We start from the raw sequence: 253,592 nt of genomic DNA, 5'->3' as shown, positions 1-253,592 counted from the left end.
CAGTACCTGGGAGGGAACCTGAGGGAGCAGGGGAAACACGGCAAGAAGGACCTGTGCTCTTGGTCTCATTCCCCCCATGACACACCTGTATAAAGCATGCTCCCCCAAAGATGGGCCCCCTGGAAAGTGTTAGCAGAGTCCAGAGTGCTAGCTCCTGTTAAGCATTCTACGACTCCCTAAAAATTCCTTCCTCCCATCTAACAAGCCCTTCATGCAACAATAGCTTGAATCCTGGAATTTTTCTAAATAAAAAGACTTAAAATAACACACATGGTGCAATTTCGACAGCACACAGGGAAAGCACGCCTCTTTCCCTTCCCTGTTCGCAGCCACCCCCCTCCTCCCCCAAAAGGCAGCCACTGGTGCCGCGTCCTCCCTGAGACACTCCGTGTGTTCAAGCACATACGTCTACACGCCCTCCTCTTCCATGTAAGCCCAGATCACAGCATTTTTAGCTCCTCTAGACCAGCTCCTAGCCTGAGGTCTAGATGAAACCCAGGGGATCCTTGCATCTGCTGAAATTGCACACAGAATCCTGGCTAGGCACCTAGGTATGGTTTTCAAGAAGAAATAAGGCATTAAGAGGCACCCGGTTTAGCCCAGCTCCTCAATTTACAGAGGGAACTGAGGCTAGAGAGAGGAATGGTGGTGTCCAGGGTCCTCAGCATGGTGGAAGCCCGTCAGGAGAATTCCAGGCTCCTCTAGCCCGCATTCCAAGGAGCCCCACGGTCCCCCACAAGGACAGAGTCAAGGAGGGCTGCAGCTCAGAAAGGCAGCTCCATTTGTATCATATGGGGCATATATAAGGGGCAGAGCCTGGGCTCATCAGGCCACGCAAAGTGTTTCTGAGATTCCCAGACCTCCTTTCAGGATCCTTCTGACTGCCAGCCTTGCAAGGGCCCACTGCAGCCCTGGCGGTCAGTCCCAGGAGGAGGGGTGAAGGGAGACAAGGTCTGGCCTGGCATCAGCACGAAGGAAGTCGCCCGAGTCTGGCCTTCCCCTCCTCCTGCATTTGTTTGGACCCTGGAGCCTAAGCATCAACATTCTAGGGCTTTCTTAACCTCCAGGTGTTGATGGCCCTGGGGAGGGAGAGGCAGCCAGTGATGACTGGGGCCAGCCCTCTGCTTCCACTAGTGGCCTGGCTCCTGGCTTAGAAGGGAGGCTCCTGGTGAAGGAGGCGGGAGGAAAGACTAGTCTGAGCATGGAAAGGGAAGCAGGCGCTGGTGACAGCAGGTGGGAGAGGAGCCACAGAGGGTAGGACGCCTTTCGGAAACAGAAAGACCCAGACACAGACAGGGGCAGGAAGGGCGGGGAGGGGTCCCTCCCTCAACAGGGATGCCAAGACTGGGGTGGGAGGGTCCAGGCGGACACTGAGGAATGTGCTCTCAGAGTCCCACTGAGCGTATGCAGATGAGGCCTGTCTGTATGCAGATGAGACGTCTATATGCAGATGAGGAAAGAGGGCATTCTCTTCTCAGGGTTACCATAGAGCCCACCCCTACCGCCTTCCCCCAGGCCCCCAGCTGCCGGGCAGCCTGGGAAGAAGCCAGGCCTGGGAGGGGTGGGTGCAACCTGCAATAGAAGGTTAGACTTCAGGAAGAACTTACCAAGGGAAAGTGGCCAGCCCTGTGCAGGGAACTGAAGAGGAAATGGTGAATACAGAGGGGCTGCTGAGAGAGCCAGGCAAAAAAAAAAAGATGGTGGTGGACTGTGAAAGAACATCTCAGTCACCCAGAAACATAGGCAGATGGCAGGAAACTCTGAGAGGGAGGCAGGAGAAAAAAGAACTTCAGCTGAGCCTCCACTTTGTGCTACGTCCCCCATGGAGGATCTTCCCCTCAGTCTCACTGTTCCTGGTGATAACCCTGTGAGGCCGCTCACAGATGTGGCCCAGACAGACCGACACCTCCGGGCCACACTGTTTGCAAGAGGCAGGGCCCTGGGCTGTTCGACTCCACAACAGACAGCCGCAGCCTTTAGGATCTTCCCGGTCCTTCCTGGCCAGCAGCTCCTCCTAACCTGAGGGGAACTGAAGGGCCCTGGGGGCTGGGAGCCTGCGCCTGAGTGAAGGGGAGGTCTGGCCGGGTCTCAGGCCCACAGAGGGGCTGCAGAGGGCTGAGAACTTCAGTAGAAGGTAGGGTGGGGCTGTGGGGGGTAACTGAGTGGGCATAAGGCAGGAGAGGGACAGCGGGGCAGGGAAGGACGCCAGGTATGACGCTGTGGGGGAAACTGAGGCCCACAGAGACCGGGAGGGCCGCCCTCCTCACTCAGCAGATTGAAGTCCAAGCTGGGCCTGAACCCAAGGCGCTTGGGCCCCCAGCCCAGGGCCCCCTTCCTGGGAATGCAGAGGCTGGGCATGGGGGGTGTCTTTGAGAATAGCCTCTCCTCTTCCTCCAGTGGCCCCTGGCCCCCCACATCCAATGGTGTAGCCAAGGCCTTTGTGGGGAAGCTGTGGGGAAGAGAGGCCCCTTGTTGGCCCATTCATCGTGCTGGAGGCTTGGCCAATGCCAGCCCAGGCACCGGCTGGGCTCTCCTTCCTGGGGGTGCCAGCCGGCCCCCATCCACTGCCCCTGCCCGCTCCCCAGCTCGGTCGTTTCCTGGAGCCTCAGGGCTTTGGCCCTGGTCCCGGCTGAAGGATGGCGGGGAGCCCCGGCCCCCGCGCCCCCCGGACCTCGCCTTTCACACGCTGGCACCAGAGCCGTGGGAACGCTGGATGGCAGCTGGGCACCGGTGCCCGGCTCTACCCACCCCCAGCCCGGCCGACCTCGGAGAGGGGAGAGGAACAGGCTGCCCCCAAAAAAAGATCCCTCCAGGATGGGGCCCTAGAAATCCTTAGCACTAATTATGAATCTGGGGACAAACAAGGCATTTGCAAGTCAATTAGTGACAGAACTTTCCCAGGAAAGGCTTCATCCAGACTCAGCTTCAGACAGGGACACATGCTGGGTCATCTTGTCCCTCCCCCTGCCTCTGCCCTGCTCGAAGCTCAGGGACAGAAGCCGCCCAATGTTCTGCCAGCCCCTGTGTGGCAGAGGGTCCCAGAGCCCCGACGGGCATGAGAGGTAGGAGGGCAAGGCTGCACTCTGCTGAAGTCAGTGAGAGGTCACTAGAAGTCTAACACCAGGAGACACTGTTAGGACCCTGGCCTCAGTTCCCCCTGGGACAGAACCTGGTGGCTCCTGGACAGAATTGCCAAGGAGACAGCTGGCCTGGACAGGGTGGCATGGATGGGTGGGTGGAAAAACAGACGTCACTGTAAAAGGGCCAGGGAGAGGTGCTACCCGGAGGACACAAAGAAACCAGGTCAAGAGGAGACCAAGGGAAAGGCAAGTGGTCCTAGGCACCTCAGCACGTGCCCAGGCAGGAGGGAGGCCCACATCCAAGGGAGGGGGTTCAGCTGCACCCACGGGAACTTCAGGCGGACTGGCTGGCCAGCTGGGGCCCCTAAGCATACAGAGGGCGACAGAGCCCATGGGGTGGCTGCTCCCAGGCAGGGAGGCCTTTAGCTGGGAGAGGGGCTCTCTGCTGAGAGGACCCCTTAATTGGGGGAAGAGAGTGAGGGAAGGGGCTGTTTGGGCCTAGCCATCTGAGGGAGATTAAGGGATTATAATTAAAATGTGTTTGAGGGACTCCAAGCAGGTGGGTTGGGGCTGGTGCTAACGATCTAATTGCTGCCTTTAGCAGGGGCTTTAGCCAGGGCCTGGCTTGGTAATGAGTGGGGGTGTTTTCTCTTCAAGGAGAGTGGGTGAGAAGAGGCGGAGCTGAGGGTCCAGGAGGGGAAGTCTTTCTCTCCACTTTGAACACCTCAGCTCACAGGGTCACCTGCCTGGAGAGGCTCCCCCTACTCTCTCCCTGAGAAACCAAGGGGAAGGCTGCGGCACAGAGGCCTTCTGGGCGGCCTGGAGAATTTGGGAGCCAGCAGTGAGTGAAGAAGATACTGAGGTCACTGCAGAGAGGGGACACTGAGGCAGGGGATGGTTAGGGTGTCCTTGGACCAGTCAAACAACATGAACATGAATGGCAGATGCGCTGGGTCAGGCATCGTACAGAACACCCTATGAATGGGTTTCACCCTCACAGCCCTGGTGAGGTAGGTCCGCCCCGCAGGACTAGAGCAGGGCTCAGCCCCCTAGTTAAGCAGAAGTCAGGGGTCCCATTGGCCAGGGGTGGCTCCTTTCTGGGAAGGGAGAGAGGGATAAACCCTCTCTAGACTCTGAGACTTCAGGCTGAGGGGCAAGAGCATGCAGAGTGCAGCCCAGAGACCCCTGACTCTGGGAGTCCAGCCTGCCTGAGGTGGTGGCAGACCCCCTCCTGCCCCTTCTGCAGAAAGCACTTGAGGACACATCAGGTGTCACAGAGCTAAGCTTTCACATATGATGCTCCCTCTACTTGGAAAGCCATTCCTGCTGCTCCATTTCCGCCCTTCTGAAAGATCCTCCCCTCCCCAGCAAACCCTGGATCCCCTGAGAGTTTACCCTCTCTGGTCTCTAAAGTTTTGTGCCTTTAAAATGAAGAAACGGCTTATTTAGAAATAAATCCAATTTAAAATAGTAATTATTCCCTCTTTGTTTAAAGGCTTGGGAAGGACAGTGCATGCATGTGTGTTTTAGTCTCTCAGTTTTGTCCAGTTCCTTGTGACCCCATGGACTATAGCCCACCAGGCTCCTCTGTTCAAGGAATTCTCCAGGCAAGAATACTAGAGTGGGTTGCCATGCCCTTTTCCAAGGGGTTTTCTCAACCCAGGGATCGATGGGTCGAGCACAATGCAGGTATCCTGCATTGCAGGCAGATTCTTTACCATCTGAGCCAACAGGGAAGCCCAGGAAGGACAGTGTTTAACCCCAAAGGCCAGAGCATAAGAGAACCCCTGAGACTCCTCACTGGAGAGGAAAGAGTAGAGTTTCAGTTCTTTTTCTCATCCTCCCCTTCCTCCCACCAGGTTCCTGCCTCCTTCCAGGACCTGGTCACTCTGCCCTACACACCCCCTGGCCCTCTAAGAGCATTTCAGTGTTGGCCCAGAGAGCGGAAGTGCTCCTCACTACCGGGTGGGCCTCATGGGCAGAGCCTCTGGAGTCTCACTAGCTCTGCACAGGGCAAGTCCCGGAGCCAGCAGCTGCCCCTGTGAACACACAGCGAAGGCCTGGCTGCTCTGGCCTGGAGCACTCTGGGGACTGCTGCTCGCCCTCCTCTGTGCATGCCCGCGGGACTCTTGCTGCCCGGTCCTAGCTGTGGGACCTGATCCTCCGCCGTGTAATCTCTCCCAGGCCACCTCCCCTCTCTGCGCCTCTGTGTTCCACCTGGGACACGGATGTATCCCTGCCCTTCCTCCCCCTGTATGGCTGAGCTAAGGATAACGGGGCTCTGGGCACCGGTCTTGGCATTCTTATCTGAAAAATGGGGATACAAATAGTAGCTGGTGGCTAGAGCTGTTGGAGGAATTAAATGAGATAATGTATGTGAAGTGCTTGGCGTGCAGCGGGGCATGAAGCAGGGGCTCATAAATGGTGGCTGTTATTATAGTTATTAAATGGGAGGGACCCTACAGATTGTGCTAGCCTGGGGAAGGGACTCCTCATTATTGCTCTGGCTGGGAATAATGAGGCCTCATGGTAATAGCCCCTTGCACTCCCAGGCCCCTCTGACAAAAGGACGCAGCGGCTGCGGATGGGCTCGACAAAGTGAGAAATGAATGGTGCATAATGGGACACTTAGGGGCTTAGCCTGGGCTGGGGGGCACTGGGAAGGACCCTCCAGCTGTGGCTCCAGGTGCTGAAGGACCCCACAGGCCACAAACCCACGCCAATAGTCTGCCATTTCTCTGTTTCAATGTGGCTTGGTCAAGAGCCTTCAGCTGCAAACCCAGGTCATCCGGGCTTTTCCTAATATGGACTGAGCGCCTCTAAGTGCCAAGTGCTGCTCTGCATGCCAGGGCACCCGCCTGCACCAACAGACTCCAGGACCTCTGGCTTCATGAGGCTAGTGTGCAAGACCAACACGAATAAAAAAAAAAAAAATCGAAATACATAGAGACGGTGATGAATGCTCTGGAGAAAAACAGAAAGGGAAAGGGGACATAAGGCTTGGAGTCAAGGTGGTGAATTCAACTTAAAATAAGGTGCTTCTAGAAGGCCAGATTTTGTTCAGCCTTTTCTTGTGGAAAATGTTAAATAGATGCAAAACTCCATAGACTAGTCTAATGAACCCCCACCTGCCCTTCATTCAGCTTCCACGACTGCCAGTCTTGTTTCATCTGCACCTCCATCTACTCTCTCCTGCCTTCCATGTCACTTTGAAGCAAATGCCAGACTTCTCCTGTCATGGAGGATGTGATTTGAGCAAAGACCAAAGGAGATGAGGAAGACAGCCACGTGGCCATTTGGGAGGTGAGCATTCCAGGCAGAGGGAGCAAGTGCAAAATCCTGTGCCTGGGATTCAAAGCTCAGGCTCCAATCTCAGCCCTGCCTCTCCTGGCTGTGTAACCTACAGGAGTCCCCTAACTGCTCTGAACCTCGGTTTTGTCATCTGTGAAATGAAGCTCGTGCTCTCACCCCACAGGGAGCCTGTAGGGATGGGATGAGAATCTCTACAAGTATTTTAAAAACTAGAGCAATGCAGGACTTCCTTGGTGGTCCAGTGGCTAAGACTCTAGATTCCCAGTGCAGGGAGCCCGGGTACAGTCGTGTCTGACTCTTTGAGACCACATGGACTGTGGCCCACCAGGCTCCTCTGTCCATAGGATTTTTTCAGGCAAGAATACTGGAGTGGGTTGCCATCTTCCCCACCCAGAGATTGAACCTGTGTCTCCTGCATTGGTAGGCAGATTCTTCACATCGAGCCACCTGGGAAGCCCAGGTTGGGAAGGGGCTCTGGGGGTGGCTTCCTGCAGAAGGTTACCCCTGAACTTAGTCTAGCAGGTCACAGTGATGGGAAGGGGGCTTGGGCCCAAGGCTGGGCCATATTTGCTGGCCTACCCCTCACCCCCACACCCATGGATGGGCCACAGGATCCCAGGCTGCTGGAAACAAGAGAGGGCCAAAGGCCCGAATGGCCAACTGCTCTCTGAGGAGGCTTGGCCCCTTTAAAGAGACTTACCATCACCTCCACCTCTCTCCCAGGGTGGTTATCACCCAAAGAGGCCTTTCCTGGGGGAACACAAAGAGACCCCCCCTCACTCCCATCCTCTTGGCAGAATAATGGGCCATTCACACTGAGGGGACCCCAGCCCCACACCTGGCCTCTCAGGCAGCCCCCGACAGCCCCTTTGTCCCAGGCCCGCCCTGCACACGGGTGTCGGGTGTCGGTGGCAGGGACGCCCTAGCCCCCAGCTGGAGCACTCCTGGCCCTTCCCCACCTCTCCAGCCACCTGGACTCTGGGCTCCATCTGAGGGGAACTGGGCCCACCATTCACCCCACACCGGCTCACTCGGAATTTCACTCCTCTCGAGAGTCCTTACAGAGCTATGGGAAAATGGGAGGGAATAATTAGGAAAATCATTAGCGTCTCAAGGCCCATCTGAGAGGGATTAAGGGATTAAAAGCCTTCCAACCAATCTCTCCTACTTTAAGGTGGTTGTAGCGGTTTTGTTTTCAGGACTTTTTTTTTTTCTCTCTCTCTCTTCTTTTTTCCTGGGTCAGGGGGAGACTAAAGTCTTGGTGGATTCTTCCTTCAAAAGCTGCAGGAAAAAGTCAAGACATTGAAGTCTGAGGGGAGAAGAATGGGGAAGAGCAGGTGTAGGGGGGGGAGGGTCCCTTTCCAAGCTCTCCTGGGCCGCTTTGGGTCACTTCTCTGGACATGAGTGGATGGGGGGGGGGTAGGGGCAGCAGCCAGGCTGGGCTGGAGGGGAAGCCCAGACATGCCTGCTGAGAGCTGACAGGCTCCCTTGGAAGGTCCCTGGGGGGCCTAGCCCTGCCTGCTGGGCCACCTACCACCTTCTCCAAGTCATGGCTGATGGGGTCCAGTGGAGGCAAAATTGGCCAAGGGTTCCATATGACACATCCTGCTCTGAAAGCCCAAGGCTGGAGGTCAGAGAGGAGGGAGAGAGGCAGAAAGGCTGTGTCAACAAAGCTTTTTACTGTTTGCAGTGAGCAACATACAGCCACTGTCTTTGAGCAACGCATGGCCCAGTGGGGGTGCTTGCGTGTGTGCTAAGTCCCTTCAGTCTTCAGGTGTGTCTGACTCTGCAATGCTATGGACTGTAGCCCTCCAGGCTCCTCTATCCATGGGATTCTCAGGAAAGAATACTGGAGTGGCTTGCCAGGCCCTACTCCAGGGGATCTGTCCGGCCCAGGGATTGAACCTGTGTCTCTTACGTCTCCTGCATTGGCAGGCAAGGGTTTTTTTTTTTTTACTGCTAGTGCTACCCGGGAAGCCCCTAGTGAGAGTGAGCAGGTAAAAATGAACAGTTTGTTACAACACATTGTGAGGCTGGCTGAAATGCGAAAGGGGTGAGGGGGTGTACAGAGGAGGCAGACCTCATCCAGCCTGGAGGGATTTGGGACAGTTCCCTGGAATGGATTATTTCTGAGAAGATCCCTGAGGCCTGGCACCTGGTAGTACTGAGCAGCGATGAGGTAAACGTTCCACTAAGATGCGCCATCCCCTTTTACAGGGAGTGTCCCACTGTCTCACTGAAATCCCCCAACCACAGGAGGAGAAATTAAATCCTATGTCACTTGGCTTAAGGCAAGGCTGGTATTTGGGTTGCAGGAGGGCAGAGGTGCACATCAGAGGGGTGCATCCAAGCTCTCCCTAGAGTCTCTATGAACTCCATCCTGACCCAGCCCCAAACATTCTGGGGGAGAAAGATGCTAGCATGGTGTGACTCACACAGCACACCTCCGCCTCCACCCCCACCACACAGTCACAGTTCATTTCTCTGGAAGGCTCAGCTAAACCCCCTCCGAACCCTCTGAACCCACTGACCCTTGCCTTGAAGGCCTGAAGCCTGGTAGGGTAGGTGATGAAAGGGAGCAGTCCTTCCCAAGATGGAGGCAGGCGGGAGCAATCCCAGAGCCCGCACCTCGCCAACGGTGCGGGTGAGAGATGTTGGTGGCTGCAGCCTTCTACGGCATTAATAGTCGCGTTTATAAATGATCTTAATTAGCAACTGCCAACAAGAAGCCCGGTTCTAATTCCACCAATAATCGAGGCTTGCGGGGCGTGGACAGGAACGCGAGTGGGGGGATGGATGGGATGTATGGCTCACAGACCCTGTGTTTAGCTTGCAGATACCATGCAGCTGTAGAGTGCAGCTAACCGCAGGGGCCAGCCGAGTGGCTGGAGAGATGGGAAGAAGGAGAACCCTGCCCCCCACCGGCTTCCACACCAGGGTTCCTTGACCCCCCACGGCGCAGCCTCCTTAGATGGTGTTGGGACAAAATGAAGCGTGAGGAATTGTGGGGAGGAGGGGAGTCCTCTGTCTGTGCCTTCAGAGCCAGATCCCAGACAGCAGACTGTGGGATGGAGGCGAGCCTGTAAAAGCCTGAGTGAAATGAGCTAGAAGGGGATTGGGAACAAGCCCCACAGTGTCCGGGAGCCACATTCCTTGCTCTGGGGAGATGGATGGTGCTAAGCTGAGAAGGAGGGGACACTGGGGTGGGGGTGGTGGGGGCGGCTTCTGTAGCTGAGGGCTCTCTTCCCGAGAAAAGCAAGGTAGGAAAAGCAAATTTAAGAATCCAGCCTATGTCCTGGTACAACAAAGCCCACTTCCTCTCTCAGCCTCAGAGCCAACCGGGGTCTGCTTAGATCCTGCCCAGGGACCTTTCCGAAGACCATCCAGAAAGTCCCAGGGAGCCCTGGAAATCCGGGCTGAAGAGAGAGAGCGCCACCTTCAGGGCAGAGAATCTCTGGGCAAGCCTCTCTGGGGACCACCTGCAAATGGAGAAGAGGGAGGGTCAAGCGGGGAAGGATGTGTTCCCAGCCGGCAAGGGGAGGCTCTAGCCAGATGTGGAGACAAGTGAGGACTTGGTTTGGCTTCTTTCAGAGGTGGCATTTGGGGTCCTCAGAGTCTGGGCAGCCCCAAGTCAGAATGCTCTGAAGGGTTCCAGGTTGGAGCAGAGACCCAGTGAAGAGTTGCTAGGGCGCCTACTTCGAAGGGCTTCCCTGGTGGTTCAGTCAATAAGGAATCTGCCTGCTGTGTAGGAGACTGCCTGCAACGTAGGAGGCCTAGGTTCAATCCCTGAACCAGAACAATCCCCTAGAGAAGGAAATGGCAACCCATCCCAGCATTCTTGCCTGGAAAATCCCAAGGACAGAGGAGCCTGGCGGGGGGTCACAAAAGAGCCAGACACAATTTAGTGATTAAATCACCACCACTTTCAAAGGTGGAGAGCAGAGGTGGACAGAACTCTTGACTGCTTCCCTAGCATATTGAAATGCCTGGGCTCTCAGTCCACATCCCTTGACCCTACCTCAAACTCCCCTCTTATCTAATGGTCTCCCAAATGCTCTCCCAGGAGGCCAGGCCCCCCTGCCTGCACCCCACTTCTGCCTCCCCAGAAAGGAGTTGCCATGCGTGTTGTACCTGGATCCTCACAGAGGCCAGGAAGACAGAAGAGCCCCAGGACAAACCAGAAATGAGCAGGCCTCTGAGGCAGCCCTCTAACCCCTGCTTCCCACAGGACCGCCTGCCCTACCAGCATCTTCTTCCTTTTAATCACTCAATTTTCTCCTGCCTTACGTGCATGTATTAGTCGCTGAGTCATGTCCGACTCTTTGTGACCCCACGGACTGCAGCCCACTGGGTTCCTCTGTCCATGGAATTCTCCAGGCAAGTGTACTGGAGTGGGTTACCATTCCCTTCTCCAGGATCTTCTTTGACCTGGGCATCAAACCTGGGTCTCCCGCATTGTGGGCAGATTCTTTACCGTTTGAGCCACCAGGGAAACCTGCCTTACTGGGACTGAAAACCTGAACTTCCCCGGTCAGTTCTCATTTTGCTGTTGCTCCAGTTGATTTCGCCCCCTCAAACCTTATGAGTCCCAGAAGCATCACTGCTTCAAGGACCCAGGCACCATTTCTGAAATAGCTCTCACCCTAGGGCATCAGTTGTCGATCCTGAGCCTATGGGGGAATTTAGGAAAGGTGAAATCAGGTCCTGAACTTGCAGAGTTGAAAGTCCATTTACTGGAGCTCAGCCCGCAAACACCCAAGAGCCAGGGCCAAGTCCCCACTAAAATGGACTCTGCTCCAAGCACAGAGTCTCTTGCCCACTGTCCAGGTATTTCCCTCCAGTGCCAAACAGTGCAGTGTGTTAGATGGACACAGGCTCCTGGGCTGCGGGGAGAGGAACACACCTCTTCGTCTTGTGAGAGGGAACTTTGTGTGGCACCCCCATCGCTGAACCTCTAGTCACTGGAGAAGCTTCAGTCCTGCGTGGCTGGCATTTCTTCCATAAAAGGTGGGCCTTCTTAACTGGTAGCAGCAGAAGGAAGCAGGAAGGAGGCCTGGACTGGGCCTGGGGCTCATCCTGTCCAGTAACCTGTTTTGGGGAAATCATGAGGGTTTCCCTCAAGGTTCTAGAAGGAAACTTGCTCCAGAGACAACCCAGATCAATGTCATGTGAAAAGATGATGGAGATGGGGAGGGCAGTTAACAGGTAAGGAGGATGGGAAGAGCAGAAACTCTAGGCTAGGTTTAACCTTCAGGATACAGGGGCTCAGAGAAATGAACTGGCTTGCGCAGGCCATCAAGCTAGTGAGCGGGGGAGCCTAGTTGGGGGCCCACCACGGTCTGACCCTGAAGTTAAGGCTCTTTGGGGGAGAGAAGTAGGAGTGGAGGAAACAGGTGACCACCCCTCCCTTGCTCCAAGGCCTGATTTTGCTGGTCTTCTGCCTTCCTCCTGGAGCTGGCGGGCTCCGATGGGCGATCAGACAGCCGCACGGAGACAATGGCACTCTGTCCCGGGCGGGCGCTCCGGGACGATAGCTCATCCCTATGCAGGGGCCGCCTCCCCCACCCGGGCCTGGCCGCCAGCCCCTTTCAGGCGGTGGAAGCCGCGGCGGCGGCAGAGGGGGATTCTCACAGGCCGTTGGACATTTGCATAGCCCGCTCGCCCGCCCGGAGACATTGGCCCGCATTGTTCCCGGGAGGCGGCCGCGGCGGGCGCACGGGCCGCGGCGCGCGGGGCGGCGCGGCGGACCCGGCTGGGAGTGCGCGGGAGGGCCAGACAAAGGAGACGGGGCGCGCAGAGCCGAGCGGCGGCGGGTGGGGCGGATCCTGACGGTGGCAGAGAAACATCGGGGCTAGGTAGGGGGAGCACGGCTGCCGAATTAGCCTGTCCCGGGACCACCGCCGCCACCCCCCACTTCGGACACCCACGCCGTGTCTAATTCCTCCTCGAGCTGGGGCCACCGTGCGCCGTGATTTGAATCCCAATAGCTGGGCATCTTAGGCCTTTCCCAGGCTGCACAGGTTCGGAGGGCAGGGTCCTCCAGGGGTCACAGGAGCAGCTCAGAGCTCCCGGCCTGGGGATGGTGAGGGTTCGGGGTCCAGCCACACAGGCGCAGAAGCACCCTGAGGTCCGTGGGGAAACCTTGGGCCTCTTGGCCAGATGTCTGGCCAGGAAGCCCTGTTGTTGCCCACACATACTTGTGCCAAACCAGAACAGTGACCACCTCCAGAAACCCTTCCCTAAGGGTTCTGACCCTGCTGGCTTGACACTGACCCTGGCACAGCTGGTCTTCCCCATCAGTGGGGCCCTCGGAGGCAAGCAGGGGCTCAGGGTCCTCGTCCATCATTGTCCCCAGAACTCGGGCACTGGGGCTGGACAGACAAGAGTTCATGAGTGGGCAAGTGTCTGATTGTCCTGCATTGAGAGCAATAATGGTGGTGATCAGAGGGGCTGTCCCTGAGGGGCAGAGGCCTCATTGTCCTGAAGGGGTGAGGAAGGAGCCCCTTTGGCCCCTGTCCCCACCATCTCCTTGACCTGCTCATTGTCACCCTGTTGACCCAGCCTGAATGGATGGGCCACCGTGTGCAGGGGACCGCTGGTGCTAAGCTAGGGGCTACAGGAAAGATGGGGGAGGGGCTCAGTCGCAGGGCAGCAGAGAGGCTCCTAGGATACCCTAGGAGCTAGGACGTTTCTTGCCCTCTGAGCTATCTGCCTGAAAGCAGTGATGGAGGAGCACTCCATACCCAAACTGCAAATGATGATGGCTCAGTCCATCACTCAGTCTGAACGACCTATGGACTGGGTGCTGGGCACCAGAGGAAAAGCTATGGGAGGGAGGAGGAAATGTAGAGTGAAAAACCAAGGGCCTGGTTTTGAAGAGTTCAGCCCTGGACAGAGTCCCCTGAGCCATGAAACCAGGGTTCTGGATCTTGTAGATCTCAGCAGTGTCTTGGGCTGTGAGCAGCTTCGAGGGAGTAATAGAGCCTCAACTGTTTGGTTACAGGACTTTCAGGGCCATCTCTTGTTGGGCAGCTACCACTCTGTCCCTCCTTTCTCAAGGACCTCTTGGTGGGCCACCCTGGGACCTGCAGCCTTTCCTCCCTTAGAAGCTGGTAACTGTCCTCTCCCAGGGAGGGTTCAATTGTCACTTCTTCAGGAAGCCTCCCTGGATTGAGATGGGAGTAGCCCGAGCTGGAGCAGCCCCATTTTGTCAAGCCTGGAGGAGATTTGGTTATGGTCAGAAAAGAACCAGAGTGAAAGGGAAAAGATCAGGTGGGAAAATGCCGGTGGTGTGTAAATGAATACTCATATATTGGAGCTTTACCTACTCAGGCCAAGCAAGGGCAGGGAGGGTCTTATCCTCAAGTCTGTCCTTCCCTATAAGTCTTTCAGATCTTGGAGGACTGCTCGGGGAGTTCAGGGGCAGAACAGGTCAGCTGACTGTACCTGGATCTTTCCAGGGCTAGATGGAAGTCTCTGCAGGATGGAATGGGGGATGGGCCTCTGCTTGCCCAGACTTCCACCCTCCTGGGGCTCATAGGACAGGATACCTTTCTGCAATCTCAGCAGTCATTCTTCTGCCTCAGCACAAGGATCTCCCTCCAACATACTGATCCCAGCCAGCAATGGGGCAGGGGAGGCTGTGGAGGAAGGAGGGAATTTCAAGGGGAAGGACCAAGTCTATTTGGGCCACAAAAGGGGGGGGCCCATGGAGCACTTGTCCCTCAACAGCCCTCCTTGTTCCTCAGCTCTGTGCTGACCTCTTTCTCCAGCTCAACTCAGTCCCTTTAACTACAGTGAGGATGGAGCCTCCTGGGAACACCTTTTGCCCCATCCCAGGACTAGGCCCCAGAAATCCCTCCTAGGGTTTGGCCTTGAGGAAGAGGTCTGTAGTCTTGTTCACTCCTGTCAGAAGCCTGGGGAGCAGCAGGAGAGGGCAGAGGGGCTCCCAGCACTTCAGGTTTGGGAAAAGAGCTCTGGTCTACTGGAAGGATGGATTCCTAGTCGAATGAAAGATCTGGAAGCCCTAGCACCGCCTGACATGTGATGGGGACTGGGTGCTCAGAAAAGTCTTGTGGCAGCAATAGTAAGGACCAGAGCTGAAGCTGGCAGGAAGGCCTTTAGGCTGCAGAAGGACTTCGATTCTTGGTAGAAGATACTGGAGCATGAAGGTCCCAGCTTCCTCTGCTGGGACGGGAGCGCCCTCTGGTGGTCTGATGGTGTCAGGCCGATGGAAGCCCTGGGCCTGCCTTCCCCATTCCCTACAGCAATTCTGAATTGCCCTTCCTAGTCCCCAATCCTCAGACTCCAGACAGGTACCTAAGTTGGTGCCTAGGGGCTGGCTGCTTCCAGCTTCTGAGGAGTTAGTGGCAAAAGAATTCCTTATGCTACTCTTAAGCCTCCCGGGGCCCTCTTCCTATTCTGTTCAGAGGCCACCCAAGTTGAGGGTCAGAGTGGCATTCACTCTAGAATAGGAAGAGCTCTCTAGCAGACTGAGCTGTCTTGTAACAAACACACACTTGCTGAAGGGGAATGAGCTCCCTGTCTCTGGAAGCAAGTAAGCGCAGTCTGGGCATTGCCCTCATAGAAGACAGCATCCTAGGGAGAGTTCCTTAGACCCAAGGAGGCAGGATGTTGTCACCAGTCAGGTCTTTTTTCACCTGAGGTTCTAATATTGTGAGTTAGATGGTGCGAGAAACTCCCCAAATTCTCCATGCACAAAAATAAAGGAGTCAGCGTCCTTGGTGACCACGGTGTTTATCACCCTCGGGGAGCCAGGCCCTGACTCGGGCTTCAGTCACTGAGTGGCACTGGCCCAGGGACTCAGCCGTCCCGTGAGTGCCTCACTTGTAGGGCGTGGGGTTGGGTGGGGGTGAGTGAGGCTCTCTGCTCACCATGGCCAGTTATAGCCACCTGGCTCCTCCACCACTTGCCCAGCCTTCCACCACCCCTCCCCCAAGGCTCCCTATGGAAAGGAGCTCCTGTCTTCTTTCCTGCAGCAGAAGTGATGGGAGCTAATAATGAGGAGCTTCCCCACGGTAGGCAGTCATCCTCTTCTAAAAGCAGAGCATCCTTCCAAGGGCTGGAAGCGGGTTAGGCCTGAGTCTCTGTTTCCTCTGATCCTTGGGCTAAATGCTCATGTTCCCCAGGCACCTGGAGGGCAGGGATGGAAGGGCAGGTGAAGGGTCAGCTCTAGAGGACGGAGACCACAGCTTAAGGGTGAACCCCAGAGAAGCAGGAACAGGGGAGGAAGGAAAGAGGCAGGCTGGACCAGAGGAGGCGAGGCAGGGAAGGGGGCGTTTGAGGGTGAGAGGGCCCTAAGGGCCTGCGACATCTCACCTCCCAGTAAATCTGGTCCTCATAGCACTGGGAGTCTGGTGGGGAGTCCAGGATGGGCAGCCTCAGCAGGAGCCCTGGCGGCAGTAGGGGACAGTGTGAGGCTTTTTGCTGCCCCCATAGGGGAGGTTGCTACCCAGTACCACAGAGCACAGAGGAGCTGGGAGGCATGAGGTCAGTGTGATGCCTGACACAGGCAAATCACAGCAGTATTTATCAAGCACCACTTCTGCTAGGTTCTGCTGTGCAAAATGCGTGACAAAGCACTGCCTCCCTGAGTAATCACAGCAGCCCTGCAAGGTGAATACGATCCCTGAATTACAGAGAAGGGGACCAAGGTTCAGAGAAGTAACATACTAAAGTGTGCACAGCGGGAACGCATCAAATAGTGAGTCTGTCGTGAACCACAGCTTGTAGGCTTTCTGTGGGCTCCTCTCCAAGAGGGATGCAGAAAGTGTTTCTTGAGTAAGTAAGTAATTAAATGAATGAATGAACTCTTATTTAAGGATAAGATCTCAAGGTGAGAGCAGGAAGATGGGGATACCGAAGCACATGTTTAATTTTGAAGGCCAGACATTAGGAGGGACTGCCTGACCTGGCATCAGTGGGCAGGCTGCCTCTGTGGAAGGTTTTTGTGCCCCAGTCTATTGATGAGCCAGCCAGGTCTCTTCCCTCCTGGCCCCTACCTCAGCACCAGCCCCAGCCCGAGAGATGGCACCACAGGCCTCAGGGCCTCAGCCTGAGGTTGGGCTGCCCTCTTGTGGGAAGAGGGAGCAGCACACACGCAAGCCACAGAGGGGAGGGATTGGTCAGCCCCTAATTGGTCAGCAGGCTTCCCTCCTTCCTTTGCAACCAGAAGGGAGAAAGTACCCGCTTGGTCCTCCTTACCTGGGGGAAGTTACCCCTGAACACTAACTCCGCCCTGCACCCGGCACGATGTAGGTGTTCAATAGAGTAAATGAACGTCAGGGGAATGGGATTGATCCAGTGGCCCTTCCTCCAGAGAAGCCACCCATCTCTGTCTTCTGCCCTCCCTGGAGCCCCTCCTGCCAACTCCCGACCCCAGCCAAGGTCACTCACCTCCAAGGCCCCCACCCACAGAGGCAAATGTCAGTGTGACAAACAGCCCGAAGAGCTGGTGCATGGCCTGAGATGTGGCACTGCGCTGGCCCTCGGCTATGAGTGGAAACACACTCTCTAGGCTGCGGGGAGAGAAGGGTGAGGGGAGACAGGGACGGAGCTCGGAGCCAGGGCTGGTCAGCGCATCAGTGCCCTGCCCCGCTTTCTGCAGCAGCCGAAAGGGCCCTGGGGAGCCAGCCAGGCTGAGTCACCTCCAGGCCTTTGCTCCAATTGAGCCCATTGGAGGGGAACACCCTCCCATCCCCAGTGTGCCAGCAACACCCTCACAGCTTTCGAGGCTCAGTTTGAGGGTCACTTTTGCCTCCCCTCTGCCCTGAGCCCTGATGTGCAAAAGTCTATCCTAAGGGTCAGTGTCTCTTCCTTGACAGTGTTGAAATCATTATTCAACGACCTCCTGCTGCACTTGACCGAGGACCAAGAAGGCAGTCCCCAGTCTTGTTCCCCTGTTTCTTCAGCTTCCAGGGTCTGGATGAATGAATGAAAGAGATCAGACAGCTTTTCTGTGTTGGTGGTGATCCACAAAAGCAGGAAGAGACTGAGGGAGTTAGTTCCAGGGGGATAATGATTCCATTGAGGACTGGGGGTGGGGTGAGGGTGGGGAGAACTCACCCATCTCCGTAAGCTTCATGGGTGGCCAACCCCGCCACAAGGACCCCCAGGAGGGCTCCCAGGACCCCCGGCATCCCATGGAGGTTGTGTACACCACATGTATCTTGGACCTTGAGTTTGGACTCAAGGATGGGCTGGAGGAGAGGACAGCAATCATGAGTCTCATGTGTCCCCCTCACCCAGGCCTGTTGGAGAAGAGGAAGGGTGTGAAGACCCCCTGCCCTGCTCAGGGCCCGAGGGGCTTATGTACCGTGAAGAACTTGTATCCCAGTGTGGAGATGGCCCCAGCCAGGAAGCCAGCTGCCAGAGCCCCAAAGGGTGTCAGCATCATTTCCGCTGATGTCCCCACTACAACCCCTCCGGCCAGCGCGGCGTTCTGCACGTGGACCTAAGGGAGCACAGAACAGCAAGGCTCTGGAGGCCCTTTCTGATCGTCACTCCCACCCCAAGCCCGCCCACCACAGTGCCACCTGCCGCTTTTCCACCATCTAATCCTCTACCTCACATATGGTCCTAAGCTCGTCTCCTGCTCTGACCCCAACGCCTCCAGTGTAGATGTAGCCCCCTGTGCCTCTGCCCTTACCTGTTCCCCTGGAGGATCAACCTGGCAGGGTCTCAGACCTCTCCCTGGCCTCCCACTCCATCCCTCTGCCTCTCCCCCATACCATGTCCAGCCGTCCATCCCCCCCGACAAGGGCTGACAAGGCGAAGGTGCTGAGGGTGCTGGCGGTCAAGGAGTAGTATGTGTTGAGAGCGGTCCGATGCTGCCCGTCCCCCAGGGCAGTGGGCGCAGAGTTGAAACTAGGCCAGAAGATCCACAGGAAGACGGTCCCTAAACGGTGGGCAGGCAGGCAGAATGAGAGGAAGGAAGTGACTCCCTCACAAGGTGCAAGTTGTGTAACTGCAGTCAAGCCACCTACTCTCATCAGCCTCAGTTTCCTCGTCTGTAAAGTGGGGACAGTGACACCGACCTCAGGAAGTGAGGACGGAGTGCGATGGTGCACACCGAGGACCTAACCACGGCCTGTCCCCTCAGTGTCAGTCGCTCAGTCGAGTCCGGCTCTTTGCGACCACGTGGACTGTGGCCCGCCGGGCTCCTCCGTCCAAGGGATTCTTCAGGCAAGAGTGCTAGAGTGGATAGCTACTCCTTCCTCCAGGAGATCTTCCAGGCATCAAACACAGGTCTCCTGCATCGCAGCTGGATTCTTTACCGGTTGAGCCACCAGAGAAATCCAAACACGGCCTCACTGTTGTTCAGTAGCCCAGCTGCGTCCGACTCCTTGTGACCCAGTGGACTGCAGCACACCAGGCCTCCCTATCCTTTACCGTGTCCCGGAGCTTGCTCAAACTCATGTCCGTTGAGCTGGTGATGCCATCCAACCATCTCATCCTCTGTCGTCCCCTTCTCCTCCCACCTTCAATCTTTCCCAGCATCAGGGTCTTTTCCAGTGAGTCGACTCTTCACATCAGGTGGCCAAAGCATTGCAGCTTCAGCTTCAGTCCTTCCAATATTCAGGGTTGATTTCCTTTAGGATTGACTGGTTTGATCTCCTTGTTGTCCAAGGGACTCTCAAGTGTCTTCCATGGCCTAGCTGGTACCATTGAAGGGTACTGGCATGAGAGGGAGTTAGTTACTTGATTGAAAACCACGGCGGGGTTGAGTTTAAGTATCAGAAAAGGAAAGAAAAAAAAAGGCAAAGGGCACCACATGTCAGGCACGAATCTGGTACTTGATATCCATAACAGGAAAATCATTTGTTTTATAACCTCAACTGCCACCTGGAGAGGGTGGGCCCTGTCCTGAGCACTGATGGGTTGGGCCTGGTCATCTAGGGCAGGGACTGGGAGCTCCATAGGCCCTGCTGCCCTGTGAGCTTCCCAGGTCAGTCCTGGAGGGAGAGGTGGGAGGCAAGGGAGGAGGGGCCTGGGGACCCTGTGGGGTAGGGCCAGCATGGCGAAGGGGCTTGAGGGACTGCCCCTTAGTCCCGAGTGGTCCTTGGGTTGCGATGGGACTTCTGCACCTCCGCAGTCTACAGTAAAATGTGCCACACATACACATGTGTCTTCTGAGAAGAGTTTTGGGAAGAATCAAGGAAGAGACCCATTTTCCTGTCCAGCAGGAGCTGGGAGGCAGAGGAAATCTGAGAATGGAAGCCTCCCAGGGAAGCACATAAATCTTCGGGAGGCCTTTGAACTTCAAACCAAACTTATCAAAGGGCAAGGAGGCCTCAGTTGACCTAAGGTTTCATGTGCTCTGTTTCACAACACACCCAGATGTGAGCAAGAAACACAAGGCAAGTCTCTTTTTAATGTAAGAATGGGCACTTCAGTAACTACGCAACACTACCTTCAAAAAGGTAAAATACCAATTTCCTTTCCTGACTCATCAGTGAATGGAGAGGAGCAGAGGTACAGGCTTAGAAGAAATAGTGGTGATGAGGGTGCTTGCAGGTCAGACCCTACTCCTCCCAGGGGTGACCTGTGACCTCTCCTCCTCTCCTGAGTGTGCCAGGGCTTCCAGGAAATCTGCTGGGAGGAAGTGTCCTCAGGAGGTGGGAGGCAGCACCAAGGGAAAAGGCCCAGAGGTTAGGGATGGGGAGAAGCTGAGTCTGGCTGGAGAGAGGGGGAGAAAGGGGTGGGGAGTGGGGAGGGGAATGGGAGCAAATTAGTGCAGGGGCCAGCATGCCTAACTGAGGAGTCTGGTATTTAACTGTGGGTAGGGGGGGCCCTGAAGGCCTTTAAACAGAGATAGGTACCATCAGACTTGGATTTAGAAAGGCCCCTGGGATGGATCTCAGGCTTCCCTGGTGGCTCAGACAGTAAAGAATCCACCTGCAATGCAGGAGACCTGGGTTCGATCCCTGGGTCAGGAAGATCCCCTGGAAGAGGGTAGGGCAACCCACTCTAGTATTCCTGCCTGAAGAATCCCATGGACAAAGGAGCCTGGCGGGCTACAGTCCACAGGGTCACAAAGAGTTGGACAAGACTGAACGACTAACACCTTCATGAACATTTTCTGGGATGGAGCCCTGAGATCCATGAGCTCTGAGTTCTAAGAACCTGTCATAAAACTACCAAAAATGATAAGCAAGGGTCCCCAGGCTCTGATGGAAGAGTTGGAAGTCCGAGTTGGAAGGGAGTTCCCTGCCAGAACCCCAAGACTTATAGGTGGCACCCCAAGACCAGGCCTGGATATGAACTGGCCCCTTACCCACCACACCTCGGGAGGCCTCACCAATCATGGCAAAGAGGTCCGAATGGTAGATGGAGCTCTGGCGATGCTTGCTCTTCTCCAGTTGGGGCCTATAGAGGACCCGGGAGAGGATCAGCCCGAAGTAAGCACCAAAAGTGTGGATAGTCATGGAGCCTCCTGCATCCTTCACCTGGGGAGGTGGGGCTGAGGTGGAGGGGCAGCCCCTTGCCCCACTCCTACGCCATGCCTTCCCTACTCAGGGCCTGGCCATACCCACTCCTCACCCCATCCCCATCCAAACTCACCTCCAGGAGACTAAGGAGGACAAACTCGTTGAGGCCAAACAGCACCACCTCCAGCAGGGCCATGAGCAGCAGCTGAACCGGCCCAGTCTTGCCCAGTATGGCCCCAAAGGAGATAAGCACAGCCCCAGCACAGAAGTCAGCATTGATCATGCTGGGGGGTTGGGAAGGGGAGGGTAAGGGGGGCTGGAAACAAGGGCAGTCCGGGGCAGGGGGGGGGGGCAGGGCAATGAACGCACCAGGCTAAATTCCTCCCTGGGAGGTGGGAAGGGATCACCTCTCTTTTTTTGTGGAGATTCTGGGATTTGGCAAACAAAGCCCAGGACAAGAGGAAGAACCAGATTTTGAATCAACAGGGAGCATTGCCCTTTTCCATGAGGCTATCTATCCTCCCAACAGCTCGTGAGTAATAAGGGGCCTAACAGGAGGTGTGGGTCAGGGATGGGAGAAGAAATCAGGCAACAAGAACAGGCAGGGTGCCGAAAAGAAATCGACTGATAGGTCAAAAACCTCGGTCAGGGAGCAGACTTGGAAGACTAGGCTTGAGCTGGGTCCCTTGGGCAGGGGCCTCCCAGATAGACCTAGGGGAGCCAGGGAGGCCACTGCTGCCCACCTCTCCACGCCGACAAGGATGTAGCCACCACGGAAGGAGTGGAAGAAGCCCTGGATGAGCGTGGACCACTGCAGGGCAAAGGCAGCCAAGAGAAAGGTGAAGCCCACGCTGCCGAAGCCGTAGCGCTGCAGGAAGGCCATGAGGAAGCCGAAACCCACGAAGATCATGGCATGCACATCCTGGAAGCCTGCGAGGGGGGCATTTGGGACTACTCAGGCCACCACCCATCTACCAATCAGCCATCCTGCCGCACCCCCCAGCTCTCACCAGCCAGTGCAGCCTTGAGGCTGGAGCCAAGCCTATAAAATCCCCCAAGGCGTGGCCAGGCCTCCCAGCCTGGCTCACTGGTGCAGAGCTGCCCAGCTTGGAGCAGTGGGACCCCCACCATCCCTGTTGTCCCCAGGTCAGAGCAAGAGAGTAGAGCCTTCTGCTGTCTTCTCTACCCCACTCAACTGCCCAATCCCTGGGTCATTATGACCGGTGAAAAGCCCCACCTTTCCTGTGCGGTTTCCTGCAGTAGCCCCTGCCCTCTGTGATGGAAATTCTCTTCCCGTTCTGGTCTTTGTGCTGGAAGTTCATCTTGATGTCTAACCTCCATTCCTCATACTTCAGAATCTATGCCTCTCCAATTTAAGGGTTTTAAATATTACAAATTAATTGATAAAATAACTGTTAACTTTGTAGAACTGTATAAAATAACTTTAATAACTTTGTTAAAAGGTTATCTCGGGGAAAAAAGGAATTGAAGGGAGGGGGAGGGCTGCTGAGCCGCACAACTCTGGTGCAAGTAATGCTCCCTGGAGATTTACAATATGGCCACTTATGGGAAGGAAGATTTTACCCTTTAGTTTGCTTCTTTAAGGTATACTTTGGATACCTTAATTTTATAGATGAATCACTTGAATTTTTTGTGTCAGTGGGGTTTCTGGGGAGGGACACTTGGGGTCTTTTCTGTTTGCTTTCCATTCTGTGTACAAAAATCTAAAATAATAAACAGCCATCTTGAAAAGGAGACGCATACAACAATTTGCTTTGTATTATTTTGTTTTGTGCCCCTCCCACCATCTGCGTGTAAATAGGGCTAGAAACACAACCTCGGGCGCTGCTCAGCCAGTGCCTCTTGCCCTGTTTCCTTTGCCTTGGGTCTATGTGTCAGTAATGCTGTGCTTTAATTGAGAAACACTAGAAGAACATTTGAGTGCATTATTGCATCTGTTGCAAATAACTTATTGAGAAACAGGGTCAGCCAACCGTGACCCTAAACTCTCCTTTCCTAGATCCGGGTGGGAAACTTCTCCTGGAACTTAGTACTAGGACGCGCCGTCTTCCCTAAGGATCTGCTTTCCTTCTCTCATTTGTTAGATGTTTACTAAGAAGTCATAGAACTAAAAACAAACAAACAAACAAACCTAAGCAGTCATGCATCAGACTCTGGGAATGCAGCTGTCGCTGGAAAGCAGACATCAAAGGAATCAAAGAATCACGTATGTGAGGCTTCCTTTATTCTGATGAGAACATGTAACTGTCCATATTTCCCCTTTTTCTTGGCTGCCTGTAGCTCAAAGCTACATTGGAATTTCAACTATATCAGCTATAGGCCTTCACAGTGTTCATTATTTGTGTTCTTCTCTGCTTTTCTTTTCTTATTCACATGTTTTTGTTGTAAATGAATTCAAGTAGAAAGAGGCAGATCACAAAGAAAAAAAAATCACAATCACCTTTTTTGTTTAAAGGTAAAGAAGCAACAACAAGGGATTTCCCTGGTGGTCCAGCAGCTAAGACTCTCTGCTCCCAATGCAGATGGCCTGGGTTCAATCCCTGGTTGGGGAACTAGATCCCACATGTGACTACTAAAGATCCTGACGGCCACATCTAAGACCCAGCACAGCCAAACAAATAAATAAGAACCGTCAACAAGCCAAATACGTACTTCTGAACTTTAGAATGCAATCAATAACTTTGAGAGAAGCAAATTTGTGTGTGTGTGTGCTAAGTATGGGCTGATAGGAAAGGAGTTTGCCAGCCCCTGCAGAGGGTTGGGTACATGCAGCCCCTACGGCCAAGGGGGTGAAGGTCTGGAGGTCCACTGGCCTCATTAGATGTCCCCACCACTGTGTCACTTCTCCAGCCCTGCCCACTCCTCAAGTCACCCAGGTCTCTCTTCCCTCTCAGATCTTAAAACCCAACAGAAAAGGAGAGGGATTGTTTAGATCTCATTATGCAGCCTTAGTTCTTTCAGCCTCACCATCTGACTTGTTTTCTCCTTGTGCAAACAGTAAAGGGGATGCCATGTCTTTTCTTTTGCCCAAGAACAGCAAGACAACAAAAGGGGCTGGGTCACAGGGCTCCGTGCCCAAACCGCTCCAGAACTTGCCTTGAATGGCAATAACATTTACATCTCCCACCTGGGGTTTGTTTGGAATCAAAACTCAAACCGGTGGCTTTTCACCTGGAATCTAAACACCAAGAAATCTCCTTTATTCATTCAATTCCATGGAGTGTTCCAGACATTCTCTGTGGGCTGCGGAGGGTAAGGGGCTATTCCAGCTGGAGGCAGGGGGATAGATACCAACATTCCCTTCAGGGGATCCCTGGGTCCAGCAGCATGGGCATCCCCAACCCCTCCAAACCCATGCACCTTTGGCTGGAGAGAAGGTAAGAGCCCCCCAGGGCCACCTATCACCCTCCCTGCTTCCCTTACTGCCTCTCCCCAACCCCACCAGGCGATTCCTGAACAAGGTCAGACTGTGGGACACGGGAACAGCGACAGCTGGGGCTTTAGCATCTCACAGAGCTGGCTTTAAATTCCAGCACACGCACGCACGCACACACACGCACGCACACACACGCACGCACACACACACACATCCCTACATTTCTCACTGTGTGACCTTGGACAAGTCATTTAACCTCTCTAAGCCTCAGTTTCCTCATCTGTAAAGTGGGGATATAAAATATGAGAAGCAGGAAAAAGGGAGTGATGAGCTGGGGAGGCTATCTTTCCCCACCACTCTACCTTCACCTGCCTTTAAGAGGGCAGATCGGGCTGTATTCTCCTAGAAGAGTCACAAACCACTCTGGTCCCAGTCACACACACCCCTACCCCCACTTCAGGAAGATCCTGTTTCCATCTGTCCTAAATCCCTCTTCTTGCAAGTAAGGTCTCAGAGACAGACAAAAAAGGACCTGTCCATGTTTTTTCTTAGAACCCTTTCTCATCTTTGCTTCTGTGTCTCCTGCATGCTTAGACTTTCCCCCTAGTCTTTCCCCCCTCTTCTTTTCCATGACTTATCTCATGGATTAGAAGGTTTGGAATGTGGGGGCAATGCTGAAGATGGGGAGTCGAGACCGGGCTCTAGGTGGGCTGACTCGCTGTGTCATCTGGCGCAGTCGCAGTATCGCTCTGGTTCTCTCTCCACCTGAGAGGAGTGAGCCAGCTGGGCTCTGAAGGCCCTTCCTGTAGCGATAACAGGCAGGCACTCAGAGCAGCCATGCCCTTGGCGTTGGCTAGTCCCACTGCTTAACAGCGGCAAAACTCCCTTTCATCTCCCAAATCAAAGGGCAGTGGCCACACCACCCTCTGGCCCTGACCACTTCTCCTGGACACAGGGACAGGTGAAGACTCGGCGCATCAAAGCCCCAGGCTCCAGGGACCTCACACCTCCCTCCTTTCCAACCCATCCCCAAGGTCCCAAGTCCACAGGGCTAAAAACCTAGTGCAGAAAGAGGTAGGATTCCTACTGCTATTCCTCTTACTGCAATCCAGGGACAGAAAGCTGTACCTTCAGGGGAGTTTATCATGCAACGGAGGGACAAGGAAGGTCAGGGAGGCCTTTGAAGCAAGCAGGACTTGGAAGCCTTGATTGAGGCCCATGGGAGAAGCAAATAGGGGTTATGACAGGCAGCCAGGTCAGACTCTAGAGCAAGAGCTTACCACTCTCAGTCCACGGACTGTTCCCCCTCCAACTCCCCATCTCTCTGGACAAATGCATGACTCCAAGAGCATGCCATCCCAGCTCTGTGGCTTTGATTTCAGCATCCGTGGCTCACTTATGCAGCCAAAATTGGGGTGAAATGTGAGGAAGGCGGAGTTGTAGCCCCCTCTGCCTAGGCCCAAGCCTCCACCAATACTTTGGCCACCTGATGCAAAGAGCTGATTCACTGGAAAAGACCCTGATGCTGGAAAAGATTGAGGGCAGGAGGAAAAGGGGACATCAGAGGATAAGATGGTTAGATGGCATCACCGACTCAAAGGACATGAATTTGAGCAAACTCCAGGAGATGGTGAAGGACAGGGGAGCCTGGCGTGCTGTGTTCCATGGGTCATAAAGAGTTGGACACGATGGAGCAACTGAACAAAACCAAGCCTCCATTTCACCCTCTTGATCCTCAGCACTGTAAGCTTCATTCTGTTGGGGTTGGGGCTGGAAGAGAGTCAGGTGAGGACAGCTGCCACCAGCTCTGCACACAGAAAGTAAGGTAATAAAAGCTGGGATTTTTATGGGAGACACCCACATTCTGGGCTTTGTTTGAATGTATATCTTTCAAATGGAGGCACCTTTCTTCTCATTGCTCAGATGGGGAAAACTGAGGCTTAGAGACCTGCTCAAACATTTGTAACAAGCCCTGGGAGATTTGGTGCCCTTGGTCCTTCCTGTCCAGGGCCTGAGTCACAAGGCTGGTACCCCAACCTTGAGGGAGAGGCTCTGTCCTCAACACGAAGCAGGGGCTTAAACTTTTCCTTCCTGGGCCTTGTTAGCAGGCAGGTGAGCTGCGGTGCTAGGAGCTTAGGATGACCAAGTCCTAGTTCCAGATCTGTCACTCACATACTAGGTGATCCTGAATAAATCACAGCCCCTTTGAGCCTCAGCTTCCTTCACTGTGAAATGGGTTAATGACCCTGCCTTGCCTCCTCCTCAGGACTGTGGGGCAGCTACTCTGTGATTGGCTGGTGGCTACTTACATCATTTTTTCTCTGACTCTGGAAGAACCAGCTTTGGGGGACTGGGGAAGAAATGTCTGAGTCCACTAGCCTTGGCTGACTTCACAGCTATTAGCTGCATCACTGTCTCCAGCACCCCACCCCCTACCTCCCCTGCTCAGAGGATTTTTTTTTCTCCTTGTGTTCAGGGTGGAGGCCTGAGAAAAGACAGTCTTTAGGCAAAGCCCAGCTAGTCCAACAAGAGAGTAGGTAAAGCTGGAGCTTCAGATTTGGGTTCAAATCCCAGCTTGCTCAGTACTAACAGCAAGACCCTGAACCAGCCACCTAACCTTTCTTAGCTCAGTTTCCCCATCTTGTCTACTTCACAGACTAAAGGAGAAAATGCACGTGCCGCTCTTGGCATGATACCTGGAACGTGGCAGTGAAAGGATATTATAAATCTGGAGCACCTTCATCTCAAAGCAAGAGGACTGCCCACCTAGGGGTAGATCTGGAATCCCTCCCAAGTACTCCCTTCCAAGACGCCAGGGAAACTAAGGGTCCTGAGCTCCCGCGCGCCCTCACCCGCACTCACTTGGGTAGCGAAAGTAAAATTCATTGTCCGCGTTACTGTGGTTGCCCCAGTGCCAGAGGGCAGCGTCGGTTTCACGGTTGTAGCGGACAAAGACCGCAAAGAGGATGGCGGTGGCGCCCTGGAGGAGGAGGCACAGCAGGGGCAGCTGCAGTCGCCGGCCCGCCGAGCGACGGGGAGACCAGGCCATGAGACAGAGGCTGCGAGTCTCAGACCCGGCTGCGGCTCCAGGCGCTTGGCGCGAGCGGACACTCCCGGGGCGGGCGGGGCGGGCAGGTCCCCGAGCCAGGCCCCGCCCACTGAGCTGGCCCCGCCCACCGCGCGGAGGCTCGCCGGAGCCTTCTCACCCGCCCTCAGTTCCACGTCCCGGTTCCAGGAAGCGGGGCGTCGCGGGGAAGGCGAGGGCCTGGGCCCCAGGCGTGAGGCGGGGCGAGGGGGTGGGAGAGGGTGGGGCGTTCGGAGCCCCAAGTCCTCTTTCCTTTGGCCCAGCTGACCCTGATGCCGTTCCTGTTGGGACAGATCCTTGGAAATAACCCTGGAAAGGCTCCCCCTGCCCTGCCCTGCCGTGCTCCGGCCCAGCTGCGGGACCGGAGCGGGTGGAGAGAGGGCACCCGCCCCACCCGCCCCCTCAAACATGATGTTAGTTTAGAGAGTGTTTCCCAAAGAATAAGCGACCTTGATGGGCTCAGACTTCTCCCACTGGACCCCTCCAGGGTTGATACAAGAGAGGGTTGAAGTGTTACTCAGTCTTTTCCCCAGCGGAAAAACCAGCGGAGAACAGGGATAAAGAGCTGGCTCCGCAGGCACTGATGATTAACGTGGCCGGGGAGGCCTGAGTCTGGACAGTTGAGTTCCTTACCCAACTCCCAAACCTCCTCGCATCTACACCCCACCACACTTAGGACAGAAGGCTGAACCTGGGAGCAGGCTGGGCAGGGGCCCACTGAAACCTGGGTTCCCTGAACGCCCAGTGTGATATGAGAGGTTCTGGGCTGCCCCCAGCAGCTGGAAAGACGGGAAGATAGGTGGTAGGAAGGTCTTCTCAGTTGAGAGTCAAGAGCCCCTTGTTACACAAGCAGGATTTGTATCCACTGGGGTCCTGGTAACAAACAACCAGGAGAGAGCTGTTAACCCAGCACTTACTGTGAGCCATGCTTTGGAGATGAGCCAGATCACCCCTCCCTCCAGGAGCCACTGTCCGGTTAGGAGAGAGACATTTAGGAGGGAATTGAATTGCCACTGTGGTAAATGTGTGACCCAGGAATCAAAGAGACTGTGGAGCCCAGAGGAGAAGCTGCAGAGCCTACAGGAGTGGGGCTGAGGAAGCAGACTGGGCTAGAGAATTGCCTCCCGGGAAGTGGTGCCTGAAGGCAGCCTGGAAGGACAACCTGGAAACTGAGTAAGTGAAGAAAGGAGAGGAGACACCTCAAGAAGGGACCCACGTAAGCAGAGACTGTGTGCATGTTCGGGGTGCTCAGAGACTGAGGTTGGGGGTGGGTATCAGCAGGCAGAGAAACGTGGCCTCTATCTAGTGGGTACTGGGCCCCTGGAGACCTCTAAACAGGTGGAGGACCTTTGTATTATTGGTTCTGACCCCCAGCCCACAAAGGGCTTCAAAGAAAAAAATCTGAAGGCCAGTAGGGCTGGTGGTGGGAGAAGTCCTCTGTCTCCACTGCCCACAGCCTAGCCGCACCTGTCTGAGGGGGTTGTTATACACGGGTAGGGGGGCGGGGGTGGGGGCTTGCAAGATGTCCCAGACCCTGGCCTGAAAGAAGAGCTGCCATTCCCATGGCCTAAGCCCATAGGGACCAGTCACTGCCCAGAGCTGATGCCAGGTAGGGCGCAACCTTGCTTCTCCTCTGCCACCTCCCCAGTTCACCTCCTCCCCACCTCCCCTCCGGGCCTGAGCCTCTGGCCCAGCATGGACTCTGCAGGACGGTTGGATTCTGTCCACGGGCAGGCGTGGGAGGGTGGTAGCTGCCTCTGAGAGCACTGCTCTAGCAGGCGGAGCAGCCTCTCTGGCCCTTGGTGGCCCTGGCCCCGAGGCTCTGTGTCACTACTTGGTCAGCAAGATGGCTGTTTTCTTGCTTCTCTGCAGGTGGTGGGGCAGGGGGAGAGGGCGGGGGAGAAGATGTCTGATCAGCTGCCTTTGGATAACAACTGTCAGATCATTCAACATCTGGGGTTTCCTCCCACATCCAGCCTTCTGCCCCAAAGATGCAGTCTGCTTCCTGAGCCCTGTTTGGAAGAGGGGGTTGCCCTGGGTTGCACAGGCAAGTACCGGACAGACCCTTAAGGGGAAAGGTTTTCAAAAGCACCAGAACTCGAAAGAGAAAGGAGTCGGGGCTGTGTCTTCTCAGCATCTTCTGGAAGCTTCCACCATGATTCCAGCCTCTTCCTTCTCTGTCCCACCTGTTGTCTCTCTTAGTCTCTGAATCCCTCTGAATCTCTGATTTTTCCTTTCCTCTGTTGCTCATTGATTCATTCACAATATTCATTTAGGGTCAACCCTGAGCCAGGTTTGGGGGCTGTGACCTGACGTTCTAGTCACATGTGTAACACGGTTGGGTCCTGGGTGCCTCCAGCCCTGACAGGTGTTCACCTTTTATGTGTTGGCTTGTGGGAGGTCTAGAGGGAGCCCTTTGGGAGGGCCAGGATAGCTGGGCCAGTTTCTCGAGGGCATATTTGGAGACCTTTGGGCAACTGCTATTCACCAACCTTTATAGGAGGATCTTGGTATTCTCACAACTAATGGGTACCAGCTGGTATCACCCCTGGTCTAACAGAGAACAAGGTCCTGACAGTCAGTCCTCCCCTTCTGAGGGTCCCCCTGGCCCACCTGTCCCCTCTGTGGGCTCTCCTGGCAGGCCTACACCTGGGGGCTCTCCTGGCCCACCAACCACCATGGAGAGAGAATCTCTGTCTATGGTTTTCTTTGGGATTGCCAAGTGCTGTCAGAACCCTTGGCCCTCCCTCCTACCTTCTCCAGCCCTGGAAATTCTGATGGAGTTGAGGGGAAGGCTTCATCTCTCACCGCTCTCTCCCCGCTTGACCTCCTCTGAGGGGCCCCAGCCTGTCACCAGCGCCCATCCTGCCTGGTCTGGTGGTTTTCCCAGTCTTTGACCTTCCATCTCTAGTTTCCAGCTATGATCAGCTGGGTACTTGAGGGTGGCCAGGGGGAACTGGTGTCTGCTGCTTGCCCTGGCCCAGCCTGGCCAGGCTGTTCGTGGGGACCAGGGCTTGGGTTACTGAGTAACTCGGGATTGCTTGGAGCTGTTCTCTACTGGGGTCACCTTCTGCCTACTCCCTGCTGTCTTGGCTCAGGAATCCTCAAAGCCAGTAGGCTTCTTTTCTCCATCGGGCTTTCCCAGTGTTTATGGGGAACAGAAGAGAGAAGTGGCAAAGCACCAGAATCAGTAAGATTCTGATTTGTCCATTCTTTCACTCACTCAACACATCTTTGCTGTATCGCCTTGGCAAACTGCGGAGCCCTCTGTGAGTTTCAGTTTCCTTATCTATAGGAGAAATGATATTCCCTTTGTGGAAATGTTACGAGAATTACAAATAATTGCTGAGGAGTGCTGGCATTTTCATAGGCAGTCAACAGATATTGTTATTATTGTTCCGATTGGCTGAGCAGAGAGGGTAAATGGGTTGCTGACTCCAACATACAACGGGCACATGAGCCTCTGGTGGCAGGAAAGGATGAGGGGACAGCCACTTTGATGCGTTCTCCTGTTGTTGGCTGGAGTGAGTGACCAGCAGGTCTGGGGGCTAGGAAAAGCACATTCAGGAAGGGCCTTTGGACCAGCAGGCCCCGTGACATAACAACTCTTGAGTAGAGGAGATTTGGGGAGCCTTTCTTCATTCACCAAATATATATTAAGCACCTGCTGTGTGCCAGACATGGTGATATTTGTTGGCAATCCAGTGAAACGAGATAGATCCCTGGGTGGGGGTGGGAGGTCTATCTGTGTATGGGGGGGTGCTGATGAATCAGCAGGCAGTAGTATTGCCAAGGGTGATAATGGGGGAGACAGGTCATACCGGGACCCAGGCCTTGCTGGGAGTGATCAGTACATTGAGATCTGGCCTAATTTCACAGCTAAGGTGGAGCAGAAGGGATGCTTTTTATCTAACAGTCTGGTATGGAAATAGAAAAAGAAACTATGCTGGGGAACTCCTTAGCACCTGTTTTCTGGGGGTAGACAAACCCCAGACCTCAGTTTTTCCCCAAAACCACAGCCACAGTGGCACCATAAAAATATTATTGTGTTTACATAAAGCCATTTGTAAAAATCAAATATGGCCTTTTGTCCCCAGAGGCTCACCAAAATAGCTTCCGCATAAAAGATTGCCCAAATTAGATACTTGTGTTTGTTAGGGTTTCTTCATTTGTAAAATGAAAATTACAATACCTTGGGAAAGAAGTTGGTCAAAAGGCAGTGATCTCAAAGTGATTTCATTTCAAAGCTTTTCATTCATGTAATACATTTTGTTTGCATTCCTGCCACATGCTAGATTCTAGAGGATTGTCCTCCACGTTCTGTCAACACCAAATGGAGGGGAATCATGCTCTGTCCTCAGGATGCCAAGGCAGATGAGAGGTAGTCTCAATTCCCCAGCCCTGACAGCAGCTCTGCCTCAGTGGTACAATTCTTATGATCCTGTTGCGGGGTTCTGTGGTCAATTCCTGGCCAGGAAGTTTTGAAAGACAGCAAAGATCAGAAGGTGAGAGTGTGTCTTCAGATTGAGAGGGACAGAGGACTGAATCCCAGCTCTGCCCCAAAGAGATTTTGGAGAAGTTGCTTACCATGCCTTGATCCCCAGTTTCTTCATCTGTTCCATGGAGATAATAATAGTACTAATACCATAGGGGTTGTTGTGAGGATTAACGTCCACAATCATGGGATGTGTAGTACGCCTTCAGTAGTACAGTCATGGTTCTGACTGTTGTTCGTAAGGAAGCATATCAATAAGCTGTAGAGACATTTCTTTCTTTGCTTCCATTCCTCCTCTTAGTAGCGGTAGGAGAATTTTCTAACTGCTAGGGACATGGGGAAAACTTTGCTAACAGCTAAGGACATGGGGAAAACTGGCCCTCAGTCCTTAGTTTTAAAAATATAATTGTGTCCAGCTAATTCTCAAGGGCCTGACTGGAGTCCCTTAGAAAAACCAGGGAGAACTTCCCCAGTGGTCCAGTGGTTAAGGACTGGGCCCCTTCACTGCAAGGGCTGGAGTTCCATCCCTGGCTGGGGAACTAAGACCTCTCAAGCCGTGTGGTATGGGCCAAAAGAAGAGAGAAAATCCAGAAGGGAATCAGGTGCAGTGGACTTGCTTCTGGAAGTGGGCCCCGTGAAGGTGGCTGCAGGTAAAGGGAACAGGGAGATGGGAAGCCACATCCTCGCCCCAGCTACCCTTCCGCATTTCTCCTAAGGATTCCGCCACCATCACCAGATCAACCAAAACCACAGCCAGGAAAGCTCAAGTCCTACCACCTCCCTCTGCCAGACGCTGTTGTTCAGGCGTCCGGACATCGGACCCTTGTTCCTTCTCCTAGGCCAGCCCCATCCCCAAGTGTGAGTGACGCTTTGTGATGAATACCTCTCTTCTCTGGAAAGGGAGCGGTTGAGTAGAAATATTCTTCATATACAACCCAGGACAGGACATTGTGAAGGTTGGAAGCACACCTTCTCTGCCCAGGGCCTGGTGAGGCACAGAAGGGGGAGCAGACAGAATGGAGGTGGTCAGATGAGTCCATAAGGTTTGACAGGCGCTGCAGAAGGGTGATCAGGCTGGGCTGTGAGCCCAGGAGAGCCCAGCCTCTCTAGTGCACATCTAGCAACATGGCTCCCTGCTCCGAACTCCCTCCTGCAGCCCCGCCAGTGCACCAAGCTCCTGAGACACAGAAGAGAACGTGTGATCCGAGCCTCTCAACAAAGCAAGGTCATGACCATTCAGCCATTCATTTCATAGCTGTTTACTGAGCCGTGTGTTGCAAGGTCAAGCAGGCCCTGCTTTCAACCCTGAGGCCAAGGCAGCAAACAGACAGACATTGTCCTTGCCCCCATGGGGCTGCTATCCTAGTTGAGGAGACACACAGTAAACACACAAATAGATACATTAGATGTCATGAGAGGTTTGTTGAAGAAAACAAAGCTGAGCTAGAGGATAGAGGGATGGGGGTTACTAGACTGGATCGCTAGGGGAGGCTCAAGAGGGATGGAAGAAGTGAGAGGGGATCTCATAGACTCCTGGGCGGAGGGAAGAGCAAGCACACTGCCCCTGGGTTGAGAAGCAGGGAGGGCAGTGTGGCTAGAGGTCAGTGAGTAAGGGGGCAGTGCGGAGAGGGCATGAGGGCCAGCAGGTGGAGGGCTCAAGGCCCTGGGGAGGAGTTTGGACCTTACTATTAAGATAGTGGGGAGCGATTTGAGGGGTCAAGAGCAGAGAAATAACATGACCTGAAGTAGTATTTTAAAGGATCCCTCTGGCTGCCTAAGGAGCATGGCTGTAGGGATAAGCAGTCGCAGATGACCAGTCCCGAGGCTACCATTACAATCCAGACAAGAGCAGACAGTAGCAGTAACAGTGTGGAAAGTAGCAGGTTCTGGAAGTATTTGGAAGGTAGAACTGACAAGGTTTATGATGGACTGGATATATGAGAGAGAAAGGAGTTGCTATGGACTGAATTGTGTGCCTTCAGAGTCACATGTCTGGGACTTCCCTGATGGTCCAAGAATCTGCCTTACAATGCAGAGGATGTGAATTCGATCCCTGGTCTTGGAACTAAGGTCCCACACACCTCAACTACTGAGCCCATACTCCACAACTAGAGAGAAGCCAGCTCGCCACAACTAAGACCCAATGCAGCCAAATAATAATAATAATAATTGATGTTTAAAAGTCATATGTCAAAGTGCTAACCCCCATGGTGATGGTATTTGGAGATGGGACCTTTGGGACGTAGTCGGGTTGAGATGAGGTCATGACAGTGGCCCCTCATGACGGGATTAGTGCCCTTATAAGAAGAGACGCCAGAGAGCTCCCCCAGCCCCCTGCCCCTTTTGCTGTCACTTTCACTCTTGCTCGCTCTGCCAAGTGAAGACACAGCAAGAAGGTTGCTGCCAGGAAGAGATGTCTCAGCAGAAACAGGTCATGCTGCTAGAACCTTGATCCCAGACTTCCCGCCTCCACAACTGTGGGAAAATAAAGTTCTGCTGTTGAAGCACCCAGTTTATGGGCTTTTGTTATGCAGCCCAAGCTAATACAGGAGCCAAGAATGGTGCCCAGATGTTTGATCTGAGCCACTGGTGGGAGGCCCATCTCCAGTAGGGAACTGAGAAGACCCCTCCCCAAAGCAGCCTGTCTCTCCCTCCAGGCTGAGATTTGCTTTCCAGACTCTGTACTTTAGCCTGGGCTGTTAGCAGAACACTCCTTCTTCTACTAAAAGCAGGACTTCACTTCCAAGGCCCACTTCAAGTATGACTCCCTGCCTTTGGGTCCTGGCTATGTGCCCTCCAAATAGAGTGCTGGATGCCCCACTGGGATTTATACCTCCACCCTTTCTCTGGACTGGGCCAGAAATGTTTGACTGAAGGAAGACAGGACTTTGACTCCTCCAGGTGAACCAGTCCCGATGCTGCTGGGAGTTCTTTCTAGATCTCCACCCTTGAGGGCCTGCCCTTCCCTACTGCTTCCTCTGCCTCCTCCTTTCTCTGCCTGGCCCTCCGCCCTGAGACAGCTGGGCAGCCAGTGGTGGAGCTAAGTTAACACACCGCTTCCCACCTCCCTCTCATAACACCAACACCCTCACCCTAGGGTTGCAACTCCAGCACTCATAGCTCAAGCCAGAAGCAGGTTAGCTCCCCTGGAGGGGGAGGCCCCACACCATCACCTACTGGGCAGTGGCGGCAAACAGGAGCAGGGACCCTACACCGCTGGCTGGGCTGGGCTCCCTGGCTGGTTCTCAGGGTGCTCTTAATCATCATATCTTCTTGCGTGCTAAGTTGCTTCATTCATGTCCTACTCTGCGACCTCATGGACTATAGCCTGCCAGGTTCCTCTGTCCATAGGGATTCTTCCAGGCAATGCTGGAGTGGGTTGGGTTATCTTATGTTCTTAGATCAATTTGTAAACAATATTATCTTTCCCACTTACTCACTCAATAAATATTTATCTCAGTATTTCATTTTATTAGCCATTTAAATATGCAGAGAGCCAGCAGTGTGCCAGGCACTACTCTATGCATTGGTTACACAGCAATAGGAAAAACTATCAAGAACAGGACCAAAAAACCCCCTGATTTTTCATTAATGTGAAGTTCATTAAAGATCTTTTAAATTGTATTGTTTTAAAATGTGTCACTACTGGGAATTCCCTGGTGGTCCAGTGGTTAGGACTTGGCACTTTCATTGCCATGGCTCAGGTTCAATCCCCGATCAGGAAACTAAGACCCCACAAACCTTGCCACACAGCCAAAAAGATAATAATAAAATGTGTCACTACTTGAAACTGGTGATTCGACTGCACCAAATTCCTGCCAGTAAAGTGAAGTGAAAGTTGCTCAGTTGTGTCCAACTCTGTGCAACTCCGTGGACTATACAGTCCATGGAATTCTCTAGGCCAGAACACTGGAGTCGGTAGCCTTTCCTTTCTCCAGCAGATCTTCCTGACCCAGGAATTGAACCGGGGTCTCCTGCATTGCAAGTGGATTCTTTACCAACTGAGCTATCAGGAAGGCCCTAAATTCCTGCCAAGTGGTTTGCAAATATCAGGTGAAAACCCCCAAAAGTCACTGAGTTCAGGAAGGGAGAAACTGGGCCGGTGGAGTGGAGTGTCTTGGGGAGTGTGTACCCAGAGAACTCCAGGATTCTGACTCTCCCCTTCTGCACTTCGTTTTCCAAGCTCTGGACACACCTGAAGCTCTGGATTCAGTTAAAGTTGTCACATCTGAGATGTGCAATAAACAGAGAGGCAGGTTCAGATGAAAACCAGAGGAGGGTGGTGAAGGAACTGGGGCTGCTTTATCTGGACAATGGCAGTCTTAGCCTGGGGGAGGGGGTTTAATTGGTTCCTGTCTTCACTGTGAAATTGATTTACTAAGGGCTTGGAGAAAGCTATAGGAGTCAGACCCAGGTTTAGGTACAAGAGCCTTCTAGCACCCAGACCTGCTGCCCTGGGAGTAGACTGGGCTTCCTGCAGTGGGGCTGGAAGCTGGGTAACTCCTGGCAGGAGAATCATGGACCCAGAGAGTTAGGGGCCGAAAGCACCCTTATCAGAACCACTGTGGCAAAGTTGAAAAGGCTCAGCAGTTGACTGTGAGAGACTGCACATGGCAGCACCCACTCCTCATGTGAACCCTGCTGGCCTGGTAGGGACACTGGATCAGTGTCCCTCTGAATCACCTGGGTTAGGAAAGAAACTCTGAAAAAATACTAGAGCCTGCCCCCACCCCACAGAGACTTTGATTTAATAGGTTTGGGTGGAGTCCCAGCACCAGTATTTCTCTTTTATAGCTCTGCAGACAATTTTAATAGGTACCCAAAGTTGAGGATCGCCGATCTAGACCAGCAGCACTAGCGCCTTCTACCAGGGAGCTTGTTAGAAGGGCGAGCTCTCAGGCCCTGCCCCAGACCTACCCAATCAGAAAACTCCTGGAGAGGGGCCTGAAGTATGCATGGAACAAGCCCCCTGGGTGATTTTGACACATGCTGATGTTTTGGGTAACTTTCAGGCCTTTTCTAGCTCTAAGAGTCTCAGAACCTCAGGGAAACACAGCTCTATAACGGCTTATCCTCTTCACCAAGGAGGTGCATTAACAGTTTAACCCTCCTAGAGGACAAGCTAGTCAAACCTGAGCTCACAGAATGACTTCAGTTATTTATCACAGTGTCACACTTCATGAAAAATCCAAACCAAAAACTTTACCCATCTTCAGACTTTTTCAGGAAGTGTTCAGTTCGGCAGCAAACAGTGGTCCTTGAATCAGGTATACCCATCACCTCCTGTCTCAGAGTATCTACTGCCTGGGTCCTTTAGATCTGACTGTCTGCTTTATGAGGTCTTTACCTAGGGGACCCTGCCATCTGGGTGGTTTTCATCCTATCTGCAGGAGTCCGGCATCAGTACATAGAGGGAAGGACCTGCCAAGTGAGAGTTGGCTCGACTCACCCAGAGACGGAAGCGGTGGTAAAGCCACAATTGAGTAGAAGACCATGCCTGGCACCTCTGGTTCATTTAGTAGCAGCTTTAAAGGGATGGGGAGACTAAACTCCTGAGTCAGAGGAAGCCTACAGAGGGCTTGTTTGCAAAGAGGGAGTGAAGCACTCTGCGCTGGAGGCTCTGGATAAGACCAGAAGGCTGTGAGGGTGCCAGGATGTCCATCCATCAATTCCCCCCAGTGTAGACGAGGAGGGACCCAGGCTCCTCTCAGAGATTTTTCTCCAGGTCTTTCTGTTGGCCTCAGAGCAATTAGAAAGGCCCAAGAACCCAAAAAGAAATCAAGACCTGGAGAGGAAGTAATGGCAAAAATCTCGGCTCTCTAGGAAACAGTCACGTAGAAGGAAGAGGAACGGGAGTGAGTGAAATCTCAGCCCCGCTGAGGGGAAGCCAGGGGGAGACGGGCACAGGAGGAACGCCACTCGGCACACCAGCCGCCTTCCCTCTCCTGTGCGGCCCCCGCAATGCCCTCGAGACACTGTCATGAGGGCGCCCCATAGGCACTAGCACATGTTGTAACAGGCGCTTGTTCTGTAAATTCTCTGGCCCTTACCTCTTGCTTCAGCTAATGCTGTGGTTATGGTTTCATATAAGCGTCAACCAGCTTAGTTCAGGTACTACCTGACAGTGCCTCTCCTTGGAATCTGTGCCATACCTCCCATTTCTACCCCTGGGGCTTCTTTGCAAGAAACTATAGAAACTCATGGGCTTCCGAGGTGGTGCTAGTGGCAAAGAACACACCTGCCAATGCAGGAGATGCAGGTTGATCCCTGGAGAAGATCGCCTGGCGGGCGATCGCCTGGAGAAGATCATTGGGAAGATCGCCTGGAGGAGGGTATGGCAACCCACTCCAGTATTCTTGCCTGGAGAATCCCATGGACAGAGGAGTCTGGTGGGGTACAGTCCATGGGGTCACAAAGAGTCGGACACAACTGAAGTGACTTAGCATGCAAGCACACACAAAGACTCATGCACGTGTAACCGGGAAGCATGGGGGGGAAGCATGGGGGGAAGTGCTAGGGACTGAATGTTCGTAGCCTCCCAAATTTCAGCTTGAAACTCTAAACTGTACCCCCTCAACATGATGGTATTAGGAGGTGGGGCCTCTGGGAGGTGATTTGGTCATGAGGGTGGAAGCCCCATAAATGGGATTAGTGCTCTTATTACAGGGACCCCAGCAAGCTCTCTCCCCTTATTTTCACCATGTGAGGATACAAGAAGCTGGAAGAAGACCCTCACCAGCACCCAGATTTTAGATGTCCAGTCCCCAGAACTGAGAATTCAGTTCAGTTCAGTCTCTCAGTCCGACTCTTTGTGACCCCATGGACTGCAGCACACCAAGCTTCCCTGTCCATCACCAACTCCTGGAGCTTACACAAATTCACGTCCATTGAGTCGGTGATGCCATCCAACCATCTTATCCTCTGTCATCCCCTTCTCCTCCTGTCTTCAATCTTTCCAGCATCAGGGTCTTTTCCAATGAGTCGGTTCTATGAATCAGGTGGCCAAAGTATTGGAGTTTCAGATTCAGCATCAGCCCTTCCAATGAATATTCAGGACTGATTTCCTTTATGATTGACTGCTTTGATCTCCTTGCAGTCCAAGGGACTCTCAAGAGTCTTCTCCAGCACCACAGTTCAAAAGCATCAATTCTTCGGCGCTCAGCTTTCTTTATATGAGAATTAAATTTCAGTTATTTATAAGCCATTCAGTCTGTGGTACTTTTTTTTTTTTGGTTTGATTTTTGTTTGCTTATTGAAGTATAACTGACTTACAATATTATATTAATTTCAGGTGTTCAACATAGTAATTTGATTTTTATTTTGTTTTGTTTGGCCATGCTGCGCAGCTTGCAGGATCTTAGTTCCTGACCAGAGATGGATCCTGGGCACTCAGCACTGAGATTGTGGAGTCCTAACCACTGGACCACAAGGGAATTCCCTCAATATTTTTATACAATATAAAATGATCACCACTATAGTACTCTGTTATAGCATCCCAGACTGATTCAGATGGGGAGTTAACCATAGTGGGGCACCTGTGTCTAATGGGGGTCAGGAGCCAATAGATACATTTCCCCTTTGCATTTCCTCTAGGTGGGTGGTTCTGAAATCCATTTCATGAGGCTCCTCAAAAGGTCCTGTGAGACTGAGCATGAGTCATGTGCTGTGGTAGCTAACTGGATGACGCATCTTTATATCAACCTTCCCTTCTTCTCTCTTTCACCCCGCTTGTTTTGAATACCTTTTCTCTGGATCAAATTCCCAAGTAAACTACCTGTATGAAAACATTTGATTCTTGCTTTTGGGAGAAACTGGCTAAAACAGTTGGTTCTAGACTAGAATGGGATTTTGGAACTGTACCACTCTTTAGTCAGATGGCAAAAAGGACTCCATTGCTGGTAATTCCTGGTGTGTGAGCTCATCAAGATGACTAAGATCCTCAGCTCTGGTGGACTGGGATGTGGAAAAAAGTGAAGTATTAGGCATTTGTGATAGCTATGACCCTTGGTGTGGGGGCAACGGTAATTACGAGGATTGGCTGGCTTTTAACTGTTTTGAAAGCCTTCAAAAAGAGAAAATTAGAGGCTCAGGTCAACCAACTAACAACTCAAGGTATATGCAAGTCAGAGAGCCTCTAGGAAGACTCTCATTGAAGCCGCAGGGCAGACAGTGTAACGGTCAGATATGGGATATAACTGAGGGTAGCACGACGGCAGAGGAGGCTGCGCACATATCATCAACAGGTCTCCTGTGTCGGAGTCAGGACCCTCAAGGGAAAAGAGTGACTGAGACCCGGAAGGAGACATCTGGGGGTGCGTGAGCCTGAGAATTCTGAAACTCCAGGTTGATCCGAACACTCCAGGTCAGCAGAAGCAACCCTCTTCCCTTGCAGATTAGCACCATCATCAAATACCTAAAGGATAAAAGGATGGTCGTTTTGTTGAGATTAAGTGATGGATACACAAGAGTTCATATATTATTCATTTGTCTGGCTCTTGCAGAAGCCAAGCAGAGTAGATGAGAATGAGTTACCACAAATTTAACCACATGGTAGCCCCAATCATAGCTGCCACACGGACTGTGGTATCTTCACCAGCCAGCTTCTAGCATCGATATGTGACTGTTGGTCTGGAAAGTGTGTCCTCCGTCCTTCTTGGAAAGGATGGGCAAAAGCAAGTGCCCTTTCTAGGGGAAGGACAGCAGCACATCATTTCCATCTTGCCACAAGATCATATTAACTCTCCTGCTCTCTAACCTAATTTCTGCAGGAAATTCTAATTTCTGCAGGAAATTCAATTGTCTTGACACTGCCCAACACATGCCAGTCCACTGGATTGATGATGTACTTCTTGGACTTGATCATGAAAGATGGTAAGTGGTTTAGTAAGACCAGAAGATTCAGGTTCCTGGCTGCACAGCAGTTAGCAAACTGATGCCTTTCATTGCTCCTACCCAGGACTGTAACGTGCAGCAAATCATTTCTCTGCCACCAAGGGCTTTGGAGCTAATAGATATTGCCTAATGATCACAAGCACCAAGTAGCCTCTATGCTCTGTTAGACCCCAAACAATGATGAAGAACTCTCCCTAACATATTCCTGGTGTCCACAAGACTACTTATCCACTCACAAATCTTAACTGAGGAATGCATGTCTTGTTTCCAAGCACCTATCCCCATACCCTAGGTTAACTATAATATTATCCCAGTGGCCCCTCTGCTGTGTGGAGTACAGCTGTGAATGCTTCTGGATCATTGCCCACCCAATTCCAATTCCACTGATTCAATCACCACTGATCCACTGATTATATATGGAACTGCCTGTTTCATTTTTCAGTCTCCAGATGCCTTCCTCAGTTTGGCGGGCACTTTTTATTCCCTCTGTCCCCCAACACTGACACATTGAAGAAACTTTAAGGGATCCAATAATCCAAGGCATGCCAGAACATCTCCTCTGTAATAAAAGACAAATAGCTGCATTTTGTATCTCCTACCACTAAGAAGAGTAGTAACTGGCGGAACTCTTTAGATTTTGATGGCAGCCTATTCCACACATGGGAACTTTGCTCCACACCATTTATGAGGTGACTTGAAGGGCTATTAGTTTTGAGTGGGGTTCAAAGCAGGAGAGAGAGAGCTGTACAGCACATCCAGACTATGACTGAAGCTATCCGATCTCTACAGACACATCACACACACACACAAATGCAATGAATCCAAAGGTATTTACAGTGGATTCAAATATTGTAGAGACTCTCTAGAAAACCCCAGTAGAACTGTTAACACAGACTCGAGGTTCTGGAGCAAAATTCTGCCAAATGTGAAAGAGAATGACTTGTCATTTGCCAAATGGGCTATAAGGCTATAGGGTATAAGGCTTGAGCACAGACCCAGCACTGAGTATGGGACATGGAGACTATTCATCTAGAGCTGCTCATCTTGACTGGGCATTATCGGACCCATTCAGTCATAAGATGGGGAGGGCACTGCAACAATCCACTGTACCATGGGGAAGTGCAGATTCGGTATTAGGCCCGAGCAGATCCGAAAGACACTTGCTAATCACATCAAGTGGTGGTCCAGATTGTCTATGCCCTTTGCTCCGGTGCTTTTCCCCTCAACTCTTATCTATGGCCTCATGGGAAACTTTCCAAGACAAACTGACAGAGGAACAAAAACTCAGGTCTGATTTTGAATACATCCTGGATATTTGATATTAATGTACTTGATACATACTAAAATATTTACAGTGAAATTACATAATATATGCAACTTGTTTAAAATATCATGAGAAGGGGAAAGAATGGGACAGGCCATGCTTAAGGAGGGAATGGCTATGGTTAAGCATGAGTTAGGGATAGATGAGAGTTCATATACTATTCTGTTTACTTAGGTGTACATTCTAAATTCCCTTTTAAACAGTTTTTAATTTATTTTTATTTTTTGGCTTCACTGGGTCTTTGGTGCTTTGTGCAGGCTTTCTCCAGTGGTGGTGAGCAGGGCTTCACTCCAGTGCCGGGGCGTCTCATTGCAGTGGTTTCTCTGGTTGCAGAACACAGGTTCTAGGTGATCGGCCTTAGTAATTGAAGCTCTTGGGCTTAGTTGCACTGCTGCATGTGGGATCTTCCCAGATCAGGGATTGAACCATTGTCCCTTGCATTGGCAAGCAGATTCTTATCCACGTGCCACCAGGGAAGTCCCTTAACCTCTTTGTCAGTCAAGGTTAAGAACAACTCAGTCTTGTCCATCCAGAGATGGGTCAGCATGATACACTGAGGTTATCATGATACACTGGGCTGCTGCTGTATCACAGTCTTACTCAGGGGTGGCCCTAAAGGACACCAGGCAGGGAAATACGTGGAGGGCCAGAGCCTTGAGCATCACACCTAGTTGCTCACTTTATATGGCAGAAGGGGCCTGAGGTTGAGTATACACAGAGGTCTGGACAGTAGTGGTGAATGGCTTGGCTGAAGCCAAGCCTCCTTCAGGGGCCTGAAGGAGAAAAGCTTGGGAGATCAGGGACAAGGAAGTATGGGAAAGAAAACATTGGTGGAAAAGAATTAGAGTGACTTTTGCTTCCAGTAATCACATTATGTTCCTAATGATGAAGCAAGGGTTATTTGGCTTTTTAAATTTTTTTCCATGTTTCACAGCATGTGGGATCTTGTTTTTGTTTTAATGTTTATTATTTATTTTGGCTGATCTGAGTCTTAGTTTTAGCACACTGGATCTTCTACCTTTGTTGCAGCTGAGGCATTTGGATCCAGTTTCCCGAACAGGGATTGAACCTGGACACTCTACATTGGGAGCTCGGAGTTGTGTCCACTGGACACCCAGGGAATTCCTGGGCTCTTTCCTTCTTGAATATATTTTCATCTAAAACTCTTAGCTTTTCGAATCAAAGCTAAGGAGGGCAGAGTCTGGAAGTAGGTCTTCCTTTCATGGAAGTCTTAACCTCGTGGTGCCCAGAGCTCTGTTCTCTGCCTCTTCATTCCCTAGGTTAGCTCCTCCAGTTTTGTGGCTTTCAATATCATTAACATACTGATGTCCATAGAATTTTAATTTCCTCCCCACTGCATGCAAGTCATGTATCTGCCTGCCTGGTGGACATTTCCACTTAAATATGTAACACAAATTTAATACAGTCAAAACCTTCCTTCTGTATCCACCCCTTTTATTCCTTTTCCAGGCTTCTCCATTGCATAAATGACAACTTATCGTTCCAAATGTTCAGGTCAAAAATCTAGCATCATCCTTGACTTCTCTTTCTCTCACACATCATACCTTCTATCACCAAACCCTGAGAGCTATACCTTCAAAATATATTCTGACTCCAAACATTTTTCACCACCTCTGTAGCTATGACCCTGTTCCAAGCCACCTTCACCCCTTGTCTAGATTATCAAATAGTCTCCTTGTCCTCCCTTAACTCAGCAGCTACAGTCATTCTGTAAAAATATATTTCTGGGATTTCCTTGGTGGTCCAGCGCTTTAGAATCCGCCTTCCAATGCAGGGGACTCAAGCTCAGTTCCATTAAGTTTCCACATATTGTGGGGCAGCTCCGGGGCAACTAAGCCACGAACAGCAACTAGAGAAGCCCACGTGCTGCAACTACTGCGTCGAGAGCCACGCTCAACAACAGAAGCCCTTGCAGCGCAATGTAGACCCAGCACACCCCAAAATACAGGTATTTCTGATCACACGACTCTTCACAGTCCTCCAGCGGATCCCCTTCCGCTCAGAGTGAAAACCGAGTCCTGAAAATACCCCGCAGTGCCCCCACGTCATCTGGGGCTCTCATCCCTCTCTGATCTCGCCTCCTCCACTCTTCCGGGCAGTGATGCCACTGCAACCATTTGGACCCATTTGTTCTCCCAGAATTCCAGGCACTCCTCACAGCCTTTGCACCGTCTGTTCCCTTGGCCTGTAATGTGCTACTCCCATACGGCTCATTCCTTCTCTACCTTCCCATCTCAGCTCAAATGCTAGTTTATCAGTAAGACTTCCCCTGCCTGCCACAATCTCTCCCTTCCCCCTGCCCTTCCCCCGTTATACTACACCAAGGGTTTTCACACACTGATTTCAGGAACCCTTTCCACCCTTAAAAATTGAGGACCCCAAACAGCTTTTGTATATATATTTCAACATTTACCTTGTTAGAAATTAGAACATTTAAAAATATTCATGTATTCATTTGAAAACAATAGCAACCTCATCTTAACAAATATTTTTAATAAAAATATAGTATTCAAAACAAAATTAGTGAGAGTACGATTTACCTTTTTCAGTTCAGTTCAGTTGCTCAGTCATGTCCGACTCTTTGCAACCCCCATGGACTGCAGCACGCCAGGCCTCCCTGTCCATCAACTCCCAGAGCTTGCTTAAACTCATGTCCATTGAATCAGTGATGCCATTCAACCACCTCATCCTCTGTCGTCCCCTTCTCCTCCTGCCTTCAATCTTTCCCAGCATCAGACTCTTTCCCAATGAGTCAGTTCTTCGTATCAGGTGGCCAAAGTATTGGAGTTTCAGCTTCAGCATCAGTCCTTCCAATGAAAACTCAGGTTTGATTTCCTTTACAATTGACTGGCTTGATCTCCTTGGAGTCCATGGGACTCTCAACCGTCTTCTCCAGCACCACAGTTCAAAAGCATCAGTTCATTGGTGCTCAGCTTTTTTTAATGGACCAACTCTCTATATATACATACATCAGATATCCATACACGACTACTGGAAAAACCATAACTTTGACTAGATGGACCTTTGGCGACAAACTAATGTCTCTGCTTTTTAATATGCTGTCCAGGTTGGTCGCAGCTTTTCTTCCAAGATGCATGTGTGTGTGTGTGTGTGTGTGTGTGTGTGTGTGAAAGTCACTCAGTCATGTCCAACTCTTTGCAAGTCCATGGGATCACAACCACGTCTCCCACATTGCAGGTGGATTATTTACCAAAGGAGCAAGCATCTTTTAATTTCATGGCAGCAGTCACCATCTGCAGTGATTTTGGAGCCCAAGAAAATAAAGTCTCACTGTTTCCATTGTTTCCCCATCTATTTGCCGTGAAGTGGTGGGACCAGATGCCATGATTTTTTACCTTTTTACCAATCTCTTTAATGTCTGGCTTAATAGAAAAGTAACTGGATTCTCATATCTGTATCCAAACTGTCGTGATGTCACATCCCTGTCGCCTCTGGAAAATCCCACTGTATACTCATGAGAGAATGAGAATGCAGGCAAATAATGTCTTAGTATGACTTATTACAAAAATTGTCTTCACCTCACAGATCCCCTTAAAGGGTTTTAGGAACACTCAGGAGTCTCTGGTCCCACTTGGAGAACTATATACTATATTTTAATAGTTCTTTTTGTCATCCAACATAACTATCTACTTGTTTTCTTACTGTCAATCTCCCTGCACTAAAATGAAAACGCCATGAGGTGGAGACTTTGTCTGTTCTGTCAACTGTTCTATCCCCAGCTCCAAAATCAATGCCTGCCATGTGAGAGGCACCAGTAAATGAGTGAATGAAGAAATGAATAAAAAGGAACAACTGTTATCATTTTTAGGATTATCTCATCATGAAGAATGCAGAAATGCTGTAAAGCACCTCATTTTTAAAACAATTCCATTGATGAGTCTATCCTAAGTCTGAAGTACCTATCAAACAGATAAAACAATGAACCACCTATGATCTAGTTTATTTCATCCACATCCCAACCAAGGTTCTTTTGAGGCAAACCATAGACGTCATCTGCATAAGTTTCTATGTGTCTTCAAACATACCGATATTCATTTTCAAGACTTTATTATGAAAACATTCAAACATACATAGAGTTGATTTTTTCCATGAAAACTCGTAGATTACCACTACCTAAATTTTATAATAATATTTTATTCTATTTGTAACATAAATATCTATCCATCCTTCCGTTTTTTTTTTTTTTGGATGCATTTCAGAGTGAGTTGTAGACATCAGTATACTTCACCACCAAACCCTTCTGTATGAAGTGAAGTGAAGTGAAGTGGCTCAGTCGTGTCCGACTCTTTGCGACCCCGTGGACTGTAGCCCACCAGGCTCCTCTGTCCATGGGTTTCTCCAGGCAAGAATACTGGAGTGGGTTGCCATTTCCTTCTCCAACCCTTGGATATCATTAATTAGAGATTAATATTTGTTTAGTTTCTTTCTTGTTTTTTAATTTTTAAATTTATTTGGCTGCACTGGGTCTTAGCTGCTTAGCTGCATGTAAGATCTTTAGTTGCGGCAGGGAACTCTTAATTGCAGCATGCAGAATTTAGTTTCTGATTGAACCCGTGGTTCCCTGCATTGGGAGCTCAGAGTCTTAACCACTGGACCATCAGGGAAGTCCCTACAGTTTTACCTTTTTAAGTTAAAACTTAACATCCAATGAAATGCACACATCTTAAGTGTATCATTTGATGCATTTTGACAAACCCTATATCAAAATATAGAGCCATCAAGCGGAACGCTCCTGTGCCCCTTTGCTCCTTATGGCACGGTATTGCGCCACAATTATGTGACATGGGAAGAGGAAGAGTCAGTCAGTGCTTACTCCCACTCCATCCCCAGAGGCGACCGTCGTTCTCAGGTTTTCTCCATCGTATGTTAATACTGCATGTCTTAGAGCTTCAAATAAACACAATGGTACAATGCCTGCTCTTTTCTGCAAGATGTCTTCAGTGTAATGTAATGTTTCTGAGATTAATTCATGCTGTTGAATGTGTCAGTAGCACCAGCAGCACTCTATTGCTTGACTGTAACAGTTTATCCTGACCTGTCATGAAATGTCACTCTTTATCTCTAGCAGTATAATTTGTCTTGACGTCCATACCATCTGATATTAATACAGCCCCTCTAGCTTTCCTCTGCTGTTAGCATGGTACTTTTTTTCCCTACCCATTTACTTTTACCAAAATGTATTTTTATAAGTAAAGTCTGCCTTTTTCAGATTGACTTCTGAGTTCTTCCAACACAATTCTTAAACAGTTTCTTTCTACCTGATATGATAAGATATTCCAGGTTCATCTTGTATTTTTCCTGCAGAGAACTGGAAATAGTCATTTCTTCAAGGAATTCTGCTTCCTTTAGCTGAAAAAAGGGCACTTAAAGGCTATATTCTGGGTGCTAGGGGTATTCATTGCTTCAGAGCAAATCAGTTTTGAGGACTTTTCAGTGAATGTGACTTTCTGAGAAAGGTGTAAGCTCAGTGTAGACTCACTTTATTGCATGTGGATGTCCAGTTGTTTTAACAGTTTGGAAAACACTATCCTTTCTCCATTGGATTGCCTTTACTCCTTTGTCAAGGATCAATTGACTATGTGGGTCTATTTTTGTGTTTTCTCTTCTCTTCCACTGATTTGTCCTTCATCAATACCATACTGGATTAGTGTAGCTTTATATGAAGTCTTGAAGCTCAACATTCAGAAAACTAAGATCATGGCATCCAGTCCCATCACTTCATGGCAAACAGATGGGGAAACAGTGGTAACATGTCAGACTTTATTTTTCTGGGCTCCAAAATCACTGCAGATGCTGATTGCAGCCATGAAATTAAAAGACGCTTACTCCTTGGAAGGCAAGTTATGACCAACGTAGATAGCATATTAAAAAGCAGAGACATTACTTTGCCAACCAAGGTCCATCTAGTCAAGGCTATGGTTTTTCCAGTGGTCATATATGGATGTGAGAGTTGGACTGTGAAGAAAGCTGAGCGCCAAAGAATTGATGCTTTTGAACTGTGGTGTTGGAGAAGACTTTTGAGAGTCCCTTGAACTGCAAGGAGATCCAACCAGTCCATTCTAAAGATCAGTCCTGGGTGTTCATTGGAAGGACTGATGGTAAAGCTGAAACTCCAGTACTCTGGCCACTACATGTGAAGAGCTGACTCATTGGAAAAGACTCTGATGCTGGGAGGGATTGGGGGCAGGAGAAGGGGACGACAGAGAATGAGATGGTTGGATGGCATCACCAACTCAATGGACATGAGTTTGAGTGAACTCCGGGAGTTGGTGATGGACAGGGAGGCGTGGCGTGCTGTGATTCATGGGGTCGCAGAGTTGGAATCAACTGAGCGACAACTGAACTGAACTGATATGAAGTCTTGAAGACTTAATAAGTCTTCCTCATTCTCTCCCCTCCTCCTCTTTCAATAGTGTACTGGCTATGCTAGGTCTTTTGCCTCTTCATATAAACTTCAGAGTCAGTTTGGAAGTATTGACAAAGTAATCTGCTGGGATTTTGATTAAGATTGCATTGAATCTATGGATCAAGATGGGAAGAACCGACATCTAAAAAGACTGAGTCTTCCTTGAGAATTCTCTGGCAGTCCAGTGGTTAAGAATCTACACTTCCCATGTAGGGGATGTGGTTCCATCCCTGGTCAGGGAACTAAGATCCCACATACCAAAAAAAACCAAAAAAACTCCCCAAACCCAAGATTGAGTCTTCCTATCCATAAACATGGAATATCTTTTCATTAAGCATGATTATAAATTCTTTTATTGAATATATTTGACAAATAACATTGTGTGCGTTTAAGGTGTGTGGGATATGTTTTGTTATGTTGCTTTTGATATCTTTATATTCTGTACTATGATTGCTGTTACAGTTATACTTACCATATTACTTAATTATGGTACAGTACTGTTGTCTATGTTCATTATAGGGTACATCAAGATCACTATGGTTTATTTACTACTTATTGAAAGTTCGTACCCTTAAACAACATCACTTTTTTATCCCTCCACCCCATCCCCTGATAACTACCATTTTACTTTGTGTTTTTAGATCCCATAAATAAATGATATCATACAGTACCTGTCTTTCTCTGACTTATCTCACTTAGCATAATGTGCTTGAGGTCTATCCACATGGTCACAAATGGCAAGATATCCTCTTTTCTTCTGGCTGGATAATATTCCATTCCATACCACATCGTTTTTATCCATTCATTCTCTGACGGGCATTTAGGTTGCCTCCATATCTTGGCTATTGGGAACACTGCAACAAACATGGGAGTGCACTTCTCTCTTCAAAATACTGTTTCCATTTCTTTTGGGTATACACCCAGTAGTGGAACTGCTGGGTCACATGGCAGATCTATTTTTAATTTTTTCAGGAATCTCTCTCTTGCTTTCCATAGTCACTGGACCAATTTACATTTCCACCAACGGTGTTTAAAGGTTCCTTTTTACCCACATCCTCACCAACAACTGTTATCTTTTGTCTTCTTGATGCCATTCTAACGGGAGCATAACTCTTAAAATTTTAACTGTGAATGGAGAGATCACTGGCCAAGGGAAGAGGGGACCCCATTCAGATCTTATTCAAAAATTGCATTTTAATAAAGATGATGAGATGATGAAACAAACATACTTTCAGACATAACATATCCTTCCTCTTTCCAAGCAGTTAGGTCAGAATTTATGCACAATGCAGAGCCTCTTTCCAAAATTACTTTTTCTTTTCTCCACAGATAATAGCTTAATCAAAATTTTTCAATGCCCAACCCCAATTTCTCAAGTTTCACTTCAGCCTTATTCCTGCTGTCATCCTTTCTTTCTAATTGGAGGATAACTACAGTATTGTGATGGTCTATGACATACCTCTCTGCTCAGCCTTCCTTATTCATACAGCATAAAGAACTCTCTCTGGAAGCAGAGTCCAGATGGCACTCACCTTCTCCTGTCAGACCAAGTCATGCACTCACCTTCTCCTGCGAGACCGTCAAAATCACAACTAGCTGCTGGACAACCATCGACAGGAGGACACTGGAACCCAACAATGGCAAAGCACTAGGGATCCCCAGAGAATTTTACTTTGAAGGCCAGCAGGATTTGACTGCAGGACTTTCACAACTGTTAATTGGTTATACCCCAATACAAAATATTAATAAAAAGTTTTTTTAAAAAAAGAAGTCTCTGAAAAACCATTCAAAGAGTTGAAGCTAATGTGAAATTCTCTTCTCAATCACCGCTTTCTCACTTTCTCATCTCTGTATTCAGGCCTAACTCCTCTTTCACCTTCTCCACACTCCACAGGAAAATAAGCTTCTGGAGAAAGGACCTAGTCTCAGTCTCAAGAATAATTTGCCAACACAAATGTGTAAGAAACCAGCGATCTAATGTGGTTCAAATGACGAAGCCAACCTCTGCTGTCCCCTTCTCAAAGATTGAACACAAATGGCTGGATTTGAACTCCCATGAAAGCTAAATTGATTTCCCAACTTAGAAGTTTCAGGGTGCTGTAGATTGGTGTTTCAAGCTCGAGACTAGTCCCTCTCCACAATATAGCTAAGATTTACCCATTGCCTGTCTTTATTTCTAAACCCTTTATCCAGACCCTGGTAGTTTCACAGGGGCCTCTCCACTTCCATCCTCCCTCCACCCAAAAATGTTTTGCCCATTTTGTATCCTTTGCTACCTGAAAGCCTCCAGTGGCTTTCCAGTGCTTCAAATAAAATCAGAGCTTTAACAGTTGTTAGCAGAACAATTCTCCAGGGAAAGCTGTTCTGTTCTCAGCTTCTCCACATTCTGCTTCACATCACATTCCACATTCTGGGGGTAAAAAAAACCTCTTTTCCTAATTTTTGATGACTTATTCCCCGACCTCTAGGTTTTTGCCCAAGCTTTCCAACTGACATGGAACTTACCTTACTTCATCTGCCCAGGCTACCCAATGTAGCGCCTTCATCAAGTGGCACCACTTCCTCCGGCAAGATTCCATGACTGATCCAGTCTCCTATTAACCTCTATCTCTGAACTTCCATTCCCTCTTAAGAGTACTGCTAAATTTTATAATGAACTGTCTTTTCTGCCTCCCCACAATCTCTTTTGTAATATGCATCCCCAAGTGCCTTGTACAGTGCTTTGCACTCAGTGAGCACTTATGATCTTGTAAACTAACCAACCACATATAGAACATATAAGCCCAGATTCCATCAGCGGTTTACTGGGAAGAGAGCAGGAAAAACACACACAATAACTTTGTTCCACAATTCATTTACTGAATTGGGGCACGTGATTTAATAATCGATTGCGAGATAAGGCTGGGAGAGAAGAGTTCTTGCTTTCTTTCCCAGGAGCCAGTTGTGTCATGGATGCTTGTAAACTTTCCAAAATAGCCATCTGTTGTTGGGCAAGCTGGGTCTGAAGCTGGAGATTGGCATACATACATTCTAGGAGTCCTAGGCATTCCTTGGGCTTGTGGTCAATACCTGAAGGAAGAGCAATGGAGGCGCAAAGGGGACAAAAGAGATTTTATAATTGTACTGAGACGGGAAAGGTTCTAATAAGAAGACCCTTCTAACCTTTCTGGGCTCAACTCAACCCAGATGCAACTATGCTCAACTGTCACCTTCTCTATGAAGCCTACCTGGCCAGCCTATTTGAAACCAATGCACTGGAATTTATTACTCACTCCCTTGCTTCACTTTTCGCCTTAGTACTTACGATTATTTGGTGTAACTTGAGAATGAGTTGGCTGGATGGCATCACTGACTCTGTAGACATGAGTTTGAGTGAACTCCGGGAGCTGGTGATGGACAGGGAGGCCTGGCGTGCTGTGATTCATGGGGTCGAGGAGAGTCGGACACGACTGAGCGACTGAACTGTAATTATTTAATTGTTGGCCAATTCCCCCTTCTAGAATGTAATCTCTAGGAAGTCATGGATTTTTGTCTGATTTGTTCACTAGTGTGTCCCCGGCATCTAGAAGGATACCTGTCATGTAAGTGTTCAACAGATATTTGATGAGTGAATGAAATGGTTTGAGATTGAGGCCTAACCTCCCTTTCAAGAGCTCAGGAGATGCCTCAGCCTTCTTCTCTCTTACCTGACACAGTAAGGTCATCAGCAGTGACTCGAAGTTCTTCCTGCTTTCTAACTTCAACTAGTCTTGCTGCACTCATTTTTAATGTTTTTAACTACATTATACACATCCAGCTCTGCCAGTTAACCCTAGCAATTATTTATACATTGTATATTCATTGGTCTTGACTTCTTTGTTAAACCCTGAGGTCCTCAAACTCAGGAGTTATGACTGTCTAGTGCTCTGTTTGGCTTCCCACAGGTATGCTAAACACGCACTGATTTATCTGTGGGAGGATAAATAACTGAAATGCAAAGAAACTGAGCTAATAGTTACTATTTCTTTTCCTAGTCACTTTTTAAGTAACATTACTAAACAAGCAATGAAAGTCTTATTTCAGTCCTGCCAGTCTAATAAAGGCATTAATAAGCAAAACAAACAAACAAATGAATTGGTAAAATCAGGAAGAAAATGAAATCAAGAGAACTGAATAATCAACAAACTACCAGCAAAAAATCTAAAGGTGCCTGGATCCAAAGGTCAGCACCAAAATCAATAAAAGAAAGCTCCAGCCACCTCGTCCATAAAACCCTCCCTGCTGCTGAGTCTATTTGGGAAATCCACCCTGCCTCCTTCCTTACCTGACGGCAACTTTGTTGGCAGGATTTTTAGGAAAGTGACTGGTGGGGAACTTGCTTGAAGATTAATAAAGCTGGGGGAGGGTTTGGCTCGACAAAGAGGCACAGTATTACCTTCCTCTTTGGCTGGAACAAAATCAGAGGCAACTAAGTCAGAGTTCATTCCGACAAGGGACAGTCTACTTAGAACCCTGCATCTGGTCTATGAATGCAAGCGCTGAGGCCCTGGCCTGATGTCTCCAAAGAAAGTTATATAAGACAAAAAAAGAAATCACAGTGAGACTAAGGGAAACCAAGCAAAGATGGGATAAGCTAAAATCTAATTTGCTTACATTTTACAAGTTCTTATTGATCTGTGCTACATGCTGACTACCGTGCTGAATGCTGGGGCATAAACATGACCTGAGACGTGGCTTCTCAGGTGCTTAATACCTAGTTAGGGAGAGAAATCAGACACTGGTGAAAAGGTGATATAGCAACACAGGACATAAACAGTGAGTCTGACAGTCTCGGGTGAAAATAAGTCCTTTTATCTTTTAGTTATACTGAAATGTGATTAAATATAAAAATGACTGTTTTTGAAAGGGCAGGGGAGAGGTATCAACATGAATACAACAAACAAAGAAGATTCCAGGCAGGTGGAGGATATTTACTGGACCTTGAAAATAGGAAGCTTTAGATAAGTGGGAAAGATAATTCAAGTGGGAGAAGAAAAGATGCTATAAGCAAAGATAAGGATGCAAGAATATGGCTAGAAAGATAAGGAGCCCTAGGAAAGTCGCCAGAATTAGGGTGGGGAGAATGGGAAAAGCAGGATGGGTCATGGAAGACCCTTTCCAATATAAATCTGAGATTCTCTCAGAAAATCCCTGAGCCTTTTTAGGGTTAGAAAATATGATACAATTTTTAATCAATATATTAGGATTAAAATGGGTTGAACATGGAAGTTCTTAATGGGGAAAAATAGATTACCTTTGGCAAAAATAGTTAAGTTAGAAGGAAAATTTGATTTGTAGGAAGAAAATGATGAGTGTTGTAAGAGACATATGTTATTTCTGTCTACTGAGCCACCCTTCCTCTGAGAAGCTACTCATTCCCCAGATTCTAGGTCATACATACATCAGGCCCCTCTCCCTATTCCAACAGGAATGGACATGTGACCCAATATAGGTCAATCATGGTAGCCTATCCCACTTGGCAACTGGGACTGATCCAAGGGGTAAGCACATGCATCCCAACTGCACAAGCAACTGAATTTCCTTTTTCACTCAAGGAAATCTGAGTTTGAGTAATGTCGTATTACCATAAATCACATTTTGGACATATTGGATCTGAGATGAGACAAGGCGGTCCAAATGCCTAAAAAACAGCCAAAGAGATGGCACTGAGCTCAGGTAAAAGGTCAAACTTCCAGGCCAAACACAAAGAGGTGATGAAGGAGCTGCAAAAATAAATTAGTTCTCCAAGGTCAAAATCTGGGAGAGAAACCTGGACCTTTGGGGAATTCCTCCTTCCCAAAGTTTGCAAGATGAAAAGGAAGTGGCAAAGTAGACTGAGGAGGGCTTCGCTGGTGGTCCAGTGGTTAAGAATCCACCTGCCGAAGGAAGGGACATGGGTTGGATCCCTGGTCCAGGAGGATCCCACATTCCTCGAAGCTGCTAAGCCCGAGTGCCACAACTACTGTGCCCACGATCTAGAGCCTGGGAGCTGCAACCACTGAAGCCTGGGCACCCTAGAGTCTGTGCTCTGCAACAAGGGAAGCCACTGCAATGAGAAGCCCTTGCGCTGCAACTAGAGAGTAGCCCCCACTCACCACAATTAAAGAAAGCCCGTGTGCAGCAAGGAAGACCAACAGTAAGTAAATAAATAAAAATTAAAAATAAAAATGTCAAAAGAAGAGCAATGGATGGAAAGGCAGAATATCTGGCTCCATGAAAGAATTAAAGGGATCAAGACAGTGGAAGTCCATAATTCACTGTCATAATAAGATCAAAGAAGACGGAAAACTTGAATTTACTCATTCACACATATAAGAGATAGCTTAGTGCTTTTATGTATCAGCCACTGAAGATGCTACAGTGCATTAAACAGACATGGTTGCTATTCTCAGGAAATGACAGTATTACACTGTAGACAGTGCATTTTCTACTGAACTGTAAGGTTTGAAAAGTACATTACACACAATCCATATTAAAAGAACTATACTGATGACTAGGCAGTGTATAATAGAGGATGAGATTGTGGAGCAGCAAAAGGAAGAACAGACAAAATAAAAAGTGATTTACATACATTATCTTATACATTCTTCATACTGACCCTATGAAGTAGGTAGCCTTATCTGCACTTTTTTGAGAAAATTTAAGTTAGGAAATTTGCTCAAGATTTTTCAGTGAGGCAGTGCTGGGATTAAATCCAGGCCTATAGACTCCAAAGTCATATTCTTTACCACTGCACAATATAATCTGTGAAAAGAGCTCGTTCACTTATGTTCAAGTTAAGACAGTACAGATCTCTCAGATAATCTATCCCACCTACAGTTAAATGAATAGGCTCTGGAGTCAGATGGTTTCAGGCACTTCCCTGGCCACTAGTGGGACTGTCCCACTCAGTTTGATTATCTGTTCACTCGAGTCAATAGTATGTCTTCTGTCCTAAGTATTAAGAGGAGATGCAAAGGAATAATAATATACTCTTCAACCTATAATTACTGAGAATCTACTATTTAATAGATCCAGTTCTAGGCACTAGGAATACAGGAACGTTCCTTTTAGTGGGAAATGCAGAACAAATACAAATACTTTCCGACTAATAGGAAAAAACCATATATACTACTAGCTTCATTTTCCCAAAAGCTGGGCAATTAAGAAGGTCTGGTTTTAAGGGAGAGGAAGCAGGGCATCTGACACACACCTCTTCTGTTAGTAGGATGACTAGGAAGCTGCTCCATCTGAACACCCACAGGTGTGGTGCCTGGAGAAAAAAATCATAGTATCTCATGACCGACAACCCACCTTACTGTTTTACTATTAACAATTTCTTAAGTTCTCCCCAGTAGAGCCCAGGCTGTTCCAATTTGGAGAGGAAATGGTGTGAAAGGATGTACTGTCTTAGTTTATGGCCAAATATAAGTAACTGTTCTTGAATTGTTTTTGGTCTCACGGCCCTTCCTTTAGTTTGGAAAACAGCTATTTCCTTTTTTTCTGGACAAAACAGTACTTTAACCACGCCTAAACATTAAGAGTCGCCTATGAACGGGCAGATATTCTGTGTTCTCTCGTTTTAATTTATGTAATATCAGTCCTTTTCCTATTCTGTAGGGTTATTTTAAAACTCTTGCTCAACCTGCAGCTGAGGCTATGAGGAGGGCACGGGAGGGAATGGGCGTGGAGAAAGAAAATCTTGAGAGCACTATAGGGAACGCTTGAAAAAGTGTTTCGGATAGGACAACTCGGGGAAAACGTAAGCCTCCTGGTACCGCGGTACCTGGTGAGCGGTAGCCTGGTGGCTCAGACGGTCAAGTGTCTGCCCGCAATGTGGGAGAGCCGGGTTCGTTCCCCGGGTCGGGAAGATCCCCTGGAGAAGGAAATGGCAATCCACTCCAGTACTATTGCCTAGAAAATTCCACGGATGGAGGAGCCTGGTGGCCTACAGTCCATGGGGTCGGAAAGGGTCGGACACCACTGAGCGACTTCACTTCCTGGTACCGCTGACAGCCTCAGCATAAAGCATTTGCCTAAGAAGGGGAAAGTCCACGCACAGCAACGAGTCAGAGACAATGAGCCACAATTCCCAGCGTGCCGGGAAGGAGAGTCACCGCTCAGCCCAGTCGGATTGGACTACAACTCCCATTCCACCCGGCATCAAACCGGCCAGGTCTCCTCTCAACCGCCGCTGTAAGTCCCGCCCCTCCATCCCTCCCAGTTGCTAAGGCTCGAACGAAAGCGTGCAAACTGCCACACCTCTTTTGACCTTCGCGGCCCGAGAGAAGCCCAGACGCCAGTTTCATGACCTCACCTGCGGCGTTAATCGAAAGCCTCAACCCCAGCACCCACCCTCGTAGTTGATGCACATGCGCAGTGGCGTGCCGGCCAACTGCCGGCGCTGGCGCTGAGGTTCGCGCCGCACGCGGCCGGGAGCGGCCACCCTACTGCGCAGGCGCCTGTGCCCTCGCATTGCTCTCACCGTGCTTTCTCTATCTAACTTGCCCTGCGTTCTTACGCAGGGGGTGGGGCTAAGAGTGTCAATTGGTGTGTTTCCGTGCCGGTCAGTGAGATGCACGGTGTGATTGGTGTAGACTCAGAGAGTAGCGGGTTTAGGTGTGAGCCCTGAGGAGGCAGCGTTTTCTGGTCTTCTCGCTGGTTCTCTCTCTCCAGAAGGTTCTGCCGGTTCCCCCAGCTTTGGGTACCCGGCTCTGCATCGCGCCGCCATGATGGGTCATCGTCCGGTGCTCGTGCTTAGTGAGTTGTGGGGAAGGTTGGGAAGGGACTACCCTCGCCGCCCCCCGCTTTCCGCACTTTACAGCCTCGCCCCAACCCAGTCGCGCCCTGGTCCGGCCACGGAGCTTTCCAGTCGTTCATTTTGGAAGCCCCTTCTCCCGTTTCCCTTTTTTCTTAACCCATTCCCCTGTCTTCTTCGCAAACGCAAGTTGATCTTACCCTCGGCGAACGCCTTGTCTTTCCGTGCAGCGACCTCGGAAAGATGCTTCCCCCTCAGGAAGCGTTCCGTTCTTCACTCGCAACCCTCGCCCCTGCACGCTTCCTTGAGCGATTTTCAGTGTGTAGCTGAATAAATAAAGGATTTTTAATTTGTCTTAGGTTTATAACCTTGGTCCATCCTTTAATAGTGGTCGGCCAAATACAGATCGAAGTAGTTACATCTTTATTACTAGGGTTAACAGTATTTCCGCGTAGAATTGTGAGGCTTAAATGAGATAAGAAGGCACAATTGTTTAAAAGAGGGTCTGGCAAACAGCGAGTTTCCTTGGCCACTTTTTTTTTTATAATTGTTGTCTTGAATTCCTATTTGTCAACCCCTGTTCCTGATGTAACTTTGCTTCTCTCTGATCATATTATATTAGATGTAATTATCCCCGCAAATGTCTCCTCCGTTGTAATCTTTCCCACTTAAGAACTGAGTTTTCCCAGATTTCTTAATTGGTTCTTTTTACCTTCGGGAACATCCCAGATTTCTTATTTACTCATGAGTCCCATTTCAGTTGTCTTCCCCTGGTATGTTTCTATCCTGTGTAACTTCTGTATCTCATCCTGCATGATTACTTGACATGTTTGACTAGCCATTTTGCCTTTCTCACTATCTTCTGTGTAAAGAACGCTGTTCCGACATTTTATCTATTTTCTCTACACTTGGAAAATAACTATTTTAAGACAAGCATTTGCTTAACCCAGAAAAAAAAGCCCCATTTTTTTCTGATGAATCCATCAGAAGGATCCATGCAGGATTTTAGTTAACACTGCCTGAAATAGAGATCTAAATTCAGAGAGTTGTGTTTAGGTTTGATGGGACCGGATCGAAAATTTTACAACAAATTGTAGAGAAAATGTAATTTGGAGAGAGGAGTGAGAAAAACATTACATTGCTTCAGTTATAGCCATTGACTTGTCTCTCATTGAAAGGACCCTAGGGTGAGTTAGTGGTGCATTGTGCAACCTTTCTGAGGTCCGTGTTAATCCTTGGCCTTAGCGGCTGTAACCGATTATGCTCCTTTATTAAAGTATATAGTACACTGTTACTGATGTTAAGTGGGTAACAGGCATTCTGATTATATCCAAGCATGAAGTGACCATATCTTGCAAACCCTGATACTTTTGAGTGTGTGTGCTTACTCCACAGCACACTGGGGGTCACTGTCAATAACTTATGCTGGGACTGTGGGTATGGTTCACCGTATCCTAGTATGAGAATGTAAACCCCCAAACACTTTCCCTTGTTATATAAAGGAGAGATTGATGCTTTTTTAGGGACACCAGCCCTTTGAGAATCTCACATTATGAATCCTTGCTGTAAATACATGAGTGTTTGGTTAGAGGGAAAGTGATGACCAAGATTCCAAAGTTGAAGCTTTGTGGATTGTTTCTTATTATACCAGGTTTTGAAGTAAATAAGTAGCCATAAGCGCGTGTGTTTATTTTTTAATAGTTTGTTGAGATATAATTGATTTTTAAAGAGTACAAGTCGATAAGCTTTAATCGATGTATACATCCATGAAACCTGGGTGTGTGTTTATTTTCAAAGATTAGGGAGTAGCTTATATACAGTGGAGCGATACTGGTCTGTCGCCGTTTTTTTTTTTTTAATTTTTATTGAAGGATAATTGCTTTACAGAATTTTGTTGTTTTCTGTTGAACCTCAACATGAATCAACCATAGGTTGATATATCCCCTCCCTTTTGAATCTCCCTCCCATGCCTTTTGTTTTTATCTGTTTTAGGCCAAAACACAAAGCGTGAATCTGGAAGAAAAGTTCAATCTGGAAACATCAATGCTGCCAAGGTAGCATATTTTTTTAAGTTGTTTATAGTAGTTTGCCTGTATTTACATTTCTGTATTTGTGATTTGATGGAAGAAAATTTGATTTCCTTTCCTTCAGGACATTTCCCTTTTGGTGGTAAGGAGAAGGAAGCCTTCCCTCTCTGAGATGGGTCTAATGGTTTTCTCATATTGTGCATATTATATTGCATGTCTGTGTTTGTCTCCCATACTAGACTGAGTTACTTGAGTAAAAGAACTACATTAATTCCCTTTTGTATTCCTAGTACCTACTGTGGATCCTGGATAGGTATATTCTGTAAATACCTTTTGAATGGAAGAATAACATAGCCCTGGATATAATTTAGCATGGGGTGGAAGCCACTGTCATGGAAGGAAATACAGACATGTGGGCTTTCGGTTATCTGTGGACTACTGGGAAACTGAAGCTGTGAGAGCTCTGTCCCTTTTTTCCCCTTGTGAAAAGTTATTCCTTTGCACATCCAGGAAACATTCCCAAAGGGGGAAAGACAAAGAACAGAGTCTAGCCATATGACATCCTATATTGAAAGTAGTTGCCAACCTTACTTTAGAAGTGTCCTTGTTAAAACACTGGCTCTGTGGGTTGCCCATGCCCCTTCCCCTGAAACACACAATCAGCATCCTCTGGTTTGTGCTTAACATGTTTTGTATTTTCTTTCCAATAGACTATCGCAGATATCATCCGAACATGTTTGGGACCCAAGTCTATGATGAAGGTAAGCTTATCTCATACTGAAACTTCAGCTACACATTTCCCCTTTCTGTTTTCTGGGACACTTAAATATAACTTTTGCTTTGGTCTTAGATGCTTTTGGACCCTATGGGAGGCATTGTGATGACCAATGATGGCAATGCCATTCTTCGAGAGGTATGACTTTTCATTTTGTTTTCTAACGTACAAAAGACACATAAAGAGATAATGTAAATAATGGTTAATTTCTTTGGGCTGCTTCCAAGTTACCAGAGACTGTGACTTGAAACAACAGAAATTTATTCTCATGAACTGGAGGCTGTGGGTCCAGACTCAGTGTGTCAGAAGTGACACACTCCCTCTGAAGGCTCTAGGGAAGTACCCTTGCTCTTCTAGCTTCAGAATCTTGACACATTCCTTGTCTTATAAACTCTCCTGTCATATGGCATTCTCTTGTGTGTCTCCACCATCCCAGTGGTTGGATTTAGAGGCTACCCTGATTTGTCCTATAACCTCATCTTAACTTGATTTAATCTGCAAAGACCGTATTTCCAAATATGGTTGCATTCACAGTTCCAGGGGGTGAGGCATCAGCATGTTTTAGAGGCCACAATTCAACCACCACAACGGTGTTCTCAATAAATTAGCTCAAAGATGCTGTTCTGTTCTCAAGAAACTTTAAGAGTTAAGTTGTCCTAATGCATTCCTCCTCCTTGTCCCTGCCCCACTGCAAAAAACTACTTGAAAAAGTGGTTTACTTAGATATCTTGGGGGCCAGTTTTAATCTTTAAATCTGTGATCAAACAATAAAATGGAGGAAGTGTGGAAGCAAGACTCTTTAAGAGTTAGGACTAAGCAGAATGGGTTAAGAGGTCTTTCAGTAGTGTTGATTCAATGAAGTCTACAATTTTCTTTTTCTAATTATTTATGGCTGTGCTGGGTCTTCATTGCTACGCATGGGCTTTCTCTGGTTGCGGTGAGCAGGAGCTACTCTTCATTGCAGTGTGAGGGCATCTCATTGCCGTGGCTTCTGTTGTTCCCAACTGCAAGCTCTAGGGTACACGGGCTCAGTGGTTGTGGCACACGGGCTTAGTTGCCCTGTAGCATGTGGGATCTTCATGGACCAGGGATCAAACCCTTGTACCCTGTGTGGACGGGCAGATTCTTAATCACTGGACCAGCAGGGTAGCCCTGTACTTTTCTTTTCAGATTCAAGTGCAGCATCCAGCAGCCAAGTCCATGATTGAAATTAGCCGGACACAGGATGAAGAGGTTGGAGATGGGACCACGTCAGTAATTATTCTTGGTAAGAGAATGGAAGGTTGATAAGGAAAATTAGATTGAAACATTAGATTTTTGCCAAAGATAATGTCAGTCTTTTTTATATTTTTGCCACACTGCTCAGTATGTGGGATCTTAGTTCCCTTACCAGGGATGTCCCCTGAGTCATATTTTAAGAACATTTTTACTAATCCATTAATTATAACTATTTAAAGAACTTGTTGCTAATTTTCTATGTATTCTCTCCCAGCTGAGCATAAAATGTTCATCATGGCAAAGAATATATTTTTCAAATGTGTTAGAGTAAAATACAGTCTATTCTCATTACAGTAAATTATTTTCTGTAAAGTCACCACAAACACTGAATTAGTGAGTACGAAACCATCACTCCAGGAGGTAGTACAGGGTTAGATGCCTTTGAGCCTCTGGTCACATATTTATCCAGCATAAATATGTGTTTTATGTTTTGTTTTAAAGATACCTTATTTAATGTACATTGTCGACTCATTGACATAGAACTTGTGCCCAATATCACTATAACTCACGCCTGAACTAAGCTTATCTAATAAATTCATTGTCTTTACAAGGCACATCAGAGCCTCCTTGTACATGGGAAAACTAGATAGTACTTACGGGCATTCAACAGTGAAATCACCAAGAAAATGCACAAATTTGAGGAAAACTTGCCACTAAATATACCACATAAAGGATACTTTTTTGCAAAATGAGAACTGAAACAAGGCAGAGTATTCAATCTTGCCTGGGAATTGTATGCATTGGGTGATTTAAATTTTTCATCTTTGCATGTCTATGAATGACCATTTAAATGCAGTAAATACTGATTTTGAGATTACAGATTTCAGTGAGTAGTGAAATAGACAAATACAGAACCTTAAGATTGAGTCTTAGCTATACATGTTTTAATGGCTAATCTTTCTGCATCCTGTGGGATCATAAAACATCCTTTTGAAAACTTAGCATGTTGCCTTTGTTTCATAAATTTTAAGTTGATTGTGAAATTTTTATAATAGCATTCATTTTGAAAATACCTGTAGCAACATGAGAATTCTCTGATGGTAATCTTACTGGCTCAGTAATAGAGAATCTGCCTGCCTACACAGGAGGCTTGGGTTTGATCCCTGGGTTCGAAAGATACCCTGGAGAAGGACATGGCAACCCATTCTAGTATTCTTGCCTGGGAAATCCCATTGACAGTAAAGCTTAATGGACCATAGTCCATGGTGTTAAAAAAGTTGAATACCAACAACAATCTTAGTTGAATCTCCTGGAGATACTAAATAGATTAAGTATCCATTGGTCTAGGTATCTTAGACATAGCTATTTTAAAAAAACCAAAATATTGCCATTTCTGAAGATAACTTCTATGATACTGTTCTGGCCGCTGTTTAACAGGGCATAGTCTTTTCTAAGTTCTTAGAGCATCTTTTAAAATATTTGATTATCTTTTAATATACTTAATAGTCCCTGGTGGCTCAGAGGTTAAAGCATCTGCCTCCAATGCGGGAGACCCGGGTTCGATCCCTGGGTCGGGAAGATCCCCTGGAGAAGGAAACGGTAACCCACTCCAGTATTCTTGCCTGGAGAATCCCATGGACGGAGAAGCCTGGTAGGCTACAGTCCACGGGGTCGCAAAGAGTCGGTCACGACTGAGCGACAGAACAGAACAGAACGGAATAGTCACTTATGAATTCTAAAGTATTGAAATCAAACATCTGAGCACATGCCAGAGAGTAGATATGTGAACTTTGACACATTTGTGTACATTTTAAGAATTAGTGTCAGTGGACCTGATAGTATAAGCATTTTGTAAAAGGCTCTTTTTTGACCAAAATAATGGTGTCTTAGAAGCAAACTTTTCTATGTTAGTGTGTATTTGTATTACTCTGTGTTTGTGTGTGTTTTAATTAGAATTAAAAAGTAAGGACAGTTTTTAAAAGAAAGGGGCATTTTAACCAATAATTCCTCATCCAAAGGGTAAGTTTTTATGGGTATTCTATGGGTATAAAGTTTTGTGGGGGGGGTTGTTTTCAGTACCTGCAGTTTGACTACATCTTAGGTATTGAAATAATAATAAATCAATTTTCCTTTATGTATTTTTCTTTCTTTTTAGAGTCTTTGGAAAAATGTTTACTGTTTGTTTAAGAAGCTAACATATTTAGTTAGATCACAGAGTTAAGTAAACCTTAGGATCAATCTTTAGTCTTTTAAAATGTATCTGATGAGAACACTTTATTTCAGAGTTGGCTTGTACAGAGTACAAAATTTGAAATAGTGTTGGCATACCTTTTAGGCAGACCTGCTTTAGAAAAAAAGAACAGGTATTTTAGAAGCTTTAATGAAGTTGTTTGATATCCAGATACTTTTTAAGATGTTATGGTATATATGTCTTTTCTCAGCTGGGGAGATGCTGTCTGTGGCTGAGCACTTCCTCGAGCAGCAGATGCACCCAACAGTGGTGATAAGTGCTTACCGAAAGGCACTGGATGATATGATCAGCACCCTTAAGAAAATAAGGTATTGGAGGTGGGGACCAGAAGCAGGTGGTGTCAGCCAGGGAAGGCCTGGAAGACTGATCTGTTCTTAAGTGGTAAAGGAAGGCAGGGCACATCACTAGTAGTTCGTATTATTTTGCAAGGAGAAAGAGGGGAGCAAAATGAAGGGAAGGATAAAGGGAATAAAAGTCTTTAGAAAATGGCAAAGGATCCAAAGCAGACAAATAAAAGGAGCTAGGTTCAGTTCTTCAAAACATGTTTTGGTTACATGCAATCTGCTAGTTTTCATGTTAGACACTGCCTTGGGGAATGTATAGTAAGTGAAATAGAGTTTCACTCTAAAGTTTTAGGTTCTAGTAGGAGAAACAAGCGGAGAAGGCAATGGCACCCCACTCCAGTGTTCTTGCCTGGAGAATCCCAGGGACGGGGGAGCCTGGTGGGCTGCCGTCAATGGGGTCGCACAGAGTCGGACACGACTGAAGCGACTTAGCAGCAGCAGCAGGAGAAACAGGGAGTTAGATAACTGTGATTATTGAAGACTTAATATATTAAAATATCCTGCCATCATGTGTGATTACAACTAATCCAGTCAGTACTCTGTGTAATACGAAGTGTTGTGTAGGATAATAGTTAGCTGTATTCATTAAAATGAAAAGGATGGCACTGAAAATGCTGTTTGACTTCGGTCTAGTTATCACAGGACTTGGTTTTGGTCTGCGTTTGCTGAGTGCTATAAGGTACAATAAAAAGAATATAAAATGTGATTTCTACTTAAAGGAATGTCAGTTAAATGAGATGATACAAAGTGCAAAATTTTTTTTATTTAAACAGTTGTTTAAAAAATAAAACCTATAGTCTACTCATATTCTTGGGTTGTTGGGTACACAAGTACCCAGCAGTGTGGAGAACTTTGTATTGTACTGCCTGCTATTAAGAAGCAAAGTATTTGTTTAACATTTTTCTTTTTATCAAGCAATTACTTCTTATGTCTTAGATAGTACTTTTGGAGCTATTGCTTTTTTCTCTAAAATACATGATTCAACAACTATTTAATGATTGCTTATTGTTTGTCTTATACTGTTAATAAAAGGGATTTCAGCAGTATGTGACAATGTAGATAAGATAGTATCCAAGGTCTTCTACAGCTTTCAGGATTTTTTAGTTAAGGATTTTTAAGTTAAACTAAGAAATTTCAAAGATGAAATGTGTCTTGACTCAAGTTGTTAAAAGTTATATAGAGTGTATATGGTTGGAGCAGAAAGTAAAGAGAATATTGTACTGTAAACTCTTAAATAAATGGGGAGAGGTGTCAGAGAAGGGAGCAGATTATTCAGGTATTTGAGACACCTTCCAGGGATGGGTTAATTGTAAGCTTGCTAAAAAGCAGAAGATGGACAAGGTTACTTCTTGATAACACTTTAGTTTCCTATGAAGAAACAGATTTCCCCTTCTGCCTGTTGGCCCACTGTTACAGCTATCAAGATGTAGGTGAGGGATTTCTTAAATATCCAAGATCCCCCTGAGCATATTACCCTTTTTTTTTTTCTTCAGTATCCCTGTCGACACCAGTAACCGAGATACGATGCTGAACATCATCAACAGCTCCATTACTACCAAAGTAATCAGTCGGTGGTCTTCTTTGGCTTGCAACATTGCCCTGGATGCTGTCAAAACTGTACAGTTTGAGGAGAATGGCCGGAAAGAGATTGACATCAAGAAATATGCAAGGGTAGAAAAGGTAAACTCTTCAAGTGTGTACTTTGGAAACAAATTATTTCCTAGCATCACACTTGTGGAGGAAGTAAATTTAAATCAGAGCAAGATACCTTTATTATTTAGAACCAGGAAGAAGAGTATTTGCTACCTGGAAAACAAAAATCTTGAAAAAGAGGATACTAAAGAGGTATCTGAAATAATTGTTAGCTTCACTGCTCTCTCTACCCACGGTTACAGGGGCAAGGGAAAGGCTCTTTTTTTGGTCTGTATTTTTGTGCATATCAAACACTTGGTCAGGAAATAAGGGCTCTACGCCATAGCGCTAAAGCTTTCTCCATCTCATAAGATTTAAAAGTAGCACTAATAACTTGTCACCAGTAGAGGGAGCCCTATACCTAAAATTCACGGAGATCTCTTTTAGGAGGTAGCGCTATGTGCCCCTTTAAATCTTTGTGAATCACTGAGCTGCTGTTTCAGCCAACCTTCAAATTGTGTGTCCTGGTCTAAGATTGATGTGCTTCCTAGAGAGAAAGAAAGGTGATTGCAGCTGTAGTTGTTTTTGAGGTTTGTAGAAAAAAGATAATTCAGAAATCTAAAATGGTAGTTATTTGGGAAAGATGAATGTCTGAAAAGGAAGTTGAGAAGTTGTCTCCTGGTTGTGGATGAAAGTAATTCTTTTGCCCAGATACCTGGGGGCATCATTGAAGACTCGTGTGTTTTACGTGGAGTCATGATTAACAAGGATGTGACCCATCCACGAATGCGGCGCTATATCAAGAACCCCCGCATTGTGTTGCTGGATTCTTCTCTGGAATACAAGAAAGGAGAAAGCCAGGTAAGGGCACTGGCTATATTCTGTAAAGTTGATGTAAGAATCTCTTACTATACCAAGGAAATAAGAAGTGCTTAGTATATGCCTACTATGTGACCTTTACATGTAATCTCTGATTCTTACAACAACCCTTAAGAGCAAATGGTGAACTTTCATTTTACAGATGAGGGATCTATAGCTCAGAAAAGTTAGGTTAATTGCTTCAGGAACATAGCTTGTATTAGCCAAATCAGGATTTGAACCCAGCTCTGTTTGGCTTCAATTCCAGAGTATCATGCAACCTTTTCTAATGCATTAGTAGAACATGGAGTAGGAGTTAATTGAGCTTTGAAGTGCTAAAAAATTTCCAAAGGACAGGAAACTCACAAGGCTCCATCCCACTTGAATAAGACAAAGTAACTGAAGCTTATCAAACAGTGATTGGGAACAAGAATCATTATTAGTTGGGAGAATTAAGACCCTGAGTTACCCTGCATGCTGACGAGTCAGAGGCAACATTGAACTAAGTGGCCATAGACCTTAGCCAAACTCTCCACTAATTGCATTGTGACTTTCCTTCCAGTAACAACTAAATGGAGTTAAACTAGGTGTAGATGATTGTTGGAGCTAAACTGGTGTACAGAGTTGTTGGATCATGGTTTAGTCTAGCTCTTGCTTTCTGGGATCCATGAGAGGGCTAGACAGAGGGGTAGGGGGGGTGTGTGTGTGTATGTGTCACTTGCTCAGTGGTGTCCGGCTCTTTGTGACCCCATAGACTGTAGCCCGCATGTGTGTATGTGTGTGACACTTGCTCACTCGTGTCCAACTGTTTGCGACCCCGTGGACTGTAGCCCGTTAGGCTCCTCCAGGCAAGACTGGAGTATGTTGCCATTTCCTTCTATACCAGAGGGAGTGTAGTAGTAGCTAAAGAGCTTCACCAGTTCAGAATTTTTAATTCATGGTGACTTTTCTTCACTGCATAGACTGACATTGAAATCACACGAGAGGAAGACTTCACCCGAATCCTCCAAATGGAAGAAGAGTACATTCAGCAGCTCTGTGAGGACATTATCCAGCTGAAGCCAGATGTGGTCATCACAGAGAAGGGCATCTCCGGTAGGACTCCATTCATGTTTCCAGACTGCTGTTGTGATAGAAGAGGATGGGTAATGTTTTTCATCTCATGTTGTCATATACTGAGCATAATTTACGGGTGATGGTTAGGGTACATGGAAGATAAAAGCAGTTCAGAACCTGGAGTTTCTGGCTTCCAACTTGACGTCTGTATTTCCACAGATTTGGCTCAGCACTACCTCATGCGAGCAAATATCACAGCCATCCGCAGAGTCCGGAAGACAGATAATAATCGCATTGCTCGGTGAGTAGGTCAGGTAAAATTGTGCTCCTTCCCATGTGTTTTTATTTTGTAGCTTCATAATGTAGTCATCATTATCTGATGAAGCTTAACAGGATACAATCAGCCAAATCATTTACAGGTGGAAATAACCTGGAATTAGCCATCTGCCCTCAGAGGTCCTCTAGAGTAACAATTATCTGCTGCATGAGACTCTTCTGCTCCTAACCAGTAGTGAACAGCTTATGCTTAGACATCTGTGATCACCACCTTGGTATAGGGGTCCATTTCAGAGTAGTCTGTTTTAACTAGCTCAGAATATGATAGAACCAATAATTAACGGATTGCATCCTCAGTTACTGTTAATGCAACCTTAGATTGCATTCACTACTTCAGCATGGATATCTAGGCTTAGGTCCATCTTTTTTTTTTTTTTTTTTTTTATATTAAGTCTATCCTAACATCACATAATACGCCATAGATTGAAATGTGATTTTATGCTTAAAACGCTTGCTCTGAAATGGCTTGGGGCGTGCATGTGTATATGTAGTTGACTCTGCATGCCCATGAGTGGGGGGAAAGAATGACAGATAAAAAATTAGCTCTACACTCATTAAAATGGGGTCAGACATAGACTTACCTTCCTTCTTGCTTGACCTTTGTTTTGTTTTTAGTATAGTCCTGTTATTGGCCTTGAGATCTAACTCAGTATAGGACAAGTTCAACATAGAAATGACCATTATGTCACATGTGCGTAGGAACTCATTTGTCCAAATTTTAGGCTCTACTGAATATACTTTGAATTAAACAGTATCTCATTATAGTAATTATCTTATGTATGTACACTTATAAAACTATATTAGTTTAAGGAAACTTTACCTCTATATTTGGAAATCTGTTTCACCAGGCAGCCAAGACCTAAGTTAGGTAGAAATGGTACTAGCAATCCACTTTTGCCCTTCCTTTATCCCCCCACAGACTCTAAGGACCAGGAAGATGAGTAAAAGTATCTGACATCATCTGGTTTTCTCCCTGTCCCCCTCCTCCCCATCTAATCATTAGAGCCTGTGGGGCCCGGATAGTCAGCAGGCCAGAGGAACTGAGAGAAGAAGATGTTGGAACAGGGGCAGGCCTGTTGGAAATCAAGAAGATTGGAGATGAGTACTTTACATTCATCACTGAATGCAAAGACCCCAAGGCCTGCACAATTCTTCTCCGGGGGGCCAGCAAAGAGATTCTCTCGGTGAGTCAGCCTTAGAAGTATTACTGAATTGAAGTAGGTCATTCCATTTCTTGAGAGTTTCCCAGAGGGCCTAAAATTTTCCTGTTGGCCATTTATAGTTATTCAGTTGTCATCTGAAGCTGCAAATGTTTTTATTTTAAATTGTGGTTAAAAATTTTTTAAATGTAACATTTATTGTCTTAACCATTTTTGAGTGTGTTAGTTCAACAGTGTTAAGTGTGTTCATATTCTTATGCAACAGATCTTTAGAACTTTTATTTTGAAAAAGTGAGGCACTGTACCCATTAAATTCATTGTTTCCCCATCCACTAGCAACCATTGTTTTCTTATTTAAGTTGAAATTAATAAATGTTACCTTTTTTTTCTTAATGAGGTTAAATAACTTACCAAAGGCACGTAGCTAATAAGTACAGAGTTTCCGCTACACTGTGCAGCCTCCTAGAGTATACAACTAGACAGGACAGAGTAGGGTATAGGCCTCAAGCACAGTGGACAAAAGCCTAATATCCCAGAGGGACACCTCTTCCCCCTGGCCTTCTTGGAATTGTAGTTAATGTGTTTTTCCCAAATTAGAGCATCTGCCCTTCCCAAAAGGTTTGAATGACCTTTTTTAGTCTGCCCTCTTCGGTGGTTTACCAAACTTGGCAGTCAGGAAGTCCTTTGGTGCTTCCAGTTTGTTCCTGAGTTATCGAGCTTTCGCTTTATACTGTTTGTTTGCTTTCCCAAGGAAGTAGAACGCAACCTCCAGGATGCCATGCAAGTGTGCCGCAATGTTCTTCTGGACCCTCAGCTGGTGCCAGGGGGTGGGGCTTCTGAGATGGCTGTGGCTCATGCCTTGACAGAAAAATCCAAAGCCATGACTGGTGTAGAGCAGTGGCCATATCGGGCTGTTGCTCAAGCCCTAGAGGTCATCCCTCGCACCCTTATCCAGAACTGTGGAGCCAGCACCATCCGTCTACTTACCTCCCTTCGGGTGAGTCCTTGCTATTCTCTTAGGTAGGAAAAGCTGAGTTTGGACTAAGAGGATGGTTCATGTCTGTCCTCCCAGGTTCTCCTGGTAGCTTCTTCCCTTAAAAATCTCTTATCTTAATTTTTACCTTGTTTGCTGTCATTGGCATTTTCTCTGATTCCTGCCTTATCAATCAGTGTGTTTGGTTTTTGTCTAATGGTCTCTGTCAGCTTACTTGTTCCTAATATTTTCCCCTTTAACTGTTTATGCTTGTTCCAACAACAGGCCAAGCATACCCAGGAGAATTGTGAGACTTGGGGTGTAAATGGTGAGACAGGCACCTTGGTGGACATGAAAGAACTGGGCATCTGGGAACCATTGGCTGTAAAGCTGCAAACGTATAAGACAGCAGTAGAGGTGAGGCAGTCAAAATCATATGCTGTGCTATTTAAGTATTCTTCAAAAGAGCTCCTAAAGCATTCCATCCCCTGCTTATTTTTAGCTCATTTTAAAAACAAGGTAGTGGGAACTTTCCTGGTGGTCCAGTGGTTAAGACTTTACTATCCACTTCAGTGGGTGCAGGTTTAGTATCTAGTTGGGAGCGAAGATCCCACATGCCTTGGGGCCAGAAAACCGAAATATAGAACAGGAATAATATTGTAACAAATTCAGTAAAAACTTTTAAAAAATGATCCACATGAAAAAAAAAGTCTTCTGAAAATAAAGAGCAAGGTAAGGAATTCCCTGGCAGACCAGTGGTTAGAACTCTGCTCTCTCACTGCCTAGAACCCAAGTCCAGCTGCTGCTCAGGGAACTAAGATCCAACAAGCTGTGTGGCACAGCCAAAAGGGGAAAGAAAAAAAGTTAACTAGCACAAGTAGCATCTCTTGCTTAGGGAGAACTCCATTTACATTCAAGACTATTGAAGGGTAGATTTCAGATAAAATGATAATTATGTAGGAGGAGCTAGGTGATATGTCTAAAAGAAAACAAGTATCCTTCCTGTCTGCTGACCTCTTTGGGGCTGTGGTTTTTCTCCTAGACGGCAGTTCTGCTGCTGCGGATTGATGACATCGTCTCAGGCCACAAAAAGAAGGGTGATGACCAGAGCCGGCAGGGCGGAGCTCCTGATGCTGGCCAGGAGTGAGCGGTGGACAAGGCAACCTCAACACACAGAGCCAACAGAGTCTCCCCCTTCCCTGAGCCAGACTGCCAGGGACACTGTGGATATCTTTGTTTGGAAGGGATCAGGTTGAGGGGCAGTCCCAGTCTCTTTCTGTCCCAGCTCAGTTTGCAAAAGGCACTGACATGTAATTCTTCTCTATTGTAAGCTTTCCATTTAGTTTGCTTCCGATGATTAAATCTAAGTCATTTGAGATGGTTGTTATGTGTTTTTCAACCTTGGGTCATATCTCTGCCTCCTGGCAAGGAGGGAGAAGGCAAAAAACCTTACTGGGGAGGAAGAAAGATGGGGATTCAAGTCATTAGGTAACTTTGTCTTCTTGAGAGGGTATTCTTCAGACTTCTCAGTAGATGCTAGTTGGGATGGCTCTTGGAAGCTTGATACCGTAAAGCTTAAAGAAGCACAACTTTGCATTCACCACCCAAAGAACAGGAAGAACCTGTCCAAACTGGATGTTGCTTGTGTGTGGTTGTACGTAGAGCAACACCCAATATGTGCCAGGGCTCTGGCGTCTATCCTAAAGAACATAGAGCGTGTGTTTTTTGTACTGTATCCTGTAGCTTTTCAGAATCTTTCCTATCATACCTAGAATTCCTTCTTTGCTGTCTCCCAGGGTTCCTCCTGATTCCAGTCTGTTCTGACTTGCTGGCTTATTTTCCTGGTGGTTGTGTCACACAGTAGGATCTCTGCTTTCCCTGCCAGCATTAACAAAAGATGTCCCATTTTGTGCTTCATTTTTATCAAGACAAAAAGTCTTGTGACCCTGAGACTCTGGAGGCTAGGTGGGGCTAGCCTTTGATTTCTTCAGAGACCTTCTCCTGGGCCATCCCCTGTTCCCTTTGTCCTCATGACTCATGCAACCAGATTGTATCTCCTCCATGACCACAACAGTTCGTGTTACTAAGTTTAATATTAGGTGGCATGATAATAGCTAGCATATAGTGCTTATTGTATAATGGGTAGGTTTTGGTCACTTTGCATATATTAGTCAGTCCTTAAAAGGACCCTGTAAGATGGGTAATAATCCTGTTTTATTAGGAATCCAAAGCATAAAGTAATTTGTCCAAGGGTTACAAAAATGGTAAGTGACAGGCCTAGAGTTCCTGTGTAGATGGTCTGGCTCTAAAGCTGCATTTACAACTAGCAGTGATGACTGAACAGAGGTATGCTATGGGAAAGGGCCTTTGGAGATCCGCTCTCATCACGCCTGGTATTTAACTTGCTGTTTAACCCGGTCGAAAACTCTCAGCTTTTCCTTTTCTATGAGAGGCTCTGAAATAAGCCTACCTACCATTTGCTGAAATCCCTGCCTCTACATGAAGTGTTAATTCCCTCAAGAGTTTTCAGACATTAAAGAAAGATAATGAGTTAATTCTCAAAGATCTTGAAGAGGTGGTGCTTAAAAGACCTAACAATTATGGAGGGAGGAATTGCCTCCCATTTGTTCTTTACTCTTTTCTAGGTCCATTCTGGTTTTACCTCTAATGGATAATTGTACATAGCAGTCTAACCTATGGAAATTCCTCCTGGAATGTTAGATCAATCTCTGCTGTTCAGAGCCCCTTTGTGCTTTTCAAAGCCTGAGTTTAAGTCATTAAGGTCTACCCAAGCAACTGTGTTGTCTGCATGAGCTCTAAAGTGATTCCATGAACACAGTTTTTGCTGCCACCTTGACTTTGTCATGACTGGCAAATTCCTGGATTCAACTAAATTCTATTCTGCACCTGCCCCCTCATAAAACAGTGTTTTGGGGATGGCGGGGGGAGCCTTGAATCCTGTTAAACACTGTACTCAGCCAAGACACTTGTGTATATCCTCACTCAAGTCTAGAGGTGATACTTAAGAGGGTGCAGCTACTTTTTCCTCAAGGAAAGGTTTTTACATTTTATGGAAGAACAGGTGATTTACAGTGTTAATTTCTGTTGTACAGCAGAGTGACTCACTGATATATATTCTTTTTCATGTTCTATTCTGGTTTATCACAGGATAGTGAATGTAGTTCCCTGTGTTGTACAGTAGGACTTTGTTTATGCATTCTACATATAGTATGCACATTACTAGTCCCAAATTCCCAATCCTTCTGTCCATCCTTAACAACCATAAGTCTGTTCTGTATGTCTGTGAGTCTGTTTCTGTTTCACGAGTGTTCATTTGTGTCATTTTGGGTTTTTTTTTTTTCTTTTTTGGATATACAACACAGCATGCAGGTCCTTGCCTCTCTGGCCAGGGATCGTGTCCATACCCTCTGCAGTGGAAGCAGATTCTTAACCACTGGACCACACCAGGGAAGTCCCTTTGTAGACATTTTTGGTGTGACATGGCCATGGTGACTGGGGTATATATATATATATATATATATATATGTAAGCTCATAGTTTATAATTTGTATTGGAGTATAGTTGATTTAATCTAGTTTTGATTTGCATTTCTTTAACAGTGTGATGAGCATCTTTTCATCTGCCTGTTAGCCATTTGTATGTTTTCTTTGGAGACATGTCTGTTTAGGTATTCTGCTCATGTTTCAGCTGGGTTGTTTTTTTCTTGGAGTGGAGTTATATGACCCGTTTGTATATTTTGGAAATTAATTCCCTGTTGGTCACATCATTTGCAAATATCTTCCAGTATGTAGATTGCCTTACTTTGTTTCTGGTTTCCTTTGCTGTATAGAAGCTTGTAAGTTTGATTAGGTCCCATTTGTTTATTTTTGCTTTTATTTCTGTTGTCTTGGGAGACTACCCTAAGAAATCATCAGTATGATTTGTGGCAGAGTATGTTTTGTATATGTTCTCTTTTAGGGGTTTTATGATGTCTTAAAATTGTCTGTGTCACCTCCCTAGTGGCTCAGATAGTAAAGAGTCTGCCTGCAATGCAAGAGACCCAGGTTCGTTCCCTGGGTTGGGAAGATCCCCTGGAGAAGGAAATGGCAATCCACTCCAGTATTTTTGCCAGGAAAATTCCATGGATGGAGGAGCCTGGAGGGGCTACAGTCCTTGGGGTCACAAAAAGTCAGGACTAAGCGATTTTCACATACATATGTTTGTCTGTAAGCCATTTGAGTTCGTTTTGTGGCTCAGCTAGTAAAGAATCTGCCTGCCATGCGGGAGACCTGGGTTCAGTCCCTGGGTTGGAAAGATCCCCTGGAGAAGGGAAAGGCTACTCACTCCAGTATTCTGGCCTGGAGAATTCCATGGACTGTATAGTCCATAGGCTCGCAAAGAGTTGGACACAACTGAGTGACTTTCACTTTCACTTTGTGTATGGTATGAGGTGTGTTCTACCTTCTTTGATTTACTGAGACTGTCCAGCTTTTCCAACACAACTTGCTGAAGATACTTTTTTTCATTCTATATTCTTGCTTCCTTTGTCAAAGATAAGTTGTCCGTAGGTATTATGTGTTTATTTCTGGACTCTTTTGTTGCATTGATTCATGTCTGTCTTTGTTCCGGTATTAAGCTGTTTGATTACTGTAACTTTGTAGTATTGTCTGATGTTTGGGAGGGTTATGCCTCCTGCTTTGTTCTTTTCCCTAAGGATTGCTTTGGCAGTTCTGGGTCTTTTATGGTTCCATATAAATTTTAGGGTTTGTTCTAGTTCCTGTGAAAAATGTCATGGGTAATTTGATAAGGATCACATTAAATCTATAGATTGCTTTGGATAGCAAGGTCAGAAAAACAATGAAAATTTTTAAGGAAACGAGTTTATCAGAGGGAAAAAAATGAAATTGGATCCTTTTTGTTTCTTACAGCAAAATTAGTAGGCAACTGAAAGATTTAAATATAAGAGCACTAGAAGAAAACATGAGATTTAAAAATAAGCTCATCAGGATTTCCCTGATGGTCCAGTGGTTAATAATCTGCCTGCCAATGCAGGGGACATGAGTTCCCTGGTCTGGGAATATCCCACGTGCCTCGGGGCAGCCAAGCCTGAGGAGCACAACTACTGAAGCCCACACACAGCAACAAAGGCCCAGCACAGCCAAAAGTAAATTTTTAAAATATATACTTACATATCAGGGGAATTCCCTGGCACTCCCTGGGACTCCATGCTTAAAGGTGCAGGTTCCATCATGGGTCAGGGAACTTGAGATTTTGCAAGCTGTGCTGTGTGACAATAAATGAATGAATGATAGGGACTCAGAAAAATAGGCAAAATAGCTCCAGGGAAGCAAAAATAAATGACTAATAAAACATGGAGAAGTGTTTGATTTTATTCATCGGGTAAATGCAAATTGGTAAGCACTTGTGAGAGTGTGGGGGAGATGAGCCCTCAAACATGGTGTTAGCAACTGATGAACTTCATAGAAGGCAACTTGAGGCAATTCTGCTCCTGAGTATTAATCTTACAGAATTGGTTACAGATATGTATGAAATGCTGTTCATACAGGGATATTCTTTTCAGTGTTTTTTGCCTGTAGCAAAATGTTGGATACTATCAAGGTTCTGGCTAAGTATATCCACGGAATATCCCCCCTGCAGTGAAAGACTGGAGCGATACAGAATAGTCCTCAATATATGTGAAAAAAATTTCTAGAGAGTGGATTCCATTACACACATATATGTATGTAGTATTATTAAATATGTATGTATGTATGCAGTCCAGTGGTTAAGACTGCTTCCACTGCAAGGCATGGATTCAGTCCCTAGTTGGGGAACTGAGATCCCACATGCCATGTGGTGTGGCCAAAACATACATAAACATGAGCACACATAGAATATTTTAGGAAAGACACATAAGAAACTGGTAATAATGGTGGTCTCAGGTTGCTGATATCCTCTGGTACTTGATAAATACTGTACTGTATGCATTTTTTCTTAGCTAAAATGACTAGGATTAAGACACAAAAACCAGATGTGCATTCATTCAGCCAGGCATGAGCTGAGTTATGTATTCAGTTCTATGTTTTCTTGTCTTGTTTTCTGAGGTTTCTTTTCTCCACAGTAAAATTGTGAGCTCTCTTCCAAGACAAGAACCTGCATAGCTGGGGGCTCAATAATTATTCACTTCAGTTCAGTCACTCAGTCGTGTCCGACTCTTTGCGACCCCATGAATCACAGCACGCCAGGCCTCCCTGTCCATCACCAACTCCCGGAGTTCACTCAAACTCATGTCCATCGAGTCGGTGATGCCATCCAGCCATCTCATTCTCTGTCGTCCCCAAATAATTATTAATAATTGACAAAAAGAACCCTCTGAGGTGTGCTATTCCCCCACTGAATTCTTCCAAATTCTCTGTGCCTTCCCTGCCACGGTGGTTCTGTAGATTCCATTTGGATGTTTGAATCCAGATATCATGCCACCTTGTAGGTAACTTTAATGGGGCCAGTTGGGTAGGAGAGGTTAGGAGTGTGTCTGCAAATCTAGTCTGAAATGGCTCGCTTGCCAGCTCAGTTGAGGACGACAGACTCCTAACCTTTCTGATTCTATGCTTACTTCAAAAAACGGAAGGGAGATGGTCTCTTTAAGAACTGTTGTGACGGCCCCGCCCTTTTAAGAGGTCAGCTGAGTCTGTGAGTCACATGACTTCAGCGTCTCTTCCGTCCTCTGAAGTTGGGACCACATGAGCGGCTATGAAAAGCCTAGCCGGGGTTGGGGGTACTGTGCCCCCAGCCCCGTGCTCCTCCTGAGTCTACTGACGGCAGCTCCACTTGGCCTACTGGGGGAGGAGACCCGCCAGGTGAGGGGCTGGAGCAATAGGTGTTTCAGTATATGCTGCCTTGAACGGGTGGTTGGAATCTGAGACAACCAAAGGGTGGGGATGAAAGGCGCTTGCATTGAGGAGTCGGGGCAGCCACGGGTTAGTACAGGATTGTGGGGTAGGATGGATGTGGTAGAATCTGGGCCCTGACTTAGCCCTGAGTGAGCCTGGTCCCATCAAGTGTTGGATTTTTTCCTTCCTCTCAGCCGTGTGCCCTGATCTCTCCACCAGGGTTAGGGCAGTTTGGGCTCTACCCGCCTCTCCTCCACCCCATGGCTGCCCTTTACAGTGAGGTTCTCTTAGCTCCCACAAACAGTCCTCTTGCACTTTCCCCATCACTTTGCAAGCCCCCCTCATCCCCAGACATCCGTGTCCTGTGTCTCTCCCTGACCCTGTTCTCTTGACCAACTTCTACTCCTTGTTCCAGGTGTCTCTGAAGGTCATCTCTAACTGGCCGGACTTTTCCCAGAACCTGCTTCATATTCGGGCAGTGGGTACCAACTCCACGCTGCACTATGTGTGGAGCAGCCTGGGCCCCCCAGCAGTGCTGTTGGTGGCCACCAACACCCCCAACAGCACCCTGCATGTCAACTGGAGCCTGCTGCTCTCCTCTGATCCTGACGGGGGCCTGACGGTGCTCCCCGACAAGAGCATCCAATTTTCTTCTGCCCTTGTCTTTACCAGGGTGAGGAGGTTGGGGGAGATCCAAGGGTAAGAGTGCAGAGGAGAGGGTTCATTCCAGTTGGAGGGAGAAATTGAAGACTGGGAGTAGGTGAAGTAGAGTCGTGTGTGAGAGCCTGGGGTGGGGCCAGTGAGTGCGGGGTGGTGATTCAGGAGAAAGCTGGACCCGGGCAAACCCTGTCCCTCCCCACCCCTTTCCCCACTACAGCTGTTTGAGTTTGACAGCACCAACATGTCCGATGCGGCCTCAAGGCCTCCAGGAAAATCATATTCCCCGTACTCCTTGGCCAATTTCTCCTGGAACAACATCACTGACTCACTGGATCCTGCCACCCTCAGCGCCACATTTCGAGGCCACCCCATTCGCGACCACACTGGGGCTTTTGCCAATGGCAGCCTGGCCTTCAGGGTAAGGATATAGGGAATTTGAATTCAAAAGGCTGGTTTATGAGGGTGGGAGTTAATGATAGGGGTCGCCTTCAAACATGGGCATCCACCTGCTTCCTACCTCTCCCATGCCTCTTCCAACTTAGGTCCAGGCCTTCTCCACATCTGGCCGGCCAGCCCAACCCCCTCGCCTCCTGCACTCGGCGGACACCTGCCAGCTAGAGGTGGCCCTGGTTGGGGTCTCTCCCCGGGGAAACCGCTCCCTGTTTGGGCTGGAGGTAGCCACCTTGGGCCAGGGCCCTGGCTGCCCCTCAGTGCAGGAGCAGCACTCCATTGATGATGAGTATGCCCCTGCTGTCTTCCAGGTGAGGCTTCCAGCAGAAAAGCAGACAGGTGGGGGTGTGAAGGGGGACTCTGTCAGGACCTCAAAATCATTCAACAGTTTACTGTTTAGCAACGCTTCATTCAGTTCCTTTAAGTGCTGAACACTATGCTAATGAATTTAGCCCAGAGGAAAGGCAGTACAGTGTGACTATTGCCCTGACTGCTGGGATGTGCAAGGGCCCGGGGTCCCAGAGCTGGGAGCTGGTGCAGGCTTGCTGAGTGTTGAGACTGGGAAAGGACTCAGTGCCATCCAGCTGTGAGTTCTAGAACCAGGCCTAGGATTCAGGACAACTCATGACAGAGGGAGGCTGTGAAAGGGCTGGGGGACAGCATCTTTTATCCTCCTCAACCTATGTGTTTGCGTTTCTCCTCAGTTGGCCCAGCTGCTGTGGGGCTCCCTCCCAACCAGGCCTAGGATTCAGGACAACTCATGACAGAGGGAGGCTGTGAAAGGGCTGGGGGACAGCATCTTTTATCCTCCTCAACCTATGTGTTTGCGTTTCTCCTCAGTTGGCCCAGCTGCTGTGGGGCTCCCTCCCATCAGGCTTCATGCAGTGGCGGCCAGTGGCTTTCTCCCAGAAGGAGGGCAGCCGGGAGTCAGCCATGCCCTGCCAGTCTTCCCCGCTCTACCCCACCTTGGCATACCTTCTCCCCCAGTCACCCGTTGTCCGAGCCTTCTTTAAGACCCAGAACAACTTCTGTGCCTTCAATCTGACATTCGGGGCTTCTACAGGCCCTGGCTACTGGGACCAACACTACCTCAGCTGGTGAGAGTCAAGGCCTGGGCCACGGATTTGGGAGGTTGAAGTGGAGGAAGGCTAGGCCTCTCAGCCTTCCCTCCTAAGCCTGATTCCCTCTCCTTCTCACTCTGCTTGCTCTAGGTCCATGCTCCTGGGTGTGGGCACCCCTCCAGTGGATGCCTTGTCCCCACTAGTCCTTGGCATCATGGCAGTGGCCCTGGGTGCTCCAGCACTCGTGCTGCTGGCAGGAGGCCTGTTTCTGCTGCTGGGCCACAAGCGGCACTCTGAATACCAGTCCATAAATTGAGGCCTGCTCTCTAGAGGAAAGGACATTACTGGACCTGCCTTGCTGGTCTGCAGGTTTGAGGGTCAGTATTCCCAGCTAGCTCCTCCTCTTTCCTATCTTCCTTTTCAGTAGAACCTCAGATCAGCCTCAGCTTCCTGGGGGACCCAGGTGGGGCTTCCTTCCAACTCTGAGGAGGGACCAGACACAGAATGATTGCTAGAGGGAAGGTCCTCTCCGTGTTGCCTCCCCGTTCCTCCACCATCCCATTTCCCTTGAATGGGACTCACAGGCCTAAATGAGAGAGGCCTTCTTACTGTTTGCTGCCCTGGAAGGCATGAAATAGACTTTTTTTTTTTTCCACACAGGGCTGGTCTCTTAGTGTGGTGCGTTGTTGGGCAGGTTGGGACCTGGTTCCAGGGAAGGAGAGGGCTGAAGGAGGGGCGTGGAAGGCAAGTTCTTTTTGAAGCCCTATTCCCTCATCAGGCCTAGTTCTCTCCCTTGCCATAGGACCAGGCTCCTGCCAGCCACTCTTCAGTATGGAGCTGGGATGTTTCTGGTGCAGTCTGACTCAAACAAGGAAGGGACACTTGAGGTTGAGGGGCATACCCGAAGGAAGAGGCACAAAAGACTGGTATTAATCGTTTATTATTATTATATACATATTCAGACGGGGTTAACATCAGCCACCATGCCTTCCAACCACTCCCAGCCACTACATGTGTGGGTATGCACGCACATACACACACACACACACACACACCTCTTAGGAAGCAGGTTCCCCTGTCTGCTCCTCTTCCCACAGGAGAGAGATGACTGGGCACTTTGGAGGTGCAAAGTTACAGGGACCTAAAGGGCTGGAAGAGAAGAGTCAGCCACTCTGGGCTGCAGCAGCTGTAACTGACTTGGCTGAGGCTAAAGGGCCTATGAAGGCCAGTCATGGAAGGTCCTGAACCCAGGTCCCCAGAAGGGTTTTCACCAAACAGGAAGGTCCTATTTGATCTGATGCCCAGCCTTTACCTAAGGCATAGACAATGTTTCCAGTCTCTTGGAGGCCCTCTGCTTAGACGCCCAGCACAGAAATGGTCAGAGTTTTGGCTATGCTCTACCAGCTGCCTCAGGCAGGAGGCTGCAGAGTGGGGAGCAGAGTCCACTCTTTGTGGGCCCTGGTGGCAGCAGTCAGAGGCTGCTAAGGAAGGAACCATGCCTCTGCCCCTGGTCCCATGTCCTCAGCATTCTTAAGGAACATGGCTGTCCACCTCTTTCCCTGAAAGACTGTTTAAGTCCTTCCCACATAATTGTCCCAGGCTCCTAAGATGAAGGGGAGCACCCCACGCTCTGATTGGATAGCACCCCTGTCGGGGCAGTAGGTGGGTTCATCCCACCCAGGAACAAAGTGGGTTTGGGGCAGCTCAGCCCCGGGAGCGGGGCCTGTAGTCTGAGACTGAGCGGGCATGGTCAGGGTAGTCCAGGCGGCTCTCGGAGGCAGTGAGCATGCGTTCAGGCTCCACCACGAACATGTAGTAGAAGTTCCACATCAGCATGGACAGCAGAGGCAGGAACGTCAGGCCGTAGCCAAAGCCTCGGAAGGAGCGGCCCACGGCGAAGGTCAGCCAGTATATGAGGCTGGGAGGCAAGAAAAGGTTGGGCTTTCCTTGAGGGAAGTGCATCAGCTAACAGGCTGATGATAGGGAGAGTGGAAAGTGAGGGAGGCAGATGGGGGTTGGCACAACTGATACCTCTGAAAACAACGAGTGTTCATGCACTGACGTCCGTGCCAGGCATGGTACTAATTATTTTAGGGGCACTATTTAATTTAGACCTCACATCTCTATGCAGTGTGTACATTATTCACCTCCCTCTTTGTACACTTCTCAGATGTGAATTTAAAAGTTTTGAGTAGGCAATACACATTTACATGGTTCAAAATTCAAAGGCACCAGTGAGTATAGTAAAATGTTTTCCTTACTGATTCCCAGATACTCTGTTCTCTCCCTTCACCTCCTCACCTCTATTCTACTCCCACCCCAGACACCCAATATTATGGTTTCTTGTACGTCGTGAAGTTTTCTGTGTATGTAAGCAAGAAAATTTATGTTTTCCTCCCCTGCCTCTTTTTTTTTTTTTTTTTTTTGAGGTTTTGGAGCATACTATTCCATGGGGTTGCAAAGAGTCGGATATGACTGAGCGACTGAACTGAACTGAGCATACTATAGAGACTGTTCTGCACATTGATTTTCCCCCCATTTAATGCGTCTTGGAGATTATGTTATTGTGTGTGTGTGCTCAGTTGTGTCCGACTCCTTGAGACTCCATGGGCTATAGTCCACCAGGCTCCTCTGTCCATGGAACTTTCCAGGCAAGAATACTGGAGTGGGTTGCCATTTCCTACTCCAGGGGATCTTCCCAACCCAGGGATTGAACCCACATCTCCTGCATCTCCCGCATTGGCAGGTGGATTCTTTACCACTGACCCACCTGAGAAGCACTTGTGTCATATCACTATATAAAAAGCTTCACTATTTCGCAGCTGCAGTACATTGCATTGTGTTTATTTCCCCTTTTGTAGATGGAGAAACTAAGATTCCAAAAGGTTAAGATGGGTCCAGTGTCACATATTGGGGAAACAGTAAAACCGTGATTTGAACCCATACCTGTTCATCAGCCTCTCTCCTGCCATTTTAGAGAGGCTAGGGGAAAGAAGAGAGTAAGGAAGCCAGCTTCAAGAGAGCTTGAAGCCCAGAGGGATGAATCAGGCACAACTAAATTTCCCCTTTTGGAAGATCCATTCAAAAATACACACCCCTCAGTGGAAGGAGGGCAGCAGTCTCCCCTTAACTTACGAAGGACCGTCTATTACAAAACTGAGATGCCCCTATATTTTTACCTGTGTACCAGAGGGAAGAGGACATGCTGCAAGTAACTTGCCCATAAAGAAGGACCCTGGATGAGAGAGGGAAGGGACTTTGGTTCTAGCCCTGCCTCTGCTGCTGATGGCCCTATGCAGCTCTTCTCCCCCAGTCTGTCGTTACTGCCTCTCAGAGTCACTTTCTCTCTGTAAAATGGGTAAAATGGACCAGACAACCGCTGGTCCTTTAGCTCCCTAATGATTCTTACTGCTTAAACCAAATGAAACGAACTTCTTATCTGAGACCAGCATTCCCTTAGAAGGAGATGGGAGGTTGAGTTACATGAACAGGAACATATTTATCTTGGAAAACATTTGCTGGAAGAACACGCACAGCTGTATGACGGTCAGGAGACTGGCCGAATAGATGACCATTAGACTACACTTAGAAGTGACAGGAAGACAGATTTTAGCTTCACAGGAAGAATGCTTTAGCAGTTAAAGCCACCTGGAATCCTATATGGAAAATAACAGGCCTTCCCTAGTAGTCCAGTGGTTTAAGGATCCACCTGCCAATGCAGGGGACACAGCTCCAGGATGCTGAAGCTTGGTCCTACATGTTGTGGGACAACTAAGCCCCTGTGTCACAACTACTGAGCCCGTGCCCTAGAGCCCACGAGCCCTAATTACTGAACCCACATGCTGTAACTACTGAAGCTTGTGTGCTTTGAGCCTGTGCTCCGAAACAAGCCCGCATGCTGCAGCTGGAGAATAGCCCCCACTTTGCAACTAGAGAAAGCCCTTGCTCAGAAACAAAGACCCAGCACAGCCATAAATAAGTAAATATGATAAAATCTTTTTAAAAAGAGAGAAAATAACAAAAGGAAATGTATTGGGGGTGGGGGGGAATGGAAAGATCTGCATTTCTGAAAGACTTCAGAAATTCAAGGGTAACTTTCTGGGTTAACATAGTTTACATGAAAATACCCCTAAGGATCTTCAAATTCTAAATGAAAGGAGAGTAATGAGGCTGCTATGAGACCTATGTGTGCTCAATTTGGATGAACAGGACAATCCCTTGACCAGCCCCCACCCCCTCCCATTTGATAAGCAGAATATCCTGCCTAGAGGGAAAGAGACAGGCTAGTGAAGGGACCAGGACCATTTAGCAAAGTAAGCACTGGGAGAGCAGACTGTTGGGAATCAGAATTGAGAGCTATTGTCAAAGATCTGAATTGACTAGAGAATTCCAGAGGTTAGAGTCAGGGCAGAAGTTTTTAGCACAGTATAAAAGAGAACTTTCCAAAAATTAGGACTTTTGATAAATGAAATAAGACTGCCTTATAAAGAACAAAGCATTTGGTCACGGGATGTTCAACCAATGTTCAGCCAATGGCCACCTGACCAGAGTGTCATAAAGGAGTGGCTGCAGTGGGTGGAAAGTTGGTCTAGGTGACACCCGAAAGCCCTTCCCTTCCTGTTCTAGGTTGATATATGTGTCTTGTGAAAGACATAGGAGCTGCCAAGTGAGGTAAAGTGCAAGGCAGAGAGTGGACTCAACTTTCCAAGGTGCACATATGAGCTGATTCAGAATCCAGAATCTCCCTGGCTCTGCAGACATTCAGATGCCCAGGTCCCTTAAGCACCACCACCTCCCCTGTGCCCCCCTACCCAGCCCCAACTCACCGGGAGATGGCAAAGAGACCAGTGAGTAGAGGGAGCAGTTTGAGGGTATCTTGAGGCAGGTAGGTGGAAAGCACGGCCAGGTTGAAGAAGTAGAGGATGAAGAGCTGGACCGACTGGGCCACGTATTGCCGGTGGATCTCCACCTCGCGCCGTGGCTCCCCGAAGGGCCGAAGGGCAGAAAAGCACAACAGGCTCAGCCCATACACCAGGATCCCTGGGTGGGGTTGGAGTGCACACAGGCTCAGGTGAGGAGGGCCAGGTGAGGATGCAGGCGGCAGAGTCAAGCATGAGCATGGGCTCTGCACCCGGGTTGGGGCTGAGCTGGTCCTGAGCGGAGGTGGGCACACAGGGTGACAGGGTGTGGGAGGCCCTGAGGGTCCAGGTCTCGTGATGGGAGACTTCCCTGGTTGCCAAGTCAGGCAGGCCCTGCCCTCCAGCCCAACTCCCAGACGCCCCCTCCCTTCACATAGGGCCCAGGCTCACCCAGTACAATGGGGAAGGTGGCAAAGACCCCACAGCGCAAGGTGTAGATGAGGCGGGAACTCATGGTCGGCAGGCGTGGGGCATCGAAGGGCAGGAAGGCATATGCCCCGTAGAGCAGGCAGGGGAAGAGGATGAGGGCGGCCCCCACCGAGGCCACGGCCCTTAGCGCCTCCCGGCCCCCACAGCGCCCACAGGAGCGGCCAGGGGGCTTCACCACCGCTTCGGCCCACTTGCACTCCGGGGGCTCAGGGTGGGTGGCCCGGGGTGGCAGGAAGGTCCGGCGGTGCTCACCCTCGCTGGCCTCGCAGCACACAACGAGGTCCTCCTGGGGCCGCCGCTCAATGCACTGTAGGTCGATGGGCACAAAGGCCCGGGCTGCCTTCTCGGGCAGCAAGCTGGCTTCATCTTCGGGCAACTCCTCTAGTTTGGTGGGTGGCTCTGACTCGGGCTCAGGCTCAATGTTCCTCCAGCCCGGGGGATCTGGGAACGGGGCACTGGGCTGGGGGCCAGTTCCCCAAGGCAAAGTGGCAGCCTCACTTACTGTGCTGTCTAGACCATCTTCGGTCCCCTCTCCGGCTGTGGGAGACTCAGCTGAAGACCCCACTCTAGAGGACTCAGCTCCAAGGGACTCAACCCCATCTTCCCCTTCCAGCTTCCGGCCATTGGGGACCAAGGCCTGGGATGGGCTCTTCTCCAGGGTCTCAGGCCCCTTCACTTCCAGCAGGGCCAGGGTCTCGGGTTCTGTCATCCTGGGGCCCGACTTCTGAAGTCTACCACAAAGTCATGTCACCCTGGAGGGAGCAGAGTGAAGTTCTGTCAGAAGCTGCCATCCTCTGGCCCTCAGGAGGGGTTGATAGAACTGCAACTCTCCAGGGCAGCTGGCCTCATGGGCTTTAGCCCCTTCTGGGATCTTAGAGAGAACCTGATCTGGAGGAAGGTGTTCAAACAGTGGGAGGCAGGAGAGAAGTGAGCAGCTGAAATGGAGGCACCCTTTCGACATCAAATGCTCTTCAGTAGGAGAGGGTGAGTCAGGGGGCACAGGCCCTGGCAGCTATGGCCTCAGCCAGCCTCCACCCACGCCTTCTACCCCTCCACCAAAACCCCTGGGGTCATGGCCACCCTAAGGCAAGAATAGGAGGAAAGAGAGATATTTAGAATTTTGCCAAGGGCTTTCTTCCCATGAAGGATCTTGTGAACAGAGAAGCTGCCTCTTCTCCTCCACGCCTCCCCTTCCCCTGCACATCCCCAACTGGAACTTTCCTGGCAGCTGACACCCATGATTTGCCAACAGATCTGTCCCAAGGAGCTGGCAGTGGCAGTGCACCCTGGTCTTTTGTCTCCAATCTGGATACTTGGTCAGTTTCCAAACTTCTCAGTAACCCACCCCCTACGTCTCTGGAGGGCCCGGGTGGATCCATTCTGACCTCTAAGTCTAATGAAGGTTGTTTCCCATGCCTCCTCTCTGGTCTTTATCCCCTCCCTGCTGTCCTCCATCTCACTGCTTCTGGATGGGGCTGATTTCCCTCTCTCCACCTCCCCAAGGACCTCCCACCCCTACTATGTGGACCCATGACACCCTCTTACTTTCCATCTGGAGAGAGGTAGAGGGTCCCCAGCGTCCAGGAAGGAGCTGCCCAGCTCTTCTGCTGGCTCTGCAAGTATTCCTTTCGGTCTCCCTCCCTTTACCTGTGTCTCCAAACCTGTCTGACCAGAGCAGGTGGGGCCCAGTTTAAAGGGGAAGGCCCCGCCCTGCTGAATCTGCCGACAGAAAAAGCATTAAAGGAGGACGTCATGCTTTCTGAGCCTAGAGGTGTGTGTTCTGGGAACAAGGGATGTGTAGGAACTCCCAGCACAGGAAAGCAAAGGGGGCAGAGTGGGTTTCTGCATCAAAGGGCTCTTGAAATAGATTGGGATACCCCCAAAGAAGTAGAATCACTACCCTTATTCATTCAATATTTACTGGGCACCCAGAGACGGGGGAGCCTGGTGGGCTGCCGTCTAGGGGGTTGCACAGAGTTGGACACGACTGAAGCGACTTAGCAGCAGCAGCAGCAGCATAATTAGTTAGGCACTATTCTAGGGACAGACACAGGAAAAGAACAAGATGACAGGCAAAATCAGTTCAGTTCAGTTCAGTCGCTCAGTCGTGTCCGCCTCTCCGCGACCCCATGAATCACAGCACGCCAGGCCTCAGCAAATGAAAGGCCAATCAGTGGGAAAGACAGGTTGTTTCAGGACAGAAAGGTCAGTCGATGTCTAGAAGGTGAATTTATGTTCCCACTACAGCGTGTACATGGGTCCACCGAACACTTTGCTTTTTAGGTTAGGTTTAAGGTTAAGAAAGCAATAGGAATCCAAGGTGATCTTTCCCATAGAAAGACCAGGCGGGCAGAAACAAAAGGCTGTTGCTTCTCATTCCTGTGCATCTTTTCCCCTGAAGTCATTTAAGCTTTATGGGGGGAGGGGCAGTGTCTGGGTTGCTCATGCCTGGGTCTCCAGAACCCAGAATTGCGGCTGGAAGACGGCAGGTGTTCAATAAATGTTTGCTGGGCTGGTTGGAGATTAACAGCAAATGGAAATTTTGGGGTTGGGGTGGGGGAACTGAAGGGTCCACGTACAGAAGTCCTGTATTGGATGGCCTTATCTCTTATGTCATGCTTGACTCTCCAAGAAATTTTTCACATACACGTTTTTTGTTTAATAGGGAAAAGGGGAGAATTTGAATCATTCTATCCAGTAATCTGAAGAGGCTCACTCAAACGGATGGGCCAAATGACCACTGTCGGACAAAGCAAAGTCATGCTCCTAGCTGTGAGCCCATCTGCCCAGATCCAGCTTAGCACCCTCACCGCAGAGTCCACTGCTTATTGTCTGGCAGCTGTGTCAATAAAGTTTTTCGCACGGGCTCACCGAAGCCGGAAAGAGGCGAGGCTGCCCAGAGTTAGTTCTGGCAACTTCCCGGGAGGGAAAAAGAGTTTCGCGAGATTTGGTAGCAGCAGGCCACTGGCCCGCTACCTGCAGCTGCTATCGCGAGATTTGGCAGGCGGAGGAGGAGCTGTCGCGGTCAGCCGCCTCACAGCGATGGCGGCCGAGCAGGGCCGGCGGCGGTGGCGGCTGCGGCTACGGCCGGAGACAGCAGTGGTGGCAGTAGCGGTGGGTGGCGGGGGCCTGTGACCGGGAGCCGCCCCTGGGCCCGGGCATCATGAGCCAAGGCCCCCCCACAGGGGAGAGCAGCGAGCCCGAAGCAAAGGTCCTCCACACTAAGCGGCTTTACCGGTGAGCGGGGCCGCGGCGTGAGTGCAGCCGCCAAGGGAAGTGGGGGACAGCGAGGGGCGGGGCCTCCCGGACGGGCGGGCTCCGGTGCCAGGCTGGGATATGGGTGAGGGAAGAGGGTGCAATTTTGGAGGGAGCAAAGGGGGCGGGGCCCCGTAACCCGGGATTGAGTGAAAGAAGGAATTGGGTGGGTGGGAGGCTGGGAGGGAAGCACGTGGAGGGAATCTTTTCCGCGGTGAGCTTGGGATGGGCACCGAGCTTTGCGGATTTCGGGTAAGGAGATGGGAATTGGGGACTGTAGGGGTGGAGAAGGTGAGGGTGGGGTCACAGATGGGAGAAAAACCCGGAAGGGAATAGTGTTTAGAACCCTGTAAGGATTTACAGGGAAGAGCCCTGGACTGAAATCAAGAGAGGTCTTTGCTTTGCCGTTCACAGTGTGACCTTGGGCCTTAGTTTTCTCATCCTTAAAAGGAGAGACCTGGATTTGATAGACTTTTAGGTCTCCTAGGGCTCCAAGGTTTGGGAATCTGAATGAAAATAAAGAGGCTGTAAGACTGTGTTGGACTGGAAGGGAGGTGAAGGACTTTGAGTCCAGAGTTTTCGTAGGTCAACGGAGCCCGTTTCCGGGCACCTGGGGACTCCTGAGTCCCGCTTTCCTTCCAGCCTCATGACTGTAGTCTCTTGCCAGGCAACTCCATTCCTGGTTTTTTATTTCCACAGTGCCACTCACGCTCCTTAACATCTTCATTCAGCCTTTCAGCCCTCTGTTGGGAACAGGCCGGGGTGAACATTTCCCGCCCTGAGTGGAGGATGTTTCTGTGTGGGGCAGCTAGAACATGGGTTCTGGATGTGGATCAAAAATGGAATGACACAGAGAGACCAAATTGAGTTCTTCGCGTTCTACTAGGAAGTTAAGAGTTTGGGGTTTTCATTTGGCTGAGGCTTTGAAACCAGAGGTGTTTGCATGAGAAGACTACCTTCAGAGCCGTGGGCCCCATCTTGGCAGTGAAAGAGTGAAGAGCATGTTGTCTTTTCCTCCCTTGTGTAGGCATCCTGCCTGGTCTGGCTTCCTAAGCCAGAAGGCAGAGGGGAGTATCGGCTGCTCCAAAAATAGAAAAGTGATCCAAGCCCTCAGCCTCTGGGCTCCCACTGTGGGCTGCCCCAGGCAGTCTCCGGGCGGGTGAAGAGGCTGGGGTGGCACGCGTGCCTCGTCATGCTGCCGAGTGTCAGTGCTGCCTGTCAGACAGAGCGTGGGCAGTGTCTGTGAGCTTCCCCACTTGTCTCCAGCTTTTGGTAATGGCTTTGGCCATCCTTCTTCTCATTCTCAAATCTTGTTTTTTTTCTCAAGCCACTGCCCTCACAGAACTGACTGGCTTAAGCTGATATGTTTGCATGTGTGGCTTACATGTATGCACAGGGGTCTCTCTGCTGGTAATTGTGCGTTGTTGGCTTTGGGTAGGGTGGAAATTTGAGGCAGCACATCTCTTTCTATCGTTTATTATAGCAGTGGTGATTAGTGGGAAGAACTGGGGGAAGAAGATTTGATTTCTCGGCCCAAGGTAAATATATTGTTGAGCTATGAAAGTGGCATTGGAGCTTCTGTAAATTTGGGAAATTCCCACAGTCTGTTTATGGAAATGAAATTCTGAAATGTTTGAAGCCCCTCAGAAAAGGCAGCTGGAAAAGGGATGCTGAAAGGGATGCAAGCACCAATTATTAATAATTAGGCCAATTTTAACTACTGTAAAAATTTTTTTAAAGCATGTTTTTCTTTTTTAACACTGTGCTTGACCTATGATTACAGTAGTGAATGAGACACAAGACTGGTTTTTGTTCTAAATGAGATTACAATTGAATGGAAGAGCTTATGGTCTGATGGGAAATGTAGAAGAAAATGTGGAGTCCTCTAAGGTTTAAGAGTTTGCAGTTAGAACTCCCTGGAGTAGTGGTTACTAACCTTTTTGGATTGAGAATCTTAAGGAAGGCTGCGGGGCCTGTCCATGAAAACATTGCGCCCCCACCCCTTAGATTTATGCATAGCCCTTTCCTGCGGACTAAACTGGCATATCACTGATGGCCGCCTGGTGCTGCCTTTGGCATTGAGGGCCTGGCTGGCTAAAAGAGCTTGGCTTCCATCTCTAGGCAGCCCAAAAGGTGTTTGGAGAAGTGCTGGGCTCTTAAGATTGTCTTTGAGAAAGCCTTGATTATCATCCCACCCATTCAGCTGGATGTTTATGATCACTTCACCAAGTACAGGACAGCTTTTAGGGGTACCGACTGAGCCACCACAAGATGCTAGCCTGCTGTGGCCCACTGTCCCTGGCCCAGGAGCATGTTTCAGTATTCTGAATCAGTTTTGGACTATTTTAGGAATTGTAACTGACTATTTTTCGGTTGTTTTGTGTCCAAGAGCAGTGCCTGATTCATCTGTTCTCAAAGCTGCTATCTGTCATCCTCTGGGTTTTTCCCTTCCAGAGATGATACTTACTTAGGTACCTCTTGGCCATCCATTGCAGACTTGTCTTGAACTTTTCTCTTAAGGCCTGGAATATCCTCCTCAGGATGAAGACCAATACTTACTAAACATTTACTGTGTACATGGCCTTGTTATGAATGCTTTATGTATTAATTAATTTAACCTGCACAAAATAGGTGATGTTACTAATCCCATTTCATAGATGAGAGAACTGAGATAAAGAAGTTAAATACTTGGCCCAGGACTGTATAGCTGGTAGGAAGTAGAGCTAGAATTTGAACCCAGACTGTCTGATTCTAGAGACTGTACTCTATATTAAAACAACTGGTTCCTTCAGCAGAATCCAGGAGACTTTAAGAACTTCAGGGACACTCTCATTCCCTTCTCTTAACCCATTATTGCAGAACAGAATTTTGTGTTAGGAATGTTTTTTCTTTATGTCTGATAATAAGCCAGCCTTTTAATAATAATCATTCATTTCACCAGTATATAGCAAATGCTCACTGTATACCAATGCTGTATTTAAATTATTTCTTTTACTTTTCACAACAGCCCTTTGAGGTAACTACTCTTATCTCCATTTTTATAAATTGGTAACTAAGCCTTAAAGAGGTTAGGTAATTTCATCCAAAATTGTTGAGTGAGTAAGACACGGCCAGATTCAAACCCGCGATTTTCTGCCTGGCGTCAGAGCCTGTGCTCTTTCCATTGAGAGCACCTGCCTTACCATATCACAGAGTTTCTCTGCCTTGCCAGTGTTGACAATTAGCACGATAGTTACAATGGTGGACTGCCCCATGCACTGTGGGGTGTCTAGCTGCTACTGCTACTGCTAAGTCACTTCAGTCGTGTCCGACTCTGTGCGACCCCATAGACAGAAGCCCACCAGGCTCCCCCATCCCTAGGATTCTCCAGGCAAGAACACTGGAGTGGGTTGCCATTTCCTTCTCCAGTGTGTGAAAAGTGAAAGTGAAGTCGCTCAGTCATGTCTGACTTGTAGCGACCCCACGGACTGCAGCCTACCAGGCTCCTCCGTCCATGGGATTTTCTAGGCAAGAGTACTGGAGTGGCTTGCCATTGCCTTCTCCAGGGTGTCTAGCAGCACACACCAAATGCCAATAGCAGCACCTCTCCTTCCCCTCCCCAGGGTTGTGACAATCAAAAATGTCTTCAGCATTGCCAGACATCTTCTGAGGGGGCGGTTGTATCAAGTGGAGGCTCTGTTCATCTTGTTTTGAATGGAGCCCAACCTGCAGCCATTTGGCTTCCCTAGCCCTGATTCTGTAGCTTTTCCTGTAAGATCAGTATATGGACCATATGCATGGCTCAAGGGCTGTTTAACTGTAATTCCCTGCAGGGCTGTGGTGGAGGCTGTGCATCGACTTGACCTCATCCTCTGCAACAAAACCGCTTATCAAGAAGTGTTCAAACCGGAGAACATTAGCCTGAGGAACAAGTAAGCTAAGACTCTATAAACTATACATCCTTAGAGTTTCTCTTTTCCTCTCCATCTGAAAGCCTGTTATATACAGACATGTTCTCTCTTATCTCCTGACTTCATGGTACATAAATGGTCTGTGACATCTCTGGCCTTCCTAAGAGGGAGAGGGGATCCCTCACTTTCTGCAGCTTCTATATTGAACAGACTGGTGCCATTAGAATGGTGTTTGAGTTGGGGGAGTTGACTGTACTGCATAAGGAAGGAAAGGAAGAAGAGATACAGAGGCCAAGTAGAAAGGAGAGAACGGTGCAGGGCAAGAAAATGAAGATTGTTAAGATTCTTTCTGCTCCTGCCTGTGTCTTTTGGGGCTCCACTGCCTTCTAGGACTGCTTGTCTTGTGTCCTACTGAGTGAGCCTGGATGTCTAATGGGAGACACAGACGTCTGTCAGTTGGGTGTTGGCAAGTGCCTTCTTGCCCTCAGTTCTTCCCCCACGAAGGGATGGCCAGTCCCTCTCATGCTTCTCTACATCCTCATAGGCTGCGTGAGCTCTGCGTCAAGCTTATGTTCCTGCACCCAGTGGACTATGGGAGGAAGGCTGAGGAGCTACTGTGGAGAAAGGTATACTACGAAGTTATCCAGCTTATTAAGACTAACAAAAAGGTAAGTGGAGGGTTTCTCTGGTGGCTCAGACAGTAAATAATCTGCCTGCAATGCATGAGACCTGGGTTGGATCCCTGAGTTGCGAAGAGTTCCCTGGAGAAAGGAATGGCTACCCACTCTAGTATTCTGGCCTGGAGAATTCCATGGACAGGAGCCTGGCAGACTACAGTCTGTGGGGTCACAAAGAATCAGACACAATTGAGCAACTTTCGCTTTTCAAGCGGAGGTCATAGAGCTTGGAAAGAAGTTTGTCTCAAGAGGGGAAGCTGAGGAATGAAAAGACAGCTAGGCAACTGGCCCAGAGCGTGACTGTAGGTAGGGATATCAGGGAAGAGATAGAAAGAAGGGAGGGAGTCATGTAGAATTAGGATTAGGAGAGAAGGGGAGCCTGACCCCAGGTGAGGAGACCAGAGAAGGAGATCTAAGGGTATAGGGGTGACTCGTGAGTAAGAGGAGAGGTGGATAAAGTTCCAGACTTTATCCATTTTCCAAAGCCAAGTTTATTTCTTCAGTGAGATAAATATGATTAGGGACAGGGGAGCAGAACTCTGATCTTGCTGCTTAACTGGCCCCTTCTTTTGCCCAATCTCCAGCATATCCACAGCCGGAGTACCTTGGAATGTGCCTACAGGACACACCTGGTTGCTGGTATTGGCTTCTACCAGCATCTCCTTCTCTATATCCAGTCTCACTACCAGCTGGAACTGCAATGCTGCATCGACTGGACCCATGTCACCGACCCCCTCATAGGTCAGTGAACGGTGGGCTAGAGGAGCAGGTTGGTTTGTTTCTGCTTCGGCCTTCTTATCCCTCAGTATCTATGTACCTTGTGACCCAGCCAGGCTGTGAGGATTCTAGAAGACATACAAATGCTTCATGAAATTTGGAATTAACCAAATAAGCATGTAAGTTGGGGTAATGATCTTAAGGAAAGAGAGAGGCCTCTTTAGTTTGGGGTTGTAGACTGATGTAGAGCCAGGGGGAGGGATGGAATGATCTAGAGCAAGTCTGGCACTGGAAAATGATAGCATTTTTTTTTTCTCCCAGTTGGATTTGACTGACACTTTCTTTTAACTTTAGAGATTGTTTCCTAGTATTTGATGAAAGTATTACCGTTTTTAGAAATATTGGGGAAATCATGGACATTATTTCAAGATAGTGCAACTTCCATTTTGATTTTCTGAGGTACTGGAGCTGCGGTCTACCTCCTCTCGTTGACGGTTTTCACTTCAGTTTGACTGTCCTTTGGAGCTCCTTCTCTCTTCCCTCTTCCTCCAGCTCTCCTTGCTCTTCATACCTTCTGCCCTCCCCCAGCCCCCTGCCCCTCCCCTCACCAGCAGAAAGACATTCTGGGTCAGAGACAGAGGTTATGTGTGTGCCACTGTGTGGCAGCATTCTCTGATCAGAAGCACTCTATTTTATCCATTTGAAACACATAAGAACAAAACAGTGGGGGGTTTCCCGGTGGTCTAGCGGTAAGGACTCAGCACTTTCACTGCCGGGACCCTGAGTTTGATCTCTGGTCAGGGAACTAAGATCCTGCAAGCTGCACGGTCAAAAATAAAGTAGTGTTAATCCACGGCAGAATCACAGGTGTCATATGAGCTTGCCAGGAGGGCCCACAGCCTGAACGAAGGTGACAAGCCCTTATTTCAAAGAGGAATTCCCCGAACAACTTCATCTCCTTAGAGATATTTCTCATTCAGCCAACTCAGCAATGTCTCAATTGTAAACATTGGGAAGGGCTTCTCAGAATGGGAGCTGCATACCTAGGATAGTGTCTGTAAGATGGAGGGGATAAGTGGATGGTCTCTGGAGCCAGATTATCATTTGGATCCAAACTCTGTCACTTACCTGTTTTGCGACTTTGATTTCTTTACCTGTAAAATGGAAGTGATAAAAGTAACTACCCCTTGGGGTTGCTTTGAGGATCACTTCAGTTGGCCTTGTGATACACTTAGATCAGTACCTAGCACATAGGAGAACTGCCTCCCAAATAGCTGAAGCTCTTTGAAGTTCCAGGGCCGCCTGGGTAAAGGGAGAGGTGAGAGCCTAGGCGTCTGTGGCTCTGGCCACCACCTGTCCCCAGGTCAGATAAGTCTCCTCCATGGATAGGCTCTTCAACAGGCTGCCTTCTCCATGACCTCCTCCACCAGGCAGAAGCCAGGAGCATTTCCTTTGGCCTCATCCGTATGCCATTCTTCCTGGGCAAGTTTCCCATCTTTACCCAAACCTTTTACCTTTAGGTGGGGAGCGGCTCTCCAAGGCACCCACAACTATACTTACACTTGATTTCACCTCTCCTTCCTTTCTAGTAACCTTCCTGTGATGACCTTTCACGTGACCTTTCCCCAGGCAGCTGTCCTAGGTTGAGGACCCTAGACCATCTCTTCCAGTTCCTTCCTGTCCTGTGAATGAATCCTACCTATGAGCCTGTGTCCCTGCCTCTGTCCACCTGTGAGCCTGTGTCTTAGATAGGCGTCATCTCTGCCCCATAAGGCCGGGCTCCAAAACTAGACCTGGATTCTTGATCTCCGTTCTCCACCTAGAAAAGATGTTTTCCAGAGGTAAGGTCAGAGGAATGGGCTTATAAACCTCTCTCTCTCTCTTTCTCAGGATGCAAGAAGCCAGTGTCTGCCTCAGGGAAGGAGATGGATTGGGCACAGATGGCATGCCACCGATGTCTAGTGTACCTGGGGGATTTGTGTAAGAATCAGAAGCTTTCATTTTTCTCTGTTTTGGGCTGCAGGACAGGCCCTAGCTGTTCAGATTGTTGGTCCCGCCCTGTAAGCGGCTGGCGGGCAGGGGGAGTGGTTTGGGCTCGGATAGCTTTTCCCTCCAGTCTGTTTAGTGTCTCCTTCTCTTCCACGAGTCAAAAAGGGTGAGTGAATGCAAGAAGAAGGGAAAAATGTCTTTGTGCTTTAAGAAAGTCAGGGTCATAACCTGATTTTAGTAGTAAGTTTGGAAGGTTTTAATTTGATGTCTATCTCTTTTGGAGTTTTCTTTTCTCTTCATAGGTTCCTAGGGGAATTGTGGTTAGACCTCAGGGAGGACTTACCTACCTGAAGTATGTTTCTCAGAATGGAAAAGGACTCTTGCTTTCTGCCCCCTGAGTCGCTAATCCTGACAGACAAAGATCTCTAGTCCTGTTAGGCTCCTGGTGTGTGGCTTTTGGATGCATTATCTGTAATTGACCTGAGGTGCCTCTCCCTGCCCTTATCCTACTCCTGAACCCTTTACAGGTAGGGGGCACAGGGAGAATCAGGCTTCCCAGGTGGTAAAGAATCTGTCTGACCATGCAGGAGATACAAGAGACATGGATTCAGTCCCTATGTCGAGAAGGGAGGAGGAAATGGCAACCCACTCCAGTATTCTTTTTCTGCAAAGTTCCATGGACAGGGGAGTCTGGTGGGCTGTAGTCCATAGGTTTGAAAAAAGTCAGACGTGAGTGAGCTGACGCAGGCACACATGCACACACACACAATCAGCTGTTTCACAGTAGATTGACCTAGTGTCATTAGTAATGTCTTTCCTCTAGAACTGAACAGTTGAATTCCAGAACCAAATATCAGAAGTCATTTCAGGCATTAATATATGCTGTAGCTCCCCTTCCTTGGGAAGAGATAATCAGGAAGAGCCTCTTTACAAACACTAAATATTCTTTACGTTTTGGACCTACCAGCAAGGAAGAAAGAGTTGAACAATTTGCCCACAGTCATGTAGACTTCCAACTGTGCCAGAGACCCAGACAGCCTGCCCTCTAGCTCAGGTGTCTTCCTCCCAGGCTCCTGTTACAGCTCTCTAGGGTGGACTTCCAGACGGGGGGCGGTGTTTGCTGAAGCATGGAATTATCGTATTACTTTTCTCCCCCCCACCCCCCCTTACAGCACGGTATCAGAATGAACTTGCTGGCGTAGACACGGAGCTGCTAGCTGAGAGATTTTACCACCAAGCCCTGTCGGTCGCTCCTCAGATTGGTAAGTGGGCCCCCAATGGGGCCTCCCAACCCAGCAGCATTTTCTAAGGGGAGAACTGTTGAGATGGCAGGCAGCATGCTCACTTCCCCTAGGTCCTCCTCACTCTCAGTTCTTTTGTATTTCACCTTGGTTCTGAATTCTTTCCTAAGCAACGCACACTCAGAAGATGGTGGAAGAGGAAGAGAAATGGGAGAGTCTTGAACTAAGAGGGAAGGAGGCAGGAAAGAAGGGAAAGAAGATGGCTTCCTCATCCCTGGTGTCTCTGTAGAAAGAGGAGGCTGTGCTTCAACTGCCACTATGGAGGCACAGTGAGGGAAGAGATAAGGCTAAATTACAGGGAGAGACGGGGATTGGCATGTCAGAAGGAGAACTCAGAGGTAAGAGGCTGAGCTGAGCTGAGAGGGTTCCAGGAGTTGAATCAGTGTTGGAAGAGCCACGGAGCTGCTGTTGAAGGAGTGGCACCCATCAGTGCTGAATCCCTGAGGGCCAGGTGGGATTAGACTGATAGGACAAGAGTCTGGAATCAGTAACCCTCCGGAGGAACAAGATTAACTGCTGATCACCTGAGAGACCAGTGTCTCCTGCAGAGCCACTGTTCTCCGCAGGAGTTCTCTGATGCTCAGCATGGGTTGGGCCTGGCAGCCTTCGGTGAGTGTTGTGGCCACAGACTGTGTGACTTCTCTTTCTCTCCAGGAATGCCCTTCAACCAGCTAGGCACCCTTGCAGGCAGCAAGTACTATAACGTGGAAGCCATGTATTGCTACCTGCGCTGGTGAGTGTTTGGCAGCTCTTTGCCCAACTTTCGCATCTGCACAGTTCCTGCTTTGTTTTCTCTCTTTCCTTCCATTCTCCCTTCTCTAGCTCCGGAGTATGAGACAGGAGAATGGTAAGATTGAGGGGGTCCCTCCTCAGGGTCCCTGCTTCCTGACAACCCCACTGCTTTTCACACAGCCATCTGGATTTGTAGGTACTTGGGCAGCTAATGTAGCTGTCTGCTATCATGAAAGCTAACAGGATTGCTCCCTTCCTGAAGGAGGAGATCAATTGGAGATAGTTGGTAAAATCGTACCAAAGTAACCTCTGACAAGAACTTCAAAATTGTAGAGCTTCAGTGTCTTGAGGTGACAGGGATGACAGACAGCATGGGGGGATCAGTTTAGCAGGTTGGATTACTGCTTCCCTGAATCTTATTCTTATTTCTTAGAGTTAAAAAACAACAACAACAAAACACAATTTTTTCAGGGTACACAAAGTTGGTCAGACTTAGTTTACTAAGTCACCGTAACCAAATGCACGTGAGACTGACAGGTAAATGAGAAAGCCTTTGATTAAACTTTAGTGAGACATAAACTGCCAGAAAACTCACTGTTGCCACCTAATCAGGGCCAAAGTCTACTTTAGAAGCCAAATCACTCTCAGAACTTACATAGTGAATTGGCTTTCAAAGCCCAAAGGGAGTAAGGTGGTGTTACAGCTTAAATGATCACTACTGAAGTGGAAACTATAATACTTAATTCTGCCATAGAATTCCAAGCTGTGGTTCTTGGTTCACCTGGTCAAGGAAACCTATTTCCCGTACCAATAAATGTTTGCCCTTATCTAGATCAGTACAGACTGGCCTCCCATCCACTGTATTCTTACTGTTTTTTTTTTTTAATTGAAGCATAGTTGATTTACAGTGTTGCATTAATTTCTGCTGTACACAGAGTGATTGGGTTATATATACCGTTTTAAACATTGTATTTTCGGTTGCTCTGGGTCTTTTTTGCCGGGTGCAGGCTTTCCCTAGTTGCAGTACCTGGACTGTTCGTTTGGTGGCTTCTCCAGTTGTAGAGTACAGGCTCGGTGCGTGGGCTTGAGTAGTTGCAGCATGTGGGCTCCAGAGGAGTGACTCTTGGACCCTAGAGTGTGTGGGCTTCAGTAGTTGCTGCTCACAGGCTCTAAGGTGTGTGGGGTCAGTAGTTATGGCACAAGGGCGTAGTTGCTCTGTAACATGTGGAATCTTCCTAGACGAGGGATCGAACTCCATATCCTCTGCATTGGCAGGCAGATTACTATCCACTGTGCCACCAGGGAAGTCCTGTACATTCTTTCTTATGGTCTTTCCCCGTACGGTTTATCACAGGATGGATATTGAATATAGTTGCCTGTGCTATGCAGTGGAACCTTGTTGTTTATTCATTCTATATATAATAGTTTGCATCTGCCAAAATCCAGCTCCCAATCCATCCCTCCCCTACCTTTCCATCGGCAACCACAATTCTGTTCCCTAGGTCTGTGAGTTTGTTTCATAGATAAGTTTATTTGTGACATGTTTTAGATTCCACATACAGGTAATATCATATGGTATTTCTCTCTTTCTGACTTACTTCACTTAGCATGATAATCTCTAGGTCTCTCCATATTGCTGCAAATGGCCTTATTTCATTCTTTTTTTATGACTGAGTAGTAGTCCGTTACACAGTATAATATATGTGTGCCATATCTTTATTCATTCATCTGTAGATGGATATTTAAGTTATTTCCATGACTTGGCTATTGTAAATAGTGCTGCTATGACGCTAGTGGTAAAGAACCCACCTGCCAATGAAGAAGTAAGATGTGGGTTTGATCCCTGGATCAAGAAGATCCCCTGAAGAAAGGCATGACAAGTCACTCCAATATTCTTGGGTTTTTTTTGGTGAATCCCATGGATGGAGGAACCTGGCAGACTACAGTGCATAGGGTTCCAAAGAGTTAAACACAGCTAAAATCACTTAGTATGCACACACGTGAACATAGGGGTGCATGTGTCTATTTGAATTATTGTTTTGTCTGGGTGTACGCCCGGAGTGGGGTTGCAGGATCATAAGGCAACTTTCTTTTTAGTTTTTTGAGGAACCTCCATACTGTTTTCCGTAACGGCTGCCCCAGTTTACATTTCCACCAACAGTGCAACAGGGTTAGCTTTTCTCCACCTTCTCCTGCATTTATTATTTGTGTATTTATTCTTATATATGATTACCAGGTTTCTACACTCCCGTTGCATCTTTCCCATTCCTTGTATGCCTTCCAGGGAATGCCCCCCTTACTTGTCCTGGATCCCGTATCACATTCATAATTATTATTTAGGATGAGTCATTGCAAAGAGAGCCAAGTGCATCCAAGTTTGGGAGGTGCCCACTAAGGTCCTCTTCTGCTGTGCTTAAACAGTTATATCTCCTGTTTTGTGGATTAGGCACTTGCCTAGGGCTCAGTCTGGCAGTCCTCCTGGCGGCATTGTCTAGGGTCAGGCAGTGGCATTCAGCTGATCTGGCGTCTGACATGTCTGGAGAACTGGCTTATCTGGGCCCCTTTCCCTCTCCTTTTAGTCTTGGGGCCTCTCCATGTGGTATCTTTCTCAAGGTAGATGGACTTCTTACAGAATGACTCAGGACTACCAACAGCAAATAATGACCCAAGAAATTTGAAACTAGGGTCTGCCAGTCTCTTAAGGCCTGGGCCTGGAAACTGGTGGAGTCACTCCTACAATGTTTTCTTGGTCAAAGCTTTTCAATAGTCATCGTCTCCCACCCCAACCGCCTGCCACGATACAAAGGAAGGTGACGTAGAACCCACTTCTCAGTGGAAGGAACATCAAAAAATTTATAGCTATATTTAATTCACCTCTAACATATATTTCTTCTTTTCTATACCTTGGTTTTTTATAATTAAAAGATGTTTCAGGGACTTCCTTGGTGGTCCAGTGACACAGAATCGATCTCTGAGGAACTAAGATCCCACATGCCGTGGGGCATGACCAGAGGAAAAAAATAATAATAAATTTTTAAAGACATTTCAAAAAACAAACATTTAAAAAAACATTTTTAAAAAGCATAGCGTGCTGTTAGTCTTTGTGGTAGGGCAGATTGGGGTTGGAGATTCAGCTGTACTATGTTTAGCTGTGTGACCTTTGCATTATACTCCATCTCTCAGGCTTCATTCCATTGTCTATAAATGTGGGCAGTAGTAGGGTACAGTGCCTGACAGAGTGGGGTGCTCAGTACATATTTGCATTTGAATGAATATCGTGAAGATTAACTAAAATAGTATATGTAAATATCCTTAATGCTTGTTAAATGCTACCTATTAAGTGCTCTGCTTTTAAAAAGATGGAAAATAGTGTATTTCAGTGATGGTAACTAAGTTATGTTTGTAACACTGAATGGGATTAATTGTCCCATATCTGGATGCGTAGGAGATACAGATGTCATCATTACTCTGATTAATCTGGAAGTTGTATGTGTGTGTTTTTATTAGAAAAGATAGTTTTCACCCTCAGTCTGTACGTGAAAGAGGCGGCTGGGGGCAGCCTGTATTTACAGGAAACAGTGCTCCTGGGACATCCTTGGTCCAGTGGCTGAGACTGCACACTCCCAATGCAGGGGGCCCGGGTTCAATCCCTGGTCGGGGAACCAGATCTCACACGCCACAGCTAAGACCTGGAGCCGCCAAGCACATAAATAAATATTTAAAAAAGAAAAACGGTGCTTTCTAAATCCCTGGGAGACTGGCATTTCCCCTCTCCTCCTCTGCCAAGACTCAGTAGCTCACCTCTGTCTCCTGCAGCATCCAGTCGGAAGTGTCCTTTGAGGGGGCCTATGGAAACCTCAAGCGGCTGTATGACAAGGCAGCGAAAATGTACCACCAGCTGAAGAAGTGTGAGACTCGGAAACTCTCTCCCAGCAAGAAGCGGTGAGTGGGGCCTGTGGGAAGAGGGGGTCTTCTTGCAGTTGGTCCAGTAGGACCACAGGGACTCTGGAGCTGTTCGCCATCTACCTTGGGCTCCTCTCGTTTCAGATGTAAAGACATTAAGAGGTTGCTGGTGAATTTCATGTATCTGCAAAGCCTCCTGCAGCCCAAAAGCAGGTGAGCAGAAGAGAGTGTGAGCAGGAACTGTGTCCTGGGAGCCCCATCCACAGTGGCTCCTTTACGGCAGGGGACTTGGAGAGGAGGGAGCGGGCTGGGGAACTCTGTCTCTCGACTGGAAATTCTTTAGCTGGTCAGTCCTTTCTTGGCATCCCTCACTGTCTCACCCTAGGTTCCATGCCCATTCTCTGGGTGGCTCACCCTCTGGCAGATTGGGCGCTTACTGGAAGTTGAAGGAATGGCCGAATGGGAAGCCCACCCACATCCCTTCCACTGTATGTCTGCCCTTCTCGTGTTATTCTGTCCGCTTTAGAGATCAGCCAGCACTGAGCCCCCTTCTTCCTCTCTGAAGCCTCCCTTGTAGGATCCCATAGTCTTCTCTGAGTCCTGTATCCCAGCTCTTTGTGCCTGCCCCGGCCCCCAGCACTGACCTCCCGTTACTCCTGCGCTTCCACAGCTCCGTGGACTCAGAGCTGACGTCACTTTGCCAGTCAGTCCTGGAGGACTTCAACCTCTGTCTCTTCTATCTGCCCTCCTCACCCAATCTCAGCCTGGCCAGTGAGGAGGAGGAGGAGTATGAGAGTGGATATGCTTTCCTCCCGGACCTTCTCATCTTTCAAATGGTCGTCATCTGCCTTATGGGGGTGCACAGCTTGAAGAGAGCAGGTAACTCTCCCTATGTCCCTCTTTTTTCTCCCACTGGCTTCTGGGATCCTCACTGCCCTTTTGTGCAGCTCCTTATCCATAAAGTTTCTTCCACAAGTGGTCCCTTCACTACCTGCGTCACTGCCTGGCTGTAGGAGAGAGCCCTGAAGGAGCCCCTAGTGAACAAACACAGGCAACAGCGCATCCCCGCCCCTCCGCCCTCCCACACCCACAGATGCACGCACCCTTGTCTGGGGCCAGGGCAGCCAGAGTGGTTGAGATGCTTAACTGTTGACCAGATGGAATTCAGACTTGGTGGCAGTGGGGGTGTATGCAGAGCAAGGTTGGGTAGGAGAGGGGGAGAGACGGGACTGGGTGTGAGCATGCTTGGGGAGTGGGGAGGGCCTGCGTGAAAGCACCAGAGCCGGGGAGGATGAGCTGGCACATTCCACATTACAGGATGGGAGTGCAGAGACCTGAGAAATCTTTTTTTTACTTTAAGAGAAAGTTTTTTGAGGTAATTAAATCCTTGTGAGAGTTGAGAACAGGTGAGAGAGGTTGGAATTAATGGTGCTTCCTACTCTTCAGGGCCCTCAGCCCCTAACACTGGCTTTCCTGGCTTTAGGATCCAAGCAGTACAGTGCAGCTATTGCCTTTACCCTGGCCCTCTTCTCCCACCTTGTCAATCACGTCAACATCCGGCTGCAGGCTGAGCTGGAAGAGGGCGAGAATCCTGTCCCGGCATTCCAGAGCGATGGCACAGGTGCAGGGATGGGGGAGGCTGTGGCTGTGGAAAGGTTAGCATGGGGCCTGGGGATCATGGGAGGGGAACATTGGCGGGGGCGGGGGTGGGGCTGTCAAAGAGCACTTGCCAGTGGCCCAGTGCTGACCGTCCTCTCCACAGATGAACCAGAGTCCAAGGAAGCCTTGGAGAAGGAGGAGGAGCCAGGTCCTGAGCCTCCCCCTGTAGTACCTCCAGAGGGTGAGGTCAGAAAGAGTCGGAAGTTCTCCCGCCTCTCCTGCCTCCGCCGCCGCCGCCACCCACCCAAAGCAGGTGATGACAGTGACCTGAGTGAAGGCTTTGACTCGGACTCAAGCCGTGACTCAGCCCGGGCCAGCGAGGGCTCGGACAGTGGCTCCGACAAGAGTCTTGAAGGTGGGGGAACGGCTTTTGACGCTGAGACAGATTCAGAAATGAACAGTCAAGAGTCCCGATCAGACCTGGAAGATATGGAGGATGAGGACGGGACGCGGTCCCCAGCCCTGGAGCCATCTCGGGCCAGGTCAGAGGCTCCTGAGTCCCTCAATGGCCCTCTGGGCCCCAGCGAGGCCAGCATTGCCAGCAATCTACAAGCCATGTCCACCCAGATGTTCCAGACCAAACGCTGCTTCCGACTGGCCCCCACCTTCAGCAACCTGCTCCTCCAGCCCACCCCCGAAGCGCCCACCTCGGCCAGCCTCGGGCGCTGTGTAAATGGAGATGTGGACAAGCCGTCAGAGCCAGGTACCTGGGCCTTTCTCCATCATCCTGCTCTGGTCCACATCTCTGTACTGTCAGCATGCACTTGAGAGAGGCTGCTCTTTTCTACGAGTACTTCTCATCCCTACCCTTGCTGCCTTGCTTCCGGCCTCTGTCTATAGTGTGGCCCAGGAGCTTTTTCCTGGGGATCGCCTCTCCTGCTCACTTCCTCATTCTCAACCCCCAGCTGATTTTGTGGTGCTGTTCTCCTTCCACTCCCACCTTGCCCTGTGGGCTTTGGGCTTTCCTCCCCACACAACACTGTAGCAATAACTTCTCCCGCGCTGTCCCAAGTCCTGCCAGAACTCCTGGAAACTAGAAAATCCAGCACCCGCTAGGAGGGCAGGTAGATTAGAACAAGACATTTCTCCTGAGGGCCTTCCCCTGAAGTGCAGAGGGAACACCTGGTCAGCAGCAGCAAACATTTGTGGTGTCTGCACTGTGCAAGCACTAGGCTGCACTTTTTAGGGTCTTGTCTTATTTAACTTTCGTGGAAGTCTTTTTTTCTTATGAATTTTTTTGTTTGTTTGTTTTTGGCCACACCTTGTGACATGTGGGATCTTAGTTCCCTGACCGAGGATTGAACCTGTGCCTCCTACATTGGAAGCACTGAGTCTTTACCACTGGACCCCCAGGGAAGTTCCCATGGCAGTCTTATGGTGGGAGAGTCATCATCCCTGTTCTAAATGCTGTCCTGCTAAGCTTCTGTGCAGTGCTCCTTTATCCTGGAACATACTTTCCCTCCCTTGCTCTGAGTGTGTTGCTTGGCTAATTCTGTCTTGCCCTCTAGATTTTGGCTTATAAGTCACCTGGTCTGGGAGTCCTCCAAGGGTTGGCTTCCTGTGGTCTCCTGTAGCTTCTACACCTCCACAGCTCCCAGCGCTTTCCCATTCAAGTGATGCTGTCCATTGGCTTTTATGTGTGCCCATCAGCGCCATGAGCCTTTTGAGGGCAGGGCAGTCCATGTTTTGTCTGTTGCTGTATCCCCATTACCGAACGCAGGGCTTGGCACAGGGCTGGAACTTAGGAGCTGCTGAATGAGTAAAAGAAATGAGGAAGCTGATGCTCAGAGGTGGAGTGTGACCTGCATAGTGTCTAACCTGCAGGCTTGAAGAGCTGGAAGCTGGAAGTAGTTTTAAATTCTGTACCCTTTTTCACCCTACCTATAGCTCCTTTCCGACTGTCTGCCCTGCCTTTTGCACAGAATAAGCACATCATAGATGTCAGTTGAGTGAGTAACCATAGACCTTACAAATGCTCGTAATTTAAAAGGCGTGAGGCTTTTGGCTTAAAAGCAATCAGTTAGTGGACCTAGAGAAGTCAGGTGGAATCTCATTCCTCTCTTCTCACATCAGAATTCTTCAGTCGAGTCCAGGCAGGTGGGGGCACGCTTTTCTCAGAGAGCCGAAGTCTGTTGCCGTGTGTCTGCTAGTTGCTCATCCCAGTTCTCTGTCTCCTACTCCCAGCCTCTGAAGAGGGCTCAGAGTCGGAGGGAAGCGAGTCCAGTGGGCGCTCCTTTCGGAATGAGCGGAGCATCCAGGAGAAGCTGCAGGTCTTGATGGCCGAAGGCCTGCTCCCTGCTGTGAAGGTCTTCCTGGACTGGCTGCGGACCAACCCCGACCTCATCATTGTGTGTGCGCAGGTGTGTCCCTCTACGCCCACTGCCCTCTTCAGCTCCCAGGGTGTGAAAGGAGGGCTGGGCCAGCCACACTGGGCCGTGGGAATCCCCTCAGCTGGGCTGGGCAACACAAAAGTTACTGTCAAGCACCTGTTCTGTGCTGGCTCCTAATGCTTTTTACAGGCCAGGCTTAGGCATGACCTTTACCCTCAAAGAGCCTGTGGTCTGGGCTGGGATACAAGTCTTTTGGACTGGGAAAGTGAGAGAGCTGCTTATTCGGCTTATGTCCCCAGCGCTAGGCATAATGCCGGCTGTAGTGAGTAATGTTGATGAAAATACATGTTCAAGGGCTAACCTTGGTAGGTAAACATCGGCACCCAGAGCAAGGAGAGGAGGGCACAGTGTGGTGACGAGGGATGGGACTAGGCAGTGACAGGGTGTACAGACGGTGCAGCTGTCGTGGACAGGGAAACGGCTTAGAGGGAGTTCTGCAGCTGGAGTGAGCAGTGTCGGAGGTGACTCCCGTGGAGGCTGGCTGGGTTGATGGCGGCCTGCACCATCCCTTCTCAGGTTCAGAGACTTCATCTCAAGCCTCTGGTGTTCTGAGGCTTTTCCTCAGTGTTGTTTTATTCCAGAAGCAGACCTGCCTGCTGTGGAAGACCCTTTTCTGTGTCGGTCACCCTCTTCCCTAGAAGGGAGAGTTTAGGTCAGGGCCAGGCACACCCTGGGGCGTGTGCTCATGCCTGACAGCAGCTAGTCACTGTTAGTCATCCAGGGTGGTGTAGTGCAGATGGCGGTGCAGGCCGCATCCCCAGAGAGGTGGCCCAGTATGCGCGCCTGGAGGGCTGGAAGGAGCAGTGTGTGCCAGACAGAGAGACACTTCTTCCAGCGCTCTAGCTTTTTCCACTACCAAGAACCGGAGAGTTCTTCCTGTGGTTTCATACCTTCCGTTTTCATGAAGTCTTCAACTGGTGATGAAGTTCATTGAAGCTTCAAAGTTCCCCTTCTTCATTCCTCCCTGTTTTCCAAGTCCTCTCTAAGCCCCACTTTTGTTAATTTTTTTGTTAGCGCTTCTAGGCATGTGACCATAGCCCCAGACCTCCCAAATCTAGTGCTTTTCTTGTTCACCGCCAGCCTCCAGCACTGCCTCAGCTAAAGGCTTCCTCTTCTGTTTCTCTCTCAAGAGCTCTCAAAGTCTGTGGAACCGCCTGTCTGTGTTGCTGAATCTGCTGCCAGCTGCCAGCGAACTCCAAGAATCTGGTGAGTAAGTCCCTGGCACTGCCCTCCCTTCCCCTCCCCCTCACTGGCCCACAACTCCCCCACCCCCCATCCTGGTAACCTGGAGCTTAGGGTAAGGAGGTTAATGCCATTCACTGTGTCACCTCCCTAACACACAGCAGTCATTGTGGTCTGGGCTTCTCTGGTTTCCTGCCCTGACACTGCCCCAACTGTGGGCAGGTGGCCTGGGCCACCAGGGAGTGTGCTTGCTGAGCGGTCCTCTAGCCCTTCAGTTCTGGTCTCCTAAAGCTCTGCCTGACGGTCCTGTGTACCATCTCTCCTTTCCTCCCCGCATCTCTCCCCACCTACTGTCCAAGGAGTATGTCCTGCCTGGAAGTTCCCAAAGGGAAACACTGTGTCCCTCTGACTGGGGGCTCCCACTGCGCAGGGGTCTCACATGTCCTCTTTTCTCCCCAGGCCTGGCCCTGTGTCCTGAGGTCCAGGAGCTTCTTGAAGGTTGTGAACTGCCTGACCTCCCATCTAGCCTGCTGCTCCCAGAGGACATGGCACTTCGCAACCTGCCTCCCCTCCGGGCAGCCCACAGACGCTTTAACTTTGACACGGATCGGCTCTTGCTGAGCACTTTAGAGGAGGTGAGGCAGTCACTCCTCAGGCCACAGGCTTTGTCTTTGAAGACTCAGTAGCAAAGCTCGGGGTGGGGTGGGGTGGGGGGCAGGATGGCACCCCTTCCATCCAGACACAGAGCATGTCCCTGGCTGTAGCTCTGAGTCCTTTGTCACTCAGTGAGCCATCTGGGCTTCCTGTCGTTCTTGGCACGATGTCCATCCACAGTGTCTCCTTTTGTAGAATAAGCCATCTTCCCCTTTCCCCACCTTTTGGAGAGGGCAGAACAAGTAAATTACTAGGACTTTAAAATCTCTATTGATTTCTTTTCTCTTCTGAGCCCAGCTGACCAGCAAACAGATTAAGTTGGAGCTGGAAGGGAATGTGCTGCCCATTTAGTCCAGTGACTTTCCCCCTTGCACCACATGGGCCGTCTGGGGGCAGCAGAGGGAAGCCAAGTGGACTGGCTTAGCAGCACCATGCACACAAGCACACGTGCGTGCACACACTGAGACATGCGCACACACACACTCCTCTTTGGTTTCTCCTTCTCCAGCCAGAGCAGGTTGGCTTTATACTCTGTTTTATATTTTAGCACTCTAGATTAAGATTTTTTTTGATCGGGAAAGCAGGGCTTTGCTGACCAAAACCATCAGTTGGAAATGGTGATCTGGTTTGTCCTCTCGTTGTCCACGTTAGGAACGAGCCCTAGAGGAGAGACGTGGCGTGAGGACCCAGGTCTCGTGTCTCCCAGCATGTGGCCTTGTCTCTGCCTTCTCAGCCCTGAGCCCTGCTCCTCCAGTCCTTCTCAGGGTCTCCTCCCCGACGTGATCGCTCTCTTTCTGGAAGCTGCAGGCCCTGGGCCTCGGTGTTCCTTTTCTCCCTACACACCCCAGGCCTCTGCAGGGAGCCGGTGCTGCTGAGGGGGCTGGACTGGCGGAGGGTGGGGAGGGGAGGAGGAAGGAGCCCCGGCGGGGGCAGATGAGCCTGGAGGACCCGCTCATCCAGGCTGGCTCCCATGTCTCCACAGACAGTCGTGCGGATCTGCTGCATACGCAGCTTTGGCCACTTTGTTGCCCGCCTGCAAGGCAGCATCCTGCAGTTCAACGCAGAGGTCGGCATCTTTGTCAGCATCACCCAGTCTGAGCAGGAGAGCCTGCTGCAGCAGGCTCAGGCCCAGTTCCGCATGGTGAGTCAGTCGGGCTGCCCCGCCCTGTCCGCTCTGTTCCCACAGGCTCACTGAGAAACCACGGTCAGGGGCTCAGACACGCTGTGGCCCTTGACTGAAGAACCTGGTCACTGGGGCCAGGGCGACAGAGACCAAGCCTAAGGAGCCCAGAGGGCAGGGAGTGAGAGGTGCTTTGAGCAGGGGCAGCCTGGCGCTGCTGCTGTGTCTAGACTGACTGGGGATTGAGGGCCATTTCTGTCCCCTCCTAGTCTGAATTGAGCAAGTCACTTAACCTTGCTAAACCTGTTTCCTCATGAGCTACACAGGAATAGTAGAATCAGCTTTATGGGGTTGCTGTGACTAAGGCCTGGTAGTGAATGTCAGGCACTTTGCATGTTGTATTATGCAGTGTGTGTGCTCAGCAAATGCTCCTTGGCTGAGGTTCCTGCATCAAACAACATGCAGGAACCTCCCATCCCACAGGAGCCCCAAAGAGTAGGAGGTGGCCTGTGTGATCTCTTTTCCATTCAGTCATTCGTTCTACAGATATTTACTGAGTATCTATCTGCTCTGTATCAGTAGCCTAGGCCTGGGAGTTAGAGCTGCAGACAAGACAGGCCTGTGTCTTGTGGCGATGATGCTTTGTGAACGACAGTCTGGGCTCTGCAGTCGGGCCTGCACAACCCTGGCATGGTGTCCTCCCTCAGCTCAGTGGCACCGGCACATTTCGGGGGGTGGTGTCTGGCACAGGAAACACAGCCCACGTGTCTTGGCAAGCCCAGGAGTTCTTCCTCATCTCAAGCCAGTCTCCTCCCCCGTGTTCTTCTTTTCCCCAACCATAGGCTCCCCCACCTCTGAGCACCCTCTTCCTGCAGATGGGAAGGAGCACTGGCTCCCCAGAAATTCCCTTCCTTGCTGCGTTAAAACCAAGCACATTTTGCTAAAAACTAACCTTTTGTGTTAAGACTTTCATTCCTATTCCATAGGGGAAAAAAAGGGGGGTTACAAAAATAATTATGGGGAAGTTACACAGCTTCAGAAAATGTAGAGTGTTTGCAGGCATTTCCTTTGGCCTAGAACTCCTGAAGACTCCTCCTGCGGGGCGGGGAATACTTGAGAGCCTCTCTGGGGTGCTGCTGGACACCACAGGCCACTCGAGCCAGGCCACACTGCCTGCTGGGACTGCATCCTGCTCCACGCGAGGCAGGGTTTCCACCCAAGGGCCTCAGCCCCCAATGGTAGCAGCAGCGTGCTGCTTGTCATAGCGCCACCTCCCGTCATTTATCGCTTTCTCCATGTGCAGAGCTGCTTTGCATGTGACACCTCAGGTGCTTGCATTCTCATTTTACAGGCAAGCACAGAGTGTCAGGGGGAGGTATGGGTGGCTGAGCCAGGGCCCTAGGATTGGAAAGACCTGGCTCCTGTCCTTGTGCTAAGCTGCTCTGGGAGCTCAGCTTCTCCACAGGCCAGGTGGGCCACTGCTCCTCCTGCTCTCCAGGCTCTAGTGTCTGCTTGGGTTAGGGAACCCCTTGTTCCCCATTGCCCGGTCTTCTGCCTCCCTTCTTTCCTTTCTCTGCCAGCGTTTCTCAAAGGGGACACTTCCTACCGATAGTATAATTATCAAAACTAAGAAATTAGGATTGGTGCAGTACTATCAACTAAAAGCTTTATTCAGATTTCACTAGTTTTCCTACAAATCTTTTTTTTTTTCCGAGGATCCCACATTACGTTTGATTATTAGTGTCCTTCCCTTGTCTTCTATGATCTTGACGCTTCTAAAGGGCACTGGTCAGCTGCTCTGTGGAGTGACCTCACGTGGCTTTGTCTGGCACCTTCTCACGATCAGGAGGCTTACAGCCCAGGCTGCTACTTTAAATCCTCACTCTGATGATGCCAGTTTGTTCATCAAAGAGTCTTTAGTGTTTCCCCATGTTTTCTAGAATAAGTCCCCATTCTTAATTTCATGTTTAGACCATATTCATCTAGAAGACAAAGGAAAACTATCACAGGGCTTTTCGTCAGGGCCATGGTGGACCACAGATAGTTTTTGAAAGATTGCCTTGGTTGTCAGCAGAGAAAATGGGTTGGAGGCAGAGAGCAGAAAGAAGGTGGTTTTAATAGTCAAGGTCGGGGGTACTGGCTTAGGCCAGGGTTGTGCTTTGAAAATAGAAGGATGCAAAGAGTTGTGAGTGACTTTTCTTTTTTTAAAACGGGTACAGTCGACAGGACTGGGAGGCTGATAACTTCTGGGGCTGAGAGAGAGGAAAAAGTCGAAGCTGGTTAGCTTTCTGACTTGACAGATGGTGGTTTATTTAGCAAGCTGGGGAACATGGGAGGATTCGAAGCAGCTTTGGAGAAACAGTTCAGGCTGTTGAGTAGGCAGTTGGGTATATACGTCTCGAACTCAGGAGTAGTCAGGTCTGGGCTGCAGCTGTAGATTGTGGAAGAAGTTTGCAAGTGGATGGTGATAGGAAGTGAGGGGTTACATGGATGGTGCTCCCTGGGAGGCAGGGCGGATTGAGGGGGCAGAGGTGAAACCAGACAGGGGCTGTCCCCGCCTTTTCTCCCTGGGGGCGTGGGCTGCTAACGGGATATGTTCAGATTGCACCAGAGTGGTATTTTGTCTCCCACGCCTACCTTCCCCTCACTTAGCGGGAGCGATAGAGAGTTGACTTATATAAGGCTGTACCTATTTCAGACCTGAGGAGTCCCTGTTGGAGTTCTTGATCACTGGAGAAAGGAATATTCCCCCAACTCCTTGTCCCAAGCTTAACACCTGTTTCTTTTGCCCCTTTGTAGGCACAGGAGGAAGCTCGGCGGAACAGGCTGATGAGAGACATGGCCCAGCTACGACTTCAGGTAGGAAGCCAGGGCCCAGCACTGCTTCTGCTCTTGATCTGTCGTTGCCTGAAGGCCCCGCTGTGCGCGCTGTGGCCCTCCACCTCACCCTGAGTACCCTCACAGCCTCATAGACTGCCCTCCACTGCTGACTTGTCACTGAGCCTTTGTGCTCCCTTTCCGCCTTCACTTCTCTCTTTTCCTTCTCTTCCTCTTAACCCTTGTTCCTGTCTACTTTTCCTCTGAAGCCATTCATAGGAAATGGCAGCAGGAGGCGTCCCATTAAGAGCCACCTTGAGAAGCATTCTCCCCCAACCCAGCCCGCACGCAGCTTCCCCCCAACCCTGCCTTCTGTCAACAGCTTGAGGTCTCTCAGCTGGAAGGGAGCCTGCAGCAGCCCAAGGCACAGTCAGCAATGTCTCCCTACCTCGTCCCCGACACCCAGGCCCTCTGCCACCACCTCCCTGTCATCCGCCAGCTGGCCACCAGTGGTCGCTTCATCATCATCATCCCAAGGACAGGTAAGTGTGTTGGAGAGGTCGGGGCACAGAGTATGGCTGAAAGAGAATCTGGCTTGGGATTGAGAGGCCCTTACTTGGGCCCAGTTCACACACCGTGGCCTTGGTCAAGTCCAGCCACCTCTCTCAGCTTCGGTCATGTCATCTGTGAAGGGGGCGTGACCATCTCGGTCAAACCCTGACTCACAAGGAGGTTGGGAGAACCTGGTGAGAAAATCTAAGGGAAAGCAGGGGGGTAAGTTGCCAAGTGCATTGTTGGCAGAAGGTCAGTCAGGCCTTCAGGGCTCCTGTGGGGGCTGCAGTGTGTCCTGGGGCGAGTGCAGGTGCTTCTGCAGAGCCCACGTCACGGCAGCCGGAGCTCATCTGTTTTGTCCTTCCCCCACCCTCACCATGTCCGCCAGTGATCGATGGCCTGGATTTGCTGAAGAAGGAACACCCAGGGGCCCGGGATGGGATCCGGTATCTGGAGGCAGAGTTTAAAAAAGGGAACAGGTGAGTGCAGGCCTGGCTGGACCTGTCCTGAGCCCAGCTCAGCATAGATGCCTGTGCATTCCTTGTGTAAGATACATGCTCGTGGCCCCTGCTCACAGTCGGCTCATGGCCTGGGGAAGTAATTATTAGTCAGGGGTTAGGTGCTGAAATAAACAATGATTGGAGGAGCCAGAAGCCCTGTTGGGGAGCACTGGCCTGCTGTCCATCTGCCTCTGGGGCAAACATGGGGTCAATGTCAGTGGGGAGACGGGAACAAGCCCCCAACTCAAGCCATGGGCACTTTTGCAGGAGTTTCTCCTGCTTTAGGTCATCAGGTTGACCAGGGGCTTCCCACGGTTCAGCAGGTGGGCTGGCAGCATGTAGGTGCCCAGCCCAGCACAGGCCCTTCCTTCTGGCCTTTGGGGCCAGAAGAGGACTAGGCACTGGGTGTTGGGAGGAGGGAGAAAGCTCCCTGCTCTCTGCTGGCTGGCCTACCCTCCTCTGCATCTGCCCTTGCCTGGCCAGGAAGCCACACAAAGCCTTCTTGTTTGGACCTTGTCTCCAGAAGTACTGACTTGAAAAGCATCCGCTGCTTCTCCCCACCCAGCTCCTCCCCAGGGAGGAATCAAAGAAGTGATGTTATCAGAGGAGGAACAAGCGGGGCTCAGCAGCTGCGGAGCAACTTAGAATGGCTCCAGACGGACCTGTGACGTGGGAGACGCCCCTTCCCCTCCCGTGACACGGGGTCTCTGTGCCACAAGGGCCCACTTTGTGTGAGCTGGGCACCCCCCCACCCCTGCCACTGCCACTCTCCTGTCTCCCTGCAGGTACATTCGCTGCCAGAGAGAGGCAGGGAAGAGCTTCGAGCGGCATAAGCTGAAGAGGCAGGATGCCGATGCCTGGTAACATTTCCACCTGTGCCCCTGGAACCCCAGATACGCTGCCTGCCTTGCTCCTCTGTGGGCACGCCCCAGGAGAGAGGGATAGGGCCAGAGAATCCAGTCACAGGCAGCAGGACCAGCCTGGGGCCAGGCTCAGCCTGTCAGGCGCTTCTGCAGATCTCACCCTAGAGGGAGTGAGAAGTCACGCCAGCTCTGGAGCCCCTGCGGCCCTGAGACCCTTAGGTGCAGGGCCCTCCCTCACCGTGTCTCTGCCTAGTTCCTGGAGCGTAACCTCCAGGCCAGCTTCCAGAACCCACTGCTCCGAGCTTCCCGGGAGCTCTTGCTGTCTCCTGGGCCCCTCCCCATCCCAGCTTCCCCTCTGCCCTGGGAATCTGGTATTCAGGTTGTGCTAATGCTGGGACTCAGCCCTCCTTCCCCCTCCCCTCCCCGCTCCAGGACGCTCTATAAGATCCTGGACAGCTGCAAACAGCTGACTCTGGCCCAGGGGGCAGGTGAGGAGGACCCGAGTGGCATGGTGACCATCATCACAGGCCTTCCACTGGACAACCCTAGCACGCTCTCAGGTCCTATGCAGGTGGGTCATGTTTGGGGAAGAGTGGATTGGGGAAGAGGTCCCGGAGTCGACTCCCTCAGACCAGACTGCTGCTCTTTTCCTCTTCCATCACTGCTTCCCCAGCCCCTCAACGACTTGTCCTGTGATTTAGGAGGTCAGGGCCTCCTCCATCTGTCCTTCCCCCAATTCCACAGGCAGCCTTGCAGGCCGCTGCACATGCCAGTGTGGACATCAAGAATATTCTGGACTTCTACAAGCAGTGGAAGGAGATTGGCTGAGACTGACCCCCAGGCCCTGCAGCGGGGCTGACTCCAGATCTCTCCTGCCCTCCCTGGCAGCCAGGACCACCACCTGTAGTCACCCCACCACACGCAGACTCACGCACGCACACAGGAAGGAAGCCCAGCTGCACACGGGCTGCAGGGAGGGCCCAGGAGCCAGCTGGGAGGGCGGGGTGCCCCTGTTGTCGAGACGACGTCAGGAAAGCAAGGAAAGTGCTTGGAGCAGGAGAGGCCTATGGGCCCCTAGCCAGCCTTCCTGCCTCAGCCCCCTGCTTTCCCCAGGGGCAGGTGGCAGGTGCGGTGTCTGTTTCATTGGAGTGGTTCCTGGACCTCTGAGGGGAAGGGACAACAGAAGGGGCCCTTCCTCACCCAAGATGCAGGGTGGGTGGTGCCAGGAGTTGGGGCTCTCGGGGCCTGGGACAGAGTTGGGTATCACCAGGTGTCTGGGTGGTTCTCTGCAGACCCTTCCTCTCATCAAGGACCACCCGCGCCTCTCATCCCCCTTTGCAGGGATGGGCAGCTCTGGAGCCTTGGGGACTCATAAGGAAGAGGGGCCTGGAGCTGCTGGCACCGACAGCAGGGCAGGGCTTGGATCCCCTCCTCCTGCTGCGGGGGCTGCACACCGTTGCTCCACTGGTTTCCTGTCTCCCCTCTTCTAGCTTCCAGTGCAGGGAGCAGGCCCGCAGCAGCTGCAGGCAGTCTGGGCTGTATGCCAGGGAGGGCTCCTGTGCCCACCAGCCCCCGGTCACTGCGCCCTGTGCTTTGGGCTGGGACAGAGTGGGACGCCAGTAAGAGAGGGGGGCGAAGTCTGAGGCCACCCCCCAACTATCGAGGGAGGGGCCTGAACTCAGATGGGCAGCAGAGAGGAGAGGACCCTTGAAGTTGCCTGGCTGGGTGCCCTCTGCCCTAATGGGCTTCCCTACTTCTGTCCTTCCCCAGGACTGAAGGCCTGGAGGAGCTGAGCATGGGGCTAGCTTTTGGAGTGTCAAGGTGAATGTGAGAGCAGAGATCATGAATAGATCAGGGCAGTGAGTGGAGCCACAAGAGTGGGGCTGCGTGAGGGAGGCTTTGGCCAGGATTGCCTCGGCCCCTCCCACCTCGGGCTGCACATGTAGCGTGGGTTGGGGGTTGAGGGTGGGGGGTCTCAGCTCTGCTGTTCCCCACCCCAGCACTAGCCCTGCTTCCCAGGCTGTTCTCAGGGGACAGCAGGCTTCCTGCATCCTTCCTCTAAGAAGGCAAGTCTGGGACAGCCTAGGGGGCGTGGGGTCACTCCCACTTCCAGTCCCTGGCAGAGACTTGAGACTAAAGCATCACTTAATAAAGACCCCCTGAAGCCCACCCTGTCTCCTGGTGCCTTTCTGTACAGTTTTTTTGGGACATGGGAGAGACTACAGGCTGAAATGGCAGTTTGGCAAGGTTTCTTTGATGTGGCCCAGTTGAAGCAAGAAACCAGCAATTGAAACACAAACTCCAGAAGCGGGTTTGACAGCTGTGAAGTTCATTGACTGCACTGAGCTGGTACCTTCACAAAGGTGACGTGTTAGTTGCTCAGTCATGTCCGATTCTTGTGACTTCATGAACTGTAGCCTGTCCATGGGATTCTCTAGGCAAGAACACGAGTGGATTGCCACTTCCTACTCCAGGGGACCTTCCTGAGCTAGGGATCAAACCCAGGTCTCTTGCATTGCAGGCAGATTCTTTACCGCTGAGCCACCAGGGAAGCCCAAGGCTGATAGGCAAAGGCTATACAGATGACCGTGAGCAACATGCAGTTTCAGGGCACTGACCCCATATAGTCAAGCATCTGTACATGACTGCAGTTGGCTTTCTGTACCCAGTTTCACACCCATGATTCAAACATGGACCATGTTTCACTGAGTACATATTTAGTGAAAAATTGTTTATAAATGCAGTTCACACCCATGTTCGAGGGTTAACTGTTTTGAAGGTGACAGCCTGGGGGCAGTTGGTGGTCTTCAGCTGGGTCCTCTGAGTCAAGGGGAAGTCTCACAGAGATGAGGGTGAATCTTGAAACCAGCCTCTTGAGTCTTCATCACCTGTCCCTTCGCTAGGATTGACACACCTCTTGTGTGTCTGGGGAGTGGAGAAGCTTGGTGAACCCCTCGTGGTTTAAACTATTTACCAAATGCATTTGCTCTGAATTCTGTCTAGCACCAGGCTCTAAGGCAGCAAAGCACAGTGAGAAGTGATTTTGGAAAATCCAAAGTTGGGGGTGGGTTTCCTCTGCCCAGCCTAAGGTAGAGTCCATCAGCTGCTGGGAGAGCCTGGAACCCTGGAGCCATGGGGCAGCCCGGGCTGAGGGGTCGCTCCAGACTGCCCTGACTGCCTCCTGGCTAGGGCCTGGGCCTCTTCTGGGCAGTCTGCTCTCAGTGGGGTGGGGTCAAGCTGGAGGGGCTGGCTGTGTGCTAGAGGCTAAGTGAGCTGCCTGCTAATGGGGCTGGGCCACCCTGCGCTGCTCCCTGAAGGCTGGACAAGGCTAGGATTGTTTCCCTGCTTCCCTTTGTCTCCCACACCCCGCCCAGGCCTGGCCCGCCTGCCTGCCGCTCCTCTCCCTCCCGTTGGCCCGGCTGGCAAGAGCCAGGGACTCCGCCCGTGGAGCCCCGGGCCTGCCGACCCTCTGGCTTAGGAGCGCCCGTCAAGCTCTGGGTAAGGAAGCTCAGCTGGGACCAAGACTCCCAATCTGGGGGACTAGAGGCAACGCACCTGCTCCAGCTGCACACCCTCCCATTTCCTTGGCTACAGCTGACTACTCCAGAGACCTGACCCAAGTGCTGAGGGGAGGACCCTGAGGGGCGCTGGGCCCCAGGATCGTCCTGGCCCAGCCCTCCCTGACGTAGCTGGGCTGCACTCAGGGTAGGTCAGGACCCCCATCCCCCTCTTGGGAAGGGTCGGTCATCTATCCCGGGTAGTTTTTTGGATGCATTCCGAGGCTTGTGCGGTCTTAGTTCCCGGACCAAGGATGAAACCCAGGCCCTCGGTGGTAAAAACACGGAGTCGTAATCACCAGCATGCTAGGTCACTTCAGTTGCATCCGACTCTTTGTGACCCCAGGGACTGTAGCCCACAAGGGAAGTCTAATCACTGGATGGCCCCGGAATTCCTGGGGTCATCTACCTTAAAGCTCAGCCGGGGTGCAGACTAGGGACCAGATCTGCCTTGTGTCCAGCAGGGTCCCCGGCACCCAGCTCAAGGGCCAGAGGCTCGGGGTTCGGGCTGGCTGTGTAAGGCCCAGAGTGTGTGAGGCGCAAACATGGAGTAGGCAAAGCAGCAGCAGCAGGAAGAGGGGTGGGTCTGGGCTGGAAAGTTTTGGCCTGGAGAGGTGGGCAGGGTGTCCTGTTTTCCCTCCTCCCGTGGCAGTTCCACCCACCCTGGTAGCCCAGCCCCTCCACTTGTGCCAAGGAATGTGCCTGGGAGAGGCGGCCTGGGAGGCGGGCGGGGCAGTAGAGCCGCGGCCACCCGGAGGCAGCACACAGGTCTGAGGCTGAAGGGCGCGGGGCTCAGGAGGGACAGGGACCTGGAACACTCCGGGGGGTGCAAGTGTAGTCGTCGAAGAGCTAGGCTTCCCCCAATTCCTTGTCCCACTGGCCTCTCCCAGAATTCTTCCTAAGCTCCCTGAGCTTTCTGTGCTCAGCCCAGGCACTGGGGGCCAAGGGTCTTTCGGGTGGCAGCAGCGGTGGTGGTGGTGTGCCTGGGCTCTCTCTGTGCTGTCCTCTGTAAGTCAGGGTTCTTCTGAGACAGAAATTTGGGGTTAGGGACTTGGATCCAGGGTTCCTGAGGCAGCCTCTGGCTGAGGAGGCCACTCCACTCCTTGATGGATCAGTCCCTCTCCATGGGGGAACTGAATGCCCCCAGGTTAGGCTGAGGAGGGGCTGGGGTTATGACCACTGGGGAAGCTGGGAGAGCCTCCCCAGGCCTGAAGGAAGCAGCTTGGTGGCCTGCTACCACTACACACATGCGTGTACACAGCCCACCCTGGGACTCAGGGATGGGGTCCAGCCTGGGCCTGGGTGAAAAGGGACTCATGGATGGGGGCAGATACCTAATTCCCCTCTGCCCTTTGTCTCCAGGTCAACGTGGAGGTGCCGGGCCACCATGCTCAGTCTCAAGCTGCCCCAACTCCTTCGAGTCCACCAGGTCCCCAGGGTGAGGGATTCACCAACTCCTACTTCCCAGGGCGCTGGCTGGGCGGAGGTGCTTCTCTTTGTGCAAGTGCAAGAAATCTTTGCTACAGGCTACCTCTTATCCCTGTCATTTTGGTGTGGGGCTCCTGTTCTCTAAGGAACAGGGTTTGCGACCTGCTTCCTGGAGCCCAGAACGCTGCTTTATCCGGAGTCCCCAGCCTCAGAGGGCCATGTGTCCAGCGACTCCCAGCCCTATCCTATCCTGTCCCCTTCCTCTGCCTCTCTGTCTCTCACCTGCTCTCTGGGTACTGGAACGTGCGGTGAGATGGGGTTGGATTTAGTTTGGCTTTGGCACCACGGTGATCTCCAGCCCATTCCCTTCAACCCTGCTTCCAGAGCTCTCTTGGAGAGAAAGGGTGGAGCACAGTGACTCCCCTCGTCTCCCCCCACCCCGCCCCACCCACTACCCTAGGTGTTCTGGGAAGATGGTATCATGTCTGGCTACCGCCGCCCCACCAGCTCGGCCTTGGACTGTGTCCTCAGCTCTTTCCAGATGACCAACGAGACCGTCAACATCTGGACTCACTTCCTGCCCACCTGGTGAGGGAGGCTCTGTCCCAGGCTTGGGCCTCGAGCTCAAGGGGGTACTCAGGCGGGCCAGGGCTGCCTGGGCCCACGGGCTGCAGTGGGAGTCGCCGGGGCTCCGCTGGCCTGAGCACGTGCCCGCCGCAGGTACTTCCTGTGGCGCCTCCTGGCGCTGGCGGGAGGCCTGGGCTTCCGGTCGGAGCCCTACCACTGGCCGCTGCTCGTCTTCCTGCTGCCCGCCTGCCTCTACCCGTTTGCATCGTGCTGCGCGCACACCTTCAGCTCCATGTCGCCCCGCGTGCGTCACATCTGCTACTTCCTGGACTACGGTGCGCTCAGCCTTTACAGCCTGGGTGAGCCCCACCGGCGGCGGGCAGGGGGAGGGGCGTTCCGGGCAAGGCGAGGGTGTGGCACGGGGGTCCTAGGGCGGGGCCTCAGTTCCCGCCCCACCCCTCCCCCAGGCTGCGCCTTCCCCTATGCCGCCTACTCCATGCCGGCCTCCTGGCTGCACAGCCGCCTGCACCAGCTCTTTGTGCCCGCCGCCGCACTCAATTCTTTCCTGTGCACCGGCCTCTCCTGCTACTCCCGGTGGGTTCTTGGCCAGTGGTGAAGGGGAAGGCAGAGGGACAGAACAGGGCGCCCGCAAACACTTGGACACCCAGGACCGCTGGGTGTGCCTGCGTCCCCACTGCCCCTGAACAAAACTAGTGACTATGGGGCCGTTTATTGAGGACTTAGTGTGCCCAGAGCCTGTGCCCCAGCACCACCCCGGCTCTGTCTCTCCCACAGCGGCCTAAGTGGCACGTGTCTGCCCCCTTCTGCAGCTGTTGTCACTTACAGAGGAGTTACGGGGCCTAAGGGCTTTTGAAGCCACTAAGCTACACTGACATTCCATGTTGGCCAGAGGTCCCCTGCCCTCTCCTCACCCCCATCCCAGCATAGTGATGGTGACCAGCCTTTCCCTCTTGCCTCCCAGGTTCCCAGAGCTAGAAAGCCCTGGGCTCAGTAAGATCCTCCGCTCGGCCGCCTTCGTCTATCCCTTTCTGTTCGACAACCTCCCGCTTTTCTACCGGGTAAGGTTCCTGCTTTCCTGTCCTGACCCTCCCGGTGCCCAGTCCCTCCCCCTTGAGCCCTGACCCTGCCACCCACCCTCCTAGCCCAGCATCCAGTCCAGCTGTGCACCCCCTAATCCTCACCAGACCCCAGACACATGATGTCCAGCCCCAGCCCTGCTTTTCCTCTGCCAGCTGGGGCTATGCTGGGGCAGGGGCCGCAGCTGTGGGCAGGAGGCGCTGAGCACCAGCCACGTCTACCACCTTGTCTGTGCGCTGCTCACCGGCTTCCTCTTTGCCTCTCATCTGCCCGAGCGGCTGGCTCCAGGACGCTTCGATTACATCGGTGAGCATAGACCCAGCCTGGCCCGGGAGGGGTCAGGGGGACAGCTCCCCAGAGCCCTGAGTGAACTGAGCAGAGTGTTCCTGGCAGGGCCCTCAGGTTAACAGCAAAACCAGCAGCACGTATGCCAGAGGCTCTGTGAACAGCAGCTCACTCATAGTGGCTGATAACTCTGGGAACCTTAAGAAACCCTGGGCTTCTTATTCCCAGTTTTGGGGGAGTAGCAGGCCCAGATGATGGGATGCTCACCATGGATCACAGGATGAGTTGGGGCAGCCTTGGGGATGGGGTATGTGTTCTCACCTGCCCACCCTCCCCACAGGCCACAGCCACCAGTTATTCCACATCTGTGCAGTGCTGGGCACGCACTTCCAGCTGGAGGCGGTGCTGGCTGATATGGGATCTCGCCGAGCCTGGCTGGCCACGCAGGAACCGCCCCTAGGCCTGGCAGGCACAGTGGCCACTCTGGGCTTGGCAGTGGCCGGGAACTTGCTCATCATTGCCGCTTTCACAGCTTCCCTATTTCGGGCCCCCAGTATATGCCCCCTGCTGCAAGCTAGCTCACTGGAGGGGGTTACAAAGGCCAAACGGCAGTGAGGTCCCAGCTCTGAGTCTGCCCTAGAAAGAGGCAGAGGCCAGGCAGGCCCTCATGGAGGGGAGGAGCCCAGACCCAGGCCTGATAAGATGGGGGTACATCTGAGCCTGGAAGCAAGAGTGGCTGAGGACAGAGCATGGAGATGAGCAGGGAACTGTGAAGCCAAAGGTGAGGAGAGGGCCTGGGAGGCTGGTAAAGAGCAGGAGGCTCAAGGAGGGGCTCTTGATGGGGGTGGGAAGTGCTGAGGGTCTGAGAGGGGAGGTGCCTGTGTCCAGGCTGGAGCTGCCCCGCCTGCCATTGAAGGCTGCGGTGGGGAGGTGCTGGGTGCTTTTATCTGGTCCCATTTCTGGTGCTCCTGGAATTTCTGCGCAGCCCAGGGAAGAACTAACATGACTAACCCAGGCCCACCCTGAATGCTTGTTAACCTGGCTGGGGTGGCCCGCTCGTGCCCCTGCGCCAAACCAGGCAGCACTGGCCGCCGGCAGTTCTTGGCCTGTGGCAGTGAGGGCATCTGTCCTGGTCACAACCGTGGACGCTGTATCCAGGCCTCTGCGATCTGGTCTGTGTGGGTGTGTAATGGGGCAGTGGGCTGAGGTGGCGGGAGGGTGCTGGGCTAGAGAGGAGAACCCTAGCTAGACTTTAGGAAGCCACTTTCAATGCTTCTGGAATGAGGCAGAGATAAATAAATAACTCAACAAGAGATTTTGAGAAACACTTTCTGGGACTGAAAAAGGTAAAACCTCTGGCTCCACTCCCCATTGTCCCAACGCCTCCTCCTCACACTCCACAGATGGACAAAGAATCACAGCCCCAGTTCCTCTTCTGGAGTTTATTCTAGAGCAGCGGGGATGATGGGGAGGGGAGGGGTCCTGGAAAGAAGGCAGAGCTGGGGGCTGCCAGCCAGTCGGCAGGGCTGCGAGGTCGAGCTCTAGACCGGGCCGTAGAAGCGCCGATAGGCCTCCTGGAAGCCGATGTGGTCAGCTAGCTCGTCACAGTCAGGGTTCAGCTCACACACCTCCCTCTTGGGCTCCAGCGGATCTGGGTAGGGGGCTGGGGCTCTGAGAACCCACCACACTGGCATCAGCCTCCATGCAAAATGCCCGCCCTCCTCCCGCGGCACTTGGGGCTCCAGGGCCCCCCACAGCAGCCGCTCCTCCCAGCCCACCTGCAGGTGCAGGGCCTTGGCCAGCACCTCCCCTCCTCTCACCCCAGCCCGGGGTCCAGGTAGCGCCTGAGTCTCTTCACCACCTCGCTGCCTTCCTGCCTGGACACGAAGGCTGCGGAGCACAGGGGCAGGGGTCAGGTGGCTCCCAGTCTGGGTGGATAAGGTGAGGAGCAGGCTGGCCTTCCTGAGAGCCAGATGGGAGGGAGCAGGAGGGGAGAATGGGACTGAGGGGACTCGGGAAAGAGCGGGTGCTGGGAGTGGGCAGCACCCTCGGGGATACGGGGAGTGGGCAGCACCCTCGGGGATACGGGGAGTGGGCAGCACCCTCGGGGATACAGGGCATAGCCCCCGTCTGGCCCACTTCATACCTGCGCCTTTGCCCGACTCTGCATCACCAGGCTTTGCATCTGCAAGGAAGAGGAGCCCAGTTTACCCCTGCTTGTCCCTAGGGCCCTTCCCACGCCCCCCTGCCTCTGGCAGCTTGCTCTTCCCTCCTCTTTCTCCACAAGGAGAGAAGGGGGCCAGTGGGTTGAGACTACAGAAAGCTAGTTAGACTGTCACAGGCACTGCCAGTGGAAGCGGTGAGGAGCGGGGAGGCCGTGGCACTCGCTCTCCCAGCTCCCACGGGCTGGATCGGGGGCGGGGGCGGGGCACTCACCTGCCCGGCCAGCGAGGCAGAGTGTGGCCAGGGCCAGCAGGGCGAGGAGCATGAGGGCTCTCATGGTGTGTCTGTTAGCGGCTGCGTGGACTCGGCCAGTCTGCTTCTCCCGGCCTCCAGAGCTGTTTTATACTCTCTGGGCTGTGCCCCAGAGGCAGGGGTGCGGGCGGGTCATGGGGGAGTCTGCCAGGGCTGTTTGGGGCTCATCCGCCTCAGCTCTGTCGGCCAAACCCCAGAGGAGGTTGTGGTTGGAGCTGTGGCTCCCTGGGCAGGCCCCGGGAGTGATGGAGGAGGGTTCACCTCAATCCGAGACTGCCAGCCTCCAGAGAGGGTCCCCAGCTCCTCCCCGTGGGGTCGCCCCAGGTCCCCCAGCCCCTACTCTCCCTCTAAGCCCCAGCCTCAGTTTGAGCCATCGGTGGGGCGGGCTGGGAGGGGAGGATGGGGAGCCTAGAGAGGAAGGGGGGCCGGGGGTCTAAAATAGAATCACGTGGAGCTGGGCTGCAGCCTCTCAGACTGTGATTTCCACCGTTGGCCCCATGGGCAGGAGCCAAACCCCAGGGAGGGCGGGCCTGCCGACAGATGCCCTCATTCGCCCCGAGGAGCCCTGTCCTAGAGAGGCCTCGACTGCGGGGGCGGCTCGGCTCTGTGCAGGCCCTGGGCATCAGGACAGGGGAAGGGGTTGGGGCAGCACGGGGCCAGGAGCCAAAAGCCAACACCGGTGGGGCCGGGCCTGATGTTGAGGACAGCCCTTCTGTCTGCCACCGGCCAGGTGGGCCCCAAGCTGAAGACCTCCTTCCCCGCGCCCCTCACAGGTGGGGACGCAGGGTCTGTGAGGGGCAGGAAGATGCAAAGCAGCCCTGGGCTCCTGACCACCCCATGCTCTTCTGCCCTCACAGCCTCCCCAGTGCCAGCCCTGGGGCCTGTCCTCTAAGGGACAGAATATCCAGCTGGAAAACCCAAGAGCTGCTTCTGCCTCAGCTCGGCTGGAGAAGAGGGGTGTGCTCACCCGCCCGCCGCTCACCGAGTGGAGACCTGGCAGACACAGCACTGCTGACCCACCCCCACCTGCGGCTGGGTGTTTGGATACCTCCAGGAGAGAGGAGCCACTGGCTCAATTCAGGGGGTGGCGTCTGTGAAGAGGGACCACCCTGACATCTCCCAAGTGTCTGCTGCCCCCAGACAGACCAGCCAGGCCTCTGTCCACAGTGAGGGTGAAGCTCTCGCCCATACCCTCTTCACCCTCCCGTCTGGAGGAGGCACCCACCCCACCTTTGGCCAAGTCTCTCCAGATGCCCTGTGGCCCTGGCTGGGGAAGAGGGGCGTGAGGAGCCAGAGGACAAAGTCCCAGCCCTCTGGAGGGCCCACCACAGAGCCTCTCAGAATCAACCCAAGGGGAAGAGAATGGTGGGCTGGCTTGGACAGTGACACCCCGTGGAGGCTTGTCCTGGCCTCAGGGACAAGGGTCCTGGTTTCTGTGACAAGGGGCTTCCCAGCGCTTCTGTACATGATGGTCAGATACAGCCCCCACCTGACCTCCCCAAGACTTCTTGCAGCCCTGCAACCAAGACCTCGGTCGGAGCCAGGACTCCAGTCCAGGGCGGAATCTTGGCCTGGGAGAGTCCTGGGAGAGGCCCAGGCGGAAGAAGCACCCTCAGATTACAGTGCAGTGGAGGAGGTTTATTTGCGGATGTGGGGAGAGCATGGCAGGGGCCCCTGGGGCTGGCCAGCAAGGGGGCAATCAGTAGACTGGAAACAGATCCCCGAGCCAGGTCCGAGGGCGGGCTCAGGACTGGCGGTGTGCGTCACGGGGGTAGGGTGGCGGGTTGGCCCAGACCTACATAAGAGGAAGCACGGGCCTGACTCCCACAGCGGGAGCTGGCCAAGAGTCCTCGAGTTAGGAGAAAATGGAGGAATCTCAACGTCGTGTGTGTTTCTGGCCCCAAGGATCCCCAAAGTACAACAGCAATGGATAGACCTCCTTCTCCAGCCGATTCCATCACTGCTGAGGGACTGTTCTCACACACAGCTCGCTCAGGCCCAGCATCCTGGACCACAGGCCCTTGACCTTGACTGCCCTCTGCTCCTGGGTCTGGCCCTCTCCTCCTCACTCAGGCTCCTTTAGCACGGCCAACAGCTCCTTCTGTTCTCTGTGTAGAGCCTGACATCAATGAGAGAGAACAGACTGGGAGATGAGAAAACCCAAACCCCTTTCCTCCACTGTCCTTGACTCCAGGCCTGAGTTTCCGCCAGGATGATATGGAAGGTGTCTGTAACTCATGTCATGGGCCCAGCAGGGCATGTTAGTGGGGAAATCACCCCACTCAGCAGGTGTTTATGGCAGGTTGGGTGGCAGGCTTGGGGCTCCACCTAGGCTGGGCCTCCACAGAGAACAGCTGACCTTCAAAAAGGTCCCTAAAGTGTCCCCCTGACCCTCTGATCTCAGTGGAGATTGCTAGCAGAGAAGCTTTCTTAAATGGACTTTCAGCTGGGTTTAGTTGCTAAGCTGTATCCAATTCTTTTCGACCCCATGGACTGTAACCTGCCAGGCTTTTGTCCTTAGGGATCTCCAGGCAAGACTACAGGAGTGGGTTGCTATTTCCTTCTCCAGAGGATCTTCCCAACCCAGGGATCATACCACTGAGCCACCGGGGAAGCCCTTCAGCTGGACTAGACATGGAAACTGTGGTAAAAAGGGCTCTTTGGGCTCACAGGACTCAGCACTGTCAGACAATGGTTAGGATTTGCAACTGTGATAGGAGAGGTGTGGCTCTAAGAGCAGGGTGCGTCCTTCTTCCTCTTACAATAGAAGCACCAAATGTACAGCTGGCAGGGCTCTGGGGATCACTATTTGGCCAATTTGGAAACCAAAGCCCAGTCAGGAAAATGACCTTTGGCCTCACAGTGATGGAGTGGCAATGTCAGAGCAGCCTGCGGACCCAGCAAGGCAGCCCTAAGAGCGCCCGAGACAACTTTGAGCCATGGAAGCCGCCCCAGGAGACGGGACCAGGCTGAGGGCCTCAGCTGCCCATCCTGGGCCCTGCCGTGCAGACCGGGGCCACTGCACAGCACGACGCTGCACGACAGTGAACCCCCAGGGCCAGTGCGTCACAGCAGGAGGCTGAGGAGTGACGACAAGAGGAAGCAGAGCAGGACACAGCCTCCCTCCCACCGCTGCCTCTCTGAGGCTCAGTGCCTTGTGGAGGCTGGGGCACGGCCTTCAGCTTCCCCGATTGGTCTTGGGAGGAGAAGACCAGGGAAACCAAGAGCCACGGATCTGGGGACCTATCCCGCTCAGGATCAGGAGGGTTTGCCCCAGGAAGGAAGCTGTCAAGTGGCCACAATAGACATCAGCTGGACATCTGAATGGTGTCCCAACAGCAGGCCACGGTTCAAGCCCCACTTAGAAACCCTCTTCTGGAACCATGTTTTGAGCCAGCAAGGAAACCCACCTCATCACTCTGCAGCCACACTTGTGGTCTGTGCCACCCAGCCTGATCACCCCTTCCCTTTGTTTACCAACCTGGCCCCAAGTGACTTACGGCCACTTTCAGGAACAGAGTTCACCCTCAAGGACACACTTTTGTTACAGGGGGCCTATGTTGTAGGTATGCTGACACTCTAGAACTCATTCTACAGTACACGCTTTAAAGGTACTGGGCAGTGTCATGGAGCCGAACCGCCATGGCTGTGGCGTGTTGACCCTGACCGTGACGGAGAAGCCACCCCTCAGCCGCCACTTGCTCTCTCTGGGCCCATTTTCCCCTCAGCTGCCACAGGGGAAGGCGGGCCTGAGGGCCAGGCTGGGGCGCTCACCTGCCAGGCCTGCTGCCGGGCCTGGGCCTGCAGCTGCAGCTCCTCCAGCTGCCTGCGCCCAGCCAGGACAGCGTCTGCCAGCTGCCTGTTCTCAGCCTCCTGCTTCTGCACACGACGCTGCAGGGCATCCCGCTGGTGCAGCAAGTAGGGCGCCATGGCGCTGCGCAGGTCCTTCTCGGGGATCCCACTGGGGCGCCTGCAGGGGGCGCAGGGGTGGGGACAGGGAGGAGGCGGCGGTGGGGTGGTGGGGTGAGGTCTCTCCTCCAAGCCCAGGTGGCACGCCCACATTCAGCCTCGAGCTGAGCTGCCTCTCGAGGCCTCTCCTGTGGTCCCTCTCCCTCCCAAACCCGATCTCCGGGCTCCTGCTCCAGAAGGGAACGCTGACCCCTGTCCCTCAGCTTCCGCTCCCAGGAGCCCGCCTCTCCCCTCTTCACTAGTCCGCACCCTAGCCTTCCTCCTGTCACCCACATGCGCTCTCCCCAGCGCTGCCCCTCCAGGGCTCGTGACCACGCGCCTTACTGGGGCGTCCCGCTATCAGACCGTGAGCTGGAGAGATGGGGGCGGGGTGGCGGCCCAAGAGCAGGCCCAGACCCCAAGAGGCCATGGCTGGCTAGCGTGGGAAGATATGGGAAGATAAGGAAAGACGGATCTGAGAAGGCAAGATTAAAGGGGTTCTTAGTGCCCAGAGTGAGGAAATGGGTCAGTTCTGATGGGCAGGGGCATAGAAGCCACTGTAGGTTCTTTAAAAATCCTTTGTCAGTTATAAAAGGTAATTCTCTTCAATTATAAAGATCATAAACCATTAAACTGAAAAGCACAAAAAAGGTTTTTACTCCTTTTGACCTAGGATTCTGCTTAGGCAGAGAATGGAGGCAGGAGCTCAGGCCACTTGTGGTTTCGGTGGCCTCGGTTCTGCACTCCTGTCCCCAGGGGCCCCTCTCCCTCCTGCCCAAGACAGCCAGGCAGCGGGTCTGCCCCCGGAATGACAGCTCCAGGACAGCAGGTCTTCCATGTCTTAGTCACTGCCAAACCTCTGGCATGAAGAACAGTTCTGGGCGGATAGTAAATGCTCCTAAAATATTTGTTGAATGAACAAATGAATAGAAACCAGATGCTTGGGCCAGACTAACCAACCTGAGTCCAGAAGTCTCCATTCTGCCTCATCCCACTCCCTCTACCCTCTTGCCCACAGGGGTCCTGGAATGAGCTGCCTGGCAAGATTTCGCTCATCCCAGTCACCTCAGCCCCCAGGACGACAGGTGTTTGCCCCCAGCTCTCCTTCCCCAGAGGGGCTCTGCCTTTGTCTCTCTGTGCTGGGTCACTGTTTGGTGCTGGCCCTCTCCACCTGTCCCTGGCACAGGGTCCTCTCAAGGGCCGAGAGCCCACAGTCTCATGCACGTAGGTGCACCAGAAAAGCTCCTTCAAAACGCTGAGATGCTGGGACTTCCCGGGTGGGCCAGTGGAGGCCCAGGTTCCATCCCGGGTCACAACAGTAGATCCCATATGCTGCGCAACAAAGATCCAGCACAGCCAAATAAATTTCTTTTTTTAAAAAAAATGCTGAAATGTTGCCTCTTTCCCTATGAGCCTGCCTGTGGCCAGGGGAGCAGGCAACGCCCTTCTCACCAGGCTGGCTCCTTGCGGTCTTTGCTTTCTTCCACAATCGCGTCCAATGCAATCAGGACAGCTTCCAGGTTTCCCTCAGCTTTGATTTCAGAGATTTCCTCCTGGAGGGAAAACAGGAAGGAGCTATAATGATACTAGACAATTCCATATGCTGAACTACTAACGGCGCTTAGTAACATTTTGGCTGACTTAAATTCTGTCTTCATACAAGCATTCCAACTTTCCTACATGTGACTTTTATAAGTAAGGAAGTACAACACAGAAAACATTTTAAAAGACTTCCCTGGTGGCCCAGTGGTTAAGAATCTGCCTGGCAATGCAGGGGACACCGGTTCAATCCCTAGTCCAGGAAGATCCCACATGCCACAGGGCAGCTAAGCCTGTGTGCCACAGCTATCAAGCCTGTACTTTGGAGCCCATGAGCTGCCACCTCGAAGCCTGCATGCCACAAAGCCCGTGCTCTGCCACAAGAAAAGCCACTGCAGCGAGAAGCCCGAGCATCGCAACTAGAGAGTAGCTCCCACTCTCCACAGCTAGAGAAAGCCCACACTCAGCAACAAAGACCCAGCACAGTTAAAAAAAAATTTTTTTAAAGAGCCTGCAGCAATACTCCCCTCCTGCCCATCATCTCTGAAGACTGCAGCCCCTGCAGTTATCCCCACGCCCGAGCACCCCTGGCAGACAACACACATACATTCTGACGCTTAACAAGGCCCATCCTGGAGTGTGACAGCATGGAACTGAGACTCCCCAGAGAGAGTTTAATGGAATCCTGTCCTTTCCTGTACCCCCTCCAGTATGAAGTTCCTGTGAATTCAACCATTTACTAAATGCTTCCTCTGTGCCAGGCTTTGCAGCAGGTGCTGGAGAAACAGAGAAGCAGAACCAGGCCTGCCCTCGCTGAGCTCCCAAGGTCAGGCGGGACAGCAACTATAAACACCATTACAACACAGGACAGGAGAGAAGGGGCATTCAAGACACCCACGTCGTTTGGAGGGAAGGGAAGGTGGCCACTGCAGCCCGCTGGGCACAGAGGACCATCCTGGGGGCTGAGGGCAGACGGAGGCCGAGGGCAGGGTCCCTGCCTTCAGAGGGCTGACGACCTGGAGACAGGACCTGAACCAAGAACACCTGCGGGGATTCTTGCCACTCACCTGGATAGAAGTCTGCAACTGAGTTACAAACTTGTCATAGATGCGCTGTGTCATCTCAGGCTGCAACTGGTAGAAGCACTTGTAACAATCAGTGAACCTCTGGAAGCTGGTGGGAGGAGAGAAGGCGCAGGTTGGGGATTCAGAGTCATCAGCTGATGCCTGGGCAGCCCTGCTCCACATCACAGGGCTCGAGGCCTTGTCTCCTGCATGACTCTGGCTAACGGCAGTGGGGACAGAGTCTCATATGCAGCTCGTCACTGAGGATGGCTCAGCCCCTCCAGTCTCCCACTCCCTCTCAGCAGAGCCCCAGCTGAGTTCAGGTGTCTCCCACTGAAGGGTGGGTCACAATTGGACCAGCCACGGTATTTAAACTTGATCTTGCTGCTGCTGCTGCTGCTAAGTGGCTTCAGTCGTGTCCGACTCTGTGCGACCCCACAGTCGGCAGCCAACAGGCTCCGCCGTCCCTGGGATTCTCCAGGCAAGAACACTGGAGTGGGTTGCCATTTCCTTCTCCAATGCATGAAAGTGAAAAGTGAAAGTGAAGTTGCTCAGTCGTGTCCGACTCGTTGCGACCCCATGGACTGCAGCCTTCCAGGCTCCTCCATCCATGGGATTTTCCAGGCAAGAGTACTGGAGTGGGGTGCCACTGTCTTCTCCGAAACTCGACCTTACCAAGCACCAAATCACCAGGAGGGCTGATGAAGACTCAGACCACTGCCCCCACCCCCATTCTGAAAAAACTCCCAGGCGATGCTGATGCTGCTGGTCTGTGACCCTCCCTTTGAGAATCTCTGGTCCTTCCAGTGCCCTTAATGGGCTGCATTAGGACAGAGTATGTGGCCTCTGGGAGAGGTTTCCTTACTCCTAAAAACAGCCACACAGGAAGAACTGATCCCATTCTGTGGGTCTTAACTATAGCCAGGTGACGCTCCAGCCCCCAGCAACCATGGGGGCCTGGCCTGGGAGCAGAGTTTTTACCCTAAGGAGGCGGAGCAGGAAGAGGGTCTGGGTCTCTGAGAACATCCTCAAGCTGCTGGAAACATCAACCTGGAGCCATCCTACCTCGGGGCTTCTTGTTGGTGAGGTAATGGATTTCTCTTATTGTTTGCACCATTTAAAAGCAGGGCTCTGTCACTGGCAGCTGACACACTCCTTGTAGCTGCAAAGCTCAAAGGGTACCCAGTATACTCCCGAAGGCTGCCTCCTCTTGGACAAAGGAACTGAAATAACTTAAATGAATTCTCATGGCTGTTTCCTCTCCCCCTCCACTGGTCTGTCTGCCTGCTCTCTCAGGCCCTTCCCCTCCACAAGTGTTCACTGAGTGCCTGCGATGTGCTGGGGGCTCCGGGTCAGTGGGGCTGGCGCAGCCCTCCAGGTGCTTCCAGCGGAGGAAGAGATGGCAGGAAGTAGAGAAACTCACATGTGAACGTGGGGATGATTTCTAATGGAGAGTGCTTGAAGGGAAAAGGGCCGGGAGTTAGGGGCTCAGAGAGTGCTCCGTGGGGATCACCTTTAAGAGTGGGGGTGGTCAGTGATGGAGGAGTGTCATGGGACACTCCGAAACACCCTGAGGCTTCACTATGTGCTCAGATATTCCCCCGCCATCTGGGCCAGCTAGGGGCTCTGGACAAACGGGATGTTAGGGACCTGGAACCCAATGCGCAGGCCCCGCCGCTGCCAGGGCGTCACTGCTGGGTCCTCCCTTTCTCACGGCTCTCTGGGCCTCCGGGCCCAATGCCTACCACCAAGACAACGTCCTCTGAAACAGATGCAGAGAGTGGCGCAGTGGTGTGCTGGAGCCAGCTCACAGTGGTTTGCAAGAGATGTTTGCAAGAGATCACCGTTAAATTTCCAGGAACTCTGTGAGGCAGCTGTTAAACACAGTAATTACTGAAAATTAAATTATATAAGATTACAATGAATTATACTAAAAACAAAGGTACTGGGGCTTTCCTGGCGGTCCAATGGCTAAAACTCTGCGCTCCCAATACAGGGGGTCCGGGTTTGGTCCCTGGTCAGGGAACTAGACACTGCATGCTGCAACTAAGATCCAGCACAGCCAAAGACATAAATAAGTATTTTTTAAGAAAACCCACAAAGGTACTAACTGCTCAAAACATAATGTCCAAGTCATTCTACACATGTTGCTCTGCTCCGGAGGCCGACTCCATCCACAGTCTCCATCTGTGGGAACACTGCTGCCCGTCTCTCCTCTCCTGTGTGGGGAGATGCTGCCGCTAGGTTTATTACACCTGGGAAGCTGGCAGACACCGCGAGCCAGGGCTTTATTTCTGGAGAGCTGACTGTACACATCTACCAGCATACCTCTGGCTAAGGGCGACAGTCTCCCACCCTCTTGAGGGTACACATTTTCTATCAGTGCACCTTGGGGGCCAAACCAAGGTACCAAATACAAAGATGAGACATCCTTTCACCCTCATCAGAGCCCCAGACGTCCTGTTGTCTTGCCGCTGGCCCCACAAGCCACGCAGTCTGCGGCTACATGGAGGAATGTGCAGGGACACATGACGCCTGACAAAGCGCGGCTGGAACTGAAACCGGGTAATTGTGGCTTGAAATGGGTCTGGCTCAGAAATGGGAGATCCTGTTCCTCCTCCCAGCCCACTCGCCAGGCACATCTGAGCTGGGTGCATCTGCTCTCGGCCCAGGTTGGCAGCAGAAAGGGCCCAGGGCAGGGGTAGGATAATTCTGCTCACCAGTGCTGCTGGTCAACTCTTCTGGTGTCCCCTTCCTGGTCTGAGAGATCAGTGAAAGTGACGGACCCAGAAACACGCACATGGATACACAACACAGGAAACATGTGCTCCAAGGACGTGGAGGGAGAACAGTCAGGCTGGAGCGGTGACTTTTAGTGTCACTGAGATATAACTGATATACAGCACCCTATACGTTTAAAGTGTACAGCATAATGACTTATATATACTGGTAAATGATTACAACGGTAAGTAAACATACACCATCTCAGAAACAAAAAGGACTTCCCTGGTGGATCAGATGATAAAGAATCTGCCTGCAATGAGGGAGACCTGGGTTCAATCCCTGGGTTGGGAAGATCCCATGGAGGACGGTATGGCAAGCCACTCTAGTATTCTTGCCTGGAGAATCCCCATAGACAGAGGAGCCTGGTGGGCTACAAGAGTCAGACATGACTGAGTGACTAAGCACACACACACAGAGAAACAAAAAAGAACAAAAAATTGGATTTTCCTTGTTATGAGAACTTGTAGAAGCTACTTTTTAAACAACTTTCACATATACCATACAGCAGTGATAACTGTAGTCAAGTTGTATGGCGTCCCCAGTACTGATTTATCTTATAATTGGAAGCTTGTGTCTTCAGACCACCTTCATGCAGTTCCTTCTCCCCTCAGCCCCCAGGGATTCCTTTCCTGAGAGCCAGTGCAGACTTGGGAATACTGTGAATGCTCTTGTAAATATCCTGAAAAAACACACTCACAGAGAAATAGGAAAAATGATGCATTTTATAAAACATTCACAGCCACTCCCGCCAAGTGTCAACTTTTATCTTCTCACGTAAATTCTAATATCTCTGTGGACAGGGATGCCATCCACAATGGCTCTGGGATGTCCAGGGTACCCAGAACAGTGTTAGATATACAGCAGCACTCAAGACAAGCTGCAGACCAGGTGAGTGAGACTGAGCTGAGCCCCAGACTGCCTGGCCTCAGGCGTGGTCCATTCCCAGCCACCTCCCCTACCCTGGACCCTAGAGTACCAAGGCTTGGGCTACTTGAACAAAGGCACCCTCTCCACAGAACATCTCCATCAGCCTCTCTGCCAAGCCCTCCTTTGCCTTGTGCTGGAATGGTCTTCTGGCCTTGGGCTTCCAAGGGCACACAAGGGGCCCTCCAGCTGTCTATGCCGGGTAAGTGTACCAGCTCGAAGGACTGCCTGTCCTTTTGCCTGGGTTCGCGTCCTACCTCTATCACTCATCAGCTGAGTGACCGTGGACAACTTCTTTACCTTTATAAGCATCAGTTTCCATCTCCATCAAACAGAGATAATAACTATCCATAAGTCACAAAATTACTGTGAAGATTAAAGGAGGTTACACATGTAAACACTGTACAGGGAAATGCTCCACGTCAGCTACAATTATTATTATATTTTCAAAGCAACAGTCCTCACCACCCCCTGAAAAGTGTAGAACACAGCCAGTAACTTGGTTTCCCAGGGCTGGGAAGTCTGAAGAAGGCAGGTGCTTAGTAAAGCATCTTGACTGCAACTGCATGTGCAGGAAGAACCCCTGGCCCCACTGCAAAGAAAGGGCTACACTGCGGTCCCACAAAAATGGCCACATTTTTCATCAATGAAAGTATTTTTTTATTGGAGTATAACTGCTTTACAACGTTGTTACCTTCTGCTGTATAAGAAGTGAACCAGCTATACGTATACATGTATCTGTCCCCGCTTGGACACCCCTCCTACACCCGCCATCCCACCATACTCGGTCCTCACAGGCCACCAGGCTGAGCGACCTGTGTTATGCTGCAAGGCCCACTAGCCACCTGTGTATGCGTGGCAGTGCGTTTATATCAAACCCCATCTCCCAGTCCGTCCCACTCTCTCCTCGCCCCGCTGTGTCCACAGGTCCATTCTCTATGTCTGTGTCTCTACTCCTGCCTTGGCACTAGGTTTATCTGGACCATTTGTCTGGATTCTACATACACACTGGCTGTATATATGCTGCTGCTGCTAAGTCACTTCAGTCGTGTCCGACTCTGTGTGACCACATAGACGGAAGCCCACCAGGCTCCCCCGTCCCTGGGATTCTCCAGGCAAGAACACTGGAGCAGGTTGCCATTTCCTTCTCCAATGTGTGAAAGTAAAAAGTGAAAGTGAAGTTGCTCAGTCATGTCCAACCCTTAGCGACCCCATGGACTACAGCCTACCAGGCTCCTCCATCCATGGGATTTTCTAGGCAATAGTACTGGAGTGGCTTGCCATTGCCTTCTCCGGGCTGTATATATAACACACATATATTATTAATATACGATATTTGTTTTTCTCTTTCTGATTTACTTCATTCTGTATAACAGAGTCTAGGTCCATCGATACCTCTCCAAATGACCCAATGTCGTTTCTTTTTATGATTGAGCAATATTCCATTGTATACATGTACCATATTTTCTTTATTCATTTCTCTGTTGATAGACCCTTGGGTTGAGTCCATGTCCCGGCTACTGTAAATAGTGCTGAAAGTAACTTTTAAAAACTGCATTTACTGAATTTCAAAACAGAGATGACTACACATTAACTGATTTTAACCTGTTTTTTTCTCTTATTATGCAATATCCGAGACACCATCACTGTTTTTGAACTCACCGAAAAAGCATGTCATTCACAGCACTAAAAATTCACTGCAGGGACTTCCCTGGTGGCCCAGTGGTTAAGACTTTACATCTCTCTGATGGGGGTCTGGGTTCGATCCCTGGTCAGGGAACTAGATCCTGCATGCTGCAACTGAAAAGATCCTGCATGCAGCAACTGAGACTCAGTGCTTCCAAACATAAAACCAAACCACCTCACTGTAAACTGAGCTTTCACATATGTTTAACTTAAAATATTTAAGGCCAGAATCCAGCTCTGGTGGCTAGTCAATCTGCCAGCTTACATATGCAGATAAATTGTGCAGGAATGTAAAGACAGAGGCACAGACAAGTAAACATGTGTACTAGCGCTAAACCAGGTGTGCCCTCCTCCTCCACGGCAACCAGCTTGCTGCCTGCCTGCCTGTTCCACAGGCTGTCCACCAGAGGGCAAGTGAGAACTGGCGTTTTCGCTCAATAAAGGCACGCAGGGTGAAGACAGACCAAGACAAATACACAGAAGCTGGGGAGCACTGACAGAAACCCACGCTCGCCGCCCGCCACCCGTACAGCTGCCCTGTTTTATGAAGAAGTGTTTCTCTAAATTAAAAAAAAGGAAAGAGAAGAGAAGAAAGAAAGATTTCACTGCTTGGTCTTTCCCCTCCCCCTTTTCAGTCTCAGGACTGAGAAAGGAAGAGGGGGGGAATAAAAACCAGAAGTGTCCCCTGATGAAAATAAGAGGTCAGCCAGCCGCACGCAAATCAAGCTAGAACATCTGCTCACACCATACATAAAAATATACTCAAAATGGCTTAAAGACTTAGACATAAGACCTAACACCAAAAACTTCCTAATAAAGAACATAGGCAAGACATTCTCTGACATAAATCATACCAATGTTTTCTTAGGTCAGTCTCCAAAGGCAACAGAAATAAAAGCAAAAATAAACAAATGGAACCTAATCCAACTGACAAGATTTCGCATGGCAAAGGAAATCAGAAACGAAATGAAAAGACAACCTACGAAGTGGGAGAAAATATTTGCAAATTATGTGACCAACCACGGGGCTCCCTGGAGGAAGACCGTGTGAGAGCAGCAGGAGCTGGCGATAGAAGGCCAGCAGGCCCGGGCGGCAGCGCGAAGGTTAGGGTGTACAGTGTGCTTGGGTGCGAAGATGTCATGACAAGAAGCACGTACGGAGCGCCGACGAGAACCAGGCACTGTTCCAAGCCCTCCATGTGAAGTAACTCACTTAGCCCTCATGATAACTCCAAGGAAGGGTCTATTCTTACCAGGCCCATTTTTCTGATGCAGACGCTGAGGCAGAGAGAAGTCTGCCCAAGGTCACAGAGCTGGGACATGGTGGAGCCATCAGCTCTGGGTCAGGTGTCACTGGCCTCCAAGACACACAGTCTGCAGGCTGGTGGGTCAGACACACAAAGTCCACACCGTATCATGATAGGAAGAGCTGGAAGAGGGGGCTTTAGGCAGGGGTGGGCCAAGATCAGATATGTATGGTAGAAACTCCGTCTGGCTGCTGGGCAGGGGGACTAAGGAGGCACAGCTGAGGTGACGGCTGACTCGAGCAAGGCTGACACAGTGGGGACACAGTGAGATGGATGATCTGGAAACACACGAAGAACAGACAATCAGCACGATGGGCTGAAGCCGCACACCACAGTCGGTGAGTCATACCCACACTTCAGAAACTAACCGCTGCCAGGGCACGCATCATCTGCACGTTCAAAGAGCATGAGATATTTCTGAAGCACTTAGTCAGAATGTTTTAAATATCAAACCACTCTTTTTCCTGTGAAGAATTGTTTCCTATGAACACCAACGGTCTCTGCCGTTCGTTTAAAACTCTACCAGTTCACGTACATATGCAATTAGCTCTCCTTCCTTGGGCACTGTCAGACACAGGCTTCAGGTCAGTTTCTAATCACCCTCTGCAGCACGTCTCGGGCTGGAAGACGGGACCCGGACAGGCACTGGCCCAGCCTGGCACCTCAGAGCTCAGGGACTGTCAACACATCTCCCTCCCTCAGTGCCCCCGGGATGGACACCACACGTGGCACGGCTGCTGGGGGCCATGGGCACCTGTGGCAGACTGAGCGCTCCCCCAAACGGTGCTAACTTCCACTGGGGCCCCACAAACACCAGCTCTAAGCAACTGCCTCTCTTGGCGGGTCCCGATTTAAAACAAAACACAGCAAACCTCATCTATTTGTTTAGCTAAACAGGAAAACAGCTGTTTCTCAGAAGGTCCAGGAAGATGTATGGGCAGAAAAGAACCCTTCGTTTTCAGAAGACAAGGGAGAGGTTGCATATGGTAAGCTCCAACAGGGCCACATTTCTGTCCTGAAGCCTAAGAAAGGACAGATTTGGACGTCTTTGCCTCAACTGATCCAGTGAAAGGAAGACACCCTAACTGAAGACGGGGTGTGGGTCTGTGAGATCTGATAGCCCAGTGAGGCCAATAACCTTCCAGTCACTCTGGACTGTATCATATAATCTGCCCCTCTGGTCAAGCTAACATGGATGGGAAAATATGAGTTGTAGGGGAAATCAACCTGCAGTTTAAAATATCCCTTTGGAAAACTGACATGTGAATAGACCAGCTTTTACTATGTAGAGATTCCTGTCCTCTGTATAAGTTCTTGGTCTTTGGGATTGAGGACTTTTAATGACGTGGGAGAGGGTCAAGTATTTGGATACATCTTAAAAGGCTGTATTCATACATGACATTTGTTGAGCCCGTTCTATGTGGAAGCCAGCCGTAAAGTTCTACTTACCTGAATGAGGGGAAGGATGTTCTAGCAATGAGAAAAAGTAAGTGGAAAGAGCAGGTGGCAAGGGTGGGGGACAGTAGCAGTTCTCAATGCCTGAGAATTTATGTGCGTGTGTTTGCACCTCCACCAAGCGTGCCTTGCTGCACACCCACGGCCCTGACCATGGCTGGAGAGACAGGAAGGGCCAAGGGGCAAATGGCCTTTACACTAAGCTAAGGAGCTGAGCAGTCCTGAGTCAATTAAACATTATAAGCAGGAGGACACGCTCAAATCTGAGCCATAGACTGCAGGGAGGGAGCAAGATTGAGGATGGAGGGCCATTTTGGAAGCTGGTGCAACAATTCTATGAGAGACAGTGAGGGCCTGGACTGACACATTTGCATGACGACGGAGAGGAGATCGAGGAGAGAGGCTGAAACCAACAGGGCATGGTGGCTGACTGGAAGTAAGGGGTCAATGAGGAATCCTAAATCTCTGGCCTAGAGAATAAGTAGATGGTAGTATTTTCAACCAATCTGGGGACCACAGAGGGAAGAGAAATCCTGTTTTGCTGAAGGTGATGGTTCTGTGGGATACCAAGTGGAGATTTCTAGTAGTAGACCGTTGGAGATAGAGGCCTGAAGCTCAGGAGAAAGATGTGGCTTGAGAAACCTCACTTATTCCAAAGTTATTTACTGAATGTTTACTATGTGCCAGGCACCATAATAAGCAATGAGCAGAGAATGATGAATAAGACACATAAGATCCTGTCCTCAATCAAGGATCTTACGTTTCATGTGGGGAAGACAGACCACAAACAGACTACAAAATGACATACTGTGATAAGCCTTTACAAAGGAATAAAATAAGGTATCATGATAAAGAATAACTACCTTATGGCAGAAAGTGAAGAGGAACTAAAAAGCCTCTTGATGAAAGTGAGAGAGGAGAGTGAAAAACTTGGCTTGAAGCTCAACATTCAGAAAACTAAGATCATGGCATCTGGTCCCATCACTTCATGGGAAATAGATGGAAAAACAGTGGAAACAGTGGCTGATTTTATTTTTGGGGGGGCTCCAAAATCACTGCGGATGCTGATTGCAGCCATGAAATTAAAAGACGCTTACTCCTTGGAAGGAAAGTTATGACCAACCTAGATAGCATATTAAAAAGCAGAGACATTACTTTGCCAACAAAGGTCCGTCTAGTCAAGGCTATGGTTTTACCAGTGGTCATGTATGGATGTGAGAGTTGGACTGTGAAGAAAGCTGAGTGCCGAAGAATTGATGCTTTTGAACTGTGGTGTTGGAGAAGACTCTTGAGAGTTCCTTGTACTGCAAGGAGATCCAACCAGTCCATTCTAAAGGAGATCAGTCTTGGGTGTTCATTGGAAGGACTGATGCTAAAACTGAAACTTCAATACTTTGGCCACCTCATGCGAAGAGTTGACTCACTGGAAAAAGACTCTGATGCTGGGAGGGATTGGGGGCAGGAGGAGAAGGGGACGACAGAGAATGAGATGGCTGGATGGCATCACCGACTTGATGGACATGAGTTTGAGTGAACTCCAGGAGTCGGTGATGGACAGGGAGGCCTGGCGTGCTGTGATTCATGGGGTCGCAAAGAGTCGGACACGACTGAACTGAACTGAACTGAGGGGAGAAAAGTGGCTTTAGAGAAGATCAAAAGAGACGGAAGAGACCATTTCTGGCAAAGCATCAAGTGCAAACAGCCTGAGGCAGGAAAGCTCTTGACATTCTAGGGAATGAGAAGGTTAGGATGACCAAGTACAGCTGCAGAGGGGAACAAGAGGTAGGCGGGGGCTAGAACACATGGGGCCTTGCAAGCCATGGTAAGGAGCAGTGAGCAGCCACTGAAGGGCTTTCAGCACAGCAAGTTATCAGATGGGCTGTGATCACGCACACATGCAGGTGAAGCAAGAAAAGGACAATGCTCACACATTTACGGGTCAAGTGGATGAAGAAAAGCCCAAGAAGGAGCAGCCAGTGAGGTGAGGGACAGAGAATGGTGTTGGAAGCCAAGGGGGAAATTTCAAGGACACAGAAGTGGTTCATAGTGTCAAATGCTACAAGGAAGTATACTAAAGATGAAAAAAAAAAAAAAAAACCAAAGTATTTAACAACAAAGAGTAATTATTGACCTTGAAAGGAAGGTTTTAGGGAATGGTGTCAAACTCCCCTAAGCTGAGGGGAAAAACTGGAGATGGAGAACTAGAAGCTGGGAATGCAGAGACCCAGAGTCACAGCCTGGGATGTAAAGGGAAGGACACTGACGGGGAGGGAGCTAGGAGGATGCAAGACTACGTGTCTCTCAGCCATGTTTACAGATGTATGAACTCCTGCCTGGAGTTCTCTATTCTCTCTGTGAACCAGGCATTGAGGTCGTTTTCAGGGAGAGTGTTAGAGGCAGCAGGGGAAGGGCCTGAGGGGCAGGATAAAGATTTGAAATAGTAAGTAATACTTCTGTGGAGAAGGGGAAGAGAGCTGACTGGAGACATGAGGATAATGAGCTCTCTGAGGGCCCAGACGAATTCCAAGAACATGTCTGTGTGGAAGCACCATTCTCCACCATGGGTGAGACTCCACAGCTGCTCAGAGGTTGAGTGCAGGGGCGGACTTCAGACAGGATCCTGAAGGCGGGTTTCACAGCTGGTGGGTTGGAAGGATGAGGGGGCAAAGGAGCTGAGATACACAAGTGTGGCTGCCTTGCATCTCCAGCTGAACCTATCCAAACAGAGCTCCTGATCTCCAACCCCAGACGCATGTCTCTCCCCCAGCTCACTGGGGGCTGTTCCTTCCTCATCCCGGGAGACGGTAAAACTGCACTCAATCACACCGTGAAGAGCCGGCATCCTCCTGGAGGTCCCCTCCCCTCACCTTTCCTTCCAATCCAATCCAACTCTATCTCTTATTAGCTCATATCCACCCAACTCTCTCATCCACACTGTCTCTTATCAGGACCATTTCAGCCCCTACCATGCAGTTAGCATCCCAGGCACAGGATTGTGACCTGACAAGTAGGGCAGACAAGATGATTTAGACTTAAAAATAATGGGAACGGCTTCAAAAATAAAAGCTCAATACCAACCTAATAATTGTCATCTTCAGTTCAGTTCAGTTCAGTCGCTCAGTCGTGTCCGACTCTCCGCGACCCCATGAATCACAGCACGCCAGGCCTCCCTGTCCATCACCAACTCCCGGAGTTCACTCAAACTCATGTCCACAGAGTCGGTGATGCCATCCAGCCATCTCATTCTCCGTCGTCCCCTTCTCCTCCCGCCCCCAACCTTTCCCAGCATCAGAGTCTTTTCCAGTGAGTCAACTCGCCGCATGAGGTGGCCAACGTATTGCAGTTTCAGCTTTAGCATCAGTCCTTCCAATGAACATCCAGGATTGATCTCCTCTAGAATGGACTGGATCTCCTTGCAGTCCAAGGGACTCTCAAGAGTCTTCTCCAACACCACAGTTCAAAAGCATCGATTCTTCGGCGATCAGCTTTCTTCACAGTCCAACTCTCACATCCATACATGACCACGGGAAAAACCATTGCCTTGACTAGATGGACCTTGGTTGGCAAAGTAATGTCTCTGCTTTTTAATATACTATCAAGGTTGGTCATAACTTTCCTTCCAAGGAGCAAGCGTCTTTTAATTTCATGGCTGCAATCAGCATCTGCAGTGATTTTGGAGCCCAAAAAAATAAAGTCTGACACTGTTTCCACTGTTTTTCCATCTATTTCCCATGAAGTGATGGGACCAGATGCCATGATCTTAGTTTTCTGAATGTTGAGCTTCAAGCCAACCTTTTCACTCTCCTCTTTCACTTAGAGTAATAAAAAATATAACACATAAACTAGTCAACTACAATTTTAATATAACTAGATAAAAATTATATTTAATATGGGATACAGACACTTTTCTCCCCATGACATAACCTAATTTTTAAACTTACTGTTATAATATGATCGTTTTTTCTATAAGTCAGTATTATTCAAAATGGAATTTTAAATAACTCCATAGTCATGTGGCATAGGAGATCTTAGTTCCCCAACCAGGGATCAAACCTGCACACCCCAGGCAGCGGAAGCATGGACTCTTAACCACTGGACTGCCCTCAACAGAATTTTATTATATAGTTATTATACTTATGTAACCACCATCCTTCAAATGTTAAACATTTTTGGTGGTTTTCAACTATTTTCTACTGAACATGCTGCATGGATATTTTTTGTACTTTTTATTTTATGATGTAAATTTTTTGACAATTTTATTTTGAAATAGCAATAGATTAGAGGAAGCTGCAAAGAAATGTACTCTCCCCAATGTTAATATCTTACAAAACCATAGTATGATATCAAAACCAAGAAGCTGACACTGGTGCAGTCCACAGAACTCATTCAGATTTCAACAGTTACACATGCGTTTGTGTGTGTGTATATTTACCACATGTGTAACCTCGCATAACCACCACCTCAGTCAAGATACTAGATGCTTTTTAAATATATTTTTCATGATATGGGTTGAGGTCACAAAAAAAAAATCAGAGTCTAGAAGCTAGAAAGACCTTAAGGTAATCCTACCAACAATCTCTTAATATCCTGCACAGCAGTCAGAGTACCTTTAAAAGATCTATCACTGTATTCAGAGCATTACAAAGAAATAGATTTTTAAGCCCATGGAGAGCCATCTCTTAAACACACACACACACACACACACAAGGATCAGTCATGCCTTAAAATCATCAATGACTTTTCATTTCTCTTAGGATAAACTCCCTTGCATCTAACAAAAAATAATAACCCCTATATATAATGTAACAAAGACAGACAATGGGAAAAAATAGATATAAACAATTGTGATGAGAGATTTTTTTCTTTTTTTAATTTTGTAATGTACTTTAAAAATTTATTTTTTAACTGAAGGATAATTGCTGTACAGAATTTGGTTGTTTTGTGATGAGAGATTTTTGAAATGAGCATATTCTCTCTCTATACACACACACACACACAGGCCACATCTTGTGGCATGTGGGATCTTAGTTCCTAGATCAGGGATCAAGGAACCTATGCCTCAGGCAGTGGAAGTGGAGTCCTAACCACTAGACCACCAGGGAATTACTAAAATATTTTAATAGTAAAATTTAGTATCTCAAACTAATAAATAAAATAGAATTCTATACCCAGGAAACAGAAACTGTATACTCTTTTCAAGTATACATGGAACATTCACAAAAACTGCCCATAGACTTAGCCATAAAGAATGTCAAAAATTCCCATAAAATCAGCATCACACAAAATATGTTATTTCACCACAATGTGATAAAATTAGAAATTACAACAAAAGGATAACTCTAAGAATTACATGTCTGGAAGCCAAATAACATACTACTAAATAATCACTGGGTTACAGAGAAAATGATAAGGAAAATTACAAAGTACATAAAATTAAATGACAATGTATATATGTAAAAAAATGAAATTGGATCTCTTTCTCATACCATACAAAAACTACCTCAAAATGGGTCAGTTCAGTTCAGTTCAGTTGCTCAGTCGTGTCCGACTCTTTGCGACCCAATGAATTGCAGCACGCCAGGCCTCCCTGTCCATCACCAACTCCCGGAGTTCACTCAAACTCACGTCCATCGAGTCGGTGATGCCATCCAGCCATCTCATTCTCTGTCGTCCCCGTCTCCTCCTGCCCCCAATCCCTCCCAGCATCAGAGTCTTTTCCAGGGAGTCAAAATGGGTCAAAGACCAAAATGTAAGAGCTAAAACTATAAAAGTCATAGAAGAAAATATACGTATAAATCTTTATGACCTTGAATTACACAATGGTTTCTTAGATGACACACTAAAAGCTCAAGCAACCAAAGAAAAAATTCTTTGCAGTTTTAAACCTAAATAAATGTTAATAAATAAGTAATCTATATGCAACTGTGGATGTGACTGGCGATGGAAGTAAAGTCTGGTGCTGTAAAGAATAATATTGCATTGGAACCTGGAATGTTAGGTCCATGAATCAAGGCAAATTGGAAGTGGTCAAACAGGAGATGGCAAGAGTGAACATGGACATTTTAGGAATCAGTGAGCTAAAATGGACTGCAATGGGCGAATTTAATTCAGATGACCATTATATCTACTACTGTGGGCAAGAATCCCTTAGAAGAAATGGAGTAGCCATCATGGTCAACAAGAGTCCAAAATGCAGTACTTGGGTGCAATCTCAAAAATGACAGAATGATCTCTGTTCATTTCCAAGGCAAACCATTCAGCGTCACAGTAATCCAAGTCTATGCTCCAACCACTAACGCCAAAGAAGCTGAAGTTGAATGGTTCTATGAAGACCTACAAGACCTTTTAAAACTAACACCAAAAAAAGATGTCCTTTTCAGCATAAGGGACTGGAATGCAAAAGTAGGAAATCAATAGATACCTGGAGTAACAGGCAAGTTTGGCCGTGGAGTACAAAACGAAGGACGGCAAAGGCTAACAGAATTTTGCCAAAAGAATGCACTGGTCATAGCAAACACCCTCTTCCAACAACACAAGAGATGACTCTACACATGGACATCACCAGATGGTCAATACCCAAATCAGATGGCAGCTGAAGATGGAGAAGCTGTATACAGTTAGCAAAAACAAGACCAGGAGCTGACTGTGGCTCAGATCATGAACTCCTTATTGCCAAATTCAGACTTAAATTGAAGAAAGTAGGGAAAACCACTAGACCATTCAGGTATGACCTGAATCAAATCCCTTACGATTATACAGCAGAAGTGACAAATAGATTCAAGAGATTAGATCTGATAGACAGAGTGCCTGAAAACTATGGACAGAGATCTGTGACACTGCACAGGAGGCAGTGACCAAAACCATCCCCAAGAAAAAGAAAGGCAAAAAGGCAAAATAGTTGTCTGAGGAGGCCTTACAAACAGCTATGAAAAGAAGAGAAGTGAAAGACAAAGGAGAAAAGGAAAGATGTACCCATCTGAATGCAGAGTTCCAAAGAGTAGCAAGGAGAGAGAGGAAAGCCTTCCACAGCGATCAATGCTAAGAAACAGAAGAAAACAAAAGAATGGGAAAGACTAGAAATCTGTTCAAGAAAATTAGAGATACCAAGGGAAGATTTCATGCAAAGATGGGCACAATCAAGGACAGAAAGTTAAGGATCTGACAGATGCAGAAGATATTAAGAAAAGGTGGCAAGAATACACAGATCTATACAAAAAATATCTCAATGACCCAGATAACCACGATGGTGTGATCACTCACCTAGGGCCAGACATCCTGGAATGTGAAATCAAGTGGGCCTTAGGAAGCATCACTACAAACAAAGCTAGTGGAGGTGAGGGAATTCCAGTGGAGCTATTTCAAATCCTAAAAGATGATGCTGCACTGAAAAGTGCTGCACTGAATATGCCAGCAAATTTGGAAATCTCAGCAGTGGCCACAGGACTTTCAATCCAATTTGGGATTTTCATTCCAATCCCAAAGAAAGGCAATGCCAAAGAATGTTCAAACTACCACACAACTGCACTCATCTCACACGCTAGCAAAGTAATGCTCAAAACTCTTGAAGCGAGGATTCAACAGTATGTGAACCAAGATCTTCCAGAAGTTCAAGCTGGATTTAGAAAAGGCAGAGGAACCAGAGATCAAATTGCAAATATCCGCTGAAACATAAAAAAATCCAAGAGAGTTCCAGAAAAGCTTCTACTTCTGCTTTATTGACTATGCCAAAGCCTTTGACTGTGTGGATCACAACAAACTGTGGAAAATTCTTTAAGAGATGGGAATACCAGACGACCTGACCTGCCTCCTCAGAAATCTGTATGCAGGTCAAGAAGCAACAGTTAGAACTGGACGTGGAACAACAGACTGGTTCCAAATCGGGAAAGGAGTACATCAAGGCTATATAGTGTCACCCCGCTTATTTAACTTATATACAGAGTACATTATGTGAAATACCAGGCTGGATGAAGCACAGCTGGAATCAAGATTGCCAGGAGAAATATCAATGACCTGAGATATACAGATGACACCACCCTTATGGCAGAAAGCGAAGAGGAACTGAAGAACTTCTTGATGAAAGTGAAAGAGGAGAGTGAAAAAGCTGGCTATGAAACTCAACATTCAAAAAACTAAGATCATGGCATCCGGTCCCGTCACTTCATCATGGCAAACAGATGGGGAAACAATGGAAACAGTGACAGACTTTATTTTCTTGAGCTCCAAAATCAATGCAGATGGTGACCGCAGCCATGAAATTAAAAGACAGTTGCTCCTTGGAAGAAAAGTTATGACCAACCTAGATAGAAAGCATATTAAAAAGCAGCTGCTGCTGCTGCTAAGTCATGTCAGTCGTATCCAACTCTGTGTGACCCTATAGACGGCAGCCCACCAGGCTCCCCCGTCCCTGGAATTCTCCAGGCAAGACCACTGGAGTGGGTTGCCATTTCCTTCTCCAGTGCATGAAAGTGAAAAGTGAAAGTGAAGTCACTCAGTCATGTCTGACTCTTCAAGACTCCATGGGCTGTAGCCTACCAGGCTCCTCCGTCCATGGGATTTCCCAGGCAAGAGTACTGGAGTGGGTTGCCATTGCCTTCTCCAATTAAAAAGCAGACATTGCTTTACTGACAAAGGTCCATCTAGTAAAAGCTATGGTTTTTCCAGTAGTCATGTATGGATGTGAGAGTTGGACTATAAAGAAAGCTGAGCGCTGAAGAATTGATGCTTTTGAACTGTGGTGCTGGAGAAGACTCTTGAGAGTCCCTTGGATTGCAAGGAGATCAAACCAGTCCATCCTAAAGGAAATCAGTCCTGAATATTCATTGGAAGGACTGATGCTGAAGCTGAAGCTCCAATACTTGGGCCACCAGATGCAAAGAACTGACTCACTGGAAAAGACCCTGATGCTGGGAAAGACTGAAGGCAGGAGGAGAAGGGGACGACAGAAGATGAGATGGTTGATGGTATCATAGACTCAATGGACATGAGTTTGAGCAAGCTCTGGCAGTTGATGATGGACAGGGAAGCCTGGCGTGCTGTAGTCCATGGGGTTGCAAAGTTAGACGTGAGTGAGTGACTGAATTGACTGAATCTGAATTTGACTTCTCAAAATTAGAATTTTTACCAGCTAACAGTAAAAAGACAAATAACGCAATTAAAAAATGAGCAAGGAATCTGAAGAGATATGTCTTCAAAGAAGATATCCAAAGGTAAATAAGAACATGAAATACGCTCAGCATCATTAATCATTAGCAAAAGGCAAATCCAAGCCACTATGAGATACCAATTTACACCCACGAGGATGACTGTTGGCTATAATCAAAAAAGACAGACCTAACCAGTATTGGTGAGAATGTGGAGAAATCAGAACCCACCATCAACTGCTAGAGTAAATGTAAAATGGTACACTTGGTTTGGAAAATAGCTTGGCAACTGCTGAAAAAGTTCAACACAGAGTTACTATACAATCTGCCATTTTCACTTCTAGGAATATCCCCAAGAGAACTGATAACATCTATTCACAAATGTTGATAACATCATTATTCATAATAGACAAAAAAGTAAAAACAATTCCAAATGTCTACTAACTGATGAATGGGTAAATAAAATATGATATACCATACAATGGAATCACTATTCAGTCCATAAAAAGGAATGAAATAATGATACATGTCGTAACACAGATGAACCCTGAAATCATCAAGCTATGTGTAAGAAGCCAGACACATAAGACCACATGTTGTATGGTTCCACTAAAATGAAATGTCCAGAAAAGGCAAATCCATAGAAACAGAAAGTAGATAATGGTTACCAAGAGCTAGAAGACTGGGGTGAGAAATGGGAAGTGATGGCTAAAGAGTACACAGTTTCTGGAGTGATGAGAATGTTCTGGAATTAGAGTGGTGGCGGTAGCACAACTTTGTGAATATACTAACTGCACACAGTAAAGGGTGAATTTTATGGTATATGAAATAAATCTCAACTTAAACATGCAAAAGACTTGAAGATATTAGATATAAGAATTTGTAGAAAGCAGTAATTACATGAAAATGTATAGTTTTAAACACATTTTTCAGGAAACAAAAGACTGAAAAAGAAGAGTTAAATGGTCAACTCAAGAACTTCAGGGAATTCCGTGCTGGGTTATAAGTTAGGATTCTGGGCTTTCACTGCCATCAGTTCAGTTCAGTTCAGTCGCTCAGTCATGTCCAACTTTCTGCAACCCCATGAATCACAGCACGCCAGGCTTCCCTGTCCATCACCAACTCCCGGAGTTCACTTAAACTCATGTCCACAGAGTCGGTGATGCCATCCAGCCATCTCATTCTCGGTCGTCCCCTTCTCCTCCCGCCCCCAACCTTTCCCAGCATCAGAGTCTTTTCCAGTGAGTCAACTCATCGCATGAGGTGGCCAAAGTATTGAAGTTTCAGCTTTAGCATCAGTCCTTCCAATGAACACAAAGGATTGATCTCCTCTAGAATGGACTGGTTGGATCTCCTTGCAGTCCAAGGGACTCTCAATTTATTGGGACTGTTGAAGGGATGTGGAGTTAGTGCAAAGGCTGAGTAGAGTCATGAGTATCCATATAGCTTGGGAGAAGGCCCGCTGGGATGACTATACATTTCTCTTTCTGCCTCATTTTCCTGGGGTAAAGTGTAAACAATTAAAATCTGCAATTTTTAATTTAATTAAGGATTTCTGCTACTCAAAAGACATGACAGAGAAAGCTAACATCTCATAGAGATAGCTATTTCCTCTTCAGTCTAAAACTGACAAAAGGACTGATATCTAGACCATACTGGGAACTCTACCAAATCAACAAGATAAAAAACCCAATTTTAAAAAAAGTAAAAAAAAAAAAAAAACCATTACAGGAAATAAGTAGGCAATTCACAGAAAAGGAAGTCAAATGACTAATGAGGTATACAAGGAATTGCCCACACCTTATGAGGAATTAAAAATGTGCAAATTAAAATAATAATGAAATACCCTTTTCACACCTTCAGAATGGCAAACATTAGAATGGTGGATATAGGAACAGCTTTTCTGGAAAGCAATCTGACAAAACATAGGGAGATGTAAACCCTTGGATCCAGTGCTTTCACTCCACTGTATACCTCAAAGAAATTCTAGCACTAGTTTGTGAGGGGAGGTACCCTGGCATAATCTGTGGAGGAGGGAGTTGGAGGCAAACAAGAGTTCATGATTGGGAATGGGCAAGTGCTGGACGTGTATCATGAAACGATAAACAGCACTGAGAAGCTGTGAACCACATGCATTTACAGTATATGGTTATATCTTAAAAACAAAAATCTGTTGATTGAAAAAGACATGCAGCACGATTATGATTCATATAAATTTAAAACCTATATAAATTTACAGACAAAACAACACACTTTACAAGGGTGCAAACTTATTCAAATGTCAGGTCCTTGCACTTACACTAACCCAGTCCCATCCCTATTGCTCTCTATCCCTTTTCGCTGATTTATTTTTCTTTATGGCACAAGAAAGTCTATTCCATGAGAGCAGGGACCTTCCTATCTTCATCACTGAGGTATTTCCAGTTCCTAAAACAGAGCCTGAGACACTAGAGATATCCAGTAAATATTTGCACATGAATACATGAAAAAATGTACAAACAGCAAACGGAGAGCAGGGCCTATGGGGAGGGGAGAGGAGGGAAAGAATGAGCAAGAGAAAGCCAATCGATCGATCAATAATAGAGCTTGCCTGGACATATAATGATGGTGTGTCATGAACGGTTCATAAAAAAGATTATAAATTATTTATCAAACTTATTACTATGGACACTGTGCTCGGCTTGATAAGCCTATCACCTGCCTGTCCAGCCTCCTCTTATTTTACTCTCATTCTGCTACTTCCTAGAATGCCCTGACCATTTCAAGGCCTTTGCACAAGCTGTTCCTCCTTCCCATAAGCTTTTTCTCTAGTTCTTCAAAAGGCTGGTTCCCTCTCATTCTTCAAGTTTCAGATCAGTGTCACTTTCTCAGAGTGGAATCCCTATCTTATCTAGTGTTTTCCTTTCCCCCAAGTTGCCTTTTCATTACCTTACCAAGCTCTGTGATAATTTTGCTTACTTCATGTCTCCACATATTGAAGGTAAGCTCCAAGACAGGGGCCTTGTCTACTTTACTGTATCCCCAGCACCTGACATAGTGTCTGGCACAGGCACTTAAATATTTGCTAAGTGAATCAATGAGTGACAAGATGGATCCTAAGGTTTTTGTAGGAAACAAAGTCCTAAAACTAGGAAGGAAATCAGGAGATGAAAGTCTTGATGAAGTCAAAGAACAGAGGTAGTGGGGACATAGAGCATGGATGGAGAACAGGCTGTGGTCAAACCCCTGAGGGTTCTGATAACAGTGTTTCAGCACTAATGTTCTGGGGTATGGGACCATGGACAAAACTCGTCCTTTAGTGTCCAATAATGTTGTGAGAGGCTGGGACCCGGGTCCCTTTGCTGTAATGCTTGCACCTGGGCAAAAGTCTCCTCAAACATTAGAATACAAAGAAACTATAAGGGACTAAAACTAACCACATACACACACAGTTAATGGCAAGTTATGAATAAGAAACAAAAAGACCAAAACGCCAACTGTTACTTTTGGGCTGTTGGAAGTAAAAGCTTGGTACTGCACATGATCCCGGCACACAGCACCAGTGAAAGGGTAGGCAGAACACTTAAGCCTCCTCTCCAAGCTGGACCAATGGATCCACCCCTGTCCTCTCTCCATTTAAGGGACCAGCTGCCTTTCCCACAGGAAATCCAGCAAGGACTCCTACAATTTGTTTTCAAGCCCTCCTGCTGCGCCACGAGTCTCAATAAAGGCTTGCCTGAATTTCTCCTCTTACCAATTTCTATTGTTTGAAATGTTCAATAACCCAGGTCACTAACATTGTTAGAATACTGTTCATAGAAAGTAGACCGGAAGCGTTTCTTTCTATTGTAAGACATTCAGTCCTCACACCCACCCAGTGAAGAACGTATTACTATTTTCATAATAAATTCTATAATTCTAATGCTTTCTACGTGGCCGGCACTGTTCTAAAACCCTTACGACTATTTACTCATTTAAATCTCGGAAAGACCCTATGAGAAAAGTACTATTGTTGCTGTTTTATTCACGCTGAACAGAAGTACTGAGCAGTTAAATCGTTTTCATTTTAAGCTGGGCCATGATTTGAACCCTAAAACTAATTCGAAAGCCTGTAACGTTCCTTCCAACCACCTATAATCAACACCAGGTTTACCAAAGAAAGGAGTAGCTAGAAGTCCTAGGTCTGCTCCACAGTACCTGCGTTAGCAAAATAACCAGTGACCCCAACATCCACGTGACTCAGTTCTTTGCCCCCACCCACCCATCACGGGCCGTCCTGATCTCGCGAGGTTTAGATTCCAGGGGGACAACAATCTACGAGATTTACACTTAGCCTCACTTCCTCTACCTTACCTCCCGGCAGCGACCAACTTCTGGAGGAAAGTGTCCACCATGGTGTCGAAAAGCTTCACCCTCGAAATTATAGTGCCGGGGCGCGCAGATTCCTGAGACAATTCCTTGGGCCCTTTTTCTTCACAGCTGCTGCCTACGTTGACGCTGCTCGCTTCGGCCATATTGAAATAGAACCGCCAAAACCGACTGACCCGGACGCCCCGCCCACCGGAGCCCCCGATTGGCCGCTCCCGGTCGTGGGCGCCTCCGATCGGAAGCAGCAAATGTCTATCACCCAGCCGCGGAGACCGGACACTGCCGGAGGCGGGAGGGCAAAATAAGCTCGAAACTCAGGGACTCAATAAAAACGTTTAATTACACTTTTTAGAGAATTCGTACGGTGCAACAGTGAATGTTCGCCGTTAATATTATTCACAGGAGTCCACTTTATCAAATGTTAACTGTATCTGCATTTTTATTCCCCCGTCCTTCAATACTCCCATCAGGTTTCCCCATCTTGCCCAGTCTCCCGTCTTAAGTTCCTTCCAATTTTGGATACAGACCAATACATCAAACACTCCAATTGGTCCGATCCATGGTCCTGGGAAAATGGAAGGCCACGGTCCCATCCCCACCAAGCCATATTTTAACCAAACCCAAAACCAGTCCCTAAAATATTAGATGAAAAAGTAAGGGGCCATGGGTCCCTTTTAGTATATATGCACATCATCTTTAAAACACCCGCGCGCGCGTGTATGTGTGTGAGAGAGAGAGCGAGAGAACAGGAAACAGGTAAGACTGAAATACTTTACAAGAAAACAAAACAGAAGAAAAAGAGGAGACTGGGTCGGAGAAACAACCTAAGATAAGAGAGGCGGGCGGCTACCTCTCGTCCGTGATACCTTCCCCACTTTGCAATGGTGGGGAAGGGCTGAATGTAAGTCTCTAGGAAGGGGAAGGTGTGGAGCTGAGAAAATCAGCCTCCAAAGGTCTCAACAGAATGAGTTTAAAGAGAAAGAAGGGACCCCTGGCTTCTCTTATCTTCGTGGTTCTTAGGGTAAAGAAGTGACTGAGACACAGGAAGATTGAGAATGGTGTGCAGACCGAACCCTCGAGATGACCATTTGTGAACAGAAATTGGAGGACTCTTGACAAAGTCTAAGAAGGGACAAACAATGAAATGAATGAAAGAGAAAATAACCTTCAAAGAGCACAAGCTGGGAAGTGGTGGTAAAGGTAGAGAATTCAGATTCTGATCTAGCCCCGGGAGATAGACTGTGGGGCAGCCATAAGAAATACCAAGGCTTCAGGTAGCTAGCACCTTTCAAATTGGCACCGTGGCCTCTCCCAGGGGGTGGGACCAAATAAGAAAGTTTGACGGGTCATCCAAGTCAGATGTTTCAAGCAGAAGTGTGGGTTTGATATGCCTTCTTCTCATTCCATTTGCTGCACCTCTCCTCACCTGCCACACAGACTTGATAGAGGAGGTGTGTGTTGTGGGGGGAAGGATAAGGCAGGAAAGAAGCACTCATCACCTAGCTCCTGAGAGCTTCAACAGATAATCTCGGCAGTATCAGGCTGGTAAATGCAGTGGTCCTGATATTGAGTGACTTCCCAATCCACCCTTTACCCTCCTCCAAGCATCGCTCCAGAGGGTACCATGACCGGGATGTCTCCTTACATCGGGGAGAAGAAAAACACAAACAGTTCCACATCTCAGAGATTTCCATTGTGAGACAACATCTGTTTCTGTGAGTCCAAGTGATCACGGGTGTGTGTGTGTGTGTGTGTGTGTGAGATGACTGCCTGGGGTTAAGAACCTCCACTACCCTCTGCTAGGTTTGGCTCAGCTGGTCAAGGGAGATGCGCTAGGGCACACATATCCTTCTGTCACTTTCCAAACCAACTACTCTCTCAACCAGACTTTTCAGGGTAGTGTTCCAAGTCCAGTGTGTCCCAGACAGTCTGATTTACTTAGAGCTGTGCCCACCACTGTAGTTATCTGGGCCAGGGGAAAACAGCAGCTTGTTTGTCCTAGGGCTGGGGACTGGAGGGACTGGGAGGGATAGGGAACTGGGATTGAGGGGAAAGCTACATTACATTTTTCACCTGTCTGAGGAAGGGGTAGGCTCTGACTGCAGGACTGGTGCTTTAGCAGGACTTAGACAGTAGCCTGATTCACAGAAAAATATACACACAAAATAAAGTATCAACATTTCTTCCCAACCTAATAACTCTCCAAAGAGAGGACAAGTGCTCTGGAGAACCAGAGGTTTTTGCTGCTCCTACTCCCTGTGTAAAAGTGCCTGGCACCTTGTCCCCAGTGGCAGAAAAAAGCAGAGTAGTCTGGTGGGCAACTCAGTCCCAAAAGAAAAATAAGCAAACCTAAGAGATGAAGGGCTGATGGCAGCTGCTTGGAATTCGGACTGAAAGCCCAATAGGAAGAACTAGCGGTAGTAACCAAGTTCTATGTACAGCTCTTCTCAGGATCTCAGGGACACAGATCGAGGGAGAAGGATCAGCAGGGGATCGATGGAGTGGGATTGGCGGGTAGAGTGGATTTCCTTAGGGCAGGACTGAGTACCTGGACTGAGTGAGGAAGCCCAGCTTGGCAAGAAAATTAAAAATAATGAGGATGGGGGATCCAGGCGTGGAGCCTCTTCAGCAAGAGCAGTTCAAAGTCTCTGTCCCTGTCCCAGACAGGCCACCTGGCCCACGGCAGGACTAGGTATGCGGTGGGGGCACTTGGAGAGGGTGCTAGCCTCTCCTCTCTGCCCCGACCCAGAGTAGTGTAGGAAACAGCAGGCTTCTCTCCCCATCACTGGTTACCAGTGTCTCGAGTCTACCAGCTCAGGTCGGAGGCTGAGTTTCTTGAGGCTCTCATAGCCCACCACAATGACAATGGTGGAGGGCGTGGCTGAGATGATTCTGGCGGACAGGCCTTTCATGAGCCCCCAAGGCCCCTCTTCTGCCATCAGCTGTCGGAAGGTCAAGATGATGGAGTTCTTGCCCTCAACCTGGAAAAGTCAACACAGTGGAGGATCACAGTCTGCAGTCAAAGTCCCTACACCCAGTCTGTCCTATCTTAGCCTAAAAGTGGAAAGAATTAGACCTGGGAGTCAGAGGGCTGGACTCTGCTTCAGCAGGACAGTTCAGCACAGTGAATGAGTGTGGCCTCTGGTGCCAGAATGCCTGGTATGAATCCTGCCCGCTAATTTACTAACAGCATAATCTCAGGTAGTTTACTTAGCACTTTGCATCCCAGTTTCCTCAAATATATAATAATAATGATAGTACCTACACCGTATGGTTGTTTTATGCAGTAAGCAAAAGAATTCTTATAAATGCTGAGAACAGTGCCAGGCAGACAGTAAGTATTCAATAAATGTTAGCTTCATTACTATTATTACATAAACTACACAGTGATGAGTCTGGACTAAGTTCTCCTCTCTGGTCTCAGGGAGGCTGAATTACATCACCTCCAAGGCCTCTGCAGACATTTTGATTCTGATCATCTCAGTTCCTCTGAACCCTCATGGCTAGAGTCCTCCCTCCGTCCCTGCCGCCTCCCATCCTGTGACCTGTCTTCCCTATCGTACCAGAAGCCTGGCTAAGGCAAGAATCTTCTCTCTCTTCTTTCCTAATACTCTTGCCCTCTTCTCCATACCTACAACCAAACACCACATTTAGAGACCAGCCCACTCAGACCCGCAGCCAATGCAGGACAGACGCACGCCTTGTTTTACCTCTCCCTATTCCCAAGGTGCCCGCATCTTTGGCTGAGAACATCTCCCTACTGCTCTCTGCCTTCTTCAGCACCCGCCCCCTCATCCCTCACTCCCTTCTTCCTCTGATCACCTCCGCTCCTCTCACCCTCCACTTATCTACAGACTCTTCTACCTACGGCCTGGTCCTCACATGCACTTTGTCTCTTCTAGCTGGGAACGCCTCAAAGTAGTTGCTGTTTAGTTGCCAAGTCATATAGTAGGGAGCCATTCTTTCCCTTGATTCTCCTCATGGAACCTCCATAGCAAGGCGAGGAGAGAATAAGGACAGAACTTGTGCGCTTTATTATCTGTAAACCGATCAGATACCATTCATTTTAAAACGTATGGGTCATAGCAGGGACAATCTTTCCAAGAGATAAACATACAACTGACCCTTGAACAACATGGGTTTGAATGGTGTGAGTCCACTTATACGCAGTATTTTTTTTTCAGCAGTAACACTACTAACAGTACTAATAAAAATTAAAAATAAATAAAACATAAAATAACCAGAAAGATTTTACCATTGCTTTTTAACCTCTATGTATTGTATATCTTGAAACATATCAAGATATATTCCTGTTTCTCTAAAGTATATACTTGGTTAATTTAAGAATTTCATACTTATACTAACATTAAATTTAAAGAGATTATTTAACTTCTCTGGAAATAAATCAAAGTTTACATAGGTAGCAGAGTTATTGCATAAAAAATTGAATTTAGGGAATTTCCTGGCTGTCCGTGAGATCATGGCATCGCATCCAGTCCCATCAATTCATGGCAAATAGATGGGGAAACAGTGGAAACAGTGTCAGACTTTATTTTTCTGGGCTCCAAAATCACTGCAGATGCTGATTGCAGCCGTGAAATTAAAAGACGCTTACTCCTTGGAAGAAAAGTTATGACCAACCTAGACAGCTTATTAAAAAGCAGAGACATTACTTTGCCAACCAAGGTCCGTCTAGTCAAGGCTATGGTTTTTCCACTGGTCATGTATGGATGTGAGAGTTGGACTATGAAGAAAGCTGAACGCCGAAGAATTGATGCTTTTGAACTGTGGTGTTGGAGAAGACTCTTGAGAATACCTTGGACTGCAAGGAGATCCAACCAGTCCATCCTAAAGGAAATCAGTCCTGAATATTCATTGGAAGGACTGATGTTGAAGCTGAAACTCTAATCCTTTGGCCACCTGATGCGAAGAGCTGACATTTGAAAAGACCCTGATGCTGGGAAAGATTGAAGGCGGGAGAAGGGGACGACAGAGGATGAGACGGTTGATGGTATCATAGACTCGATGGACATGAGTTGGAGTAAACTCTGGGAGTTGGTGATGGACGGGGAGGCCTGGAGTGCTGCAGTCCATGGGGTCGCAAAGAGTCGGACACAACTGAGCGACTGAACTGAACTGACTGAACTGGCTGTCCAATGGTTAAAACTCCACGCTTCCACTGCTGTGGGCATAGGTTTGATCCCCAGATGGGGAACTAAGATCCCACATGCCACGTGGGGTGCCATAAAAAACCTGAATTTAAAACTGAACTGTCTGCTTATATTACCCGCAATGTAATTAAATGTCTTTATGACTGTAACTGATACCAAAATGATTTAAGTAAAAATTCATTTTTATTTATACTTTAAAAAAAACACCACCCCCGCCAAAAAAAATCCTGCAGTATTATACAATCTATGGATGAGGAACCATGGATTTAGAGGGCCAAGTTACACTCTGATTTTCCACTATGCAGAGTGTCGGCTTTCCTAAACTATATGTTGTTCAAGGTTCAATTGTATCTATATTTACCAGTCACCCCCGTCCTAACATCCTGGTATCAGAAAAGCTGACTTCACCTCTAACCTGTTAAGGTTATTATCCTTCCTTCTCCTCCCTCATTCTAGGGCTTCCCTAGTGGCTCAGAGGTAAAGAACCTGCCTGCCAGTGCAGGAGATGTTGGAGCCACTGGCTGGATCCCTGGGTCAGGAAGATCCCCTGGAGGAGGAAATGGCAATGCACTCCAGTATTCTTGCCTGGAGAATCCCATGGACAGATGATCTGGGTTGGTTACAGTCCATGGGGTTACAAAGAACTGGACATGACTGAGTGCGCGTGTGTGCAGGTGTGTGCATATACACCCCACCTGAAGCTTTACAGAGCAAAATGTATCATTTGTATATTACATATTATCATTTAGACCCAATTTCTTTGGCCTCTGGGTTGTGAAACTGTCACTGAGCTGACTAAAGACAGGGTCTATCATTTCTGGACAGCACCACCAAGGCCTTTGTCTGTATTTGTGCTGAGTCCATACAGAACCATGTGTGAAAACTGTTCAAGAACAGTCACTCTCACTGTAGAAAGCGCAGAGCCAAGTGGAAGAGCCAGAGAGACCTACTAAACTACAATCACGTTTCTAGTATCTACAAACGTGCAAGGTAAGGAAGAGGTGGCTGATATGTTATGCCAGGGCTCCCCTGGTGGCTCAGATGGTAATCTGATAGAACAAAGGCCTAGAAGACAGCAGCAGGAATTCTGGGGGCATGGGCAAGGACAAGAGGCATGCAAGGTGGTAGACAGGGTGACAGAAACATCTGAGGTGGGTCCAAGTGCTCAGCTGGTTTCTGTAGATGGTGAGTCATAACCACAAGGAAAGGCTTCTCCTGGCTTATCTGGCAGCTGGGGAGAGAAGAAGACTGGTCTTACCTGAACTCGGGTTCGGATGACATCCATGGGATTGGTGAGGATGGAAGCAGTGGCTGCAGCCAGAGGCCCCGAGATGGCTTGAAAGACAATGTGAGGGCACTCCTTTGGGCAGAGGGACGAGAGCTGCTCTGGAATCGAGGGAAAGACAGTGCCTCAAGATGTGAGGTGCCAGCCCACGTGCCCCACGCTGCTTCTACCAGCTGGCCCAACGATGACAAAATTTCCATCCTTAGCCCCCTCAGACCCTGTAACTTCTGTCCCGTCTTTTCTTTACGTCCATCAGAAGCAACAAAAATTTATAAATCTCAGGCCCCTTCCAGAAGTCAATTTGAATAGGACAAAAATTCCTCCGGAGAAGGGGATTTCAAAATCCCTTTGCTTGCTGACTCCTTTCATCTGCTGGGCAGAAATCCTTCCTGATGTAAAACTCTTACGCCGATACTCTACTTCCCCCATCTCACAGGCTAAAAAAGCACATGCTGCATATTTTCTTATATGTGCACTGGATAACTGATAGAATACATTAAAAACTGGTAACACTGACTGTCTTCAAGGGAAGGAGCTGGGTGACTACGCTGGCGGAGTGTTTTCACCGCACACCTCTCCTACCTTTTGAATGTCAAACCATGTGAATATTTTTAAAAATAAAAAACAATTACAATCAAAAGGGAAAATCATATCCTACAGTGAAAACTTTTCTTCAGCCTATATCAAGGAAGGAAAATTCATTTTTCAAAATGGTGATGAAGCAGATGCAATAACACCCAGATTCACCCAACCCCAGTATCACTGGGAAGTTCACCTGCAATTGAATTCTTTTGCTTTTTCCCTCTCTGGAGATGAGAGACGATAGTCTGTTCATTTAGTCAACAAAGATTCACTGAGTGACTACCGTGAGCAGTCAGCTTGGGTTCTGAGGAAACAGCACTGAATAAAAGCGCCTCAGGTCAGCATCTGAGGAGACTCCAGGGAAGTCACCAGGGTGGCTGAGACTCTCCCTAACCTGGCCATCCTTCCCAGCGTTCCATAAAGAGTATGATGTGACCTGTCCCCACTTATCTCAGCAACTTCCTTTCTCTCTCATTGCTCATTAATGAGAAAAGTAACATTGCTGTCAATGCTTGCCACTGGGGAGCCTGCCTCCAGCTGCTCCTGGGACAGACCTGCCCCAGGAAGGGCCACCCAGATCCCCAGGTCCTGAAGGGAGAGATCAGAGGTCTAAATTTTTGCCTAGTTAAACTGGGCTATGTATAGGAATATTAAAATTTATCAGATTAAAAAATCTAAAACTACCTTACAATATTGAGGAAGAAAGTGACAATAGAAGGAAAAAGAACTTTTACCTCACCAAACAAAGCTAGATTAATTAGTGTGTATTTCAGGGTGGTAGTTTTTTTTTTTTTTTTTTGCCAACTTTTATAAATCCAAGTTGTAATGTTTTTTTTAAAAAAAGCTTCAAATCCCTTCCCTTATAAAATTTACACTCTAGTGGAGGAAAGCAGACAATAAATAAAAAATAAAATCAGAAGGTGATGTATGCTAAAATATACATTTATATGTATATTTTATATACATATAAAAATATGTATGTTTTTAGGTATTGAAAAATAAAGCAGGAAAAGGAGATAAGAATGCCAAGGGTAGAAGGTGAAGTTTAAGCAAAGAGTTAAAGGAGAGTGTAAGCCTTATCGATCTGTGGAAAGACCTTTCCCAGCAGAGATAACACCCTATGCAAAGGCCCTGAGGCATGAGTATGCCTGAGATCTTCAAGGGGCAGCGAGGCCAGTATGTCTGGATGAGTGAGGGGAAGAAGAGTAGATAAGGTCTAAGAGGCAGGTCATTTAGGGCCTTGAAGCCATTGCATGGACTTTGGCTTTTACTCTGAGTGAGACTGAGTGTCAAATCGATCTACCCTCTCTAAGGATCCCTCTCAGTTTTCTCTTTACAATTCAGTCACCATAACACCTTTCAGAATTCTTTTCTGGGGGAAGGGCATCATAGAGGTAGGGGATTAAAGAAGAAGAGAAGTCGCTCAGTAGTGTCTGACTCTTTGTGAGTCCACGGACTGTAGCCCATCAGGTTCCTCGGTCCATGGGATTTTCCAGGCATATAATACTGGAGTGGGTTGCCATTTCCTTCTCCAGGGGATCTTCCTGACCCAGGGATCGAACCCGGGTCTCCCGCACTGTAGGCAGATGCTTTACCGTCCAAGCTACCAGGAAAGGCACAAGCTATTGGGTGTAAAATAGTTACAGGGACATATTATATAACACAGGGAATATAGCAAATATTTTATAATAACTACACATGGAGTATAACCTTTAAAAACTGTGACTCACTATACTGTGTCCCTGTAATTCATACAATAGTATACATTAACTATCAGTTTCAGTTCAGTCTTTCTGTCATGTCCGACTCTTCGCAACGCCATGGACTGCAGCACACCAGGCCTCCCTGTCCATCACCACCTCTTGAAGTTTACTCAAACCCATGTCCATTAAGTTGGTGATGCCATCCAACCATCTCCTCCTCTGTCATCCCCTTCTCCTCCCACCCTCAATCTTTCCCAGCATCAGGGTCTTTTCAAATGAGTCAGTTCTTCGCATCATACAAAGTATTGGTGGCCAAAGTATTGGAGTTTTAGCTTCAGCATCAGTCCTTCCAACGAATATTAACTATACTTCACATTAAAATAATAATAACTTTTTTCTCATGCTCCTAGTTTTGGTGATTTATGGCCAGGCAACTAAAGATTAGAAAACAAGCAGGAGGATAGAGGTTGGCAGGGCAGAGGCAAAGGCCTCCAAGATCCAGCGGCACGACAGAATTCCTTAAGCCCTACCAGAATCACCTCTCCCCTGATTTCTAATCACTTTCTTCCCCAGGGTCAGCATACAAACAGAAACAAAGTGAACTGGCAGCTGTGCCTCAAGGGTGTCTTGCTCTCCAGAGAAGAAAACATTTCACAAGCATTAGAAGGCAGCATTTGGACTGCCACTGCCAGCTTCCTTGGGCCTGTGCATTGGCATCCAAGCCAGCAAGCTGCAGTGGGATTCAGATACCAATTCTAATCACTCACATATGCCATTTTCCTGGGGTTTAGGAAGAGGATGAAAAAACAAAGACAAGAGGGTGGGAGAAAGAGTCCCAAGTCTTTCCTTCTCCGTTATTCAATCAACAAATGTTTATTGGGCATCTATTATCTGCAAGGCAGAAGATAAACCTAGGCTGACTTGGTTTAAGTCCTTCCTGGCTAAATGACTTTGGGCAAGTAATATAAATGAGTATTTATTTAATATTTACTATATGCCAGCCACTGTGAAAGCACTAGGCATAAAACAGAGAAATGGGCAGGGAAGTAACTTCATGGAACTTACAGTCTAATTAAGGAGCTGAGTGGGAGCTAGGGATAAAACAACTGCAAATTATGATAAGTGCTCTAAAGGAAAAGGTGCTGAAAAAGAAAACAAGAAGCGCCCTCTTTCCAGTTGGGTAAAGGCAGCATGTATGCCGACGCCTGAGGCATGAGAAGGGCCCAGCCACATAAAGAAAATGGGGAAGGGCACTGCAGGCAGAAAGAACAGTATCTGCAAGGGCTAGGAGGTGAGAACAGAGCTTGATGTATCTCAGGAATTGAGCGAAGGGCAGTGAGGATGGGCCACAGGGAGGAAGGGGAGAGGAGCACGAGACGGGGCTGGAGAAGGAGATAAGGACCAGGTCACACAGACCTGCACTGACGGTCTGTGTGACCTGGTCCTTAGAAGCATTAGATTTTATTCTAAATACCCATAAGGAAGCATGGGTAGATTTTAGCAAAACGGAGTGACAAGAACCAATCTACTTGCTCAACAAATATTTACTGAGCACTTACAATTCATCAGACCCTGAGACACACAGTGTCACCAAGCCTGGCACACAGTGAGGGTTCAATAAATGTTAGTGGCGACAAGGAAGAGGCAGGGGCCAAGCGCAATGCGCAAAGCCTCAGTCTCAGTAATCTGGAGAATAACCTGGCCACTGATACCTGAAAGTAAGTCAGAAGGAAAAGTCTGGGATGAAAAATGTCATAGTTGAGTAAATTTCAGCTGTATGTGCAAGCCTTCAAGTTGAAAGGTCCAACAATCAGAGCATCTGACCAGAGCTCTGGACAGGTTAGTTTGGGAAAAGAAATAGATTCTGGACATATTAGAAAAGGACAATTCTAACTGTAGATGAAATCAAATGAGGAGATGGGGTGAAGACAGACTCCAGAGAAAATTATTCCTAGGATGTTTCTCTAACATTATCAGCATTTGTTCCTAAAGAATCTGATACAAAGGGTCAAGGTTGGAGTCCAGGTATTTGAATTTTACCAAATACTCTAGATGAAAGACTGTTAAAACAAAAGAAAGAGACAAAGTTACAAAAAAAAAGTACTTCGGAAAATAAAGAGGATCAGAAAAGTATGGTGCAATAGAAACCAAGTGATTATAAGTTAGGGAGTCATTGCAAAATTTGCTCAAAAAAATTCCAGGCAGTATGGAACAGAATGCCTACTGCCAAAGTTTAGGAGCCAGTGGCAGGGACAAGCGAGGTTGCAAGTGCGGGTTGCCCTAACTGGAGTTTGGTAGTTACCCAACGCTGCGGAAGTTTCAGGGTAGCAAGCACATACAGGTCCTGCTCTTGGTAATGTGCTTCGCCCTTTCGGAAGGAAATCTGGCGGTATGTTTATTAAGACCCTCAAAAATGTCATCTCTTGGGACTTCCCTGGAGGTCCAGTGGTTAAGATGCCGTGCTTCCAATGCGGGAGGTGCAGGTCTGAACCCTAGTCAGGGAATTAAAACCCCAAATGCTGCGCGGCCATTAAAAAAAAATGTTATCTCTTGACCCAGTAATCCCATTTCTAAGAAATACTTGTGAACAAAAAATACAGAATTAGAGAGCTTCAAGATTGTACTACATCTTGAATTTAAATTTAAAAATACCCAGGAAAGGCATCCAACTCAAAAGCTCACTATCACCATTGATTCCATCTTTAAATCCCATGGATTTTTGTCCCTCTCCACCCATTCTCTGCCAATATTCCACAAACCTTAGTTGATCCTGATGCATGGAGAGCATACTCCATGTTCTACAGTCATAGATTTTACTTATCTGATTCCCTTCACTGTAATATTAGCTCTCTGAAAGCAAGACCCATATCTTATTCATCTCTGAATCCTCTTGAATTCAAATGTTTGCTGTATGAATTCTCCCATTAAATCTCCCATTTGAACATGCTGGGGGCGATAGCATCTGTCTCATTAGGAACCCATCCTCCACCCTCACCCTCCTAGTTCCTGCTTACCTGCATAGAAGTGGTAGAAGGGCCACCAGACAGCACTGTTTGGGATATAAGTAAGTAGTGAAGCCACATAGCCTCGGTAGAAGCCGCGAAGTCCATCAGCCCGCAGGATCTGCCTGATGATGTCCTTGGTTTGGCCAAAGGCAACTACCCCTTGTCCCTCCGGACTCCCTCGCACTTGGAAGCGGCCCATTTTCTCACCCTTGCGCTGCATCATCAGATGCTGGGAGACCACATCAATGGGCACCGTGATGCTCTGGGCCACGAGAGAGGCCGAGCCACCGGCCACCAGTGATTTGACTGTGTTGCTCTGGCTGTAGTCAGCTACGAACTTCCGGGTGAGCTCATAAGTGGTGACATAGCACTGGCCAGATATGAGGGTGAAGGTGTTGACCAGGAACCCCCGGTAGAGGCCAGTCACGCCATCCGCCCGTAGGATCTTGATGAAGGCGTCAAAGGTCCCGTGGTAGAGGCTCCTGCCTTTCTGAACCTGCAGGCGCGTGCGGATGAGGGTGAACGGGTAGACGCTGACGCGGATCATCATTGTCATTGCCACACCGAGCACGTAGAACTTCTTCTTGTCCAGGTGTTCCCACTCGATGATCTGGATGTTACGTTTGTCCTCCATTGTGCCTGGAGACCTGGGGACTGGAGCAGGATGGGAGGAATATGGAGGAGCTCAGAATTCACTTTCTCCTCTTGGCTAGGCTCTGAAACGCTATTCTCAGGCTTCATCTCCTGGGGTACTCACCTCCCCAAAGCTTAGACTTCAACTAATCTGGCTCTGCCAACCCCTACCTGATTCTTCCTTCACAGATCAAGATGGTGCCCCCTCTCTCTCCTTTACCAGTCTGCCCATATTCAGGACCCCTCTTGTGAAAGCTGTTTCTCACCTCAGGGACTCCCCTGGCCCCAATCCCACCTCAGCTCCCTACTCCCAGCTTACTGGAATCATCTACTATCTCTGCCTCTGCCCAGGCCCTGGTGTCATGGCCATTCTCTTTTTCCTTCTCTAGTTTGCCCAGACAGTTCAGGATGCTGTGGACAAACCAACCACGTGACAGGAGGCAAGCCCTTTAGGTGGGCTAATGGGAGGTCACTAAGTGACATTCCAGAGGTTCCTAAAACCTAAAGGGGAGCACTCCATTTCTGATGCTCCGAGGCCTACTGAGAAGGCAAGGCTTTCAGCCTTCAGCCACTGAGCCTCAGCAGACTACCCCTTTTAGCACCATTTACCAGCTGACTCACCTTACTTTATCTCTGGTTTTCTGTGTTGGCCCCTCTGAACTTCCCTGACCCATACTCACTACACTTACATTTTCCCCAGTCTGCATTAGAAGAAAATGTGAGGAAGAAAGCAAATAGAGCTTTCACTCCACAGCCGCCACCCCCTACCTCCCTCCCCTTTAATGAAAGAAATTAGGAAGTCAGGAACAAGTCAAAGGTCAGAGTCCTCTTTGGTTATTAGATAACTCACTCGAGAGAAAGAAATGAACCATCTGAGAGCTAAGCAGTTTCCCTGAAGAGTCTTGAGAGCTACAGTGTAGAGAACATGCTTGGCCCCTTTATCCCCAAGCACATAAATAATAACCTCAGCCCTAGACAATGAAGGGAGATTCAAGTGACAGAGAAGACAGAGAGACTCTGCCTTTGATAAACTCAGTCTCTTCAAGGAGACTCAGTATCCCTCTGGGGAATGGACATAAGAAACAGAGATAAAGTAACCAGGGCAAATTAACATACATGTGGCCATCATGTTATGTGTATCCAAAGAGTAAAGTTTCAAACAAAACTAATAATCTTACAACTGTAATAACTATATAAAATCAGGAGCTTCCGACTTAAGAAATGTCAAATGAGAGCACATCATATACTGGACATAGACACAGTGACAATGTAATGTGCTCCTGTGTAGGATACTGGACATTTGCAGCCAGAAGGAGAAAGTGGAAAGTTAAATTCCAGGAAGTGAGAAGTCAGGGGCTCCCCAAACTTTAAGTAGCTTCTTGGTTTACCATACAAGTCTGTGGAGAACCAAGGTTAGCTTTTTGGAATTCTCTGAGCTGGACTGTATGATTTTCATTAAAATACAAGATACCTGCAGTATAAACTCAGTACAAGTGAGCTGAAGGGAAAACCTCAGCTTCAAGGTGAGACATGCATGAGGCACATGTAACCAAGACAGGCTTCCTGGAGGAGGACCAAGCAGGTGAATGGAGAAATACATGCAGACAGTGGAAGGGAGAGAAAAATGGCTGAAACAACAGAGTTAACCAGAACAAAGAATTGAGGTCATGGGGAATGACGAGAGACTGAGTTCTGGAGGAGAGCCTTTGGAACACTGATGTGCCACTTGCTGTGGCCCTTCCTCCAGCCTCAGCCTACGACACCCACCAAGTCCAGTGGAGCAATCTTCTCCTTTGAGGCCCTTCAAAAGAAGGGGATCACTGTATCATTGAAAAACTAAGTGGGTGTTTATCATCCAGGGTCCCAAGGTCATGTGTCCATTTCTACTGAAAGAGGAGGAAAGAGAGAGGTACTGGGATTCACTGAATACATATTACCTCATATAATCCTTACAACTTAACCTGTGTACAGTTAGACATTTCTGCTAAATGAGAAAGTAGATGTACAAACAGGTTAAAAGAAACAGGCCTAAGGTCACACAGTTGTTCAGTGGTGGAGGCAGGATGTGAGCCAAGTTTGCGCCTCTGCTCCATCATGCCCTCTGCCCCATGGGAGTTGAAGAGTTCCAGCAGAAATCATCTCTGTTCCGTCTAAAGCCAAGCCATTTCAACCCTGGGAGGCAGAATTAATGCCCTCGCAACTGCCAGTCACACAAGGGTTAAGCATAAGCTCCTGGTCATGCAGATGCCCAGGGATTTCTCTCAGCTTTGTTCCAGAGAAACCAAGAGCTACCTCTGCTTTCCCAGCGTGTTTGTGGAGGGACTGAGCAGAGTGGCTGGGCAGGCCTGTTGTCGTCACAGGACAAATACAGCAGGGCTCACGCAGGAGAGCCTTCTGCCCGGCTCATGAATACTGCGTGACAGCAGGGCAACAGAGGTTCTGTCCCAGAACCTGGTTTTGAGGGGACCATCTCAGCTTATGAAACTGAGTGACAGAGCAACACCACCTTCTGATTACAGCAGCACCCAGGGCCTCACTTCCCACCTTCCTCCATCTCCATCTCTCACATGTGCCAGTCTAGTTTAAATTCCCAGAAAGAAGAAAGGACTCTCCATGGCCAAAGCAGGAAGCTTCCACCATTGCCATGATGGCAGAGGAAGCCACTATGGGTCATGCCACAGAGGGCTGAGCCTCTACAGTTGAAGGTGAAGGCACTGTGTCTACCCTCCCTACCCCTTTGAAAGGTACGGCTGCTCCTAAAAGTTGGGATCTCAACCTGCTCTTTGTTCTATAACCTCCCAACTTCACGCAGAAATATCAAAACCAGTTCCTTCTGTCTCTCCCTCAGGAAAATCCTTCTTGCAGATACCTGTACGCTCACTTCCTGCAGCCTTCCAACTCAATCAGTCCAGCTTCTTTATGACTCTTTCCCAGACCCTCATTTGTGTGGATGTGTACATGCTCAGTTGCATCCGACTCTTTGTGACGCTATGGACTATAGCCTGCCAGGCTCCTGTCATGGGATTTTCCAGGCAAGAATACTGGAGTGGTTGCCATGCCCTTCTCCAGGGGATCTTCCCCACCCAGGGATCGAACCTGCATCTCTTACGTCTCCAGCATTGGGAGACGGGTTCTTTTACCACTGCACCACACGGCTCCAACTGTGAATTGTCTCCAATCTTTTAACATAGCTTAGACACAAAGGTTAAAGTGCTTCATGTGGAGACCCAGATGACCCAGGATGTCCTGAAGTCATCAAATGAGATGTCAGAGGCAGAGGTCTCACTGATGAGCCAATCAGAGGAGAGGGACAAACTGGCCCAGGCAGGTATACTCCCTCACCACTTCACTCTCCCTGTACCAGAAAAACTATACCAGACTTCACTAGGATCTCAGATAAGATTCTGGTTCAGGACAACAGAGTCACCTGGAACGTAAGGTCATTCGATGGAAAGAACACTAGTAGTCAGGAGATCCAAGTTTGAGTTCCACTACCATTACTTTCTAGTAGGATTGGAACCAAATCACTTCCTTGAAATTCAGTTTCTTCATCTCTGAAATGGGGCTAATAAAGCCTGCCATAGCTATACAACAGTTTGGGGCAACTCACCTGAGCTAATACGTGTGAAAACATTTTGTAAACAACAGAATACTTCTATTATTGCAGAACGCTCTGCTGGACAGTGCTGCTCGAAATCTCTGCTACTCAGAGTGTGGCACAGACCAGCAGCATGGGCATCACCTGGGACTTTGTAAGAAATACAGAATTTCAGGATGTTCCACAGACCTGCTGAATAAAAGCCAACATTTTCACAGGATCTCTGGGTGATTAATACATATATCAGAGTTTGGAAAGTACTGCCTTAAATGTTAAGGACTGTCAGTATTATGACAATGGTAACAACTACTCCAGGAGTCCAGGATCATTATGACTAGGTTAGGAGCCCTCTGACCCCATCCTGACTGGTCACCAGGACTGGGCCCAATGATGTCTACTAGACTCATGCAGATCTTACCAGTCAACAACCCCCACCAAATCAAATCGACACCTACAACTTCTGACAAGTCATCTGTGGGGCTTGGTCCCCACTTCTGTGCCGGAAACAAGATCTTTGCTTCCTCCTCTGTTCTTTCTGCATCTGCCCGAAGGCTCTGCATCCTGGGAGCTACCTACCACATGAATGTGAAAATATTTCCATGCTTGCCCACCAGTCTCAATGAATATGCGTTTTCTTAGGGAAGTTCCCTGGCACGCCTCCAACCTCTCCCTAAAAGACAATCTCCACTCTGGGACATGAAGAGATTCCCGCCCAGTCTTCCTTTGGTCTTTCATAGGCTCCCATGTGACGCTTCATGACCGACACCACATGACAATCCTCTTCACCTACTCCATATGACACACGCTTTAAGCTGCTTCTGTCCTGGCCCGCGAACTGCCGCCTCTGGATCCTCGGACTTGTCCCTCGCCATGCCTCTCGCCATCCTTCTTTCGTTGTCAGGGAACCTCATGCTCCTCCGAAGAAAGAGATGACTAGTTGGCATCGTCCCTCATTCCCCAAACTGTGTGGCGGGCTCCCACTGAACTGCAGCCGGGCACTGCAGACACCCGCTGCCTCCTTGACAGGTCCAGCTCCTCGGAGACCTTAGTCCTCAGGCACCCCAAGTAGGTGGCTTCTTACCTTCTCGGATCAGGGTGGTTCCGCCGCGTCTGAGGTGAACTCCAAGTGCGGACCTCTAGGCTGCAGGTCCCATTTTATCCTCTGTTTCTGGAGACTGATGGCCTCCGGTCGCATCTTCCTCCATCTCGACCGGGCTCCCGGTACTGACGGAACCGGAACTTGGGACCTTGTCGCTCCCGCCCCTTGAAGGGGCGGAGATGAACGGTGCCAATTCCACCAATAGCGTTCTGAATCTTCAGCCTCTCCCCCCCGCCCCCGCAGCGAGAGTGGAAGTTCCTGGCAGCCATCTTGAATTCGGGCAGAGGCCACGCCTTCATTAGCTCGGACATGCCCTCAGCTGTACGGCGCATGCGTTTTCTTTCCACTCGGTGGAAATTGAGTCCGCCGGAACTTCTTGAGTGTGTTGTTCTAATTGGGTCACCTTGTGTTTCGATGCTATTGGAATCCTAAAATTCAAAGCTAATCTGTTATTTTTCTCATCTGTTGAGCCAAAACAGAGGCTTAATGTGCTGAGCAGGAAGGACTAAGTTTAGACAACGAATTTTAACGTTTGAGAGCTCAAAGAATTGCAGGAATAGAGGACATCCTGGAGGTGGAGTAGTCTCTCCCAGCTCTAAAACAATTTGCCTATACATGGATTTAAAAGAAGAGGCAGAACCCTTTAAATAAGGGATTGGGAGGTGGGGTATGGGGTGGAGAATAGATTCATTTCAAAATAGATATTTCTACACCCCCACAAAAAGACAACCCAATTCTTCAAATGGGTAAAGGACTTGAATAGACATTTCTCTAAAGAAGGTGGCCAAAAAGCACAGGAAAAGATGCTCAGTATCATTAGGGAAAAACAAATCAAAATCATAAGATCTCACTTTACACCCACTTGGATGGCTAAAATTAAAACAAGCACGCAAACAAGAACCTGGAATGTAAGGAGTGTTAGCAAGGGTGTGGAGAAACTGGAACCTTCAGACATTGCTGGTGGAGTTTAGCTGGTGTGAAAACAGTTTGATTGTTCCTCAGTAGGTTAAGTTAAATTAATATATGACCAAACAATTTCACTCTGAATAAGTATCTGAAAGAATTCAAACAAAAACTTGTACACAAATTTTCACAGCAGCAGTATTGGAATAGCCCAAAAGTAGAAAAAAGGGTTCCCTGTTTATCTGTACAATGGGGTATAAGTTATTTAAAATAAAATATGGATACACACTACAATGTCGATGAGAATTTTGAAACCATTATGCTAAGTGAAATAAGCCAGACACAACAGTCACATATTGTGCAATTCTATTTAGATGAAATATGCAGAATACACAAATCTATATAGAGAGAAAGCAGCTAAGTGGGTTAGTGGTTCCCAGGAACTGGAGGGAGATGAGTGGGAGTGGCTGTTTAATTAATACAGAGTTTCTGTTTGGAGTGATGAAAGTGTTCTGGACCTAGATAGTGGTGATGATTATACAACATTGTGAATGGCTAAATGTCAGCAATAGTAATTTCTTTGTTATACATATTTTATTAGGTGGCACTAGTGGTAAAGAACCCACCTGCCAAAGGGCTTCCCTGGTGGCTCAGAGGGTAAAGAATTTGCCTGCAATGTGGGAGACCTGGGTTCAATCCCTGGGTTGGGAAGATCCCCTGGAGAAGGGCATGGCAACACACCTCAGTATTCTTGCCTGGAGAATCCCCATGGACAGAGGAGCCTAGCAGGCTACAGTCCATGGGGTTGCAAACAGTCAGACACCACTGAGCAACTAAGCACAGCCAGTGCAGGAGATTTGGGAGACATGGGTTTGATCCTTGGGTGGGGAAGATTCCCTGGAGGAGGGCATCAGTATTCTTCAATATTCTTGCCTGGAGAATTCCATGGACAGTGGAGCCTAGCAGGCTGCAGTCCCTAGGACTGCAGAGTCATGACTAAAATGACTTAGCACGCAGGTAGAAAGAATTTGATAGTTCTAGGAAAGATCCATCCTGATCACCAGATTTGTATTGACGACTGCCACAAAATATCTAATGGGCATTTCAAACTTAATGTGAAAGTTAGTCTTATGTCAGTCTGGCTAGTGCTATGAAAGTGAAAATGAAAGTGCCTCAGTCGTGTCTGGCCCTTTGTCACCCCATGGACTAGTCCATGGAATTCTCCAGGCAAGAATACTGGAGTGGGTAGCCTTTCCCTTCTCCTGAGGATCTTCCCAAACCAGGGATTGAAGCCAGGTCTCCCACACTGCAGGCAGAGTCTTCATCAGCTGAGCTATCAGGGAAGCCCAGGACTATGATACTTATTCACTAATAGATGTTGCTGTGAAGGTGTTTTGAAGGTGTGATTAACGTCCACAGTCAGTTGACTTCAAGTGATGATTACCTTGATAATGTGAATGGGCCTCACCCAGTCAGGCGAAAGTGTTGCCATTGGAGCCACACTGAGGTTTCTCTGGGAAGAAATTCTGTATCAGGACTTCCGCATGGTGGGGGTATGTAAAATGAATAAACAGTGAGGACGTACTGTACAGCACAGGCAACTCTATTCAATACCCTATAATGAAAAAGAATCTGAAAAAGAATATTTATACATGTAGTTGAATGATTTTGCTGTATGCCTGAAACAACACACCATTGTCAATTAATTACATTTCATTTTTTTAAGAGTAAAAATAATAAATAAAGACTGCAGCATCAACACCAGTGTTCATAACAGCACTATTTATAGTAACCAAGACATGGATACAATCTAAATGTCCATCAACAGATGATGGATAAAGAAGATGGGGTATACAAACAATAAATGCTGGAAAGGAGGTAGAGAAAAGGGAACCTTATTAAGCAGCCGTGAAGAGATACCCCACATCCAAGATAAGAGAAACCCAAGCAAGACGGTAGGTGTTGTGAGAGGGCATCAGAGGGCAGACACACTGAAATCATAATCACATAAAACTAGTCAATCTGATCACACGGACCACAGCCTTGTCTAACTCAATGAAACTAAGCCATGCTGTGTGGGGCCACCCAAGATGGGCGGGTCACGGTGGAGAGGTCTGACAGAATGTGGTCCACTGGAGAAGGGAATGGCAAACCACTTCAATAGTCTTGCCTTGAGAACCCCATAACAGTATGAAAAGGCAAAATGATAGGATATGGAAAGAGGAACTCCCCAGGTCGGTAGGTGCCCAATATGCTACTGGAGACCAGTGGAGAAATAACTCCAGAAAGAATAAAGGGATGGAGCCAAAGCAAAAACAATACCCAGTTGTGGATGTGACCAGTGATAGAAGCAAGGTCCGATGCTGTAAAGAGCACTATTGCATAGGAACCTGGAATGTTAGATCCATGAATCAAGGCAAATTGGAAGTGGTCAAACAGGAGATGACAAGAGTGAACGTCGACATTCTAGGAATGAGTGAATTAAAATGGACTGGAATGGGTGAGTTTAACTCAGATGACCATTATATCTACTACTGTGGGCAGGAATCCCTTAGAAGAAATGGAGTAGCCATCATGGTCAACAAAAGAGTCCGAAATGCAGTACTTGGATGCAATCTCAAAAATGACAGAATGATCTCTGTTCGTTTCCAAGGCAAACCATTCAATATTACAGTAATCCAAGCCTATTCCCCAACCAGGAACACTGAAGAAGCTGAAGTTGAAGGGTTCTATGAAGACCTACAAGACCTTTAAAACTAACACCCAAAAAAGATGTCCTTTTCATTATAGGGGACTGGAATGCAAAAGTAAGAAGTCAAGAAACACCTGGAGTAACAGGCAAATTTGGCCTTGGAGTACAGAATAAAGCAGGGCAAAGGCTAATAGGGTTTTGCCAAGAGAACTCACTGGTCATAGCAAACACCCTCTTCCAACAATACAAGAGAAGACTCTACACATGGACATCATCAGATGGTCAACACGAAAATCAGATTGATTATATTCTTTGCAGCCAAAGATGGAGAAGCTCTATATAGTTAGCAAAAACAAGACCAGGAACTGACTGTGGCTCAGATCATGAACTCCTTATTGCCAAATTCAGACTTAAATTGAAGAAAGTAGGGAAAACCACTAGACCATTCAGATATGACCTAAATCAAATCTCTTATGATTATACAGTGGAAGTGAGAAATAGAGTTAAGGGACTAGATCTGATAGAGTGCCTGATGAACTATGGATGGAGGTTCATGACACTGTACAGGAGACAGGGATCAAGACCATCCCCATGGAAAAGAAATGCAAAAAAAGTAAAATGGCTGTCTGGGGAGGCCTTACAAATAGCTGTGAAAAGAAGAGAAGTGAAAAGCAAAGGGGAAAAGGAAAGATATAAGCATCTGAATGCAGAGTTCCAAAGAATAGCAAGGAGAGATAAGAAAGCCTTCCTCAGCGATCAATGCAAAGAAATAGTGGAAAACAACAGAATAGGAAAAACAAGAGATCTTTTCAAGAAAATTAGAGATATCAAGGAAACATTTCATGAAGATGGGATTGATAAAGGACAGAAATGGTATGGACCTAACAGAAGCAGAAGATATTAAGAAGAGGTGGCAAGAATACACAGAACTGTACAAAAAAGATCTTCACGACCAAGATAATCATGATGGTGTGATCACTCACCTAGAGCCGGACATCTTGGAATGTGAAGTCAAGTGGGCCTTAGAAAGCATCACTATGAACAAAGCTAGTGGAGGTGATGGAATTTCAGTTAAGCTATTTCAAATCCTGAAAGATGCTGCTGTGAAAGTGCTGCACTCAATATGCCAGCAAATTTGGGAAACTCAGCAGTGGCTACAGGACTGGAAAAGGTCAATTTTCATTCCAATCCCAAAGAAAGGCAATGCCAAAGAATTCTCAAACTACCGCACAATTGCACTCATCTCACACACTAGTAAAGTCATGCTGAAAATTCTCCAAGCCAGGCCTCAGCAGTACATGAACCATGAACTTCCAGTTGTTCAAGCTGGTTTTAGAAAAGGCAGAGGAACCAGAGATCAAATTACCAACATCCACTGGATCATGGAAAAAGCAAGAGAGTTCCAGAAAAACATCTATTTCTGCTTTATTGACTATGCAAAATCTTTGATTGTGTGGATCACAATAAACTGTGGAAAATTCTGAAAGAGATGACCACCTGACCTGCCTCTTGAGAAACCTATATGCAGGTCAGGAAGCAACAGTTTGAACTGGACATGGAACAACAGACTGGTTCCAAATAGGAAAAGGAGTACGTCAAGGCTGTATATTGTCACCCTGATTATTTAACTTATATGCAGAGTACATCATGAGGATTGCTGGGAGAAATATCAATAACCTCGGATATGCAGATGACACCACCCTTTGGCAGAAAGTGAAGAGGAACTAAAAAGCCTCTTGATAAAAGTGAAAGAGGAGAGTGAAAAGTTTGGCTTGAAGCTCAACATTCAGAAAACTAAAATCATGGCATCTGGTCCCATCACTTCATGGCAAATAGATGGGGAAACAGTGTCAGACTTTATTTTTTTGGGCTCCAAAATCACTGCAGATGTGATTGCAACCATGAAATTAAAAGACACTTACTCCTTGAAAGGAAAGTTATGACCAACCTAGACAGCATATGAAAAAGCAGAGACATTACTTTGCCAAGTCAAGGCTATGGTTTTACCCGTGGTCATGTATGGATGTGAGAGTTGGATTGTGAAGAAAGCTGAGCGCCGAAGAATTGATGCTTTTGAACTGTGGTGCTGGAGAAGACTCTTGAGAGTCCCTTGGATTTCAAGGAGATCCAACCAGTCCATTGTAAAGGAGATCAGTCCTGGGTGTTCATTGGAAGGACTGATGCTAAAGCTGAAACTCTAATACTTTGGCCACCTCATGCGAAGAGTTGACTCACTGGAAAAAGACTCTGATGCTGGGAAGGATTGGGGGCGGGAGGGGAAGGGGAAGGGGACGACAGAGAATGAGATGGCTGGATGGCATCACCGACTCAATGGACATGAGTTTGAGTGAACTCCGGGAGTTGGTGACGGACAGAGAGGGCTGGCGTGCTGTGATTCATGGGGTCGCAAAGAGTCAGACACGACTGAGCAACTGAACTGAACTGATTGCGCTGTTGGTGGGAACGTAAACTGATACAGGCACTATGATGAACAGTATAGAGATTCCTTTAAAAACTAGGAATAAAACTACCATATGACCCAGAAATCCCGCTACTGGGCATAAACCCTAAGAAAACTACAATTCAAATAGACACATGTACTCCAATATTCACTGAAGCATCATTTACAGTATCCAGGACATGGAAGCAGCCTAGATATTCATCAGCAGATGAGTGGATAAAGAAAATGCAGTTTATGTGGGTGTATATATGTATATATATATATATATATATATATATATATATACACAGAGAGAGAGAGAGAGAATAGAATATGACTCAGCCATAAAAAGGAACAAATTTGAGTCAGTTATAGTGAGATGGATGAACCTAGAGCCTGTTGGACAGAGTGAAGTAAGTCAGAAAGGGAAAAACAAATATTGTATATTAACACATATGTATGGAATCTAGAAAAATAGGACTGATGACTGTATGTTCAGGGAAGGGATGGAGATGCAGACATAGAGAATGGACCTGTGGACACAGTGGGGGAAGGAGAAGGAAGGGAAAATTGAGAAAGCAGCATTGACATGTATATACACACTGTCGGGGGAAAATAGATAACTGAACTTGTTCAGTTCAGTTCAGTCGCTCAGTCGTTCTGACTCTTTGCGACCCCATGAATCACAGCACGCCAGGCCTCTCTGTCCGTCACCAACTCCCAGAGTTCAATCAGACTCATGTCCATCGAGTCGGTGATGCCATCCAGCCATCTCATTCTCTGTCGTCCCCTTCCCCTCCCACCCCCAATCCCTCCCAGCATCAGGGTCTTTTCCAATGAGTCAACTCTTCGCGTGAGGTGGCCAAAGTATTAGAGTTTCAGCTTTAGCATCAGTCCTTCCAATGAACACCCAGGACTGATCTCCTTTACAGTGGACTGGTTGGATCTCCTTGAAATCCAAGGGACTCTCAAAAGTCTTCTCCAGCACCACAGTTCAAAAGCATCAATTCTTCGGCGCTCAGCTTTCTTCACAGTCCAACTCTCACATCCATACATGACCACGGGAAAAACCATAGCCTTGACTAGACGGACCTTGGTTGGCAAAGTAATGTCTCTACTTTTTAATATGCTATCTATGTTGGTCATAACTTTCCTTCCAAGGAGTAAGCGTCTTTTAATTTCATGGCTTCAATCAGCATCTGCAGTGATTTTGGAGCCCAAAAAATTAAAGTCTGACACTGTCTCCACTGTTTCCCCATCTATTTGCCATGAAGTGATGGGACCAGATGCCATGATCTTAGTTTTCTGAATGTTGAGCTTCAAGCCAAGTTTTTCACTCCCCTCTTTCACTTTCAAGAGGCTTTTTAGTTCCTCTTCACTTTCTGCCATAAGGGTGGTGTCATCTGCATATCTGAGGTTATTGATATTTCTCCCAGCAATCTTGATTGCAGCTTGTGCTTCTTCTAGCCCAGCGTTCCCATGACGTACTCTGCATATAAGTTAAATAAGTAGGGTAACAATATACAACCTTGATGTACTCCTTTTCCTGTTTGGAACCAGTCCGTTGTTCCATGTCCAGTTCTAACTGTTGCTTTCTGACCTGCATACAGGTTTCTCAAGAGGCAAGTCACGTGGTCTGGTATTCCCATCTCTTTCAGAATTTTCCACAGTTTATAGGATCCTGAAATTCCATTTCTGGGCTTACATCCAGAACAAACTATAATTCAGAAAGATACATGCACCCCCAATGTTCATCGCACTGCTTATAATTAGCCCACCTAAATGTTCATCAACAAATGAATGGTTAAAGAAGATGTGGTACATATATGCAATGGAATACTGCTCAGCCATGAAAAGTAATGCCATTTGCAGCAGTGCGACTAGAGACTGCCACACTAAGGGAGGAAAGGCAGACAGAGAAGGACAGACGTCACGTAAGACCACGTGTGTGGAGCATGAGATACGTTTCAGATGAATTCACCTACAGAACAGAGACAGACTCACAGATGCAGAAAAGAGACTCGCCCTTACCAGGTGGGGGCTGGTGTGGATTGAGAGTTTGGGGTTAGTAGATCGAATTCTCACACATAGGACAGGTAAACAGCAAGACCCGACTGTACAGCACAGGTAATAGGTTATATGTTCAATAACCTATGATGAACCATAATGGAAAGGGATGTGAAAAAGAATGTCTATGTATACGTGTGTGCTCAGTCGAGCCCAACTCTGTGACCCCATGGACTGTAGCCCACCAACCTCCTCTGTCCGTGGGATTTTCCAGGCAAGAATACTGAAGTGTGTTGCCATTTACTCTTCCAGGGGATCTTCTCGACCTACAGATCAAACTCCTGCGTTCGCAGGCAGATTCTTTACCACTGAGCCACCTTGGTAGCCCATGTACATGTATATGCGTGTATCTGAATTACTTTGCTATACAGTAGAAACTAACACAACCCGTAAATCAACTATACTTCAGTAAAATAAAAATTTAAAATGTCCAGAGCTTGAGAACTTCCCACCACCTCCATACTACCACCCTAATCTCAGCCACTGTCATCTCTTACCTGGATTATTCCAGGAGCTTCCTCACTGGTTTCTTTGCTCCCACCCTTGCTTCTGCTATGCACTAACCAGAATAAACCAGCCAGAGGGATACTTTTAAACTTTAAGTCAGATCATGTCCCTCATCTCATCTGTTCATAATCCTTCAATGACTCCCCAGTTGATTTCAAGTAAAGGTCAAAGTCTTTACAATGCCCGACAGGGTCCCATAATCTTCCCCCACGCACAGACAGCATCTTTCTCATTTCCCCTACTATTCTCATTCCTGCCTCAGGGCCTTCGCATTGGCTGTTGCTTCTGTCTAGAAGTTCTTGTAGACGCTTCTCCCACTCTCAACCTTCTTTCTCCAATTCAAGTTTTTTTCTCTTCCATAGGACATCACCATTTAAAGTACCCTATCCAAAGTTCCCAGGTTGCCTAGTGGTTAGGATTCTGGGCTTTCACTGCCGTGGCCCAGTTGGGAAAGATCCTGCAAACTGCATAGTCAAAAGGTTGCTTATATAGTACTCTATTTTTTTATCTCTCTTCTGCACTAGAATGTGGTCTCTGTTGTGTCTCTGATTGTGTATCTCTCAATGGCAAGAATTGTGTCTGTTTTGTTCATTGACGTGCCCACAGTATGTAACAGTGCCTGTCACACAGTAGGTGCTCAGTAAATAGCTTTTAAATTAATTTATTTATTTTAATTGGAGGCTAATTACTTTGCAATATTGTAGTGGTTGTTGCCGAACATCAACATGAATCAGCCATGGGCGCACATGTGTCCCCCATCCAGAACCCTGCTCCCACCTCCCTCCCCATCGCATCCCCCAGGGTCATCCCAGTGCACCAGCCCTGAGCACCTTGTCTCATGCATCAAACCTGGACCGGCGATCTGCTTCACATGTGATAAAATACATGTTTCAACACTACCCTCTCAAATCATCCCACCCTCACCCTCTCTCACAGAGTCCAAAAGACTGTTCTTTACATCTGTGTCTCTTTTGCTGTCTCGCATACAGGGTCATCGTTACCATCTTTCTAAATTCCATATGTATGCGTTATTATACTGTATTGGTGTTTTTCTTTCTTACTTACTTCACTCTGTATAATAGACTCCAGTTTCATCCACCTCATTAAAATGCACCTGATTCAAATGCATTCTTTTTAATGGCTGAGTAACAGTCCATTGTGTATATGTACCACAGCTTTCTTATCCATTCGTCTGCAGATGGACATCTAGGTTGCTTCCGTGTCCTGGCTATTATAAACAGTGCTGCAATGAACATTGGAGTACATGTGTCTCTTTCAATTCTGGTTTCCTCGGTGTGTATGCCCAGGAGTGGGATTGCTGGGTTGGATGGCAGTTCTATTTCCAGTTTTTTAAGGAATCTCCACACTGTTTTCCATAGTGGCTGTACTAGTTTGCATTCCCACCAACAGTGTAAGAGTGTTCCTTTTTCTCTGCACCCAGCATTTATTGTTTGTAGACTTTTGGATAGCAGCCATTCTGACTGGCATGAGATGGTACCTCACTGTGGTTTTGATTTGCATTTCTCTGATAATGAGTGATGTTGAGCATCTTTTCATGTGTTTGTTAAGGCCGGACACAACTCAAGGGACTTAGCAGCAGCAGCCATTTGTATGTCTTCTTTGGAGGAATGTCTGTTTGGTTCTTTGGTCCACTATTGATTGGGTCGTTTATTTTTCTGGAATTGGTTGCTCAGTAAATATCTGTGAAAAAGGAACGGACTTCAGCACTGAGAGAGTGCTTTCCATACGCCAGGAGCACAGGAACAGTGAAGAAAGAGCACGGTATGGGGATGGTTACACTGCGGTGAGCCTGGCCACTGACTCTGCGTGGGAAGTTCGAGGACAATCCACGGAGAGGATGCTCTTCTAGGTGGGAGTCAAAGCATGTCCAGAGGAGCCTGGCTGTTGGGCCCTCTAGGCAGAAAGTCTTTTCATCTCTGTGTCATCAAGGCCTGGAGTAGTGCCAGGCACTCAACCAAGCTTTCCGCAAAGCTGTGTAGAGAAGCTCATGATCTACAGGTAGTGTCTAGGTGTGGATGGGGGAGCTGGAGACAAGCCATGCCATGCCAAGGGGTTTTCATCATTCTAAATCTGGATTTAATGAAAAGCCATTTAGAGTTTGGGGCAGGTTTTATATTTTCCTTCCTTCCTTTTCTTTCTTTCTTCCTCCCTCCCTTCCTTCCTCTTTTTCTTTCCTTCTCTCTGGAGAGCGGAATGCAGGATGGGAGTAGGAGAAGGTGGCAGAGACTGGTCAGGGAGCAGCTCTGGCTGTCATAGGAAGGGGTCTGGGCCAGCGGGAATGGCGAGGTACTGAGGAGTTCCAAGGAGAGGGAGGAGGAAGAGGGGATGAGATTGGTGGTATACTTAATGCGGAGGACACAAGAGAAAAGAGGTCCCAGGCTTCTGCACTGCAGTGGTTAACCAGCATGCGGAACAAAGGAGGGGAAGCAGGTTTGAAAGGGCTGATAAATTCAGTTGTGGACACACTGCATTAGAGATGTCTGTGGTGCATCCGGTGGTGGTTGGGGTGGGGGTACAGGAAGCCCGAGCTCGCAATTCTCTGTCCCGCACCCCACTCCTCCGCCACCCCACCCTGGGCTCTGACTGTTTCCACCTATCCCTTTTGCTGGATTGTAAACCCTTCCAGGGTAAGAAGCAGGTCTGACTCATGTTTCTCCCCAGATTCGAGGTCAGATTTTCTCTTTTTTTTTTTAAGTAAAAAGAAACAAATTTTGGCTGTAACATCTGGCATGTGGGATCTTAGTTCCCTTGACCAAGAATAGAACCCACACCCCCTATAATGGAAACCCAGAGTCCTAACCACTGGACCATCAGGGAAGTCCCTGGCCTGATTCTGAACCACGGAAAGTACTGAGTGCTTGTTTGCTAAATGAACGAATGTGCACCCTTGGTTGAGAAGTGAGAGTGGAAGCAATAGGCATGGAAGATACTATCCAAAGGGACTTTTCAAGGGAAACAAAAAAAAGAGAAGAGCTTGGAGGACGCTGAAAAGCACGGCCAGAGAGGTAGGAAGGTCAGCAAAAGCATTGCAGCCAAAGAGTAGGTATTAGAAGGAACTGTCACGGATGTCAAAGACGGCAGAGAGATCAGATAGGATGAGACTGAGCAAGGTTTTGCTGTCATAAATGGTAAGCATTTTCCAAGTGCCTCCCCTCACGAGAGCACCGCGCTTCACACTGTAGGCTGTGGAGGTGGGATGCAGATACACCTGTCCCCAGGGTGTTCAGAATCCAGCAGGAGTAACTACAGGTGCCATCCCATTCTGTGTTTACATTCTTTATGGGAACTTTTATATTCAGAGGTAGCCAGCTGGATTCAGTAAAGATGATCCCAGTTCTATTGGCTACATCCAAAGAAAGCATCGTAGTCAGGAGCCAGTTGAACATATGCCTTCTTGTCTTCATCAGGCCTGATCAGAGTGCTGCCCTTGGCCGTAGAGCTGTTTCACAGTCTGTTTAATCTGGCGTTTGTTGGTCTTGACATCCACAGTGAACCCCAGTGTGCTGTTGTTTTCTGTCTTCTTCCTGGCTGAGGCAGTGGTGAGGGGGAACTTGTTGATAACATAGTGGTCAAGCTGGTTTCTCCTAGGGGCACTCTTCCAAGGATATTTGGGCTGCCTCTTGAGCTGCAGTATTCTGGGTGGTGGAAACGCAGGTAACGTGGGACTGTCTTTTTTTTGGTAGCTCTGGACACCTTTCAACACTGCTTTCTTGGCCTTCAAAGACTTCGCTCTGACTTTGACTTTCAGAGGGGCAGGGGCCTCCTTCTTTACCTTCAGCACCATCTTTGTGAAAAACGGTATTTTACATTCTTATGGTTGGGTCCCATGGGCAGAGGAGCCTGGCAGGCTACAGTCCATGGGATCGCAAGAGTCGGACACAACTTAGCGACTAAACCATCCATGCATCCATGGTTGGGTCTAAGCATCTCTGAACAATACAGCCAGTGAGTGCTGGGGAAATCTTAGGCAAAAACTGATCAGCCAGAACTGGAGCAGACTGGGAAGAGAAGGAGGAGACAGCCTCTAAATTGTGCCTGAGAGGGAGACGTGGAAAGAGCATTCAGAGTGATGTCGGCAGAGGTAGAGGAGGGAAAGAGAGAACGTGGGGTTCTGGGAGCCCCCGGGTCACCTGGACAAAGATGTCCAGCAGTCTTATCCTTGTCCTGGCCAGAGCACAGGAGAAGGCGAGGCTCTGGAGCTGTATGTTTGACAGAGAGGGATCCGTAACACTTAAAGCAGGAAGTTTGCTGTGCATCCCTTCCCTCCGAGAAGTGAAGAAATTGAGGTGCAGACGGGAAGGACTGCCCAAGTCTGTTGTCAGCAGATCACAGGCAGGAGCTCAATCCTGGCCCTGTGCCCTTTCCACTGGCGCACAGCCCTTGACCTAGAGGTCATGCAGGAGCCATAAGGAGACAGTCTGGAAAGGATGCTCAGAACAGTGAAAGCTGGGCCTCAGGACAAAAGTAATGAGAGGAAGGAAAGGAGCCAACAAGGGAGAAAGAAACAAAAAGGGAAGCCAAACACCTGCAATAAAGGATCTGTAGCACACAGGATCTTGTGATATCTGCATACCTGAGCTGATTGCGGCATTATTCTCAACAGTGAAGAAGTGAAAACTACCCAAATGTCCATCAACAGATATGCAAACAAATTGCGGTCTATACATACAATGGAATATTAATCAGCTTCAAAAAAGGAAGAAAGTCCTGTCATATGCAACAAAATGGATGAACCCGGAGGCCAGTATGGTGAGTGAAATATGCCAGTCACACAAGATCAAATACGAGACACCTAAAGTAGTCAGACTCATAGACAGAAAACAGAATGGTGGTTGCTACGGGTTGAGAGGAGGAGGAAATGTTCAATGAGTATCAGCTTTTAGGTTCACAAGATGAAAAAGTTCTAGAGATCTGTTATACAACGATGGGAACATAGTTCACACACTGAACTGTATGGTTTGTTGCTGTTTAGTTGCTAAGTCATGTTTGATTCTGCGACCTCATGGATTGTAGCACGCCAGGCTCCTCTGTCCATGGGATTCTCCAGGCAAGAATACTGGAGTGGGTTGCCATTTCCTCCTCCAGGGGATGGAACCCACATCTCTGCATTGGAGGCAAATTCTTTACCACTGAGCCACCAGGGAAGCCAAAACTGTACGGTTAAGGGGGTAAATTTTATATTGCCATGTTCTTTTTACCACAACTGAAAAATTTTAAAACATCTTCGAAAGAAAAAGCCATAGTAGAAGAGAGTTATGAGGAATTTAAAAAAGAGTGGATTTATGTTTCTGTATAACTGATTCACTTTGCTGTACAGCATAAACTAACACAACACTGTAAATCAACTATACACCAATAAAAGTTTAAAAAGAGTGAGCTGTGAGAAGAATAGCATGGCCAAGGTGTGAAGACATAGAGATCAAGGCCAGTGAGAGGCTTATGGAAAATCATGAAGTCATCTAAGTAGAGAGGTCAGGGGAAAGCCAGACTGCAGGGGATTAAGGAGCGTGAGGGTGACGCTGGGGGTACTGGGGGGACAGCCAGAATGAACCCTACCTGGTGTTCAGTAGTTAACGGGAAAGAGTTAGTGAGCGTGGAGGGGGCAGACTGAAAGTGTGGAGGTGTAGGAAGGATCACTGCTTTCTTTCCCTTTGGTACAGAGAACACCTGGCACACATGGGGATGGAAGAAGGGAAATGAACAGTGAGGGAGCAGTCAAATGGGGAGGGCAGTGGAGGGCGTCTTGGCATGGCCAGCAGAAGGGCCAATGCACCTGCTAGCCTTGATGGAAAAGGGACAAACGTCGTGACAGGATGGGGAGTGGGAGGGTGATAAGGGCGTGTGCACAGAGCATTTGTCAGATATTAGGAAGGATGTGGCCAGGATGGGGGTGGCTGCACGGTCTTTCTATAAATTCAGTCCTCCAAGGGTTGAAACCAACTGCTGCCGTGGGGAAGGGGGACTGAATAGGAGTCTCAAGAAGTGTGGGACAGCTGAGGACAGCAACTGGGGGGCTGCGGCACGGAGTCTGGGATGGATCAGGTGTTGCCTGGCCAGCAGACGCAGACGTGAGCTGGCCCCAAAGACAGAGTTGGAGGTGCTCTCCAGCAGTGTCTGGAGTAGAAGGAAGGGCTGTGGGGCTACTTGGGGGCTGGGAGGGAGCTGGCAGGAGAAAGAGGTGGTTTGGAGCTGGAGAGAACAATCACCCCCCAAACCCACTAATATCCTCAGACTTCCTGCTCCCCTTACCTCCCATGGTCCCCGGCTGGAGTGCTCTGCTCTGACAAAAAACAGCACCAGTCACAAGCTTTGTCTTTTTAATAAAAAATAAACTGTCTGTGACAAGCAGGTTTTGAATTCCAAAACAGAGGAGAGGGGAGAGAAGAGAGGTCCAGGGGTCAGCCTGGGAAAAGGAGTGAACAAGGCTCAGATTACCCTTGTCCTTCGAGCCAGGCCAGAAGGGATTAAATGTGCCCCAACTGAAGCAAGATGGAAGGAGGTGAGACTTCAGGAAGGGCTGATAAGGGAAGCTGGAGGGAGCAGCTCCCTGCAGAATCCTGGAGAGCCCTGGGAGAGGGGAGTGTTGGTATCCAAGGCGGCAGCTGCTTGCAGAGTTAGTCTCCAGGTGTGGTGTGCTCAAACGCTCGCTGGTTGTTTTAGGGTCTCCTGCAGCGGTACCGTTTCTGGACGGTCCCAGGATGCCCAGAACTGAAGGCTCCTCTCTGGGTCCTCCTTTCAGGGCCTAGACCAGGTCTGGGGCAGTCCCCCTTAGACAGGCCACGTGCTTGGTAGAAGCGTGTTCCACAGGGGAGCCAGGCTGCTGTGCCCAGCCTCACTGAGTGTTATCAGTGGCACAGAATGGCAGAGAAGGTCCTCTGGCGGGCGGAAAGTGGTCTTTGGTGCTACTCCCACCCTAGTCGGGAAGGAGCAGCTCCTGGCTCCCCCAGCCAATGGCCAGGCGCCCTGTCCTATCCAACAGCCCCAGTCTGTACCCAGAGTCTAAGCCACCTCTGTGCCCTGAAGGTTGTTGTCGGCGTCCATATCGCTGGCAGAGGTCCTGCTTTCCTTGGGGGGTTGGAGGCACTGCTCGCTACTCAATGGGGCTTTCTCCCTGGGGGGCAGGGTCCCACAGCCTTGGACTTTGCCCCGGGCTCGAAGTGCCCCCAGTGGGGATGCAAGGAAGGTGATGAGGGCTCCTGAAAGCACCAGGGCAAGGAGCACAGTGACGGTGAGGAAGTGCGGCCAGTAGGACTTCGGGGCAGCCAGGGCGGCCCCGCCGCCAACCCTGGTGAGTGGGGCCTCCATGCGCTCCCGGGGAATGCCCGCCAGTTTGGGATCCAGGGCCAGGGGCTGGTCCTGACTGTGCACCCAATAGGAGACCACAGGGTATGAGAAGTCATTCTCAGTGGCCCAGCACTGATAGAGACCCCCCGCCCCGTCTCGCAGAAGCAGCAAGAGGGAGCCATTGTAGACTGTGGAAGGGGCCTCTGGGATGGCTTCTACCCCGTGACTCCAGTGGTAAGAGGCCAGAGCCGAGCTCCGGGGACAGGGGAGTTCCAGGATGGAATTGGGGACAGCCAGGACTTCTTTAACTGTAGGGGAAGGAAAGGGGCCAAAGGTTAAGGGGAGAATGCAGGCCCCGACATTTGGGGCCCCATTCCCATCTCCAACTTCTATTTCAAGTCCTAAACTCAACTCTGACCCCTTTCCTGTCTCCAGCCTGGGCCCCAAACTAACCCCCAGTCCATCTGACTCCAGTTCTGACACCAGAACCAATTTCAACCCCAATCCTGAATCCCAGCTTAGAATTCCTATCCCTCCGCCCTACAGCTGACATTCAAATCCATCCCAACTCTGGGTATTCAGTTCTCAAGCCAGGCAGATGCTGAAGGGAGAAACTGATGCAGGAATGTCCCCACTGCTGGAAGTCCTCCCTAGCCTTTGCACCTTCTCTGGCCCCACACTCACTGATTTGGGGGCGGCTCCTGGGCCCCAGACTCCTGCCCATGGGGCCACTGGCACATGCCCACTCTGGGTTCCCATGCTTCATGTCCTGCTTCCAGGACTTCCTGAGGAGGGAAAGCAAAAATTATCTCTTGAAACAGGCAAGAGTGAGAATAGGAGGGAGCAAGAGAGGGAAATGCAGTGGGGAGAAAGATGGGTCGGGGAGACAAGGTGGAACAGAGGTCAGGGGAAGAGAAGCCCAGGGTGGGCTGAAACAGCTCAATGATGCCTGGTGCAACTGCATCCCTGGAGGAGCCCCCAGAGGCCAGGGGTTGTCTTGGAGGAGATGTGTTAGTATTAGGTTGATGAAAACGTAATTACGGTTTTTGCATTGTTGAAATTTGCCATTTGATATTGGAATACATTCTTAATAAATATGGTTATGTTATACGTCATTTGAATGTATATTTTTTGCTTTATGTTTTTTGCTAATGACTTATTACTTGATGTTTATTTTATATTTATTTTGGACTATGGAAATAATATTAGACAAAAAACAAATCTGAGCAATTTTCTTACTCGAGTTCAAAATGGGCCGTAAAACGGCAGAGACAACTTGCAACATCAACAACGCATTTGGCTCAGGAATTGCTAACAAACGTACAGTGCAGTGGTGGTTCAAGAAGTTTTGTAAAGGAGACAAGAGCCTTGAAGATGAGGCGTGCAATGGCTGGCCACTGAAAGTTGACAATGACCAATAGAGAGATCATTGAAGATGATCCTCTTACAACTACACAAAAAGTTGCCAAAGAACTCAATGTCAACCATTCTATGGTCATTCAGGATTTAAAGCAAATTGGAAAGATGAAAAAGCTCAGTAAGTGGATGCCTCACGCGCTGACCACAAACCAAAAAAATTGTCATTTTGAAGTGTTGTCTTCTCTTATTTTACACAACAACAAGAAACCATTTCTCAATCAGATTGTGATGTGTGACGAGAAAGGAAAAGTGGATTGTATACAATAACCAGTGACTACCAGCTCAGTGGTTGGACCAAGAAGAAGCTCCAAAGCACTTCCCAAAGTCAAACCTGCACCAAGAAAATGTCATGGTCATTGTTTGGTCAGGACCTTTTTTGGTGCAAGTTTGGCTTTGGGAAGTACTTTGGAGCTTCTTTTTGGTCCAACCACTAAATGTCTGATCCACTAAAACTTTCTGAATCCTGGTGAAACCATGACATCTGAGAAGTATGCTCAGCAAATCGATGGTATGTACTATAAACTGCAACGCCTGCAGCCAGCGTTGGTCAAAAGAAAGGGCCCCTTCTCCACTACAACACTCAAACACCTGCCATGCAACCAACACTTCAAAAGCTGAATGAACTGGGCTACAAAGTTCTGCCAAATCCACCATATTCACCTGACCTCTTGCCAACCGACTACCACTACTTCAAGCAACTTTTTGAAGGGAAAATGCTTCCACAACCAGCAGAAAATGGTTTCTAAGAGTTCGTCAAATCCTGAAGCACAGATTTTTATGCTACAGGAAGAAACCAACTTATTTCTTGTTGGCAAAAATGTATTGATTGTAACAGTTCCTATTTTGATTAATAAAGATATGTTTGAGCCTAGTTAAAATGATATAAAATTCACAGCCCCAAACCGCAATTACTTTTGCACCGACCTCATAGCACCTGGAAAGAGGGAGACCAGAAGCACACACTGGGAAACTGGCACTCACAGGATAGGGGTGGGCAGGAGGCGGCAGGTTTGAGACTCAGGGTCCCAGGCACAGTGAGGGTCCTGGGCAAGGACACAGTCCATACAGTTCTCGTAGACACTACAGTTGGCTCGAGGAACCTTCCAGATGCCTCCTGAGAAGCCTACGAACACTGCTCCCTGGAAAAGAGAGGAAGCCTGTCAAGTCACCCTGCCACACCTAGTATGGACCTAGCACCCAAGGCCTGCCTCACTGGAGACCCCATCTGAGGGTCAGGCCCTTTCCCACCTGGGTAGGGGCCAGCTGCAGGTTGCGAACAGGTTCAGGGGCAGGGAACAGCTGAATCTCCTCCACCAGATAAGCACTGCGGTGCCCGCTCACCACAGCCTTGTGGAGGGAGCCTGTGCCTGTGGAGAGAGAGAGAACTGAAATCACCTAACCTCTCATGCTCCCTCTTTGACTCCAGATGGCCTCCCCAGCTGTCAGAAAGTTCCTTCTGGGACTTCTCTGGTGGCCCAGTGGTTAGGTCTTTGGGCTTCCATGCAAGGGGTGCTGATTTGATCCCTGCTTGGGGACCTAAGATCCCACATGCCTTGAAGCCAAAAAAAGAAAGAAAGAAAGTTCCTTCTGAAGTATGCACTGGACACAGATCTGTCAGACCATTTCCTTCCGTTGCCACGGAGACGGAGCTCTCGTAAATGGCTGGAAATCCCTTGCCTCTCAGTCCTTCCTTGGAAACAGCCTGATAAAACTCCAGCCCTAGTGGAACCAAACTATCCCCTTTCTTCATGGATATGTGTATTTTTAATCAGTTCTATAGAAAATCACATCACCAGCCTCCCTCACTTCCATCAAGTGTCGCTACTCAAAGTTCAGTGAGGTCTACCCTGACCACCCTTTCAAAAATTGCTACCTCCCCAACAAGCATTCCTGACCACCCCATCACACCGTTCTGTTTATTTTCTGATCTCATAATGAACCAAGTAATTGACTCCTTCAGTATGTTTATTATCTGTCTCCATGCACTCCAAAAAGAGCTAGCTTGTTATCTGTTTTGTTCTCGACTGTGCACTCAATATAGGCACAGCTGATGTCCTAAAAGAAAGAATGAACCTGATGGGTTTCTTCTACTAAAGCTCACGGTCATCCACCTTAGCCAGGCCCTCAATATATACGTTTTGCAATCTTCCCCATCCCCCCACAAACCATCTCTGCTTCTTTCCACAAAGAATATTTGAATCTACTTCTCTCTTCTCAAAACTGCCTTTTCCATCCCTCAGTCCCCACGGCTCATGACCTTGTGTTCTCCTACTTCATAGAAAACACAAAAGCCTTCACCTAAGGGCTCCCTCTACTTCCTGCCCGTCTTCTCCCTCCCCAAGTCTATACACTCCTCCTCTATCCTCCCTTACACTTCACCTTTCCAGCATGGTTTCCCCCATAAGATAAATAAATAAGATAAACAGCTCTTGCCAAGGTCACCAAAACCCTTTTTTCTACCCGGCCAGACTGAAAGTTCAGAAAAGTTAGGGATGGGGCTCTTTGGTTCCCCTACTATATTTTCAGAGCCTAGCTGGGTGCCAGGCACAGCGCAGGTGCTCAGATCAACATTCGCTGCTTCGTGATAACCTAGAGGGGTGAGATGGTGGGGGTTCCAAGAGGGAGGGGTTAGACGCATATGAATAGCTGATTCACACTGCTGTACAGAAGAAACTAACAAATATTATAAAGCAATTATCATCCAGTTAAAAAAAGAATGTGTTGAACGAATGCATGAGTGAGTGAACTGGAAGGTCTCCCCACTCATCCTGAGTTGCAGCCCTGGCTCCAGTCCCTTGAGGGATGGCCGGGGCCCTCTACTCACTGGTACCCAGGTACATGACCAGATGGCTCTGCCCGTCGACGCCCTGGGCTGTCTCCACCGCAAGCCATGTGTACTCTACACCAGACTTCACCAGCAGGGGTGTCCCCACCACTGGCTCATCCATCAGGAAATGGTCCTTCATGAAGGTCAAGGCTTTATCAGAGGAGGGGCCCTTGGAGCACTGAAGGGGGAAGGAGGCAGATCAGGTCAGCTCTCTCCTTCCCGCCAACTCACCCACGGCCTCTTCTCTCCCTCCCTCCCCCTTGGCTAATCTCCTGTGCCTCCCTCCCTCTTGGCAGTCCTCATTTCAGGATTGGGATTAAAGCTGGACTCTGGAACTGCCTGGCTTTAAAATCCAGCGTCTGAATTCAGTATGTTCCTTAACAGTGAAATGGGCCTATCAGCAACACATCACAGACTTGCTATAAGGATGCAAACGAATTACATGAAAAATAATTAGAACAGTACTTGGCGCTGTCATTATTTCCATCCATCATCCCGGTCACCAAGGATGCCTGGCCACCAGCAGAAAGTAGGGTGAGGATCCCCTGCAGGCATGGACCACCCTCAACTCATGTCTGTAGGCCCAGGCTTAGCATAGGGCCTAGTACTCAGTTGGGGCCCAATAAATGTTCACAGAGTCAATAATGGAATGCAGTCTGTCACAAAAAGGGGTGGTGTAGCAGGGAGTATTTTGCATCATGGTTTGGCATGAATTGGATGCACGACTCGGGGGGAGTCCCTTCTCCATTCTGGGCCTTCTTTTCCTTACCCATAAAATGAGGGGGTTGGACCAGCTGTTCTCCAAAGGCCCTGCCAACAGCAGCACACAGTGGCTCTGGGACACCTGTGTTCTGATCTTTGGTCACGATTCTTGTCCTCCGTTTCCAACAGCACTGTCTTAATGCCAGCCACAACCATGCCACCTACATGCTGTGTCCGTAGACAAGCTACCTTATCTCTATGAGCTGCAACTTCCTATCTGTAAAGTGACACAATAACATCTGGATCTCATTTAGACGCCAGGATGAGCACATGTACCTACTCTCACGTCCTCCCAAAGGGATTTTTTATTTTTAAAAAGACATATGAGAACACAAGAGGAGGCAAAAGCAGACACATTTGGGAAGCTGGAAAGAAAATGAACAAAAGGGAAAAGACTTAGCAGGAAAAAAGAATCTTTCTAAGCCAGCCCAGGCTTAAATTCTGATTTATAAGGCAGAATTTCTGAAGTTCATAAATTAGTGGCTTCAGTCCCCTCTGGAAATGGGGCAAAAGAAAGGCTATATTTGAAAATCTATTTAAGAAGCAGGGAGATTTCTTCCCAGCTCCATGCAGCTGAGTAACTGTCCCTTCCATACCCTGGCCCAGGACTGGAGGTTTATTCTCTAGAGAGGATAAGGCAGAGGGACTCTGGTTGGAGGACAGCGGAGGGGTGACATACCATGATGAAAAGGGTAAACACAGTATCTGCTGAGACTCTTCCCCTACCCCCAGTCTTTCTTCCCCATGACTCCCAGACCCCAGGAGCCAGACCGCCTCACTCCAAGAGAAGACTAGAAGAATCTGCTCCAGGAAAACTGACTAAAGGCCTAAAAGCAAAGACTTAAAGATACTGATATTGAAGGTCTCCAGTAAAGCAGCCTAGCCAGACCATTCTCAGTGGAGTTATCATGGAGTTGAAGTTGCCAAGTCATACCCAGGGTGCAGAGTTTCCACAGCTTCAAGGCCCCCTCCCTCTTAACTATGAGTAGATAGCCAAGGATGACCAAATATGTGGGTGAAACAAGAGACATGAAAGACACAAAAAACAGAGACATGGAAAAAAATGAATAAACCTTAAGAGGAAACAAATGATTCAGAGAAAAGAAAACTTCACAGCAAAGTATCATGACTACCTTAAGAGAGAGAAGTATGAAGATAGCATACCCATGAAACAAGAATATACACAATGCTTCAAGAGGAGTTCTTATTCCAAAGAATGCAGCCAGAGATTATAAATGTCCTGAAAGAAGACCAAACTAATACAAGTTTTTATTTTGCTCCCCAAAGTCAAACTTTAAGAGCAAGTTTTTATGATCAAGTTTCTAGATCCAAACACCAACCAATTTATAGAAAATACTTAAACTCCACCACAGCGATGCAAAATCATCAAGATCCAGACTGTGGGAAATTCAATATAACAAATAAATTGTAAGAGAAAGAAAGAAGTTGGAAAGGGAACATATAGACTAAAAGAGACTGAAAAGAACAACCAATCCAAATTTACAGATCTTATTTGGATTTTGATTTCAAAAACAAACTATATTAAAAAAAAACCCTTATGATATCTATGAGACTATTAGAAATTTGAATACATTTGCATATTAGATTAAGAAACTATTATTAATTTGGGTGGGGTGGGGGGCTTCCCTGGTGACTCAGATGCTAAAGAATCCACCTGCAATGCAGGAAACCTGGGTTCGCTCCCTGGAGAAGGGAGTGGAAACCCACTCCAGTATTCTTGCCTGGACAATCCCATGGACAGAGGAGCCTAGCAGGCTACAGTCCATGGGATCACAAAAAATCAGACATATCTGAGTAACTAAACATGCACGCATGCATTATTTTTTTGGTGTAATAATGGAACTATACGTTATTTTTTTCAAAGCCCTTATCTTTGGTGATACATACTAAAATCATTATGGATGAGGTAATGGGATGAATGATAACCATCCAAAGGTATGCCCACTGAAAACCTGTGAGTGTGACTTTATTTGGAGAAAGGGTATTTGTAGATATAATTAAAGATCTCAAGATGACTCATTCTGGATCACAATGGGCTCTAAATCCAATGACAAGTGTACGCTTAAGAGAAGAGGAGGAGACGCACAGAGATAAGGCAACAAGACAGCAGAGGCAGAGACTGGAGTGAGGTACCCACAAGCCAGAGAACACCAAAGACTGCCAGCAGCCAAGGCAGGAGTGAGGCACAGAACGGATTCTCTCTCAGGGACTCCAGGAGGACCCAACCTTGATTTCAACTTTGATTTCAAACACCTGGCCTCCAGAATGTTGAAAGAATAAATTCCTGTTGTTTTACATCACCAAGTTCATGGTAATTTGTTATGGCAGCCATAGGAAACTAACACAGATGAAATGATGCCCAGAATTTGCTTCAAAAAATAAGAGGGGAAGTGAGTGGGATAGAGATGAAGTGGTCTGATTGGCAAGGAGTTGCAGCTGGCTGATGGGTGTAGAGAGGTCCATTATACTATTCTGTTCACTTTTTATATGTTTAAAATTCTCTATAATAGAACATAGTTGCAAGACATATACAAAGCTCAAAAAATGTAGGAAATTAAATATGTTAGCAGAAATTAAAAATCTGACAGAAGGATCAGAAGATAAAATTGAGATACTCTCTTAGAAAGTAGAACAAAACCAAAGACTTGGGAAAATTCCTAAAAAGGATTTTAAAAGTTACAGGACCAACCAATCCAGGGAGTTCAGAAAGAAGTGAGAAAACATCCCAACAGTAGAATATCCTCTCCATGAAGAAAGATTTTTGTTTTCTTCACTACTATATCTTCATTGCCTACAACAGTGACAGGTGACCTTAAAAAATATGTGTTAAATGAAAAGGTAACAGTTCAAGAAAACTTATTAGAACTGAAAGAACTAAATTTCCAGACATAAGGGGCAAAGTGAACGCCTGGACAATAAATGAACAAGATCCCATCAAGGCACAATATCATGAAATTTCAAAATAAACAGCAACACAAAAAAGGTATTACAAGATTCCAGAGGGAAAAACAGATAGTCAAAGCTTTGGGGATCCGAATAGCTTCAGACTTCTCAAACAGTAGCACTGTAAGCTAGAATATAATAGAGGATGCCTTCCAAGTCTGAAAGGAAGATTATTTTTTCCCAGAATTAAAATAGATACAACTAGGCAAACTATGAAAGGTGAATGTAGAATGAAGGCATTTTCAGACATTCAAGGTCTCAAAAAAATGTACCTGCTGTGTATTCCTTTCCAGGAATTTACAGAGGCCATCCTGGTGGCTCTAGTGGTAAAGAACCCAACTGCCAGTGTGGGAGATATAACAGACATGGATTTGATCCCTGGGTTGGGAAGATTCCCTAGAGGAAGACGTGGCAATCCACTCAGTATTTTTGCTTGGAGAATCCCATGGACAGAGGAGCCTGGCAGGCTATAGTCCATAGGTCGCACAGAGTCGGACACAACTGAAGTAACTTGGCACCCACCCACCCATCTTCCACTAAAATAAGACAGTGAAAGAAAGAAAAAATAGGAAGTTGTGGGATACAAGAAACACCAGATTATCACAAGAAAGAGGTAAAGGGAGTGCCCAGAATGATGAGGAAGGGAGCTTCCAGGATGGCAGCTGTGCTCCGGATGTACGTGAGACGAAGACGTAGTCAAGACTGCAGCAGATAGAAAGGATTTCCAGGAAAACGAAATTCTTAGACTACCAAATGGGTCTGTTTTCAACAGAGTCAGATAATTGAGGGAGAGTTTGGGGTTGAATTAAAGATAAGAGCTTAGAAAACAAAGCAAAAAAAAAAAATCAAGATAATTACTAACCCCAGGGAAAATTTTTTTAATTATGTAAAAAGGAAAAATAATCATGGCCTACTACATGGCTCAGTTGTGAGTAATGAATCATAATATAAATACTGGCCTGACCAAACTGACTATAAACCAATGCTGAGAGATAAGAGGTGGGTACAGCGGTGTGCTGGTAAGGCTGCTCTGGGGTGACGATTTAAAGTGTTCGTTGATTTCCATAATGTATTATCCCCACCATGGCTAATTTCAAGCTATCAATGTAATGTCACTGAACTCGGATTTGGAAAGAGATGCACAAGGGTTCTTGCTAGTTGCTGCAAGTCAGCTCCAGCTCATCGCTGAGTGGGGGTGGGGATGGGGCGACATGGTTAAATGTTCACCATCCACAATGGGAATTCAATAGATGCTGCCTGAAATGGAAGCATCAAGGAATAGCAATAAACATATTTTGAGATTTGGAGATAAAATGAAAAGAATCAGCTAAAAGAGTTGAAGGTGATTGTCTCTAGAGAGGGAAAAGTGCTGAGGAGAGGAAACTGGGCTGTTGTTTGTAACCAACCATGTAAATCTATGATTCTTCAAATGTTGTACATATACAACTCCAATCCAAAAACAAAAGTTAAGTAAGAAAAGCAGATGAAGAGGCCCAAGAAAGTCCTTGGCACAGCCTGTGCTCCCTTGCTTTTTCAGTGATATACCCAAGTATATGGTGTGCACTGAGCTGGGGTGTAGGGGTGCTATTCTGTGTTTCGGATGGGGTTGGACACCACGGATGTGGAATGTGGGCAGCTGGAATGGGTGAATATCTGAGCAGACAGGACTTGGGGGTGTGGGGAGCACGAGCATTTATGGGGCACTATCATGCTGTGATAGGTACTTTGACACGCATGTTATATGTCTGGGGGAGGCGGGCTTTACTCAGTGGCATGGATAATACTCACACTGCCTGGCCGTGGACTGATATCAGGATATTCATAAGTAGTCCAGCGTGAAGTCTCTTTGTTCAATTCCTTATACTTCCCCTCAAAGACACTCTTGATGTCCTTGAGTGAGAAAGCACAGACAGCAGAGCTCCTGGTCCCACCAACCTGCCTGGAGACAGCCAGAGGGGACGTTGTCTGTAACCTCCTCTGCTATACCAGGAAGCTCCCCCTCCCACCTTGGCCCACTTTTGGTGAAAAACCCCAGAAATGTAGGAGTATGAAGGGCTGGGTCAGTCCCCAGCCGAGGCAATAAGAGCTAGGAGAGTCCCAGACCTTATCCCGTTTTAGGATCTAAGGTGTGGTTATCCTTAATGAGAATTCATTTGGGCTCAGGCCCTGGGGCGTCTCCCGGCTGGCTTGCCCAGACTGAGCCTCTATGGGAAAAGCAATGTAGCCAGCTCCCGGGCAGGCTCCAGATGAAGTTCTCCTCCCTGGGGGTCCAGTGTATTCTTGGTCCTCAGATAACCAAACAGAACCCAACTACAAGACTATTTTTATTCCTTCCGCCCTGGTCTGTGGAGACAAAAGCTCTGTCTCTATTGTTTCCTTTTAACCTGACTGTGGCATAAACCATATTCTCAGTTCTGGAAGCCACAGATACCAGACCCTGCTTATAAAAGATATCTTTGGTAACTGACACATTGTCAGCTGATACCTGAACACTGTGGGAGCCAGACCACAACAAATAAGTCTCAGTCTCCAAGCAATGACTTTATTTTTATCTTATGTTGTTGATGGCGTTTCACTCTATGCTATGACCACTAGGAAGTTCACAGCTACCTGTGTCCCAACATCCCCAACTGTATAAGTGATAAATATCTGTAACATGCTGACTCCATCCCTGGGTTCTCTTATTCTCCTTTTATTTCCATTTCCTCATAGGTTTATTTTACTTTAATGTTTGCCTTTTGTAAGCTGCCTCCTATCCTTTTTGGTACCAAGCAGGACATAAATTAATAACCTTTCTGAGCTTTATTTTCCCTATCTACATTAAGCCCTACATTAAGGGCGTGAGTCAAATTCCTGGGAGATGGTGATGATCAAATGTCTTCGAAGTGTGGAGTTTGTGCTACGCTCACATCAGTTCCTACCCCTCCCTGGCGGGCCAGGGCGAGATGGGGGCTGACCCCAAATCCCACTTCCAACCCCTACACTCTCGCCTAGCTGCTCACCACTGAGAGGTGAAGACTGCGTAGACATGGGGATCCGTGGAGGAATTGTCTGCCAGCAGGACAGCGTGACGGATAACGTTGAAGGGAAGTTGTTCCGGCTGGATGCAAAGCAGCTGGGCCTTTAGGAAGGTGGTCCACTTCTTCTGCAGCAACTTTTCGCCACCCACGTCATTCTAGGGGCGCAGTCTAAGAGTCAGAGGGTCCACCCACTGCCCACACGTGACCACGCCCTCTAACCCGCCCCTCACCCCCATTGGACCCTAAGCGCCCAGCCCCGCCTCTGCCACCTCCCCCATTGGCTTCTCCACGGCCAGCCCCGCCTCCCACCAGGCTGTAGACCTTGCAGACTTGGGCCACCCGGGAAATGTGAAGCTTCTCGAAGAACTCAAACTCGCTGGCTGTCTCCTCGAAGAAGAAGTAGACGACCTGGGTGGAAGGGATGGCTGCCACGAAGGAGGCGTCCGCTGCAGGGGAAGGGCAGGTAGGCTAAGAGATGGAGCACCTAGGTGTCCTGGTTTCCCCTTTGGGAAAACCCTTGACTCTGAAGACCAGGAGGTACTCTGTCCCAGATCCACAGCTGGTCGAGGGGTGGCCATGGGTGGCGGGAAGTACTTTAATTATTTACATAAGATGAAAGCTTCACGGGTTTCCCTGGAGGCTCAGTGGTAAAGAATCTGCCTGCCAATGCAGGAGACAAGCATTTGCTCCCTTGTCGGGGAAGATCCCACATGTAGCAGCTAAGCCTATGGGCTTCAACTATTGAACCTGTGCCCCAGAGCCAGAGAAATCCACAACCACTGCGAGCCCATGTGCTGCAGCTACTGAAGCCTGCGCTTCCCAACAAGAGAAGCCACCACAATGAGAAGCCCATGCACTGCACACAACTAGAGAGTAGCCCCTCGCTCGCCACAACCAGAGGAAAAAGAAAGCCTGCGCAACTACAAAGAACCAGCACAACCAAAATTTTTAAAAAATTAAACAGTTTTTTTTAAAAGATGAAACCTTCCTAGGACAGGAGCTCTGTCGTCTTCCCTGCAGAACTACCCTGCATATAGTATGCCTCAACCAATGAGAGTTGAGTGAACTAGCAGCAGTTCAGAGTGCCAGGTCTCCGGGACTTGGGGAAGGGGGCCAGACCTGTGCTGGGTGGGGCTGAGGTCCTTACGTTGTAGCCAGCGGAGGAAATTGTCAGTCTTGAGGACAGGCTGGGATCCCAGAGTGCGCAACAAGACGGGCTCACTGCCCAGGAAGTTGTTCATGGTGCCGGAATAGAGCATCCCATCTAATGTGAGGAGAGGAGGGGTCTTTGTCAGTTGGAGGGTGCCCCTGCCCTTCTCAGACCTGCTTCTGACTGAGGTCAGTATTCACATCAGTGTCTGGCCTTCTTTGTTTGTTCTACACCTTCCCGTGGAGTTCCAAAGCCCAGCTCACAGCCCACCCTGAGCACCATTCTTAGATCCTTCTCCCACAGGGACTGGCCAACTTTATGGCCTTCAGTGTTTTGGCACTTTTCCAGCCTTTCTCTGGCTCCTCCCTCCCATACTCAGCTGAACCACTTGCCAGTTAGAATCACTCATTGTTTCCCCAGGATGGCTGTTTTGTTTCTACACATGAAGGCCTACCCTTTTCTTCCTGGAACACTTTCCCTGCCCATCTACCTGTCTTTCAAGGTCCCACTCAGTCAAAGGCCACCAGCTTCAGGAAGCCAGGGGGTGGGGGGAGTGATGGTTTGTGTCCAGGAGGGCACAGCACCATGATTTCCTCTTTGCAATCCCTACGTTTCCTAGCACAATGCCTGGCACACCAGAGGGGCTGTTCATACAGAGCCTGCTTGTTGAACAAATGGTGACTCTCAGGCCTCCTCCCAGTCTGAGACCCTTCCAGGACCCTCCTACCTCTGTGCATCCCTCCACGTCCATCTTGCCCTGCCTCCTTTGTGGCAGTTTCAATTGGTTGGGGTACCTGATACTCCCTCTAATTTTATGCTGTGAGGCTTCTGGCTCCCCCTTCCTTTGTCCTCTTGCCTTTCAGGAAATTGTCAGGTTCCCTGTGTCACAGAGTGGCCGGGGAAAGCAGTTGCTGGGATGGGCCAGGGAACCTGATGCTCACCTGCCATGACAGCCGTGTGCTTGTGGGTGGGGTCGAAGGGGCTCTGGCCTTTCCCCTCCATGACCCTGTCCTCCAAGATGGGCAACAGCTTGGAATCTTGGAGTTCCTAGAGGGGGGGAAGTGGCTGGGGGGCCAGAACGCCAGAGTCTCACGTCTGGGAAAGGAGGGACATGAGGGAGGAAGGGGAAGGGGATGCAGAGGAAAATTGACCTGGAGCTCGGAAGCTCACAAGGACCCTGGGCTGCAACATCAGAGTTTTTCAGAGCTGCAGAGGATGAGCTGGGGGTGGAGGTGAGGTGGGGCCTGAGAGCCGGCGCCAGGTAACTCACGATGAAGGTACAAGCAGGGCTGAAGGCGAACGTGCCGCAGGCGTAGAGGTGGGTGGTGTTGAAGGATACCAGGACACGAATAAAGTTGAAACACTGTGTCTGGGGGAGATAGGCAATTCAGGCCTCCAGAACACTTGCCCCAGACTCCCGGCCCCTGGAGGACTGCTCCCTCACTCGCCAGTAGGGAGAAGGGCTGGACAATGCTGAGGCAGACGCCATAGGTCTTTATAGAACAGCAGGCCATGTGGTCATGATCCTATAGAACACGATCACTCAAACAAGTGTCCTCTGCTGCCTGCCTCACCTAAGGTCATCCAGTGATGGCCTGGGGACACCAGGGCTCTCTTCCAGAGCCCCAGTATCTCCACCCCTACTTACCTCATTGCTCTTCCTCTTAAAGGCACATTCACTCTTTTTTCTGTCACTGGCTGGCCAAGGTATCTGAAGTAGGGCATTGGGAAAGGGGAGATGAAGGGAATGAGATCTTGAGCTCTAGCTCTGACCTACTACCCCCTCTCCTTGGCTCTGGCATGAAATCACCAGCAGGCATAATGGTTAGTTACATGCTGGTAGGCTATAAGAACCTCACTTTGTGACCCTGGCTATTACTCTAATGATACTGATATTCATGAGGACACAGCTTCATGTAAGAACATGGTCAGTGGAATCAGACCTGAGCTTGAACCTAGACTCAGCCACTTACTGGTTGAGTGATCTTGGTCAATGGCAAAGATTTCTGTATGTAAAGCACCTAATGCCATGCATGGTATACAAAGCAGCAGCTGGAAACAAAACAAAACACATTTCCTGGGGAAATTGTTAAAAATTTTCAGTTCCTCACACCTCAGAGAAACTGTATTTTTAATCCATATCCCATATGTGCAGGTAGCCCACAGACCACACACTGAGCAACACAAACTGTGTTGAGATGCTCAGTGATTGCTTGCTTTTTCCTTCCCTCTCCCTTTCTCCCTCACATTTTTCCTGTCAGTAGGGTGACTATAATTTAACACAGAAGCTTCAGTGATTTCTTCCAGTGGGTGGATATCACATTATTGATAGAATTGAGTCAATGTTTCTCTCATATGTCAATTTCCATATCAGTCATTTTAGCAATTAGTTTTGGGGCTTCCCTGGTAGCTCAACTGGTAAAGAGTCCTTCTGCTGATGCAGGAGATCCTGGTTCGATTCCTGGGTTGGGAAGGAGACCCTGGAGAAGGGATAGGCTACCCACTCCAGTATTCTTGGGCTTCCCTGGTGGTTCAGCTGGTAAAGAATCTTCCTGCAATGCAAGAGACCTGGGTTCAATCCCTGGCTTGGGAAGATCCCTTGGAAAAGGGAATGGCTGACCACTCCAGCATTCTTGCCTGGAGAATTCCAGGGACTATCCATGGTGTTGCAAAGAATCGGACACGACTGAGCAACTTTCACTTTCACTTTGTCAATTTCCACATCAGCCATTTTAGCAATTAGTATTATTCAACCAGTATTCAACCAATGAAGTGTGAGGCCACTATCGTGTTTCTTGTCTGTCATAAAAATCATACATGTATATGTCTATACCAAGAACTGCTAATCGTTGCTGATTACAGATAACAGCAAATTGGGTGGTTATTCATGCATAGGCAGCCCAGGCACAAGACAGCTGTCGGCTCACTTCCAGCCCACACCCTTTCCCTGGCCTCTCACCATGTTCTTCAGCCTTGGCACCCCAGGATCCTCGATATTCAAGGCCAGAATGGCCTCTCGAGCCCCCACATAGAGAGTGCCTCCATCATCACTCAGGAGCAGAGTGTCAAAGTCCTGGAGGCCCTTTTGGTGGAAGAAGCTAAGAGCTCTGCGTCCATCCCCTGTTGAGAGGTGGTGAGAAGGGGTGAGTGATGAGAAGGCAGTGGGCAAGCAGCTGATTCCTGAGAGAAAAGCAGGGGAAGGAAAGGGTTGGCAGAGTGTGCTCCCCCCAGCCTTCACAGCCGGACCCACTCTTCAGCAGCAGATCCCTGCTTTGCCCCACCCTGCTGACAGCCTAGGAGCATTGGGTGCTGAGCTCATAGTGGAGAGGAAGGACAGCCAGAGACAGGGTAATAACGGACCGGGACAGACGGAGGGGGGCCCACACTCAAGAGACAGACGAAGGGACAGGAAGTAAGGTGAGGACAAGGGATGTTCTTCCAGGCCCAGGGGGCTGCGGCTGGGGAGGACACGTCAGTCCTCACAGGCAGGGGGGGCAGAAAGCAGATAGACAGACAGGAAGGTGTTGGCAGCCACAGACAAGAGGGCTAGCGGTGGATAGGACCATGTGTCAGAGTAACTGGGTTGTAGGGGTCCCACTCACCAACCCCACTTTCCTTCCCTCCTCTACTGGAAATTCCCACCACAAGAACCACTGCCATAGGTGGAACAGAAAGAAAATGTTTTTCTCCTGAGTTTCCTGCAGGCGCCTGGATATCACCTGGACTGGGGATTTCGGCTGGCTGTGGGAGATTCCCTGAGGTTTCCCCATCACTGTGACGTGGCGGAGGTGGGCGTGTGTGCCCAGTCCCCTGGCACATCAGCGCGGAGAGACGAGCTTCTCAAAAGCTCTCTCTCGGGCACATTTGCACTTTCACATTGGAGGACTGATCAGCTAACTGTTAGCTCTGGAGGCTCAGAGAATCTTAGTACCAACCACGAAGAGGAGTTGGGGAAACATGTGGCAAGGTGCCAGAGAGGCTGGCCTCCCCAGAGCTGTATAAACCCCTCTGTCACTGAACTGATCACCCTCAAGCATGCTTGTGTGGTGGCCCACCTGCCTGCCCCTGGGGACCATCAGCACCTTGGGGGCAGGGTTTATGCTGTAATCCCAGCGCCTAACACAGGGGAGGCCCTTCCATCAATGGGCAACGTGCATTTCCTTTACCACGTTGCCCCAGAAAGATACTAAAGACTCAGCCATGCCCAGAAGACCCTGCCCCTACAACTCCGACAGGGCCCATGTCCTTTCCTGAGTCTTTTCCCTGGAGGTGGAGGGCTAGCAGCCCCCACAGCCTCGGTAAGAAACCAGTCAAGCTGTGCCTACAGGGTCCCAGGGCCCATGTCCCAGCCAGGCTGCTCTGGCTTCTTATATTCCTGGTGTCCACAGTATTGGGCACAGTGTGGCCCAGCATCATCTGTGCATTTGTGTGTCCGGGGTCACCAGGTCCACGGATTCCCTTATGCCTCAAATGTCCTTGGGGCATTTGAGGGCACGGAAGGAGTTATGGGCTTGAAGTGCCCAGTTTGCTAACAGTGACACTGAAGGTGGGAAAGAGAAACCACCAGCTCTGGAGAAGCAGAAGGCACAACGCCCCTGGCCCCTGCTCCCCTCCCCTCCCTTTCCTCAGTCTCTCCCCAAGTGAGCTTCATCATTCACTCCTTTCTCAGCCTGAATTTCGATTTCTGGCTGTCTCTCTCTCTCTCTGATGCCCTCTGCCTCTCCATGACTTACCCATTGTGGTTTTTCCAAGTCCAATTTCCTACCCCTCTCCTTCCATTCTCTTTCCTTCCTCCACCCCCTCCAGCCCGGGGCTGCCCTCCCCTACTTCCTGATCATCAGACCCTTACCTGCATAGTATTTGACCCTGGGCGTGGGTCCCTGCCCTTCACCCCCCGCAGTTGTCGGCGGTGGCAGGAGCAGCAGGAGCAGCTGGAAGAGGAAAAGGCCCAGGAGGCTCCAGGAGTCCAGGCCCAGGGCTGGAAGGGCCATGCTCAGCCAGGGGCTGTCACTGGACGTCTCTGGGGAAACAGGCACCGGGTACTCTCTGGGTGAGCAGTCCTTACCACATCCCCCCTGGGAACCAATCAGAGAGCCCCAGGCAGCAGAAGTGTGTGTGGCAGGGGGGGATGCTAGGGGGACGGGCCAGTTTCCTCTCCAGCGTGCCCTCAGAGAGTCTCACTTCCATCATTCTCACAGGCCTCATTCTGCCCCACTCTCCCCTCTGGGTTGAAATCCAGTTGTTCCCCATCCCTTAGGATCTCTCTGCGCCAATAGGCCGGCTCTGCCTTTCCCCACCTTCCTCTCAAGGAAGTCCTTCTTGTTATCTACTCTTTGCCTTTCCTCTTCCCACAGCCCAGATCCCAAACCACTGCCTGGTCCTGGCTCCGGGACTTTCTAGGGAGCAGATTCCTGCACTCGCAGTGTAGATTCTTCAGACTTGATTCTCCTGGCGCTTTCAGATTTCTTGATACCCAGGGCCTTGTACTCAGCCCTACCCTGTGATGACCCAAACAAGAAGACCAGGTCTGAATTGGCCTGCTCTGTTCTCTGACTCTGAGGCCTACAGGCCTCTTGCAGAGAGGAGATGGGAGACCAGCCCTCCAGGCTGGCTACTGGCATCGCACGGAAAGTGGCCCGGGGCAGGGCGCGGCTGGTCGCCTCCCAGCCTCTGCAGCTGCCCCCTCCCTCTCATCTTAGTGCTGCTGCTCTCTGTCTCCCTGGTCTCTACATAACACTCCCCTTGAGCTGCCACCCCTCCAGCCAGCCATCGCATCTCACATACCGTTGAGCCAGTCACAGCATAGAAGCCAGGTATCCAGTCTCTTGGGCGGGGGGTGCCATCCAAGAGAAAGAAGGGAGGGCTCCCAGGCCCCAGAGGTGGGGGACGGGAGGCTCAGCCTGGCTGGGCCAGGACTGCGGCCCTCCAGGTACCCATAGTGGCAAAGCCAACACTGGGAGCTCTGGGCAAGGGAAACCAGAATTTCCACCTCTCGAGTTGTGACAGATCCCTGGCTTGGGCGGAAGTTGGTTGATTGGGAGGGGAGTAAAAGGAGACACACCTCCCTCATTGGCCCTCCTCTCGCCTGTCTATTGAGAAAGTTTAAAAGGCCAGAAAGTTTCTAGGTCATTTCAGCCATTCCCCTGTTTTTCTATCTTGTCACAGCCAGTCTAACAAGCCTAGCAGGGGTTTTACCTCTTGCTCAAGATTTCCCAGATAGGAAACATGACACCGTCTTTCATATTCCTCTTTTCACCCCACAAGGTGGGGTCCCTTCACTCCTACCAGCAGGGAAGTCCCTGTAGTGGAATTAACTTTCAGATCTCCTACATCCAACCGAGCCATAGTCTTTAAAAACAATACAACAAGGACCTATGTATAGTACAGGGAACTATATTTAATATCTTGTAATAGACTATAATGGAAAACAATCTGAAAAAGAATATGTATGTATATATAGTCTGCCTGCAATAGAGAAGACCGCGGGCTCAATCTCTGGGTCGGAAAGATCCCTTGAAGAAGGAAATGGCAACCCACTCCAGTATTCTTGCCTGGGAAATACCATGGACAGAGGATTCTGGTGGGCTGCAAGTTCATGGGGTCGCAAAGAGTCGGACACAACTTAGCAATTAAACGACAACAACCCACTCCAGTATTCTTGCCTGGAGAATTCTATGGACAGAAGAGCCTGGTGGGCTGCAGTCCATGGAGTCACAAAGAGTCAGACACCACTGAGTAACTAACACTTCGACTTTTCATATCTATATATACGTATGTGTATGTAAAACTGAATCACTTGGTTGTACACTCTTTTCTTCTTTCTTTTTTTTTTTTGGCCACCCTACTCAGCAATGTGGGACCTTCCCCAACCAGGAATCAAACCCCCACACCCTGCATTGGAAGCATGGAGTCTTAACCACTAGACCACCAGGGAAGTCCACATTTTGCTGTGCATTTGAAACTAACACAACATTGTCAATTAAATATACTTCCATTTAAAAAAAATGATTTAGGGGCTGGCCTCATGGTCTAGTAGCTAAGAATCTACCTTGCAATGCAAGGGACACAGTTTCGATCCCTGGTCAGGGAACTAAGGTCTCACACGCCTCGGGATAACTGAGCCTGCATGACAGCTAAGATCCAAATAAATATTTTTAAGTGGTTTAAAAAAATTGCAATAAATAAAACAATTGCATTAGGCTCTTATCCTTGGCTTTGCTGAGAAAATTCCTTCTGTAGTCTTATCTCCAGCACTCTTAGAGCAACATTAGGGCAGCATCATGCCAGTGGGAGACCCGGAAAATTTCCCATCTGCGCTCATACTTCTGAGGCACCCAAAGGCCCGATGGTGGCTGCTCACCCTTCCCTTAGGGCTCCGGGGATCTCATAATGCAGGGTTAATGAGGCATCTAGCACCAAAGGCTTCATGACCTAGAAAGTGGGTAGTTTCCTGCTCACTGAGCCCCAGCTGACTGCTGGTTACAGAGCACAGACGTCCCAGAGCTAATCCGACTCTAATAAATAGACCACCTCCTTAATGCGTATTCCTCATGGTCAGGAAGTCTTTCCTGCTATGTAACGTCCACCAACCCCTCTCCCTGCCACAGCAAAGTGTACAGAAGGTGGGACAGCTTAGGCTCCTTCTTAGAAGAATTCCTTGTCAGAGTCGGCTCAGCCTTCTTCCCTTTCCCTCTGCTCTCATTCTCTCTCAATTTCTTTGAGGGCTGGTCTCAGCCAAGCCGCTCCTGACAACTGTTTCTGGCAAGACTAGCTTAAGGGACTTTCCTGCTGATCTAGGGACTAGGACTCTGCAGTCTCAACTTGAGGACCCAGATTTGACCCCTAGTTAGGCAACTAGATCCCACATGCCGTAACTAAGACCCAGCACAGGCAAATACATTAAAAAAAAAAAAAAAAAAAAGACATACTTCAGACTCTCCCAGACTCTCATGGAGTCTCATTGCCAGGCCCCTGGGAGAAGCCACGGGCCCAGTTACCCGGAGAAAATTTTCTAGACTCTCAGAATCAAGGCTCACTCCTACCTGGACTCCACATTTCATGCCCCCTAACCCTCAATTTAGAGTGGGAACCTACCCTGTTGCAGGCCTCTCTGCTTGAATGGACTGGCTTGTCTGGGAAGAGTTCTGATGGTGGGGAGCGGGGAGGAGGGAGGAGGTTCCAGCCCCAGGCTCCCAGCCCCTGCCTTGTTCCTCTCTCTCCGGAAGTCTCAGATTCAATGCCCTGAGCCTAGTTCTTCCTTCTGATGACAAGTCTTCTTTACCTCAACCACAAGTATGAAGTTGGCCTTATCAGGCTTTGATCTACCCGACAATTTTAGCTGCTAGGTACTACGGTAATCTCCTTTTTTGGTTTTTGGTCTTGCCGTGCAGCATGTGGGCCCTTAGTTCCCTGACCAAGGATAGCGTCCTCACCACCTGCACTGGAAGCTGGGGTCGTAACCTTCGAATCACCAGGGAGGTCCCCACCTTGCAAAGATAAGGGGAGTGAGGCAGAGAGTAGCCAGAAGTAAAGGTAAACTCAGATCTGCCTCGTTCCAGAGTGAGTCCGTTAGCTGCAGCGTCTCCTGGGGTCCTACTCCTGCCTGGGGCCAGGGAACTCAACTCTGAGCAACTTGGATGGAGAAAGCAAGGTCTAGTTCCCCTGGGCTAAGAAACAGTATCTCTGGGGTGAATCCTGACTCAAGAGGAAACAGAAGCCTACGAGTCCTACTTCCTGCCTCCACAAGGGCCTCCCGGGCTAGTTCCCTGAGGAACCTGGTGGGGAGGAGGGTCACCTTGCCCCCATCACTGCCCATCTTGTACCAGAGCCTCAGGAGTCAGACTTCAAGCTGCACTGCCTTCTCTCTTGCTGTGGCACACTGAGCCAGCCCACAGTGAGGGCTGGCTTCCTGGGCACATAACCTGGGCAGTCACACAGGGCCCCATGCGCAGTCTAACGCCCAACTACTGCCGTCTTCTAAGTCTTGATTTTCTTTTTTTTACTAAAAAAATGTTTACTAATGTCTATTCCCACTTAAACATAGCACTATCATAAAAGAAACTTTAAATATAAACATTTGCAACTTTTTAATAATTTCACATACGTGTTCATGAAATCATAGTGAAGTTGATTTGGTAATCCATAAGATTTTCAGGTTGTAAACTGCAGAGGCTATATGTGAGACACGTGATTTCAGAAATGCAAGGAAGGAGTTTGGGAGGGGGGAAGAAAAGGAGAAAGGAGATAAGGTCTTTGGAAACAGAGTTTTCTGTGGAATCTCCTGAAAACTTTTCTGGCATTCCACCTTGGAAAGATAATTTGGTAAATAGAATGTTTGAAAGTCTAGATTTTGAATGAGGGGCCCCACACCTTCATTTTGCACTGGGCCCGGCGAATAACGTAGCAGGATCTCTCACAACATAGAGGATGCTCAGAGCTGACAGGGTCCCACCCCCTCAGGCCAGGGAGAGGAAGTGTCTTGGCTGAGGCTGAAGTAGGGCAGCAGTTCAGGTGGGGTGGCAGTAGGAAGGGGTCAGTGGTTCAGGACCAGGCTGTAGGGGCTATGCCATTTCACAGCTGCACTGTGGGGGCTCCCCAACTCCTTTCTCTCCAAGCCCTGGGGCCCAACCTGGGGACCCCCATGACAGCAGTGCTGATTCCACCCTGACCTCCCAGTGGGGACTCCTCCCCCATGGCCCCTAGGCCACATCAAATAATAACCCGTTTCTGGCCAGCTTTCAGCCCAGGATGGAAACCTAGATGTGGGGATGGAGGTGGGAGAAGTTGATCCCATGCCCACCCCATGCCCACCCCAGAGTCTCTGTCTATTCTGTATTCTCATGGAGTGCACCTCACCAAGGCAGGGGTCCTGGAGCCAGAAGAGAAGCCACTCCTGGCTGTGCCAATGATCCAACTGTCCCAATTCTTCCCACCACCTCTCCCCTCAGCTTCAGGGAAGCCTCAGAAGAGCACAGTCCTGGGGAGCATCAGCTTCCTGGGTCTCCTTCTTAGCCCTGTCTACCCAGTCCCTCATTATCCTCTTTCTTACAATCACAAGCAAGTCAAATCAACTTATAATTAAGGTGCCTAATGTGTGTAAGGCACTAAGGATATATCCCCAAGCCTCTACCCCCCAGCACCCCCCACCTCTGCTCATCCCCATAGTCTCCAGCCTTCTTTCTGTCCACCCAGCCCAATCCCCTTCAACCTCTTACCCGGTGCCTCCTAGGTTTCCTCCTTCTGGCTGACTAGTGCTGGAAGACTGAGCTGAGTATTGAACACAATGGCCTGACCCCCTCTGTCTGCCCCCTCCTCGGGGCAGAGCGAGCGCCAGACAATGGACCGCCCCCTCCGTTCTGAACTGTCAGCGCTCCTGCTCCCTTACCTGGGGCTTGGATATGCTGCTGCGTTTCCCTCTCTCTGGAATGCCAGGCTTCCCGTCTCCCAGTGCCTTCGTCCCTGCCACACCCCCGCCCCCCATCTCCAACCCCATCCCGCCTCACTGGTCCTCGGTCACCATGGCAACTGCATCTCTAAGTGGGAGGGACTAGAATCTCCCCATATTCTTCCTCCTCCTACTCGTGTCCCCCTGTGCCCCACCTTCTGCAGCTCCTGAATCCACATGTGTGGAGGACGCAGGGCGCTGGATCTAGGGGAAGGTAGGAGGGGAAACACTAGCCTCTGGGGGTCCTTGCTCATCTCCCTTGCCCACTGTCAGGCAGACATCACAGTGCAGATGTCCCCCAGCTTGGTTCAGGGGATTAGTTGAGACCAATTCTCCTTTATGGCCAGTTTCTCTGGGTTTCCCCCCTTCTCTCAGGAACTAGGGATATGTAAGGGGGACACACCTGGATGCTGGCCAGCCTGACCCCAGGCAAACTGAGTTTACCAACGAGGATGCAAGTGAACTCACAAATACCTATGCAAATAAGCCAAGAGACAAGGTCTCTGTCAAGAAGCCAAAGAAGCTATCTCCCATTAATATTATCCCGGCTTGCATGGCAAGGGCTCCACTGCCAGGTTCAAGTTCTGCTGTTTATTCCTAAGTCACTCTACCAAGATGCCAGAAGCCTTTGGCTAACCCCCTGAGACCTATTAGAAGAAGAAAGTTTGTGCTATAAGAGGAGGGACAGAGGGTAGACTTCAGAAAGGACTTTCCAGAGGATCAGACCAGTTAGGGATAAAAAGAGACAAGCCTAAGCTTCATTCTTTCCTATTGTGAGGCAAACAGGGGTCTGGGCACTAGCTTTGGAAGCTGGGCCTGGGGTCCTCTACTAGCCCTGATCCTGAGCCACTATTCGCCAGAGCTCCCTCCTGTCCCCGCTGGGCCTCACCTTCTTCATTGGTAAAATGAGGAGTTGAAAAAGCCCCTTCTAGGGGACTTTCCTCGGCCCAGTGGTTAAGACTCTGCACTTCCACTGCAGGGGACATGGGTGCGACCCCTGGCTGAGGAACTCAGATCCTACATGTCACATGGCCAAAAAAAGAGAAACAAAAAGCCCCTTCTAGATTGATCTTTCTTGGTCTGTGGGAAGATTGTGAAAAAAGGCACCATGGGGCTGGAGAGCAGAATCCCTGGATCCTAGGCCTGGATCCCCATAACTTGCTGTGTGATCCCAGGCAGGGCACCTGCCCTCTCGGATTCACATAAGTAAAATGATGGCTTTTCAGCTCACCTAGGAGCAGCTTGGCTCATCTCTACACTTTGTAATTTTACAAAGAAGGAAATGAGTGTTCTGGTGCCGGTCCAGGGAAGAGAGTTTCACAGGCCAAATGTGGTTCCCCTTTAGGTCTGGTTTGAGGTAGTGGGTGAGCATTTCCGTCTGGGGCAGGGCAAGAAGGGCATGTGTTGAAAGCAGAAGTGGACTAAGCAGAGATGCTGTCACATCCCCCACCACTTCCTGACACGCCATCCTCTGTACCCTCAGCCCTGAGGCCTTGGGGATGCAGAGAAAGCCAAAAGATTCTTCCTGAGGCAGGAGGTAGATGGGCCCCTCAGGGTAAAGTAATAGGAAATTCATTCCATGTGGACTGAAATTCCAAGAAGAAAATAACAGGACGATTAAGACAGGAGGCCAGGCCCTGCCCAGAGCACAGATCACTCATCTTTACGGGACCTGTTTGACCACACATGCACAGAAACGCTTCTTGGAGATCATGGGGAGTAATGCTAAGAGATGGCCTACCCATAGGCCTTTGCGGTACAGTCCATCTTGACCAAGAGATGCGTGCGCAAACACGGAAGGATCCTGAGACATATGAAACATGGACCGTGAACGAGGCAAATCAAAATGATTAGCCAAAGGGAAACCAGAAGAAACACCCCATAAAAATAATTCAAACTACCACGAGGATGCGACTCAGGGACTCTCCCTCTGAGTCTGCCCATGTGTCTAGCCACACATACTGTACTCTTTTCCTCCAAATAAATACTTTACTTGCTTCACTACTTTCCAGCCTTGTGGGAATTCTTTCCTGTAAAGCTGAAGAGCCAAGGCCCTTGTCACTGACCACTGGTCTAGTGGCTAGGATTTGGTGCTCTCACCACTGTGATCTGACCTCAATTTCTGGCCGGGGAACTGAAGCCCAACTTCAAGCCGCTGCAGGCCAAGGCCACTCAAAATCATTCTCCCCCAGGATTGGGACACACAGCAGGAGAGGAAGAAATGATTTGGAATCAAGGTGGCAGGGGCTAAAAGAAACTGAAACTGAGCTAGGGCTCTAAGACAAAAGTTGGACTGCAGAAAGACTTTACACCTGGGGGTGTCCTTAGGCCCCTGCCCCCAGTGCTTTCCCTTTTAGGGGGATTGGTCCCAGTCCCTGTAGCAGAATTGGAAGAGGCGACATTTCCATTTCTGAAGAGGGAGGAGAGTAGGGGACATCTACTGTCCCCCCTCCACCTCATTCCAGGTTACCCAGCTGGGCTTCAGGGAACCCTCTCCTGGTTGTGACATGGAACTCAAAACTTCCAGGAAGGAGCTAAGTTGTCCCATGAGGGAACAGAGACTTAGTTTCCAGAGGTAGCTGTGGCTGCAGTTAGAAATTTACTGGGGTGAGCCGGACCCCCGAGTGCCCTCTGTCTAACTCTTGGGAGTAGAGAAGGAAGGAGAAGCTTTCTGCAGCCTCACCTCCACTTCTCCAGCTGGGGCTCGCAATTCCACTTTGGTTTGCTTAGTCTCAGTTTCCCCATCTGTGGGAAGACAGGGTATCAGGGCCGTATGTCCTTCATTGAAGGAGGGGCAGGAAGTGATTGGACGGAGGTTAGCAAATGACAGTCCCAGAAAAATGAGATGAGTGAAGGGTGAGGAAACCCAGGCATCCGGTCCCCCTAGGCTCTGTCCCTCAAGATCCCTGGGGTTACCCTTCCCCCACTTTGAGGCCGGCAGACCACCCTGAGGGCCCCCTATGTCATCCACTGAAGTTGGCACACCCATATTCCACGTCCACAGGGCGAGGAAACTGACATCCCGCACCCCCATCCCACCCCAGGGGCCGAGGTCCTCCTTCCCCACCACCTTCAAACCTTACCCCCAGCCCAGCAGTGCAGACCCTAACCCAGGCGTCCAAGACTTCCAGCAGAGTCTGTACCGGGCAGGGGGCGGAGCAGAGGCAGGCAGGGAGGGGGAGGGGGTGGGGACCCTGCCAGCCCCCTCCGATGTCCCAGTTCCCAGGCAGCTCTTAAAGGGACCAAGGAGAATTAGCTAGGGGCAGCTTAAGGGGGTAGGTGTAGAGGAAAGTGGGTGGTGGGTAGAAGATTAGGTCTTTCAGGGACAGGAGGGCCAAAGTAGGGGGCCTGACACATCCCCTCTTCCTCCAGAAACCCCCGGACTCCTCAGTCTAGCCTTTTCCTCATCCCATGTGACCCCCATTTTGGCCACCCAGCTTATGACCACCACTTCCTCAAATCCTGGCCCCTATTTTCCTTTGGGGCCTTGCCCACTTCCTCCCCCTTCCCATATTCATGCCACCCCAGTCTCCAGTGGGAGCTGCCAGCTGGCACTGACTGGTACTAAGCACGGAGACTCAGCCCAGGGATTGTAAGGGCTCGAGGCCTGGCCCCAGAGGGGGAGGGGAGGCCAGCACCTCAGAGTCCATCCAGGTTGGCCAGGGTGGGTGGGGAGCAGGAGGCACCCTCCCCTCTCAGCTGCCTTCTAAGTCTTGTTTCCTCCACCCCTTTGGCTGGGCAGGGGGCACCGAGGCATTGGAGAGACTAAGAGACAAAGGGTCCCGTTTCAGCCCCTCCATCTCCTGCTCCCTGATAGGTTATCAGGGTGGTGACATAGAAAAGGAAAATGGTTTAGCCAGTTACTTCTGGGCCTGGAGGGGCAGGGGGCAGCTGAGAGACACACACATATAAGGAGAGGGAAAAAGAAGTGGAAACTGAAAGACAGCAGTGAGGCAGCAGAAAACCTCAGCTCTCATATCACTGCTCTGCTCAAAAATACCCCCTGGCTCCCCAGTGTCCTTGGAATTAATTTCAAGCTCCCTGATTGTGTTCTAGATCTCCTCTCATCCCTTCAGCCTGGGGAGGCTCTGCCCAGTCCAGCTGGACTCTGCCGTTCCTCAAGTATCAGTTTATTATTTTTTCTGTATCCTTTTTTTCTAATTCTTTTGTTGTTCTTCTTTTTTATATATAAGAAAAAAATAAAAAATATTTTTTAAAATGAGAAAAAAAATCATCTTTAGTCTTTTTCAAGTTTTAAACTGCATGCCCTACCTGGGATGGTGTTTCTTCTTATTTCTACCTGGTAGAAAACTTCTCACCTTGCCATGCCCTTCTCCCAAAGGATCCCTTCCTCTTTAAAGCCCTCCTGGGTCCTCCCACAGTATTCTGAGTTGCCGCAGTGTTTTCTGGGAATCAGGAGTCCTGGGCTCCTCCAGCAGTGAACTGGGCGACTTCAGGTAAACCTCTCATTTCTCTGGGTCTCTGCCGCCTCGCTTTAAAACGGGACTACTAATAGCCTGCCCCCTAGTGGTGAATGTGCAAATTGGTTCTGTTGTTTTGGAAGCAATTTGGCTGGAGGTCTCAGGTTCTTCAAAAGTGCTCACACTGAGTCTATGAATTTACAAATACTTATAAAGCACCTACTATGTTGTCAGATCCTTGACTAGGTACTGGAGATTCAGACAGACAAAAACACCTGCCCTCAGATGTATGTATGTATTCCTGTATGGAAGACAGATGATGAACAGATACACACGTAAAATACATGCAATGATGTTAAATGCGCCAGAGAAAAAGTAAACCAGGGAGGGCGGCTCGGAAATGGTCAGGCTGAGAAGGAGAAGGAGCGTGTGCGTGCTCAGTTCAGTCGCGTCCGACTCTTTGTGACCCCACGGGCCCCGCCAGCCTCCCTTGTCCAAGGGATTTTCCTGGCAAGAACACTGGAGTGGGTTACCATTTCCTCCTCCAGGGGATCTTCCCAACCCAGGGATCGAACCCATGTCTCCTGAATCTCCTGAGCTTGCAAGCAGACTCTTTCCCACTGAGCCACCAGGGACATCCATGAGCAGGAGGATGCTATTTCATTAAATTTGGTCAAGGGAGGTTTTACTGGGGGGAGGGGGGATGACATTTGAATAGAGACCTGAAGAAAGTGAGGGAACAAGCAAGCAGATATTTGATCGGGAAAGTGGTCCAGGCAGAGGGAACCACTTGTGCAAATATCCTGAGGCAGGCGTGTGCTTGGTGTGTTCTAGGGAGTATCTGGTTAGCCACTGAAGCTGGGTGGAGTAACCATGAGCGGGAGCAGTGAGAGACGAGCTGCAGGAGTTGTCACGCCTGGATTTGCATGCCGTTTTGAGAACTTTGGCTTCTACACCGAGTGCTTTGGAAAAGTTCTGGAGGGTTTCAAGCCGAGGAGTAATACAACTATTAATGGACCACTCTACTACTGTGTGGAGAATAACGTGTATGGAGCACAGGCAGGAGACCGGTTAGGAAACTAGTCCCATAGCCCAGACAGGAGGTGGTGGTGGTGCTGGTGAGAATGAACTGGATTCCAGATATATCTTAAAGATGGAGTTGGCAACGTTCACTAATGGATTGAGCTTGAGGGATGAGAGGACAAGAGGAGTTAGGGACGAGCTCCAGGGTTTTTGATCTGAGCACCCGGAAGGAAGGGTGGTCATCCGCCGAGGTGGAGGAAATCACAGGCAGAGCAGGTAGGAGCAGAGCAGAGGGGCAGAAACCAGCATATCAGTTTCGGACATACTAACTTTCAGATGCCATTTGACTTCAAGAGGGTATTCAGGCCCTGGGTCAGGGCACTGGAATGAGCTAAAGGTTTAAGAAAGAGAGTCACCAATATCCGGAGGCCGTTTAAAGTTGTGAACCTGGAAGAAGACTCCCAGGGCCTAAGTGTAGACGGAGGAGTGAAGAATTGAATGCTAGGTCACCCCCTCTGTCAGGGATCAGGGAGAAGAGGATGACTCAGCAGTATTGGCTGAGCAGTGACAGTCAGGGTCAAAGCACATGAAGACTGAGAAGTGGCCGCGGGGTTAGCAACACGCAGGTCACAGGGGCCTTGCAAAAGCAGTCTTTTGGGAATGAAGGAGGAAGCAGGTCAGCAGCTGAGAGTTAGGAGAGGAAGTTTGAAGAGAGAGGAGAGGTGTGAAATAGTCATCTAGAGAAAGGGATGACTGGGTTCGAAACAGCAATAGCAGGGGAGGAAGTCCCAGGGATGTGTGGTCATGAAGTTAGATTCCATGCTGAGAAACTACCTGAAATATTTACAGAAAAGGGTTTCACTGCTGGCTGCATTATTTACAATCATAAAATTGAGAATTAACCTAAATGTCCAGAGGGGGTGGTTAAATGAAGTGCTGTATATTCATTCAGCAACTAAAAATGGCTGCAAATTATCTGCAAAACATATGACTTGATAGCTGTAGACAGATAAAATTGAGAGAAAAAGCCTTCTCCCTTATCTTTAGAACTGATATGAGAAAGATAATCCTGCCACTAGAAAGATTGGCAAAAGGGATAGATAGAAATATGCTATTCACACCAGAAGAAAAGCAAACAACCAATGTATGTGGATGGGAAAAAAAGTTCAACTTCTCTTCAAAGGAATGCAATTTGAAACACTAATGAACTGCAATTGTTTTCGATGGCAAAGATTAAAACTGACAAAAATCCTGGTGTTGGGAAGAGTTTGGGGGCAAAGTGGGCTCTGCTGCAGGTGAGAATGGTAAGGACCCAGTTTCTCTGGGTAACGCTTAGCAATATTATCAATAGCCTTTATAACATGCATATCTTTGATTCAGCTAGTTCCCTTCTTGGAATTTATTTCATCGAAATGCCCAGAGATGTGTGCAAAGATCCCTGTTCCAGGACACATTTTGTATAAGAACCAGGAGAAAACTGTAAATATATGCATATAAGTTGAAAAAAAAATGCTTGAAGGCCTCCCCCCATGGTATTCATAGAGGTTATCTCTGAGTAGTGGAAGCATAGATGGTTATTATTTTTCTCTTGTTCTACCTTCTCTATGCTGCTGCTGCTAAGTCACTTCAGTTAGTGTCTGTTAATGAAAGTTGCTCAGTCGTGTCTGACTCTTTGTGACCCCGCTGGGCTCCTCTGTCCATGGAATTCTCCAGGCAAGAATACTGGAGTGGGTAGCCATTCCCTTCTCCAGGGGATCTTCCCAACCCCCAACTTAAGGATCGAACCCAGGTCTCCCATATTGCAGGCAGCTTCTTTACCATCTGAGCCACCAGGGAAGCCCCAAGTATTACTTACAGGATAGGAAAAGAGTCAATGTTATTTAAAAATACCCCATATGGGGGACTTCCCTGGTGGTCCAGTGGCTAAGACTGTGTTCTCAATGACAGGGACCCCAGGTTCAGTCCCTGGTCAGGGAATTAGATCCCACACGCTGCAGCTAAGACCTGGCATAGCTAAATAAGTTAATTAAAATAATTTATAAATTAACTTAGAAAATAAAAATAATCCTTATAAACTTTGAAATAACATTGGAAAGTGCTGATGCATGTCAACTGAGTAAAGCAGAATTAAAGTTTAAACCACGGTGAGATCTCAACTATGTAAAGTGTATGTTCAGGGGAAAAAAAAAATCTGAAGGAAAATCCATCAGGGGGTTGCCTCTGGGTGACTGAAAAGGGATGATTTCTTTTTTTCTTCTTCGTAATTATTTGTGTTTTCCGTTTTACTACATTGTATGTGTTACACCTTAACAACAACGGCCAAATCCTTAATAGTCACGTGTGGTCCGCTGAGAGTCACCTGAGGGAACCCGCTGGGCGGAGCTGGAGCTACCAATTGGACTGCGTGGTCAGCTTGCCCCGGTTTTGTGGACCTGCCTTACCCTCTGACTCCCTCAGGAGCAGGGACGTTGCCTGCTAGCCCAGCCCTCAGTGCTTCCTCTGCGGAGCCCCCCAGTGTTCAAGCTGCCGGGGGAGGCCACGCCGTGAGCGGGGCTCTGGCGCCCCCAGCTGTCAAGTCTGGAAAGTCCACATGGACGGTCTCGTTTAGAAAAGACGGGGATTCCATTGACACCCAAGTCCCATATTCCCTGGGACCCCCTGAGTTCTTGCCTGGGGCTGAGAAAGGATTTCCTTCTTCAGAACCACCCTCCCCAGAAAAGGACTGCTTCGTCAAGTCCATGCCCTATCCTCTCCGCATCCCTTTCCCAGAGGCACCTGGCTTGAGCCCCTAGGGAACCAGGGCTTTCCAGCAGGACTTCAGAGGTTTTTCTCATCCCATTCATTTTGCTTTCTCCAATTCTTTTTCCCACAGTCCCAGGCATGCTCTTTTTCTAACTTTTGACTGCAAGCTCAACTCATCTGCCCCAGGGAATGTAAACTTATATTTTATCATCACTGTTTTTTTTTTTTTTTTTTCAGAGAGGAGCATAATGTCACAGAAGCAGTGGTCTGCAGCCAGGACCCTGGGTTCTCTCTGCCATCTAGTAGCTGTGTGGTCTTGTCGAGTTAACTCTGAGCCCCCATTTCCAGGGACAAAAGGGACAATAACCACCTGTCAAGACAGCATGAGGGTCAAATGAAATAGCGCAGAGATGTTTTGGAACCTATAAACGGTCAGAGAAGAGTTGGTCTCTGTAGCTAATTTTCCCTGCTTGGGGTCCTTTCCCTCAGTCTGGTTTCCTCATTCCCCTATTAGAGGCCTCCCCCTGAGGCTCCTACTCCACCTGACCTATCCCTTTGTCCCCAGCAGTCCACTGGACTGTAAGATCCCTGAGAACACTGAGAACACAGTCTTGTCCATGTCCCTGTCTCCGAGCTGAGCACAGTCTGGCGCAGAGGGACATTGTGTGCCTGCAAAGTCAGTCCTGCCCCTTTCCTGCTAACTCCCTCCTCCCCTTCTGTCCTCGCCCCAGGTCCTGAGATATCATCCCCACCTCCACCCCCCACCCACCCCCACCCCCCGCCCAGACTGGGTCTGGATCATCATGTGTCTCGGTGTTCATGCTGAGCTCAGGGTCCAGCACGAAGAAGGTTCTCGCTAAGTGCTGGCTGGTTGAAGGAAGTTAGGAAGGCAATGCTTGCCTTCAGGCTCTGCCTTTTGGTGGGACTCAGGGAGAGAGCCCCGCACTGGGCGGGCAATGCTTATGTCTGAGCGTCTCCCCAGCAGCTGCTGCTGGGTGCCCAGCTGGGCACCTGAAGCTCTGAGGCCTTTGTCTCCCCCAGAGCAGGGGGGAGGCTGGGCGGCGTGAGGATGCAGGTGACCGGCTGAGTGGCATGTGTATGCGACCCTCAGAAAACACACGATGACACCCATCAACAAAGACACCACGGCAGCCAGGGGTAGAAACAACTAGTGTATTGATTCAGGGAGGAGAGAGCGGGTGCAGATGGGAAATGGGAGGCAAGGGGCTCCTTAGTGTTCGCCAAAACCCACTGCGCACGCCCTCCACCTTTCCTCCCCTTCCTCCTCTTCGGTGGGGCCCCAGCAGGCTCTCCCCCTTCTAGCAGGCCTCCCTCTCCCTCCTCCCCTACACCCACGTGACCTTGACTGACCTCCAGTGACTGGGCAGAGCCCACCCCTGGCTCTAAAGCCAGGTGAAGGCAGGCTTAGACTAACCTTTCTTCCCCTCCTCTGCCTCCCGCCTCATTCCCATCTCTTGTCTAAGTAACACAGAGAAGAAGCAAACGCAGCTGGGACCTGGGAGAATCGAGTCACCCCGGGGCTGGGGTTGGGGGACGGGGCAGGGCGGGCGGAGGAGCCTCTGCCGGGGGTAGTGGAACGATGGGGCCGGCCCAGGGGCGAGGCTCAGCCCTCCTCCCTTGGAGGCTGGTGGAGCAGACTCCACACCTGCCTCTCAGGCACCATGTCACGGGGTCCCCGGGATGGGGGTGGCAGACAGGGCAGAAAAGCAGAAACGAGGCTTTGTAAAAGCATCCCCTCTCCTCGGCTCCCTCTTTGGTTTTAAGGCAGATACGGAGTTTCTCGGAAGCAGGGAGAAAGGGGGGGGACTGAGATAGATGCACGCTTTTTTTTTTTTTTTTTGGCTTATGTTTTTCCTTTGGTATAAAACCATTGTAGAAAATAATTTCTCTTAGAAAAACAAAAAACAAAACATAGAAGAAAAAATAAAGGGGTATTTTTCTTTGGCTTCAAACCCCTTCCCGTGAGGTACAGGGCAGGGGTGGGCATGAGGTGAGGAAGAAGCACGGGCCTCCGCCCCCACCCCTGCCCGGCAGGTCCCAGGTTACATGATGCTGCAGTTCTGGGGGCTCTAGGAGAGAGGAGAGAGGGGGGAGGTGTGAGTGGCAGTGCTGGGCTGAACCCTCCCTTCCCCTCTTAACCCGCCCTGCCCCTGCCCTCCAATCTGGGGCTCAGACAGGAGGGGCAGGGTGCAGGGGCAGCAACCCTCCAGGATCTTGGGCTGCGGGGAGGAGGCTCCCACTCCCCCGGGCTGCGGAAGAGAAGGCTCTCCCTCCCACAGGGCAGCCTGGTCCTAACCCTCGAGGACTGGGATCCTCTGCCCGCCCAGGGGTGTGGAGACAAGAGGGCTGACTCACCTGGGTTCGGGGTCTGGAGTTGCCCAGGAGGTAGGAGCGGGTGACCAGGCTGTCCCCGAAGCTGCCACCCCCACTGCCCCCCACACTTCGGTAGCTGCGAGTGACTGTGACACTGGAGGCGGAGGAACCAGAGGAGATGGATCCGCCCACCTGGGCTCCTGAGCCGCTGGCAGACGCCTTGTCTGCGGGCTGCCCGCAAGTCCCGCACAGCACGGTGCGCGAGCGCAGGTTGTACTCGGCGGGGTCCCCCGAGCTGCTGCCTGCGTGGGAGCCCTGGGGAGGGAGATGAGGCTCAGGCCGGACGGCGAGTCTGGGACTGACCGCTCAGGCCCAACACCCAGGCTCCGCGCTCCGGCAGGGTCCAGGCAGAAAGGTGGGCTTCTGCACTCAAGTAACCTACTGGTGGGTGGTATAGGGCTTGGGGGGGGGGTGGGGAGCCTGGGCTGGGAAGAGAGGAAGGGAAGGACGTGACAGGGGGGAGGGTCAGGAAGACTTGGGGACAGGCAGGGAACGGGAGCCGGGGCTTTGACTCTTGTCTTAGCTACTCTAAGCTTCAGAGGGAAAGGTGAGAGAGTGAGCAAGCTTGTAGAGCGGCAGGCATGCAAAATTAACTGGGGAGGAGGGTAGGTGAGAGAGACCCTTCTCCCAGGAAAAATGGGGAAAATGAGAGGCCATGCATGTGACCAGGACGGGGAGGAGACAAGAAAGGAGACGCGTGCAACAGAAGTGGGGGGTGGAGAGAGGCAGGGCTGCGCGCCCCACGTCTGTCCTCCCTTCCCCGCCCCGGGGGATAAATCCGGACTCTTGTCCACCACTCCCATGGGAAGACTCCGTGGCATCAGAAGTTCCCACTCCCTTCCTTACCAGAGTAGGGCACCCAGACACCTGGGTTCCCTGTTCAAGGTATAGGGAGGAGAGAGAAGAAAAGCCAGGGCAGCGAGTGAAGTTCCAAAATGTTCTTTAATGAAAAGACTTTTTGGCAGGGGTAGGCCAGGGAGAGGGTGTCCCCAGGCCTGGCCGGGTGCCCCGCGTGGGCCGGGCCTCAGCGACGGCTGCCACTCACGTGGTGGTGATGGAGCAGATCGTCGCCATCCTCGTCATCGTCGTCCTCGGCCACGGTCACGGAGCGCACCAGCTTGCGCATGGCCACCTCCTGCCACGGACACAGGACAGGGCCCGAGGGCTGGGGGCTGCGGGCCGGGGAGTGGGTGTGCGGCCTACCCACCCCAGCGGCCTCCAGGAGCCTGCTCGTGCTCCGCCCTCTGTCCAGGCTGCTACCTGCTCTGTCCTCCGGAGCGCTGGAGTTAAGAAACTTGTTTCTACTCCAGGGGCATGCTGCCAAGTTCTCTGACTAGGAGCATGATCTGCCCTTAACCATGCTCACTGTCTAACCCGCCAGCCCTCCAGCTGCTAGGGGAGGTATCTCTGGTCTGTACACGGGGTGGAGAGTTTGGGGCTTGGGAGAAAGCGGCCCTGAATTGGGGTGGGGGCAGCTGCCTCCAACTCTGGCCGCCAGGGGAAGCCTTGTCCAGTGAGAGGCCAGCCTGCAGCATACTCACTTCCCCAGTGGAGTTGATGAGAGCTGTGCGCAGGCTGTTTCCGCAGCCCCAGGTGTTCTGCGCCTTCCACACCAGGTCAGTAGGGGGGCTGTGGGTGGCCCCAGCTCCTGCAGCCCAGATCTGAGGGAGGGAGAATTCATTAGAGAAGGGCGCTCACACTCCAGCACACCCAGCCTCAGGCCAGCCCATCCCCACCCGAGGCCACCCCGGAGTCCCAAACACCTGGCCACTCACCGTCACCCCCTGCCCGGCCTTCAGAGTGAACTTTGGTGGGAAGCGGTAGGTCAGCAGGGGGTCATCTCCATTCTGGCGCTTGATCTGCCAGTTGCCCATGGACTGGTCCTGCCCGGGAGGGAAGAGCAGGTGAGAGAGGCTCCTTCAGGCACTTAGAGGATTTATCACCTTCTATTCCTCCCCTCACGGCTCTCCCCGCTCAAGGATAAATAGCAGCTACATCTATGGGCACTTAGGCTGTACCAGACCTACTCAGCCCTTTCATCTTCCCAAGAACTCAAAAGTTAGGGACTGTTATTCATGCCCATTCTGCAGATGACGCTGCTAGGAGAGGTTAAATACATTGCCCAAGAAGGTCTCACTGCACTGATGAGGCCTGGGGCCAGGACTGGGACGGGAGTGTGGAGGGGATACCACACTTGCCCTGGTCTGATGTGAGGAACAACCCTTCCCGCAAACTCCACCCCTTCACCTTCCAGGTCTTCTCCCTAACCCGACGGCATTTCTCACCCCCGACCTGGGAGGCCTACCTCGTTGGACTTGTTGCGCAGGCGCACGAACTTGCCTTCCTCATCCACCTCCTCCACGGCCACGCGCCCGCTGGTGCGAGCATGCTGGGAGAAGCTGCTCCGGCTCTCGGTGGACTCCAGCTTGCGCTTTTTGGTGATGCTGCCCCCACTCTGTGTCTGGGACGAGTGGGAGGAGGCCCGGCCTCGGCTGCGCTGCGAGGTGGGGCTGGGAGACAGGCGGAGCCTGTGGAGGGGAAGACAGGGTGAGGGGGCCTAGTTGAGGCGGGTGGCAGGCAGACGCGAGGAAGCGGCCGCTAGCCCCTCCCTGCCTGCCCCGAAGCCCACCTCTCCTCCTCGCCCTCCAGGAGCTTGCGGTAGGCGTGGATCTCCATGTCCAGGGCCAGCTTGATGTCCAGCAGCTCCTGGTACTCGTCCAGCTGCTGTTGCATCCTTGCTCGCATTTCCGCCATCTCCCGCTCCTTGTCTGCCAGCAGCCGCCGGCTGGTGTCGCGTTCTCGGGCCAGCGAGTCCTCCAGGTCCCGCAGCTTTGCTTCCTTAGCTGCCAGCTGGTTGAGGGGGAATGGGGGTCCGGTAAGCTCTCAAGGTCCCCGAGTGTGGAGAGGTAAGGGATAGGAGTAGGGGCACCCCCTGGGGGCACACCCCCCACACACACCTGTCTTTAGGTTCCCATCAGAGCCTTTCATGGGCTCTAATGTGGCTGTGGCTGGCTGGAGACTGGGAAGTCCTTCTCAACATCCGACTGAAATCTCTTAATATGAAGCTAGAACCTATCTCCTCTGCCACAAATGGCACAGCCAGCCACAATAGATGCTGTTAACACCTCACTGTGCCTGCAGTGCAGGAGACCCCGGTTCGGTCCCTGGGTCAGGAAGATCCCCTGGAGAAGGGAGTGGCTACCCATTTTCCAGTATTCTTGCCTGGGAAACCCTACGGACAGAGGAGCCTGGCAGGCTACAATCTCTGCAGTCGCAGAGAGTCAGACACGACTGAGCGACTAACACTTGCACTCTTTTTTTTTTCCACTTTTAACACCTTACAGTGAGTCTTGTGGCAGATGTAAGAGTTAGGGAGGACGGGAATGATCTCTATATTCAAATGGGAAAACCTAGGCTCTGAGAAGTGAAGGTCATGCAGGTGAGATAAGAGGTGGTCCTGGAACAGCAAACAGGTCATGTGACTCCAAACCCCGGGCTTCTTACTCAGTCTATGCTCCTGGAGGCATATTCTGTGCCCTCCCCTGTAGGGAGGGGAGGGGTGGGGGGGCGGGGGGCAGCACCTGCTTCTGGAGCTGGCTGAGCTGGGCCGAGAGGCTGTCGATGCGGATGCGGGACTGCTGCAGCTCCTCATGGGCGGCCCCCACCAGGTTGCTGTTCCTCTCCGCTGACTGCCTGGCGTTATCCAGCTGACAGGGAGGACACAGGGTTAGGGCTGCAGGGACCGACCAGGAAGGAGGCAGGGACCCAAGAAGGACATCGCTGCTGCAGCCCGAGGTCCGGGGCAATCTGGGCTCCTGCGCCCATCCACCTGATCTCCCGCAGGACATCTCAGGGAGGGCAGCAGGGAGGGCTTCTGGGGCAGAGGCAGCACAGGAAATCCGGGAGAGTGAGCACCTTGGCAGAATAGGTCTTCTCCAGCTCCTTCTTGTACTGTTCCACCTGGTCCTCATGCTGGGCCCGCAGCTCCTGCAGGGCATCCGCCAGCCGGCTCTCAAACTCTCGCTGCTTCCCATTGTCAATCTCCACCAGCCGCGTCTCATGGCGGCGTTTGGTCTCACGGAGCTCCTGGAAGGGGTGGACCCCAAGACCAAAATCAGAACTAGTCCTTTGAGGATGAGGCCCAAGTGGCTGGGCTCCCAGCCCAATCCTAACGCTGAACAAAGTCACTGTGAGCTCCACTTTAACCTGGGGGCTGGCCACCACTCCCTCCAGCCCTCACCCCCCTCCCCATCACTAGTACAAGCCAGCCTGGCAGGGGAGCTCTGCACACAGCTGACACCCCAGCCCAGCTCTGACGTCTTTCACCACCCAGCCCTAGTCCTCCGGTCTGCAAGACACAGTTCCCACCTCGCTGTAGATGTTCTTCTGGAAGTCCAGCTCCTCCTTCAGGGTCTGCAGCCGGTTCTCAGCATCCACTCGTCGCAGCATCTCATCCTGAAGTTGCTTCTTGGCCTCGCCCAGGGCTGCCTCGAGCTGACAGGAAGGGGACAGAGGTCAGGGAGAGGGGTCATAGGACACCAGAGCAGGAAGGAAGCTGAGACGGGGTTCATGTCCAGCACCTCCCATTATATGTGGAGAAACAGGCCTAAGGGAGCAAGAGCCTTGGATGCCCACAGAGGTGATGACGCATCGACTCGCTCACAGTAATGACCTTGGATAGCTGCTGTGCTCATGCCACGGAAATATGCCCAGAGGACAGAAGGAGCATGAGGGAAGGGACCAAAGTGTGCCTGGGGTGGTAGCAGGGGGCTTGTAGGAAGGCCTCCAGAGTCTGAGAACTGAAGGACAGGTGAGTGGGCAGACAGGAGCAAGTGCAAGGGCACAGAGGTACAAAAGCACACACGTGCACGTCAGGATCTTCGGAAGGCTCAGTACTGCTGAAGTCTGAAGGATGGGGCCCTGGGGGGAAAGTGACAGCAGAGGCGGCTGGACTGGAAGGCAGGGGTGGATCATGGATCCCTGGATCGCACCCTTGCTGCTGCTGCTGCTAAGTCACTTCAGTCGTGTCCGACTCTGTGTGACCCCATAGACGGAAGCCCACCAGGCTTCCCCGTCCCTGGGATTCTCCAGGCAAGAACACTGGAGTGGGTTGCCATTTCCTTCTCCAATGTGTGAAAGTAAAAAGTGAAAGTGAAGTCGCTCAGTCGTGTCCGACCCTTAGCGACCCCATGGACTACAGCCTACCAGGCTCCTCCATCCATGGGATTTTCTAGGCAATAGTACTGGAGTGGCTTGCCGTTGCCTTCTCCGACCCTTACTGCCACGAAAAGATCCTCTGAAGCTGGGGGAGGGGTGCACCTTTCTTAGATCTTCATCTTAGAAAGCACAAGCTGGGCGGTGCTGCCGGGAAGGGCTGGGGGCAGGGCCTGGGAGGAGAATGGCCCAGCCTTGATTTTCTGGGCAAACTGCTGGCTTCTCCTGGTCTCTCCACGGTGTACTATGGCGGCAAGGCCTAGCAGGGAAGAGAGCCCTGGACAGAGGCTTGGTGGCTGACTCTAGTCCTGACCTTGCTCTGAGCAGAGGTGGCTGTGAGATTGGGAACAAGCCTGCTTCTTTGATTCTGTTCCCTAGCTTTTGACATGAGACTAGAAGCTGGAATAGATAGCAAAGTGTTTGAAAGAGCATCGTATACATTAAAAACATGTCCATATATGATCAAGCATCAGCAGCTCCCAACTAGGGCTCGGTGGCCAGTCTACACTCTTCTCCCATCTTCCAGAGAGGTCATGGCTGTCTACAGCAAGGCCGAACGGGAGGGATCCAGGGCCAGGCACAATTCATTTCAAAGTCAGATGGAAGTGGCTTGTGGATTCTTTTAAATTCATGGTGCCAGACACCATGGGCAGCAAAGGAGGAGGCACTATGGTCTGGATGGATGCAGCAATGCTCATGGACACAGGATGGCTCTGATGCTGTGGGACGGGTCAGGCCAGGCACCGCCTGAGAATGCCTGGAGTGGAACAGTGAGTGTGCGTTTGGGCAGGGAGCAGGGACAAGTGTCAGGCGGGGTCTCGGGTGGGCCTCACCTTGGCCACTTGCCCCCGCAGGTCATGCAGCTCGCCCTCCAGCGTGCGCTTCTCGCTGAGAGCAGTGCTCAGTGCAGCTTCCTTGGAGTTGAGCAGAGCCTCCAGGTCCTTGAGCCGGGCCTGGGCAGCCATCAAGTCTCCCTCCTTCTTGGAATTGCTAAAGAAGCCAGAGAAGAATGGCTTTAAGAGGAGGAGTCTGTATCCCTAGACAGAGTCAGGTCCCCCAGGGAGAGTGAGAAGTCAGGTCCTGGGAGGTCAGCGACAGGACCTGATTCTGCTATCCCCCAAGCTGCCAGGAGAGGGCATCCTTGGCTCTAGTTTGTTTGCGTCTGCCCACCTCTGGGGCTGGACTCCCACTTCTCCCAAGGCCCCCCAAACCCCTTTCCTGCCTCTCCACCCTTCCCATGACTCAGTGCTCAGGAACGTGCCTGGGGCCAAGGGCAAAACTCAGTCCCATGAGATGAATGCTTTTCCCTCTCTCCCCTCCCATTCCTTCCCAAAGAGACAGAACCACCTTTGTCTCCTGCCCCTTCCCACAGAGGGCCTTAACCTTCTTCCCCTGACTCCACCCACCTTCCATTCAGCCCAGCCTCCTCCTCTGCAGGGATCCAGACAGCCAGGCTCCTAGCCCTGGGGTCTGAGCGTCCCTGACGCTTATCAGTTTGAGTGCTAAAAGTGTCAGTCACCTCCCCTAGTCCCTTTACACACCAGGGACTGTTGGGAGGGAAAGTTTGGTTAAAGCTCAGGAGACCTGGAATGAAGAAGACCCGGCACTGTATTGACCTTTCCCTTTTGCAGACCCAGTCTGGGCTCCTGATGGGCCAGAGCACAAGGGTTCCAGCCTTCCCGCCTGAGAATGCTGAGTCCAACCTATCGACCACAAGCCCAGCATCTGGCTCCTGGTGTGACCCCAGGCCTTCAGGTTCGTCTGGGCTCCAGCCTTGAACCTCCACACTCCTCAAGCTGGGTAAAGGTTTAACTAGAACCAGTTCAAATGGGGGGTGGCCTCTGTCACCTCCCTTCCCTTTCCGGACCCCTGATTATTTCTGCTGGATAGTGACCTGGAGAAATAGAGGGATCCTATTTTCTTAAAGACCTCTGGAGAACACAAGAACTTCCCAGTTGTAATGAACCCTTCACTGATGTGTGGGGAGAGAAAGCACTAGGCCCAGGGAGTGGAAGGAAAGAGCCCAGGGGCCTAGTCCTAGCTGCCATCTGTGACTCATCAGACTTCAAGCATGAACCCACTTGGGCAGATGGAAAAAACGAAAACCAAATGTGGGCAGGGGGAGAAAGAAATCTATCCTGGAAAGGAGAGACGTGGCCCTGCCAACATTTTTCTCCTGCCACCAAGCCCTCAGCTCCAAGAGCCCAGCAATTCAGTGTGAAGAAGGATGAAGAAGGCCCAGCAGGAGTAGCTCTGGACGGAGGGCCCAAGACTGGGGTGGTGTGCTCCTGCCACTAGCTTAGAAGTCTTCAAACAGGAGTCACCTCCCCTCCACCTGGGCGCTACTGCGAGGGGGACAGAGTGCCACCCAGACAGGCAGGGGAAGGGCGTGAAGATTTCGGGGGAGCACCCCCAGCCTTGCTCTGTCCAGGCCTCTGGCCACATTTCAGAACAAGCTGTTTAGAGCAAGAATGTCTGTCTCCTGTGAAAAGAGGCCCTTCCAGACCTGAAGGAGCTCTCCCCTCCTCCGTCTTAGCCAGAAAAGCTAAAAATAAAGTCAAAACCCAGCTCAGGTTTTGGCTGCCATCCGGCCCAGCCCCTGGCTGGGAGCACAGCCCCAACTTTCCATGACTTCAGAACTTTTCCGAAGCTGAGGCAGCTGCAGGGGGAGGAAAGAAGAAGAAGAAAAACCGCTGGTAAAGTGAAGCGACACAGCAGACAAAGATTCCGAACTCCTTGGGCCGACTCCAAGGCTGGCAGGGACTTCCCAGAACAGGCCTCCCTGCCCTGCAGGCTAACGGCTGGGAGGCTCTCAGAACTCAGAGAACTGGGAGGAGCTTAGCGTAGGTTCGGCTTAACCCCCTTCTTTTACAGACGAGGAAACTAAGGCACAGAGGACGCAGGTGAGTGACCCCTGTCAAACACAGCATGCAGCGCCGGGGACCCAGGCGCAGTCACAGTCGATTCTGGCTGCTGAGCAGGACTCCTCCCCCTGCTCCTCCTCCTACTCAGCCACAGGTCTAGAGAGAACCGAGACGCCAGCAGGAGACAGGACTCCTGATCCAGCCAGCCTGAGCTGGGAGAAGCAGGAAGGAGTACCATGATGCTTTCAGAAGACATCTCAAGGGTGTCTCTTCCCTAGCCCCGCCTCCACAGCCTCCTCAGACCCAGAGGAGAAACTTCAGAAGTTCTCCTTGGAAATACCTTTCCTGTGAGAGTGCCAGGCAGACACTGACACAGGAAAACGTAGCTGCATGGCCCCTGCCCTCGGGGGCTCACAGCCGGACAGCTGCAGGATTCTGTCCTTCAGTCTAACCGCTTCAGTTAGGACTGTTCCCCAAGGTGGGGTGGTAGTAATACTAACATTAATACTAATAGACTAATGCTAATATTATAACTAATACTATAATAGACTAATACTAGTAATCATATAATGACAGCAAACAGAGCTGACTGTGTACACGTTACGGTTGTCGTTCAGCCGCTAAATGGTGTCCGATTCTTTGCTCTAAAGACTGTATTAACTGAATCGCCACAGCTTCCCCACCGAGATAGGTGATAGTCCTAGGTGATGAAGGAAACAGGCTCAGAGAACTCTGCCCAGGGTGCCTCCAGGGTGCAGCAAGTTGGGAGCAGAGGTGTGAATGGGTGCTGGATGGCTCCCCCTGCACTGCTAATGGTCTCTAAAGAAATTAAGGGGGCGATTTTCCTTCCGCTCCTGGAGACTCTGATTAGCACTTAAAAGAGTTGCCATGAAAGGACCGAAACACACCCTGCAGATGAGGGAAGCCACTTGAGCAGGGAGGGAAGCAAGGAAGAGCCTCTGTGGTTTTCTCAGTCAGGCTCCGGGAGCTCCCCTTTGTGGGGAAGCAGCCACTATCACCCATGGGCTTATGACTCAGACCTCAGGAGCCACACGCACTCCCCAAGAGACGGCTGGGGGTGGGGCACAGAAGCCAGCGCCTCCCCAACCTCCTCCTCAGTCTTGCCTGTCCACTAGCTCCAAATGACATTGCTTCCTTAGTCGGGGTCCCCAGCCCTAACAGGGACCCCAAGCAGACACTGGCCAGGCGTTCAGCCCAAGGGGCGGTGCTGCCTGTGCCCCAGTCCACTGGGGGCCAGCAATAGGAAAGTTGGGCACATGCTGCCCCACAGTGGCCTGGCAGGGAGAACAGGGTAGGGCAGGCAAGGGGAGCTGGGAAGGGTGGGACCTAGGGGCTCCACAGGTGACTCATCCTCCAGCAGACAATACCCCGGCAGGTGTCAGGAAATCCTCTAGCGCTCACAGGGGAGACCCTGGCTGTACCCGCGTCCTGCCCAGGCCCCCGTGCCATGCCACGGGGAGCCCACTCTCTCCCTCCCATCCGCCAGGCTCCTCCAGCACTGGAGTGGGTTCATCCCAGCGGGCTCCTGAGACAAGAAGGGCTGGGCATCCTGTTTCTAAACTCTTCCCATGGCTGGCAAATCTGATCGCAGAAGGCGGGAAAAGTCGGGTGGGGCAGGGCAGGAGAGCAGAGAGGAAAGGGATAAGGCCGACACTCCAGAGCTGAGAGTGCTGGCTTGCGTGCTCCCAGGCAGGGGCGCGGTTAGGCAGAGGCTGGAGGGATAGGGGCGCCGGCTTCAGGGCCACTGCAGGGCAGGACTCTAGGGGCTTCTTGGGCGGGGTGGGGGGTTGGGGAACAAGGCGCCTGGCTCAGCGAAGGGGCTGCGTGGGCACCGTGCCAGGCGCTGACCTGCCGGCTGAGTCACCCTCCTCAGCCCAGCTGGGATGCCAGATATGGAAGGCAGGGCGGCCACAGGCCTGTTTGGGCCCGGTTGCTGGGAGCAACTCGCTAGGCCCCGAGGGAAAGGCCCCCATTTCCTCCGCGGGGCTGAGGAACACGCGGCAAGCAGACAGCCGGCGGGGGCTAAAAATAATCAGTGGGCGGGGAAGATGGCCACAGGGGCGGTGGGAGAGCCGGGCCGGCCCCGGGGCTCCCGAAGACCCGCCCCAGTGCCCACTGGCCACACCCCAGGCTCACCAGCCCTCGGAGTTCCCCATCGACGGGCGGAGAAGGGGCGGGCCGGGAGCAGGAGCGCGAGATCCCGAGCCCCCGCATTTCCTGCCTCGCTGAAAACGGAGCCCCCTGTGGCTGGGCAGGGCGAAGCAGGGCTGGGTGTGCAGCGTGAGTCCCAGCCCGCCCAGACGTCCAGACCTCTTCCCAAGCTGACTCCCTGCCGGGTGATGGGGTCTCTCCTGTGGCCACCCCGAGCCGGGCCCCCACGCTCCCCTCCCACTGCAGTGTATTCTGCCCTCCCTCCACCTATCCAAATCCACACCTGCCTCCTTCGTTTGAGCCCTGCCTCAGCCCTGCGCCTCCAGACCCAGCCACACCTCTCCTCTTCCAGGTCTGCTCAGCTGTTGTTTTACCTGCTGGTTTATTCTCTTTCCAGTTATGTGTGTCTCGGGGCTTTTTCTGTATGTCCCCAGATGCCCTGAGGCCAGAAGATTCATACGCTCAAGGTTTCTAAGGGGACACCTCCTTCTGAAACAATTCACAGGTGGGGAAACCGAGGCCTGGAGAAGAGTAGGCTCAGACCCTAAAACCCTGCCCACCGGGTCACCTGAGGACACTCAGAGCAGATGGAGACATGCTCAGAAAATGGAACGACGCGTGCAGGGCGCGCAGAAAGCAGGCAGAGACACCCAGGAAGAGAGCCCAGGAGACACCTGGACTTCTGCTTAATGGCCAGGAGTCACCCTAGTACCCAAGTGATGACACAGAGGCCTAGTGTCCTCAAACGTCAGCTACCCCACAGCTGTGTGTGGGGCCATGAGGTTCCACAGTTCCCTCTCCCAAAAGGAACCACTGTGGGGTTTCTTGGCTGGTCTCTGGGTCTGCCATCACTCTCAGGTATGGGCAGGATGTGGAAGGGCTGGGACATTCGGTTCCCCCCTCTGGCTTTCAAGGCACCAGCCCTCTCTGGAAAGGAGACCTTAAAGAGAGGAACTGAGAGGGGCAGGTGTTCTAGGGACTGAGAAGCCCCTTGAACCTTCCCCAAATGCCACCCTGTGGAAGGTCTGAATGTCTTACACCTGGAAAGTACATGGGAGGATCCCAGTATGGACCCCCAGCCCCCCGACACTCCCACCCACAGCACATGCACCCACAGCAGGCACAGCTCTGCCTCCGCACGCCTCCCTTGGGCGTGACTCCCACCACATATGCTCGGGGTCCGAGGGCCCTCGGATCCCCTTCCAGAGCTGCTAGGCTCCCAGCTGTCCTCACCCCAGACAAAGCCAGGTCTTAATTCCAATCAAAGGGAGGGTTGGGATGGGGGAACTGGCGCTGAGAAGGGGGACAGGAGGCCTGTTGACATGTTCAGACGCAACTCCAGCAGAGGCACTGGGCCTGGCGCAGGGCCAGGCCTGAGTCACAGCTGCTGGGTGTATCAACGTGGCATTGTGCAGCAGCGGGAGAGGCCTGCAGTCCGAGGCCGGTGCGCTGGGGTCCTGGACAACAGGCGGCAGGCTTCCTGACCAACCACTCCCTCCTGCCAAACTCCACTTTCCTTCTTCCTGGCCTGTCTCTCCAGAAATCATTCCTGTGTTGTCATAAAAATGCAGGCCAAGGCCTGGAACAGACCAAAAGAAGTCGGGGCACGGAGGGGAGAAGGATGGCCTAGGAAGAGGTAGGAGGTCCTGGGTGTGGGAGGGAGGGAGGCCACTGGCCAACGGGCGGGACGTTTAGGGGATCCCTACAAGAAAGCGATTCAGTTGTCCCTTCTTAGGATGTATTAACCTTCCATCTGGTGGCTCATGGTTATTAACCCTGACAACAGCAGGGAGAAGGTGGGAGCCGCACCCCAAGATGGAGAAAGGAAATTGGGGAGGACCTAGGAGTTCTGGTCCCGCTGCATTCCAGCTCCAGCCTTGGAAGATGCAACGCTGTCTCCCAACCGGCAGAGGGTGGCAGCGTCATCAGAGCTTCGGGAGGAGGAAGGGGGGTGCCTTGGCAATCGCAAATGTCTCCCTCTGAACTGCCAGAGACTGCGCTCCTGGAAATCAAGGGTCTCTTACTTCCCTGAGCCAGTCCCGAAAGGGATTCCTGTATTGTTCCCCTCCATCTGTCCCCCATCTGATTCAGATCCTCCTCCTCCTTCCTGCCACTCAGCAAGAACACTCAAAAGTAGTTTTCAAAAAAGGCCGTCCCTCAGTCTTTCTTTCTCTGACTGGACAATTCAGGGTCTCCTGTCCACTCTCCACTCTGCCCTCTACCGTGACTCAGCTCCGCTGGGCCTGGGATTTCGGCCAGAATTATTCCTGGTTTCAACAGGCAGGACTCAGGCTTCCTCACAAAAGGACGGGGGAGCATGGCCCCCTACTCTGCCCCACCTCCTTCCCAAACTATCCCCTTCCCTGACAAGACCTCCTCACAGCCCAGCCTCAGGCTGGGGAAGCCAGAATAGGGGCAGGAAGAGTAGAAGGTGGGCAGTTCAAGGTCACCCTGCACCTCCCTCTGATTCCGGCCCATGCTGTGTAATCCCGGCCAGCACTGAGGTAACGGTCCTGCCAGCCCCAGAGCCTCCGCTTCTTCTCCAGCACAGGTCCATGGCGCTCTCCTGCATGGTACAGCCTCAAGGCAGGTACGTTCAAAATATAGTATCCTTTCCTACTAGTAATAAAAACAAAGCCTAAGCCAAGAGTGTAATGTCATCATAATTACCTGTTTCTCACAAACTTTCTTGGAGAAAGAGAGGAGGGTGTTAGTACTTTTAATTCCACAGTTTGTGGGAAATATTTCTATTGAGAATAGCATTGGCTATTAACTATTTTCACATTAATTATATCTAATTTTTATATGCATAGCTTGGCATTTTAGAGAACTGTTTTCTCACTTTGTGGGTCATGGTACTACTTTGGAACCAGAGGGATCTCTGGAGATCTTCCGCCCTAACCCCTTTCTTTAACAGCTAGGGAAATCCAGACGTGGAGGGTGAGTTCTTCAAGGTCACACAGCAGTTTAGAGGCAGGACTAAGCCTGGAACTAAGGACACCGAGGGCCAGGGCTATTTTTGCGACCTCACGCTGCCTGTCAGTTTGCTGGTAGATCACCTTGCCTTTTGTTAAGTGGCAGGAGACCCTGCAGCCTCCCCCACAGAACCTCTTTCCCCGCCACCTCCAAGAGTATTAGAGCTTAGCCTATGTCATCTGCAGCTCAGGAGTGGGGGTCCGAGGGGCCAGGGAGGTAAGAATGGAATGAACTGCCCTGGACCTCTGAGCCAGACCCGGTCCTGGCTGCTGAAGCTGCTAAAGGTGGTCAGGGGCTGGGGAGGAGGGAGCTGGGGGGTGGGGGGAGAAGGGCACGTGGAGCAGAGGGCACAGTTGGTAGGTAAAGCCATCTCCTCCCAGTTGTCCCCACAGCTGTCCCTGCCTTCAGCCCTGACACTGAGCTACTGAATCACTGGGGGTGGGCCTGGGAGTGCAGACAATGGGCACATCCCGTGCAAGAGGAAGCCTCAGATCCCTGGAGGCCAGGTGATGTGCCAGGGACGGGGCATCAATCGTAGGAAGGCTGTCGGGACCCTAGCAGGAATTACAGTCTTTCTTGTTTCTCTTGGGCTCCTCAAGTACTTACAGCTCAGCCCCTGGGGTTAATTGTGCTTTCTCCTTTCCGTTTGAATAAGAATAGGGACTTCAGGGTGAGGGGTAGGGCGGAGAAATGACAACAGGAGCTCCCTCAGGTGAGGACTGGGGCCCAGGTATCCTCAAAGGCCTCCATCCCCGTTATCCTTATATATCTGCCAAAGGGCACAGTTTCTTATACATCCAGGTAGGCAATTCCCATGACAAGTCCCAAGACAGTCTCAAGACAGGAATTACCAGCCTATCACGGTTCATGATTCATGGCCTGGAAGGGTCCTGGGTCTTTCCAGGTATGGGCTGTGGCAAAGGCTATTGATCAAGTGATAACGGGCCCTGCAGGACAGCAGAACATTAAGGCAACACCGGCCTCAGAGCAGAATCTCCAGACTGCAGGGGTGCACTTCAGTCACCCCAACCCACTTTCCACATCCTCCAACCTGCTGCTGAAGCTAGAGAGGTGAGGTTTAATGGTGCATGTGTGTGTGCTAAGTCACTTCTGTCATGTCCAACTCTGTGTGGCCTTATGGACTGTAGCCCCCCAGGCTCCTCTGTCCATGGGGATTCTCCAGGGAAGAATACTGGAGTGGGTTGCCATGCCCTCCTCCAGGGGATCTTCCCGACCTAAGAATCGAACTCGCATCTCTTATGTCTCCCACATTGGCACATGAATCCTTTACCACTAGCGCCACCTGGGAAGCCCAAGGTTTAATGGTAGGAGCACTCAAATGAGAGTCAGAAGACCCTGCTCAAGTCCCAGTCTGTCATTCATTGGCTGTGTGACACGGGACAAGCCTTCACACCTCTCTGGTTTTCCCTGTTCTTATCCTGATGAGAGCTTGGAAGAACCCGGGCCTGCAGGTCCCTGCGTGTCCTGACTGAGGCTGTCATGTAAGGCGGGCAATTCAGGAAGTTGTCGGGCACCCAAGGCCTTGTTCGGGGGGAAGGGATGCTTCTGCTTTGTGGGTCTGGGATCTCCCCACTTCTGACTCAGCCTTCCTCTACCAGTTCCGTTTGGGAAGACACAGACCCTGACACCAACCCGCAGCCCAAGCCCGTAACTCTGGACTCTGCTCTCGAACTACTTGTGCACACTGTCCGTCAGGAGCCCCAGTTCCAGACCACCACCTAAGGAAGGAGGCAGAAAAGGACCCCAGGATGCAGTGGGGAGCGGGGAGCAGAGACGCAGACACTCAGGCCCCCACCCCTCCCTTTAAGACATCTGCTGTCTCCACCCTCTCTTGCAAAGCCACTGGGGTGGGAGGAAGGGGGGCAGTATCTGAGTCATCCGCCCAGCTGTCCTGCCAGGGATGGGGCCTAGCTCCAAGCCTCGACCCCAGCCGGGGCCTCCCTGATGCTTTTAACCTCCTCTTTCTTCCCGCAAGTAGGTGTTCAAACCCCCTGGGCTCCAGAATAAAGGATGTGAGTCTGTGTCTGTGGGCAGGAGCAGTGTTTCTGCTTGGAGCCTGTAACCCAGCCTGATGAGAAGGGGCCCCAAAGCCCTGGGTGTGGTCAAGGTACCCAGGCTGGGCCAGGAATCGCCACAAGATCTTACAGACAGCTCTGCATCCCAACCCAAAGCCTGGCCCTGAACTCTGAGCTCTAATTAAACATTAAACCAGACAACACCTTCTCTCTAGGCTTTAGTGGGAGGAGTTAGGACAATGCCTTTCTTCCTCTCCCAAATTCTTCATGCCCTTCTTCACCTCACCCTGAGCAAAGCAGACACAAAAGGGAGCCACAAATCTTTGCTCCTCCCACTGGGCACATAGAAGGGGACAGAAACCCCAATCTGAGCCCTCTTTGTCTCCACCCAGCCTCCTATCAGCCTAGGATCCAGGTGTGCAAAACCACCCCCCACTTTCCGGAAGCCCAGCACCCCCAGCCAGGATCAGTGGGGGAGAGGAGAGGCAGGCAGCTAAATATAACAAGTACACACACCACCCCCGGGCCTGTCCCACGTGCACGCACACCCGCCTGGTGTCCCAGACCAGGACAGCTGCACCAGGAGGCAGAGACAGACTGGCGTGGCTGGGTTAGCGAGAGACCATCGACTCCACTTGTTCTCTTCCCTGAGCAACACCTTCCCCAGAAAAAGACCTGCTAAGAATGCCCTTGGCAGGGACCTGCAAGATAGTAGTTTGGTAGCTGGGTAAACTAGTTTAAAACACTAATTCTCTGGGACTCCCCTAGCTCTTGCCTCTTGTCTGCCCTGTTAACTAAGTTAACAGGAATGATCCCTTTCAACAGAAATAGTCACTCTGAGTTCCCTGGTGGCCTAATGGTTAGGATTCCTGGCTTTGGATCCCTGGTCTGATCAGGGAACTGACGCCCGGCAAGCCAGTGGGCTTGGGGGTGGGAGGGTAGATTCACCTGCTTGCCCACACCATTTCCACCTACTCTTCACTAGGGGACGATATATCTGCCACACCCACCATGCCAGGGGCTGGGGGCTAGCGAAGGGGCATAAAGAGTAGCAAACACACAGTGCTTCTGAGAAGAGCATGAGCCTGGAGAAGACGATGCAAAGGGGAAGAAAAGACAGACCATGACAGCCTCAACCAGGGGTCTCCAAGCACCTTTAGTGCTCTCTGGCTGAGGTCTTCACAGAAAACAAATCCTTGGGGAGCTGAAGAGGGCCTAAACTTCCCAGCTCCTAAGGCCTTTTTAGAAGAGGGAGGAGACAAGTAGGGTGCGGTAGGGTGGGGCAGGGATGGGTAAGGTAGGAGGGGCCTGAGTCTTCCAACGGCTGGATTTCAAAAATGTCACAGTATTCCAGTAGTTTAATAAGGCAAAGAACAATAACAAAAAAAAAGTCCCAGTGGCTGAGAGGGCCGGCCAGAGCAAAGGCTGCTAGGCTTGGCTGGGAAAACGAAAGTGGCTCACCCCAAGAAGGGAGGCAGGGAGGGAGAGAGTCCAGATCCTCCTCCGAAGACTCTGGGCAGAGGGTGAGGGTGGGGAGGTGGGGAAGGGGAGGTACAGACCTGGGCATACATAACACAACTTCCTGAGCCGGGAGCCTCTGCCCTCCGTCTCCCTCCCTCCCTTGCATTCCTGGGCCAAGCAGGCCAAGGGCTGTGGGAGCTGCGGGGGAGCGGCTCTCCTGGAGCTGATCGGTGGGCCTGTCAGAGGCCAGGGGAAGTCCCAGACATTCAGGGAGTAAAGGAGCACTTCAAAACTCTAACCAGGAACCCGGGAAAGGGTTGTGCAGTGGTGGCTATGGCCCGGCCCCTACCCGGGAAAAAGGGGGTCACCCGGCTTTGGTGACCTCTCTCTGGCACCACTGGACATCTCCCAGCCTAGGAGCTCTGTCTTAGTGGGAGTACTGTCTTCAGAGCCAGGCTGGGCAAAGTTGGCACGGTGCCAAGGCTGCCAAGAAAGTTCCAACAGGACCCTTTCACCCACTCCTAAGTGTCTTGGGTGCCTAGATGTCTTAGATCTGGCAAGGCCAGTTCGGCTTTGCCCAAGGCCCTCTCCCAGGCCCCAAATGACTGGCAAATCCCACCCTGAGAGAATGCGGGCCTGCCACCAGCTCCTACTTGGCCCTGATGAACCCCGACATTCCTTATATACCCCACCCTCTCCCAGAGACCTCTCCCTTCTCAGTCCTGTCTTGACAATTTCCCTTGGCACTGCCAGTCACTCGCTGGGGGCAGTTCCGGGAGGGAGGAAACTATATGGCAAAGTTATCCACGGCCTGGAGCCCGGGCAGGGGCGGCAGTCATCTGCCCTCTCTGCTCCTCTCCCGGCCCCACGCCGCCACCTGGGGCACTCACCGTGCCTTGAGCTCCTTGAACTCCTCTCGCACTTTGCTCAGCTCCAGCTGCAGGCGGGCGCGCTCCTTGGCCACCGAGTCGAGGGTCTTGCGGGCATCCCCCAGCTCGGCCTCGTAGGCGGCCTTTATGCCAGACACCTCGCGGCTGACCACCTCCTCAGACTCAGTGATGCGAAGGCGCAGCCCTGCATTCTCCGTTTCCAGCGATCGCACACGGTCGATGTAGACAGCCAAGCGGTCATTGAGCTCCTGTAGGTCCTCCTTCTCCTGCAGCCGGGTGATGCGGGTGGGTGACAGCGGGGTGGAGCTGGCCTGCGCCCCGCTGCGGGTGGCGCGCCGCTGGGACGGGGTCTCCATGGCCGGCAGGGTGGCAGCACTGCCCGAGGGGCAGAGGTCCCGGGAAGGACGCGGGGCTCAGGCCGAAGGACAGAGACTGCTGGGGTAGGAGCGCGCCGGCCGGCTGGCTCTCGGCTGGCTCCTGGCAGGCTTGGGGATCTGGGCCGGGCGCTGTCAGACCTCGGGATCAGGGTTGGCCGGTGTGGATGCGGAGCTCCCGCGAACACTCTGAGTCACCGGCTCCCGGGCAAAGGCTCTAATAGGTCTAGGGAATGGGAGGAGGGGCCACTTTCTTAAAGGGGCCGTCGCTTACCCACAGGGGTGGGAGAGGGCGGAGTGAGCAGGGCAGACGACCGCCCGGGGTAGAGCCCCACCTTCCCTCAGGCACCCCCACGTGCCTGGGTCTTCCCTGAAGCTCGCCTCTAGGTCTCTACTTGCTCAGCGATCCAAGCTGAAAGCTTGCCGCCACTGCCTCAGGCCTTAGAGGGGGTAAAGGGCAGAGCCAAGGCGTGAGGCTGCGTGGGCAAAGGGCAGGGGGGAGAGGGACAGTAGGCACAAAGCAAGGGAGGGCGCCAGGCAGGCAGATCCAGGAAAGTGGGGGGGAGGGTTGAGGCTGGTGCCCATGAGGGTGACTCACTCTTCTTCCACCACTGGCTCCCCCTTTTCCTCCCCATAGTAATAGTGAGTCACCCCTACTCGCCTCCCCCCACCTCCATGAGTGGGCAGTCCATTCAAAGCCGCATCTCAGTATGCCAGGGTGGGGTGGGGAAATATGCCTGGGTTCCCTGGGGTGGTGGGAGGGAGGGCTGCCACAAAGTTCTGGATCCTGAGTTCCTTTTACACCCTCAAATTCAGGGTGGGGACCAGAGTCTGGGGTCATTCTTTTCCTATCTTCTGCCCCAGTTTAATCTCCCTTTGAAATCAACCATTGGATCTTAGACCCAAAGAAACCCCAGGCCCCAGAGAAGGTCAAGAATAGGATCCAAGTACTGCCCACCCCGTCCCCTTCCTATGGACCCAAGCAGTCAGAAAAAGAGCCTGCCTGAGGTTCCTCCCAGCTTTGGTCCCTTTCTAGTCCTCAGCCCAGCCCAGCCCACCCCACCAACCCCAGGACTGTACTTTTTTTTTTTTCCAGGACTGTACTTATTTTAATGGATAATTTAAAACAGATACCAGAGCTGTGCATGCATTCATCACATTGCCAGGACACCAGGTCCCAAATTTTTGTGGTTCCCAAAGGGGCCTGAAAAGGGGATCAGGGCTGGGGGCTGGACAACCAATGTTGGGTCTCTATCCTGGTTTCAGCCAGGAAAGGGGGGTGATGGGGGTGGAGACAGCAAAGACGCCCACAGCCTTGCTGACTGCTGGGCCAGCTCTGCACTTATCTCCACATTCCTCTCTGGCCAGGTCTGCTTTGCCACTGGCTCCGGGGAGGGGCCAGGCCTTCTCACAAAACAGGATCATCCAAGTCCCTGAGCTTCCCCACCCCAGGCTCTGGAGCTTCCATCCTCAGGACTCACAGGAGACCCCTTTAATCAGCCTCCTACTCCCCTCTCCCATCCGGGCCCTGGCCCTACCAACCATCTCATCCTAAGAGGTGGCAGAGACTGAGGCTCCAGAACCCATGTGCTTTCCTGCCCTGACCCTGGGCCTCCCATGGCTTATTCTCTGATGAGGAACTGGGGAAATTAAATTATGTTGCTAACTCCTACAGCTCCAGGATATCAGGATACACAAGAGAAACAGGGCTGGACAGGTCTTCTGTTCTGGAGCTGGCTTCAGAGTGACAAGGAGCTGGGGCAGGATTAAGGCAGGGACTCTGAGTGTTCAGGGGAGAAACACTCCCTGAGGGATGGCCAGTTCCCATCTCCAGGGGTTGACTGGGCAGGGTGGTGAGCATCCATCAGGATACTCAGAGTTGGGGGACCTGGGATATGGTTCCCCTCCCTGCAGCCCCCTCCCTCAGGGTGGGGCACCTACCTTCAGCTTCCCATACAAAACAGAAAGTCTTTCCCTGTTTCTCCCTCTCGTGTTCCCCAAGTCAGAACCAGAGGTGGGGTGAATAAGCCAGTGAAACGTGAGGGACAGTGGCTGTTCCCACTGCCTCAGCCCCCCTCCACAGGGCTCCCCCGCCTCTGCCCCACCCAGTCCCCGCCTGGCCTGGCCTGACTTCCCCTCCTGGCTGGGGAGGCAAAATCACACTTAACCCTTCCTCTCTCAGACCTCCCCATTTTTGAGAAAAGAGGCAGGATAAAGGAAAGGGGGTTCTCAGCCTAAGTTTCTCTCTTTCCAAAGGGTTCACCACGGCCACTACCACAATGGCCTCAGTCCTAAACCTGAACTTCAAAGTGGGCCTTTACCCTAAATATTCAAGCCTAACTCTGAACCCCAAGTGTCATCATCTGCTCTCCCCCTGCCAGGGTGTAGATGGCCAGTCCAAGCAAAAGCAGAAGGCAGGGAAGTCCAGGTCCAGAGGAGCGGAGCCTGCTGGGGGTGAGGGTTGGCAAGAGTTGTGTCTGGGTGGAGACCAGTTTCCAATCCTGTCTCTCACTTGGCCAGGTTTTGACAGGTCTGCTACTGAATTCTCTGGCCCTCAGCTTCCTCACCTGTAACAGGGGCAGAGTGACTATCAAAGAAATGAGGGCTGAGCCACTGTGTTTGCTTTCTAGGGAGTTGTCCACCGGGAGGGAAAACAGGAAGAGGCGATACCAAGCACAAGTGATTAAAGAGCAGCGTAGAACCCTGAACTGGATAATGAATTCCAAATGGATTCCAGAAGCCTGGAAGCGGGAACATTAGTAAGTGATATTAGAATATAGTTGTTGAGTGCAAGGGTCCAACTGTCAGAATACAGTTGATGGGCAGTGGAAGAGACACTTGTCTTGAAGACCAATGACCTTGGTGAGGGGACCCTCCTCTTTCCCATAGCATCCTGATATCTGTGTCCCTAACACTTGGCCCAGTGCCTGCATTCAGGAGTTGCTCAGTGTTTCTTAAATGAACAAATGCATCTGGCCCTGCCACTTCTCAGTTGACTGACTTTGGGCAAGTTCTATCTTTTCTTTCAGCCCGTTTCCTTGTCTATAAGATGGGGACGCTGCCAGGATTAAGTAACATGCATTTAAAGGGAAGCTTCTTGGAGGAGGTAGGTTTCAGTCTTTACAGAAGTGCCTTATGCACAGAGTGAGTTCACTCATCCAACAAAGATTTACTGAATACCTACTGTGTGCCAGGCACTGCTCTAGACACTAGGGAGACAGCAGTGAATAAAACAGATCAAAATCCCAACCCTCATGGAGCTGACATCCGAGTGGAGGGAGACGGTCCATAAATAAAAGACAAAACTATAGTTTGTTGGGGCTTCCGCAGTGGCTCAGTGTTAAAGAATCTGCCTGCCAATGCGGGAGTCACAAGAGACATAGGTTCAATCCCTGGTGAAGATCCCCTAGAGGAGGGCATGGCAACCCAGTCCAGTATTCTTGCCTGGAGAATCCTATGCACAGAGGAGCCTTTCGGGCTACAGTCCAGAGGGTCACCAAGAGTTGGACACAACTGAAGCGACCTAGCATGCACGCATGCACGCACATAGGATACTGCTCAACAAACTGGGTAACTGACACTTTGACACTCTTTAGTATGTTTTAACAAACATTCCCAATCTGGTCCACAAAACCACCTTATGGGCTGGGGATCATTTCCCCGTTTTACTGCTGAGGCTGACTTTCCCCAAACTAGACATTAATAGGCCAAGCCCAGAACGTGGAAGAGGTGGCCTGGACCAGGATTCCTTCACTCTTGTGCCACTTTGATGGGACGTGTGGGAGGAGTTGGGGTGGACTGGTGCTGGGAGGAATTCTGTACAGAGGCGCTGAAGTGGGAAAGAGCTGAGGAGGGTACACAGCTCAGCTGAGCAGGGAGACACTAGAGGTGAGGTGGGAAGGTTGGGAGGAAAGGCAGGACTGGAGAAGAGGGAGATGGAGGCAGCCACCTGGCTCAGGGATGGAGACCTGCGGGAGGGAATCTGGCTGCTTGATAAGGCTGGGCTCAAGGAGGAGAGAAGGGAGGCCTTGAGAACTGCAAGGAAGGAGCCAGAGGCAGCAAGTTAAACAGAATGGGCTCAGCAGAAGGGTGAAATGAGGAGAGCTTTGAGGGGCATACTAATAACGATTCATGTGGGGAGCATCTGTGGAGTACCTACTATTATTAGGCACGAGGTATCCGCATTACTGTGTTGAACCTATACAATAGCTCTACATGGTAAGTACTGTTATTAGCCCTATTTTACAGATGAGGAAACTGAAGCCCAGGGAGATTAAATTATTCCTTTAAGGCAGGGATTCTCAAAGTTTGCACTATTGACATTTTAGGCCAGGTAATTCTTTGTTGGGTGGCGAAGGGTCTGGGCACTGGGATATTTTGCTGTCTCCCTGGCCCTCATCCACCTCTTCCCCCAGTTATGACAATCAAAAATATCTTCAGACAGTGCCAGTGTCCCCTGTGGGGCAAAACCACCTCCAATTGGGAACCACTTACCTAAGGTCATATGGTGAGTAACAGGACTGAGATTTTAATACAGGTGGACTTGACTTTGAACATCAAGCACATACTATCAGGCTGTAATTCTAGACAGGTAGGAGTGGGAAAGAAGCATTCAAATGGATCCTAGGCCACTGGGGAGACAACTCCCCCATAGGGATGGGAAGAGGGGAACTCCAGGAGGAAGGTCTAGGGAGTGGAGGCTGATTTGGAAAGTGGGAGCTGGCCGAGAGCCATGGTTTGAGGATCCCTTTATAGTAGGTTCCAGAGGGAATGTCCCTTTCTTATTCATTCTTTGATCGCAGGGTCTGGCACAAAACACCTGTTGAACTGCTGAGTCACTCATGCACAGGTGAACATTATAACCTTGAGAGTGGAAGGACTTGCCTGTTCTGCAAGTGGTTGTCATGTACAAGGCACCCGGCGAGGGGCTGTGTGGGGCTGATCCCACTTAATCTCCACCTAAGCCCTAGGAAGGAGGTGTTATTATCGACATTTTATGTACCAAAACCCCCAGACTCTGAAAGTTTAGCTAATTGACCTCAGGCCGCCCCGCTGATCAGACTGCCTTCTTCCCACTCAGACTCAGCTAGATGGAATGATGCAGGCTGTGGGCAATTCACTTAGCTTAGTTTAGCCAGGAAGGCCCTTAGAAGGAATGTGTGTTTGACAGCCCTTTGGAAAGACAAAGAACTCCTCATTCCAATGAAATCTCACCCCCAGAGACTAATATAATACATGACAGAGGCAGAGCCTCTCTAGCAGGGAAATTTTGGGACCCCTTCTTGGTGATTCCTTGCCCAGAGGACCCTCAGGATTCTGGGGATTAAGCCCCTTCCTTTACAAGTAGGCTTCTAAGGGCAGAGAAAAGATTTGCCCAAGGTCACACAGGTAGCCCTGCCCAGAACTCCTGAAATAGTGCCCTGACCCCATCATATGCTACCACAGGAGACATAAGTCCCTGCACAGGGCACCTCAAGGGAGGGCATTAATATCACCTTGATGTAGGGGTGCTGGCTGCTGAGCCAGAGTCCACGACTCTTCCTTCAGGGAACCAGCCTGGTCAGAAAGGGCCGCTGGATAATGGGCAGAGAACCAGCCCTTTACATCCCACACCTGGCTGGGCAGGTCTCCCAGGTGTGGCCCTTTGACAATTAAGATGACTACCATAACAGTCTCAAATCTCTTAGAGATGCACAAACACCATTACCCCCATCATACAGATGAGGAGATTGAGGCCTGGGCGGGTTAACTGATTTGCTCAAGGCCACGCAGCAGACAAGTGACAGAAAGAGGCCTCAAACCCCAGGTGTCCGCCTCCAGGTTAACTAACATCCCACCTCTTCAGCTCAAACCCTGAGGAGACAAATCCAACAGCAAAATCCGAGGATCTGCCTGGGAGCTCCAGCCCAACATTTCAAACCCCCTTCCCCACCCAACTGGGCCAAGAGAGCCGCCCACCTGAAAACCTCTAGTTTCCAGAACTGTCACAGGACACACCAGAATACACAACAGACTAGGGCCAGAGAGGAGCTCCGCAGTGACAGCTCCCGGTCCGCTCGCCATCCCCCAGAGTTGGCCCCTCCCACCAGGTGAGGGTGGGGGCGGGGCGGGCGTGGGAGGGGCGGGGCACCGAGGACGTGGGTGGAGCCGTGTGGACCGGCTGGCCCCGGGCTGCCCGGCTGGGGCTGGAAGGTTGGCTCGGCCTCTGGCTGGGTGGTTCCTCCCGCCTTCCCGCCCGGAGGCGGGCAGTGCTGACGGCTCGTGCTGACGCAGGCGCCTGCGTGTGGGCGGCCGCCTGTGAGTCTGTGTGTCTCTGTATGTGTGTGTGGTTGCTGGGGCCTCCCAGGTCTCCTAAATGGGGGTTTCCTCTCGCTGTTGTCAAGGAAACAAACAGAAGCTCCACAACTCTAGGGCTGGGGCTGGAAGAGCAGGGTCCCTGAGCCCTGCACACCCATACATTTCCAGAAGGTGAGGCAGAAAAGGATTCCCTGTCCCCCTCCGCTTTCAGGGTACTGACCAAACGTGACCAAACTGTGGGGCCCTGAAACTGGAATAGCCACCTGTTCTGTTTGCGGAGCATTGGGGAGTTTCCTAAGACAAGGGAGTGGTGGTGCTCAAACCAGGACGGGGCCTGCAAACCGGATAACTGGTCTCCCTACATGTTCATCCAAGTTTTGTGGGGAGTCTCTTTTTAAAATATAAGAATATCTTTTACAGATTTTACACAGATATATGACCATGTGGAAACATGGGCAGACTCCTCTGAGGGTCTTGGAAAGGCCTGTGCAGCTGAGGGTCACTGAGCTTCACTGGAAACCCACCTGAAGCCCCAGCCCCCACAGCCCTTGAGCTCCTTGGGTGGCTTTAAAGGCTACCCCCTTCTCCCGCCAGGCACTCACACTAGGGGGGATCCACTGGGAAGATGAACTCTTGAAAGGAGGATGGTGTTAATCTGCAGATTTCCTGGTGGGTAGACTGAGCAAAGGGCTCTTTCTGGGGAAGTGGTTGGGCTGCCAGGTGGGGCAGGTGGCTCGGCAGCGTCCCTGCCAAGATCAAGAGCTCCTGGAGAGAGGCGCCATGGGTGCAGGAGGGACTGTGTTGGGCCAGTGCTTCATCATTCATTGCCTGGAAGCCAGAACCTCAGAGCTGGAGGAGTCAGGGCACTACACAGACCAACCCCCTCATTTCTAGACCCGCCTTGGTCGAACCCCCCAGATTGCCCCGTCCCAGCATCCACATGCTGCCCACAGGCCTGCCCCAGAGTAGCACCCCATTTGCCCTCTTCATCCAGTAAATCCAAAGCTTACAGGGCACCCTGAGAGCCCATCTCACTTTGGCCCTCGACCCTGAGGGGCTCTTCATCAGAGTAACAGGTAATGGGGAAACCACTGGAGCAAGGGTCGGGCAGCAGGGCCCCGGTCAGGAGAGACAGGATGGATGGGCTGAGGCTGTGCTCCCAGGCTGCCCAGGGAGGGGCCGAGGGGGCATCTGTTTCCTCTTGGCCAGGATTCCCTCAGTCTCATCCCCAGAGGAGGTGAAAATGGTCCTGGCTTCCGAAAGCGGAGTTTCCTGGCCTGGGAATGGAGGATGGTTGAGGTGTCCATCAAAACATCCCGTATCCCCTCTCTTCCCTCTGCCTGGGGTTTCAGGGAGCTCAGCTAGGGTTTAGGGGTGGGGGCACACTGCCTGCAGAGAGGTGAGGTCCTGGGGCTCAGTGAGCACCAATGATGTACCTGAAGCTTTAGCCAGGCTGGACTCTCAGTGGGTGTAGTGGGGTAAGGGAAGGGGACTTGTCTGGCTCGGGGGGGGCCTCACCTTAGTGGACCAGGGGTGGAGGATGGACCAGAGAGAGTTGAGCACAGAGGGTAAGTGGGGATGAGGGAGAGACACAAGTGAGTAAAGGAAGGAGGTTAGGGAAGAAGTCTACAGTGAGAGATGAAGAACAGCTTTGAGGTAAGGGGCAGGGGATCAGATCTGGAGTCCTGGCCAGGGGGGACCAGGAGGAGTGGAGAGCTGGGCAGAGGGGGAGCCCAGGAATTGAGGAGAGGGGCAGCTGCCCAAGCTGACGCCAGCACTCCAGCCCCAGATCCTGGTGGGGCAAATATTTACCAGGCAACAGTTGCTAAGTAAGGAGGAAGGAGGAGGCAAGCCAGTAGCTCGAGGGCTTTCCAGGCTCCTCCCAGCCCTCACAAAAGAGAGGGTGAGCCATACTGTTCTCCTCAGCCCTCCACCCCACCACGCAGGCGTGGCTGCATCCCTTCATGCACACGCATCCTGGAATCGCCCCTACCAGTGCCCCCCCCGCCCCCACCAAACCCCAAGCTGGTAAAAGGACAGAGGGCTGGGCTGGGGCAACATAATCCCGGGGCTGCCAGGCCTTCCGCCCACCCTGGGACAGCTCTGCAGGCTCAGACCTTCCCAATCTGCTGTTCAGTGGGAGCGGAGAGGAGGGTGGCCAAGCAGTCAGGATACAGGGAGGGAGAGGATGCTGAAGGATGGAGTCAGGACGTCCAGGGGGCGCAGGCTGCGAGAGAGGATGCGGAGGCGGAAAGGCGGGGAAGGAGCGACTCCATTGGAGGCCATGCCAGGGCAGGCGAGTGGGGGCTGCTGGGCCCAGAGAAGAGGGATGCTCAGGAGTCCCTCCTGCCCTGGCCCCTGGGCAGAGGGGAGGGTGTGCTCAGATGGAGCCAGATGTGGTCCATGTGATGTGGGCTGGCACTGGCATGGGCACCGTGGGGGGCAGGGCATACAGCTGCCGCCAGAAAGAATTAGTCAGAAGCTGGGAGGGGACAGGGCAGAAGGACCGCTAGCCCAGGACCCTCAGGGGAGCAGATGGGAGCTCTGGGGAAGGGTGGGAGGGCCCACAGCCTGCAAGAAGTGAAATGACCTCCCAACCCTCCTCAAGGTTCCCATCCATTGCCCTGGCTGAGCCCCGATTTCCTTCTGCAGAACAGACATGCTGACACCCCTTCCCAGGACAGAAGACGTGCTGAGAGCCCAGCTCAAGGTCCAACACGTGACAGGGTCTCTCTTCTTTATACCCACCTTCTCAGGGTGAGGTCTCTGCTCTGCAGGGCTTCTCTTTGGAGGTCAGTGGGTTCTCACCCTCGGCCACAGACCCTCTGGAAATTGGGATGCAGGAAGGGGAGGGAAGGGCACAAAGAGGAGGCTGCTATGGCAGAGAGGCGGTTCCGAACCCAAGCTCCCTGGTGCTGATGGAGGTTCTTGAGGGTCGAAGGGTCAGCCAGAGTGACTGTAGGCTCCATGGGTTCACCCTGAAATGGAGGTAGATGGAGGGCCTTCACTACAGAATGACACCAGAGAAAAGGCCGAGGCGCCTCCCCAGGGGGTACTTCCCAGAGCCCAGAGCTCACACAGCATGCGCTGGCCGAGAGGGAGAAGGGGTTGGGATCCCAGGAAACAAGGCAGACTTGAGGGGTGGGCCAGGGCACAGCCCTGTGGAAACAGAGGGACCCTTGGAGGGCCAGGTCCAAGCTGGCAACGGAAAGAGTGTTGCTTTCCAAACTCCCGTCGGAAAGTTTGAAAAATACACATGGAAACATGACTCACTGCCCCCTCCCCATCCCCGCTTTCCTGATTTCTGTGATTTTGTTTTCTCCCAAGAGTTAATTCAAGTCACATTCTCATAGAAACCATATTTAATGAGGGAGGGCAAAGGGCGGGCTGAAGGCGGCAGAGAGGCACCGCAGGAGCCTAGAGAAGGAGAGGCGTCCTGGGCTGGGGCAGACAAGCGTGTGGCCATCTAGGCACAGGGGACACCTCAGGCCCGGAGAATTCAGCTTGCAAACACCGAGATGCTCAAGTGAAGGAAGCAGAATTCACTCACGTGACCGCAGCCAAAACTGCCGCAGAGTGACTGCTGCACCCTGTTGCCCTGTGTAGCCCAGGCCCAGAGCGCGGCCTTCTGGCCTCCTCCTCTTCAGGATCCATTCCTGAGGCCATTCCTGAGGCCAGAAGCCCAAGGACGTGGGAGTAGTGGCGGACCTCCCTGAACTCATCGCCTCCACTGCTCCCTGCCCAAAACGTGTGTCCCCGGAGCTGGCCTCTCTCCCTTTGGGCTGGGGAGGATCCTGGCAGGCCTGCCCCCACAGGGTGTGCCTGGGCCAGGAAGCCCCAGCCTATCCAGGAGAGGCCAGGGAAAGGGAAGCCTGGCCCTGAGCCAAAGGTGAGGGGCCCTTCCACTCCAGACGGCTCTTAGGAGAGGCCGTCCAAGCTCCCCAGGGCAGGGGTGATCGCTGAGCTCCCACACTTGCCATCCTTCCTTGGATGGCCCACATGGAGTTCCTCAGGTCTCCCCACCACCAGCCCAGCCCCACTCCGCGCCTCCTTCCTCAGCCTCGCCCTTTCTGTCTCCCTTGGCGAGCAACAGCCCCCCCCACAAAGTCCTCTGGATCCAGAATCTCTCTCCATTCTGCCCACTGCCTCCAGCTCCTGTGGTTCTTTTTGTTTTGTTTTTTTGGCCATGACACGCGGCTTGTGGGATTCTCATTCTCCCAACCCAGGCCCTCAGCAGTGAGAGCGGGGAGCCCTCACCACTGGCCCGCCAGGGAGTTCCCCAGCTCCGAGGCTCTGCTATCACGCCTTCGCCCTCGCCTGAGGAACTGCAGGAGCCTCCGGCCAGTCTTCCTGCTCCCACCTTTGCTTCTGTTCCGATCCTTTCTCCTCCCTAAACCACAGCCGTCTTTCCAAAATGTAAACCTCGGCGTGTTTCCACAAGACTTCAGACTCCCTGACTGTATTCGGGATACAGTCCAAATTCCTTGAGCTGGAGCGTAAAGCCCTCCTTGACCCAGGCTCTGCTTCTTATCTTCAGCCTCGCCGCTTGCTTCACTTTAGCTTCCAGCAATCCTGATCGCTCTCGTTTATTCTGAGCTAACATTCCGGGACGTGGTACACGCTTTGCCCTCTGACCAACTCCTCCTCATTCTCCAGGCTCAGCCAAGAGTGTCACTAAGTCTGGGTTAGGTGTCCTGCTAAGCGCCCAACATCTGTCACATGAAATTGACACAGTGTTCACCTCTGTCTTCCCACATCAGGGGAACTGCTTGAGGGTAGAGGCTGGGTGGGTCTGGTGCTGGTGGTTTAGTCGCTAAGTCGTTTCCAACTCTAGAGACCCCACAGACAGTAGCCTGCCAGGCTCCTCTGTCCATGGGATTCTTCAGGCAAGAATACTGGAGTGGGTTGCCATTCCCTTCTCTGGGGGATCTTCCCAACCCAGGAATTGAACCCAGGTCTCCTGCATTGCAGGCAGATTCTTTACCAACCGAGCTGGTGGGTCTGTCTCTTCCCTTTATTCTGAGGCACCCAGCATGGTACATAGGGACAGAGAAGTTTCTCTTCACATGTGAGCCAAACATCTCAACATATCTCCCTCCTGAACAGGTACTCCCAAAGCTCTATTTCTCCCTCTGCTTTTTCCATTCACCCCACTCTTCACCACCGAACTCTAGCCCCGCCTGCCTCCCACGGGCCTGTCACTGCCTCCCTGCATCGGAGCTCTTCGTATGCCCGGCAGCCAGGCCTCTCTCCACGCCCAGCCCACAGCGAGTCTCAATACCAGTAGTAACAGCAGCTGCTGTTTACTGGGTGCTTGCTGTGTGACAGCCTGATCTAGGCTCTTTCCATTCATTGGCTCATTCGATACCTGGCAGAAGCTAAAAAGAGATTGGCCCAAGAACCTGACTTGTCTGATGGTTCAGTACCAGTCTCTCCAGGAGTTCATAACTCTGTTGTCACTGTGTGTAAAGGAGCTGGGTTATATGCTAGGCCCTCAATAAATGTTTATGGAAGGAATGAACAATGTAATTGCCTACCTGTGAAGCAGGTCCCATCACTAGTGAAACATTATCTCTGAGCAGCCCTGAAAGGTGAGCAGGGCAAGGGCATTATTCTCACTTTATAGAAGAGGACTTGGTCCAAGTGAGCGAGGAGAGACCTGCTTCTGGCCACACAGGTGGTGGTGGGCTCCCGTTCAGTGGCAGCACCTCCGAGCCTTGCAGAGGCTCCCGTGTGGCAGACAGGGAGCTGCTGTCCAGAACGGGGGTGAGGGTGGGGAAGGATTTACTTGAGAGTTTTCAGGAGTCATGGCTGGAGGAAACCCAGTGGTCTCAACCCTCACTGGGCAACAAAATCACTTGGCAGTGGTGGGGGGATGGGGGATGGAGACACTTCCTCTGTGGTTCAGTGGTTAAGAACCTGCCTTCCAACGCAGGGTACATGGGTTCGATCCCTGGTCAGGGAACTGCTACTGCTGCTACTGCTAAGTCACTTCAGTCGTGTCCGACTCTGTGTGACCCCATAGATGGAAGTCCACCAGGCTCCCCTGTCCCTGGGATTCTCCAGGCAAGAACACTGGAGTGGGTTGCCATTTCCTTCTCCAATGTGTGAAAGTGAAAAGTGAAAGTGAAGTCGCTCAGTCATGTCCGACCCCTAGCGACCCCATGGACTGCAGCCCACCAGGCTCATCCATCCATGGGATTTTCCAGGCAAGAGTACTGGAGTGGCTTGCCATGGAACTAAGATCCCACAACTAAGCCTGAGTGCCGCAACCAGTAAGCCCAGGCATTCTAGAGCCCGTGCTCTGAAACAAGAGAAGCTCCCTCTCGTCACAACTAGAGAAAGCCCACATGCCACAGCAAAGACCCAGCATGGCCAAAAAATAATAATAATAAATCGCTTGGGAGAGGGAGCTTTCAAAACTGCTAGCGCCCAAAGTCTTAGATATTTTGATTCAATAATTTGTCTAGGGTGGCTGCTGCTGCTGCTGCTAAGTCACTTCAGTCGTGTCCGACTCTGTGCAACCCCATACATGGCAGCCCACCAGGCTCCGCCGTCCCTGGGATTCTCCAGGCAAGAACACTGGAGTCGGTTGCTATTTCCTTCTCCAAAGCATGAAAGTGAAAAGTGAAAGTGAAGTCACTCAGTCGTGTCTGACTCTTCGCGACCCCATGGACTGCAGCCCACCAGGCTCCTCCGTCCATGGGATTTTCCAGGCAAGAGTACTGGAGTGGGTTGTCAGTTGCCTGGAAGCTCCCAGCCCCTCCCTCACAGAGGGGGAAGTGGATGGGTGATGAGGGGCTGGGCAGTGAGGCAACTTCCCCATGGGACCACCCTTCCACCTGTCTGACTCCCTTGCCTCCTGGAGAGGAGCCCTGACCAACCCCATCTGAGCCAGCACCTACCCTGTGCTAATTGATGGAGCCTCCTAATTGCTGATCACAAGCAGGCAATTAAGTCCAATTAGGGAGCGAGAGCTAATTAGTGCTCAGCTTCCTACAGCCTCTGGGCACCCCTGGGGTCTGCAGGAACCTGCTGCCCACCTCTCCCCACCTCCAGGGAAGAGAATTGCTGCTTATAGTGAGCGTGTCAAAAGTTCATTTGGTTTCCTTGCTCTCCTAAGGATCAAGGGTCAAGCACCTCAGCTTATGCCCCATCTCTGCACTCCAGGGCAGCTCTGTCTCCAGTCCCACCATGCGTGACTTGCCTTCCTTGACGTCTGACAACATTCATGTCACCCCATAATTCATAAGGATCATCCCATTCATCATCCTGAAAACCCTGGAGGTAGGGTACTCCATAGCATCACTGGGGTTCAGAAAGGGTAAGTGATTTGCCTAAGATCACACAGTCCACTTTGACCAAAGATCCTATACCCCCTGATATCCATGATAAATCTTTCTGATGATCTCCCCTCTATCATTCCAGCTGGAACATGGCAGACAGCTGGGGCATGAGTGGTATACCTTCTTTTCACGTGCTGTACTATGGGCTTCCCTGGTGGCTCAGTGGTAAAGAATCCACCTGCTAATGGAGGAGACACAGGTTCGATCCCTGGGTCAGGAAGACCCCCTGAAGAAGAGAATGGCAACCCACTCCAGTATTCTTGCCTGGGAAATCCCATAGACAGAGGAGCCTGGCAGGCTACAGTCCATGGGGTCTCAAAAGAGTTGGACATGACTTAGCGACTAACCAACAACAAACCTATTCTATGGTAGGTTTCTCCATTTAATCTGCTGTCCTCCCACTGTTCCTCGGCCTGACTATAATTCCAAGAACCAGTGTCAAATTCAAAAAGGTTCTTTCTGAGACCACAGAACTTAGGAGTCAGAAGACAGAGGATATAGTTCTTTCTTCTACTAATTCATTCTGTGACCTTGGAGAAATTGCTTCCCTTCTATGGGCCTCGGTTTTCTCATCTGCAAAACAGGTGAACTGGGCCAGAAGATTTCCAAGGCATTTTCACCTCCACCCCTTCTGCTTCAAGGGAAGAGATGGTGAAGAGCTAGAGCTCCTTCTTGCATGTCATCAGGGCCCTGGGGTGGGACAGGAACACTCCCTTTCATACTGAAATTCTGGGGGCCCGGTGGCTAGACAAGAATGAAACTGTGCGGGACTTCCCTGGTGGTCCAGTGGTTAAGAGTCCATGCTGCGAATACAGGGGGCATGGGATCCATCCCTGGTTGAGGAACTAAGATCCCACATGCCATGCAGCATGGCCAAAAGATTGAAAAACAAAAAATAAATATAATAAAGGATACAATGGAAACATAAAAAAAGAATGAAACTGTCCTGATAGCCACCAGAGAATGCTGGGAATTGCCCGGCTCTAGAGGGGCTGGGAGAGAGACTCTTCCCTGGTGGCTCAGAGGTTAAAGTGTCTGCCTGCAATGTGGGAGACACGGGTTCGATCCCTGGGTCGGGAAGATCCCCTGGAGAAGGAAATGGCAACCCACTCCAGGATTCTTGCCTGGAGAATCCCATGGACAGAGAAGCCATGGGGTCGCAAAGAGTCAGACACGACTGAGCGACTTCACTTCACTTCACTTCAGAGGGGCTGGGAGTGGGGAGTAAGGGGACAAACATGATGACCTTTCTCACTGTCACTGTCTCTCTCTCTCACACACACACACACACACAACGACCCCAAGGACCAGGATACACGGAAAGTTGTGGGGGATACTGCATGGCCAGAATTAGGGCCTGATTCTTTGGACTTGGAGGATGGTGAGAGGCAGGCTAGATGCAGTTTCTGGCTCATACAGGCTGTACATTTTGCCAAACTCCCTCTCAATCAGGGTCGGATTCCCAGAGGGCAGGGCAAGCAGGGAGGCTGCGGGAGATGGAGGGAGTCCCCTCCCGGGTCTTAGCCACACTGTAACTTCCACGCCTCCGATCTGCTTTCTGGATCTTCACAAGGATGGTTAGAGTCAGACTAGGCTGGATTCTAATCTTCACTCAGTCACTCATGTCCTACTTGAGTCACCCTTGAGTCACTAGGGTCACCCTTGGCCAGCCTGACAGTTTCCTCTACTGTAAAATGGGGTAACACCAATTCCAGGGGCCGCTGTGAGCAACAAGCAAGGTGTGCATATCCAGGGAGGAGCAAGGGCCCTGCCCCTTGTCAGGGCTCAGCTCCCCTTGAAGCATCTGAAAGGGCGCAGGTCCAGGGGCTGTGGTTGGGGGAGCGTGAGCTGAATACCAAGGAGCCACAAGGCATCCGGTGCCTAGCACGCAGTCCCTCTGCAGCTTTCCCTTTCCTGTGCTGAATCACTCCTCACCAACCCTGGGGACTCAGGAGTCCCCAGCTCGCCACAAACACTACCATCGCCATAGAAACCGGGCCTCCCCTTCCTCTCTGATTGATTTCACCACATTGTCCCCCACACTGTCTCTGGTTCCTAGATCTCGGTTTCTGACTCACTGATTGAATCGCTTCTCATTCTTGTCCCCAAGATACTATCAGCCTCGTCCCCACTTCATGGTTTGCGCCCACAGCCCCTCAAGCAGGGCCCCTTTCCCCAATGGCCTCCGTTCCCTTCTCTGCCAGGTTCGTCTGGGCACCCCCTAGAAAAATGTCTGCCCAAGAGAGATGAGTGAGCGTCAGCCCCGGCTCTGGCTCCCACCCCCACCTCCCACATCAGGGGCCCAGTTCAAACTCCTTTAGCGCGGGATTGTGAAACCAGCGAGGGCAAGGGAGGTGGCCACGGGCAGAGACTGACGGGCACTGGCGCCACCTGCTGGCCCCGGGGGGACCAGCCCCACCTTCTCCCTTTAGGTGGGCGTGCCCAGGCTAGTCCTGAGTGGCAGAAGGCCCTGGCTCTGTGTCTTGTCGGGGCAGTCATCCACATCATTCGTTCGTTCCTTCATTCACAGATATTTACCCTCTGTGTGCCCCAAAGAGCTCTTTTCCTCGTGGAACAAGCAATCAAAATGGCACGAGTGCCCCCAAAGATGCAGCTCTGGAAGGCAGGGGCAGAGACTAGGGACCTAAGCAGGGGAGACTAAGCTAAGTCCGGAGTAGCAATCACCAGCATTCATGAAGCACTTTCTGTCTACTAGACACTGTGTCAGTACTTGACATGCCCGTTCCCACTAATCACACGACAGACCTATGAGGGAACTGCTACCACTATCTTCACTTTATTGACGAGGAAAACACGTTCAGAGACATCAAGTAACGTGCATAGGGCTCACGGGTAGTAGGCAGCGGTGCCACCTGCCTGCCTGCAGCCCCGGGGCGGAGGACACCCACACTCTGGGCTCCTGCTTGAACAGCTGGGCAGAAAGGCAGGACAAAGTGCGTGTCAGGTGGGGGAAGCTACAGGCCTGGGAGCCACTGGCCCTGTGAACAGAGGAGGAGGGATGAGCAAAGGAGACTGAAAACGACCGCCAGGCAAGTAGGAGAAAAGTCAGGGAGGAAGTAGCGCATTTGGAGAAGGAAGAAGGGACCAGCAGGGTCAGAGGCCAGTGGTTGAGCAAGATTAAACACGGAGACTGGACTCGGCCCCTGCTCTGAGGGAGCCAGCTAGTGTGGGGAGGTGGGGCCGGAAACACCTGGAGAGCAGGGCTGGTGATCCCTCTGCACAGGTCTGACGTCAGGGCTCGGGTCAACCCACAGGCCTGGAGTAGTCTGGGAAGGCTGTCTGGGAGACATGTAGAGTTACCACCGGGAAGGTCAAGGAAGTACCTCAAGAAAACTGGTAATAAGGGTGTAACTGGCTTCCCTACCTGCTACTGCAGGAGACATGAGACCCGGGTTCCATCCCTGGGTCGGGAAGATCCCCTGAAGGAGGAAATGGCAACCCACTCCTGTATTCTTGCCCGGACAGAGGAGCCTGGTGGGCTACAGTCCATGGGGTTGCAAAAGAGACCCGACTGAAGTGACTTAGCCAAAGGTATAACTGGCAACCTGGGTACAACTAGCCAAGTCCCAAACTGGGTACAACTGGCGAGCAGCCTGGCCTCCCTCAGGCTCTGGAGGGGGCCTTACGCAAGGATGTTAAAACAAGAAAGTGCCTGGAAGGCCCTGTAGCCCAAGCCACCCCACCTGTAGTCCTGAGTGGGAGGTGGCTTGTACCTGTTGGTAACAGACCTTGCTCACATTGAAATCAGCCATGGTGAGAGAGTTTACACCCTGGAAATTGACAACTGCCACAAACCAGGGCTTCCTCTCACCCCACCCGTTACTAAACATGTGCAAGTTTATCTCTGTTCTACCTTCTCCTGCCCCTACTTTACAGCAGAGGAAACTGAGGCCCAAGTATGGGGAGTGACTTTTTCAGTATCATACAGTAATTTTCTTCCGCTTGTTCATTTGTCATTTGCTTAACAAATTTTTATTGAGTGGCCCCCCTGCTAGACTTGGGGAGACATGTCCCTTGTCCTGGGGGCACCTGAAGTCTGGACTAGCGTACAGAACATGTATGCTGGCTGTGATGGCACTGAGGGCTGATAAACACAAAAGGGGCAGGTACCAGAGCCACAGCAGTCTCAGGAGGGGCACCAGCGTCCATCGCCACGTCAGGAAGGCCTCTGGGAGGACAGGACTGCTGAGCTAAGCTCTGAAGGATGAGCGGGAGACAGACAAGACGATCGGGGCGAGAGGGCTGGAGGCAGAGAGAACAGCATCTGCAAAGGTGGAGCAGGGGAGAGGGCCCAGGGGAGGGCCTGGCAGGAACATGTGACCTGTGGGTACTTCTTTGTACTCTCCCGGACCCTAGGTCCAAGACTCCTTTTACCAGCAACAATCCAGAGGAGCGGAATACTGCTTAGACCCCTTCTGGGCCATCAGGCAGAAGTCACACCAGTGAATTAGCACCAGTATTGAGTTCCTGCTGGGTATGAGTTCCAGACTAGGCACTGGGGAGAGGAGGAATCCGGTGAGGGTATATGTGAAGCATCACCCCCTAGGGGATCAGATAAGGAATGTCTGTGAGGGCCGGGGTGGGGGCTGGGAAGAGCAGGGGAGAGATGCAGTTGGGTGTGGAGTGTGGGAGGTATGATGGAAAAGCAGAGGGAGAAGATGAATATTTGGTGGGATGTGGGGGCCAGAGGCTGTTCAAGAGGAAAGTATGGTTGAGCACGCACAGCTTCTAAGCAACAAACGTTAAGCACTTACTGTGTGCCAGGCACAGGTGCTGGAAATACGAGCGTGGACTAGAGCCCGTCACTGTCTTCAAGTGGCTCCCAGGTACTGAGGAGGCAGAACTCTAAGTGGACAGTTACAATATAGTGTGATGAATGGTAAGAGATCCCCCAGAATGACCAGGGGAGATTTCCTGGGGAAAATAACATGTAATTTGAGTCCCACAAGATGAACCAGCATGAGCCAGGTGAAGTGTGAGGGAACAGTAGATGGGACAGCCCAGGCCAAAGCTGGATGACAGGTAGAACAAGGCGTGCTGAAAGCCCTGAAAGAGGGCCCATGTGGCTGGGGTGGAAGGAGGCAGCTGGACTGCTGGGCAGAGGGAGGAATGTGGAGGACATTCTAAAACACACTAGGGAGGGAACTGGTGGTTAAACTAGTGGTCCAGTGGTTAAATCTCTGCTTCCAATGCAGGGGGTACAGGTTCAATCCCTGGTCAGAAAACTAAGATCCCACATGCTGCATAGCCAAAAAAAAAAAAAAAAGTTTTTTAAGTAAACCACCTGAGGGCTTCCCTGGTGGCTCAGTTCTAAGGTAAGTCTGCCTGCCAATCCAGGAGACAGGAGTCCAATCTGCAATTTGGTAAGAGTCCACATGCCGTGGAACAGGAGATACTGTTTCGATCCCTGGGTTGGGAAGATACCCTGCAGAGAGAAATGGCAACCCACTCCAGTATTCCTGCCTGGAGAATCCCATGGACAGAGGGGCCTAGTGGGCTCCAGTTGATGGGGATGCAGAGAGTCGGACATGACTGAGCACAGCACAGCACAAACCACACCAAGGAGTTTGGTCATGGATCTAATGACAACAGGGAGCTGATAAAGGGTTTTAAGAAGAAGAGTTTCATGATCAGATTTTTTTTTTTTTTTTAATGATCTCGCTGGCCACCTTGTGGAGAATGGATTGAAGGGGCAGGGGAGACA

At 50.1% G+C, this 253,592-nt stretch overlaps 11 protein-coding genes across 26 annotated transcripts; 4 read left to right on the top strand and 7 right to left on the bottom strand.

Moving 5' to 3' along the window:
• Positions 1–15,142: 15,142 nt before the first annotated feature.
• RHBG (Rh family B glycoprotein) lies at positions 15,143–27,342 on the bottom strand. 3 transcript variants are annotated; one of them, XM_055402572.2, is made up of 10 exons: positions 27,102–27,342; positions 21,586–21,772; positions 20,976–21,126; positions 20,713–20,860; positions 18,143–18,309; positions 17,728–17,865; positions 17,478–17,611; positions 16,809–16,930; positions 15,732–15,805; positions 15,143–15,545 (listed from the first exon to the last, which is right to left on the bottom strand). In XM_055402572.2, the coding sequence occupies exons 1-10, from the start codon at positions 27,286–27,288 to the stop codon at positions 15,486–15,488; spliced, it is 1,368 nt and encodes a 455-aa protein (XP_055258547.1). In that variant the 5' UTR covers positions 27,289–27,342; the 3' UTR covers positions 15,143–15,485. The 3 variants fall into 3 exon arrangements, with proteins under 3 accessions (XP_055258547.1, XP_055258548.1, XP_055258549.1); XM_055402573.2 differs by lacking the exon at positions 16,809–16,930; XM_055402574.2 differs by lacking the exons at positions 15,732–15,805; positions 16,809–16,930.
• Positions 27,343–51,333: 23,991 nt separating this feature from the next.
• TSACC (TSSK6 activating cochaperone) lies at positions 51,334–56,937 on the bottom strand. 5 transcript variants are annotated; one of them, XM_088835872.1, is made up of 5 exons: positions 56,798–56,920; positions 56,267–56,516; positions 55,694–55,753; positions 52,787–52,909; positions 51,334–51,552 (listed from the first exon to the last, which is right to left on the bottom strand). In XM_088835872.1, the coding sequence occupies exons 3-5, from the start codon at positions 55,728–55,730 to the stop codon at positions 51,335–51,337; spliced, it is 378 nt and encodes a 125-aa protein (XP_088691998.1). In that variant the 5' UTR covers positions 55,731–55,753; positions 56,267–56,516; positions 56,798–56,920; the 3' UTR covers position 51,334. The 5 variants fall into 5 exon arrangements, with proteins under 5 accessions (XP_088691998.1, XP_088691999.1, XP_055258550.2 ...); XM_088835873.1 differs by having other exon boundaries at positions 56,743–56,846; XM_055402575.2 differs by lacking the exon at positions 56,267–56,516 and having other exon boundaries at positions 56,798–56,937.
• Positions 56,938–57,084: 147 nt separating this feature from the next.
• On the top strand, positions 57,085–71,244 carry CCT3 (chaperonin containing TCP1 subunit 3). Its single transcript, XM_055402571.2, has 14 exons — positions 57,085–57,240; positions 59,231–59,292; positions 59,976–60,026; positions 60,116–60,178; positions 61,211–61,307; positions 63,700–63,817; positions 65,347–65,533; positions 66,197–66,346; positions 67,306–67,438; positions 67,619–67,700; positions 68,739–68,919; positions 69,647–69,892; positions 70,154–70,285; positions 70,911–71,244. The coding sequence occupies exons 1-14, from the start codon at positions 57,210–57,212 to the stop codon at positions 71,013–71,015; spliced, it is 1,638 nt and encodes a 545-aa protein (XP_055258546.2). The 5' UTR covers positions 57,085–57,209; the 3' UTR covers positions 71,016–71,244.
• Positions 71,245–76,207: 4,963 nt separating this feature from the next.
• GLMP (glycosylated lysosomal membrane protein) lies at positions 76,208–79,580 on the top strand. Its single transcript, XM_088835869.1, has 6 exons — positions 76,208–76,725; positions 77,174–77,431; positions 77,636–77,836; positions 77,961–78,179; positions 78,709–78,965; positions 79,080–79,580. Exons 1-6 carry the CDS (start codon positions 76,609–76,611, stop codon positions 79,243–79,245), a joined length of 1,218 nt encoding a protein of 405 aa, XP_088691995.1. The 5' UTR covers positions 76,208–76,608; the 3' UTR covers positions 79,246–79,580.
• A 153-nt stretch (positions 79,581–79,733) lies between these two features.
• On the bottom strand, positions 79,734–85,943 carry TMEM79 (transmembrane protein 79). Its single transcript, XM_055402866.2, has 4 exons — positions 85,823–85,943; positions 84,239–85,029; positions 83,756–83,969; positions 79,734–80,847 (listed from the first exon to the last, which is right to left on the bottom strand). Exons 2-4 carry the CDS (start codon positions 84,984–84,986, stop codon positions 80,634–80,636), a joined length of 1,176 nt encoding a protein of 391 aa, XP_055258841.1. The 5' UTR covers positions 84,987–85,029; positions 85,823–85,943; the 3' UTR covers positions 79,734–80,633.
• Positions 85,944–87,273: 1,330 nt separating this feature from the next.
• On the top strand, positions 87,274–114,647 carry SMG5 (SMG5 nonsense mediated mRNA decay factor). 2 transcript variants are annotated; one of them, XM_055403735.2, is made up of 22 exons: positions 87,274–87,514; positions 91,345–91,443; positions 91,967–92,090; positions 92,684–92,840; positions 94,707–94,796; positions 95,978–96,067; positions 96,761–96,839; positions 100,655–100,780; positions 100,886–100,954; positions 101,412–101,620; positions 102,225–102,362; positions 102,504–103,103; positions 104,585–104,760; positions 105,921–105,996; positions 106,432–106,607; positions 107,609–107,767; positions 110,546–110,605; positions 110,946–111,105; positions 111,504–111,594; positions 112,401–112,475; positions 112,911–113,049; positions 113,223–114,647. In XM_055403735.2, the coding sequence occupies exons 1-22, from the start codon at positions 87,441–87,443 to the stop codon at positions 113,304–113,306; spliced, it is 3,051 nt and encodes a 1,016-aa protein (XP_055259710.2). In that variant the 5' UTR covers positions 87,274–87,440; the 3' UTR covers positions 113,307–114,647. The 2 variants fall into 2 exon arrangements, with proteins under 2 accessions (XP_055259710.2, XP_055259711.2); XM_055403736.2 differs by lacking the exon at positions 87,274–87,514 and adding an exon at positions 87,760–87,784.
• A 136-nt stretch (positions 114,648–114,783) lies between these two features.
• PAQR6 (progestin and adipoQ receptor family member 6) lies at positions 114,784–120,921 on the top strand. Of its 4 annotated transcripts, XM_055403746.2 has the most exons (9): positions 114,784–115,976; positions 116,073–116,183; positions 117,398–117,473; positions 117,924–118,051; positions 118,184–118,389; positions 118,498–118,624; positions 119,013–119,109; positions 119,284–119,434; positions 119,754–120,921. In XM_055403746.2, the coding sequence occupies exons 3-9, from the start codon at positions 117,423–117,425 to the stop codon at positions 120,026–120,028; spliced, it is 1,035 nt and encodes a 344-aa protein (XP_055259721.2). In that variant the 5' UTR covers positions 114,784–115,976; positions 116,073–116,183; positions 117,398–117,422; the 3' UTR covers positions 120,029–120,921. The 4 variants fall into 4 exon arrangements, with proteins under 4 accessions (XP_055259721.2, XP_055259722.2, XP_055259720.2 ...); XM_055403747.2 differs by lacking the exon at positions 116,073–116,183; XM_055403745.2 differs by lacking the exons at positions 114,784–115,976; positions 116,073–116,183 and adding an exon at positions 116,730–116,803.
• Positions 120,886–150,310, bottom strand: LOC129541667 (uncharacterized). The gene is made up of 10 exons (XM_088835016.1): positions 150,067–150,310; positions 128,443–128,548; positions 127,289–127,389; positions 125,663–125,858; positions 123,035–123,155; positions 122,475–122,676; positions 121,850–121,971; positions 121,560–121,598; positions 121,234–121,303; positions 120,886–121,084 (listed from the first exon to the last, which is right to left on the bottom strand). The coding sequence occupies exons 1-10, from the start codon at positions 150,225–150,227 to the stop codon at positions 120,955–120,957; spliced, it is 1,248 nt and encodes a 415-aa protein (XP_088691142.1). The 5' UTR covers positions 150,228–150,310; the 3' UTR covers positions 120,886–120,954.
• Positions 150,311–150,402: 92 nt separating this feature from the next.
• Positions 150,403–167,281, bottom strand: SLC25A44 (solute carrier family 25 member 44). 4 transcript variants are annotated; one of them, XM_055403739.2, is made up of 5 exons: positions 167,140–167,281; positions 166,849–166,973; positions 161,837–162,481; positions 156,511–156,638; positions 150,403–153,062 (listed from the first exon to the last, which is right to left on the bottom strand). In XM_055403739.2, the coding sequence occupies exons 2-5, from the start codon at positions 166,967–166,969 to the stop codon at positions 152,871–152,873; spliced, it is 1,086 nt and encodes a 361-aa protein (XP_055259714.1). In that variant the 5' UTR covers positions 166,970–166,973; positions 167,140–167,281; the 3' UTR covers positions 150,403–152,870. The 4 variants fall into 4 exon arrangements, with proteins under 4 accessions (XP_055259714.1, XP_055259718.1, XP_055259717.1 ...); XM_055403744.2 differs by having other exon boundaries at positions 152,925–153,062; positions 156,511–156,633; XM_055403743.2 differs by lacking the exon at positions 166,849–166,973.
• Positions 167,282–182,087: 14,806 nt separating this feature from the next.
• On the bottom strand, positions 182,088–203,455 carry SEMA4A (semaphorin 4A). 3 transcript variants are annotated; one of them, XM_088835865.1, is made up of 15 exons: positions 203,308–203,455; positions 200,063–200,233; positions 198,173–198,333; positions 196,862–196,924; positions 196,484–196,582; positions 196,155–196,260; positions 195,211–195,327; positions 194,385–194,509; positions 194,046–194,218; positions 192,832–192,982; positions 187,315–187,495; positions 185,739–185,857; positions 185,472–185,629; positions 183,756–183,856; positions 182,088–183,379 (listed from the first exon to the last, which is right to left on the bottom strand). In XM_088835865.1, the coding sequence occupies exons 2-15, from the start codon at positions 200,202–200,204 to the stop codon at positions 182,787–182,789; spliced, it is 2,289 nt and encodes a 762-aa protein (XP_088691991.1). In that variant the 5' UTR covers positions 200,205–200,233; positions 203,308–203,455; the 3' UTR covers positions 182,088–182,786. The 3 variants fall into 3 exon arrangements, with proteins under 3 accessions (XP_088691991.1, XP_055259712.2, XP_088691992.1); XM_055403737.2 differs by lacking the exon at positions 203,308–203,455 and adding an exon at positions 200,998–201,239; XM_088835866.1 differs by lacking the exons at positions 196,862–196,924; positions 198,173–198,333; positions 200,063–200,233; positions 203,308–203,455 and having other exon boundaries at positions 196,155–196,278; positions 196,484–196,571.
• Positions 203,456–215,002: 11,547 nt separating this feature from the next.
• Positions 215,003–234,651, bottom strand: LMNA (lamin A/C). Its single transcript, XM_055402078.2, has 12 exons — positions 233,851–234,651; positions 222,285–222,441; positions 220,606–220,731; positions 220,153–220,323; positions 219,819–219,944; positions 218,867–219,087; positions 218,543–218,765; positions 218,013–218,120; positions 217,779–217,898; positions 217,283–217,372; positions 216,220–216,492; positions 215,003–215,933 (listed from the first exon to the last, which is right to left on the bottom strand). Exons 1-12 carry the CDS (start codon positions 234,204–234,206, stop codon positions 215,907–215,909), a joined length of 1,998 nt encoding a protein of 665 aa, XP_055258053.2. The 5' UTR covers positions 234,207–234,651; the 3' UTR covers positions 215,003–215,906.
• Between the last annotated feature and the right edge of the window lie 18,941 nt (positions 234,652–253,592).

The sequence above is a fragment of the Moschus berezovskii genome, chromosome 4 (genome assembly GCF_049115385.1).
Source record: "Moschus berezovskii isolate FMDL1 chromosome 4, NW_MosBer_1.0, whole genome shotgun sequence".
NCBI lineage: Eukaryota > Metazoa > Chordata > Mammalia > Artiodactyla > Moschidae > Moschus > Moschus berezovskii.
This window is presented reverse-complemented; position numbering and strand designations above follow the sequence as displayed.

What these genes read in the sequence shown, in the direction of transcription:
- LOC129541667 (XM_088835016.1), bottom strand. Translation starts at nt 150,227, where the DNA reads ATGGCCGAAGCGAGCAGCGTCAACGTAGGCAGCAGCTGTGAAGAAAAA. An exon ending in CCCGGCAGCAGGCCTGGCAG is followed by an intron (nt 123,156 to 125,662) that starts GTGAGCGCCCCA and finishes CCTCTTCCCCAG; the next exon opens with CCAGGGCCACAGGGCATCTG. An exon ending in TGTGGACAGAGGCCTGGCTG is followed by an intron (nt 122,677 to 123,034) that starts GTCTGTCTGGGG and finishes TGCCCCTCACAG; the next exon opens with ACCCTGCGTCCCCACCTGTG.
- SEMA4A (XM_088835865.1), bottom strand. Translation starts at nt 200,204, where the DNA reads ATGGCCCTTCCAGCCCTGGGCCTGGACTCCTGGAGCCTCCTGGGCCTT. An exon ending in TTTCCTCCGCTGGCTACAAC is followed by an intron (nt 194,510 to 195,210) that starts GTAAGGACCTCA and finishes CTTCCCCTGCAG; the next exon opens with CGGACGCCTCCTTCGTGGCA. An exon ending in GGGTGGCCCAAGTCTGCAAG is followed by an intron (nt 194,219 to 194,384) that starts GTCTACAGCCTG and finishes CTGCGCCCCTAG; the next exon opens with AATGACGTGGGTGGCGAAAA.
- PAQR6 (XM_055403747.2), top strand. Translation starts at nt 117,423, where the DNA reads ATGCTCAGTCTCAAGCTGCCCCAACTCCTTCGAGTCCACCAGGTCCCC. An exon ending in ACTCACTTCCTGCCCACCTG is followed by an intron (nt 118,052 to 118,183) that starts GTGAGGGAGGCT and finishes TGCCCGCCGCAG; the next exon opens with GTACTTCCTGTGGCGCCTCC. An exon ending in AGGACGCTTCGATTACATCG is followed by an intron (nt 119,435 to 119,753) that starts GTGAGCATAGAC and finishes CCCTCCCCACAG; the next exon opens with GCCACAGCCACCAGTTATTC.
- CCT3 (XM_055402571.2), top strand. Translation starts at nt 57,210, where the DNA reads ATGATGGGTCATCGTCCGGTGCTCGTGCTTA. An exon ending in AATATGCAAGGGTAGAAAAG is followed by an intron (nt 65,534 to 66,196) that starts GTAAACTCTTCA and finishes TCTTTTGCCCAG; the next exon opens with ATACCTGGGGGCATCATTGA. An exon ending in CCAGCAAAGAGATTCTCTCG is followed by an intron (nt 68,920 to 69,646) that starts GTGAGTCAGCCT and finishes TGCTTTCCCAAG; the next exon opens with GAAGTAGAACGCAACCTCCA.
- TMEM79 (XM_055402866.2), bottom strand. Translation starts at nt 84,986, where the DNA reads ATGACAGAACCCGAGACCCTGGCCCTGCTGGAAGTGAAGGGGCCTGAG. An exon ending in CACCTTCCCCATTGTACTGG is followed by an intron (nt 83,970 to 84,238) that starts GTGAGCCTGGGC and finishes AACCCCACCCAG; the next exon opens with GGATCCTGGTGTATGGGCTG. An exon ending in GGTCTCTTTGCCATCTCCCG is followed by an intron (nt 80,848 to 83,755) that starts GTGAGTTGGGGC and finishes CTTGCCTCCCAG; the next exon opens with CCTCATATACTGGCTGACCT.
- RHBG (XM_055402572.2), bottom strand. Translation starts at nt 27,288, where the DNA reads ATGGCCTGGTCTCCCCGTCGCTCGGCGGGCCGGCGACTGCAGCTGCCC. An exon ending in CATGAAGCTTACGGAGATGG is followed by an intron (nt 16,931 to 17,477) that starts GTGAGTTCTCCC and finishes CTCTCCCCGCAG; the next exon opens with CCTAGAGAGTGTGTTTCCAC. An exon ending in TGTGGGTGGGGGCCTTGGAG is followed by an intron (nt 15,806 to 16,808) that starts GTGAGTGACCTT and finishes TACTGCCGCCAG; the next exon opens with GGCTCCTGCTGAGGCTGCCC.
- SLC25A44 (XM_055403739.2), bottom strand. Translation starts at nt 166,969, where the DNA reads ATGAGGTTCCCTGACAACGAAAGAAGGATGGCGAGAGGCATGGCGAGG. An exon ending in TAAAGCGTGTGTCATATGGA is followed by an intron (nt 162,482 to 166,848) that starts GTAGGTGAAGAG and finishes ATCCTGCTCCAG; the next exon opens with TCCCCAGGTCTCCAGGCACA. An exon ending in CTTCTACCACTTCTATGCAG is followed by an intron (nt 156,639 to 161,836) that starts GTAAGCAGGAAC and finishes CCTCGATTCCAG; the next exon opens with AGCAGCTCTCGTCCCTCTGC.
- SMG5 (XM_055403735.2), top strand. Translation starts at nt 87,441, where the DNA reads ATGAGCCAAGGCCCCCCCACAGGGGAGAGCAGCGAGCCCGAAGCAAAG. An exon ending in AACATTAGCCTGAGGAACAA is followed by an intron (nt 91,444 to 91,966) that starts GTAAGCTAAGAC and finishes ACATCCTCATAG; the next exon opens with GCTGCGTGAGCTCTGCGTCA. An exon ending in TGTCACCGACCCCCTCATAG is followed by an intron (nt 92,841 to 94,706) that starts GTCAGTGAACGG and finishes TCTCTTTCTCAG; the next exon opens with GATGCAAGAAGCCAGTGTCT.
- LMNA (XM_055402078.2), bottom strand. Translation starts at nt 234,206, where the DNA reads ATGGAGACCCCGTCCCAGCGGCGCGCCACCCGCAGCGGGGCGCAGGCC. An exon ending in CTGGAGGGCGAGGAGGAGAG is followed by an intron (nt 218,766 to 218,866) that starts GTGGGCTTCGGG and finishes TCCCCTCCACAG; the next exon opens with GCTCCGCCTGTCTCCCAGCC. An exon ending in TCATCAACTCCACTGGGGAA is followed by an intron (nt 217,373 to 217,778) that starts GTGAGTATGCTG and finishes TGTCCGTGGCAG; the next exon opens with GAGGTGGCCATGCGCAAGCT.
- GLMP (XM_088835869.1), top strand. Translation starts at nt 76,609, where the DNA reads ATGAGCGGCTATGAAAAGCCTAGCCGGGGTTGGGGGTACTGTGCCCCC. An exon ending in ATGGCAGCCTGGCCTTCAGG is followed by an intron (nt 77,837 to 77,960) that starts GTAAGGATATAG and finishes CTTCCAACTTAG; the next exon opens with GTCCAGGCCTTCTCCACATC. An exon ending in ATGCCCCTGCTGTCTTCCAG is followed by an intron (nt 78,180 to 78,708) that starts GTGAGGCTTCCA and finishes GTTTCTCCTCAG; the next exon opens with TTGGCCCAGCTGCTGTGGGG.
- TSACC (XM_055402575.2), bottom strand. Translation starts at nt 55,730, where the DNA reads ATGGAGCAGCTTCCTAGTCATCCTACTAACAGAAGAG. An exon ending in TCATCCTACTAACAGAAGAG is followed by an intron (nt 52,910 to 55,693) that starts GTGTGTGTCAGA and finishes ATTTTGTTCCAG; the next exon opens with CCAAAGAGGAAGGTAATACT. An exon ending in GCCAACAAAGTTGCCGTCAG is followed by an intron (nt 51,553 to 52,786) that starts GTAAGGAAGGAG and finishes CTCTTCCTTCAG; the next exon opens with GTATTGACCACAAGCCCAAG.